At 43.8% G+C, this 264,343-nt stretch overlaps 1 protein-coding gene across 2 annotated transcripts; it reads right to left on the bottom strand.

The window, feature by feature from the left end:
• Window positions 1-51,417: 51,417 nt before the first annotated feature.
• LOC138299924 (uncharacterized protein C6orf132-like) lies at window positions 51,418-208,499 on the bottom strand. 2 transcript variants are annotated; one of them, XM_069238641.1, is made up of 5 exons: window positions 207,158-208,499; window positions 114,155-114,252; window positions 69,350-69,425; window positions 62,551-65,806; window positions 51,418-55,580 (listed from the first exon to the last, which is right to left on the bottom strand). In XM_069238641.1, the coding sequence occupies exons 1-5, from the start codon at window positions 207,291-207,293 to the stop codon at window positions 55,490-55,492; spliced, it is 3,657 nt and encodes a 1,218-aa protein (XP_069094742.1). In that variant the 5' UTR covers window positions 207,294-208,499; the 3' UTR covers window positions 51,418-55,489. The 2 variants fall into 2 exon arrangements, with proteins under 2 accessions (XP_069094742.1, XP_069094743.1); XM_069238642.1 differs by lacking the exon at window positions 207,158-208,499 and adding an exon at window positions 206,471-206,572.
• Window positions 208,500-264,343: the final 55,844 nt, after the last annotated feature.

Below are 264,343 nucleotides of genomic sequence, written 5' to 3'. Positions count from 1 at the left end.
TGCTTCAGCTCCTCAAAAGCTTTCTGACAGTTTGCTGTCCATAATACCTTTTTAGGCATTTTCTTGGAAGTGAGGTCATTAAGAGGGGCTGCCATGGAGCCATAGTTCTTAATGAACCTCCTGTAATACCCAGTGAGGCCTAGGAAGGCTCTCGCCTGAGTCTGAGTGGTAGGGGGAACCCAATCAATAATTGTTTGGATTTTCCCCTGAAGTGGTGCAATCTGTTCCCCACCAACAAGGTGTCCCAGATAAACCACCTTACCCTGCCCTATCTGGCACTTTGAAGCCTTGATAGTGAGGCCTGCCTTTTGCAGAGCCTCCAAAACTTTCCAAAGGTGGACCAGGTGATCATCCCAGCTGGAGCTAAAGACAGCTATATCATCCAAATATGCTGCACTGAAAGCTTCCAGCCCTTGCAGGACTGTGTTCACCAACCTCTGAAAAGTGGCAGGTGCATTTTTCAAACCAAAAGGCATTACAGTAAACTGGTAATGTCCTCCAATGGTAGAAAATGCAGTCTTAGGTTTAGCATCTTCTGACAATTTGATCTGCCAATACCCTGCAGTCAAATCAAAAGTGCTTAGATACTTGGCAGATGCCAGTGTATCTATGAGCTCATCTGCCCTGGGTATAGGGTGAGCATCAGTTTTGGTTACCAAGTTGAGACCTCTATAGTCTACACAAAACCTCATTTCCTTCTTCCCATCTTTAGAATTGGGTTTTGGTACCAGTACCACAGGAGAAGCCCATGGACTGTCAGAGTGCTCAACCACTCCTAGTTCCAACATTTTCTGAACTTCTTGCTTTATGCAGTCCCTGACATGGTCAGGCTGCCTATAGATCTTACTTTTGACAGGTAAACTGTCTCCAGTATCTATAGTGTGCTCACACCAAGAAGTGGTGCCTGGCACAATGGAGAAGAGTTCTGAAAATTGTCCTAGGAGATTTATGCAATTATCTTTCTGCTCAGCAGTAAGACAATCAGCCAAAACTACAGCTTCCACAAGAGCATCTTGTTCTGTGGAAGAGAAGAGATCAGGTAGAGGATCACTGTCTTCTTCCTGTCCCTCATCTGTTGCCATGAGCAGGGTGAGATCAGCCCTGTCATAGTAGGGTTTCAGGCGGTTGACATGGAGCACCCTAAGGGGACTCCTGGCAGTGCCTAAGTCAACCAAGTAGGTGACTTCACCCTTCTTTTCAACAATTGTGTGGGGTCCACTCCATTTATCTTGGAGTGCTCTTGGGGCCACAGGCTCCAAGACCCACACTTTCTGCCCTGGTTGGTACTGAACCAAAACAGCCTTCTGATCATGCCATTGCTTCTGGAGCTCTTGTGTTAAATAATAATCCGAGATGTATTTGCCTCAGACTTTATTTCTGCGTATTCCATTAATATTGCCATGTGCTCGACAAAGCTGACTCTTCATTTAAAACTGTGTAAGTTGACTTCCCTGTGAACTCAGTTTTTGTCTAAAACCATTTCCTTCTCTGGGCCTCTCCACTTATCTAACCAAGCTGACTTTCAGGATACCGAGCCACAGCTGTATCCTTCTTATCATTGTGCACGAACAGAACTGTACCTCTTCCCACCGAATTCCAGGGGCCTCCTGCAAGGGATATCCTCGTAAATTATCAAACCAACTGTGATAAGACTGACATTTGACAAATGAACTGTCACTTTGCCGTGTATTAGCAGGATACTCCCGAGACAGTGGGAGTACAAGCAGGAAAGACTAATCAAATGTATGTACGTCAGCAGGATGCTCTCGGGTTAAAAGGAGAACTGTTTGAAGCTTTTGTGTTCGCCAGATATGGAGGGGTGGCTTCCTGGCTGAAGGGGGGCAGCTTAACTATATAAGATTGTACGCTGCAGAATGAAGCAGCCAGCCTCCGTAGGAAAGTCATTCAGACTGTCCTGGGACACTGTGCTCAGCTCGAGCTATTATCTGTTTTGCTAATAAAACTTTTCTCTTCCTCATCAGTCGTGACTCCGCCTGTTGTGTTCTTTGCTGGTAAGAGACCCTGAAGGCCTAGGGTGTCCCCTCCACCGCTGGGAGAGGTGAGCCTGCCTTTCCCGGTTCTTCAGTTGGCGCCCGAACAGGGACTCCATCAGTGGCACCCGCCGTCTACTCGGAAGGAGGAGGAGGTTCACTGCAGGACTACCAAAAGGGGGCGCCCCACAACTGATTTGGGAAGTATCTTTTTCCTCGTGGACCTGCGGTACTCCAGCGGTGCTCCCCCCTCTTTGTCTCAACGGGCGCCGGCGGCTCTGCCCTGACTGGAGTTCCTGACATAGCTGGCCCTGAGTTCGGAGTCCTGACTGAGGAGGAAGACAAGAGTAAGGTAAGGACAGGGTTAACCCCTGTCTTTTCTGTGTCTGTCTGGTAGGTGTTATTCGATCTTTGCAAAGACCGAAGTCAGTGGATGTTTTGTAAAATAATTAACTGTCATAATATATAGATTGCATATTTGCTTCCGTTGTTTCTGTTTTCCATCCACTGATACTAAGTTACAACTGTCTGTTTAAAATAATGCCGGCATTCAGTAAATTAAGGAAATGGTGCTGTTTTTGTTGTCAAGCGGACTCCCGCTTGGAGGAGTCTTGTCCGGCTCCTCCAATTGGAACTCCTTGCCATGAAATGTATGTAAAACACGGGGTGGGAAGTATAATATGGACTGACATATGGCGTAAAAAGACTAGGCATAGTGCTGAATTACAGTGGCCACTGCATGGGACTTTTGATGAACTGAAAATTGATTTTTTAGAAGAAAGATTATTTGCAACCAAAAGTAGGCCTGGTATGTTTGATTCACTCAGGTTATGGCAGAAAGAGGGTAGACAAAAACGAATTAAAGCAGCAAAGGATGCTAAGAGACATAATGCAAAATCAGATGCTGAGAAAGCCCAAGAATATGACCGGCAGAATGCAGAGCAGGGATGGGCCCAGATAGATAGAAGACACCAGTTAGATACAGACAGGATATATGTGGTTCAACAAACACCTGAAAAAAAGAAAAGAGACTCCGAAAAGGATCCTCTCATGCAAGATGTCCTAGACTGCCCCCCTGTTTATACCCCGAAAATATATCCAGCTTTACCCCCAATTGCTCAGATGCCCCAGCCATTAGGTTCACCAGTGAATGCAGTAACATTTGCCCACCCACCACAATCTGAACACCAGAGACCCCCAGCATCAGCTCCAGTGACCCCCAGGTCAGACCCCCCAAGCACTTCAGCCCCCTTGCTACAAATAAAAGACGAGAGCTCAGACGATGATGGCCTCACAATATCACCTCCCCCAGGACGTCCACGACGCAATAAACTGACAGAAGAAAGGAAAATTAACACAATGTTGCATAAATATATCTTAACACAGCCAAGCCTGGAGACTATTTGGCAGAATTTTGCTCAGTTCCAAGCAGTACAACAGGCAGACATGATACAACGTATGTGTGAGATACTAATGGAAAAATGGGACGAAAATTTAGATAGCAATCCCCCCTTGCAGGTACTCAGAATAAAACAGGAGGTAGCCACAGGCTATCATCAGGGAAAGGACCTTAAGGACTATCTCCGTCAGCTGTTAAGTTATAGGAAGAACTATCACCACAAGAGGGATAAAGAAACAGGTTCAGCCAGTCCTTCACGTATTCCTTCCACTCACACAACACAGCACCCCTTAAGGGAAGTCCCACCCAGCTACGTTCCAGCCGCAGGAGAGGGTGCCGCGGTAGTGCCCGCTCACTGGAAACAACAATTTGTGTACCAGCTATGGGATAGAACAGAGGTCCTAGCGCTAAAAGCCCACTTGCCTGACCCACGCAAGAATCCTGCCGGCTTCTATAAAGAATTTTCCCAAATAATAAGTCCACAAATATTGACTCTCATGGACATTAAAATGTTGTTTGGTACCCTTGTACCACAGGATATCTGGAAGACTATCATACAGAAAGACTATCCTGTTGAGCTAGGCGGTACCTGGGATCAACTGGACCACGAGGACAAAGACAGGAAGCCTGGTGACAAGCCGGGAGCCTTAATAGTAGCTCTCCCTGACAGACTTCTTACGCTTATACAGAAGTCCTTGCCCCCGCGATTAGTAGACTGGGATAGAATAGATACATGTAAACAAAAGAAAGATGAACACATAGCTGACTTTTTCTCTCGGTTTGAAAGGGCATACACTGACTTTAGCGGACAAGACACCTCTACCGAAGGTGGTATGCGGCTGTTTGTAGATAAATTTGTAAATTGCATATCACCTGAGGTGGCCTCAAAAATTCGGTTGACTGAGAGTACCTGGTCGACAAGCACTCCCATTGAGATACTTAATATGGCCCAATATTACGAGAATAGGGTTCATGAAGAGAAGGACAGAAAAGACAAACAAACAAAAGAGTTAAAAACTAAAATTCTAGTACAGCAGGCGTACCCCCAGAATAGGTCAATTCCCCGTGGACCTCAGTACCAAAATAATGGTCCCAACAGTTATCAGCCCCGCTATTCCCTGAGCTACAATCAGTGTGCCTATTGTAAAGAGGAAGGTCATTGGAAAAATGATTGCCCAAATAAAAACGGGTTTGCGCCCCAGACAAGAGGTAGAGGAGCGCCCCGTGGAACACCCCGAGGTAGAGGACGGGGAGGTTCCCCACAGCAGGGACCTAATAGAGCCCATCAACAGCAAAATATAGCAGCCGCTGAAAATTACTTTGACAATAGTTCTGCCCAACGCCAGTATTATAATGATAATTATGATCCGGAAGAAGGTCAGGGCTTCTATTCCTGCTAGGACAGCTTAGGACAAGGGAGGATAGGACCCGTCCCAATCCCAGTTAAACAGAATGGCCCACATGTAGAAGTACAACTAGATGGTACTTCTAAGAATTTTTTAATTGACACTGGAGCCACTAAGAGTTCTGTTATGAAGGATGCGGTCCCTGGGGTCCCTTTGTCCAGCAATACTAACGTGTCTGTAGGATTCTCAGGCGTCCCAGTGATTAACCCCGTATCCAAGCCACTGGAACTCACAATTGGTCCCTACACTGTTGATTCTCCTCTAATACTTACCTCTGGTTGTAGTGAAAATTTGCTAGGTCTCGATTTACTGAAAAGATTACACGCCACTATATATTGTTCCCCTGATGGCGTGTACGTCACCATGGGTCCTCACGTGACACCCACCCAGTTCATAGCGTTACCACTCCCGCCTGAGCTAGAGATGCTCCCCGCTACACTTTGGGCTTCAAACAATGAAGATGTGGGCTGCCTTGATATCCCCCCTTTCTCCATCAAGTTAAAAGAGCATGCACTACTTCCCCGTCTGCCACAGTACAAGTTACCACATCACACTGAACAGGCCCTCAAGGACATTATATTGCAGCTGATTGATAAAGGGGTTGTTGAAGAGACCAGAGGTAATACATGTAACAGCCCCATACTCCCAGTACTCAAAAAGTCCGCTGAATCTTCCCATCAGCCCGGCCTACGCTTTGTGCTTGACCTTCGAGCAGTTAATAAAGTAGTGGAGCCTCAATTCCCTGTTGTACCTGACATTACCACCCTCCTAACAATGATACCCTCCACTGCTACCTGGTTCTCTGTAATTGATCTCAGGAATGCATTCTTTAGCATACCCATTCACCCGGACAGCAGACACATTTTTGGATTCTCCCTGGGCGGTCGCAGTTTCCGGTTCTGTCGCGCACCTCAGGGGTACACGGAATCACCCAGTGTTTTTAGCCAGGTGCTCAAGGGACAGTTGGATTCCTTTCAATTCCCCGCTGGTTCCGCCCTGGTACAATATGTTGATGATCTCCTTATTGCTTCTGACTCCCAAGAAAATTGCAAAAAAGACACAGTTGCACTTCTCACTCATCTATCCCAACACCATCACAAAGTATCCCTCACTAAATTACAGTATTGTCAACAGCAGGTTACCTATCTTGGTCACCTGCTGTCGAAGGAGGGACGTACACTTACCCCGGCCCGGGTACAAGCCATACGCAATATACCTGTCCCCACAACACAGAGGGAGGTCAGGGGATTCATTGGCATCACATCTTTTTGCCGCCAATGGATACCTAATTTTTCTCTCCTTATCAAGCCTTTCTTAGCACTCACCCACAAAGACTGCCCGGACACCGTTGTCTGGAATACTGAATGCCAGTCCAGCTTTGAAGATTTGAAGGACGCTCTCTGTTCAGCCCCTGTGTTAGGCACGCCTGACTATCATAAGCCCTTTACATTGTTTGTAAGTGAACATAACGGTTGCTCTCTCTCAGTCCTGACACAAGAACATGGTGGCAAACAGCGACCATGTGCTTATTTTTCAGCCCTTCTGGATCCTGTTGCCAGGGCTCTTCCAAGCTGCCTACGGGCTGTAGCTGCAGCCGCAGTAGCAGTGCGCCAATCAGCTGGAATAGTTATGGATACTTCATTATTATTGTTGGTCCCACATGCCGTTGATGCCCTACTTAACAAAACTAAGACACAACACCTTACAAATGCCCGCCTGACCAGTTATGAGTTAACACTTCTTGCCAGTCACATCACCATCAAAAGATGCACTACCTTGAATCCCGCAACGTTATTACCCCTGACGGAAAGCTCTGAAGATACACATACTGATATACATGACTGCATTATCAGGACAGAGGAGGAAACGAAAGGAAGGGTAGATCTGCAAGACACGCCTCTAAGTAACCCCCAAGGCACCTTGTACATTGATGGTTCATGTCTCAAATTACCTGATGGCACCACATCAGCTGCATATGCTATCACAACACTAACGGCAGTAGTTGAAGCACGTCGGATACCACATAATTCAGCACAAGCGGCTGAGTTAGTGGCACTGATTAGAGCCTGTGAAATAAGCACAGATTTAGATGTCAATATCTACACTGACAGTCAATACGCGTTTGGAGTGGCACACAATTTTGGCAGATTGTGGGCGGAAAGAGGCTTTCTCACATCACACGGCACCCACATACAACATGGGGGGTTAATACACAGACTGCTCTCCGTTCTAGCCCTGCCACGGACCATGGCCATTGTGAAATGCAGCGCACACAGAAAGATCACTGATCACGTAGAGGAAAGGGAACGCCTTTGCAGATCAGGTAGCGAAGGAAACAGCACGTCAGACGAAAAACAAGATGTATGTAGCGGGACCTGCCAGATGGGTCCCAGATAACGGGATGTTTGAGGACACGGTAGAGAGTGTGAAAAGCATACAGGCAGAAGCGACGGAAGTTGAATTGGCATCATGGAAGGAGACACACGCGAGGTTTAATGAAGAAACAGGGTGTTGGACAGACTTGTCAGAAGCCCAGAGATGGATGCTTCCTGATGGGTATGTCCTTCCTGTAGTGACAATGGCTCATGGTCCAGCACACATCAGTCCAGCAGGGATATGCAAACTTCTTGCCCCTGTCTGGTACAACAAAAACATTCCAAAGGCAGCTGAGAAGTTGGTTAAACACTGTATGATTTGCATGCAACACAATCCTGGCAAGGGCATTAAAGTACCTCCCGGCCATTTCGCGCCCCCTGATTATCCATTTGAAGCTATACAGATGGATTACATCGAAATGGAAAGATGTAACAATTTGAAGTATGTATTGGTGGTCGTCTGCATGTTTAGCAAATGGGTAGAAGCCTATCCTACAAGGGACAACACAGCCCTTACAACTGCTAAGGTACTCTTGAAAGAGTTCTTTCCCCGGTTTGGAATGCCTCGAATTGCATGGTCAGACAATGGCAGCCATTTTACAGGTCAGGTGATGAAAAAGGTGTGTGAAGGATTGGGAATTAGACAGAAATTCCATGCTGCCAACCATCCACAAGCTGCAGGACTAGTTGAGAAATATAATGGTTCACTCAAATTGAAGTTGTCCAAAATATGTGCTGACAAAGGCATATCGTGGCCTGATGCTCTCCCCCTGGCCCTGTTGTCACTTCGGGCTACACCACATTCCAAGTCAGGTCTCTCGCCATATGAAGTGGTCATGGGGAGACCGGCTAATGTGTGGGGAGTTCCAAGGCCAAAGAAATACTCAGATTTACCATACCCTGTATTGATGGATTACCTCAATGAACTCACTAACTCTTTACGTCTCATTCATCAGCAGGTGAAGGATATTCTGCCACCATTACCTCTTACTCCAGGCCACTGTATCGAGCCTGGTGACTGGGTCCTCACCAAGAATTTCCAGCGCAAAAAGAGTCTCGAGCCCCGGTGGAAAGGCCCCCGCCAAGTACTCCTTGCTACCAGGACTGCTGTGAAAGTCGAGGGAGCAAAGAATTGGATCCACGCTTCACACTGCAAAAGGGTACCTTTGCCCTTACCATACGATCAGTGGGTGAAAGAGGGTCAAGGTGACGACGAATGCGAGAAAGTACCCACTTTTGTTCCTTTCAGTGACGCGCAGATAGAGTGGACAGCCACCCAGGAGGAGAGTGATTCGGTCCTTCGGGGAGCGACACCTGAAGGTGTTCCAGTTGTTCCCTTGTTTCCGGATCAGACTGAGCCTGGTTCTGCGAGATATGACCTCCGCAAACGTCACCAACATTGAATAGATGATTCATCGTTTACCTGTTGCATCCAGCCAAACATTCGCTGCAGGGCCGTGATTTCGTCCGGTGTGGCGGACCAGAGAGTGTCAATAGGACTGCTGGAATCACCCACCGGTGGAGCAACCACCAGTCACGGGCAGCACCTAGGGGAGGCTGAGTGGCACGCAGGTACTGAATAACTAAATTTGATATTGATCACTGCCAGTGAGAAGAGCAGACTTGAGAAAGGAAAAGGACTATGTATTCAGATTACGAGAAGAGCGTACAGAGACAGAAACTGAGAAAAATTAAACATTAAAAAAAATTGTTTGGTCCACGTACAACGTGTCTGGCGATAATTGTAGTGCTTCTTGTCATATTAGCGTGCATTGGCTGGACCATCCACACTGCTACAGAGAAAAGACAGCCTCCTACGCCAACGTCTGCGCCCATGCATACACATGTATCTCTACCACCTGAGATACATGCCAGGAGACAAGAATATGACAATAATACGTTCATCCAGATGCTACATCAACATCAACTTGTTACAAACTTGACAGACTGTTGGGTTTGTGGTCATTTTCCTCACATGGCTGCTCATGCATTTCAGTTTCCAGTCTGTCCTGTAACGGCTGCCTACACTTGTTCCTTAATGTCCAATGTTTCAATACAGACCCCCCTACCCGGTTCTAGGCCTGTGAGACGACCCGGTATCATAACGAACAACACACTCTTTGAAGACTTTATCCTTCAGTTTCAAGCCAAGATACACATCGCGTGCAATTGTACGGATTCTCCAACAATGCGTAGGATCATGACCTTGCCCCGCTATCCACTCATGGAATATACATTTGGTCCGGTCTCCATGAAACCAAAAACAATATCTATCAGACCTCGGCAGGCCACGCTCTGTATCTGCGGACAAGGACGCATACCTGTCGGAGTCAGTGTCTGTAATGCGACCATCACGTACAACACCTCCACCCCTTACCTCAATGCACCTACAGGACTATACTTTGTATGTGGGAGTAAGGCCTACACCTGGCTGCCACCTGGTTGGAGCGGCATTTGCTATATTGCCTTCCTTCTCCCACCAACGTTCAACAAGCCACCTACGTATCATCGACAAAAAAGAGATACTGTAGACCAAACAGACACTTCCGCACAGCTGTTCATGGATATAACAAAAGGACTGCTACCCTTTTGGGGGCCCTCGGTGAACAGTCTGCAAATACGACGACTAACGCGAGTCTTGGAGGCTACGATAAATGAAACAGCTGGAGCACTTGCCAATAACACCGCAGAACTCCAAGCTACCAGGATGGTAGCTCTTCAGAACAGAATGGTGCTTGACGTCATACTAGCAGATAGGGGTGGAGCTTGTCGCATCATAGGGGCCAGCTGCTGCGTTTACATACCAGATAATTCACCCTCAGTATTTGCAGCCATTTCAAGATTACATAAAATAGCATCGGTTATACATGAGGACAACGGTACGCCTTGGTCTTGGACTTCAGGTCTGTGGCAGGTGTTGGTCTCCTGGGGTTGGAAGGTTTTGATATTCCTGGCTATCATAGCTGCCACATTCTTCACATGCTGTCTATGCGTACAATGTGGTCCTGCATTGTGTGGGGTCTGTGCTTCGATGTTAACACCCAAACCCACCAATATCAAAGAGCATACTGAGCGACTAATGCTTCAACAACAAATTGATGAGCTTCTAAAGATAGAAGTGAACTGAACAGAAATTTGCCTCGCAATGGCAAAAGGAGGGATTGTTAAATAATAATCCGAGATGTATTTGCCTCAGACTTTATTTCTGCGTATTCCATTAATATTGCCATGTGCTCGACAAAGCTGACTCTTCATTTAAAACTGTGTAAGTTGACTTCCCTGTGAACTCAGTTTTTGTCTAAAACCATTTCCTTCTCTGGGCCTCTCCACTTATCTAACCAAGCTGACTTTCAGGATACCGAGCCACAGCTGTATCCTTCTTATCATTGTGCACGAACAGAACTGTACCTCTTCCCACCGCATTCCAGGGGCCTCCTGCAAGGGATATCCTCGTAAATTATCAAACCAACTGTGATAAGACTGACATTTGACAAATGAACTGTCACTTTGCCGTGTATTAGCAGGATACTCCCGAGACAGTGGGAGTACAAGCAGGAAAGACTAATCAAATGTATGTACGTCAGCAGGATGCTCTCGGGTTAAAAGGAGAACTGTTTGAAGCTTTTGTGTTCGCCAGATATGGAGGGGTGGCTTCCTGGCTGAAGGGGGGCAGCTTAACTATATAAGATTGTACGCTGCAGAATGAAGCAGCCAGCCTCCGTAGGAAAGTCATTCAGACTGTCCTGGGACACTGTGCTCAGCTCGAGCTATTATCTGTTTTGCTAATAAAACTTTTCTCTTCCTCATCAGTCGTGACTCCGCCTGTTGTGTTCTTTGCTGGTAAGAGACCCTGAAGGCCTAGGGTGTCCCCTCCACCGCTGGGAGAGGTGAGCCTGCCTTTCCCGGTTCTTCACTTGGCTGGCCTGAAGGTTTTTACTGGCCTTTTTCATGTACTCAGCCATCCTTGATCTGAGGCCAAGTACATAATCCACAATATCCTGCTTAGGAGCTTTTAAAGGTTGTTCCCAACCCTCCTTTACAAGTGTGAGTGGACCCCTAACAGGGTGTCCAAAAAGAAGTTCAAAGGGGCTGAAGCCCACTCCTTTCTGGGGTACCTCCCTGTAGGCAAAAAGGAGGCATGGTAGAAGGATATCCCATCTCCTGCGGAGTTTTTCAGGGAGTCCCATAATCATGCCTTTGAGAGTTTTATTAAATCTCTCCACCAGTCCATTTGTTTGTGGATGATAGGGTGTTGTGAACTTGTAAGTTACACCACACTCCTTCCACATGGCCTTTAAGTATGCAGACATGAAATTGCTTCCTCTGTCTGATACTACTTCCTTTGGGAAGCCCACCCTGGAAAATATTCCCAGGAGGGCCTTTGCCACTGCAGGAGCTGTAGTGGTCCTTAAAGGAATAGCTTCAGGATATCTTGTGGCATGGTCCACTACCACCAAGATAAACCTATTGCCTGAAGCAGTAGGAGGGTCAAGGGGGCCAACTATGTCAACCCCTACCCTTTCAAAGGGAACCCCAACCACAGGCAGTGGGATAAGGGGTGCCTTTGGAGTGCCACCTGTCTTGCCACTGGCTTGACAGGTTTCACAGGACTTACAAAATTCCTTTGTGTCCTCAGACATCCTAGGCCAATGAAACAATGGTACCAATCTGTCCCAAGTTTTCATTTGACCCAGGTGCCCAGCTAGGGGAATGTCATGTGCCAGTGTTAGGAGGAACTTTCTGTACTCCTGAGGAGTCACTAATCTCCTGGCAGCTCCAGGTTTAGGATCCCTATGCTCAGTGTACAAGAGGTTGTCCTCCCAGTAAACTCTGTGAGAGTCACTGACATCCCCATTAGCCTGTTTGACAGCTTGCTGTCTGAGACCCTCTAATGTGGGACAGGTTTGCTGTGCCACACTCAGCTCCTCTCTGGCAGGCCCCCCTTCACCCAAAAGCTCAGCAGTGTCTGCTTCCAGCTCCTCTGGTGTAGGTTCTGCACAGGGAGGGAATTCTTCTTCCTCAGAAGTAGAATCCACTGTAGAGGGAGGGATAGTAGGAAGTGGTTTGCTTCTACTAGCCCTAGCTTTAGGGAGCACTTGGTCCATTGTTCCAGGATCCAAGCTTCCCTGTCCTTTTTGCTTTTTGGCCTGAGCCCTTGTTAAAGCAAAAATATGCCCTGGGATGCCCAGCATTGCTGCATGGGCCTCCAACTCCACATCTGACCAAGCTGATGTCTCCAAATCATTCCCTAATAGACAGTGTACAGGTAAATCTGAAGCTACCACAACTTTCTTAGGACCAGTTACCCCCCCCCAGTTGAGATTTACAACAGCCATGGGGTGGCTTTGTGTTATGTTGTGAGCATCGGTTACTTGGTACTGGTGTCCAAGTATGTGTTGTTCAGGGTGCACCAGTTTCTCAATCACCATTGTGACACTGGCACCTGTGTCCCTGTAGGCCTGGACCTCAACACCATTTATTAGGGTTAGTTGCTTGTACTTCTCCAAGTTATGGGGGCAAGCAACCAAAGTGGCTAAATCAATAGCCCCTTCAGAGACTAAAGTAGCCTCTGTGGTCTCCCTAATCAGACCAACCCCAACTAAATTACCAAAAGTGAGCCCAGCTACTCCCTTGGATTGGCTATTAGTAGGTTTGCTCCCACCACCACTGCTATTAGTAGGGACACTAGGTGTAGCAGTAGGGGTTGTAGTGGTAGGAGCTGTGGTGCCTTTCTTTGGACAACTGGGATCTGTTGTCCAATGGCCTTTTATCTTACATAAATAGCACCATGGTTTCTTTTCCTTGTTCTGATTAAAGGAGGATTTGGGCCCACCACCCCCACCAGAGTGTTTTTGTGGGCCTGATGAAGACTCATTTTTAGATTTGTCCCCACCCTTGTCAGAAGACTTACCATCCTTCTTTTTGTTGCCATCTTTGTCACCCCCTGTATGAACTTTTCTGTTCACTCTTGTTCTGACCCATTTGTCTGCCTTCTTTCCCAATTCTTGGGGAGAGGTCAGATCAGAGTCCACCAAGTACTGGTGCAACAAATCAGACACACAATTATTAAGAATATGCTCTCTCAGGATTAAGTTATACAGGCTGTCATAATCAGTAACTTTACTGCCATGTAACCACCCCTCCAAGGCCTTCACTGCCTGGTCAATGAAATCAACCCAGTCTTGTGAAGACTCCTTTTTGGTATCTCTGAACTTTATCCTGTACTGTTCAGTGGTTAAGCCATAACCATCCAGGAGTGCATTCTTAAGAACTTGGAAATTATTAGCATCATTTTCTTTTACAGTAAGGAGCCTATCCCTACCTTTTCCAGTAAATGATAGCCATAGGATAGCAGCCCACTGCTTTTGAGAGACATCCTGTACAGCACAGGCCCTCTCAAGTGCAGCAAACCACTTGTTAATGTCATCCCCCTCCTTATAAGGGGGAACTATCTTGTGCAGATTCCTGGAATCATGCTCTTTTGCAGGATGACTATGGGGAATACTGCTGCTGCCACCATGGGTTTCTAAACCCAACTTCTGTCTTTCCCTCTCTACTTCTAAAGACTGTCTATCCAAATCCAGCTGTTGCTTCTTGAGCTTCAGTCTGGTTTGTTCCACTCTCAATCTATTGAGCTCCCTTTCTAACAATCTGTCATCAGGGTGGGTGGGAGGGACATTTCTAGATACAGAGGTATGATGGGAATGAACAGAAGGAGACCTGTCCCTTACAGAGGGCACCCTAACAGCTTGGCTACCAGTATAATGTGAGAGCACACCATTAGTATGGTGTGATTCAACCTCTGTACCAACTATGCTAGACTGTCTAGTAATGGGCAGGCTGAGAAGTTTCTTTCCTGAACCTTTTCCTGGGGGAGTCCCTGGATCAGATTGAGAACCATTAGCTACTTTTTCTACAGATTGGGCACTTATGGCCTTATCCTGTACTCTAAGCATATTAATTAACAGTTCTAAAGAAGGATTCTTCCCTACACTCAAACCTCTCTCTATGCAGAGACTCCTTGCTCCTTTCCAGCTAAGGTGATCATATGCAAGTTTGGACAGTTCAACATTTTTTCCTGTGCCAGACATTTTTTAGAGAGAGTTAAAGTGATAGCAAAAGAGAAAAAAGTTTTCAGAACTTTTTGGAAAGACAGAAAAAAACTTTTTAAACTTTTAAGAACTTTTTGAAAGTTTAGAAGTACTTTTCAGCACTTAGAAAAGAGTGAAAAGAGGAAATGCAAAACTTTTTGGCTATGTGTATATACACTGACCTTGTTTTGTATATTTTTCTCTTATGAAAAGTACAATGACAAGAGTGGTAAGTAGTCTCAAGCACTTATCCCACCACTGCACAACCAATGTAGGAGGCTGGACTGGCTTGTAGTGAGTACCAAGGGGTACTTGCACCTTGCACCAGGCCCAGTTATCCCTTATTAGTGTATAGGGTGTCTAGCAGCTTAGGCTGATAGATAATGGTAGCTTAGCAGAGCAGCTTAGGCTGAACTAGGAGACGTGTGAAGCTACCACAGTACCACTTAGTGTCATATGCACAATATCATAAGAAAACACAATACACAGTTATACTAAAAATAAAGGTACTTTATTTTTATGACAATATGCCAAAGTATCTTAGAGTGTACCCTCAGTGAGAGGATAGGAAATATACACAAGATATATATACACAATAGCAAAAATATGCAGTATAGTCTTAGAAAACAGTGCAAACAATGTATAGTTACAATAGGATGCAATGGGGAAACATAGGGATAGGGGCAACACAAACCATATACTCCAAAAGTGGAATGCGAACCACGAATGGACCCCAAACCTATGTGACCTTGTAGAGGGTCGCTGGGACTATTAGAAAATAGTGAGAGTTAGAAAAATAACCCTCCCCAAGACCCTGAAAAGTGAGTGCAAAGTGCACCAAAGTTCCCCTAAGGACAAAATAGTCGTGTTAGAGGGAAAATGCAAGGAAAACACAAATCAGCAATGCAACAACGATGGGTTCCTGACTGAGGGTACCTGTGGAACAAGGGGACCAAGTCCAAAAGTCACAAGCAACTCGGAGATGGGCAGATGCCCAAGAAATGCCAGCGGTTGGTGCAAAGAAGCTCTTACTAGGCTGAAGAACTGTGAATACTGCCGGAACGACAAGGGCTAGAGACTTCCCCTTTGGAGGATGGATCCCCCACGCCTTGGAGAGTCGTGCAGAAGTGTTTTCCCGCCGGATTGACGCCAACAAGCCTTGCTACACGCAAATCATGCGTTTGGCGTTTTTGGACGCTGCTGGGGCCCAGGAGGGACCAGGAGGTCGCAAATTGGACCTGCAGAGAGAGGGGACGTCGAGCAAGACAAAAAGCCCTCACTGAAGCAGGTAGCACCCGGAGAAGTGCCAGAAACAGGCACTACGAGGATGCGTGAAACGGTGCTCGCCGAAGTTGCACAAAGGAGTCCCACGTCGCCGGAGACCAACTTAGAAAGTCGTGCAATGCAGGTTAAAGTGCCGTGGACCCAGGCTTGGCTGTGCATGAAGAATTTCCGCCGGAAGTGCACAGGGGCCGGAGTAGCTTGCAAAGTCGCGGTTCCCAGCAATGCAGCCCAGCGAGGTGAGGCAAGGACTTACCTCCACCAAACTTGGGCTGAAGAGTCACTGGACTGTGAGGGTCACTTGGACGGTGTCGCTGGATTCGAGGGACCTCGCTCGTCGTGCTGAGAGGAGACCCAAGGGACCGGTAATGCAGCTTTTTGGTGCCTGCGGTTGCAGGGGGAAGATTCCGTCGACCCACGGGAGATTTCTTCGGAGCTTCTGGTGCAGAGAGGAGGCAGACTACCCCCACAGCATGCACAAGCAGGAAAACAGTCGAGAAGGCGGCAGGATCAGCGTTACAGAGTTGCAGTAGTCGTCTTTGCTACTATGTTGCAGGTTTGCAGGCTTCCAGCGCGGTCAGCGGTCGATTCCTTATCAGAAGGTGAAGAGGGAGATGCAGAGGAACTCGGCTGAGCTCATGCATTCGTTATCTAAAGTTTCCCCAGAGACAGAGACCCTAAATAGCCAGAAAAGAGGGTTTGGCTACCTAGGAGAGAGGAAAGGCTACTAACACCTGAAGGAGCCTATCACAAGGAGTCTCTGACGTCACCTGGTGGCACTGGCCACTCAGAGCAGTCCAGTGTGCCAGCAGCACCTCTGTTTCCAAGATGGCAGAGGTCTGGAGCACACTGGAGGAGCTCTGGACACCTCCCAGGGGAGGTGCAGGTCAGGGGAGTGGTCACTCCCCTTTCCTTTGTCCAGTTTCGCGCCAGAGCAGGGGCTAAGGGGTCCCTGAACCGGTGTAGACTGGCTTATGCAGAATTGGGCACATCTGTGCCCAACAAAGCATTTCCAGAGGCTGGGGGAGGCTACTCCTCCCCTGCCTTCACACCATTTTCCAAAGGGAGAGGGTGTCACACCCTCTCTCAGAGGAAGTTCTTTGTTCTGCCATCCTGGGCCAGGCCTGGCTGGACCCCAGGAGGGCAGCTGCCTGTCTGAGGGGTTGGCAGCAGCAGCAGCTGCAGAGAAACCCCAGGAAGGGCAGTCTGGCAGTACCAGGGTCTGTGCTACAGACCACTGGGATCATGGAATTGTACCAACAATGCCAGGATGGCATAGAGGGGGCAATTCCATGATCATAGACATGTTACATGGCCATATTCGGAGTTACCATGGTGAAGCTACATATAGGTAGTGACCTATATGTAGTGCACGCGTGTAATGGTGTCCCCGCACTCACAAAGTTCAGTGAATTGGCTCTGAACAATGTGGGGGCACCTTGGCTAGTGCCAGGGTGCCCACACACTAAGTAACTTTGCACCTAACCTTTACCAGGTAAAGGTTAGACATATAGGTGACTTATAAGTTACTTAAGTGCAGTGTAAAATGGCTGTGAAATAACGTGGACGTTATTTCACTCAAGCTGCAGTGGCAGGCCTGTGTAAGATTTGTCAGAGCTCCCTATGGGTGGCAAAAGAAATGCTGCAGCCCATAGGGATCTCCTGGAACCCCAATACCCTGGGTACCTCAGTACCATATACTAGGGAATTATAAGGGTGTTCCAGTAAGCCAATGTAAATTGGTAAAAATGGTCACTAGCCTGTCAGTGACAATTTGGAAAGAAATGAGAGAGCATAATCACTGAGGTTCTGATTAGCAGAGCCTCAGTGAGACAGTTAGTCACTACACAGGTAACACATTCAGGCACACTTATGAGCACTGGGGCCCTGGGTTACCAGGGTCCCAGTGACACATACAACTAAAACAACATATATACAGTAAAAAATGGGGGTAACATGCCAGGCAAGATGGTACTTTCCTACACTAAGCCACACAGTACATACAGTCCTTCCAGCCATCACTTTGAGACAACCAGTCCAGCCTATAAAGTTTGGATAGCTCATTCCTTTGCAGGTATTCTTTTTTATGTTGCCGTAGATAAAAAGTTCTGGCCCTAACCTACAGAAAATTACATTCTTCTGTGGCAACCAATTTAGCACTTGCAGGAATACTACCACACTTTGCAGGCTGTATGTCTATTTATATAGTGTGAACCTTGCTTTAAGGCAAGGGTGCAATGGCGTGCTGTAAAATAAAACAGAGTACAATGTAAGGGCAAGTAAGACTTACAAATGTTAGAGTTCTCTTTATTGGCCTTCATGTGGATTTTGCACTATAAGTGGTAACTTCTTGATTAAGTGTTCCATGTATAGGAGGGTCTTTGGGTTAATCAGATACAGGAGAAATGAAGGTGGTTGCCAGATTTGTATTCAGGTGACCAGGGCTGTAGCTTTGTCAGTAAGACTGGGGGTGTGCAAGCTTCACATTTCCCAACAATAACTCTGACATATCTTGGTAAGCACATCATATGAGAAGCAGAGCATGAGGGGGCTTAAGGGGCAGTGTGAAGGAATGGCAGTGCGGATTAAAAGGCAATATGTTGTAAAATAACCAAGAGGTAAAAAAAAATGTTAAAACAGAGAGGAGAGAGAGTGTGTCTATGTGTATGTTTTTTTTCTGCGTGCGCATGTCAATATCATAGGTGAAAACCGATAGCCACTTCACCATGCCCAACTGAAAGCCCAACTGCCCAACTGAAAGCAACTATTTAGTAGTGAACACATTTATTAGGGGTGTGTAACACCTCAAGCATCCCTTGAAGCTGCGCCCCTGCAGATGACATCCCAGATCCTCGGTGCATAGCAAGAGAAGGACTCTTTTTTGGGACAGAGAGGTTCTCTGCATGATAAGAGATGTGTACCTCTGTCCTGAGTGTCCACTTGTGTGGTAGTCTGGATCCCTAAATCTGATTGTTTGTCATAGGCGAACATGGATCATATGTGTGCACCATGACACAGGACTGATTCACGGATTGCAATCTTGTTGGACCGGGAGAGGCACCCATAGGGCTGCTTTCATAGTTGTGGAGGCTACCACCTTCACCAGGCGTTTATCAGCACAAGTGCGGCGGTGGCAACATACTGTACAGTAGTAGTGAACATGTCCATTTTACCCTGTGTCACTGGGGTGAGACCTACGGCTCACTCACCCTCTTAAAAGATGGCCTGCTGTGTGTTTAACTGATCTCAGGCCCACACCAGGTTAAGGTGGAAGTGTGTGATGGGAATGTGCTGAATGCATGAACGTTCTGAAAAAATACACCCCACAAAGGATAAAGTGTGGTACAGTGCACATGGTAAATATGTGTGCTGGCCGTGTGCAATTTTAAAATAACACTCTGGTACAGGACATAGAGACTGCAATACTGAAAAGTGCACACACAGTGCGTATGCTGCATGTGGGTATGCTGGTGTTGGCATAATACATGAGAAAAACAGTTCTGGGCAGTGAGTGTGCTGTGGATGTACAACTTAGTGCAGTAGTGCTTGCACTGGTACGTTACATGGAGGACCTTAGATTCCATCTTGGGAAGCTCAAGCCTGCCTGATGAGAACATGAAGAGTAGAGGACTCCACCCAGACAGATTTGTGTATTGCTGCATTCCTGTAAACTGGGTGGGACATGCACTGGAGGAAGGGAGAGCTAGACTGTGCCTCTGCATTTCAAAGGGCTTTTTGTTTCAATGATAGATCGCCAGGAATGGGCCTGGCCACATCTTAGGAAGAGAGAGAGGGGGCTGATATGGGAATCATAGTGAGTGGTGCTAAGGGCCCAAGAATAACCTTTTGATGCACATATCACTGTGGCTGACATCCAGGTGTGAACTCCGGTCTCTGGTCACTCCCATCAATCTTGATGTGGGTTAAGCAGCCTTGGAGTCCTGCCTGTTGTGACGGACATACTTTAGGAGAAAGAAGAAAGGGGAAAGAAGTCCATTTCAAAGAAGCAGAACCCCAACATAAAATGTAAAACACCCAGACACTATATAATATTAAGTAGTAAGTATAAGTAGGGGAGTCTGAGACCCTAAAACTTTGCCATCTGCAGAACAGCCAGCTGGCTTGTGTGAGGAGGGGGAACTCTGCAAGATTTTTGCGTGTGGCTAAGACAGGGGGGCCAAGCCTGCTAGTCAGCCCACTAGGTGAGGTGACGTCATCCAGGGAAACTAAGGCCACCTGTCCTGGAATCTGTAGCACCAGACCCTGCCTGCTTACCAAGACCAGTGTGTCTTGTGAGGGAAAGGAAAGTGTTGGAGGGAGCAAGGTCCAGAGGGGAGCCCTGATGTGAGGACTCCTTGAGCGAGGTGTGAGGAATCTGCTCCCACATGGATGTGGCTGTAGCCAGTGTGCCAGAATGATATTGCCACCCCATATGCCGGGACAGGCCACCGTAGACTGAGATAAGGAGTGCAGTGTGAAAAAAAAAACTCCAGCACTGATTCCACTGTAGCCAGTGTTCTGGACAGATGCAGGAATGGCAACTGAGGACTGAGCCAAGGAGCAAGGTAGGACTAACCCTTTCCTGCAACGGTCTGCCCGTCGCCCATGTGCTGGAGTACTTCGACTACCCCATATGTCAGAAGGGGCTGCCAGCATCAGGTCAGGGTTACCAGACTCAAATGATGTGGTAGCGACCCCGTATGCAACGAGGAGCCACAAGAGATGCTGAGGCCAGAGGTCTGGGTCATCAGCAGAGACTGAGAAACTGCTGCTATGAACAAGGTGGGAACAGCCTGCAATCTGTGGACAGCACCAACAGGATATCACTGGTGCAAGGAGACCCCCACCCCTATCCGTGCAGAGATAAAATTGATTTACCCCGCAATCGCTGGAACAGGAACAACCCCGATCATGAGAAGCAGCCGGTAGTGTGGCTTGAGAGAGAGAGCCTTTGCCATGCCAAGCGCTGCCACACATGAGTGGGCGCAGCCCGACTTTGCTGATCCAGAGCAGGACTGCATTGCACTGCTAAAGGGTTCCATACTGTCAGAGTGGGTAAGCCTAGAACTGGACTCCAGAGGAACTACCAACATTGGTACTGCAACTGCACAGACTCTAGTGACTGAATGTACGAGATGAGTCCGAGGGGTGAACTCTTGAGTATGCCCTAATAGTTTACATTCCCTGGATGCAGTCAGCAGTGAATGGGAAATGACATCAAGAGGTGGGCTGACTACTACCAGAGCCCCGACCTCAAGGTGGATTGTTATTGCTTTTGAATGTCATTTACCTTTGAATGTGTGAAGTTAGAATTAAAATATTCCTTTTTATATAACAACAAGTATTTGACTGAATATTGATTTATTGGTCGCACTGTTTTCCTGTTGAGTTATGAATCATGTTCACTGATCTGCGCTTCCCCCCCAATGGAGCCTTGACTGCTCATTCAGCGCTACCCAACTGCAAGTCAATTGCAGAAAGGGATGCTTAGCTCTGTTCAGTGGGATCCATAATAGGGTGGACCCAGGGACATCAGGAGTAAAAGGTCTCACCCACCACAGTTAGGCCCCGTAAATGCTGCTTGCCTCATCGCCCTCTGAACTGGGTTCTGACAGATGTATTTTCACCCATTCCTTATAGCATTTCTTTGTTTCAAGCCTGGAAGTGGCATGGATTCACACGCCGGATTCTCTACCAGGCATTCTGATCCTGTGTACTGATGGTATGAGAGATGGCACACTTGAATAACACATATCAGATCTTAACAGTGATTCAGGCTTGCAAGGTGAGTGAAAGTTGTTTCACAAGTGACTATATGGTGTTCTTTATCCAGCATATGCTCAATCTTTGCACCAGCTATGGGTTGGAGGCAGTCGCAGCTTGTGGATGGAGCGGGGCGGCGCGTGGAGGGGGGGAGAAGGAATAAACATTCAATTAAATAAAACAAATAAAAAAAACACCTGCACGCCGCCATGCCGCTCCTCAATCTCCTCTGCTGTAGGCACAGGCACCCAAGCCTGCCCTGCTGCCAATCTGGACGCTGCTCACAGCAGCGTCAGGATTGGCTGGGACCACCCAGCTAGGGTGCTCCCAGGCATACTGGGAGCCTGTGCATGCTCTCTTCAGCCTGGCAACAAAGTGCTTGGCTGGAGGGAGCCAACTACGCATGTGTGTTTGGCCAGCCCGAGACAGCTGGCCAAACACACATGCGCTCTGTGGCCCCACCCCTTTACAAGAAAACAATAATAAATGCAGTTCATTATCATTTTCTTGTAAAGGTTTTGCAGTTGCCGATGCTGGCAGGGGGCGGGGGTGACGCTCCTCTGCCCTAACGGAGGAGCTGCCGCTGGTTGGAGGTGTAATTCGCCATTTACATATCTGAGACCACAATTTAACCTCTAGCCGGATGAATAACCAGTAAGGGGTTTTCACTTCTCTTAGAGCCTCATCTATGTGTATCTGTTTGTGGGCTTGTAAGAAAGGAGACATCTAGCAAGAAAATAGATGCAAAGTAATACATTACACAGTAACACTCTCGTCTACAAAGAAAAACACATGGTCATGGCATAGATATTGTAGAAAAACACATATAGAGCCAATCACATAGGAACATGGTTGCACAGAATTGGCACCTGCACTCAATAATGAATCTGCTGGTAAACTCAAGACTGTACATGTCTCTACCGCAGGTTGAATCCCTAGACTGCATCAATGCAGTGAGGCTGGAGCATGTAGAGCCCAAGTCTCTCCCACACAGCTGTAAATCGTGTTCTGGCCTGGAGTTTCACTTGGCTCCACCAGCCTGCCCCTGTGCCCCTGATACTGTGCGATTGCCGTCTGGACAGCAGTTTGAGGCCCTCCTCCACCCGCAGGCACCTGTCTGCGCCTCATCCCGGGTGCCTAGTGGTAGGCTTTTTCTGCTGCCCTCACATGAGTAATCCTTCTGTGTTTGCCATGATCTGTTTCTGTGATTTATACTGCAGTTAGTTTTTTGCCATGTCTTCCCTTCCCTGAGTAATCCTCTGTGTTTGCCATAATCTGTTTCGGTGATTTAGACTGCCGTTTGTTTTGCCATGTAGATCAGCGCGTTCTCTAACCCCCTGCCCCCCCCTGTTTAGCTCTCGCTTTCACCCGGTTCTCTCTGCCCGTTTTTTCCTGCTACCGGCTCCGACCGGTCACTGTTCCCCTGCCGCTGCCTCCCCTGCGGCCCGCCTCCCGCGCACACCCATTGGCCCTCCCTCCCTCCTCCCAGCTGCTCCACCCTCCCACCCCACCCTCTTAATGGCGGCCGCACCGCTGGCGCGCCAGAGGCAAGCCCGTCTGCACCCGTCCACGCCTGGACCGCGCCCAGCGACAGTCCCCGTGGTCCCCCCAACCCAGACCCCCCCAGACAACACTACTCTACAACCGCACTACACTCCGTCAACCCAGGACTACTCACCGCCTGCACTGAAGCCAACCCCAAACACACTCAGGGACCTTTCACCGGCTATGCCTGCCAGTTCTCCTGCTCCCCCACTAACACCAGAAACACCTACATGCCCCACACCAACCCCAACGCTCCCCACAACAAACACCACAACTTCAACGCAGAAGACTCCCACACATCTACCGCCCACCCCAACAGACCCTACCCCAACAAACCCCACAACCCGAACACACTCCACAACACCACCACTACCCACAGCAACACCAAAACCCCTCACACCAACACCATCGTGCACCACAACAACAACAGCCCCCACAACTACCTTAACTGCATACTCCTTAACACCCGCTCCTTACACAAGCATGCCATCGAACTCTGGGACCTTATCACACTCACCAGACATCGTCTTCCTCAAGGAAACCTGGATGAACCACTCATCTAAGCCAGACATAGCCACAGCCACCCCTGATGGATACAAACTCCACCACAGAGACCGCTTAAACAAACCAGGAGGTGACATCGCCATTATACACAAAGACACCATTAAGGTCACCACCAACACACACGACACCCTAGACAGCGCAGAACATATGCATTTCCTAATTCACATAAACACCACCACCACCCTCAGAGGAACACACATCTACAGACCACCAGGACCTCGCCCCCTCCTTCTGTGACGCCATCGCTGACACCATCACCTCATGCCCTCACCTCCACAGACTACATCCTCCTCTGTGACTTTAACTTTCACCTGGAGAACCCGCATGGCCACAACTCCTCATCCCTTCGAGATAACCTCATGAACCTCGGACTGAAACAACTGGTCACAGCACCCACACACTCAGCAGGACACACACTAGACGCAATCTTCACATCGAGCAACCACATAACCTACACTCACACCACCAAACTACACTGGACCGACTACCACCGCGTCCACTTCTACTTCTCCAAACCCCCCACACACCACTACCAACACACCACACCCTACCGCATGTGGGACAAGATCCCCACAGATTAACTGAACTCCCAACTTGCGCAGAACCCCCACAACACCAACGACCCCAGCATTGGTGCCCATAACCTCACACAATGGATCACAACCTGCGCAGACTCACTCGCCCCTCTCAGAAGAAACATCACCACCTGCAACATCAAGAACGCCCCCTGGTTCACCACTGAACTCCAAGCCTCCAAGCGTGAATGCCGCAAAGCAGAGAAAGCTTGGTGACAGGAACCCTCAACCACCAACTTCTCCACCCTCAAAACCTCCACTAGCAAACACCACCAACTCATACGCACCACCAAAAGAGCATACTACAAGGAACGCATAGACAGTAACTCTCACAACAGCAAGGAATTTTTTACCATCATCAAAGAGCTCTCCAAACCCAAAGCCAGCAACATAGACCCCACGCACACACAACTCCTCTGTGACTCCCTCTCCAACCATTTCCACTGCAAAATCTTAGACATACACAACAGTTTCAAACCACACGCACCCGCCACACACACCTTCGACTCGACCAGCAAAGACCCTCCACACACCCCGCCAACCTACTACTAACCTGGGCCCCTACTAACGACGAAGAAACTGAAAAAGCGATGAATTCCATCCACTTAGGCTCCCCCTCACACCCCTGCCCCCATTGCATTTACAACAAAGCCAACCCAACCATCGCCCCCAAGCTTCGCAACATAATCAACAGCTCTTTTGACGACACAACCTTCCCAGAGCCCTGGAAGCACGCAGAAGTCACCGCACTCCTGAAACAGCCCAAAGCTGACCCTGATGACCTCACCAATTACCGCTCTAGCTCGCTATTCCCCTTCCCTACCAAGTTCGCTGAGAAACTAGTGAACACCCACCTGTCCAACTTCCTAGAGGAAAGCTACACACTCAACACCTTCCAGTCTGGGTTCCGCAAGAACCACAGCACTGAGACCGCCCTCATCGGATGTACTGACGACATCAGAACCAGAGTCGACAAGGGCAAGACCGTCGCACTCATCCTCCTGGACCTCTCCGCTGCCTTCAACACTGTCTGCCATCAAACTCTCCGCACACGCCTCCATAACGCAGGGATTCGACACAAGGCCCTAGACTATCTCACCTTCTTCCTCACCGAAAGAACCCATAATGTCCGCCTCCCTCCCTTCCACTCCACAGCCACCAAAATCATCTGCGGAGTCCCCCAAGGGTCCTCCCTCAGCCCTACCCTTTTCAACATTTACATGACCCCGCTCGCCAACATCCTCCGACCACATGGAATCACCATCATATCCTACGCAGATGACACCCAGCTCATCATCTCCCTCACCCGTAACCCTACCACCGCCAAAATCAACCTCCACGCTGCACTCCTTGACACCGCCACATGGATGACAGCAAACCACCTCAAGCTCAACTCCAACAAAACCAAAATCATAATTTTCGGCCCCAACAAAACCATATGGGACGACTCCTGGTGGCCCACCGCCCTAGGCTCCCCACCAACCCCTCCAAAACATGCACGTTACCTCAGCATCATCCTGGACCCCTCCCTCTCCATGACCCAGCAAGTCAACGCCGTCACCTCCTCCTGTTTCAACACACTCCACATGCTGCGAAAACCCTTCAAATGGATTCCAATAGAGACCAGAAAGACCGTCACCCACGCACTCATCAGCAGCAGGCTATACTACGGCAACGCCCTCTACGCCGGCACCACACTCAAACGCAAACTCCAGAGAATCCAGAATGCAGCCTCCCACCTCATCCTGGACCTCCCACGCCATGAACACATCTAGTCACACCTCAGATCCCTTCACTGGCTTCCGATCGACAAGAGTATCACCTTCAAAATCCTCATCCACGCACACAAATCCCTCCACAACACTGGACTGTCCTACCTCAACGAAAGAGTGAACTTCCACACTCCCACTCGCCACCGCCGCTCCACCGACCTCGCACTCGCCACAGTCCCCCGCATCCAACATGCCACCACCGGAGGCAGATCCTTCTCCTACTTCGCCCCCAAGGCCTGGAACTCCCTCCCACCAACCTCCGCAAGACTCATTATATGGGGCTGGCCGCAGGGTCTGGGCTGCAGCCAAACCCTGCTACACACGGCCGAAGGCCTCCGTGGCACATGGTTGGGTAGCTATAGTGGGTTGGCCACAAGGCCTGACCACAAGCCAGGCCCTGCAGCCAACCCCCACCGCACATGGCCAAAGGTTGAATGGATGATGGTTGGATTAAAGTACAGTAATTAAAATTGCTTTAAATGATCAAAAAACATAGAAATACACGGAAACAACCAAAGGTTACAGGGACGTTCTAGTTAGGATAGGAGTTATGGTTAGCTCAAGTAACTATAACTCGTGCCCTAAGATAACTATGACTCGGGCACTGGCCATGCACTGCTAATTACCTCACATATTACAGCACTCATGACATTTTTGATAACATAATTGATAATATAAATGTAACGTTTTCAGTAAAATTATTTAGGAGAAAACTGTAGATGGCGGAGGAGCGAGTTATAGTTACCTTAGAGTACGAGTTATAGTTACTTGAGCTAACTATAACTGCTGAATTTCTATGTTTTTTTTAAAAATTCCTAACTATAACGTCCCTGTAACCTTTGTTGTTTTATATATATATATATATATATATATATATATATATATATATAAAAAAACATGCAGTGGCAGCCATTACTGGTCTCTGGGAGGGACATGGAACCCAGTGAAATGCACTGTAGTGAATGGCAGGTTTTGTAGGTCACAAAAAGGAGAAAGTATAAAGAGCAATAACAGGATTTAGTTACAATATAAATAATATGTTGATGGTACCATACTAATTTTAGGAATTGGGTTGTGTTCTAAGGTGATTTTACTCTGTGAAAAGCCTTCTGCTGGGTTTTCATGAATCATGTATGAGAAAAAAAGTTTTTTTCGTGATTTTCCCATAGAGGTTATGGAAGATGCTCCAGAAGGTAAAATGAGAGCATATTGTCTATACATTCATGCCACCTTTCTCAGCCATATGAGAATTAAGTCTGACATTCTCAGTAAAACATGCACAAGAATTCCGTTGTGTTTTACTGCTGCCTCCCAGAGTGTCCTAAAAAATAACTAGAGCACTAACAGTCTTACTTATGATGAGCGTCTGGCACACCTGAAGCCATCTTGATTCAATCAAAATGGTAAAAACTAAAACATTTAATTTAGAAAGCAACAAAATGAGGAGGTTGATTTTGTTATAGAAAGTATGGTAAGTGCTGTAGAAAGAAAAATAAGGACATGTTTTAGGTGAGTTCTCAAATTTCTTCCTCTTCTATTTCATTAAAACATTCTGACATGCAGACTGAAACATGCACTTTCAACACCAGCAGCAGACTGCCAGATAACTCCCTGCTGATCAGCAGCTTTACTACCGTGTTCTAATGAGCAACTACTTCTGAATTTATGCCAAAGCGGTGGCACATCTGAACGCCATCATGATGGAATAAAAGTGGAAAACCGAAAGCATTTTCTACTGAGGAAACTGCAGTAAATGAGGAAATTAGGGACCTTCATAACAAATAAGTCTCCCATGATGGCCACCAGAGAAACAAAGAGCTCAAATGTAGCACAAATATCATCCAAATGTAGCACAAATACAGCCCAATGAGAGAAGTGTGAAAACACTTGATTTTAATGTTTTCTTCAGTTTTGTATAGCGCAGACTTGACCCGAAGGTATTGGAGTATTTTACATGCGCATCAGTTACATTACACAAGGACACACTCATTTTGGATTTAGGCATGAGGGGGGAATAAGGGCCTGGTTTAGAGTTCGGCGGACAGGTTACTCTGTCACAACGGTGATGGATAACCTGTCTGCCAAAATATAAATCTCACTATATCCAATGGCATTTATAGTTTGGTGGATGGGATATTCAGAACCATTGTGACAGAGTAACCTGCGGCCGATCTCTAAACCAGGTGATTTGTCCAGAATTATCACAGGATGTTGGAATGATGCCAAAACTCAAACATGGTTCCCCAGTAACAAAGTCTGCAGCTCTGGCCATAATTCCACATCCTCTCCCCTAAGTGTAACAAAATTATCAAGTGATAACTGGATAAAAAACATAACAATAGTAAATAATTTAAAAGTGCAGTCACTATTTGACTCAGAAAAATATGTCCTCATTTTAGTTTTTTTAGAGCACCAACCATAATTTCAATAGGAGTGGGGCCCTCTCATTTTTGTAATTTCTAATGCTTTAGGTATTACAGTTTTGATTACATCAAGATGACGTCAGGCGTGCCACACTTTTGTAATAAATATAAAATGTTAGCAATCTAGTTGCTCATTAGAATCCTGTGGGAAGGAAGATGTCAGCGACACAGAGTAGGGTTCAGAGGCAACAAAGCTGGGCAGGCGGGAGGGGCAGTGGCAGCACAACGAACCATTAAGGGCAGGGGAAAGGGGAGCAGGGGCAACAAAACAACCATGCAGGAAAAGCAAGAGAGGCTGTGGCAAGATAACAGACCATTGAGGGCAGAAGGAAGAGGCTGTGGCAGTACAACCATACAGGCCAACAGGCACGATTCAAGCAGGAGATTACAGAAGTTTTCAAGCCCAAAAGGGCTGCCTCCTGTCTAAAATCTACTGCTTTGTTATTATAAGTCAATGGGGAAAATAAGTCCTCAAGGTTTTTTTTTCTTCAAAATGTCCCTCTTACCAAGTTCAAAATGCTGGCAAGTTTGGTACATTGGATCACAGAGGGCAGGAAGAATGGGGTAGGGTACAAGGACTTCGATAACAGAGGGCATGAAGGAGATGGACTGGGACACCAAACTGACCCTACAGGGAAGCATCAGGGGTCACAGCAACATAATACACCACACAGGGCAAGCAGAATGGCAGTGCAGCAAATGAGACCATGGGAACCAATAGGGAGGGGACAGGGCCATGCACATGGACAACAGAGAACAGAGCGGAAAGAGGCAAAGGCAGCAAGCTGACCTTACAGAACAGACAGGAGGGACAGCTGCAGCATAACGGACCATGAAGGATAGGAGGGAGGGGGTATTGACAGCACAGCAAACCACGCAGGGCAGGAGGGAGTGACTGATGCATGAACCTGGCCAACAGAGGGTTGGGGGAGGTGGATGGGCAGCAAGCTAACTGTTGAAGGTAGGCGGGAGGAGCAGTGGCAGAACAACGGCCACACAGGGTAATAATGAAGGAGCAAGGGCATGGACTTGAACAATGGATGGCACAGAGGGGGTGAGGGCAGGAGCAGCAAGCTTGGGTGGGGGCAACTCAATGGCAGGCCAGGCCCTGCATCCAATCCTCACCTCCACCGTGCATTGTGATGGGCATCTTACTTAAGGTTAAAAAAAGAACCAAGAAATTCACTTTAAAAAACAAACGGTTACATAGATGTTATAGTTAGGAAATATCATTTTTTTTCAACTTAGAAATTCACTAAAAAAACAACGGTTACAGAACCATTATAGTTAGGTTCTGATTTTACATGCACAAAACCATAGAAATTTAGCTGTTATAGTTTAAGTTATTTCAAGTAACTGTAACTCATGCCCAAGATAACTGAAACTCGCACCCTCGCCATGCACTAGTAATTACCCCAGATATCACATCACACATGACATCTTCTATGTCATCATTGATAATATTACTGTAACTTTTGCAGTACTCATGACAACTTTTATTACATCATTAAAACTATCAATGAAACATTAGCAGTCAAACTATTGAGGAAAAAACTGTGTATGACGAGGGCACGACTTCTAGTTACTTGAGTTACCCATAAATATAATTTCTGAATTTCTTTGGTTTTGTGCGGGTAAATTCAGATCCTAACTATAACATCCCTGTAACCTTAGGCTTATAGATATATATATATATCTTCATCAAAACGTGCTCGTAAACGGGCTCCAGACGGCCCTAGAGGGGTGGTGCGGCGGCAACCGGCAGAGCACTCCGGTTAATCTGAATTAAACATCAAAAAACAACTTCCAAAGTTACCGCACACTCAGGAGATCAAATGTAGAAAAAGTTTCTTTTAACACAACGCGTTTCGGTTGACAAGCAGCCTTGCTCACGTGTATAATTAAACCAATACATCCAAACATTAAATACCCTGTGATCACAGCCATAGAAACAGGACTAACATTTTATTTTTCCTTTTTTTCTTTCTTTTCTCTCCTTTCTACCAAACTGAATTTTGTTCTTTTTTCTCTTTCATTTTACTTCTATACTTTCCTTCCCTTTTCCTTTATATAAATACAGATACAAATATAATTATAGATGTAAACAAAATGATATAAAACTAAATAAATAAGTAGAAAATGCCAAACTAATATGTATATACCTATATGTGCAAATCCATCAAATTCGAAATACATTGCTCAAATAGAATATCAGGGAACATTCATATAACAGTAAAAAATGTCAATATAAATATATATATATAAATATGGCTATAGATATAGATATAAATATAAGTATAAATACATCTCATTTCTACATCCCATAAAGAAGAATTTTCTTAAAGACATTATTTACTATAATTAGACATAAAACCAATATTATGATTTTAAATCTCATTCCCTTCTACTCAAGGTACCCAAATTTCACCTACTATATACATATTATCTAAGATCTCTTCTTTAGGTCAAAATCCTTCAATTATTAAATAATATCAATGTTATTCCATATCTAGGAAAATTAAAATTCATTCTCCTTTTATAAATTATTACAACATTTCTAGAAAAAAGAACCCAACACTGTTTCTATATAGCCAATACCCTTCACCATGTGAAGAAACAAACAATAATCAATTCAGGAATCAGGAGAACCATCCGTACCCCACCATTCTGAAAAGACATAATAAAAATAGATGAATTAAAGTTAAGAACTAATTAGAGAGATAAGAACTAGTTAAAAACCACTATTAATCATAATAAGAGTACTCCAAAATGTAAGATGCAGTTACAACAATTCCCTATGTCAGAAAATTCATCATATTAATCATCAAATAAGTGGGTATTCAGCTCTTCACCCATATTCAATCCTCTCAGTGTTTTAGTCTCTAGATCCACAATATATCGGGATTCTTTTTTACGTAGAGTCAACTCTCTGTTACCCCCTCTATGATGTGAAGGCACATGATGAATACCAAAATAAGATAACAAGGTAATATCAGAATTGTGACTGTCCTGAAAATGTCTGGCTACAGGATAGTGTGGATCCTTTGTTGTGATGGCCCGCATATGTTCAAGAATACGTTTTTTCACTGCATGTTTAGTACTCCCCACATACCCAAGATGACAAGGGCATCCAGTATATAAATAGTAAAGGGAGTACTGCATGTCAGGAACTGCTTAATTTGTCTGTTCATTCCTGGTTTACTTGTAAGGTACTGTTTCCTAGCCACACTATTACGACATGCTTTACAATGGCCACAAGGAAAAAATCCCTGTAAGTTATGTTGCTTTAATTGAGAAGTAGACGTGACATCATTTGATCTCAGTTTATCATGAAGATTGCGCCCTCTTCTATAAGTAATTAGGGACCACTTCTGAATCTCTTTGCCAATAATAGGATCACATTTCAAAATATTCCAGTGTTTAGAGATAATCTTTTTGATCTGAATGATATCCTCATTATAGGTTAGGACCAATCTGATGCCCTCGTTCTTCTCATTCTCAACCTTCCTAGTATTGTCAAAAAGTGTCTCAATTCTGTCTACTTCCTTGATTTTATCTGTGGCCTTTTTAATCACCCAATCCGGGTAGCCCCTTTGTTTGAACCTTACAATCATATCTTTTTGTTCTCGTGCAAATGCCTCATCTGTATTGCTGACTCTTTTGGCCCTTAGTAATTCTCCATAAGGGATACTCCATTTAAGTTTATCAGGATGACCACTGGTAGCATGCAATAAACTGTTACCTGCTGTAGTTTTACGAAAAAGTTCAGTGTGGATCTTCTTATCCTTAATCGTAATCCTAGTATCCAAAAAATCAATCGAAGAGCAAATAATGTTCTATGTCAATCTGATATTATACTCATTTTCATTAAGTTTCTCAATAAACCCTATAGCCTCATTCTTTGATCCTTTCCAAATTATAAAAAGGTCATCAATATATCTAAGCCATAGTATAGCTTGATTGATTTCTGGATATTTCTCTTCATCTTTGAAAATCTCTTCTTCCTACATACCCATAAACAAGCAGGCAAAACTGGGAGCAAAGCAAGTTCCCATTGCAGTCCCAAGAACTTGTTTATAAAGCTCACCATTGAATAAAAAGTTATTGTTGGTCAGGCAATATCTTATCATCTCAAGGAGCATATCAGTGTGTGCCAGATATCTTAAAGATCTTGTCTGCAGAAAATGTCTACATGCTTGTATGCCTATCTCATGATCAATGATGGTATACAGAGAATTGACATCTAAAGAGATCAGCAAGAACTCATCTTTCCAGATAATGCCTTCTAGTTTACCTAAAAAATCTTTGGTATCTCGAACATAAGAGGGTAAGCTAGTAACAAATTCCCTCAGGAAAAAGTCTACATATTTAGACACATTTTCCAAAACATTCCCACATGAGGAAACAATTGGTCTCCCCGGAGGGTTGTCTCTGTCTTTGTGAATTTTAGGAAGGATATATAGTATAGGTAACTTAGGATAATCCTTTTTCAAGAAACAATATTCTTCCCATAATAGGAGGCCCTTGTCCTTCCACTCAGTCAAGAGGTGCCAGATTCCCGTAACACTATTCATGTATACATCTTTAGTTACCACCTTATAAAATTGCGTGTTACTCAATTGGCGTATAACCTCATCGATATATCTTTGTTTCTTCCAAAGCACTATATTGCCTCCCTTGTCAGCAGGGCAGATAATAGTATCGCTATCCTCTGCTAACAATCTAATAGTTTCACTTTGTCTGTGTGTCATGTTGTTATTACACCTAGGTTTAGACCACGTTTGATGTCGAAAATGTGTCAGACTTTGAACTGTCATATCATAAAAGGTATCAATGTTGTCATGATTCATATTCGGGAAAAATGTCGACTTCGGTTTAAAACCAGACAGGGCTGCCAGATCATATACAATGCCCAAATCATCTAAGGTCTGATATAAATCTTTTCCATTAATCTCTACTCCTTGTTCTTGTTCATGGAGGGTTAGAAAAGTGTCAACATCACCAATAGATAGAACATGTTCACCATTATCACTAGACATAGGAAGGTCTAAACCATTTCCAATATTTCCTTTCAATTTAAACCATTTTTTTAGTTTCAATTTTCTTATGAACTTAAACAGATCAATACGGGTTTCAGCATAATTAAATCGCACATTGGGACAGAAAGAAAGACCTAGACATAATGTTTCATTATCTTCCTCTGTTAACCGATGATCTGATATATTAATGATGGTCTTATTCACCGTTTCACTTTCCATTATGTCGACACATTGGAGCCTCTTGTTGTTTTCCCCACTTGCTCCAGATTTAGATCTCTTCTTAATACGGTTTCTTGATCACTCTCTCCTCTTTTGGCTCCGACTCGCCTTCCTCTTCGTCCCATTGATCTGCCTCTGTATCTCTGTCCCTCTCCTTTCTGTGTGTACTGAACTTGCCTGCCATGTCGCAGCAGGCGATACTCGTCTAAAAAAGTAGCCGGCTTATTGGTAATTTCAACATTAGAGATCTCACTATCTGTTGAACTCAGAGAATCAATCTCTCTTGCACTTTCCAGCTCACTTTCAGAGGTTGAGGGCTGGCCCACAGGTGTAGAATAATTTAATCCTGGTTTGTAAAGGTGATCATATTTCCTGCTAAATGTCAAGATCCTTCCTCTTTCATAATCACCTATGTCCCTATGAAGTTTTTGTTGTTTTTTAATCTTTATATCATCTTCATATTTTTTCAATTTTGTCTTCATGGTTTCAAAGAAACTAGCGATGAATTATTTCTCAGGTCTAGAGGCAAGATCTTCTTTTATTCTGTTAATATCTGCAAATAAAATCTCCCTGTCACGCCACGCATATTTTACCAAAATTTCAAGCATGTGTTTAGAACTTGTTGCCGAATTCTCCGCCCATTCTTTCAACATCTCAGGGTTTGATGACTCATATGCTGGTGTAATAAAAATTCTCAATCCTCTCGGGACCATATCTTGATCAATATAGTTCTGTAAGGAAGTAGCTTCCCACCATTTAGATATTTCTTGTTTACACATTTTTTCCAACTTATATAGTAGTGTATTCAGATCATTGTTGTGACCTGCATCATTCCCAAACACTTTTCCTCTTATAGTAGTCTTAGAAAACAGTGCCTGAGCAGCCATTTTCCTCTGGTTCTCAACATCATCATCATCCATTTTAATTAACAAAATCTGAATGTAAAAAACAAAATTATACAAACACTAATAGAAAAAAAACAAAAATAAAACTCAATCTAACAAATGAAATCCCCTGGGTAAAGTACCCAGTTCCCCTTGCCTCAACACATCAGACCACAATAGATATTGTATGCCGTCTTAAATACTTTGTCATATCTTTTGGAGAGACAGACTAGTTCTAATAAATCAACACGTGCTTTATATACTGAGATTCGATCCAAGAAGTGTGTTCCAAAAAAATCTAAGTGCAGATTAGAATTATTATATTTCGTTATTATCACGAGATGAGTAATTCCTCGTATTTCCCCAATTATAGAAACCTTCCAAAATCAAACCCAATCCTGGGTATTAATCGAGTTCCAAAGGAAGCGGGAATCGGGGGATTACTGCAGAAATTCAATCCGTTGTTACATTGTTATCTTGCTATTCGATCTGCACTAAAAGTTCAAACTATTAACCCCACGTCAATTAGAACCGTTGTTTATATCCCAAAGTTGCATACTTAATAAATCCTCGCATTTACCCAAACACTCCAATAATTGTGTTCAAACACAAATACCGGTAATTTGAAGGATAATATGGCGGGTTCCTTCCACTGCTACTTAGTTGCTGTATCACTGTTTATATCCAAAACATTACCATCCACGCCGTGCGTTCCCAATTGCGCAGCCCTCAACGTCTTGATATCGGCTTCACCGGGCAAAACCCTGTACTTCCGCCATACGTCAAGTATGCAAACAAAGGTCCCGCTCGCGCTCTCAGAACTTTACACCGTCCAAATTACACGGGGCCACCAGTCCAAAAGCGAACACTTCAAAAATACAAAAATAAAAATAAAAAGATAATCTCAGTATCACGGATGTTCTCGTAATCGGTTAAAAATACGAGAATGTCTCAATCCACGTCATGTACTCTTCACCGTGTAAACGGCCGGCCAGAAGGAGCCACAAAGAAATACTTCCTTCATCTCTCTTCTTTATGGGATGTAGAAATGAGATGTATTTATACTTATATTTATATCTATATCTATAGCCATATTTATATATATATATATTTATATTGACATTTTTTACTGTTATATGAATGTTCCCTGATATTCTATTTGAGCAATTTATTTCGAATTTGATGGATTTGCACATATAGGTATATACATATTAGTTTGGCATTTTCTACTTATTTATTTAGTTTTATATCATTTTGTTTACATGTATAATTATATTTGTATCTGTATTTATATAAAGGAAAAGGGAAGGAAAGTATAGAAGTAAAATGAAACAGAAAAAAGAACAAAATTCAGTTTGGTAGAAAGGAGAGAAAAGAAAGAAAAAAAGGAAAAAAAATGTGTTAGTCCTGTTTCTATGGCTGTGATCACAGGGTATTTAAGGTTTGGATGTATTGGTTTGATTATACGCGTGAGGAAGGCTGCTTGTCAGCCAAAACGCGTTGTGTTAAAATAAAGTTTTTCTACATTTGATCTCCTGAGTGTGCGGTAACTTTGGAAGTTGTTTTTTGATGTTTAATATATATATATATATATATATGACCTTTTTAGGTAGATTAGGTAGTCATAGTTAGGACCATGTTTCCATAGAAAAAGCACTTGCCTATATCTTTGGCACAGTTTGACAAGTCTTCACAAAGTTTTCCAGAAAAAAGTATGCTGATGATTCTTGTTTTGCATGGGAAGTTTCAGGGTGATCCATCAAGCGGGTGCTGCAAAAAAAAACAAAAAAAAACGTGGGAGGTGGGGGTTCAAAAACATGGGTTTCCCATGTTAATTCCCATAGGGGATTTGAACACGACTACAGCCCAGACTGCTGGGTGGAATTACACCAAATTTGGCAGACAGCTAGAGTGCTGTGAGCTCTCTTCTTCCAATCTTAATAAAGAAACTTTACACTTTATCTGCCTGCCAAGCATCGCTTTATTGGAGATTTCCACTTTGAAACATTTGGTGACAAGATTAAAGAAAATGTCAACACTTTTGAGGATTTTTAAAATTTGGAGCCCACAGCCGACTCACCTTATTCTTATGTTACTCTGCCGTTCTGTCCGCACTGGCTTACACTGGATTATTTCGGACCGCTGTTTCAGGAGGGCAGTGATGGCCAGCACATTGTCTGGAGGCTCGCTGCTCACCGGCGGTGCTTCTTCAGACGTGTGGAGTGTCCTCTGTGTATCAGCATAGGAGCTGTTTCCAAAGTCAGCTTCTTCTTTGAGTCCTGGCTCCTCAATGTGGTACTTGGTGCCCTTGCGTACAAGCCTTTTCTTTAATCCCGGTTAGGTTATAAGTGAAGCTCCTCCCATCAACACGATACTGCTGAGGATTATGGGGTGTTTATGGAGAAACGGCTGTTCAGCTATTGCATGCTACAAACTGCTAGTGCTTCTGAATTAATTTGATGGTGTCTACACATTGGTGATAGGCACACCCTTCGCCTTTTTAAATTTCTGCTAATCGCTACTAAATCTTTTACTGGCTGCCTTCACATTTGGCTGTTTATTCTGTGATAGTCACACCTACCTACAGTTCAAGGTAATTACCTTGTCATACTTACACATTGCTGACAGGCACACCTTTTGCATTACTAATATTTTGAAATGTACATTTGTATTATCTGACTTGTATTCATCCTACTGAGTAACAAATTTATGTTTTAGTAGGACATCCTTAACGGCTATTTGTTTGGTTCATATTACTCCATTTGTGCAACCAGGTAAACCTCCCATTAAATGGCACATCTGTTTATGGTCGTTTGAAAATTACTTGGTTGCTCTAGGTTGCTCTAGGTGCTGATAATTGTTTTTTTTTTTTTTGGTTTAGTCCTCATTCACCTCAGGCTCCAGATCGTCTTTGAGCCATCTTTATTGGCACCATCTCATATGCATAGACAGATCCTTACCCTCTCTCACCAATCCCCAATTGAGGCGCCGCATTGCCATCTCAGCTAAGAGAGCAGGAAGAAGGTGTAATCATTGGACAGAGAAAAAAAAAAAGAAAAACCACAATCTCTCATCGCTTTTTTTTATTTGTTGCTTTACCAGGGTGGTTTCTCAGCCACTTGGCCAAAGGTGTCCAAAATCGTTTTGCTCTAGAAGCTCCACCAGCCATGTCCATATTCATAACGTAGCTGAGTACCTGGAGAATCCCAGATAGGTGCCCAAAGACTGCAGTTCTCAGCTTTCATTATTCCCCTTATACTATACCACAATTTTAACATGTCTTGCAGTACTTTCAGCTTCACTTTTTTTGAAGAATTTTGGATTTCCAAATTTAAGCATGAAATACACCCCTGCACCTCTTATATCTCTTAGCATAGCCTTAAACATGAGCCCAGTCTCAGAGAGATATGGTGAGACAAAAAGCATTCTCACATTCATAAGCTGGAAAGCCCAAGCGTAGTATTGTAGATCCGGTAGTGCAAGACCTCCCCTTCTCTACACTTCTGCACAGCTTTTTCCAGGAGATCCTGGGCCCTTTATAAGCCCATATAAACGAGTTGATTGATTTTTGCAACTTCTCTACCTCCATCTTCTTAATTTGTAATTGAACTGTATTAAACAAAAAACTCACTGAGGGTGGGATCACCATCTTAACCAAGCTTACTCTCCCCCCAATTGTAAAGGGGAGGTCAATTTGTTGCAGTCCGTCAAAACTTTTTTCATATTCACCACAGGGATCTGTTCGATATCCTGTACGATCTTTAGATCCAAATATCTAATTTCATTTTTAGTTTGTAATCCATCCTTCCTCTGATTCCAGACCATGACATCTGTTTTCCCTGCATTTACGTGGTAACCTGACACTCACCCAAATGCAATTGCAATATCCAACACAACCAGGAGGGCTGGATTAACATCCGACGAATACACCATAAGGTCATCCGCGTAGAGGGAGACTTTTTTCTCCCACCCGCAACAACTAAAGGGGGAAATCAACAGGTCATGCCTAATCCTCCTGTCAAAAGGTTTGATATAAAGACTAAACAATTTTGGAGATAGCGGACACCCCTGCCTTGTGCCTCTGGTTCTTTTAAAGGGGGCAGTTAGGCCCCCATTGACCAGTACTGTTGCAGATGGGGACTGATAGATCTGCTTAATCATCCTACAAAACTTTTCACCCAGATTATACTGTTTTAGGATTGTGCCCAAATAGACCCAGTTGACTCTACAGAAAGCCTTCATGGCATCCAACGTAATGACTGCAAGAGGTGGGTCATACATAGTACCCAAATCGCTAAACACCAATTAGGTTAAAAGGTAATTCATGAAGGAATGAAACCCCTAATGAAACCCTTGTGGTCCTGATGCAGGAGTCCTGCCATCACCCCGCTTAACCCATCGGTCAATACCTTTGCAAAGATTTTATAATCATTATTCAAGAGTTAAATTGGTTATATGACTCACAACATGACAGGTTTTTTTCTGGCATCAGAATCAGAGTAATAATTGCATTGTTCCAAGATGCTGGCACCTGCACCCCCCTCATAAAAAAATCTCTACAAGCAGAGCTGCCATAGCAGGAACCAGACTCCCCCAATACTTTATACAGCTCCATCAGGATGCCGTCCGGCCCTGCAGCTTTATCCCTCTAGCTTAATCTCAAAACTGCCCTTATTTCTCCCTGTCAAATGTTTTTATTCAATTGAGCCTGCTATTTAGACAGTAAATTACGTATGACATCTTCCCCCAACCACTCCCTCACCTCTTCCTCTGCTACTGTCTTCTCCTCTGTATAAAGCTCAGAAATTGTTTTCTAAAAGGCCTTCTTAATATCAGCACTACTTGTCCACTACTCTTCTCATTGCACACAAGTGATCTACATAATGGTATTTCGAACTTGCTCTGCCTTAGATGTCCATGCCAGCAGCTTCCCTGCACTCTCTTCATATTCAAAATTGGCCAGCTTACTTGCTTCCCATCTCTTTCTCAGTCTGGCTTGCAGTACTTCTTGAAGCTGGAATCTCAGCTGACTCAATCTTTCCTTGAGCTTTCCTTCCACCTCCACTCCTCCACGCCACCTCTTATTAGTTTATCGCGTCCTAACATTTCTGCTTCTACAGAGCTTACTTCTGCCCTATACTTCTTATTTCTAAAGCTTTTAAGACAAATAATTTTACCTCTTGTAAATGCTTTAAAAACAATCCCAAACTACATGAATAGGGGTCCCAGATTGACTTAAAAAAATTATTCTGTCTCCTTACACAGTTGCAATACTAGGTCATTATCTAGCAGCAGCGACTGTTCGAAAGTCCACCTCCTTGCTTCCTCTTAGGAGAGTAATTTAATTGTTAACACCACCACCTCATGGTCCGATATATGGGCTGGACAATATAATACATCAACGACTGCCTCCGCTAATGTCTGGTACACAAGAAAATTATCTGTCCGTGAAGCATGCCCATACTTTTTATTATTAAATGAGAAAACCTGCTGTCTCCCTACTCTTTGTCTCCAAAGATCACACAGACCCAAATCTTTCATCATCTTTTTAAGATATGCCAGTGACTTCAGCATACCTACTGATCTGCATCTCACTGATTTTACTGTCCAAAATCACATTAAAATCTCCTGCCATTATTACTGAGTCCAATAAGCGAAGAAATACCATACTGAAAGGGTCAATATCGTCACAATTTGGGCCATAAAATCCAACTACATTAAACACAGTGTTGACTAATTGGAGTTTAGCTGTGATTCACCTCCCTGATTTGTCAGATATTGCCCCCAACAGCACCAGTCTTACCTTCTGTTTGACTAAAAATAACCGCACCTTTAGTAGAGAAATTATGATTTGTACATACACAGAATTGGGCCCATTTTTTAGTCTTAAACAATTCCATACATTCTGGATACATGATTTTCCTGCAGGATTATTATATGAGCTGGGGCATCCCTCAAATACTGCAGGATCCTCTCACTCCACAATATAATCTTAATCACGCTGTTATACGCCCCCTGATCTTTGACAGCGCTATCCATTTACGCAACCACACCTAGCCCAACTTCGAACTATAAGATGAATGAGGATTTTTATGTTTTTTTCCCCACATGCTTCCCACCCTGTGCTCTCCACCCCCCTTGGAGAAACCATCCTGCATCTGCTTGGGCTGAATGTTACCCCAATTTTAGATTTTAGAGCGCCTCTTGGGAGCCCAGCCTAAAGAAGGAACAGATCTTCAACCTTACAACTTCACCCTTCCAGACTTTTTACCTTGAAATCACCTAGCAACTCGTCTGCTGCCCTATGATCTCTCAAATTACACATTGTATTATTGTACATAACTCAGAGTAAGGCAGGAAATTTGAGTTGAGCTGAGACGCCCAATTTTTAAAACTGTTCCAGATGTCTCCCCAATTCCCACTGTTTGCTTATAGTTGTTCTGGACAGATCTGATCTCAAAAGAGAAATCCTTTCCGTTCAGTGACTTTATTTTTAATGCTTTAACCAGGATCTTCTCATTTAAAACATGCGTCTGAAAATTCAACACAACTTTTCTCAGCCTCTTTCTACTAGTGTCTCTCCTAAAAGGATCTCTATGACCCCTCTAAATATCTGTTATTATAATCTCTGCATTCTCCTCTATCTGCACAGCATCCTTGATCAGGGTGGCTACATAAGCCTTTAAATCGTCCCCTTTTGCCCCTTCCGGGACGTTTAGAATTCTCAGATTATTTCTTCTTGCAGAATTTTCCAGCCGTTCTAAATTGTCCTGTATTTCTTGTTCCCTGTTTTTCAACAGTCGTATTTCCTCTTTATTTTTCCTTACATCCTCTTTCACAACTTTCAGTTTCTTCTAGAACCTGGATTCTTGTAACCATTGAATCGAACTTCTTTTTTCCCCTTGATTTACCTCAGAGACTGCAAATCATTTTTTAATTTCATCCGACAATGCCAAGATCGACTTCAGGGGGGCACTAAGGTAAACAGGACCAGTAATGGACTCCGGAGAAACCTGCATGGACCCCTGCCGCTCTGCCTGACTGAGAGTAACCCCTCTTGAGGCATCTACCTTACAGCCAGTTAGCTGACAATCAGAGGGCGCCCCGCTCTCATCTTCATATCCAGTCTCCGCACTCCTCACAGTCTCGGCCTCCCCGCTATTCCTCCATTCATCGCCACTCCTGAACCATTTTCCATAATATACGAGGGGGAAACCTCCTTTTTCACTTCCTCCTCAACTATATTTCGGGGCCCACTAAACACACCTATCAATGGAAGGACCCTTAAATAGGACCTTAGCAAAGTTGTTATTTTAGGTTTACCAGTGGGAATAGGGGCAATCCTTTTTCCTGTTTTACCTAACTTATTTGGTAGATAATATTGTCTTCACTTATCCTCAGATTTTTTACTGAATTCAAAACAAAACGTTTTCCAGTTCCCCCACCGGAGGTAGATGCTCTCCAATCCTTCCCCTTTTCTGCACTGACCTCTGTCGAAATGAGACTTTTTCTGCCCCCCTGCAGAGAGCCTACCTTTCGTTGCCATCCCTTTCCCCTTCCATACAGTGTCTGCAATCCCTGCCGGGTCCTCAGTGCCTCTCCTAGGTCCCGCCGCAGCTCTGTGTGTCTAATGGCAAAGACTCCACTCACTGCCAGCCCGCCTACACCTTTGAGCCGGAGGCAATCGCCTGTACTGTAATGATGCTGCCCCCGTTTCCCAGGAGAGGAAAGCGTGCAGCTGCTCTGCAGCTCTTCCGCGGTCCCAGAACCATGCCAGGGCCCTGCAAGATCGAGCCTCCTGCCTCGCCGAACCACACTCTGTAAATTGGCACATCTACTGCTCCTCAGGTCACCAGATTCCCCAGTCGAAGATGCGCTCTAGTGACCTGCCTCCATGCGGGCTGCCATTTTCTCCCCGGTGCTGATGATTTTGAACCCAAACACAAAGCTGCTATTCTTTTCAGCCATCTGGGTCACGAAGGTCAACAGGTATTTGATAACTTACTTAAAGTAATCCCTCCAACAGGTGCATCAGGTCACTGGAATGATTTTGCGGACGAGTTGCACATCTGGAATGAAAGTTTTCTTAAGTACCAAGTCTTCTGCTAGAGAGATTTGATTTCTTCAAAAAGATGAATCTGTAGAAGACTATTTCTGCAATAAGATCACTAGCAGCTACTTGCAAATTTGGTGCAGCATTTGATACGTACTTACGTGATCAATGTGTTTTTCAGTTGCTATTAAAAAAAAAACATCAAGAGCAGGAATTGAGCTGTAGGGGTCTTTTGTTAAGTATTGATTTTGGCTAAAAGCATTGAGCACTCAATTGTCTCTACATGTGCTATGTCACAGGAATATGCTATTTCTTCACCTGTTTCTGTGAATGCAGAAACAGGTGAATGCAGTTAATGAGAGTGAACATATAGATTTAGTTCACGTTAAAGAGAGAAATGTTAACTTTAATTCTATGAAAACTAATCAGGTTTGTCTCAGGTGTGGCTCAAAATCACATTTAAGCAATTTTCCAGTGTCCTGCTTTGGGCAAACGCTGAACCAAAAGTAAAAAACAAGGTCATTTTTATATTGTCTTTAAGATGGGCAAAAATATAAAAGTAGACAGTATTGAACTAACGGATAATGAAGATTTATTGGATTTTTCAAATAGGGTTCTCAACTTAGAAATTGATACTTGCCTCAGCTTGACTAAAGAATCAAAGACATGGTTTGTCAAGTGCTTGTAGGTAACGCACTTACCATTGATATGATGTGTGATTCGGGCACACCAGTCACTAATATTTCAGACAGACTGTTTAGTTCCCATTTGAAAGGTACAGTAGATTTAAAGAAATCAAATGGGCAGGACTGCATTTACCAAAGTTTATGTGGTCATTAAAGGTAGACACATTATTGGATGGTGAGATCTAGCTAAATTGGGACTTATGCTGGTTCCAGGTGAAGAACCTCTGGTGAGAGTGTCTAATATTCCTATTTCACTTGTTCAGGTTCTGGATAAATTAACTGTATGGGGCATTCATGAGGCATATCCTAAAATCCTTGATAACACCATTGGGTGCATAAAAAAAACGATATTCATTCAATCAAATAAAAAAAAACTATTCTATTCAAGTAACTCAAAGTCCACCCTGTAACTACCTTTCAGTGTCAGAACAGAGTTGAAAAAAAATTACTTGAGCAGATTGTTAAAGAGGGGATTATTAAGGAGGCTGGCTCATCAGATATGTGATCCCCACAGTTATTGTTCGAAAAAAATATGGTGATATAATACTCTGTGCTGATCTTTGCAGTCTTAACAAAAATATTATTGTTGAATGTCATTCCCTACCTAAGGTGCAAGACCTTTTAGCCAGTATTAGACATGTAAATTACTTTTCTCTTCTAGATCTCAAATCAGTGTCAATAGGGGTCAAATTCCTATGGATCACGCATCTCAAAAGCTCACTACATTTATCACACCATTTGGTGGCTTTAAATTTACAAGGCTATCATTTGGTTTGGCTTCGGCAGAGAGTGATTTTCAGAGATTGATGGACACTGTCTTGGAGGGCATTTTGGGTGTGCAGGCCTTCCAGGATGATGTTGTCAACTTTGCAGAGACGTTGACGAAACATAAGAAAATGTTATCTGTGGTGTTTGAAAGATATAAAGGTTTTGGCATTAACAAGTGTGCTGAAAAATTCAGATTTAATGTACTTCGATTACTTGGGCCACACCATCAGTCTGAATGGCATCTCCCCAAAAATATCTTTGGTAAGAGCCATTCAGGATCCACAACCTCCCAGAGATAAAGACACTCTTAGGTCATTCCTTGGCCTAGGAAAATACTATTCACGTTTTGTCAAAGGGTAAGGATATGTCGTACACTGTTAAGAAACCTTTTAAAGCAAGGCACCAAATACATTTGGTCAGATGAAGTTGATAAGGCATTTAAAAACTGAGGGATTTAATCATTTCTGTCCCTGCATTACCATATTTTGTGGCTGGTAAAAGGTGTTAAGTCACTGTGGATGCTAAGCAAGTGAGTTTAGGAGCAGTGCTTTCACAGTGGGTTAGAGGTGAGGAAAACAGCAGTGCTTTTGCTTCGCGATCCCTCAATACTACTGAATTACATTACAGTAAAACTGAACGTGAGGCATTGGAGTGTTCATGGGCAGTGGAGAGATTTAAAAACGACATCTGGGGTACCCAGTTTGACATATATACTGATCATGATCACAAACCAGTAAACCACCTGCTTAATGGTAATGGGACAGAGTAAGGAATCTGCACATCTTGTCAGATTGCTTCCAAATAACAAGAATTTTATTTAATTATGAAATATATTCCTGGGGGGGAAAGAGTATCTGAGCTGATTGCCTGTCAAGGTTACCTATTCCCGATGAGACATTTATAGATGGGCCTAAGAAGAATGTGTTGAAGTGTTGGTAGGTGACATTTTACATGATTCTGGCACACACTCACACAAAGTGTGTGTAGAAGCTACAAGCAAAGATCACATTTTAACAAAAGTTACTTCATACATAAAGAATGAACGGCCCAGAGAGAGGAGTGTGGAAGCCATGTTACACTCATACGTACAAGTCTCAAATGAATTGTCATTAGTGAATGGAGTGTTGTTACGCACTGATCTATGTGTAACTCTATGGTCTTTAAAAAAACTACTAGTTGAGGAAGCATGTAAAGGACACTTAGGAATAAGCAGTACATGTAAAACTCTTACAGAATTTTATTATTGGTGGCCGGCTATGGAGACTCAGGTAGCTAGTTCTATTGGTGACTGTTCCACTTGTTTGGTGTTTAGTAAACACTGGAGACTCCATCAGACACCTCTTCATAATGTACCATATCCTGAAATGACTTAGCAAAAAGTGGCATTACATTTTACGGGACCTTTTGAACTTCTTCCATCTTCATAAAAGTACATGACAGTGTTAATAGGCTAGTATTCCAAATGGTTGTATATTGGTTTTACTCCGAATCCAAATCCAGACACAGATTCAATTATTAAATTGTTGCAAATTTTCTATTGAAGGTGCGCCTCAAGAGATTATGGCAGACAGTGGAACTCATTTTGTGTCACACAAAATGAATGAGTTTGAATTTGAGCATCAAATGACACACATAAAGGTTGCACTTTACTCACCATCATCCAATGGTCCGGTTGAAGGCATGAATACATTTTTGAAAGAAGGAGTTCAAACTGGGTTAGCAATGAGGTCAAGTCATTCTTAAAAGTGTCTGTGTCTGTGTCTGTGTGTGTGTGACAAAACAAAACCCTAACTGCAGGGGGGAGCCTCAATGCCCCGCGGTCCTAGCCGGCTTCCCACGTCCTCAAGAGTTGGCATTGTTTCCAGAAGCAGAGAGCTTCTTTTTATAGCAGCTTCCTGCTTGTAGGAGCATGGTTTTCATCTGCCTTCCCTGCACTCATATTTGAATGCAGGGAAGACATTTGAAAACTCTGATTACTGACAGCAGTGGCTGTTTGACAGCTCTCGCTGTCAGAAAGCGGACTTTTCTTTTGTTTTGTGGGTGCCGTCAGCTCCCACCAAGCAAAAGCAACAGCTATCTCCTGGGGGTGGGCACCTGGGACACAGAAGGAGCCCATCCTGTGGGGGATGGTCCCCAGGCCTATCAGTGGCTCCTTGAGGGGGTGGTGCAGGCACCCTCCCACAAATATAGCCCAGAGGAGGTAGTGGTACCTGGGGCTGTGGGAGTCTGAAATAGACCCTTTGACTTTTTTTTGTAGCCCTGGGGCGGTGGTAGTCCCCAGGGATGCAGGGGAGGGCGCAGCCCCCCACACTGGTGGTGGTTCCCGGGGCTGTTGGAGGGGGGGACCATGCGCCCCTGCACTGTTTACTGCCACAGGAGGGTGGCAGTCCCTGGGGCTGCAGGGGGTTGGCTCCCCTGCATTGGTGGTGGTCCCCAGGTTGGTGGGTGGACCGGGTAGCCCCCGATAGGTGGTAGTCCTTAGGGTTGCAGCGGGAGGGGGGCATGCGACCCCCCCACACTGAATCACAATATAGCCCGGGGGAGGTCGTGGTCCCTGGGACTGCAGTGGGTGGGGCGGGTTGGCTCCCAAAATTAAAATTAACAATGCCCCCGGGCTTACCCACCCAGGGGCTTGAGAATAACAAAGCAAGCACAGGAGCCCAAACTTTGTTTTGAAAATAATTTTTGCCAGATTCACTGATTTATTTTTTAATGCTTTTTTGCCGGGGGTGGGGCGGTGCTTCTGGGCCCACAGCACTAGATCTAAGGCGTTAGGGTGTCCGTACCATGGCTCCTTTTCTTTATTTTTAACCTTTTTTCTGGGTATCGGCTGAAGCCAAATTCCAAAATGACTGCCAACACTTCCTTGCGGTTGGCCGCCAATCAGATCTTAACACGAGATTAGCATGGTTCGTGGACCCTTCATGTCCTTATATATATACAAGTTTGGATTTTCCTTCATTTTTCTAAAACTACTGAACAGATTTACACCAAATCACAAAAAGGTCGCTTTCAGGACCAGGCCCTAGCTTTCTGCCAAATTTGGCATGAGTTATAATTACCTTAGGGGGCGAGTTATAGTTACTTGAAAGAACTCCAACTATAACTGTTGAATTTCTATGGGTTTTTTATGAGTAAATTCAGAACCTAACTATAACCTCCTCGTAAACTTTGTTTTTTTCAGCAAATTTCTATATTTTTTTATGTAAAGTAATTTTAATTACTATGGGGGTCATTCTGACCCCGGCGGTCTCTGACTGCCGGGGCCAGGGTCGGCGGGAGCACCGCCGACAGACCGGCGGTGCCCCGCAGGGCATTCTGACCGCGGCGGTTCGGCCGCGGTCAGATGCGGGAAACCGGCGGTCTCCCGCCTGTTTCCCGCTGCCCTGCAGAATCTCATGGGGATTCTGACACCCCCTACCGCCATCCTGTTCCTGGCGGGTCTCCCGCCAGGAACAGGGTGGCGGTAGGGGGTGCCGCGGGGCCCCTGGGGGCCCCTGCAGTGCCCATGCCAATGGCATGGGCATTGCAGGGGCCCCCGTAAGAGGGCCCCACAAAGTATTTCAGTGTCTGCTATGCAGACACTCAAATACGCGACGGGTGCCACTGCACCCGTCGCACCTTCCCACTACGCCGGCTCAATTCTGAGCTGGTGTCCTCGTGGGAAGGTTGATTTGCCCTGGGCTGGCGGGCGGCCTTTTGGCGGCCGCCCGCCAGCCCAGGGCAAATCCCAAAATACCCTCAGCGGTCTTTCGACCGCGGAGCGGTATTTTGGTGGGGGAACTTTGGCGGGCGGCCTCCGCCGCCCGCCGAAGTTAGAATCACCCCCTATATGTTTTCACAACCCCCCGGCGCACAGACTTTGGCTATCCACAGCGGAGGGTTGATCGCAAGGCCTGGCTTACAGGCACTTATAACCACCCAACCCCGCACCACCCACGTCCTTTGGCCGTACACAGAGCAGGTTCTCCACTGGGCCAGTCTGTCAGTTAATCTTTGAGTGGGTGCGTGAGTGTTTGAGTGGGTCTGAAAGTGAGTGTGTCAGTCTATGAGTAGGTGCACGAGTGTCTGAGTGGGTGTGTGAGTGCACACCTGAGTCTCTGAGTGTATGTATGAGTGAATGGATCAGTGTATGAGTGTGCTTTTTCTTTCAATTTTTTTTCATATTCGCGTATAAATCTTGGAAATTCGCGAAAATCCATGAATTTCCACAAATACCGTGCATGGCAAAGAAATATTATTTCACACCCTTAAGTTATCCCTAAAACCCACCTATATCACACCCCTGGGATCAGGGTACCTTCACCCTGGCCCCTTATGCCACTTTAAATTTGGAATTTTACCCCCGCGGACCATGTCCCGTGAAATAAAATGGTGGCTGCAACTTTCCAGTTAGGCTGTGGTCATCCAATTACAGCGCCTCTTTTTGCATGCGTATTCACAAAAATTCTTGAATTTCTGCAAAATATTTGCAATACATTCGCAAAATATTCACGGCCAGAGATATAGAAATTTATTTTCCCTTTAATATCTCAAGAACTACTGAACTGATTCAATTCAAATAAGCAAAAGATCAATCTGAGTACCAAAAGCTAGCTTTCTGCCAAATTTGGTGCAATTCTGTACAGTGGTTCGGGCTGTAGACGTGTCTAAAGGTCCTATGGGAATTAACATCGGAAATGCAACTTTTTTCACTCCCTCTTTTTCTTGGCCCCCGCTTGACGGATCACCCTAAAACTTTCCCTGCGTAAAAAAAAAAAAATCACTGCAACACTTTTTGGGGGAAATTTTCAAGAAGATTCGTGAAAGGCACCAAAAGTATAGGCAAGTCAAAAAATACTTTTTCTATGGAAACATGGTCCTAACTATAACCACCTAGTGGCGACCACCACTAGGTAATATATATAAGAGAGAAAAAAAAAGATAGTGAGAAAAACACAGAGATTAATTTAACTTTTATAACAGTAATATCAATGAGGACTTTAAAAATGACGTCTGATGGAGCCCAGACGAGCGGGCACAGCAACACCTGCCATTCGAAGCTCATTGAAGAACATCTTTTGAGAAAATCATTCCAAGTGGCTCTATTTGGCCAGCATCCATTGACCCGTCTCCTGCATCAGGGAGCAATGTGCTAATTATGATGAAGTTTTTTACACACACAGCTGTAAGCCTCTCCACAATCACGCTTCTCAGTTGCCTTTTTCAATGTACTGCAGAAGCTCTCTTACTTTTTTTTATATCAAAAGGACAGAATGGTAAACAATGAATACTGCATGGAAAGAGGCCTACACAATATTCTTGTTGTATGCAACTTATATTATGTAGGGTTCTAGGTTAAAACATTTTCTCGAGAACATTTCTATCGGTTCTTTACATTTACTTTATATATTTTGCGCATCTTACCTTTAACCTATAAAGCTATTAACACAACAAACCTGAATTCCTTACCAGTAAAATCGTTAAAAAGAAGTTACCTTTTGTACTGTGTTGGATGCAATGATGATTTGCTTCCCCCTCACAACACATTGAAATAATTGAGCATGTGCTTACAGAAGCAAGCTACACTATTGGGGTGGTCAAGTACGGAATTCATAAAACCTGCTAATCCCCATAGTCCCATCTACAGATATACATACGTATTTCCAAAGAGTAGGATTATTTCTTGTTTCAAGAGTTCTCATTACAGCTTTCCTTTTTACGAGAATGTGACCACTGGAGCACAATGAAGTAAATCAGTGATTCCCCCAACATCTTTCTTGCTTTGAAATTTTTGTAGGCTATCATTTTAATTTCAGGTATTTTCTTATAATTGTTTTTTGATCCAGAGACTCTCATTGCTTCACGTAAGGTGAGTAGACTGGTATGCATGCCTGTGCACAATAATCGTATTAGTCGTACATAGAATGTATTGTGCAGGGCAGTGTTTTACTACAGTGAGTTAGTAGAGTGACCTCTTGTGAAGCTGGAGAAAAACTATATCATCTAAGACCATCTATCACTACATCTACCACTCTTCCTTTCAGTTGCCATACCTGCCAAATATTTGAAGGCAACCACTGAGGACTGGGAAAAGGTTATTTAGATAACTTATTTAATGAAAAATCAGTAGCCACTGGAGAGTATCCTTTAGTGTAGAGCTTTATTAAAAATACATTATGTTAATGTTTTTAGGGGGCATTATATTTTTAGAACTCAGTGCGGATATTCTAGGTATTTTATGGTGACACTACCGCTACATTTTCTTATCAACACCTTGCACTTTTGGTGGGTATTTCATGGTGATTTTAAAATGGAGATTTGGATACATTCAAACTGATGTGGTGACAGTTATAGATCGCAGGGGATCATTTCATGTGTTGTGTTAGTTTTTGTGGTCTGCTTTCATCGGCCGACGCAAATCACAAGTGGAGGGGCAGGGGGCAGAGTGAAGTTTAAAAAAATATATATATTTTTAAAAAAACAGCTTACATTACCAACGCCAACAGCCTCACTCCTGTTCCCTCTTAATGGTGTTGGTGTATCAGCAGTTGCTGGGACACCAGCACAGGATCCCCATGCAATGCAGGTGCTGCTCTCATGCTAAACATAGCATGAGAGCAGTGTCAGGATTGGTCTGTCGCTCAGACACTGCATCGGAGTCAGTGCAATATCTCCAAACTGGCTGTGTTGGAGAAATCTAAGTGTGCATGTGTGTTTGGCCGCCACAAGATAGCCGGCCGAACACACATGCGCACCTAAGTGCACTCCACTCCACCTCCCTCTCCCCCCACCCATGGCCCAGCCCGCCCCTCCCTGCACATGCTACTTGCTCAGCCAGAGGTTGAAAAATATAAGGACAGTAAATATCCTTTTATTTTTCAGGTGCTGGCTTAGCAAAAGGGGGGGGGGAGGGGGTGACGCTCCTTCACCATTGTGAAGGAGCTGGCCCTGTCTGCTTTGCTGGTAGTTCTATTTTCAATAATTTATTACATTAAGATTGCTAAACTCTGAAAGGTCAAATATGAAAAGTGGTGCATAAAGAACACAATTTCAAGCCCGATATGGTCGGAGGAAAATAAAAAACAAATGGAATTGGTGTTACAGTCCATGTCTGTCTAACAAATATTGTAACATTTCAACCGTAATATCAGTTATTGTGATGGGAGCAGATCCTTTATCAGCAAGCCAAACATTTGAAGTTCGATAAGAGAATTTTCCATGTATTTAAATATCATATAGAACTCATTTACAAAGCTACTAAATTCGCTACACAAATGTCAACCATATTTCTTCAGTTCGACACTAAAACGTGACCCTGTTCTTGTTCCAGTAGCAAACCTCCACTTTGCTTGGAACTGAATAATGTCTCCAATTCCGCACTCAGTCAAAAGTAGTCCCTTTAGAAGACAAAAAAGTCCGAACAAGACATATGCTTTAAAATGACTGCAATCGCAAAGAAAGATGATTTCAAAACGTTTTGACTTAGTAACTCATGTGTTCGAGACTTCAAATTATTCTGGAAATTAAATCAAATAATTAGTTTTCTACTCCCAGCCAGCTGAGACACATAAATTAAATCCAATGAGAGACGGAACTCGTAATTCTTTTTCATGCAGCACTTTATTCATACTGCAGTTTATCGAGTGGAGCAGATGACAAACGTATATTTTCCCAAATGTCCCGTCCAGATCATCCTACGAAAATGCTCTGTCCAGGCTACATTCATAAATATACAAACTAAGTTTACATAACGTCAAGATAAAATTATTCAAATGTTTTGAAATAATATACCAAAAATAAACATTCTGAGCTATTTTATTTGTAAATAACCAAATATCTTCTTTAACCGTTTTATGTACAACTTTCTTTATATTTTATTGGGAACAGAAAATTGCTCAGTGTGATAAACAGGCATTTGAAGAGTCTACAAAGTCTGCCACACAGAATACAGAAAATAATTTCAGCTGTATGCGGGCTGCATTAAAAGACAATGGCATACCAGCTATTTGTAAAAATATATGAATTCAATACAAAATACATCCTTTAAACTTTGTATTATGAGCAGTAACACTGGTTGCCTACAGCGTGTAGAATAATAAAGCTATCAATAAAGACTTCAAACTGATACCAACGACTTTTCATTGAGGCAATTGTTTTTACCTTTTGTTTAATCAAAGCAAGGGTGTCACATGTTAATGAAGCCAATGTACCTTGCAAAGACATTACCGATTGGCGTGACCATACCAGCTATTAAATTGTGTGTAATGCGCTAAACCAAGATTGGCGGGGTGGAAGTGAACAACAATGTTGGTTTCATTGAAAGAGAAGGTTACCCCCCTTACGCCCAGTCAAGTCATCGGGGACGTTATAACTAGAACATCAAAAGCTGAATCTAATCATTTGATGAAAACAAAAAATGCCCAGAAGTTTAGGACGACATACATAGAGAGGGCCAGGCTGGAGATTAGATGCAACTGCATAAAACTTGAGCAATTTAATACCAAATTGAGAGGGGTGTCAGTTGATTTTATTTATGGATAGTTTTAAGACAACGGTAATTGTCCACATAAAATGTCACTGCATCAAGCAACAATAAGGTTCTAATTGGACAGATTAAAGGCAGTTTTTAACAACAGATTTCTAACACAGTCTTCCTTGGTTGTATTTGCTATTCCTTCCCTTCCAGGAGAATGAATTTAAACCAGTCATGTGCAGTTCTTGAGGCAGATTATCTTAGTTGCTGACGAATTTCCTTCTTACCTTATTATTGGTCAGGATGGCGATCTGTGTCCACTAAAGCATTTGCAGTAAATAACACCCAATATGCCCAGTTCAAAACATTAATAAACTCCTTTACGTGTTTAAATCGCCATGGCAGCTTGCACTATCTGAAGACCTGCAGCCTCTCTCAAGACCTTGAGGTTTTAACTCTTTCTGGGATTTCTGGAATGTTAACTTTTTCTTGCTATCAGGCGGTCCAAAATAAAACCGTGTCTCAAGGCACTGGTGTCATGTTATTAAAAGTGCACAATTCAAGATAAAGCTCACATTCAACACTTACTGGCCAATACTCTCATTTGATAAACAGCAAACTAGTGTTTCATTCCATTACTTACCTCATGAAGTTCAACCTACGAAGCCTGTTCCTATTCTGCAAATATTGGCAAAACAACAATGTTCCCATAATGGGGCTTCAGAGTACAAGTGTGCTTATGTGCCCTTAGGTTTTAACCTTCCCTCCCAATCTGTGTCTGAGACGGAGTGCCTCATGGGGAAGTAGGAAACACAGAACAGTGCCTTGAATAGTCAGAAAGGATAGTGCTTACTGTAGAAGAGTCAAACATATGACTGATGTAGGCCTGCTGCAAATTTTGATAAGTCCATATTAACCAGAGTCAAATTCAATTTAAGGTTTAGGTTGGCGTAAACTGTATAGTGGCAGCTTATGACACATATTAGTCAAGGTAAACTTCATCACCTCTAGTAGCCCCCAGAGCACCTTGGCTTAGAAGTAAACGGAAGGCAGGAGCAGGGCATGAAAGTTCACAGGAGCTGAGAAAAGCATTGATGTCTAGTCTACGTTGCTGGGACAGTGATGAAATGAGTGACACCAGTATGCTTTAGGTGTCGGATCCCTGTACTGGAGATTCATCATCATTTTATGACTCCACTGTTAAGATTCATAAGTGAAGTCAGCCTCTTTTTAGGTCAACAGACAAAACTGGAAAAAACATTTAGGGTCTGAATACGACCTTGACGGACGCTGCCACAAATGTGACGGTTGTCCCGTCGGCCATATTAAAAGTTCCATGATATCCTATAGAACTTGTAAAACGACAAACAGGGTATCCCACGTTTGTGATGGAGTATCCCATCTGCCAAGGTCGTAATCAGGCCGTTAATGGCTACCGTGTATGTACTTCTCAGTGTTCTAAAACATTTCTAAACAGAAACGGAGGCTCTGGTAGATCACAGGCAGTCTATGGTGTTGCCTCGATCAATATACTTGAAACACTAACTCTAAGCCAAATAACTCCAAACTATGAAATCACACCTCCAATCTTACCAGTTTAGCAGCGAGCCCATCTAAAAAATAAAGGCATAATATCTATGCTTTCTTTTTGAAAGCAGGAGCACTTTAACACATTCAGATAATAAAGAAAATGCACCATGCTGCAGGAAAGTTCCCAGTTTATTCATAAATAATATAGAATTAATGTTAAAATATATACAACTTAAGGAATATTTAATAGGTATCTTCCTAAGACTTTATTTTTACATAACACATTGAAAAAAGTGCTTTGAATAAAACATATAAAGATGTGAGAATATCTGCAAAGTGCTTTATGTAAAGCATGCTGTTTAGCCCTTGCACACGTCAAATATAATTATGTATTTTACACATGTTCAGATTTTTTTTTTACATTTTCATATAACATATATATATATATGTATGTATGTACGTTCGGGTGAAGTATTAGCCGGTATATCGAAGAAGATAAATGTTAGTTTCTCACCTTGTTCTAAGTGTGTGCTTTTGGGCGTAGTACATATTGTTGCTTAGAAATTATGTTTTTACTGGGCTTGGAAAGAAAAAAAACTAGAATGATTACAGCAGAACGAGGCTAACATGACTAAACTCACTTTTTCAAAGGCCTGCTGGTGACAGAGCGAGCAGCCACCTTTCTGAAATCTGACAAACCGGTTTCCCCGTCTAGAACAAAAACAATCTTCTTTCACTGTAATTTCTATAAAGTTCAGAAATTATGCAGAGTTCTAAGTCTACGGTGACTGAACGGTCAAAGTTGTGGGGTTAGCCGTCAAACTAATGAATTTTGACAGGTTTTTTAATCGTGTACACTAGCGTACAGGCCAACTCGGAGGACATTTATTGAAGTTGCACGGTCGCAAGTTGTAATTAGAGACAGTTCAGAGCTTGGCCTCGTGACAGCGCTGCGTGAGTGTCGGACACACCACATCGGCTTTTCCTTCCACGTTTTTTGAGGCTCCAGGGGGAGGCCTGGAATAACACCCTAGATCCAAATGTGGCAGCTCCGTGCAATAACTCTGGCGGCTAGAATGGCCTAGAAAAGCTCGACATAGAGTTTGTGAAAAGCAACCTAAAGCGCACATCTTATTCCTCTAACCTCAACTCAGGCACCATGGTACTAGGACAGTATACAAAATCTACACTGTCAAATGTAACAAACCAAAGAAAGCTTAGTAGAAAAGATTAGGAGAACAAGCTGGAGAGAAGCACATCTGCAGAAAACAGGAGTGCTTTTGATACCATGTTGGGAGTTGTACCGTGTGGTTTTCTAGCGGCTTTAAAACAAGGGGAACTGTTCATTATTTAGCATTTAGCAAACACACTATGGTAATTGATACTGTTCATTTGTTAGCCGGCGAGTACAACGAACATAAAGGGTAACACAAAACATAAAATGGCACTTAGAAAGGAATTCACTGTCACCATTTTTAGCAATACCATCGGGCACCCTGGAGTTCAGGTGAATTAGACTCAGACCAGGGTAAAGGGATCTTGCAGAGCAGAAACCTCCTGTTTCCAGAAGTCCTTGTGGCATTGGATGGTCTTCTGGCCCGGTAGCAGACAGTTGAATGTAGATTCCTACAGAGCTCCTCGCTTCAGGCTGGAAGGTGAAGTAAGACCCTTTAGCGAGTGCCCCCCTGTTGCATGTAAGAAATTGGCTGTCTTGTCCCAGGCCTCACTGTGAAAGTCGTGCCTGAGCCACCAAGTGAAGTTCTGGAAGGAAATTAAAAGACGACAACATAAAACTATTGAACGAGCAACAACAGGAAAATTCTGAAATCGGCAACACAACTCCTAAAGTTGGAGGGATTAACACAGGCTTTCACAATCTTTCCAAAACATGACCAGATCTTCCAAGTTGTGATTTATTACTGAATGATCAGACAAACCAGGTGAGCCTACCAAAACTTTCTGCACACCATGCTTTTGTGCCAAAACACAGGTTAGCAAAATCCTGGTTTACTATATGAAAACTTATAGAAAAAAACTTAAAAATTCTGATTAAGTATTTATGCACATGAACTGTGTAGGATATATAACAGCATTGGTAATCCGGTCTCCAAAAGTAATGAAGCTCCCAACTCAAATTATTGTAGACAAAAGATACACGAATATTCTGACAATAAACTCTTAATTACTAGGCAGACCTTTGTTAGTGGTCTTAAGCTAAGATCATCCGGCAAGACACTAACACCATTGTCTTTGAGTTAGCCTCTAGGATATTTTGATCAGTTCTTAGTTAAGGAAGTATCCCCAATCAAAATCAATAAAACAGTCTAATAGTGTCTTCAGACTGAATCCATCTGCCTGTCCCGGGATCTTTGTCCATATAGTTTCATTACGTCTTAAGGTCAAGCAATGTCACTGTTCTTGCACATTTTGTTAATAAGCCGTTCAAAGTGGAGTCTGAATACCCCCTTTGAATAACAAAATCTGGCCAGGATCCACAATACGTCAACAACTATCAACCCTGTCTCTAATATAGCTTTTCTGTTAAAAGTACTTGAGAAGGCCACTACAATACAATATTGGCCCTTCTGAAACAACATAAAAGACTGAGATTTACAGGCAGGCTTTTGAACACATCAAGGGACAGATGCAGTTCTATTAGATGTGCAGAATATTATCATATTCCTGGACAAAGGGGAGGCTGCTTCGTTAATGTTATTTAGATCTAGCAAGAACTTTGACAGCCATGCTTTGAGCCAGTGACTTAGTGGTTGCACACTGATCCCCATTCTACACCTCAGGAGCTGCTTCTGCATGTTGCTGAGCTAATTACCAAATGCTAATTAACTGTGTTGTGTGTACTTCAGTTAATGACAAAGCCACTTCTATAATCACAGTCCTATGTGAAGAGTCTTATATGCTAGGCGCGTTCTGCCTCGTGAAGAGGCATCTCCCATGGCCGGACAGGCCATTTATCCCATCAGACATTTCTCCAGGGGTTGAGCAATTGAAGTTCAATAGCCCCTGCCTCCATCTTCCAGGGAATTATGGCAACAGCCACCCCAGAGGCAAAACGAGAGAGAGAAAGAGAAATGAGAAGACTAGAGAGAATGAGAATGAATAGGAACAGAAAGGAAATGAGCAGGGCTGGTTTCAACATTTTTGCCAAGGCTGGTTTTGGTTCTTAGTCCGACCCTGACAACGTCTGTATCAGCTTCTTAAGCTAGTGCATGAATTTAAGAGCCTTCGCCACCCCTGGGCAGTTTCTTCCTGTTATGAAGTGCCTGTTTTCTCCAATTGCATCCCATAGATGAAGGGCCAGTTCACTTAGCTTCAAATGAAATAACTACAAGTACTCAGAGACTCGCTTTAATGAATATTTAATGCACAGGTTAGACGTCTCTTGCATTCCTAACAGAACTAGACCAGTAATTACAAGCCAATGATGAAGATCATCCTACAATACTCACTCCCATGGAGGGGCAGTTTTGTGCATCTTTAGTCTCGAGGAACCAACAGAGGACCCTTCCCCTGCACACACTATCCCACAACAAGAATGGATTTTCTGGGGAGGTGCTCAGCCTGAAGGGGAGGTTTAGGAAGTCTAAGTGCCTCTGTTTACACAATCTCCCTGCTGTGAGTGGATGCTTCTTACAGGATTCTAACACAATGTTGCTGAATACAAAGGGACAGCTCTACTGTTGTTTATTCCAATCAATAGTACTTGGCCTGGACCCCTCCCGGTCAACTATATCCAACAGATTCAATTTAAGATTCACGGTACTGTACTGAAAGAGCAATATTGCTTATCCCGAGTCTCGTTTAAATTGCCTCTTCACTGGGTTTTACCAGGAGCATCACGAGGCCTGGTAAGACACCTCCAAGTTTATGTCTCTCTACTGGGACTTCCCCATTTGCCCCCGCTGCCCGGTCAATTATAGCTTGTTAAGTCAGGCAAATGCCCTCCTCTACCGACACTGCGCTCCTCCTCATCCTGCCTCATTTTCTATCAAAGCCCTCTTCTGCGGTTTGCCAACCTACGCTGCCCCTTTACCTATTCCTAGCTGTCTGTCGTCGATGAGGGTGTGCAAGTATTTGAATTCCCAACAAACACAAGAGTCTACCCAACTAACAAGAATGTGTGTGGCAAATGGGATATAAAGAGGCCCTCGGTGGGTTGTATCGGTGTCCGTGGGAGGGAGCACAATACTATGAAAAGTAAAAAACATTCTTGAAATCCATCTAGCCTATTCAAGCATTGAGGTCTCTCTATGTTGTATAACACGAACTGGCGAGTAGTAGAATTCTGAGTTGAGTATATGCCATGGAAAGTGTGACAATTGTTGGATACACACTCCATATCCAACGAGGTAGCTTAGGAGTTTTTTTTTTTCCGTGAGTAGCCTGCTTGTTACAAGTTTCAATGGCAGTAAAACTGCCCCCTGCACAAAGTCAGCGCGAGAGAGCGGTTCAGAGGTTTCTTAAAAAAATATATTTCTAGTTATTTAAAAAGTGTGAACCTAACTGCAAGGGACGGTGAAAGGCTTTACATCATCTGGGGCATCTCAAACCTGTTTTTGCTGCACATGGTACAATACCCTGAGTTAGAGTTTAGTTAAAACCAGATTACAAAAAATAAAGAATGAGCAGAAGAGGTGTCAGATAGCAACACGGTGGAGGCCATTACTAGAAAGCACAAGTACAGCCAGGTTTAGCATCACACATTTTTACATTAGGTATACTTATTGTCCGAGTCACATGGAGGCACACTGACTTGCATACAATCACACAAAGTGCAGAAATTAAAAGAAGGAGCCAGGCTCCACGTTTAAAATGAGTAGATTTGCATATGGAAATAATGGATGTAGAATTAGAGTACGCTGCCCCACTTTCCAGTAACAGAAAAATGTGACTAGCTTCATCGGCACAAATAATTTTTAGGAATGCAAATATCCGAAACAGATGCACGTTTGCCAACCGTGGCTGGGATTGGATGAGCAGACACAAAGGAGGGCCCCGGGCACGTTGATTTATTTCCACTTTGAAACATAAAAAGTGTATGGAGGAAAGAGGTGTACTTTTGTCCTGCGTTCCAGCTGAAAACAGGGAACCATTGATGTTTTCAACTGTTCTCCCCTTCTCCTGATATAAAATGCATTTCGATTGTTTCACTGTGAGCCTTCAAGTAGCCAATGACATCCTATTTATTTAACAGTTTTATACAGCACAAGAGCATCGAAAAGGTATAGTTGTGCTTTTCAAAGAACAGTCACTATGACAGGGTTTCACAATGAACTAAAGACAAACAAATTAGAGGAAGAGAGGTAAATAGTGGGGAGGCTCGAGTGTTGGGTGGAAGAACAGCATAAGGAGGGACAAGGGGAATGGTCAGGAAAGTGGGGAAACAACAGACGGGAAGTGAAGGTTGTGAAGGTTGTGAGGGTTGTGAGGGTCGGGGCAAGAGAATGTATGGAGGTAACAGTGAGGGAGAAGAGGACGAGGGAGCGTTTGAAGATGAGGGAAGGGCGGGACAGGTGCGTGAAGAGGGATGGGAGGCAGCAGGGAGAAGTAAGTGGAAAAGTATTCAGAAGAGTAAGAGAAGGAGATGTGGGGAAGGACGCGGTGTGAGTGGAGAAGTGGTGGAAGATGAAGGGAGGGGGACGAGAAAGAAGGGGATGGAGGAGCAGGGCGGGAAGGGGAGAGGGATAAAGAGAAGTCAGAGAGTGGAGCACTGAGTGTGTAAAGGGAAAAAGTGGGAAGATAAGTAGATGAGCAACACGGGGCAATGTGAAGGATTTTTAGCGGAGAGGAATCCCAAGTATTCAAGTAACCAGTTTAAGGGTGGAAAAAGCCGAGGAAGAGGTAAGGAACATCTGTGTTACAACAAAGTCAATGGATCAGACATAGTCTAAAGAGTTTGAAAGGTGAGAAACACAGTTTTAAATGTGGAATTCTTCCATGCAGAAGGTCCTCACAGAGTCATCTAATACTTTGTATTACCCCCTCTCTGTGGTGTGTGGCTGGAGCCAAAGGATTAGTCACAAGGAGTACTTTAAAAGCTGTCAGTAACATGATGCAACCAAGTGAGGGCTGGTGATCCTAGGGAAAGTGTTACTGTGCCAAACAGCCCCTTGACCAAAGAAAATCGTTGGAATATGCACTGCCAGGGCACTTACCACCCCACACAACACTCGGATGATAGTTTCCTGCCTGTTCCCTAAAACGTCTTAAGCTTACTGGCAGATTTGAAACAGAGGAGCTGACTTATGCATTCGGAAAGCTGATGGAGCCCAGGGCTGCCTAGTCAGCCTTACCACTGCATGTCAGCTCTCGAGTCCTACCAACCTTTAAGAGGCTAGAAGTGAAACTACTACTACTGTCTGCTCCACCAACCCATCCCACCTCTACACAGTCTGCCCTAGCCTGGATATTGATTAAGGTAGTAGTGGAGAATGGACCGATCATGAGCCCTATTTAAGAGCAACGTTTGATCACAGATCACACATAACTAGCTCTAGAAAACCCCAACACACACACACAGCCTAAAAAGTTAAGACTCAAATGAAGACTGTACCGTTCCTATGTGGACTCATATCACTGCTGCATCAATGACCTGGTCATACGCCATAGTGTCAATGGAATGGTAAAAGTTCATATGCTATTTATACCAGTTAAAGTAACAAATGGCTGATGTAATCGCAGAAAGCGTAAAATGTCAGAATATCTTATACCTTTGGCTATTCAGATGCTTTGTGATTCTTGAATCAACACTGGCGTATCAGGCTTCATTCAAAGCTCTTGGACAAATACGTTTGAAATTATATATAAAAATGTATTTATCAGTTCTTTTTCGTTCTCAAACGCAACAGCATGGAAATGGCTACTTTTGCCAGTTTTTTTTCTTTTGCACATTATCCTGCATTTTCTACTCTAAATTTCATAAAACATAGAGATAACATTCACACCAAGAAAGAAAAAGATTTCACATTTGTTATAAGCTTAATTTTGAGTTTATAGCAATCATACAAATAATTTGCTCTGAGCTTGCTCAAATAATCCTTCTATAAATATAATGGTAAAATGCAACTTTTGGGGCCATCTGTAATGTTGACTTCCCCAAACCAATGTATACAAAAATTGTGGAAAAGAGAGGTGGGAAGATATGTACTCTTAATAGTTCATGCAATCTAATAAAACTAGGTCAAAGTCATTAAAAAAACATAGCTTTGTTAAATCAACTTGACCGCACTAAAGAGAAGCTACTGTTCCTCTCCAATATACTTCATACAACCATTCCATTGCAACACTCAAACTACTGTCCAATTTATAGATTTTGGTTTTCAACAACCAGCTCAAAAGACAGGTATGACTGCATCAAGGGAGCCACCTTCAGTGATTCACAATCTTCAGCATGTTACTGCAACTATTTACACATTTCCACTGTTCTAATTCTAGTACACCGACACTTTTCTACAAGAAATGAATTTTCGTACAGTTCTGGAAAGAAATGCTTCATTTTGGGCACTGAGGAAATGCTGAACAGGTAGCAATTCCTGATTTCAATTGGTACACCTCATTGAAATTTTGTAGGTTACCTCTAGTCTTTCATGGGAAGCTATAACATGTGGCCCTATATTGCCCTGACTCTTAAATATCCAGCTTGGATTCCTCTAGAAGTTAAATGGAATCCCTTGTGCGTATAGCGATTCATTTTGCTACCATTATTTAACTCCCAAAATACTGAAAACCTCAGTTGTTATGAGAAAACAAAGTATTCCGAATTTAAGGTTCTAGATAACCAAATACAGGAAATGGAAGCCAAGAAACGGTCAATAAGACCCCCATTTAAACTTGATTTTGGGTAATACAATATGTCAACATTTACTGTGTAAAATGTGATCTTCTGGATTTGAAAATATCTGCAAAGTGCTTTTATACATTCATTCCCAGTGCAGTTCATGCTAGATAACACTAGTACGAAAATGTAACTATCTAAAATAAGTGAGCATGGGCTAGGACCCAGATCCGCGAGACAGCCGATCTGCGATCACCGACGGGCTCTCAGTTATCATGTCATCACTCTCTGTATCTGTTTCTCAAATACTGCCCACTCTCCAGAAACATATATTCAGTCCTGAAACAGTGCCTTATTTGCATAATTCTGGGAGTCAAAGTGACCTCGGGTGTCGAGTGATTGCACTGTAACAACTATCTCTATGTTTAGGGTCTTCTGTGGAATAAGCAGGGCAGTCACCTTTGTTGCTAACAGAGGATGCAGCCTCCCTGATCAACCTTCTCAAAAGGTGACATGAGGAAGGTGCAGCAGAATGGCAGCAGCAGTAGAGTTAAGGAACTTCAGAATGACAAGCTTCCAAGTGAAAAATTATAGCCTGCTTGAAGGTAAGACTGACACCCAGGGCCTTCGAATTAGAAATCCACAATTATGGAAACCTCATTATATGAACTATAGGGTGTACAGGTTTTTTGTCTACATGCAAGCTAGCTTCTGCTATGTCACCTTACTGGGACAAAACTATATCTTAATTCATAAAATGATACTGTGACCGTAACAACGTTAGTACTGCAAACAAGGCTGTCTCATCTCTAATAGTACAAGGCCTCTATTCCATGTCAGAAAAAGTTATTGTGACATAAACAATATACACATTACTGAAACAGCGAGAATTCTATATGCAGTTCGGGTATTTGTTTATATGTCTGTGCTTAAACCTACCGTGCTGCTGTTTGACCGTGGGAATAATCCCGATTCTGTGCTATCTGTGTGACCTCCTTCACAACAGAGGTAGGCAGCATTGATCGCCCTGGAACCTCCATGGATGTTCTTCTCTGCATAGAAGTCCTGGATGCGGTGTTGAATCGCCGAGCATCTGAATCATGTGTGGAGCTGTAATGTCCGATGTTAGAGTTGTAAGGAATATTCGACATTTGAAATCGGCTCGTCCCAGGAGCCCTTCCATAGCTTTGTGGATTCTCAGGCTCGGGCATATACAACCGCTTCTTAATCAGTGATCGGTTTTGAAGTTCATTGGGGAAGCTGGTGGAATTGTAACTTGAATAGGGAGTATAGGTCCTTTGATTTGAAGTAGTTTGTGAAACAAGAGGTGCTTGTGGTAAGGAATTATGGTCAAACCTCGAACGATTAGACTCTGCGTTCATGGTAAATGCTTGCACTCTGACTGGTGTGTGACTCATAGGATTAAAGTCATTTTGGGATGCTTCCGATTTCTGGCAGGATGTGACAAAATGGTCATTTCTAAATTCAGGAGGAGGTGGGATCACATCTACATTACAGTCTTGGTCACTGTAATCATTGACAACTGAATATGGAGTGGGTGAAGCAAAGGAGGAGACTTGTAAATCTTTGGTCTCTTTTTGATGTAGATCACCAGATGACTGTGGAAAGCTCTGAATCTGACTGTTTCTTCCCAAGTCTAGTTGACCTGGATCTCTCCAGTTTTTGTTTCCCATCACTGTAAACGGTGTAGGTGAAGTAAAAGAAGATATCTGAACATCAGAGGTGTTATTGAGATGGGCATTACTGGAACTCACAGTTTGCTGCTGAAGTCCTAACACTTGTCCTCTGTTGTCATCCTTCTGAGATAAGGATTCATCATTCCTTAAACTCAGTCTGTTCAAAAGTTTTTCTGATGGACTAATCAAGGGCTTAGGATCTGCTTGCGGTTGCTCCATAGAGGTGGGCATTCTACCACTGTATGTGTCTGAAATAGTATTGTCTTTTTTATCTAACATCAGTGGGGCAGATTTAGGCATGACAACAAAAGAATTTGTAGTGGAATTGCTAGGCCGAAATATTGCAGCCTTTGCCTCAGGCTTGACAGAGCTTGAAGATTCAGAAAGATTTCTGTGCTCCCTGCATTTTGAGAGTTTTGCTTTTTGTGCTCGCTCCTTTGCAGCCAGTAGTAGAGCCATGGGTGATCCAGCTTCTACCGTCTCTCCTGTAACTGGATGCTTAAGTTCTATGCTTTCATTTTGAGATTTCTGTGGCTCATCAGATATCGAATAAAAATGAGACGTTTCTGAAGATGTTGACACACTGTCCCAGGATATACTTGGACTTGCAGGTTCCTCATGAGCTTGTGTCAAAGTGGTCATAGAAGGCATGCTATTAACAGATACTAGCCTTCCATGATGTGGCTTGTACTGCTGTAATGAAGTCTCATTTGAATTTGGAGGCACCTTTGTGGGTGTGAAGACCTCTGTGGAACTAGGAAGGGACACTAGGGCAGAAACCTGACTTTTTGGTATTGAAGTGAGTGTAGGGGAGGCTGGGTGACTACTAGATTGCACGTAATCTGGGGGTGGAAGGACAATGTCCCCTATCCTATTACTAGCAATCAAATTCGATGTCCTGTAGACCCCATCTTTGTTCTCATTGTCCCTGGGTAATGGCGGGAGTGGAGCAATCTTTAATGGAGGCTTGGGTATTTTGGGTTCTCCTTTATTTACCAGACAGCTACCAAAATTGTCAGATTCTTTATTTACATCTAATCTTTGCCTTGCATTTGTGGATGAGTCCCTTAATTTATCCTCATTTTTGGGCATCAACAATACACGGTTAAGGTTGTCTTTTAATAAACTAACATCCTCTTGTGGATTTTGACTTTTGTCTTTAAACAAATCAGGTGGGCTAGGAACTATGGTTTTAAGATCATGTGATATTTTCCCATTTGCTCCCATTAATGGCAATGGTGGGATGGCTCGCTCCATTAATTTAGGAGAGTTAAAATTATCTGATCTCTGCACATCAGCCTTGACATCTATTCTTTTTTGTTGTGTTGAAAAATGTTCTCCCTTATTAGACATAAGATTTTCAAGGTCGTTCTTGAGTTTATCAACCCCGCTGGGCTGCTTGCTATTGGTGTGTGCAGTGAGCCACTGATCATTACTTGAATTGGGAACTTCAGTTTTATTATTATTTTGAGGTTTTCCTGTTGTTTTTATTGTATCCATGGTAAGGGAGTTTATTTTTAAGTCCAGGTTTTTCTCATGTTCCACAGAAGGTGCAGGAGGGCCCTTTATCACAGGTTTAGGTGTTTCATTAGGCTCCAGGCTAGTGGGGCTGGAGGGCTCCTCCATCATAATCATGGATCTTCTTTTGCTTATTGCTTCCTTAAAAGAGATATGATCTGGGCCAGCGGGAAAGAGAAGTTTAGCCTCTGCTTTTGGATTAAAACTTGAGGGAACCGGGGACCTGGCCAATGATTTCTTGGATTCACTGTCTGGCTCATCATATGAGATATCCTTTTTTTCTTGTGGTACAATGGAGGACGTTCTAGCAGGAGCTGGAGGAGGAACTTTGAATGACTTTGGTAATGTTGCAAGGGGCTCTACATTTAATTTAGGTTTTAGGGGTGATGGATAGAGAGCACCATTTGAAGGGATTTGATTAATTTCATTTGGTGACATGTTTGATTTCAAAGAATTTAAGCCAGTCTCAGATTTCCATTTGGAGACATTTTGTGGTGGCAGTGGAGCATGTGCAAATGAAGGGGTTGGTGCTGCAGGTGGAGGCAGGACAATTAATGGTGGTGCTGGAGGGACCATTCTTGATTGTTCAGAGAGCACTGTTGGTAGAGGTGGAGCCGGAGGGGCCACTGGCGGAGGCGCTGGTGGGACCTTCGGTGGAGGTGCTGGTGGTGTCATCAGTGGAGGTGCTGGAGGGGACATGGGTGGAAGTGGTGGTGGACATACTGATGGAGCTGCAACTGGTGTAGGTGGTATGAAATCAGGTGGACTTGGTGAGGTGGGCGACATGAAGGAAGGTGAAGGTGGTTTCCCTTGAAATGGAGGTGGTGGAGGAACAATATTTGTTGGTGGTGGAGGAGGCGGCATTGAAGGTGGTGGAGGAATGTCATCATCATCTCGCTGCTCGTCTGAATAATGGCTTGTCCTCAAATCACCAACAGAACTGTACATCCGGTAGTTCCCATTGACATTTTTTCCATAACCTGCATAAATCAAAGCATTTTAATTAGAAAAATACACTTTGGTGGTGAAATCGATACCAGACTTCTATAGGCTTTGAAACACTAGTTTGAGTCTGAGTAACTGCAAAGCTGCTGTGCATTCATGAGAAAACAATGAATTAACCACTTGATCTTTGAAAGGCATTTTAGAAATTAGCCCAGCAGAATTAGCTTTACAAAGTCCATTGAAATTATCCAAAATATCTAAGGGGTCCTCTGATGCCGAAAGGCAACCCAATACTTCCTTACGATTTTTAACAATCAAGGTTTCACAAAACGTCTTTGGATCAATGAAGCCCCATTGCAAGCAGACCCCCATATTGGCTGTATAAGCTATTGATGCCATTAAATTTCCAGACTGATTAGCCACCTAGTAGAGGCACAACTTTAAAACAACAGGGTTATGGTCGCTAAACAGAAGTTGGACATCCTCATAACCAAGGGCACACTGGGCCAGATCTCGATATCAAAATAAAATTGACTGTGGATCCCTTAACCCTTCCTGTAAAGTGGACGGATTTTGATGACCTTCTCCCTGGCTATCCATTGCAAAAGTTAGATTTAAGAATAGGATCAGGAGCTTTTATGCTTAACTATAAGTTGAATGCATAAAATGACTGACATCATCATCCTGAAGGTCGGTAAAACCACATATACGCTCCCCCTCATAAGGGCATTCGGAAATACTAAAATCACCTGCCCAAATAATTGAAATTATAATCGAAAGTTGTTTGTACTGGTAATTTACTATCAACTTTTAATCGCACACTTATTTGCAATATACAAACCGAATAATGAATTCATCCCTCTGCCAAGAATTCCATTTGACACCTTCATGTACACCAGGCCCATTGTCAACAACTAAAACTCTAACATGAACAACCATCCCAACTAGATTGTAGTTTAAGGTAATCTTGCTGTTGGGACGAAAGGCAACAATATGATGAGGAAGCAAATAGACCAGGGCAGGACCAAGAACTGGATCCTTGAGGAATTCCTGTGCAGTGTCCTGCAGTGGAAGGAAAGGAACATGTCATCTCTGGTATTGAAAGAAGCACACCCTTGATCAGGGAAGAGAAACAGTAAGCCCAGGTAACATACGCCTGGAAGGAGGTCTTCTCAAGGAAGCGAGCCACATAAAAGCAACAGTGCAGCTGGCCATTACTAAACTGAAGGATACCAAAAAGTGGCAGACAAGCTTAAAGCGTTCTAGGAGAACATATGGCGGGCTTTCCTCGCCCACGGACCACCACGTACCATTCCTGGCTGTGTAGCTGGATGTACCTAATACATCATAAGAGGGACACATCAGTGAATCCTCTTCACCCATATAGATAGGCGGGTGCTCTGTAAGCTGCCACTAACCAATACTATTTCAGATCTATTGCAAACATCATTTTCACCTTTATTGTTCATTTTGTAGATGCAGTTACCCTAAAGTCTTTTTGAAATGCTCTATCTAACAAAAGAGTGAGTCAGTTGGGTTCTATAGGCAACTAAAAACCACATGACCCAAGATTTACTGTACAGATCTGACAGATTTGGTACTACTGGGTGCTAGCCCATCTCAATTATTAGCAGTCCCTGGCCTTTACTACTGAATGATATACCAGCTGTCCAAGTGATTAGGCTTCCTTTGAAATTAGTCCAGTTACCAAGACACCTATAGTCAGAGTTACAGTGCCCCCCAATTAAACCAGCCATTGAAAATATGGTTAGTCACTTGGCATTCTACACTTCTAATTTTGGCTTTGAAAGGGCTAGCTAATATTTTTGGGTGGTGGGTTTCTCAGCCAACCTGTCTCAAACTATCCAATTTGCCCTACCTTGCAACCAGAGCTGTTGAAAATCTAGAGAAGAGAGTGAATTGAATGGGACTTCACTTGAATTGTATATTTGAAGAAAAACACTATCACCTTGATCCTGGTAATATGACTGAGCAACTGTGTTGAGAGTGAAAGAGGAATAGAAGGTCCTCAAAGGAACAAATATGCTTTTGATGCCTTTCTTCTAAGCAATGGACAATGCACACACTTCAAAATCATAAAATGTGCTGGAAGACGGGCAACCAATGGAGCTTTCTGCAAAGTCTGGAGATGCAGTCATATTTCCTGAAGCCAAGCACCAGCTGCGTAGGTAAATTCTGTATATATTTGAGTGTACTTAATAAAGTAGCAAGGAGCCCAATCATCACAATCAAATCATTCTGACATGAAGGTGCATATTAACAGCAAGTGTTGATGAAGCAGTAGAATGGAATTCATTTATATAGCACTCAAATATAATAGACACAAGCAACCAGTTTAAAAAAATTGAGGGGAATTTTGACACAATCCATAGTCAAAAGGCACATTTCCTAATACCAGTGAGCAAACTGATAAGCCCCAAAGAACCTCTCCACCCTTTACTTTTAGAAGCTTGGTGTTTTTCAACACATAGCTTGAGAAAGTTGTCAACCATCCATTGTTGGCTGGCCAACAAACATTGCCTAAACTGGAGAACAGTAACCACCAAAACATGGCTTGCCTGCAGTATTTATTTAACAATCTATCACTGCAAATAAATAACAAATGTGAATATCTAAGTTCTTCTACGTTAAAGGACAACCAATTCACATCCATATACAACTGGACATCTTATTAGTACTGGAAAACTGATCACAACACTATTGTAAAATGTAAAGGTGTAACAGCAGGAAAGGACTAAAGATGGACAACTTGCACTTCTAGTAAACACAGTGTACAAAACTGATTCCCTGGTTGCACTACATTTTGAACAACCACAAAATCCTACTATTCACTTACATTCCAGAAGGAGTGTTAGTGATGAGAATTTCTCAGGGAAATGAACATAAGTCTAGGCTGACAGAATGACAGAATGTAAGAGATACCTGAAACCACACTATGACCGTGAAACTTAAATTATGGGCCTCCTGGATAGTCTCGAAAGGTGCCATCGACATTAATGGAGTCCCACAATTGAGAATTCCAATTATTCTGGTAAAAGTTAAACCTCAAAAGGTTCAACATCCTCAATTCACAAATCTTTTGGGCTGTTTCATATTGTGCTCTTTGAACCAGACATGCCACCTGGTCTTATTTTCCAAAACAAATCTTGTTGTTTTGGAATGAAATGGTTTACTTATTTATATAGTATTCTGGCAAGGATAAGACTTTGCTTCTCATGTCATGTGACCTCAATCCATCAAGACGCATGGGAAATCCCAAGCAGCTGGAAGTAAGTTACCCCTAGAACTTGTTTCTTGTTGTACTCAGACCTCATAAATTGACACCAAGAAATACTATACAAAAATTAAAAATTGCAAATAAAACATGCTTGAAAAAGTCCAGAGCTTGAGCCATCCTCATTTATTTTAGAACTTGATTGAAGGCAGAGCTAAAAGGGAATCAAAATTACACTGACATTTGTTGTCCATTAGCGAACCAGAGTATAAACAGCCACCCTCTTTGCAATCTGCTTCTCCAGTTCTCAAGGTCCTATAAAGCTGAGAACCAACCATCTTACCTAGTGAGGTGTTGTCCACAAAAGCGAATGGAACTGATGGAGTTGGCACAGCCAGTCCATGTATTTCATGCGTGTTCTAGAAGAGAGCAGAAAATGGAAGAAAATAAAACATTAAATCAATTCCAAACAATGGGAGTAGTGTGACCTTAGGTTCACCACCAGTCACTTATATTTCACAACTGGTTAATCTTCAAACCCAACCCACTAGAAGAAGATTGCTGAAGTATCTGTTTTTGGCTGTGGCACATACTTTTACAGCTACTGACTTAATAGTTTCAGCAATCAGTATCGACTACACTTCCCACCAAAGGAATGCACACCAAGAATCCAAAGTATGTGACAAGAAGCCCCCACCTAGGAGGTGCTAAATGGTTATGCTCTAATTAACAATTATGAAACAATTTCATAAGCACTGTTTTAAACTATTTTGTAACTTATTAGCACTGAAGCCATTACTACAATATCCTCCTTCATGATGGTAGAAATAATACTTAATATACAGCACTTCATCTGAGGGAAGCAGTATTTGGCCTTTTATAAAGTAATATAATTGAGACACCATACTGTGCTGGACTATGGCAAACCAGTGGCCCTTCTTTTTCAACAACTGCACTCCAGACTTCATAATGTAAAAATTGTGATATATATAACAGCATTGGCGGCTGGTGATATTTTAAGCAGTTGGGCACAAAGATCCATTGTGGCCCATGCCACCCTCCACACTACTGCTACATTTTGTGTCCTCCTTGTCTGTTCTCAGCCCAATGGGCTTGCTTCTGGTTACCCACAAATAAGCTCAATTTTGGATATGCAGCTTCAATTAATAGTGGTACATGGTTGAGAAAGCACAGCAATTGAATAATGATTCTACAAAGTTTTCAAGTTCGTGAGCAAATGAAAATTCCAGTGAAATGTCTGCTGAACATATGTAATAGAACGTAAGAACAAAATTCTTACTAAAAGAATTCGTTCAGACGTTCGAATATGATGCGCCTGTGATTTGTTTGATGCTAATAAAAATAAATAAGCTGCATCAAACTGCCAAGAGAAATAGAGTCATGTAAGAAGTTAAAGCTTGTAACTCCCTAAAATGGAGGAACCCTGGCCCTACTCACCCCCACAGATACTCCTCCACGAATCCCTGTGCTCTTGACCCCAGATGCAACAACAACTGCTGCCTGATATCACCCCACCACACAGCGGAATCATTCATCTGCACCCACTGCTGATACGCCTCCACCGCAGGCCTGACCACCATCACTTTCCCCCAACGCCAACCAAGATGGCCTCGGAACAACTCGGGTGGATCCTGTTCAATTCCAGATCGCTATGCTAACATGCAACCGATGTCTGGGTACCATCTCCAACCTCCCCCCTGACGTAATGCTCATCACAGAGACCTGGCTCACCCCTGTCTCTGCACCGGACATTGCCATAGCAACACCCCCAGCTACAAAATGAAACACCGCAACTGCACCAACAGGCATGGAGGCAGCATTGCCATCATACACAAAGAATCAATCACCTGCACCATCACCAATGACAAAATCACACCCATCATGGAACACATGAACTTCCAGCTCTATGCTGATGACAACACCACCAGCAAAGGCACTCTCGCATATAGACCACCAGGACAAAGAACCATTCTCAGCGATGCCATTACTGAATTCGTCACCACGCTCACCATTGAATTCGAACACTACATCTTCCTGGATGACCTCAACTACCACCTGGACGACCCCACCAACACCAATTCCACCGACCTACTGGAAGGACTTGACAGCACCGGCCTCAAGCAGCTGGTCATGGGCCACATGCAAAAAGCAGGACACACAGTGGACCCCAACTTTACGTCCAACAACAGAATCAGCTACAGCCACACTACGGAACAGAACTGGTTGGGCCACTACATTGTACACTTCACCCTAGCTCGATGCCCCCGCACCGCCCCATCCACCCGACCACCTCCATCCACCAGAGCTCCACCACAGCACCCCCTCCGACACCTGGACAAAGGTCACTCAGCAGCAATGGACCAACACCCTCAGAACCTCACAGCCCAATGTCACCACCAACTTGGATCAGGCAGTAAAGAACTTTAATGGCTGGATCATCAGCAACGATGACCTGGTCACCACGACCAAACCAGCAAAAGAACCACAAAACCACCAAAAAAGCCAGCTGGTACACCCCAGAACTCAGCAAATCAAAACACAGGTTCAAATAAATGGCAAGAACCACGCTGGAAGACTACCACCACCAGATCAAAGCAGCTAACAGAGAGGGCCTGACCCATCGGATTGAGAACAGTGCCAAGCAAACCAAGGTACTCTTCACCATCGTCAGAGTGTTTTTCTGCCCATCAGCCATCGAAAACTTCATTCCTCCTTCACAATAACTCTGCAATGCACTTGTTGACCACTTGCTCAACAAAAGAGAAACCATCTACAGTAACTTCGATCCCCAACCCTCCAACCTCACCAACAGCCCATCAACCTCCACCACTGACCACCCGCTCACCGCATGGGGATAACTCAGGATTGCGCCCTGCTTGACAGAGGAGATGCAGCCGCCCTGATACTGCTCGACCTCTCTGCCGCCTTCGACACCTTCTTCCACCACACACTGATTAACCGACTATGCCAGATTGGAATTACAGATTTCTCACTGGATGCACCCAGAGAGTCCGCCTCCCCCTACACCTCACAGATCAAGCACATCATCTGGAACATCCATAAAGGCTCTTCCCCAAGCCAAACACTGTTCAACATCTACATGATACCACTCGCAGACATTGTGAGATCGCACAACATCAACGTCATCTCCTACGCTGACAACATGCAGCTTGTCCCTTGCTCTCAACAGACCCCACATAGACGAAGGCCAACTTCCACAACTATATGAAGGAAGTATCTGCCTGGATGAAAGAAAACTGTCTGAGGCTCAACACGGACAAAACGAAGGTTCTAATCCTCGGGTGATACTTGAACCTCCGAACGACTTGATGGCCAGCAGAGCTCAGACCCCCCCACACCAAAATATCATGCCTGCAACCTTGGCATTATTCTCAACAGCGAACTCTCCATGAAACACCAGGTCAGTTTCTTCAGCCTGCTTCCACACGTTCTGCATGCTCTGCAAGATCTTTAAGTGGCTCCCCATCAGCACGAGGAAGACAGTGACGCAGGCCCTCAGCACCAGCTGACTGGATGGACTACGGCAACGCAGTCTAAGCAGGCACCACCACCAAAATCATGCAAAGACTCCAAATGATCCAGAACACAGCTGCCCGACTGATCCTCAACCTGCCAAAGAGAACCCACATCACTCAGCACCTGAAGGGCCTCTATTGGCTCCCGATCCAGGAAAGATGCCACTTCAAGCTCCTGAGGCATGCCTACAAAGCCCTCCATAACCAAGGATACATCTACCTGAATCACCGCCTTCATCTCCACCAACCAACCAGGAACTTACATTCAGCACACATCGCCCTTGCTGTGCCAGAGGAAGCTCCTTCTCCCCCCTGCTGCCAAAGCCTGGAATACCCCCCCCAACTCTGCACCCTTGCTGACCTACTTCAGAAAGGGACTGAAAACCTGACTTTTTGAATACACAGCTGCAGCAAGCACCTGGATACCCACTCGGGTGACAAGCTGCGCGATACAAAGAACACCTTATTGATTTATTGAAGCACTGACTTGTCATTGCTAAAAATGTTTAACCTCATGAGATGTTAAGAACATGAATAATCTATACTGGCTGCATTTTCTGGAGATAATTGAACAAATATGTTGAGACTGCATTTATTCAGGTTAAACCTTAGCACCACCTTTACTGAGTGATCAGCGAGGCCAACTCACACTCATTAGCAGTCACTGGTGGGCAGACTTCAAGTAAACATTGAAAAGGGACTTCAGAACACAGACTAATACACTAGCAAGTGACTAGAGGAGATGACGGCATCAGCATCATCACCCTTTGAGATCAAATTCTCCCTATGCTAGGACTTGCCACAGCTGCAGCGCCCTTGCTGTGCCATAAAAGGGCTGAAAAAAGGTAGATCCAGATATGCGCAGTTGGTTGCCTGTCAGCTGTGGCTTCATAACAATGCTCAGAACGAGGGTCAGGCAGACAGCAGTCAGGTACTGTTAGCATTGCTTAAAGAATTAAGCAGTGCGCTGTACATTTATCACAAGACTGGAGGCTCATATTTTGCAGTCTTTTTTTTGCTCTTTATTAAACAGCAGCCAAGTAAAAATGAAACTACATTACTCATAAAATCTGGAAAAAAAACTACAAGCAATGACATCACAATAGAAGCACCAATGACATGTTGAGTAACCCAATAATGCTTGAAGTCAAGATAAGTATTGTTTTCACGTTTTCACATTTTATATTACTGGTGTTACTTGATATATTTCTTTAAATATGGTTATTTTACTTCAATATTTAAGCTATTGCTTATTGCTTCTCACCGCTTGTCATGCGCACGCTCTCTGGCAACACGCTGTTTTCTCCTAGCCTGTTTGCCACTTGTTGTTTTTGCCCTTAGTGCCTCAATTTGCCTTCCTGCTACATGTATTGCTGTTGCTAGCTCTGGCAGAGTTCTTAGGCTTGCTTGTCAAGACATTCTTTCTTCACCGCTAAGCGGTAACGTCCTCCTCAGGTTTCTTCCTCCCAAGAAAACTCCTTTTAGCCTGGAAAAATCCCATTTACATGCCCCTTCTCCTTATGTTGCTTCCCTAGGCTCTCTCCCTCAGTTAACCCTCTCCTTACCATCTGGGGCTATTACACAGTTTATTTACTATCAATAGTTTTACTGGGGATTTTACTGCATTTTTCACTATTTTCTCAATGTTAGTAATAATTAACTCTTGTTTTTACTATGTCTGAAGAAGAAGACATTCGGGTGTTTAAGGACAATTTAATATCATTTATTAAGGATTCTGTTTAGCAGGCTGTAACAGTCTCTATGCTGGATGTGTCAGAAAACGTAGAGACGTCCCTTTCTAAAATGCTTTCTTCCCCCTCTGAGGGTTCCTCTAAGAAGTGCAAGAAGCGTGCAGCAACCTCTGGTGTCCCGAATAATGGTGTCTCTCCAAGCACTGATCCTCCCACTCGAGAGGTTTCATTTTCGGGGCTCACTTCCTCCCCATTTCAAGTTATCCATCTTAAAGACACTGATGATGATGATGTCTTGGAAGACAATCACAATTTTGATGGATTTCCGGATCCTACAATTTATGGCCCTCCGGAGAAAAGGCAGAACATTTCTTCTAATGATGGTGGTGTTTCTCACCCAGTGTCTAATGAGTTAGTGGACCATCTTGGGGAGCTCCTGTTTGATCCCTCCCTCATTCACCACCCCAACTGACTGATTAGGATTCCTTTTACCTTTGCTACGCCCTTGATTAGGCTTCACGTAACAAGCTGAAGTCTGAATGTCTCCACCCTTCCCTTTCCAACAACATTAATTCTACTCCTGTTATTGATCCCAATCTGTTGACTTTTTTTTTTTTTTTTACTAAGTATGGGACAGATCCAAAGAAAGGAGTTGAAAGAGTCTGGTTTAATTGTCAAAACCGGATCTTAGATTTGGTGGTCCTCTTACCAAAGTTTTTGACTCAGCCAAAGAGGAATAATTAGAAGGAATGTAGGTGGATCCAGACACGTTATCAAACTGGGCCCAAATGGCTATATGCATTTTGGGCAATGCCAATACCCAAATCACACAAGAAAGGAGAAAAAGCCTACTACCTAAGATAGATCCTAAACTTAGGATCGCTAACGAAGGAGGTCCTTTGGCTAACAGCCTTTTATTTGGAGATTCTTTTAATCAAGAACTTGAAAAATATGTCTCCACCTTTGTCACAATGGATAAGGCCCAGCTTTCCCTCAAGAAAATGTTTTCTTCTCAGATTTTTGCCAGGGACGGCAAAGGTAGGAGTTGCCTTGCCGGCCGTTATTCCTCAAGAGGTCAATCCCTCATTAGAGGCTCCTTTGACCACCAGTCCCAGGTCGACGTCTACACTGGCTAATACCCCCAGTTCTACCGCGTTGTTCCAGAGGGTTCCACTCCAAGAGATACAGGAACAAAGGAGAACAATTCTCAGGTAAGACTTTCTAATTTTGGCCTACCTCCCATAGGAAGCAGATTAGCTCTTTGTTTAAATACATGTTTTTCTCTCACCATAGATCTCTGGGTAACACAAACCATTCAAGGTTATCCAATAGAACTCTATCAACTTCCTCTACAATCACAACTTCCTCAACCTCTTTTTTCACAGAATCAATCCCTCTTAATTCAGGATAAAATACATTCTCTTCTGATCAAATAAGCAATCAAACATACAGAATTCGATCCCTCAGGTTTTCTCTGTCTTTCTAGTGCAGAAGAAAAACAAAACAAATTGCCTTGTGTTAAAAATAAAAGTTTTCAACAATTTCGTAGTGTACCATCATTTCAAGATGGAAGCTATTCTCTACCTCAGAGAGATTTTACTTCTGGACAATTATTTAGTCAGACTGGATTTTCAAGATGCTTATCTGTCAGTTCCGATTCATCCTTCTCACAGAAAATATCTTCAATTCCAGTGGGGAATCTCCCGCTTCTGTTTCAAAGCCCTTCCTTTAAGCCTCTCTCAGCTCCTGTGTGTTTCACCAAGATTCTCAAACCTGTTGTAGGTTTTCTCAGAGCACAAGTAATCAGACTGATCGTCTACCTTGATGACTTTCTGATAATGCCTCAGTACAACCATGTCTTAATTTCTCATTTACAAATTTGCCAGACCTGCTTCTTCGCCTGTGATTTCTCATCAATGTTCAAAAGTCTACTCTGGTTCCTTCTCGTCAGATAGAATTTCTAGGTTTTCTGACAGATACCTCTAGGTCTATTCTGCAACTCCCTCAACTCAATGTCGCCCTCATAAGAAAGGAAATCAGTCATTCCTTTTCTCTCACACATTTTTCTATCAGATCGTTGGTCCGCCTAGTGGGCCTACTAGCCTCTTTGACTCAGGCAATTTTTCCGGTCCCTCTTCAGAAACAGGCCCTTCAGAGATTAAAGATCCGTCATCTCCGTAGTGGTCTCGTTATTCCACCCTGGTTCTTTAGATCTCAAGTCCAAAGATAAACTTCTTGGTGGCTGTCTCATTTAGATGCCTCGAACGGGAGAACAACTTTCTCCGCTGCCCCAGATCTTGTCTTGGAATCCAATGCAAGTCAGACAGGTTGGAACGCAAGGTACGGTCATTTCTTGACTGGAGGTACATGGTCTCCTCAGGAGTCATTCTTGCATATCACCATCTTAGAGATGCTTGCAGGTTCCTTTGCCATCCAGACCTTTACAAAAGGCAAAGCAGAATGCACCATTCTCTTACGGATGGACAGTCTTACAGAGGTCCAATACAAACCATCAAGGTCCAGAATTCTGGCAGATCTTGCAAAGCATCTTTGAGGCTGTTGTTTTCAGTGACAAATCCCAATCAGAGCAGTTTATTTTCCAGAAAACTTGAATGTCGTAGTGGATTGGTACTCCAGACATCTTCAAGATTCAAGCGATTGGCAGCTGCACCTTTCAGAGGTTAATCATGTTTCTTCCATCTTTGGCACTATGTCTATCAAACGTTTGGCCTCCTGACTCAATACCCAACATTTTTCTTTTTTCAGTTAGTTACCAGTCCCTCAAGCTCTAGCCACGGATGCTTTTCTTCAATGCTAGCTTCAGACTCTTCTCTACACTTTTCCTCCTTTTCTATTGATTTCGTGAATCCTGGCTCAGCCTCTCAGGCAGTTTTCATTCCTGGTTCTCATCACTCCCTTTCAGCAAGCTCAACCTTGGTATCTAACTCTGTTGGACCTGTCCTCTGACTTCCCAGTTTGGGTCCATCACTTTCCTGATTTGTTGCTCAATCCTCAGGGACTTCAACAAAACTTGGCTCTAGAGGGCTCTCTAGTTCTCACGACTTGGAGGATTTCAAGTCTTTCTGGAGAACCTCACTCAACAATCTTGGGCACCTGACAGATCATAACTCTACAAATCAGCCTGGTTGGGATGGTGTAGCTGGTGTATGGACAGGGATTCAGATCCCGTTTCAGAAGATGTGACTCTTGTCAGCTTTTTAGCTTCTCTTGCATCTCTGGCAAAAGCTTATTGCACGATTATTACTTACAGGTCTACCATGTCTGCGGAATTTGAGTCTATGGAAGATCTAGTGGTGAACATCCTTTAATATGTTGTCATTTAAAGGAAGTAAATTACGTTAATCCTCAAAGTTCTCAAATACAATACATTGTGGGATGTTAATTTGGGGTTAAATATGTTTACCACATGGCAGGATAATGTGTACCATTCTCTCAAATATTTATCTGCAAATTTGGCAATGCGTTTGTTTTTAATTTACTTGAATCATGCTTCTTATGTTAAAGCCTTAGTTGTGTCCTCTTATTCTCCCCTTACTCTTTCTTTTCAGGTTCATAGACGTACGAAGACTAATTTATCTATGACTCATTATCCTTTTTTCCCCCTTTTCAAAATAAATTATGTGTTGGAATCTTATGTTTAATGCTTATTTCTTTCTAGCAAACCCTTAAACTCATCTCTTCTCCCACTTCAGCTGGATATAATGGATTATGTCCTTGGCTGCTAATGATGTTGATTCCTTTAGTGCCCATAGCCTCTAGGGCCTTTTGGGCATGACATTCTCAAATCTTCAGATTGGCCACATGTTAATACTCTCAGAACCTTTTTATTGTAAGCCTATTGAATATGTATCCGATTCTGTTATTGCTATGCTTTGAACAAGTATAATATGAGCCTCTGATCTTGTAATAAAATTGAGATGTTCTTTGCCTTGGTATCAGTAAAGCTAGATTTCATTAAAGAGACTGAGGTGAGTACTATCTCACCTGTTAGAAATGGGGTGTCTAGTTGGCAGAGGTATACACCCTTGTCCAAGTAGGGACCACAGTCCTAGTCAGAGTAAGTCACATTCAATCCAAATGATCCTGTGCCCACCCTCTGGTAGCTTGGTACTGAGCAGTCAGGCTTAACTTAGAAGGCAATGTGTAAAGTATATGTGCAATAAATTATGCAATAACACAGTGAAAACGCACAAAAATATATCACACAGGTTTAGAAAATATAAGATATTTATCTGAGTAAATTAAGGACAAAACGATCACGATGTGATAAGCACAAGTTGAAATATCACTTTTGCAATGATAAGAAGAGTCTTAAGTCTTTAAAAATCAACAAATGTCTCCTGTGCACAAAGTACCAGGTATGCGTCAAACTTACACGCACAGAGAGTGCAGAGGACATGCGTGGAAAATGGAACGTGTGCATTGGATTTCCTGATGCGCACATACAGTGCATCAATTCTTCCCACTCTGCAAGGGCCTTGCATCGATTTCCGGCATGCAGTCTTGGATCCTCACTGCCTATGCCAGGTCTTGAAGCCCAGGGACGATGCTTGGAAATCCTGGGTGTGCAAGACAAAGTCACAGGTGCTGTGTCGATCCAGTGTGGTGATACGGTGGAGTTTGTCACATGGCAGGCGCTGCGTCAATTCCTCACACAGGAAGTCAGGCTGTGTCGTTCAGGCTCGTCAGTGCGTCAATCCTGTATGGCTGTGCATCGAAGTTCCGGTCGCAACGCAGGTGCTGCGTTGATCTCCATCGGGGAGCCTGGTTCAGCGTTGCAGTGATTCTTTCACCGCTGGGCAGGCTGTGCATTGATTTTCGCTGCACACGGAGTTTACTTGAAGAAGAGAAGTCTTTTTGGCACTGAGACTTCAGGAACAGGAAGCAAGCTCAACCCAAGCCTTTGGAGAGCACTTCTCAGCAGAGCCAGAGGCCAGCAAGGCAGCAGTCCTTCACAGCAAAGCAGTCAAAGTGAGTCCTTTGGGCAGCCAGGCAGCTCTGCTTGGCAGATTGCAGGATGTGGTTCATAGCATCTGTCCCAGGAAGTGTCTGAGTTGGTGGGGTCTGGGACCCAGTTTATATACCCAAAAGTGACTTTGAAGAGTGGTTGTGAAGTGCACAAGGTCCCCTTTCAGTACAGGTCTGTCTGCCAGGGTCCCAGTAGGGGGTTTGGCATTTCATTGTGTGAGGGCAGGCCACTGTTCTTTGAAATGTAAGTGTCAGGCCCCTCCGCCCTTCCAGCCCAGAAAGACCCATTCAGTATGCAGATGTGTGGTATGTCTGCGTATCCTGTGTTTGTGGTTGTCTGGGTGAAAAGCACAAGGGAGCTATCAACCAGCCCAGCCCAGACGTGGATTGCAGACAGGCTGTAAGGCACAGATGGATTTTAGGTGCAGAGAAATGCTCACTTTCTAAAAGTGTAATTTCTAAAATAGTAATATAAAATCCAACCTTTTGTATTACCATTTTGGCCTTACTAAGCATGACCTATTTACCCCTTTCTGATCAGAATCTACCACTCAAACAGTATATGAGGGTAGCCCTACTGTTAGCCTATAAAAGGAGCAGGCCTCATAGCAAAGGAAAACGAATTTAGGAGCTTTCCACTACCAGGACATATAAAACACACAGGAATATGTGCTGCCTTTTACCTACACAGCACCCTGCCCTAAGGGTTACCTAGGGCATACCTCAGGGGTGACATATGTAGGAAAAGGGGAGTTTAAGGCTTGGCAAGTACATAAATGCCAAGTCGAAGTGGCAGTAAAACTGCACACACAGGCCTTGCAATGGCAGGCCTGAGACATGGTTAAGGGGCTACTTATCTGGGTGGCACAACCAGTGCTGTAGGCCCACTAATAGCATTCAATCTAAAGGCCCTTGGCACATGTAGTGCACTTTACTAGGGACTTACAAGTAGATCAAATATGCCAATTGGGTGTGAACTGATAATACCATGTTTTAGGGGAGGGTGCATATGCACTTTAGCACGGGTTATCAGTGGTAAAGTGCACAAAGTCCTAAAACCAGCAAAGAAAAGTGCCAGAAAAGTGGAGGGAGGCAGGCAAAAAGTTGGGAGATGACCACCCTATGGCTGTCAGGTCTAACACCACCACTTTTCATTAACCCTTCCTGGTCTGTTTTTTCGGCAGTCCGGCGCTATCCTCTGGGGCTTGTACCTCAACCTAATTCTCCTGGATTTTCATCTGCAATGGTGCTCAATGGAGTTCTTCATAGATCCTTTGCTCCAGTCCAAAGGATGTTTCCTTTACTTCCGTTGGCTTGCCTTTTGGATTTATGGACTTTACTGATTTCATTTGGTTCAGTGTAGTTATTTTTGCCCTAGCTTCATACTGACTAACTCGCTTCAACAAAAGAGGAATTGTTGCTCCCAGTCAAGATGATTATTGGGTCACTGGAAATGTCATTGGTGCTTCTATTGTGATGCCATTGGTCATAGTTCTTTTTCCGGGTATTCTGCGAAATGCCGTTTTTTTTTTTTTTTTTTTAACTTGGCTGCTGTTTAATAAAGAGCACGAAAAGACAGCATAATACTCGCCTCCATGTCTTTAATAAAATCTAGCCTTTCTGACACCAAGGCTAGGAAAATCTCAACTTTCGCGAAGATTGGGGGAGGGGAGGAGGAGAGGGTCCTATCGCTCTAAAGCAAAAACTGCCAATGACCCTAGTACTGTGAAGTGGCTTCAAGGTGAGAGGTCAGTGTAACACAAAACACTAAAATGAAAAATAATTAGTATAATGCTAGGTTGATCAGAATTTGAGACGCAAAAACCGGGACAGGTCAGACATAAAAGTAGGACTAAAGCTTTTAGTCTTACCTCTATATTTGGCCTGTCCCATTTGTTACCTAGCCTTAACACACACACACACACACACACACACACACACACACACACACACACACACACACACACACACACACACACACACACACACACACACACACACACACACACACACACACACACACACCCCCCCCCCCCCCCCCCCCCCCCCCCCACCCCCCGACCCCCTACTTTTACATAACCTCGGCAATGGCAACACGTCTACCCTGTGCCCACTCTGTCTCTCTGCTAGGAGCAGGTATCAACCTCCTCCTGTGCTGCCTGGCAGAAGCAAATACATTAAATTATCCCAGAGTTCACGGCTGCGTGTGAAAGGGTAACACACCTTTCAATGGTGCTTCACAAGATGACCTGAGCTTTGTCCCAAAAACCGGGACATGGATTTAAATTTATTAAAAGCGTTGGGACACAGGGACAGCCCTCTGAAAAACGGGGCTGTCGGGGGTAAATCCAGAACGTTTGGTCACCTTATTAATGCACACTTATTCAAACACCACCTGGGCAAAAAATAAAAACTCAAAAAAAATTATCAGTATGTTGCTGGACTCATCCTGTATGAATGATAAAACTTTTTTTAAAGAACTCTTTGGGTGCTCAGATCAGAGACTCTTCTAACCTTCTAATGCATTAGCTATTCCTGATTTACAGAGTGAGATGTCAAAGCCCCCAAAAACATTTCAATAGATGCCAGGACCAGAGGTTAGTAGTGGATACAGTTTATTTTTGAATCGCTCTTTTGCAATAGTTCTTTGCCCATTGCAAACCTTCTATTGAAAAACAAGAAACCCAAGTACAACTTTCAAATTATTAGCTTCATCTCTAACATTGCATAATGCATTCTTCACACCTGGCTCCAACATGTACCATTCTGATAGTATATATACATATATGCAAGGGGGCACAGTGGCAGAGACCTTGGCACACCCAGAAGGAAGTTAAGCTACACTCATGAAGTACAAAATACTCATGTGTTGAGCTATTCCGCTTGCACCAAATCAAAATGGAGACAACAGCAGTTTAGCAGCTTAGTGCCACATTTATGACTAATCATCATCAAGACATGATCTAGGGTGACCACCCCCCCCCCCCCCCCCCCCAGGTCAATGCAGGCCCTGTTTCCAGTCATAGACTTTTGTGCCATAGGTTAATGCAACCCGAGTCTTGTTTTGCATCTACTGAACTAGCTAGACTAATACACCTGAAGTTAATGCTCTGTTTGTGTAGGACTGGAGGCACTGAACCTAATAGCCTAAGTATGGTGGTCACACTAGTGGGATCTGTAGATGAGGAAGGAACTCTGATAGCCAGCCAAAGGCCTAAGTTGGGAGGAAAGTAGGAGAATGTTGTTAGAAAATTTGGCATTTATAAATTTCTGCTATCTGGAAAGTTTGGATTGAAGTTTTAACATCACAGATTTTGATGATCACAGGAAGGCTGCAAGCAGTTTACCATGGTGGGAGTAGGGCCTTTTACGGACAAGTGATGGAGCACATCAATTAAATGTTATCTGAATAGTTCCTAATATAGATGGCATATCCTTCAGTGTTTGAGACACTAAATATAACATATGCAATTAAAAGTCTGCAGCCCACATATACTAAATTGGAGTGCTGCAGAGAAGGCCGAAAAGGAAGGGTCTTTTCTACACTCATGGTAGATAAAAGACAGGGGACTGAGCTATGCGAAACTGCCAATTCAAGTATGATATCAAAATACTTTCTGTTCTGTGGCAGGGACAAGTAATCTGTACCTCTTTTTATTATCTTACATTAGAAGGTATGAAAATAAGGGGAGGAAAAGCGTGCAGTTTCTGAGCCCCAGATAGTTTTTGGGATGGATAGATTTGCTATGAATGCCTCCTTGCTGGTACCAGTAGAGTAGTCATCCTAATGGTAACAGTATAAGGGCTTAAGAAGGAGCTTGCTAACAAAATGTTGTTTTGCTCTGTAAATAGTATGTATTAGTATTTACTTCTGCAAGCTTTATGACCCTAACAGAATTACATCTGCGAAATTCAAGTTATCCACAAATCCCTCCAGAACGCATTTTGAACGCTGGGCTTTCTTGGTAGGGAAAAAGGAGTTTGTGTTGTAAGAACACAATAGCAGTCTTTTTTCTTGCTGATTTTTCTCTGGATCCTTATCTAGCCTTTTGTCTGTCGGCAAGACTCGGCTTGACAATCCAGAATGTATGAGTGCCTTACCAATGCTTTCACTTAACAGAGCTAATGATAGGTTTTCTTGCAACAACCATGAGGGTTTTCTTTCCTCGGTTTCAGACTTGGGACCACACACTGTCTGGTGACGAGACAATTACCCTTTGCACACAATTGCCACCCAAGTTATCAGTGGTTATGCAGATTGATAGTTGAAAGATAAAGCAAGAAGTCGAGATGCTCCAATAGGTGGGGTGAAGCAGATAGCTGAGGCTCCATCTACATTCGTCCACCTACATCACAATTATCTTAGGCCGGAATCATTATTTCATCAAATCATCGGGCCTGAATCATCATTTCATCAAATTCATCGGAACAATCAAAGTAAACATGCCCTACAAAATCTGGTAAGAATCTTTGCCCAGGATCCCATTTCACCAAAATGACTGATGAGATATTCGACTTTTTCCACTTGTTTCCCAGGGAAATGCACTGTAGGAGACGAACAGGGTGTCTTGGCATGCAAAAAACATTGCACTGTAGGAGATGAAAAGGCTGTATTGACATGCAAACAACCATGGTTCAGTCTTTAAAGACTTCCTACACACAAATAAAGATTCACCAAAATAGACATATTAAAGTTAGTTAAATGTTACCACTTCTTATAACATGTAATATTTAACCAACAATCAAATTGTCAGCGACGGGATTATTACCTATTGGTTGACAATCTGTTGCTAAACATGAATTTCCTCAGCAGTCCTCTCTTTTCCATTCCGTTGGACCAGTTCAAGTGCAAAATCAAGTCAACCTTTTCATTCACTCATGAAAATAAGGTTGCATCGAAAACACAAAGAGCGACATTTACACGGGGATTTCACAACGCCGAGCCTCCTAGTAATGTCCCTTCGCTGAACCTTGCACCCTCGCACTGGGAGCCAAGCTGTCACGAGCCCTGTGTGTACACTGCTCGGCGGAGTACACTCTCCGGCTCCCTTCTTGATCGTCCGGTTTGAGGTTGAGCAGGCATTCTTAAACAGTATTTGCATTCACCAAATTCCAGCCAAGCCTTGAAGTTATTAATTTTTTACAGAAGTGCAGGTGGGGGTATTTGCATATGTTGCAATTAGAGCAGGAACACCAAGAGTTGAAGGCAGATAAGGAAGATTGACTATTATAATACAAAACTTCACTCAGTCAAAACACTCAAGATTCCTTTCTCTCTGCCATGCCACTATGGATCCCCCGAGTCTAACTCAGGCCTTCCTAAATCCACTGACGGTTCGGCCTGGCCATCTTTGGGCACATGCTTCTTTGATCTCACCCCACACTTCGTGTAGAAAGTAGTAGAAGTAATAATAAAAATAATATTAGTTTGTTTTGTAAAGTACTTGATACTCCACTTCTAGAGGCACAAAGTAACAGGTATTAGTATAATCCAGTAAAATGATACACACTTAACTGACCTTGGAAAGTTGGAATTCCTTCTCTCGTACCCTACACTGCACTAGTAAGTTATAAAACAGGGCAGGTTACAAGGAGAACGAAATGGGCAAAATGCAGGTCTGTGTTAAGCCTGAAAACCCCTCTTTTCTATTTCTAGGGGGAAAACTGAAAATCTGAAGAAGGAAGCCATGAGAAAGCTAAATTAGTGAACAAATAATTTTGCTAAGTAGTGTTACCAGAAAGTGCTGAGCATCACAGAAGAGATTCAGAAGGACGAATGTCGAAGGTCAAATGACAAGTCACCAATGAGAAGGGAAGTCTAAGTGGAAACTTCCAAATGTAAGGTGGGACCTTTAGAACGAAACTTTCAAAGATGGTGCCAGCACCACTAAGGCCAAAGAAGCTCTCAAGGGCTAAAGAAAAGTGGATGGCATTGACAGTGCCAGAGTCTGAAACAGGAAAGAACTTTAGAAACTTACACTACTCAGTATGGCCACACTGGTAGTAAATGCATCTAAGCCATTATAAAGAAACTATCTGTCAATCATCTTGAAATTTGAAGGTAGCTTGGTCTGAGTCAACATTGTTTCATACAGGGAATGTCATGTAGGAAATGTAAGTGGGTTTTTGTACAGACTGACTAGGCAATGAAACCTGGCAGAGTGGTGTACCTGCTTTCTAAATCTGCTCTACAGTCTTATAATCTGCATCATACAGAAGACTCATAGATATGTTAAGCATCCCAGATATTTCAGCGCATGGTAGCAACTGGCAGAGTCTTGGATGCCAGATAAAACTGGCTTGTGATGCATATTTAGAGCATTGCAAAGAAGAAGTATGCAGAAGTAGCAAATTGGGAGGTGGCTAAAAAGGGATATCTTGGAGATGATCACTATGTTTCACGGTGGTGAAGTACAAGGTCACGCCCCTCAAGATCTGTACATAACCTTTGGGAAAAAAACTATTGAGGTGTGCTGCGGCTATGAGTGATAACGTTAAAGGAAACCTGGCACCTGACAAGTATTCTTAGTAGAAGTCTATTTTTCCTAGAGCTGGACAGCTTGAGAGAGAACAGCAGGGAAGCGAGGCAAGGAGTTCAACCCACTGCATTCTTTTTAGAGGAAAATATCTGAATACTATTAAACTCACCAGAAAATAAACGGTGAGGGTAACAACAGCAACTGGTTGCATATATAGGTTGGATCCTCACTACAAAATGCAATAACTAGCTGGTCCTGTATTTGCCATTCTTCAGAGGGTGAATAAGAACTGGGTGCATGCCCCCCTCGATACCCTTTTGTTGTACACAGACTGGCTGAGGGAAAACTAATCGGTACGCCTTAGCAACATGAGGGTGGCTGGGTAGCCTGCATGGGTAGAACCTAGCGGCCTCTGTGCCTGGTGAGAGAGGCTGGCTGGACAGGCAGATAAACAGTCTGCCTAAGCCAGTACCTTCTGCGCATTTGAGAGAATCTGTCTGGTTAATATTTGCAAGCTGATGCTTCTAGTTAGGTTGGTACTAAGCATCCTAAAGGGGTACACCTTGGAGAATGGCTCATACCCCATTCATGTGTGCCCTAACTGAAGCAGGAGCCCAATACTTGAGCAGGTTGGCACTATTTCCAATTGCTGTGTGATCGATTGGTGTAGCCTGCCCTCATATAAATGGCCCAGAGACTACCACGGTATGTGGCACTTTGCAAGACAGACCTGAGTGAGCCAGATATGAGCAGCACAATTACAGCCACCAGCCTTGTAGGTAGTTTTGGCACCAGTTCTGTAACCTAACTTCTGCCTGGGTAGCATTGTCCTGACGACTTAGGTAGCAGTGGTCTGACTTCCTAGACTGAAGCTTTACAAGTTTCTCATCCCTCATATATAAGGGATGTGAGAAAGGGCAGGAATGGGCAATGTCTGATCACTGCAGGCCCACAGGCCTGCATTCCCCCTCTTCATGCTCTAAGTTCCAATTCCATTTAGTTGTTGGATTTGTCCAGAGTGAAAGATGCTGCAGGCAGTAGTAAACGGATAGCATGTGGGGGTGCTGTGATAGTAAAAAACCCACACAGGCATGTGTAATCATGACAGTGCTACCCTGTGACCTTTAGCTAGGATGTAGCACCATAAGTGCTAGAGCAAGTGTATAGGCCTCTTAGTGAGTGAGACACAAAAAGTCCAGAAGGTCAGAGTTCAGACTGCGTGTCAGCGGTGATTACTTAATTTTTTTTTTTTTTAAAGCCTAGAAGTCTGCCTCAGCAGGTTCTGCCGAAAATCAGGGCAACTTTTCATCCCATTTCCTGCCTCTTTCATCGACCACCCCATAGTTACAGCCTCCCATGCTATCTTGTTCCTTCCTGCTTTCATTGTGTGTGTTAGAAATGGGGTCTCTGGATGGCAGTCAGTTGCACTCTGTCTGGCTTATCTCAAAAGCAATATATAAAGTATTTGTAGCAACACACACAGTAATACAGTGAAAACACCACAAAATGGACACCACACCAGTTTAGAAAAATAGGCAATATTTATCTAAATCAAACCAGACTAAAACAACAAATATCCAACATACACCAGTCAAGAGATGAATTTTTAAAAGAATAAGAGTCTTACTCCATAGAAAACAATGGAAACATTGTTGTTATCCAAAGTACCTGGTTTGCGTAAAAAATGAAGCCACACGAGCGAGCGTGTGCCAAAAAAGTCAGCGATGTGTCAATTCTTTTCTTGCAAGTGAGGTAGTGTGTTGTTTTCTTCTTTGGATAGGTGATGCGTCCTTTTTCTCTCCCGCAAGAGAGTGATGTGTAGATTTCTGGAAGGGCACCTCGGATGTGCAGGGGTGCGTCGATTTTTGACACCCAACGATGATGCGTGACAAATCTGGCTACACGGTGTTGGAAAACCGCACTGTGTGGGGTTTCCTTCATTATTAGCAGCTGCAAGAGGGTGTTGCGTCATTTCTACAGCCTCGATACATCGATCTCTTAGCCGCGAAGCAGGTGGTGTGTCGTTTTTCAGCCACATTGCAGGTGGTGCATCGAAATTGTCCCTTCATGGTGTTCTGTGAGTAGATTTCAGACTTTGTTCTGCCAACTTCACCTCCCAAGGGCCCAGGGATTGGATAAGGCACCTCTTGGCAGGGCACGAGTCTCAGCAGAGAGTCCAGGTGCTGGCAGAGGAAGTCTTTGATGGCCCTGAAACTTCAAACCAAGAGGCAAGCTCAGTCCAAGCCCTTGGAGATTCTTCACAAGCAGGAATATACCACAAACTCCAGTCTTTGTCCTCTTTCAGGCAGAAGCAGTAACTGCAGGCGGAACCAGCAAAGCATAGTCACAGGCAAAGGGGCAGTACTCCTTCTCCAGCTCTTTAGCTCTCACCTTGGCAGAGGTTCGTTCCTCTTGGTTCTAGAAGTAATCCAAATATCTGGGGTTTTGGGTCCACTACTTAAACCCCTTTCTGCCTTTGAAGTAGGCAAACTTCAAAGGAAAGTCTTGGTTGTTCACAGGATCCTGCCTTGCCCAGGCCTGGCCCCAGACACACACCATGGGGTTGGAGACTGCATTGTGGGAGGGCAGGCACAGCCCATTTAGGTCTAAGTGACCACTCCTCCCTCCACCCTAGCTCAGATGGTTCATCAGGATATGCAGGCTACACCCCAGCTCCCTTTGTGTCACTGTCTAGAGGGGATTCACAAACAGCCCAACTGTCAGTCTGACCCAGATAGGGAATACAAAAACAGGCAGAGTCACAGAATGGTTTAAGCAAGAAAATACCCACTTTCTAAAAGTTGCATTTTCAAACAAACAATTTAGAAAAAAACAACTTTACCAAAAGATGTATTTTTAAATTGTGAGTTCAGAAACCCCAAACTCCAATTCTCTATCTGCTCTCAAAGGGAAACTGCACTTCAAGGATATTTAAAGGCAGTCCCCATGTTAACATATGAGAGAGATAGGCCTTGCAACAGTGAAAAACAAATTTGGCAGTATTTCACTGTTAGAGCATGTAAAACACATCAGTATATGACCCACCTTTAACATACATTGCACCCTGCCCATGGGTCTACATAGGGCCTACATTAGGGGTGTCTTACATATATAAAAAAGGAAGGTTTGGGCCTGGCAAGTGGGTAAACTTGTCAGGTCGAATCGGCAGGTTAAAACTGCACACACACACAGACATTGCAGTGGCAGGTCTGAGCAATGTTTACAGGGCTACTAGTACTGCAGGACCACTAGTAGCATTTTATTTACAGGCCTGGGCACCTCTATTGCACTTTACTAGGGACCTATTCCTAAATCAAATATTCTAATCATGGAAAAGCCAATTACACATACAATTTACACAGGGAGCACTTGCACTTTAGCACTGGTCAGCAGTGGTAAAGTGCCCAGAGTACCAAAATCAACAAAAACAAAGTTCAGCACACAGTCAAAACATGGGAAGCAGAGTCAAATAAGACAGGGGCGATCACTCCAAGTATACCAGGTCTAACACTTTGTCAATGATTTTGTATCTTCTTCCTTTCACCTTGTCCTTTGTCATGCAGCATAATACTAGCAAGGAAAAGGGGACACAGTACCATGGTTGGGTAGAAAGGCAGCCATAACTGGAATGCAGAGGGCCCCTCTCATACCTGGGCCCCCATGCTGCTGTACATGCTGCACTACTAGTAGCTTTCCTCCCAGCCCTGCTCTTTTTTGACTCAACATCAAAGGCTGACGTTGCAAAATCATTATCAATTGCCAAAAACAAGTGCTCATGCCCATCACTTGCCCCCAACTACCAACTATCCCTCAGCCTCGCTGATACGAACACCATTAGTTGTTTGCCCCAAAAAAATAGGTTCACTGCTACAGACTGTAACACATAAAGCAGTGTTGGTATGTGTGATTCAGCGTCTGATGTTCTTTTGAGGGAGACATATAGTTATTTGATTCTAGGAGTGGTGAAATTTCAGGTACCCTGCATGGATTAGATATTGGTACCGCAGACAAAAACTTACACTGCTTAAGGCAGCACTTAGTGCATCACTGCTGTTGCAGGAGGACAGATTGTACTACTCCAGACACTATCCCACTAGAGTTCGGAACTATGCTCTGCATTATTTACTCCAATTAGCGTAACAATGAAGTACCTGGGCATAAAGAAACACAACGGGCTCTGGCTTTCTGAAAACTACAGCTGCACCAACGATTAAGACAACCTTGGCATTTAGGAGCACAGTACCAATGTGCAATGGCTTATTTCTTTCTCCTTTGTTATTGCTTTTTATGGTTTGATCTACATTCCACACTCCAGGAGAGAACTCTTTGTGGAAAACTTGCTGACTGCTACAGAAGTCGATTCTGGACATTCATGAGGAAGGACATCAGCTGGTCACCTCATTTTCGGACTAAAACTTCAGAGAATTTTACCTGTTTGCAGTGGCGGCTCTACCGCTATGGCGGGGAGCGACCACCCCTCCACCCCCGGCAGCAGTAGCAGCTGCAAATTGAAAAATAAAAACGATAATAAGCAATGTATATTATTTTATTTTTCAAGAGGTGGGGCCATAGGGATGACGAGCACTGAGGGGAGTGGTGTGCACTCCCCTCAGTACGCACGTGTGTTTGGTCGGCCATCGCAGGATGGCCAAACACACATGTGCACTGAGCTCTCTTCAACCCGGTACTGTTTTGCCGGGTTGGAGACTGAAGGCCCAGGCTCCCAGTCTGCCTGGGAGAGTCAAGCCACAGCACTCTGGCCAATCCTAACGCTGCTCTCATGCTGACAGCAGGGCAAGCTGGGAGCCTGTGCCTGCTGTGAGTGAGGACTGAGGAGCAAGGAGCAGCGAAGTGCAGTGGAGTTGGCGAGTCAGGTACGTTTTTTATTTATTTATTTATTTTTATTTGTAATCAGGAGCCGCCCCTGCCTGCTGGCCCTGCCTCAAGTCGACAAATGGTGACACCGGAGCCCACAGACACCTTTTACTTTCACCATCCTACAACTGCTGACTCTGATAATCGATGTTGCTCTTTCCATGAGGCAACGCCCTACTTGAAGCTGAAGGTTTAACCTCATTCTGGCTGTGAACCGCCTCCATGGCATGTTTCCAGGCAAGGTCGAACCTGGTAATTCACATTGCATTCAGCTATGTGTTGTTCTAATGCATGGATAAACTGATTACTGTTTAGGCAGATTTGGACTATTTGGATTTCACCCAGGCTACATTTGGAGTAACCATTCACTGCTTGGGTGGATGTGGGCTACTCCCACGCTACTATTTGGGCCACCCACATGCCAGTTTACTGTCAGTCATCTTGCACTGTGCTGAGTTCAAGACAGCAGACATCATGCATTGCAGCATCAGCCTTCTTGGATTGGGCTAACTTTCAATACACAGGCTATCCTCAGTTATGGCCATTTTGGATTGGGCCGCTTACTATAACTACCAAACTACCATTTTTTCTTTGGATATTTCTACGTACGTGTGTACATGTACAGATTTTGCTCTGCCCACTTTATTTATTGCTTTTCCTTTATTACTGCTATTACTCACCTATAAAGATGGCTTCCGCTAATTACTTAGTCCAAATTACAACATTCCTACAACATCCTAGGATAACAACCATGAAGTGGAAGTCACGGGTACGTACCTTCAGAAATTTGCTGTTTGCCATAGATGGCGAAGCTTTTGAACCTAAATGCAAAGCAGCGTAAATTTTCAGACACCTTGCTCCAGAGGTGCAACACATTTTTGACAATCTCTCTGTTGTGAATGCTGCACCTGGTTTATCTGGCAACTGGGACAAGTATGCCGAAGATGTCAAAGGGAAATATCTGAAGAACCCTGTTTTTCAATTTCTTCAAAAGAAAGCAGAGCCCAGGGAAACTGTGGAGAAGTACAGTTCAGGACGTTGGCATTCAGCCTCCACATGCAATTTTGGAATTGCTTTTGATGTGTATGTTAGAGACCCGTTTGTCTATAGTTGTTTTTCACAAAACATTCAAGAGAGACTCAGAACTGGTAGAGATCCCATTCATACACATACATGGTAAAGAACGAAAATTGAACGTTCCATTATTTCCAGTAGGCTCATCACCCAAGAACAGAAAGCAATGTTATCTGCAACAGTGATAAAAGCTCTGAATACCATTGACGCCATTGCAGTGAAACACAAAGGTGGTAAAAATGCTTCATGACCATCAAATACTGTATGTTTTAAGTGTGGTTCTAGGAATCTCAATGGTAAAAATCTGAATTGCCCAGCTCAAGGCTTAAGTACAAATAAAAGAAAAGAAAAAGAAATCGGTCACTTTCACAGCGTCTGCAAAAGTTCCAAAGCACCTGTGAAGGTTAATAGTTTGGATGCTATTTTAGAGGATTGTTCTGCTGACTTGTCTGATTTAGTGCTCACTTTAGATGTTGTCGCTTATGTAAACAAAGTTAAAAATTATTTAAGTGAAGTCACCAACAGTGGGGGTCAGACCACTCCCTTACAGCTCCTAATGTTCATTTCAAGGTGTACAGGAAGCTGGACATTGATATGCTTTGCTATTTCACAGATAGATCTGTCCTGGTCGCACAATTAAAATATATGTAGTCAGGAAAGGTTCTCTCATAGTTGGTTGGCAAGATCTCGCCAAGTAAGGCCTCATGCTTGTACCTGGTGCTGATCCACCAGTCAGGGTTTTTAAATGCTTCTATTTTATTTGTTGACCACATCACTTCGGATTCTGTTAAAAATATCCTGACACCTTCAATGGGAAAAACAGGGCTATCAACAACTGCATGCACAAAATCAGATTAAAGAAAAATACCATTCCTGTGGTGTATAAAGTTAGATCGGTTCCACTGAGTGTTAAGGAAGAACTCAAGCAACTGCTTGAACATAAGGTTGCTGATGTTATAATTCAACCTACTAACTAAGGGGAACAGGTCAGCCCAGTTGTTATTCTAAGCAAGAAATCAGATGAAATTTGCCTCTGTGCTGATCTTCGCACTCCTAACAAAAATATTCTCATTGATTGTCAGCCACTACCCAAAATAAATGAGATCCTAGCCAACTGAGGACAAGCCAAATGTTTCACCCTGCTTGGCCTGGGGTCTGCTACCAACAAATCCCTCTAGCTCTGGAATCTCAAGAACTAACCACTTATCACACCATTCAGTGCCTACAAGTACTGCAGATTACAGTACTCGTAGGCTGCAGTATTAGCCACCAGCGTTTTTCAGAAACTGATGGACACTACTCTAATGAACATAGGAGGAGCACAAGCCTTTCAGGATGATGTACTGATTTTTTAAATGAGCATAAGCTAATATAACACAACTCTTGACAAAGTACTTACTGTTTTCAAGCATTAAAGTATCACTTTACAATGTGGAAAATATACATTTTCAACACAAGAAGTGGACTACCTAATTCACACTGTTAGTGAAAAAGGTATATGACCTAAATTTTCTTTAGTCATAGCTATTGAGGATGCAGATGCACCCAGGGACAGGAACACCTTTTGCTCCTTTTTGAGTTTCAGTGACTATTATTCATGATTTGTGCAAGGCTATACTTTTAATCATAGTCACAGCCTCTGTGCAACTGATTCAAAAAGGGGGAAATCATGTTTGGTCAGATCAGATGAAGATTCTAAGAAACATATACAACTTATTATCTCTGACCCTGTTTTGACATCTTTTGTGGCTGATAACAAATGTTTGTTGACTATTGATGCAAGTCAAATTGGGCTAGGAGCTGCTCTGTCCCTATTAGTAGACAATAAAGAGTGTACAACTGCTTTTGGGTCATGCTCCCTCAAACACCTTGAATCTACATATAGCACTATTGAGTGTGAAGCACTTATGTGCTTGCTGAGCAGTAGAGAAATGTAGAAAACATTTCACTTGTGTACACACTTTGATGTATATGCTAATCACAAACCACTCCCTCTACGTAAAGGAAAGGTTTCCTTAACTCTCACATCAAACTATTCAAAGTGGCTCTATACTTTCCCACTTCAAATGGTCTAGCTGAGAGGATGAACAGATTCCTGAAGAAGGGAATCCACACTGCTCTTGCAACTGGACAGATGTTGAATTGTTTTTTAGACAAAACGTTTGGTCTCATTGTGTGACATAGCACATTGCTACTGGTGTGTGTCTGTTTAATCTGCTGCACAACAGAGACCCAAGGGCCCGGGAGTTAAGGGGAATCCACCATGCCCACTCAGTGTCCGCAATATTCTACGAATGCCACCACCAACAGAGTGACTGCGCTACAGTCTCATGCCAAGGAAGAATTTGATGAAAAACATCATGACAAAAAGTCTACCTTAAAGATGGAGACTGGGCCATCCTCAGAAAACCCACTAAAGTTGGAAATGGAGAAACCAAATTCAAGGGTTCAGTACAAGTGACTAAATTGTCAGAGGGGTCTGTGACAATTTCTGGGAAGGGTTGGTGGAGCAGGAGGTGTTTGGTGAAACTTACCCCTGTACAGCTTGTTAGAAAAGGGGTATCTATTTGGCAATAGTTTGCACCCTGTACAAGTAGGGACCCTCACTCTAGAGAGGGTAAGGGAGTCACACAGCTAAGATAACTTCTGCTCACCCCCTTGGTAGCTTGGCACGAGCAGTCAGGCTTATCTCAGAGACAATGTGTAAAGTGTGTACACGTACAGACACAACACACATTAACAGTGAAGAAAATCCACAAAATGTCTTGACACCAGTTTAGAAAAATAGTCAATATTTATCTGAGTAAAACAAGACCCAAACGACAAAAATCCTACATACACAAGCAAAGATATCACTTTTAAAGGATTAAATGGAATTGTAGTTTCTTGAAATCGATGAAGCGCTTGACTGAGGCAAGGTAATCAAGATACATCAAAAACAAAGACTATGCGGGCTGCAGGGGAGGTGATGTGTCAAAAGGGCCAGAGACGTGTCAGTTCCTTACTGTCGCAGGGGAGGTGATGCATCTGTTCCCTACTGCTAGGAAGGGGAGGTGATGAGTCACATATAGTGCACAATGTGTGCCCAGGGCTGGTAAATCAAATGCTGTTAGAGGGCCTGCAGCACTGATTGTGCCACCCTCATGAGTAGCTCTGTGAACATGCCTAAGACCTGCCACTGCAGTGTCTGTGTGTGCAGTTTTAAACTGCCCTTTCGACCTGGCAAGTGCACCCAATTGCCAGACCCAAACCTTCCTTTTTACTACATGTACATCACCTCTAAGGTAGGCCCAACGCAGCTCCATGTGCAGGGCCACTGTATTTAAAAGGTAGGACATATACTGGTGTGTTTTACATCCTGATAGTGAACTAATGCTCAATTTAGTTTTCACTATTGCAAGGACAATCTCTCCCATAGAGTAACATGGGGATTGCCTTGAAATATCTTTTATGTAATTTCCCATTGGGAACAGATAGCGATATGAAGATTGGGGCCTCTAAACTCAACTTAAAAATACATCTTTTGGAGAAGCTGGGTTTTAAACTACAAGTTTGAAAATGTCACTTTTAGAACGTGGGCATTTTATTGCCTAACCATTCTGTGCCTCTACCTTTCTAAGGAATACACATCTGGGTCAGGATGACAGTGGGCTTCAGGACACTTTAGGACTGAGGGCATTCTGCCGGGAAGAAGAGGTGGATGCTGTAGGAGGAACTGCCACTCTGCCTGTTGCTTTGTTGTGCTGGCCTGCTACTTCTGTCCTGGGAGTGAAATAACTGAATATTTTCTTATTTTGCACCGCACCACAGTAAGGAACCAACTCTTCAAGCCGTGAACTACTCATCACATCCCACGTGGTAGAAGTAAGGAATACGGTCTTACTGGTAAATCAAATAAGTCAGTCGTGGAAAAACCTATCACCAATATATTGTAGACAGACAGCATATGCACTTTAGCACTGATTAGCAGGCTAAAGTGCCCAGAGGCCTAAAGCCAACCAAAACAAGTCAGAAAAAAATAGGCGATAGCCCTGTAAAAAGGGCCAGGTCTAACACAGGTGAAAAAAAAAAATTTGAATGCTAGAAAGAAGAATGCCAGTGATGTTATTAATTAAGGCAATGCTCCTGGTGGCTCTTGGTGGCTTCAGTCACAGGATAGTTACATCAAGTTCTATTACTATACTGCATAGATTCAGATCACCATTCAGTGCTGCTTCTTCCTATTCCATGCCACATTCACCTGTAAATGCTGCCAACAATGCATCATCTACTCCGATTAACTTGAGTGCTGGCTTTGATGTGTCGCTATTGCCCCCTGTCAGTAACACTCAACACTTAGGGCCTGATTATGAGCTCGCCAGATGGTTTACACAATCTGCCAAACTTGCAACAGGGAGGTTGCCGCCATACTGGCTACCTCCCCGCCGGGCCGATTAACCTGAGTTTGCACCCCCTGGCCTAGTGGGAAACTGGCTACAGCAGTGCCGCTGGCTCGTAATCGAGCCAGCGGCAATGCTGTAGGATGCAGGGTGCACCAGGGTCCCTCTGCAAAGCAGACAGCGAACATTGCAAGGGTGCTGGCCAGGGGGGCCCCTGCACTGCCCATGCTATATGCCCCCTGCACCCGTTCTCCGCCAGCCTTTTTGTAGCGGTACTACCGCCATGAATTGGCTGGCCGAGAACGAGGACATAATCCCCAGTACAGCACTGCTTACAACACTGCCATGACAGATTAGGACAGCCACCTACCGCCAGAATCCCTGGTCTTGGTGGAGCTGGCGGTCCCACCGCAGCCAGACCGCCCGGGTTGAAATATGGTGCTCGGACTGATGCATTGGTGGAAGTCTAACTGCCATCTAGTGACTACCAGACTTGTAATGAGGGCCTTGATGTGTTCATGCCTAGTTGCTTTAAGGATTTCTATCTACATTAATGCATTGTGCTTTTCTCATGTCGGTCTGTATTTGTATAGTTAGTGATAATGGAAAAGATGATGTACCAATATACAATGCCTTAGTTTTTCTCCTATGTTATTTATTTATTTCTTGATCTGATCTACATTCCACACTACAATAGTGCTCTCTTCATGGAAACCTTTTCAATCACTACTGATGTTGACTATGGACATCCACGAGGAAGTGCTCAAGCTGGACATGGGCTCCTCAAGTCTAAAATAAATCTTCAGAGAATTTTACCTGCTGGTCTCCGCCTCATCTCTTCACAAACATGTAGAAAAATGAGCGGACTGTGTACGTCAATGAGACTTGAAATTAAGATAAAAATCGGATTATTAGAGCCTGAAAAGATGCAAATTCAGTTAGAGCCAGAGTAAGGAACCAAAATTATCCCCAGCAAAAATACTTAAATCAGCCCCACTCCCTTGGTCTCCTCGCACAAACTCTTGCTTTCCGTCCATCCATCCATTCCCTCCCTGCCCTTCTCCCTCTCGGACTGTTTTCTTTCTACTTTTCCCTTCACTCTGTCTTTCTCTCTTGGAGCGTTCTCATGCCTGCTGCAGTTATCCTTGAGGAGCTGGAAAAGTGACAGAGGCACCAGGAGCGGTTTTCAAAACTAACATCGAAGGTATCCAGCTCACCAGAAAAATACACGGTCGAATAAAAGGCCTGTCCAACCCTGATTGCAGTAACTTCTCTGGATAGACCTGCAAATTTAAAATCCACCCCTTCGTGGAACAAAAAGAGTCAGGTTAAAGTGGTACAAGGAACGGCTATGCTTAATGCATCAGAGTAGAATGCGTTTGCCTGGCTATAAAAAGCTGTACACTAACTACCACATAAGGTCAAATTTTCACGCCCATCAGTATCAGAATTCAGTAACAAAAACGCCTCCTCACTTCAAAGTAGCACCTACGATTTTCCAGTCTGCTCTCCATTTCCATTCCCACCACTCCCCCTTAAATTACATACTATCCCATTTAGGAAGCTGCAACCCAAGATATTGGCACCCACGCATTAGATGTGGAATATTCAGTGTGGAAGCAAGCACGTGGCCTGCCCATTTGCCTCCTGGAGTGACTCGCCGTCAATTGAAAAAAAAAATGGAAAAAAAAAAATACCCCTATACTGAATATATTTTTGCTTTTATAATGCTTACTAAAAAAACAACGCCAAATAGCGAGCAAAAGGAGGATAATTTATCTTAAGAATTCTCGAGGACATAGAGCTGAAAAGTAATAAGAACAATAAAAACATAAGATGTGTGAAACATGCAAAGGGCGGGGACACCATGACTAAGATGAGACGCCAAACTAAAGATAGGTGAGCACGTTCTGGCAAGAGGTGCTGCAGGTGACCCTCGTTCAGCACACACCTTGCACAGTATCCTCCCAACCGGATAATGCAATTACTCTACGGTTTGAAACGGGTACTAAACACATGACAGGTATTATGCTGGGGTGGAGGGCTGAAAGTCTACAGGGAGTAGCCTTCCCTTATCTCAGTCAGGTCATGCCGGTGTTTACAGACACGTGGAGGAAGCACTTGGTGGCATGCGCATGACATCATCCCATACACAGGATGGGAGTTTATGCCCATCACCGCACTTATGGTCGTTGTGTTTTTTTCAGACGGAGGCCTACTTCCATCAATCAGTTCCTTCATTTTTCATCTGGGATTAGCCAGTTTTTCAAACCTGCCACTGGATGTTGTATTGACTTTCAAGGTTGTTAAACTGTAGGTAACCTTACTTGGTGCTTATAAGTTTTCACTCTGACGCTTCCTACGGGAGTCTGGTAAGACTGCCCTCTTCAGTGTGTGCCAACCGGAGGATCTAATCTAGAAGCACAAGTGGGTTACACCTAGCCCTAGACTCACTACGTTTATTGTAGGGAAGCTAGCAGGAAGCAGAGATGGCTAACAACTGGAATGATCATGTTGACCACATAGTGGTCTCGTTCTGAGCGATTTAGAATGAGATCCTGAACTTGGGAGAGCATCTGGTGCCCAAACGAAGTGAGACGACTTGATTTGGCATGTGGTCACCCAAATGTGGAAAGTAGTGCACTATTCTGCCTTCATTATTGGCACCTCTAAGTCCCGATGACTGAACATGTAGAAATACTGCGGTATGTGCACAATTCATGCCGAAAAATTATGTCGCTGACTCACAAGTCCACGCTGTCACCTTGGCTTTCTTGTCATCCACTTTAAGTTAAGTCGCGTTTGTTTTCAGAACTGCCTCGTAGATGGCCTTTCCAGGTAGAAATAACACCATACTCTTCGTAAGAGACGAGCTACGATAAATGGTTTAGGGTTAGGTGCCCACACTGCATGCATACACGGAGTGCCATCTTAAGCATTTTCAAAGCTCTGTGCAAAACAGCCTTTAGGGGGTCCTGGTAGGAAACCTTTGTATTCTATTACCCATTGTCTGTTGAATTCAAGCCCCATAAAATGAGAGATTACTCCTACTTTCCCCGGGGCCCCTCGGTAATTCGAAGCCATGGACAATTGCCCACTTTACCCATGTATTGAAACGTCTCTGCATACACGCCCATGACAAGGTCTTCCTCCTAAGCATGCAATAAACCACCCACTCATAACGTACATAGTGCAGTATCGTATTCTAGTACATATAACAAAGATTCTGCAGAGGGCGTAAGGACTAAGTTTTTGTTTGGGCTGGCCATGCACCCCATCAGCAAAGAAAGTATCGTCTGCATTTCAGAGCCAGGCGTTCCAAATTTCAGTATACAGATGAGCTAACTCTTGAAGGGGGAACTTAAAGACCCTCATCCTCAAGGGGGTATTCTGGGGGCCCTGGCCCTGGAGTGCAAGCTTACCTGTACGGACAGTGTTGCCACAATCACACTGTTAATGTCTCGGTATGAACGCTCCCACCCTAACATGGGCAGGATGCTGGAGACACATCGGTTTCTAACGGCTTCTAACGGTTTCTAACGGCCGCCCCTCTAACCCCTCTGCACCCTGCCAACGATGCTCTGAGTCTGCGTTAACTGGGCCAAATTCTAGGTGGCTTACAGTTTGTGCTACACCTACAACGCCATCTTTTTTTCACCCATGAGCCTATTTCTGTAGCATGGGTTTATTCACCCATGTCCTTTTTATACATTCTAACGTTCTAAAGTGACTTGAAGAAGACCTCTAGTTCTCAAAATAACTAACAATAAATACATACTTTACTAAAAGCGCTTCTGTAGTTCCTCGAAGGAGTACTAGTAAAGCCCAACAAAACATTAGTTCACTTACTTTTTGTAGGAAAGTAGGTTTAAACGCATGAAACTCCCAGTTTTTTCACTTTTGGACCTCCGTTTTCAGATGATCTCTGTGGGGGACATGCTAAGAAAGTCTCTCACCAACTGTACCCTCGATGGTAAAATTGCTTAGAGAAGTAATCTCCAGTTCTTACCTTATAATACAAGATCAGCTGCTGTAAAGAGGCTCTATGTAGGTTACGCATAAATGTGTGTGCATCTCCATAGGCACACTTGTGCATGTTTGTGTGATGATGATTTGCTTGTCTTAGGCTAACAGCTGTGTTAAGGCAGCACTCTTGAAAAAGGGGCCAACATTAAAATTAGCATGATTTCACTGGATACCATAAGCGACTCCACCATCATAATTTGGATGCAGTGCAACATGTTTTACTATAAACTATTTGTGCATAATTTGTGTTTTACTATCTCCAAATTAAACTACGGCATAGAGGTCAGAGTCGGTGTCTTGTTCTCAAATTAATAGGTCCAAAACACAAATAACAGCGCCTTTGGACATATCTGGGGTCACAACTGTGCATATTGCCCTGAGCCTGCTTTAATTAGTCATACACTGACCTTTCCTGCTGAAAGTTTTAATTACTTTGTTGCCCTACCGAGCAGGCCAAAGCCTTCTGAACAGAGTGTGCTCGCCTTAGGAAGATTATTTTTCTAGTGGTGGAGGGAGGGGGTAGGATGACATCTTTGCACCTTTTAGAAGTACCTCCCTGCAAATTGGCTTCACGGGTGTTCCACATGTTACAAAGATATCATGCCTCCTTTTCAGTCTGATTTTCAACACATCTCTTGCAGTGGCCCCCAAAGCTGGGCAATAAGGTGCACCCTGTTCAAATTATACATCCTCCTTGCAAATATCAATACCTTCTGCGGTTTCATTTTTTATTCTAATGCACCCAACTCATTTTAAGGCTGGCTGGTGATCTGTTGCTACTTCACTTATTTAAGTTCTGCATGTCGGCCACAACAAGTTGAATTTACTTAGGCTGAATTCCTTAAAAGTTAAATACTAGTCTTCGGCAATCTAGCTATCTGCAATACCTCGTGGTGGCCTGATAATCTGCCTACCCCTCTGCCTCCTATTACATCGGATTGTAACCTATGAGTTATTTTTGACACTTCACTGTCTTTCCACCAACATATTTCTAAACCAGTCACCACTTGCTTCAGTCTGATAAAAACTCTTAAAAAGATATTTCCTTTCCTTTCAGAGGCATATAGGAAATCGCTGATCAAAGTTTTTTAAGGTCACTGTTGGTTGCAATATTGAGAGGTTGTGGGTGGTGGAATATTCAGGTTTCGATCTGAGGTGGGGCTCCAACTTTAGTCTGGTTTTAGTGAATTTTTATAATAATGATTTTTCAGCCAGGCACAACCAGAACTTCAGCCAACTATTTGAATTTGTGGACAACACTGAATATAAGAACTCTTGCCTGAACATAATATTTAATGGTATATTGGCTAGAGATTTTAATGCAAAGTTGGGTGCCATCCCCCTTCCTGACATCCTCCATCATTTGCCCCTAGCTGCTGATTCTAGGCTCAACGTTGCCATGGATTCCGGGGAGGTGGGGGTCAGTTGCCTGCTTTTCTGGCAGCATATGACTTGGAGAGGTCTGTAACCAACCTTGCAACAGTACCTGCCCCTACGTTCATGGGTAGGGGGTCTGACTCCACAATCCACTACATTTTCTATTTCCTGGAGCGCACAATCCCTGGTTTCAAAAGGGGAGGTCTTGCCCACCATTTATAGTGATAACAACCACATATTGCTTTTAATTTCTATTCCTGTAAAAGGGTGAAGAAATAAACAAGCTGCAAGGACTCCATTACCACAAAAGACACAGGGTGCAAATTAGTTTAGCAACCTATAAATATGATTATGATAATGAGGAAAGTTATTGATAGGTGTGGGGACTTGGTTAGCCTTTGCCTTGCACAGGAGGCTGACCTTATTGTAAGGCTGAACAGTTTTGTAGAATTAAACTCCTTTATCAGGGGTTTGCTCACAAGGCCTACCGGTAATATGTCAAATCATATTAAGTCATGGTTCAACAAGGCTTGTAGAGAAGTCAATTACAGGCTGAGGCGGGAACTGAAACACACCCTTAGGGACATGGGGGCAACCAGTTCTCGTTGAAAGGCCTACACCCAGGCATTAAAGAGAAAGGCCAACCTGAATATTAAGAAATGGGAAACCCTGGTGCATGCCTGTCAGGTTAAAGATCCACAGGTTTTCTGGAAGGCAGTGAGTGACAACCTCTTCCCAGGCTCTCCTGCAAAGTCAGCACCTATATAAGGAGAATGGTCTTGGTGATTGCACGTTTCCCTGAACATTCATTTCTCCTGAGAGGAGGTGTTTGACGCCATTATCAATAGCCCCTCCAAAAAAACCTCACGGGCCCGATGGGGTTTCAATGGATCTACAGAAGGCCAACCTAAGGTTATGAGCTCCTCTACTCGCCAATGTCATACATTCCTCCTGCAGGACTGGTGTTCCTTCTGTGTGCAGTGCTTCCATAATTATGCCAGTTTTTAAGAAAGGTAGTGGGCAGGATCCAAAGTGTTATCACTCAATATCCCTTTTGGACTCCACTGTTCAGATAGTTCGTAGAATACTAACTACTCCTTTGATCTGTGGAAAAGAAGATTCTCTCCCGGGTCCAATATGGTTTCAGAAAATGCAGAAGAGAAAACCACGGCACATCGCAGATATGTGAAAGTATCACTTTATTCTTCTAGAATGTCTCTGGATGAAAATTACAACTGACCCAATAGGACATCTTGGGCACAGTATCAGAAGGCAAATGCAATTCTCATGTTCGGAAAAACAGCAGACACGTGTTTCGTCAAAGTTGACTTTTTCAAGGCTCCAAAGCATGGAAGTACCCAAAGGTGTTCCAAAATTCCAATGAACCGCTAGTATATTAAAGGATGATATGCCGAAGGATGGAAGGAGTGCCTGAAGACCATGATAAGCCTCTGACTCGCAACCGAAGAGCTGGAGAGTCTGTTACCGGCATCGAATGTGTATATCAAATATGGAAATAATGGAATTTTGGAACACCTTTGGGTACTTCCATGCTTTGGAGCCTTGAAAAAGTCAACTTTGACGAAACACGTGTCGGCTGTTTGTTTTTCCGAACATGAGAATTGCATTTGCCTTCTGATACTGTGCCCAAGATGTCCTATTGGGCCAGTTGTCATTTTCATCCAGAGACATTCTAGAAGAATAAAGTGATACTTTCACATATCTGCGCTGTGCTGTGGTTTTCTCTTCTGCATTCCACAACTGTGACCTCTCCTAGGCAACAGTGTACGCACCCTGTGGCTGGGTGTATAACCACTTGGGCACTCCTTCTATTACAAACTTTATCATCATGGACTCTGCAACAAGACGTTAGCTTACCTTTGGGAAGTGCGCACCTTTCTCTACACAGCCACAACTTCTGTTGCTATTTGTATGGTTTCAGAAAATGTCTCGGAACTATAGAACAATGCCTCAACTTACATCTGTTAGTTTCCAAGTATAAATTTGCTTAATCTAGCCCCCTGATCTGGCATTTATAGATCTATCAAGTGCTTTTGACTGTGTAAGTAGATCCAAGCTGAGGGACATTTTAAGTTCTCTGGGACTCCATGTGGACTTGGTAATCTTTTTACATTGTCTCCATCAGTGCCTGGTTTCTTCTGTGAAGTATGGGGACGGAGGAGAGTGCTCTGCCACTTTCCCAGTTAAACGTGGTGATCGACAGTGTTGTGTGCTGGCACCTATCCTGTTTTTAATTTATGTAAATGGCTCGGAACCCACTTTAGTGAACTCCAGGGCAGATATGCCATTGGGAAACAAAAAATCTGCCCCTGCGCTGTTATATGCAGACAATGCTGTGCTAATCGCCTGGAGAGCCAATGACCCGAAGACATTAATTTCCATGTTTGTTCTGTTCATGAAGCAGCTAGATCTGGAAACCAACTTGACAAAATCTTATCATGGTCTGTGGCCCCAAAAATCTCAAAACTTGAAGTGGGGCCAATGTGAAAGTGACTCAGTTACCATATCTCAGTATAATGTTTGATAATGCTTGCACTTGTACTCTGTGCATTAGTGACAGGAAAAAACACTTTTTGTGCACAGTTGGTTCCATTTTTTCTCTTGCTTACTCCATAGGAAACAAACCCATGCACCCCTTACTCGAAATTTATAGGAGGAATTGTTTGACTATTTTGTCCCATGTAGCAGGTGTATGTGGCTACAGGGATGTGGTTAGCATTCAAATTGAGGTAAACCGAGTGTGCTGCGGTTTACTGGGTGCCCTCTAGCAACACCCCCATTTGCTATTCATCAGGAACTGGGTCTGGAGTACATCGAGGAACAGATCAATCTTGTTGCCCTGGTGCTGTGGTGTGATCTGGAACAACAAGGAAGCTAGTCTGAACAGTGAAATTGTTCTGGACTGTCTTTCCTGCTTTTATGGGCACAGGATGCCCTGGCTCAAATACACTAGGGAGGCACCAGCTGACTTATGTTGTCCCTCAATTTCTGGGAACCCAACAGCTACAAGTAAAAAGATGGAGGATGGATTAGGAACCGTTTTATTACCCACAGTTGGACCCAGAGAGAGGACAGAGAGTTGTTGAAACCCTCAGTTACGGACTGTTATCTTCTTCAAATCTCACTGAGGATGGCACCTTATCTGAGTATGGTGCCGGGCTCTTGGAAAATGTACCTTATCGTAATTTAGGTTAGCATCAATCAGGTGGCTTCTTTGTTTCCTTCAAGGACAATCACTATTTCTGATGTATGCACATGCCCGTGTGATAAGCTGTCTCCCCAGACCTTGCTTCATTTTGTCTTTTTCTGTAAATTTTACATCCCCTTTACCAAACACTACTTACTGCCTGTTTATGCAAATTTAATTTTAGCAACAATTAGATTGTCATGAAGTTTGCATAGCAGTTGGCTCCTTTTTCAAAAATGCAGTTCGGCTGTGCATCTCAATGTTGTTTTATCATGTGGTTTTCCAGTCCTTTTAAGATAACATTCATGTTTTTATCGATTGATTCTGAATTTTGTATCCTTTTAACTTGCACTTTTTATGTATTTATATGTTTCAAGTATTTGACTGGTGTCTTTTCTGATCTGCTATTGAAAGTGATAGAATAAAGATTATACGGGTACTGACTAATGCATTCATGATTACTGATTTACAACTAGAATGATTTGAGTTTGTAACTTTGCTAATCTTTTAAAACCAGCATGGTCTGCAAATCTACCACTCTCCATCCTCTCTGTGAGGCTAAATGTACTTGATTTTATTTAAACGTATTTGATTTGCTGTTTAACGACTCAGTCCAGAACTAATCGTCCATCCACTTGAGTGCAGCTTGTACTCGAGGCTGCCACAGAAATCTGCACTGTGCACATCTGCTGCAACAACTGTCACATGTGGTACTAGCACCAGGACACCATAAGGGAAACCCCTGCACTTTGTGAATGTCTTTCAGTCATTTATTAAAGAAGGCAGGCTTGGGTGGGCAAAGCTTGGCTCTGCTGAGAAATGTGCTATGATTTCAGAGGGAGTCGTCATCTTTAAACTGTCCCGCAACGCAACCCACAGAAAGTATAGACAGTAAGCTTTGTCCTTTACGTGTCAAAGGGGTGGAGAGATGATGTTTTACCACCAGGGTGGGTGGATGCCACTCCAATCAAATTAAACTATCTACCATTTTTTATTTTTGCACATCTAAGAAAAGGGTTGCAAAAATGGAACTAGAACCAGCCAGAGTTGATGCACCCCGTCCGTAGCTGGGGACTGTGGGGTTAATATTCTGGACCTCCAAAACGCTGTCCCCCGACTTCCCTCAGGACTAGTACAGGGTGGTATGTTCGGGGTACCATCAAAAAGGAGCTCCCAAGGACTTCTGTGGACTACAAGCCTTTATATATTGCCGGGCACTACAAGAGGCAGTCCAAGCTCTACAAATTTCCAAATTGTGGGATATCGGAGTGTCAACCTCCACTTTTAACAATCAACTTAGGCCCCTATTTATACTTTTTTAGCGCCGCATTTGCGCCGCTTTTTGACACAAAAATATCACAAACTTAGAAAATACAATTGTATTTTGTAAGTTCACGCCACTTTTGCGTAAAAAAATTACGCAAATGCGGTGCTAAATAAAGTATAAATATGGGCCTTTAATGTCATAGCAAAAACCTGCTCTCTGCAAGTGTATAAATCAATTTTTGCAAAGAGAACCCATGCATAGCAGGTCATTGATTTCTATAGTCGTCTTAAGCCACAGCCCCATTTTGATAAAGGGTACTCGTATCACACAAAGCTCCAGCTTATGCGTCTTGGGTTAGGTGTTCATCCAACTGTGGATGTAATACTTCCTTAGATAAAAACTGCTTAAAGTGCATCTTGAAGACAGTGCGACTCCAGGAATGAAACCAGAATGCAAATTCTTTGCATCTGCTCCATCTTGTTAGCTGACTACAAAGAGCGGTTAAGAGGGATTTGGATTTTCAATCAAAAAAGATATGATCAAGTAGACAAGCCCTTATTACAGCACTGAATTTTGAGCTCACGTAACTAAATACATGATTTCCAGGGAGGACTGTTGCCCCGCTGCTGCAAGCACAAAAATGAAGTGATAATAAAAATATTTTATTATCACTTTATTTTTTCTGCTTAGTGAGGGCGGGCCAGCCACCCCCACGTCACCAGGAGGAGGAGGTATGTGCACCTCTAAGTGCGCATGTCAGTTTGGTCGTCTGAGTCCAGCCAAACTGACATACGCACTTAAAGCTCTCCACCCAGCTGTGTTGCATAGCCGGGTGGAGACCAAGCTCAGGTTCCAACTCCCTCCCTGACCAGCATTTCTGCCCACTCAGACCAATCCTGGCACTCCTCTCATGCTGGTAACAACATGAGAGAAGCGTCGGGATGGGATGGGGAGGAAGAAGACAAGAAGAATCGAGGCTGCGGGAGTGGCAGAACACAAAGGCAGCAGGTACGTTTTTAAAATTATTATTATTGGTGTCCCCCAATCCACCCCCTCCCCTGGGTTGCCCCCAACCCCTTCCAGGTAGCAATAACTACTGGCGATTTGTCAAAATTTTGGGCAATTTTTAGTACAAAGGTAACCATTGGTCTAAACATATAATCACTCCGAAGACTGCATATTGAACAAAAAGATACCAAATAAAACAGTAGTTGAACAGCAACAAGACGGCATCGACATGTTCACTCAGTTAACTGACATTCGTTCATGCCTTGAATGTCTGCTGGGAAAGGCCCTTATAGACATGTACTGTCACTTTAGTACGTATTAGTTTCTTAGTTTAATAATCAGACAGCAATGAGATCACAATGACATAGCTAGCAATCTCAGTTGTAGTCATTGTGTCCCAAATACCTTCTGGGAATGAGCTTTTATGAGACCCCCTGGCACTTTATTATTCATTAGCAGGCCAACAAAGAGATAACAGACACATTTAGTCAGTTACAGTTTTATAAACATGCATTCTTTAAAGTTGTTGTTGAGAACTAGCATCTGGTTTTCTTGTTTGGTTTTTTAAAGATTTGTGCTATGTATCACCAGATAAAACGTGACAAGGTGTTTTGGTTTTAATTAACTATGCACTTTAAAAAAAAAACACACATACATTTAATTGACTTCTGTGGACTGGTACTGTTGTAGGTGCTGCAGGACTGACCAATACAGGTGCTTGCTGGACATATAGACACCCTGCAATTGTCAGACTGGAGAGTGACCTGTCATGGAAGATCTTGGAATCCTGCTGCCAAGAAAGCCTCCAGTCAAGAGACCACCAGTGCTGGGCAGGAGGGCAAGTCTAGGCCCTTATGGCCAAACTGATGCTAAGGTTGAGGAAGTACTGCTAGAGGTTGCAGAAAATCACCCAGAATACTTGCTTGTTATTTCGGTGGTCACAGGGCCCGTGAATACTGCCCCTGGTGTCTGAAGTGCATCAAAAGAAGCCCAAAGTAACCATCCCTGTTGAAATTTGTGTCTCCAGGAGCCCAAGGCAACAAAGACTGTTAAAAACAGAAACCACATGAATTTGGATTTTGGTTTAGGAGCCCAGAGGGCAGAAGACCAATTGATACAATTGTGCACATCACTGCCCATAAGAGGTCAGAGGGACCCACCTTGAAAGGTTACTTTTTATTGAACCAGGAGATGAAGTAAGAAAAAGCAGTCAGTATTGATCGGCCATACCATGGCTGCATCAAAGGCAAGGCCTTGGAGCAAGTTAGCAGCCCATGAGGCTCTTGGGCCTAAAACAACCTGCATATTTTGCTGGGGTGCTCTCTAAGGGGCACGGAACACCAACATTATTCTGTTTCTGTTCTCAGGCTACCTGGAGCTGCGGTGTGCCCCCCACATGCCTGATGTGCAGGGAAAAAGCTTATGGGGCTCCATGTCTCCCAGTAGAGAGAATCCGTGGCCATGGTTAGAAATTGAGTTCATTGGTAAATTGTTCTTGTGAAGTGCAGTTGTGTTTCCGGTTGAGGGCCGTCAGGGGTTGTTCAGTTGTCCTTGATAAGGGTGATGAACATTTCAACAAATACTTTTCTGATAGTTAATGGCCGATGTTATGCATTAGACTTTATAAGTATTACATATAACATTGTCAAAGGCTGTATGTCTGCTTTTAACATTGTGCCCCACTCCCCGACAATACTAGTAGACAGGACCTTTAAGAATTGCTTCACTTTGTATGATTTATTATAGGCACTATATGACCAAGCCTGGATTTAGGGGTTGTCATTTCCTACTGTCATCTTTTAGAGTATTTAATTTGCACACCAGACAGTGTACAAGGACTTTGGCAGAGTGTCTAAATGGATTGTCCACTGTCTATTTCGGGAACATATATGTAGTTTTCATTTTTAAAAGAAAAAGCTATGACACCATAATGAGTCAAGTGTTATTTTATAAATTGATAATTGCGGAGTTTATAGCCTGGAGCATCCACCTGGGTCAGCATTGAACTGCTCTGTCTTGCTATTCTGTGATTCAAGTGCTGAAAGGTTTACTTGGTTCCCAGTTTAAGGATCTACACTATGGGGGTACCAGAGTTGAAGATCCCACTTGACCCAACTTAGGACCTCTTGAATCAGATTTTCACACTATCCGTGTAGTATCCTTCAGAAGTGACATTATAAACATAATGGGGAGCCTATTACAATGTACATATCTAATCTATCAATCCTACATTCTACTTCAATTCTTTTTCTTTGAACTTCTCTGGGATTCAGTGTGTATTCCCTCTTGCTCCAATGAGTCTCTTAGGTAATTTACTAAATTTCTGTATGGTATGTGATCATACAATCGGTTGGCTGTGCCTGCCGCGGTTAAGGCTGTTATTAATGTATAAGGAGCTGTTTTAAACAGAGGTAGGCCACGTGTTCATCTTTATTTAGTGTAATTAATTTGCACACCAGACCGTTTGCGAAGCTTTTTGGAGAGCGTCTAAATGGATTTACTACCTTCTACTTTTTAAACATTTATATCTATTAAAGTAGTTTACTTTTTTTAAAGAAAAAGCTATGACACAATAATGATTTATCAAGTGTAATTTGATAAATTGATAACTGCTGAGTTTGTAGCCTGGAGCATCCCCCTGGGCCAGTTTTGAACTGCTCTGCTTGCTATCCAGCGAGTCAACTGCTGAAAGAAATACATTAGTTCCCAGTGTAAGGATCTACAGTGTGGGGACACCAGAGTTGAACATCTTGGTTGACACAATTGAGGCAAAGTAATTGGGACCTCTTGAATCAGATTTTCGCACTATCCATGTAGTATCCTTCAGAAGTGACATTATAAACAGAAGGAGGGGGCTTATTCCAATCTACATATCTAATTCATCAATCCTACAGTCTACTTCAATTCTTGTTCTTTAAACCTCTCCGGGATTCTACATATTTGACAAAGAGAGGCCAGCCTTTTGGCCTTACACAGACCTTATCTGACAATTGTTATCCTGGGACAGTCAAAATACACCAATGGCAGTGGTGCTAGCGATGTCCTTGTGTCAAACATTCCTTTTGATTTTCTCAGTCTTGTTTTTAAAAACAACTGTCACTTTTCAAACCCTCCTTGTAAATGTGAAATCCTTGAGAGGTGGGCTACTTAACATTCGTTCTTAACATTTACATCAACCCACAATCTGTATGACCAGTCAGGAGCTCAATTTCTTTCCTATGATTTCCTCAATCAGCAACATTGCTGCTTGCAACTATGACTTTGCCAGACCACAGCCTCATGGGTTTCAGCATACTCACCCCACAATACCACAGACCCACCACCACTGAACTCGCTCACTGCGACTGGAAGAGCATTACACAAGAGGACTAGGCTTCCACCCTCTCAAAGCACACCATCAACTTGCTGAAAGCCATCAAGAAACTTAATAGCTATATCACTGCATGCACCAACTCACTGGCTCCCCTCAAGTGCTACCCAGTGGCAAGAGCCATATTACAGGTCAGTTGTTACAGAGAGGAACTCAGGCTGGCTGTGGAAACACCCCTGGAAGCAACTGGAGCACAAACAGAGACCAAGCCAAGACACCACAGCTAAGACATCTTCAAATCCACCCGAAGACGATACCACCAATAGGAACACCAAGCACACTGGTCTTGCAGACCCAATCGACCCCGGCACATTAAAGCATCAAATAAATCTTTGCAATCAAAGACTTCGCTGTGCATTCTGCAGCCTCCAACAACATACCACCTTGCAAGATCTTTGCAACAAGCTCTCAGAATTCTTTGTTAATAAAATCACCTCCAAATAAGGCAACTTTGACTCTCAACTGAATCCTGTTACTGTCACACATCAACTTCCCATCATGGCCAAAGAACAAACCCTGAACTTGAGGCCCGCCGTCACAATGTTCGAAAACTCCTACTGAGTAGAGAAGCAACAATACCAATCTTCGAACTCTCCATTCAATCAGCCACATTTCTGGACAATTGGAAATAGGCCACTGTCCTGCTCAAGAAACCACCCGCTGTTCCAGCCACACACTCCAACTGCAGACCCATCTCCCTCATATCATACCTCGCCAAGATCTTAGAGAAACTAATCAACTAAAATGTCAGCGACCACCTAAGCAGCCACAGGATCCTTGACTCCATGCCATCTGAATTGAGCTCCAACCACAGTGCAGAACAACATTCATTACTGCCACAGATGACATCCACATGATCCTTGACAGTGGAGACACAGAAGTCCTCATTCTCCTGGACCTCTCTGCAGCATTTGACTCAGTCTCACCTCCAATCCTCATCGGGCACCTGCACAAGATTGGCATCCAGGGACCCACTCTCCGTTAGATCTGCTCTTTCTTAACAGACAGAACACAAGCTGTCAGCCTGGCACCTTACTCCTCAAATGTCCAAACACCCATTTGTAGAGTGCCTCAAGGTTCATGGCTCAACCCATCACATATAGATCATCTCTCTGGCTAGCATCATCTATGCACAAGACATCAACATCGTCTCCTACGCTGATAAAACCAAACATACTTAACCTCTCGGACAAGATCCCCAACTCAAGATACAAGATTACCACCTGCATGATTGAAGTTGCTAACTGGACGAAAGTCAACTGTCTCAGGTTCAACACCAACAAGACAGAAGTAGTGATCTTTGGCAAGACCACCTCACCATGGCACTCCAACTGCTGGCTGACTGAACACGGATACATAGCCACACCCAACTACCACCCAGGAACCTCAGAATCCTCTTTGACAGCAAACTCGACATACCCACACAAATCAACATCATAACTGCATCCTGCTTTCACACCCTAAAGATGCTGAGGCAGATCTTTAAATGGTTTCCAAGCAACATTGGAAAAACAGTCATTCGCACCTTAGTTGCCAGCAAGTAATACTACAGGAACACCCTTTATGCAAGGATGACCAAGCAACTCGCCAGCAGACTGGAAACCAATCAGAACTTGGCAGCTAGACTCCTCCTAAACCTTACACACAGATCTCACATCACACTACAGTACAGGGAGCGCCACTGGTTCCTGATACACAAAGTGCTCATTTCAAATTCATCACACACATTTAAAACACTACACAACTTAGGCCCCACTAACCTGAACTATTGTATATCCTTCCCACCAATCTCCCAGACATCTCTGCTGTGCAGGTTTCCCACTCATACACATCCTATGCATGTACAAGACCAGATCACAAGGACAGGCCTTCAATTAAATCACTCCTAAAGCACAGAACGACCTACTCCACATCAGAACCCCCTCCTCTCTTCTGGAATTCTGAAAGAAGTTGAAGATCTGTCTTTTCAATTAACCAACTGGATCTAGGCAGGGCTAGACACACACACCTACTTGGCACCACGTTGCTCTTTACAAATAAACATAACATAACACTAAAAATCAGTCCATCCCTCCCTTAAGATACAATGTAGGCTATGAGTAGAACCCTTTATCATCACATCATTGTCTTAATTTTAAAATGCATGGCTCTCTTCAATGACGGTGAAGCAAGGCTCAGATCTGAAGCAGAACTTTAGGGATCAAAATAAATTTATAAGAATGAAATGCCTCCAGTCAGACATTGGTCGTATCAGAACTCTTGCTCTACCAGACTTTAGCACAAGAGATGTTGTCCTGTATTTACGCTCTATTCTGTTAATTTAGAAAGGCTACAGTAAGTCTTTTCCTGAATGGGGTGTGCCTAGGTTAATAAGTTGCAGAGTATTTGCATGGGGGCCAGCTCTACTGGCAGGAGCCTCTTTTTATCCTGGGGGCTGCTGCTGTTAGTACCCACAAGTGCTACATTTATGCCTGGAACTAGCTTGTGGATGGGGTTGGGAAACTCCTGACCCCTCCCTAACCAATAGGGATAATGTTCCCTAGGGTAACCCTACCTTCCAACTTTGCTTGCCGCAATTCCTTTGTGCCGTACTTGAACAATCCCCAGAATGACCTTCTACAATAATCCAACATGGCAGAAGCTTTTTTCTTCTGTTCAAAGCTCCTGTGCTCACCCTAGATGTGTGGACAGGGAAATGAGCAACCTCTTCTCTGTGGTCATTCAAAACTGGTTCTAGTGGCAGCTCCTCTCCCATGGGCACTGGCATCTGGTCGACTATGAAGACAAAAGGGAGGGAGGCTCAGGTTTGAGCTAAACCTGCCGGTGACATCCTTTGATGATATGTATGGGGCTGGGCACAGCTCCCATGCCATCCTGTTAAAGGAAGATCAAACTCTCTCCACAAACAAGACCTTTGCCCTTTTCTGGGGGTGGGGGGGGGGAATTCGGACATTACCAAGGAGCTATTCAGCTGCTCAGTGAGAGCTGGAAGCTCAGGCAAATGGGCTTCTAGAGACTTTAAGCAAGTTACATGTGACTTTTTAAAAGTACCTTTTGTAAAACATTCATTAAAAATTCTACTTTAGCAATAAAACTGGATTTTAATAAATATTCTAAAATGTACAATCATGAACTTTTATCTGGTTCCTAGGCAAAGATGACATTTTATGTTAATATTAACTCCCAATGCTTTCCTATGGAACAGCTAACATTGCTGCAGTGAAAATAAGTTTTTGGCATAGAGTCAAAACCAGCAGCATTACTCGAAACAAAGAGGGGGTGATAACGCAAAAGAGGCATTTTCTTACATTAAGCGTATTCTAGCATACAACTGTCCTCACATTTGCCACCATCTTGTTCATTCATGAAGCAAAATGCTACAAAATTCTGAACTTCAGATTAAACTCACAGACCTTTCATGCTAAGGTTATATGGAAATTTGACAGGAGTGCACAATACTTCATAGAATATTGTAGAACCCTTACTGGGGTCATCAAGCTCTTTAGCCCCTTTTAACTATGAAAATGCTAACATACTAAGTTTGTCTTTGCACATCGAGGTATTAGGAGCAACAAGAGTTGAAAGCTGCCTATGAGAGAATGACATCTTTCCAGCTAGAACAACTATGAGTTTTCTACGGGGATTTTTCAGACTTTTTCACATACATGTGTGAACGTGCAACTGTCATCCCACCTCTTGGACAAACTCAAATTACCATCATGACCGGGATTTCAATGTGTTACGAGCATCTTTGATCACTGCACTACGAAGATGCTATCCATGATGTAAGCGGAAACGTGCTTGTCCAGTGGCTATGACAAACCTTTCATGCAATAACATTTACTCACATTTGATGAGAATGGAAGAAAAGGACGAACTCTTGGCCGGGCCTTAAGTGTTGCAGTCCCAGACTCATCTCCATAAGAAAACGATGGGAGCCCTCCATCTGTTTGGCAGAAACAAAAGATATTATTAAGATGCAACAAACATTTTTTTCTTTTTTTTTTTACAAAAGATAGTACGGTGTTTGGTGTCATTTATACACTTTTTAAAGTCCACAGGAAGTGTAAAGTCATTGGACACGATTCTGGGAGATGCCACCTTTGGAAGCCATGAGCCTGCAACCTCATACAAAGTCTCGAGGCCTGGCACCAAGCTCCTTCCACACTGTTCCCCCTTCCCGCCTCCGTATAAAATGCATAGAGAATGCAAAGCTATTATCAGAAAAATCTTAAATAGCGCATAGCTACCCAAATAAGGTTTCCCAGTGCTTAAGCAACAGGTGGGGCTGCATAGATGAGGAAGGATAAAACAGCCAAATCTTCAAGTTCTTACGAAAACTGGTTAGTGAAGTGCAGCTTCTCAGGGATTGGGGGAGGGTGTTCCATAGCTTAGGGCCCAGATAGGAAATGGTGCGACAACCCATTCAAGCATGGGAACTTTGTAGAGAGATCAATTACTCAACGGCAAAGCACGGGAGGGCTGGTAGGGAACCACCATCTCTTGCAGGTACCGTGGACCAGTGCGCGAGCTCACTTTATGCATGTAACATATTACTTGGCACTAGACACGCTTGTTTACTGTGAGCCAATGAAAGTCGCGAAGAAGATCAGACTCTGAGGTCTGTTTTGGAAGTCGGAACAGGAGCCTGGAGGCAGAGTCCTGGACCACTTGAAGGTATCTTATTGCATGGTTATCGGTCACCAGATACAGAATGTTGCCATAGTACAGCCTTGACAAGAACAAGGCCTAAATAACTGTCCTTCAGATGGAGAAAGGAAGCATCCAAATGATCTGTTCTAGCTATTTCATGATGGCAAAGCATGTCAAGGCTACTTTGGCCACCTGGGGTTTCATTGACAGATTAGAGTCCAGTCAGAAACTTAGATTCTTTATCTTGTGGGCTGATTCAGAAGAGCACTTGAAGTCGCAGGCCAGTGCTGAGGTCTCTAGAGCAGGGGGTGCATGCCTTTCACAATTACCTTGGATTTATCACCATTTACAGAGCTGGTGTTTCTTCTAGGTGGAGACAAGATTGGGCAGGAATTCAGAGGTCCAGAGTTGCAATCCTGGTCAGACGAAAGAGAATAGATGATTTGAGTGTTGTTTACATAAGATAACAGGGTGAAGCCGCAACTTTCCAACAGGTCCGCCGAAGGGTGGGCATATATGTTAAACAATATAGGCCTGAAGGCCAATCGTTGCAGCACTTCTGAGGTCAAAGCATTTGGACTGGACTTTGCACTAGGCAAGAAGACATTAAAGCTATGATTTCCCACTAAGGGGCCACCATACTAGAGCAGTCCCTTGGATACCCAGCTGAGTCAGTCTTTCTAAAAGGATGGCATGTGACATGGTATCAAATGCAGCACTGAGGTCTACTAAAATCAATGCAGCCCTATCACCAGTGTCCAGTAGCCATCTCAGATGTTCCGTGACTCCTAGAAGGGCGGATCCGGTACTGTGTCCTGCTCTGAAGCCTGACAGTGAGGGATGTCAAGCTTCTTGGGACTCCACAAATGCGGTCAGCTGATTGCTGATTTGTCTTTCTAAGACCATGGAGAGGATAGACAACATCAAGATTGGTCTACAACTGGAAGGAACCATGTGAGGTTTTTTTTTTTTTTTTTTTTTTTTTTTTAAGGAGAGGCAGGACCATGGCATGTTCAATGCTTTGGGCATGTGTCCTTCTTGTACAGAAGAATTCAAGAGTTCAACCAGAAGCTGTGCAAGAAGTGGGCCGAAGGTACTCAGCTTAGATAGGGGCTGAGGGTCTCGTGGCGAGGCCAACTTTTTTTTTGGAACCACGATAGGGTCAGAAAGAGAGGGGAGTCCTAAAGGGCCTGTGACTTCAATATTGTGAGGGAGTGACCTGTGTCCGAAGGATTTCCTTCACTTGTTGGAGGGTATGATTGTAGGCTGATGTTTGTACTATTATCCTCCAGCAGGAAGTTTCCTGTCCAAGCTATAATCGGGCGTGCTGGATGTCCGTCACCTTATTGATGAAGAAACACACAAGCTACTCGCATTGATATTGTGACAACAAAGGGGTTGGAGCTTTATTTCTGGGGCCTGGATGTTCTTGGACCACTTTAAAGAGCTTTGGAGCAAATTTGTGCAAAGGAACTTTTTTCGGATTAAAATGTAGCTTTGGTCATTCTGCTGTGCACATGTAATTGATTTAGAGCTGTTTTATATCGGAGTATTATGTTTCCATCATTCAACTTCCTCCGGGCCCTTTCCAGTCTCTTACAGAGATTTTTCTCTTTGCACGGGACCGCATTAAACCACAGGGCAGGGGGCTGAAGCCTGGAGGAGGATTTAGGATTCTCTGGTAAGATTGCAACCAAAGAGTCTTCAATCCAGTCATCAACCATAAGTTGGTCTGAATCAACTTTGTATCAGATTTGGTAACACGCTCACTAATCAGGTGTTGAGAAATGGGGATGTCTAATTTGGACCAGTTTCTGGACATGACTTGGGGCCCTGACTGCCACCCAAAAAGGGTGAGGAAAAATAAGGTATTTAAAGAGCCACTGTGAAATAGCCTGACCAGAGTAATGGCACACGAGGGTCCTCGGTAAGATCTGTAATGTTAGAAAAATGGGGTCTAGAAGTTATATAAGGAGAGAGCAAATCCGGAAATGTCCAGCACCAATTCTCAGTATAAGCAGGAGGACGGTCGATTGAAATACAGGAGACCGTATAACTGGGTGTTATGCAGAGAACGAAAAATAACGCTCCCACATGCAGTGAAGGGTGACTCTTGTATTGTACAAGGGTAGGGGCCTTTAAAGACGATGGCTATTCCACCTCCTAGCGTGTCCCTACGGTCCATTCTAACAGTCCAATAGTTTTTCAACAATGCAGCAATTACATCGGGCAGAGTTGCCTTGTGTGGCAACGTTTCTGTCAGGAACAGAGCATCAGTGTCTTACCTATATCGTAGTCATGTTGCTGATGACTGGCAAGGGAGCGACAGTCAATGCTAAAGAAGCAGAATCCGCTTCTTAGCGTGCCACACAAGGTAGATTTCTTCTTGTTCCCAAGGGCCTGGAAACTGGCGTTCTTTACTAGAAGAGCTGCAGATGTTATCAGCAAGGTTGCAAGTTGAGTGGCGATATTTTCCACTATATGAGCCAGCTTGAGGATTAACAGAAGCCCGACAGGCCTCTAAGCAAACAGGGCAAAGTGCTTCAAGTTGGTCTATGGCAAATGCCTTTATACCTAACTTGAAAGGCGCAGGGTTCCTGGACCCTGGACCCGTTTGGGTGCAGACGGCCTGGCCTTAAGCGAGCCTTTGGTGAGCCAGGTGTGCGTCCGCTGCGCATTCACTCCGCGGCTGCACTAAATAGAGCCGTGCGTCCAAGGAACTACAGGAACTACGTGGCACGGGCAGACCAGCCAAGATGTCCGCCCTCCGATAGAACTAGTGAGAGGGGCACTTAACACGTGCACCATGCTCTTGCCGCAAAAAGAAAAAGGGGTAAAAAGCCCCAGGTCCTCCAACACAAAATTAAACCAAATTCAAACAGATCGTGCCCTCAGAATAGAGTTTTTAAAAATAAAATGTAACATGTCAGCCAAGACATCACTGCGCCATAGCTGCAGTAAACAGAGCCGTGCATTGCTACTGCAGTGCTTTAATAAAAATGGCACATTTTTTGGTGTGTGTAGCCAAAAAAGTCACACAGGGTCCGTGTAAAGAATCTAAATGGCTACTATGATGGTTCAAGGTATACTATACACCTTTGAGTTCGAAACGAAAATATTCAGGCAAATTCTGATCAGACCTCTTGCAACACTTGTGTCATTAATCATCATTTTGAAAGGATTAGTACTCTGATTTGGCAACCTGTGCATGATTACAATGAGGCTAGACTAGGTTAGTGAGAATAATTTCCTCGAATGTTGAATAGCCAAGGTTAAGAGGCAAACATTGCAGAGTAAAGACAGTCAATGCTCTGGATTCCACGGTATCCACCTACTGAGCTATGTGGAGTGGGCAGCCTGGCACCGTGGTCATGGTGAACGTTCCATTTTATGATGTTTAGATAGAAGTTAAGTAGACGATTCAAATGTCCAGTTTTTGAGAAAGATTTAAGTTTGTAGCTTCACAGTGAGCATTCTAAAAGGTGCATTGTTAACAGTTGCAACACTTCAGAGTTTCAATACAGCATGATAGAATTCATTTTGACTACCATATTAATAAACGAGCAAGACTTCACGTCCAAACCAGGCATGGGTGAAGGAGGTGCACTACGCTTACAGATACACAGTATAGAACCGCCCACCACGATACAAGGTCAGAAAATCCAACCATAGCTGACATTCTCACACTGTTTGCAAGAATGCAGCTCTGCACTGAAAGTAGTGAGCAATTCTTGCATCCAAGATAAATCAGTACAAAACAGTGCAAAGTGTCAGTCAGTACAACCATCCTATACCTCTTGCTCTGAAATGATCAACCGGTTTCTACTCAAGCTCTCCAGAAAACGCAAGGATGCTGCTCTCTTAGCTTCCATTTGTCCAGGGTCCTCAAACATTCTTTCTCTCTCAGGGGTGCTATCTCACTTACCAATCCAGGCAGTGGAGGCTCATTCTCCTTCCTATCCCACTTAACCAGCAGACTTTGTGTGCTAGGTCTGAGCAACCACAGCCCAAGGGAGGAAGCGGTGATGAAACAGATGATGTTGTTTCTCTTGCCCTTTCCACTGGAGTTGCATAAGGCATATCCTAATGCAGACATGCCAATAAACCCGAACTCGACAGGTGATTCCTGGTTTTTGAAGCTAAAATTACTATTTTATCTGCCACCCACCTGAAATGTCCTCTGCTTCACTAGAAGCCAATGAGAAAAATACATTACCCCGATTACTTTTTTTAAAATCTTCAACTTTCCTGTTATAAGATATTGGCACGTATGCTAGTGGTATCGTCTCCATGGTTCATCTGCCAAAAGATTTTATAGAGAGTGCATATCCCTGCCTCACCCAGCACCGGTAAAAAGGCTAAACTAGAAGCTGCCATAGCCAATATGGAATGGCTGTAGGGTGAGCTGTTGAAAAGGAATGTATGATGGAACAACCAATCCTGGAACCACGCATGCCTAAACAACGCGGTCAGAACAACGACCACGTTGTTACCACAAATGCCTTTACCACGCATGCCTTAATTATTTTTTGTTGTAAAGGGATACTGTGATGCTATTAATTGTGTTTGACCAATGACTTTGTGTTTCACCACTGCGCATATTAGTTGCTCAATGTTCACCAGTAGCACATTACATGTTGTGTTCAGTTTAGCTGCCTATTGGCTTTAACATGGCATTAGACATTACATTCTGTATTCAGTTTAGCTGCCTATTGGCTTTGACATGGTGTTAGCCATTACATTCTGTATTCAGTTTAGCTGCCTATTGGCTTTGACATGGCATTAGCCATTACATTCTGTATTCAGTTTAGCTGCCTATTGGCTTTGACATGGCATTAGCCATTACATTCTGTATTCAGTTTAGCTGCCTATTGGCATTGACATGACATTAGACATTACATTTGATATTTGGGTTAGCTGCCTATTGGCTTTAATGTGGGGTTAGACATTGCAGTTGAGACATTGCAGATGAGCTGTGTGTTTTCCAAGCTGTGTTTTTCCACATGGTAGACCAAGCAGTGTTTTTCACACCAGACTATATAGCTGATAAGACCACGTAGATTTTGTGTTTACCTCGCAATCCAGTCTGAGAACGAGTGAGCTCGGGAGAATTGGCCACTCTCCAAATTTCTTCGGTTCTTTCTCACACTGAGTTTGCTTTTAAGGATGACTCTGGACTACAGCAGGGGTAGATTGAATCTGCTTGACTTCAGACAGGAACGGAGACGTCCGTTGCCTGTCTCCCGTTTGGGTAGAAAATCTCTTTCTCGCAGTTGACCGGAGTCATCAACTTGCAGACCCCAGAAAGATGAAGCTGAGCTATAGGCCCTACGGTGATGAATTCTGACTTTTATGCTTTGCTTTGAAGTTATGCTATAATATAATCACATATATTTGCTATGTACATTGTAACTGAGAAGTACTTCGATATATTTTGCTTTCATTGCTGCGACTACTTTTGAACGTGTGCTTCCAGTCTACTAATCTCGTCTCTCAAGAACCTTGCGGTGAAGTAATAATAACAATAAATGTCTTCTTTAAACTCAGAAGTGCATTCCAGAGAGGTTCTGTAAGTTCGGTTATGAGATAAGAGCAGGAAAGCAGAACATTTTGTCGTTGTCGGCAGTCTGGGAGTCAAATTGGAGTTTGAAGTGCACGATTTAAAAGTGTAATTGTTTTTTTTTTTTGTTTAGAGAATTAAAGAAGCACAGCAGACCATGTTTGAAAATGCATGTGAAGTTAAACTGCCTTATGGTGCTGTGAGAAACATGTTTTCTTGTTTATCGGGACTGTGTGAGTCTTGTGAGTGCTGTGATAAAGCATATTTAGAAAATGTGCCTTTTGAAAGAAATGATCCTTTTGTTCTTGACAGAAGGGTTTGGATACTTTTATCTGCTTACAGAAAAATGCAGGAGAGATGTAGGCAGTTAGAACATGAAAATAAGAATTTACGTGAGCAAATTAGCCAGAACACATTAATGCAAGATAATGCTGAAATCTATAAAACTGCTGTTTTAGAAGAATCTGGCTTTTCTCATTCCAGTAATGAGTGGTTTAAGACAGCTGTGGGCCAGTCTGAGCCTCCGTGTGAGCAAAACACCCCTCAGTTTTTGGCAGTTGAAGAGCATTCCTTAACTGATAACACTGAGAACAGAGCTCAGAATGTTATTTACAGACCGCTTCTGCAAAGAAAAATTAATTCGGACATGGCAGGAGTACCGTCGCAAAATGTGCAGTTACTGGCACAAGTAAAACAAAAGATTGAGCTTCTTACTGTTTGCACTAAGCAAAAGACACAGAGTTTCATGAGCTTGTTTGATTTTTGGAAACAGTATAGCCCTCATCTGAGTGAAATCCTAACACCTTGGTATAAAGTAACTAGGAAAAAAAAACATGAGCAGCTGCGCGCTTGTGATTTGGCAAATGAAATAATTCAGACTTTAGGTTTCTGCGCAGTGCAAGAGGGAAACACTGATTTACATGTAAATCAGGAACAGGGGGGGACAAGAGTGCCCCTGGAACTTTAGAGTATGGAAACTGAAATATCAAGCATGCAGTGGGTGATGAATTCACCTAAATCTCACAGTTTAGGACAGGTACAGAAGGCTAGTATCATACACTGGATCTGGTACATGCAAGACAGGGCTAGAGTCACTGCAGCCCTACATGAACAGGTGTCACAAGCCCCTTTTCAGGATGTGGAGAGGGTGCACGGAGTACCACAGGTAGAAGAGTCACAAGTGAAATTGAGTGCACCATTTGAATTCGTGTCCCCTGAGGATAAAAAGCATGTTTGTTTGACTAATGATTCATTGACTGAAGAGTTGTTTTCTAGCACAGGAGAAGGAACAGCGTTGTACAATGTGTGTCAGACTTTAAAGCAAGAGCTGCTTGCGACGTGTAATTTTTACACTGATTCTTGGTTCACTGCCAATGGTTTAGCCGTTTGGTTTTCCACATGGCTTGTACATAACTGGTTCAATTCCCTTGCAGATGTTAAAGAGAACAATTCAGAGTCTGAAGTGTCCACCCAGAATTCTGACTTAGTGGGGATGGCTAAGTGGGTGCACCAGAAATGTGGACAGCTGGGAGAAAAAGCCATTTACAGGTGGGCAGAGATGAGAGAGATGCACATTCCCCTAGCTTTGATAAAAACTGTGCAGCACGCACACGGGCAATCTGTCCCACAAACAGTCAAAGGTCAATTGGAGAGAGGAAAGTTAGCAGGACAGATATGGCAAATTGGTCAGGTTTTAGGGGGAGTGATTGCTGCAGATTACCTAGGAGAAATCAAAATTATGCTGATAACTGGAAAATAATCTGATTTATTCATACAGATTGGAGACAGAATGGCCCAACTTGTCAAAAATGCAGTGAATGGAGGTTTGGTAAAGAAGGAGTCTGTCCCAGCCCTTCTGACAGTGCAAGGAAAGGGAAGCTGTGGTGCAGCAGATGAAAACCTCAGTGCTGAGTTGTGGGTTGAAGCCCCAAGTGACCCTCCAGAACCTGCAGAGAATATAACAAAGGTCCCCAAAAACATCCTGCTAATTATAAAACAGGGAAAGGAAGAGGAAGGGCACATTTCAGATGAAAAATGTTATTTGCAAGAAAAGTCATACTTTTTTCTTTTGCAGATCCTACCACGTTTCGCCACTGACCATGAGTGTGCTGTGTGGTCTCCCTTTGGGTGTGTGCGTGTGGGGTCGGGGAAGGGACCGAACCCCCAACCTGAACCTGACTGAGTAAAGTGCCAGCACCATGGATCCATTTTGCGCAAATGGCGCCTTCATTTCAAGTTCAACTTGTTTGATTACATTCTTCCACTGGAACTAAGCAACCATAACAGTTAACTGTCTGTGTTTTTTCGTATGGAACTCTGACTTTCGCTTACATTTCAGCAAACCTTTCAGGTGGACCGTGTACCTTTACAAGAGTAGAACTCATGCTACATCAACTTGTTTTAGAGACACTATTATCCCAATCAGAGTATATGAGTTTCAGTCTTTTCTGTGTAGATGTATCTGATGTGAAAGGTTATGAGATCAATGTTAATCCACTTTCATGGTTTTACATTGATTGCTTTGATCATTCAAATCTGATTTGCTTATAATGTTTTTTTGTGTCAATGTTTTTGTTTTAAATAAGAGGTATGTAAACAAAAATTTGTTGGTCATAGGGTGGAATGTGATGCTATTAATTGTGTTTGACCAATGACTTTGTGTTTCACCACTGCGCATATTAGTTGCTCAATGTTCACCAGTAGCACATTTACATGTTGTGTTCAGTTTAGCTGCCTATTGGCTTCAACATGGCATTAGACATTACATTCTGTATTCAGTTTAGCTGCCTATTGGCTTTGACATGGCATTAGCCATTACATTCTGTATTCAGTTTAGCTGCCTATTGCCATGACATTACATTACATTTGATATTTGGGTTAGCTGCCTATTGGCTTTAACGTGGGGTTAGACATTGCAGTTGAGACATTGCAGATGAGCTGTGTTTTTTCCAAGCTGTGTTTTTCCACATGGTAGACCAAGCAGTGTTTTTCACACCAGACTATAGCTGATAAGAGCACGTAGATTTTGTGTTTACCTCGCAATTGTGAGAAAGTAGCCTCTTTCTAGCCTTGTTACCCCCACTTTTGGCCTGTTTGTGAGTGTATGTCAGGGTGTTTTCACTGTCTCACTGGGATCCTGCTAGCCAGGGCCCAGTGCTCATAGTGAAAATCCTATGTTTTCAGTATGTTTGTTGTGTGTCACTGGGACCCTGCTAGTCAGGACCCCAGTGCTCATAAGTTTGTGACCTATAGGTATGTGTTCCCTGTGTGATGCCTAACTGTCTCACTGAGGCTCTGCTAACCAGAACCTCAGTGGTTATGCTCTCTCTTTACAAATTGTCACTAACAGGCTAGTGACCAATTTTACCAATTTACATTGGCATACTGGAACACCCTTGTAATTCCCTAGTATATGGTACTGAGGTACCCAGGGTATTGGGGTTCCAGGAGATCCCTATGGGCTGCAGCATTTCTTTTGCCACCCATAGGGAGCTCTGACAATTCTTACACAGGCCTGCCACTGCAGCCTGAGTGAAATAACGTCCACGTTATTTCACAGCCATTTTACACTGCACTTAAGTAACTTATAAGTCACCTATATGTCTAACCTTTGCCTGGTAAAGGTTGGGTGCTAAGTTACTTAGTGTGTGGGCACCCTGGCACTAGCCAAGGTGCCCCCACATTGTTCAGGGCCAATTCCCTGGACTTTGTGACTGCGGGGACACCATTACACACGTGCACTACATATAGGTCACTACCTATATGTAGCTTCACAATGGTAACTCCGAATATGGCCATGTAACATGTCTACGATCATGGAACTGCCCCCTCTATGCCATCCTGGCATAGTTGGCACAATCCCATGATCCCACGGGTCTCTAGCACAGACCCTGGTACTGCCAAACTGCCTTTCCCGGGGTTTCACTGCAGCTGCTGCCAACCCCTCAGACAGGTTTCCGCCCTCCTGGGGTCCAGCCAGGCTTGGCCCAGGAAGGCAGAACAAAGGACTTCCTCAGAGAGAGGGTGTTACACCCTCTCCCTTTGGAAAATGGTGTTAGGGCTGGGGAGGAGTAGCCTCCCCCAGCCTCTGGAAATGCTTTCATGGGCACAGATGGTGCCCATTTCTGCATAAGCCAGTCTACACCGGTTCAGGGACCCCTCAGCCCTGCTCTGGCGCGAAACTGGACAAAGGAAAGGGGAGTGACCACTCCCCTGACCTGCACCTCCCCTGGGAGGTGCCCAGAGCTCCTCCAGTGTGCTCCAGACCTCTGCCATCTTGCTCTGAGTGGCCAGTGCCAGCAGGTGACGTCAGAGACTCCTTCTGATAGGCTCCTTCAGGTGTTGCTAGCCTATCTTCTCTCCTAAGTAGCCAAACCCTCTTTTCTGGCTATTTAGGGTCTCTGCTTTGGGGATTTCCTTAGATAACGAATGCAAGAGCTCATCAGAGTTCCTCTGCATCTCTCTCTTCACCTTCTGCCAAGGAATCGACTGCTGACCATGCTGGAAGCCTGCAAAACTGCAACAAAGTAGCGAAGACGACTACTGCAACTCTGTAACGCTGATCCTGGCGCCTTCTTGACTGCTTTCCTGGTGGTGCATGCTGTGGGGGTAGTCTGCCTCCTCTCTGCACTAGAAGCTCCGAAGAAATCTCCCGTGGGCCGACGGAATCGTCCCCCTGCAACCGCAGGCACCAAAGAACTGCATCACCGGTACCCTGGGTCTCCTCTCAGCACGATGAGCGAGGTCCCTTGAATCCAGCAACTCTGTCCAAGTGACTCCCACAGTCCAGTGACTCTTCAGTCCAAGTTTGGTGGAGGTAAGTCCTTGCCTCTCCACGCCAGACTGATTCGCTGGGAACCGTGACTTTTGCAACTACTCCGGCCTCTGTGCACTTCCGGCGGAAATCCTTCGTGCACAGCCAAGCCTGGGTCCACGGCACTCTAACCTGCATTGCACAACCTCCTAAGTTGTCCTCCGGCGACGTGGAACTCCTTTGTGCGACTTCGGGTGAGCACCGTTTCACTCCTCTTCGTAGTGCCTGTTCCGGCACTTCTGCGGATGCTGCCTGCTTCTGAGAGAGCTCCTTGTCTTGCTGGGCACGCCCTCTGTCCCCTGACACAATTGGCGACATCCTGGTCCCTTCTGGGCCACAGCAGCATCCAAAAACCCTAACCGCACGACTTGCAGCTAGCAAGGCTTGTTTGCGGTCTTTCTTCAGGAAAACACTTCTGCACGACTCTACACGGCGAGGGGCATCCATCCTCCAAAGGGGAAGTCTCTAGCCCTTGTCGTTCCCGCAGAATCTTCAGCTTCTACCGTCCAGTAGCAGCTTCTTTGCACCCACAGCTGGCATTTCCTGGGCATCTGCCCATCTCCGACTTGCTTGTGACTTTTGGACTTGGTCCCCTTGTTCCACAGGTACCCTCGTTTGGAAATCCACCGTTGCTGCATTGCTGATTTGTGTCTTTCCTGCAGAATTCCCCTATCACGACTTCTGTGCTCTTTGGGGAACTTTAGTGCACTTTGCACTCACTTTTCAGGGTCTTGGGGTGGGCTATTTTTCTAACCCTCACTGTTTTCTTACAGTCCCAGCGACCCTCTACAAGGTCACATAGGTTTGGGGTCCATTCGTGGTTCGCATTCCACTTTTGGAGTATATGGTTTGTGTTGCCCCTATCCCCATGTGTCCCCATTGCATCCTATTGTAACTATACATTGTTTGCACTGTTTTCTAATACTATACTGCATATTTTTGGTATTGTGTACATATATCTTGTGTATATTTGCTATCCTCATACTGAGGGTACTCACTGAGATACTTTTGGCATATTGTCATAAAAATAAAGTACCTTTATTTTTAGTATATCTGTGTATTGTGTTTTCTTATGATATTGTGCATATGACACTAGTGGTACTGTAGGAGCTTCACTCGTCTCCTAGTTCAGCCTAAGCTGCTCTGCTAAGCTACCATTATCTATCAGCCTAAGCTTCTAGACACCCTATACACTAATAAGGGATACCTGGGCCTGGTGCAAGGTGTAAGTACCCCTTGGTACTCACTACAAGCCAGTCCAGCCTCCTAAAGCAATCCAGTCTGAGAATGAGTGAGCTCGGGAGAATTGGCCACTCTCCAAGTTTCTTCGGTTCTCACCCTGAGTTTGCTTTTAAGGAAGACTCTGGACTAGAGCAGGGGTAGATTGAATCTGCTTGACTTCAGACAGGAACGGAGAAGTCAGTTGCCTGTCTACCGTTTGGGTAGAAAATCTCTTTCTCGCAGTTGACCGGAGTCACCAACTTGCAGACCCCAGAAAGACGAAGCTGAGCTATAAGCCCTACGGTGATGAATTTTGACTTTTATGCTTTGCTTTGAAGTTATGCTATAATAGAATCACATATATTTGCTATGTACATTGTAACTGAGAAGTACTTTGATATATTTTGCTTTCATTGCTGCAACTACTTTTGAACGTGTGCTTCCAATCTACTAATTTCGTCTCTCAAGAACCTTGCGGTGAAGTAATAATAACAATAAATGTCTTCTTTAAACTCAGAAGTGCATTCCAGAGAGGTTCTGTAAGCTCGGTTATGAGATAAGAGCAGGAAAGCAGAACAGATACCTAGTAAAGGCATGTGTGGGACAGCATGTAAGGTTCCAGCATGCGACCCCCCCACCTGCCCTAATGTCCAGAAGTACTTCACCACTAAAAACTAAAACAACCCCACCACGTGCCCCTAAAAACGAAAACAACCCCAACTCCCCACCTCTCAATACTAAAACTACCCCTACCCCCACCCCAATGCTAAACACAACCCCTACCCCCACCCCCCATACTAAAACAACCCAGACCCCCGCCTCTAAAAACAAACCTACCCCATCCCCCACCCCCTAAAAACCAGAACTACCCCATCACCCTACGCTAAAAACCAAACTACCCCACCCCTAAAAACTACCCTCCAATCCTGCCCCAGCCTCACTTCACTGACCGCATCCTCTACCGATGCGGACTCCCTTTTTCTGTGCCTTAACCACGCATGTGCATTGTTCAGCACATGCGTGGTTAAAGCACAAAAAAGTTGTTGTTGTTCTGCTTGCGTTGTTCACGACTTTGTTGTTCCGGAGTCCTTTGGTTCCAGATGTTTCCCGCTGAAAACACTTTGAGCGCTGACTCAAGGTGGTTGACCAATTGCTCCTCTATGTAAATGTGTTTCTGTTGATGGAGTTGGCTCTAGTAGATAGTGAAAGTGTTTTAAGCATTACCTAAAACGTCAATTTTAGCAGTCGAGTATGCTTTTTGAGCCACAGGTTTAGAAGACGCACGTTAGTGGAGCAGCTTCTCTTCAGCTTTAGGAATGTTTTTCACACTAATGTTTACCCACCAATATCTTGCTGATCTTATTCTGCCAGGATACTGGACCATGTTCTGCAGCTTATTTCCCCAAACGTAAAAAGCACAACATTTGTCACTGCTGTTGTGTGCAGAATATTTTTGGAGAGTGGCATTCGATTTGTCTACTGGATTATCACCTTTGTAGATAAAGTTTTTTTGTAAGACCCTCATAAACAAGAATGTCAGATCTTGTTAGTTTGAAATGTTTCCATCATAAACAAAAGAAGGAGATCTCTTCTATGCATCTTACTGCTAAAGGAGCAAAATGAAAAAACGCTTTGGCAATAACAATAGGCTTTTCGGCTGTAGTGCATGCTACCACAGGCCACCACATGTTCGCTGGATAATTAAAACTCTTACTTTTCAAGTGTTATGGTCTACGAAGGCGGTCAATTGGACCACACGCCTCTCTGTATTACTTCAGAAAGAGGGTGGCTGTGTCAGATGCAACATTGCAGGAAGATATTTAGCAGTGCTTTGATTACTTTGCAGGAAGCAAATCAAATTCAAGGGAAAGGAAAACAGCCTCATCTCAAGAAAACTGAGTCACTGCCAGATAAATAAATCCGTCCACGCCCCTTTCTTCTGTCTCAAGGGCACACCTCGTGAGCCCAGGCATCCCCATGAAAACCAGCCTCTGCGTCAGCGCCTCGCGGGGTTGGCGTCTCTCACGTGGGCAAGCTTTTGTGTGCATGCGGAGACAGGAATGAATGTTACACCGGAGCACAGCAGGGCAAAATCAGTGGGGTAACGAAACTGGTGGGGGTCCCCCTTCAAAGAACATGGAGGCCCCCCCTCCGAGCTCACTCAGGCCAGGTGCTATGGTGGAACTGGGGGAGGGAGACGGGTGCAAAATATGCAGATATCAAAGCTACCATCCCTGAAAGGAAATGTTACATTTCTTTGTCACCGTGACGTCCAATTTACAGTCTTTTTCAACAAATCATTGGTTGTAGGACACTTTTGGTTCTCTTGTTTTCATTGTGACAGCAAATGAATCTCAAATAATGGAGAGGTTTGTTAAACTTAGCAATGGAAAGCAGGAATTGCTTTACAGAATAGGGCCATATTAAGGATTTTGGGGGCACTGGGCCAAATCCTTTGGCGGCCCCTGTTGGGAACAGAGTTGAGTTTATGATTCAACTTCATGCCCTGTTTGGCTAGGTCACTGACAGCGCACAGACACATTAGTCCGGATTCTGTGGGCCTGATTAATAAAAGCAAACTTACACTTTTGTTTAAGTTTAGGATTGGTTGGTATTCACAAAGGGATTTCAAAGTAGTATCTTTATGAGTACACGTCTCCGCACTGAAGGGGATAGGGCAGGCCCATTATTTTATGTGTGGAGACTGCGCACTTGTAAAGATACTACCTGTAATTCCCTTTGTAAATACCAAACAATCGTAAACATACACAAAAAAGGCCCTAAATGTGTCAACGTCTAATATTCATGGATAGTGATGCATGTTTTCAATATTGTAACACAGCAGCAGCTCACTAATATTATTACAAATAACTTCTGTGACCCCCTCCTGTTTCTCCTAAGTAAGGGGTATGCAAAACAATTTTGAAGAATTATTTACGGTCTTTTGGGCAAGACTCTCTGTACAATAGAACTGGCTCTATCAAGGGACCCCCTGAAAGACTAGGGCCCTGGATCGGAGCGCTCTTTGCCCATGCATTAAAACGTCTCTGTTACAGAAACGTATCACTTACATAAAAAAGAGAACAAAAAAAGACAAATCCATTTGCATCATTTTTGTTGTGTGTAGAATAGGCAATGGCCTCACCGTTTTTGCACTATGTCAATCAGGGCATAAACTAATGTCACACTGTTGTGCTTACATAATGAAATGTGGAAAAAAATAAATGTTATTACTTTCAAATATGAAAGACAGATCACTTTTTAGGTCAAGCCTAAAGACATCTAGGGGGCATTTGGAAAACGTTCCTGGAATGCATTCCACCCTTTGCTTACAACTGGGCTTTGTGGTTTGTAACTCACATTTGCTAGTTTTCTATTTGCTGGCTTTATTTATTTTAGGCTGTCCAGCTTGAGCTTGTCCCTTGAGCATAGCCTGCTTACTGTATCCTTCCACCAATGTTCAATTTCTGTGAACGGGCTCTTAAATTGTATTCTTATCTGGTCACTTTTGCCTATGCATTCAAATAGAGAGGTAAAAAGGTAAAATGCCAGGCCCTGTCTTCTCAGGGAGCTTGGTGTTTACTTTTCTTTCTCTGACTTCCAAGTGAGAGGATTTAAGTGACAATCCTGTGGGCTACTGGGAGTGTGCTGGAGGAAGGCTGTAGGATGTTATTTGGTTAGCACACAACAAAATGTAAATATCCTTAAATGAACTGTGCAGATATTTAAGAGTAGATCAGAAATAAGAAAGCAACAATGAAACATTTTTTGGTAGTTCTGAAGTGTGATGTAAAGAAATATTTTAAGACAACCAAAACAAATCAGTACACTAGGTGATGATATTTCCATACATTACTGTTTGTGTGCTGTATGCTTTTTATTAGTAAAATTGTATACCTGTGCAAATGCAATGAACATTAGTTGAAGATGTGTTGTTTGTTGTCAGTGCACTACCACCCCATTCTCCATTATATGTCACACCACTCTACACTATTCCACAGCACTCTACTCAGCACAATTCCACTCTACGCCACTACACTCAGCGCCACTGCACTCTACTCTGTATCACTCCATGCTAGTGCACTCTACACCAATCCACTCGGCACCACAACACTCTACCCTGCATCACTACACTGTATGCCACTCCACTCTACTCTGAATCAATTTACTCTATGCCACTCAACTCTACCCTGCACACCACTCTACACCATGCCACTGCACTCTACGCCAATGCACTCTACACCACTTTACTCAAAATCAGTGCACTCTACCTCACTCACTCCTAGCCAATCTACTTTGCACTCTACCCCACTCTATTCTATACCACAGTACACTACGCCACTGTTGTCCACACCATTCTACTCAACTCAGCACCACTCTACTCTGCACCACTGCAGTCTATGCTAATGCACACTACTATACACCACTGCACTCCAAGACACTTTATACTGCACAACTCTATACTACACTACTCTAATGCATTCTACACCAATTCACTGTATGTCACTGCACTACTTGGATTTTGGTGACGGTTGTTTAAAGACATAATCAGCATACACCAAGCTCTCTGGTAGGAGCCCATACCCTTGGAGACTGATGTGGTGTCCTAGGTGTTTCCGCAGCAACTTCAGTGACATGATTTTTTGGGCATGTTTAGCGATTTCAGAACGGTTTGAAATTTCAGTTGCCACAGTCATCCATTTGCTGTTTGGTAGACAGCGCAGAAACATTTGTTAACCCTATCCGAATTCATCTTCTGAAAACCGGAACAGACTCTAGTGTCTTCCTGTTTGTCCTGAGGGGAGATTTTGGAGAATTCCAACAACAAATTGAAATAAAGAAATGAAATCAACTATATAGGACATCTCTCATAAATGTTTACTGTACATTTCAGCACCTTTATTGCTACTCTGTCCTAAAGGTCTACCTCTAATATGGATAGCAACTACATAAAGCAGTCTTTCAAAAAATAGTTGGAAGACTTGGCAAAGCTTTGCCATGTGAATTGAGTCTTTGTTTACATTTTGTAATGTTATAGTGTGATAGAAGCGATTTGTCATGTGCTTGCACCATTTTTTCTATATTGATATATCAACAACTTTAAAATAAACTAACCGAGAATGTGGATTATTCATTTTTCAATTGATTAAAAGAAACTGTTAATTGTGAGTGGAGATGGTGAGCAAATGATATGCTCACTTTGCTTTAATTTATATTGATTCTTTTCCTACTGAATACCACAATTCATATATATATAGTACCACACTACTCTGCATCATTACACTTTACACCACTCTAATCTACTTTGCCCCAGGGCACTCTATGCCACTCTACTCTATTTCACTTTACTCTACCCTGAACCACTCTGAGTTACTTCACTCTACTCTGAAACAATCTACTCTATGCCACTGCACTCTACTCCACTTTAGTCTGCTCTACAACAATACACTGCATGATTCTCCACTCTATGATACTGTATTCCACTAAACTCAACTTTGCAACATTCTACTCCATGCCATTCCTCTCTACGCCACTCCATAACAATATACTCCACTATAAGCCACTTGACGACACTTCATTCCATGCAATTCCCTCTCGGCCATTTTATGTTACTTTACTCAGCTCTACACCACTCCACTCTGATTTACACCTCTCCACTCTACGCACTTAAACTCTACACCACTCTATGACACTATGCCACACCCCTCAATGACTCTCTACACCACAGTACTGTATGACACAACACACCGCACCACACTCCTTTAAGCCATTAACTTTTAGCCATGGTGAACTGCATCCACACTGGCGTGCAGCATGGCTAAAACACATTGGCAGATCCAATAGCTTTGTGTAAATAAAATCTATTGGCTTTGCTAATACTGGTTAAATATGAGTTTCTTAGGGAAAAGTTTTATGTGCTAAATTCTTTGTGCCCTCTTGTGTTATGATGTTTACATTTGTGACATAAAATGCAAAAAAAGCATGGTCTACGTGCCTAAACCTTACCAAAATGTTTTTATGTAAACAAATGTTTCTTTCTATTTATCCCATCTTGCACAAGCAGTAAGATTCGCCTCATTTTTTGCACCACTGCAAAGTTTCTGTCAGAGCCCCTTGTAGTTTTTAGGGGCGAGCGCAAAGCGCTCCGTCCTGTGTTGTAATCTCTCTTCAAACCACGCCCACGTCACCTCAGTTTCTTTCATTGGTTCGTGAGCTTGCCTTTTAAAATCTGCTTGCTTTCATTAGTGAAAGGCATGCATAAGTCATGCCTTTTCCGGAGTTTAGCCCTCCTCGAGTGCAGCGACCATGTACTGAAAACATACGAGGCTCCACGTTTTCCATCCGGTTTCTGGACTACTTTTTATCTTTTTTGCCCAGCGCAATCTCGCTGGGCAGAAGACGAGCGCTTGCATGACATCAACCCTGTTACATAGATAATTGCACTTTTGCCGGTTACATGGATAATTGCACTTTTGCCGATAGGTTTCACTACGAGTGAACTTTTATTTCCCTTTGTGTGTCTGCTTTGCACTGGTGGCAGCCGCCAGCTCGCTTATGTGAAACGTTTACTTTTCAGTTTATATGGCAAGAAAAGTCCAGTTAGTTATATGAAACTTTTTTTTTTCCCATTTTCAATTCATGTGGCAAGAAAAGTCTGGTTAGGAGTTTACAATGCTAATTGCTCTAGTTCAAGCAACTGCGAGACCCGTTGCATTGCAAATGCATTGACCTATTTGTGTGCTTGTGGCAGGAGTTTTTGTCTACATGGTCTCCATCCTCACATGGCCGGCAGTTACATTCAAATACCTTAATTCAGAGAGACCGTGCTCATCAGCATCCAGACCCAATTGCTCATCCCTACTCAGGGTGGAAGTGGGCACTAGCCAAATAAAGGCAGCGTGATGGGTGGGTACTTCACCCTCGCAGGACACTGAAGGCTTTAATGCAGCAGAAGGTGGTTGGTAGAGGAATCATTTAAAAGGAATACTGCTAGAGTAACATTAACACGCAGATTAAGCCAGTTATCACCCATGACATTCCCAATCCAATACCAATGTCGTAGAATAACATGGATTCAATGGAATCAGGTCCGTGTTGACATTTTGTCCACCAATAGTAAAGGTCATTAAAGAGGTTCTGGCTGGTTCACATCCGTGGGAGGAAGCAACCAGTGGAAGGTGAAAGGAAGGCGGCTGGACAACCACACACTCATTTCATCACTGCCACAGATTACGTTTCTCAATAATTTCAACCACTGTGCTCCAACGCATCCATCTGACAAGAGCGGAGCTAATACTCTATGGACTTTGGACCATTAGTAGGCTGAAATTATCAGGACAGTTTACACAAGCTTTAAAGTCTTTTCTTTGAGCCAGAGAAATGACCTACATGTCATGAATGCCACTCATTCCGATTTATTATTAGGACTTCTTACACAGCACACTTAAAGCTATAAAGCACCACAACAGGAGGCTGGGGCTACAATGTTTACAAATGTGGGTGTTCTCTGTGCTGACATCCATGTAGGCTAAGATATTGAGGCACACAGTTCTGGACAGGCAGTCCCTCAGAAAGGAGGCTCTTCTTCATCTTTGTAAAGTGGAGATGTGAAGCTGCTCATCAGACCTGTGAGGGTCAGCAGTTCCAGATCCTATGTGCATTCATTCCTATTACAGAAACTGGCTAGTTCATCACGAACCTTGCTCGATTCCTCACAGCTGAGTAAACACTCGGATCCTACTCTCAGCACTTCCTACACCCAGAGGTCAAAGTGGGGAGGGCTACGAAGTACTCAAGCTTTATTAATTTGATCAAAACAGTTCCCAATTTTTTTTTTTTATTAAAAAGCTACCGTCCCTGAATGGTTAAGTTCCACAGGTTGAAAACGGGAAAGAAGTGTCACTTCTAATTATGAAACGACATAAGGGACAGGAGCTGAATGAAAAGTAAGTCTTAACTTTAGGGTCCCTGCTCCTGAAAGAAATGTGAATGGCTTACATAATCACAGGACTGTCACAGGCTTGGACATTTTAGCATCATAAATACACGTCAAGATTTCCCCAGTGCACGGTCCAGGATTCAAATTTGTGACCTTTTACTTAGCCCGACAGACAACCAAAGTGATGGCACTAACTAACGGAGCTATCCTACCAGAAGAATGATTTGTCCACATATATGTTTAAGACGAATTTAGTTTTCATTGAAGGGGAGTGCATTATGTTTTATGTACAGTTACCTTTAAGGGAAAGACCAGCTAAACACTTACAGAATATATGTTCTTTTAGCCACGTTTTTGACCCCACCCCACTGACCACACCCTCATTGTATCCAAGAGTACAGCGCCCATCCCTTTCTTCAACTGCTGCCTACACCAGCCCCCGCTACAACATTACCCCCGCACTCCCCTCACACCTAGACGCTCCATCAAGGCCTCACTCGTCCTCTTCTGGGTGCCTTTTGTCTTTCTCCCTCTCTCCTGCCACTTTTTCACTATTCACTAGTGAATGTCCCTCATGTACAGCGCTTGCATCTAGGTTTGCCACAAACGTGCACTTTGGGTTAGTAAGCTAATGCACTTGTTGTGGAAAGATATGAAACAGCACTGCAAGAGCACGTTTCCTGTCCTGGCACTTTAACTTCATCGTTACTCATTGATAGCCCAAACTACTAACTACCAGAATCCACTTAGTATTAGATAAAGAGCCAGAGCTGGAAAAATGTTGCCGAGAGCCAGAGATCGTTATGTTCATCCTGCCTGGGTGCTATCAACAGGTGCAGATCCATTTCAGTGATTTCCTTCTCCAAAGGTCGTGACCTTGAGAACCATCGACTTAGAAGGAAGTAACTCTTTTTATAGGGCTACATTGATTGGGGCGGCAAATGCTATAAAAAGCAAGTTATTATTTATAACAAGAGATTCCAACCGAGAATATCCATTGAGTTGGAAACATAGTATTGATCTATCTGTGACCACCGCTCTATGCCCACACTCTCACTGCTATGGAAACGTATGGAAACCGCTTGCCAAAGAAAACGCCATCTTATCCAAGAATGACACGAAACAGAACTCGGTTATGCGCACTTGCCGCACCCACACAGCACATGGCTGGAAGCTGAGGGGTGCAGCACATGGTTGGCGCATCAGAACAAGGAGTTTAACTGTCCTTCACACTGTCCTCCAATCACAAAAAAAAATTCAGACCTCAGTATGTGGCTGAGGGGCAACAATAGGGAAATTATGCAGTCTGCCACGCTGCCAGGACTGGGAATGGAGGAGATATTGCAGTAATGCTCCAGTTACTTACCAGTAATCTTCATTACTCCAGGTCTAAGTCTTCCCCGATACAGTCCTGGGAATGCCCCCCACGGGTCACCTGTCGGGCAGACTGATTGTATGTAGTTCTTTTTTTCTATGGTTTCCTTTGTACTACAAGATGTGTGGATTGACTACTTACCTTTTGTAGTGACCTCTGGGTAATGGCGGCCATGTTGGGGGAATTATTTCACGTTGGCTAGGAAACAGGGTCTGCCAGAAGATGAGCTCTCACGTGCAACAACTGGATCGGGGAAGATGGACATGGAGGAAACAGAGAATTTTACACAGCAAAAAAGCGATGGATATTTTTTTAATTTACCTAATGTGCAGGTATTTAATCTTAATGTATTCCATGCATTCGTTTTATAGCTCATCTGTGCTATTATAGGAGAAAGGCCACACATATCCAGGAACAGTCCAGTTCACCTTCATATAGGAGCATAACAAATCTAAAATGTTGTGGATCTTGCGCCTCAGCTTGAGAACACAGAGTCACAGAGAACAAGACCCTTGCACCACACCTGGTGAGGACTGGCTTGTTCAGCACTCTGGCCCTTTCATGCCAGCTCATCTGGTAGTGACGGAGTGACTGACATACCAGTCCAACATAGGCAACACCACCTATACTGCCTCACTTAGACAGTAAAGAAGTGATGGATTGAAATGTTTGAACTAAACTGAACCACTAATAATACCCAGGGCAAAGTCCCTAGGATTGTTTTTAGCTCATCTGTGCCATTACAGAAGATGAACACCCACATGTAAATCAACCTTGGACATGCTCTAAGAAGAACAGTCCAGCTTGGACTGCGAGACCATGCATGTATGTGAATGAATATATAATATAAAATTTCCATATGAAATGCCTTTTTTGATTTGCTAATAAACTTTGCCTCCATTTGATGAATCTTCAGAAAACTTTCCAAAAAAGTGCTCTTATTTCCTAGTATTTGCAAGGAAAGTTTTGGGGTGACCTGACATCCGTGACTGGATTAAAGATGGGGGGGGGGGGGTGACAAAATCCCCATGCATGTTCCATAGACTGCTTTAGACAGCAGTTCTGCAAAAACTGCTAAACAGAATTACATCAAATATGTCAGGAAGCTAGATCTTGGTTCAGCAAGCTTGATTTTTTGTGATTTGGTGTAAATCCATTCAGTAGTTTTTTAGTAATTAAGGTTCAAAAATATTTCTATGTCATGAGTGATGTAATATGTGAGGTTATAAGCAGTACATGGAAGGGGTGCCAGTTATAGTTAGCCCTGCTAACTATAGCTGGTGAATTTCTGTGTTTTTTAAGTTCATAAATGGTGGTAGTTGTAACGGACATTACAGTACAGTACATTACTAACGTTACAGTAAGCTTTGGTTTTTCCAATTAATTTCTTTTTTTCTTCTTTAAAACAGATTATCACACCTAACTATAACGTTAGTTTAATCTTTGCATTTTTCAGTGAGAATTATATATATATATATATATATATATATATATATATATATATATATATATATACACACACACACATACACACACACACAAACACACATTACTGTTTAACAATGGCAAACGGGGCTAGGCTGGGATGGTAGAACTTCTGGATAGTGGAGCAGGCATGTGTGGTTAAGTCAAGAAATGACATGCCTTATGAGCCTGCGGTAGCAGCATGCACCCACATCACTGTATCTGGTAATGTTATAGGGGATTCTCAAATGTGCCACAAATATCACAAGATGGCACGCCACAGGACAGTGGCCGCTGAAGGCTGCTGCTGTAGGACTTTGGAGGCGTTGTGTTGCAACACTTCTACAGCGCTTCATTCACCTGGCGGTTGCCTGAAAAAAGGTATAGGGAGTGAATATTTCCCCTACTCTCAGTACAACTGGATAAATATTTAGGGTAAATAGTGTGCTCGGCGTTAGCTTTGCTTTATTTTCCTATTAAAGACGTAACAAATTCACCTGTGCCTTGGTTTTCCTACCTTCATTCTACCAGTTACCAGAGTCTGGCTACGGGGAAAATAGAGTTTTCCAGCAGGCATTCCCTGACATGCGGCTGACTCGCCCCTGGGCTACCAGCCTGCTGGAAAGTCCACCGGTGTTCTCATTGGCCAAGCTGCCTCTTGCAATTCCGTGGCATCTAGCCGGCAGAGTAGCCTGAAACTCAAGTTTAACCACCGCTCTCAGAGGCAAGTGCCTAAGAAGAGGTCTCCTCGAACTGCACGCACTGGGGACGTGTATCAACAGGTACCGTAAAAGGCTGCAGAGGCTCCAGAACCCCACCTTCGAAGGAAGGCTTGCACATGCAGTAAAAAGATTTAGGATTGCTATAATTTTAAAAACGAGTACGCTTTTAAAGAGTGAAAAGGAAAGGAACCGTTTAAAATATGCAAAAAGCAAACATGATATCCAAACTAATTGTGATTGTAATCATCACATATTCGCCAGTGGTGTTCTGCTGTTCCATGTTCTACATAACAATCCAAGAGGTTGGCTACTTTTGCTCCATTTATTCCAGTAAAGAAGAGACATGGAAGCCCTTTTTTCAGCCCAGACACACTGCAGCCTTCTACCCAGTCAGAAGATTTTTGTGGGGCTGCGGCAAAAATGAGTTGATGGGCTGTTACCCAAAATACATGGTTTCAATCCCGGCTCCTGGCATGACCAAACTGTGACCCTGGTCAATTAGTTTTCTTCACTGCGCCTCCTTTTCCATGATCATCACATTTGAGAACACAATAAAGTATTTCAGTTCAGGCAGCACACTGTACAAAAATATCTCTAGTATCAATCAGACCATAATAGGCTTCATCCTCGACAGTAATATGCCTTGTACAGAAGGAACAACTAACTTGTCTCTCAAATAAAAAAGTCACCACAGAAGGTGGCGGAAAGGATGCAAAACCCATCCGTTGGTTGAATTGCTCAATGTATAATCAGAAAACCTTCTTTCAATCCCAGCTATCCACCTTGACTGTTCCGTGTGACCCTAGACAATTACGATTTGTCAGTGTACCTCCTTTCCCATCAAATTTGCGAGCATCTAGGACTAATCCATTTCAGGATGCGCACAGGATAAAAATATCTCCTTTATATGGGTTACTAGATCATAATGTCACAACATCTACAGCCTCAAGGCTTATTATAGGAGGCACAAGTCAAATGACTTGCCATTTGAATCATTATTAAAACTGGCAGGGTTAAAGGGATGCGGGTCACTAATGCTAATAAAGGCCACTCAGTGAAGTTTATCTAACTGAATAAGCTAACGTGAAACTATCCAAAACACACTCCTTTCAGTTTAACAGTTCCCACCTCTGCCATGCACGAAGTAGCAATGAGCGACACTTGCAGCAGGAGCAGAGGTCCAGGGCAGAGTTGAGAGCCGCTCTCTTTATTCACCACGGCACTGCTCTGTCAGACAGCGGGCCAGAGCAAAATGATGAGACCTGCCCAACACTGCCTAACTACAGCTGCCCTATTGCTGCTGGTGGGAAATCACCGGGTGATGGGCGCACTAGTGCGGTCTCAAGGCTTCTGTGCGTCTGTGCATGGCTTGTTAGCGTGGGCATGGCCTATGTCATACTGCCGGTTATGATTAGTGACCTGCACTATGCAACGTCATGCGTGCCACCAACCTTGGCCATAGGGAGCACATGGAGCCTCTTCAAGGAGCAGGGCACCCTTCAGGCTTTGCTTGCAGCCTGCCAGAGAGGATGGCTGAATTTCTCCATATCAACGCAATACCATAGGCCCAACTGAGTTGATACAAGGCGCGAGCAGTGTATTTGCACTCACAAGCAGCACATGGGTGTGCACATGTACGGGACAGGCAGCAGCAATGCAAGCTTCTTTCACGCTTAGGTCAAACACATTACAATTACTAGCAATGCAGAATTTCCTTCAAGTTTCATATCCAGTGCCCGTGCTTTTCCCTCACCAGCCACAAATGCCACCATCACCTGCACTCTTTCCCCTCATTGCCACGATTACTCTGCCCCTTTCACGCATCTTCTTCGTTGGCAGCAGTTGAGGCCGGTCAAGGTCTGAAAGCCTTTTAAACACTATTAGAAATATCAATATCTCCAAAGGCTCAGAGATTGTGGCCGTCTGTCTCCCGTGCACCAAGCCTCTTGTTCGGTAACGGTTATTTAAATTTCCTTTTCCCCTAATTATATTGCTATTTATGAAACAGACTTTTACTATCCTTATATTTTGTGAAGTATTGCAAATGTATCATTTTCTCGTCTATATTCACACTTGATGGATAAATGTAAACCGTGTGAACTACTCAGACCTGTGGGTATAGGTGTTTTTGAGGACTTCTTGGGCTTGTGATGGCCGCGTGATCCATCACCTTCGTTAGATACGTATGTCTTTTCTTATTGGTGGCTCACAACTTGAATATTCACAGCTTTGGGTGTTTTCGTTTTGTTTAGGTTTTCCAAAATGATTTCTCCTTTTGTGTACGGCAAGGTAATCAGTGGGTCCGATGCAATTCAGGACCAAAAGGCCTGTGTACACAGCGCAGCACGTGTCCTCACAGGGCATGTCACCACCTCAGGTGGAATCCAGAACTATTCAAGGTCAGGGAGTCAGAACGTTGAGATGCCACAATAAAGTGAGTATGTACAGCCGAGGACCAGTACTGTTGCTTTTAAGTCAACCTTCCTGCTATGAGGTAGCGATGTAGAGCAGAGCTACAGGATGGTATCTGTCTGCTTCCTCAATAAGCACTTTTGTGCCAACAGAAGTGCCAGGCACGAGTCCTGGTAATGCCACCTCGTGTACAGCACCGAGTGGCTTTGGATGGCTACGTTTAGATATGTGTAGGTGTGCACCAACTAATAGAGTAGGAATAACTAAAGTCAGCGAGCGTGTTTTTTAACAGAAGTTACATTTGCAGTGCTTTCCCCAAGCAATGTTTTTAGGGATCAGCTTGTTAATTTATCTCATACTCTCCAGGAGTGGGTTTCAAATTACAGTCTGCATATGGTGACATGAAGCACGGACACAAGGGGTGCATAAAAGGTCCTGTGGAGCCTGCCCCAAGACACAGTAGTTCCCTGCAGGCTATGTGTTTGCTCCCCTCTGGTGGTAGCATTTTTGAATCTCCCCTCAAATGGGAGCAACCATTTAAAGATGCTCCTGCTGGCTGGGAACAGACTTGTGTTCTATTCCACTGCCCGCAACAGATGCAGCTTATTAAATGTAATAAGGTAACTCCAGTGTTCGCTTCTGGAAGAGGTAGGCCTTACGGTTGTGAAAAACGAATTTAAAAGTTGTTCTTTACCAGGATATGTAAAGCTTAAAACTCAATGTTCAGCCAAGCCAAGGATGCCAGGTCTACCCTCCCTCCTCCCAGGCACCACAGCTTTTCTTCCACCCCCCATGGGCGGATGTGGATGTTCAGCACTAATGGGCCCTGAGGCTAAAAGCCAACTAGAACACCAGGGAATGCCTAATTTACAGTTTTTGGGGGTTTGTGCTCGACGAGGCACAACAATCTTTATGGCCCCTTGGGTGGTGGATCTGGATAGGTGGAGTGGGGGGTGTTTAGTCACTAACGTGGGGTATTGTTTTAATCAGGAGAAAGGTGGGAATGCTGGTTGGTAGGAATTTTTTGGATCCCCAGATATTACAGAACTTTCTTCAATAGGAATGTAAAAAAGCAAGTGGTTTAGTAAAAGTTTGAGGTTTACAGGGCATGTGGTTAAGAAACTGTTTTGTCAGTTTTCAGAAATCTATAGCTTTCCAGTTTCACACATAGGCTTCACACCTCTTTTCACTACATTATGACTAACATTAAGACTCTAGGTGGTACATCCTTCTCTGTTCAAGCAGCCAAACTATGGAATTCATTACCTCCAACTATAAGAGCCACAGATAACTTTCTTGTCTTCAGAAAACTACTCAAGAGTTGGCTCTTTCCTTCATAACCACCATATTCAAACAACTATGAACTGCATATGCCTATGTTGATAAATGTTTTTTTTCAGATTGTGTATATTTCTAGTTAAGTATAGTTTCTTTAGAAAATATGTATCGCTACTATGTCATAACAATAAAATACACACACACACTCTTTAAACCTGTTTGACTAAGTATATTTTACCCATGTTTCTAATTATGTATTGTATGTGCATATGTGTGTGTATTCATGTGTGTGTGTGTATGTGTATATGTTGTTTCTGTGCTTGGCATGTTCGTGGGTCATTGCATGACTCCTGGGTGGGTTGTTATACTAGATATCTATGAATTCCTGCTCTCATCTTATCACACTTATCTACCCATCATTATATGTCATGTCACTATCAAACTATCCTCCATTCTCACTCTGACTCAACCCAAATCCTTTTTACTACTTTCATCTCCTAAATAACTCTGCCTAAGCTCTTCCCTCCGCTTCCACATCTAACTCACCAAACCTCACTCTACTACTGTGACCTCCCACACAACCCTACTAAATTCTCCCGCATTTATCTCACCCTGCTACTATGCTCTCCCTAACCCTTCCACAAACTCTTCCCTCCTCCATCCCCCTTTACTCATCCCAAGCCTTTGAGTTGAGTAAATTAAGGATATACTCCCAATTAACACTTCTGGATTTCTTTCCCCCTCCACCCCTCCATTACTCCAGTCAATCTAACTAACAAACTCTCATATCCGCAGCTCAAATTAACTCATAATACTACTAAAACTGTACTCATTATTTCCCGAAACTAATCCATCACTAATTCTTGTTGGGTTCCAGAGTAGCGTCCTACTCACCGAAAAGCGCTTCAACGCCTCTTCAGGGGTAGTAAGCGCTATATAAATACAAATACAATACAATACAATACAATACAATACAATTGATCCAATGAGAGTTCACTTGCCTCTTTCAATATGAGATGCGCTGCCCTTCAATGGTCTATCTGATGGCAAGCAGATTAAGCTGTAAAACCAGGAGGAATACATTTCCTCTGCATAAGTCAAGGTCACTAAAATGTTGCAATTTTACAGCAGCTGTGCTTTTCGCATAATTATAGATTTGCCTCAGAAGCCAATTAACTCATCATCTGTGGCATAATCTGTCGATGGTAACAAAAATACATTGAAAAGGCTGACTGGCCAACTTTCTGAGGCTTATTGGTATAATTGGGTGTTAAACTGGCAATAATGAAGTGAAACCAATGCCAGACAGTGTTAAGAAGTACCGAAAAGATATTGAAGTAATAAATACTATCACAAAATAGGTCTTACTGAGCTGAAAGATGTTCACTTCTTGACACGATCGTCACCCATGGGCCTATAAACGTGGCACACCGTGGAAAGATTTCCAACTACTGGCTGTTAGGGAAACAGAAACTAAAGTGCAAAAAATTATTTTAAAGTCAAAGACAAAATCTTAACCCGTCACTTGGGACTAGTGTTTGACCTCAGAAGCAAAGAAAAGCAAACTCTTCAATGTGCAGAAAGGGTGTCAACAACAAGGCTGCTGACTTTGAAAGAGATAGGCATAAAAGGGAACACAGCCTTCTCCTCGAGTCCCCAGGCCACTGATTCCCCTTGGAGTCTGAGGCTACCTCTGTGAAGGATTGTGAGAGGATCACATCCCCATTTTCTCACTCTTTCTCAGATACTACAGTCGCCCAACGAGGCATGGCTGGGGACATCTTGACTCACTCTGCTGTATTCCATTCTCTCCATCTACCCTAATGCTCACGGACGGCAAAATGGCATTTTGCTTAGGCTCCTTTCCCCCGCAACCATAAATTGATTATCCTGAGTCTACTACTTTCTTGTGGGAAGGTACCATATACCACATCCCAGAGAAGAGGCTGTAGAGCTGCGGCAGTGCTTATTGTTTTGTGTTCTTTAACATTGCGCACACACTGCAGAGGTGGCCGAGAGACCCTCTACATGTTGTTTTCATTTTTTAATATTTGTTTACTGGGTTTTCAACAACCCCCCTAACAGTTGTGCTAGGCGATTCCCTAACAGCAGGAGGACCTCCCCTACAAAAGACATGCATAGATCGAAAAGTACATTTTCTCACGTATTCTATCTCCAGGATCATTTGTGCTACATGGTTTCACAGCACCGCAATCGCTGCTGCAGCAACGCCTGCTACACAAGTGCTACACACAGATCAGCTAAGAGACCTCATTACTAACCTGCACAGCACCATCTGCAAGTGAAGTCCTGGGACCCAAAACTGTACATTATAAAAGAAACTCTGCTAAAGAGACTTATCTTCACAATACTGTAAGCCGTAACGATCCAAGTCCCGAGGGTAATCCTTGCCTGCTTCTAACGATGACAGGTTTCCAATCCTGGCCGGAGAAGCTCCCCAGCCAATTCAAGCACAGCTCTTATGCTGAATATAATAATAAGCAACATAAAAGCAGTGCTAGGTTTGTCTGGGGCATGGATGTACAATGCTCCATTGAAGACCGATGGGGCTGTGTGTTTGCTGACGCAGTTCCATGGTAGCCTTCAAAGTGAAAGCCTGAATTGCGCATGTCAGGTTGGCCACAGTAACAATATTGGCAAAACTGACATGCACAGCTCAGTTTCAGCCTCAGCTTCTGGTCTCACCCCCGTCGAGCTCGTAGCCCTGCCCCTTATGGAAACAGAACTAATGGAGGTATGGTCCTACGGGACTAATCAACTGTCAAAATGATCCTGGAGGTAGATACTGGCTCACAGCAGCAGGAGGTCAACGCCTCGACGCTCCTATGAAAGAACTGTCACTGGAATGTAGCTACCTCTATGGCACCACTGAATCACAGATTTGAAATCTGGCAGGTCTAACTAAATCCAGGGAAGGCACCTCCAGGAGGCGGAGGAGCGTTGCCCCCCGCCAGAAGCAGCAGCTGCAAACCTTTTCAGGAAAACAATAACAAACTGTGTTAATTATCATTTTCTTGAAAAGGGGCGGGCCACAGGCTGTGACGAGCACTTGAGGGGAGTGCACAGAGCACTTCACTCAGAGCGCATGTGTTTTTGGACAGCCAAATACATATGCACAGTGGGCTCTCTCCAGCCCAGCAACACAGTTTCTGGGCTGGAGAGAGCCTGCACAAGCTTCCAGTCTGCCTGGGAGCACAGGGCCTGGGCGCTCCCAGCCAATCCAGATGCTGCTTTGAGCAGAGTCAGGATTGGCACAGGGCAGGCTGGGAGCCTGTGCCTCCAGAGGCGCCGATGGAGCGGCGGCAGCAGTAAGGGTTTTTTAAAATAATGTTTTATTTAATCTTATCCCCGCCCCCTGCCTTCTGCTGGTCACAGGCCGTGACTAAGTCTTTCATCCATTCATGGGCAATCAGATTCCTGCGTTAACGGCCCCGCTGAAGCTTGTGATAGTCCGGAACCGAGCCACGTCTGCAGCCCACTAACTGCTACACTCGTTTCCGTCATAGCAAGAGCACATTGACTAGAAAGTAATCAATACTCCTCCAGGGTCTTTCCTCAAAATAAAGATGCTTTCTATCTATACTTTTTAGCAGGACGGCTGCCCCCCTATGCAGATGCTGCCTATGCTTATTGCATTAGTTTGCTTCCATACTGCCTGGAGCAGTTTGGCTGAAGACTGCACTTAGTTTAAGTCGCCATTGTTGTAATGCATGCTTTGTAACTGCATGACCTCAGACAAGCAGCATGGGTTACCCATGGAGGGTTGATTTCCTAGGTCAGTGTTTCCAAGATTCGCAGTGGCGTAGGTTGGGGTCTTGGACACAGAGTGATGTGTTTTTGCGTCGCTGATTGATGGTTGTCGCTGCTACAGCCATATTCTCATGTTTGCTTCAGTCTCCTTATACCACTCTTTACGCAACAGTACCACTGTGATGATGGGCATAAGGCTTTATGCTCGGTCTTGAAAGTTGCACAGATGCCATGCAATGTGTGGAGAATGTTGTCATCATTCGTGAACTAGGTTGTATGCCTATGTGAACACAAGTGTGTCCAGCAGCTCCATAGTCTTTCAGTTCCACAGCGCTGTGTGCACAGAATGGTGTACTTTGCTTTCTTGAAGCACTTAATCTTTGTGGTATTTTCCATTTACATGTTATTTTTGGATTGCAATGTGTGCTTTTTAGTTTGCGAACATTCCTTGGACGATCAGAGACAAAGGGATAACTGATCTGTTCACTGTTGTGCTCATCAAGATCTGTGCCTGTGATGTGTCACGCCCAGGGATGTAGGTTGTGTGAGGGGTACTGTTACTGTGTAGTATTTCACTGAGCCTACACTGCTGTCCTTTACTGTACTATGCGAGTCACAGTTCGGTGGTGGATGTAGCAAATGTGGTTGTTACATTGTATTTCAGAGTATGTTGTATTCCGGTTTAAAGCAGATGTTGTCCCGTTTATGAATTAATGCCTTTATTCTACAAGGGTGTCCAACGTTCTCCATGGCGGCTGGTTCTTTGCCAGATTTTCTGAAATAATCATGTAAAATACATTTACATTAAATTAATGTAAATGGACAGGATTTGCATCGTTAGTGGTTACCTTGAAAACGTGGTATGGGTTTAGCTAGCCTGGACCAATGTTGGATACTTTTGCTGCATATGACTGTGTGTTGTGTTTTTATGCATTTGGCTGTACATTTCCCAACATGCACCTTCACCATACACAATGCCTCTCTTAAACATGCTACCCAAGTGCACTGTTCTTCACCCCAGGCATTGTCCTTGCCTCACCCACACTTCAAAGCCCCATCACCTACTGCCACTCTCCCTCCATTTATCTGACCATCTATGAAGTCACCCATTCATCCATTCACTCATCCAACCACTGAATCCAGCTATTGATTTACGCATGAGCGTAAGGATGCCGGTGCGTGATTGACGGTCATGTGCAAGTATATTGAGTGATCGGTGTTTATGTAGGTGTCTTGTATGATGTGCTGTGAGTGCTTTGTGAGACAGCGAGTCCATGGGTGAGTGCATGCGGACGCAGCGCCTAGGAAAACATGATATCCTTAAACATGCAAACCTGTGTTTTGTTCGTCATATACTTTACCTTCGAAATAACATTACAGCACAAGTATCTTTAACCAACTAAAGACATTAAAAGTCATTTTAACAAGCATCTGTAAATTCAATGTTTCTGGCGTATAAATGAAAATGCAAGACAGACCAGACCCTTACTGTTTTGCCAATGCTTGTTTAACCTGCTTCACTTCCCACCAGTCTCCCGAGATCCATTGTATTTCAAGGTTGGCTACAGACCCTGAAATAAAGATTAATGACTTTTCTGGCAACTACACCATGAAGCTCAGTTGTCGCACAGCATCAGTGGCGCATTAGATTCATCCGGGACCATGCATTTATCCTAGAGAGTAGGGATCACCGACGTGTGCCCCGGTGCCCCGATCCTGCAGTGGTTCGGAGCAGGACATGTTTAGACTGACTTCTGATTGGCTGGAGAACACTGCTCCTTTCCTACAAAGAACGTATGTGTACCTTTGGGCAGCGCACGAAAAAATACAAAGCACTTTAAGGTACTAGTGTCGTGAGAACTAAATTTACTCGGTCGGTGAAGACTTGGATATGCTTTTTTTCTAGAGGTTTAGAAGAAAAAAATAGGACGATCGGTTGAGCACTTCCTCGCAGTCTGCCCTGGCCTGGCACAAGGGAGGCTATAGTTTGAGCGCAGGAAATGGGGATATTATTACCCCGCTGTAAATGATATGAAGGCACCAGCCCTTTGGGGACAAATGGCTCTTTATATTTTTATAGTACTCTTTTGGGATTCTTCCGGCCCTGGGGTTTTCCTAATATATCACTTACTTGCCCTGCTTCCTCTTACAAATGACGGTTCCCACCAGTCTTTATTTCGTTCTACTAATTTTCCTACTCTAGAATTGTAATTGTGTACGTCCTTGTACCTTCATTAAATTATTTTATTTACATTTAACTTATGTTACAATGAATTCTACTCAAAATGTTGTCAAGCAGCCGGAGTAAGGCTGGGTAAGCAATGCACAAATATATCATAGCAACGCAAATGGCAATTATACATTTGATGACTTTGACCCAGAACACCTACCACAATTTCTTCGAGTACTGCAAGCCATGGTTTCACCAAACGAAAATTCAGCTTGGTCAGTGTGGGAGATAGGCCTCAGCTCTCATTAAAACTGCGGCTTTTCACCCACATAGCCTGCCACTGAAATTTCCAACACTCGTTTTATGAAGCGTTTTCTAAAGCACTAACAGCTTAATACATTCATATTAGCAAATGCAATACACTGGAATACATCTATTCTGTTTTTAGAAGGAGGACTGAATATTAAAAGTAACAATAATAATGAAGTGTTATGTGCAGGCCAAAGTACAGGTGATCTACGGATTCAAATTTTTAGAAGACTGTTGGTTCATTCAGTACACCATCAAATGGATGGGTCTCCAACAGCCCCTCCTGAGCTACCAGAGGCTCGCCCACTTCCAATAAGTCTTGGATAGTCAAGCTAGCCTAATACATGGTTCAGATGGTCCACAGCTTTTTGGTTTTGCTTTCGGGAAAGTGCAGGAGGCAGCCCTGCTAAGTGGCAGACCACCAATCCAATGACAGGGACGCCGGTGATAGCACAGATCCTGCAGCATGACCAATCAGATCACGCAAAGCCACTCCTGCAGCAGCACCCATGCTGTCACTCATACTGCGAGTGTGGCCTATGGGAGAGGCAAAAAGCAGAGAGGCTCCAGGGCAGAAGCCAATTCGAAGTGAGCATGCTTAATGAAAATGACCGTAAGATGGCCTTGTCTGATATGGTAACTATTATAACAGTTATAATACTTGTGAGTAGCTCAGGATGATGAGATCATTGATTGCCAGCAGTTAACTATAGAAGAGGTTGTCGTCTAATGATCTGGTGCCATCTCTAAAGTGGAACTCTCATCTGCAAACCCTAACTGGGTGTGCTGTCTCAACTCTGAGACATCTACCAAAGTTCAAACATTAATTCCGGTGTTCACCAATGATTACATTTCCTAAGCCTTTTGAAGGCAAAGTGGTACCACTGAAAACATTTGTGTCTGGGAACTGTGTCTAGCATTCTGGTAAAACCATAACTCGTGGCTAATGCAAACATAATAAAGAAAATCAAAAATTGCAAAAGCAACTAATGCAACTTTTTGCAAGACATGATCCTTTGAAAATTATGAATCCATTCAGAAAAGAGGGCCAGATGTACTAACATTAGGAATACCAAGTTCCCAATTGTAATTCTCTCTGAATCGCAATTAGGAAATCGGTATTCCTAATCTATGAAACTCTTGAGTTTCATTAGCGGTTCCTAGTAGGTCACAAATAGACCTACCTCATGTATATTATTGAGGTAGGTTACAATTTGCAACCCATTAGGAATCGCATCCATCACAGGGATGGTGGCCTGCTGAGGTCAGCCATGTCTGTGATCCCTTTTTAGGGTCGAGCCTGCGTTGCATGCGCTCGTGCACGCGTATCGCAGCAAGACTCTTTAGTGTTCAGAAAAGGGCTCAGAGCCCTGTCAACGTCACGTCAGTGCTTTTTATTGGTTCGTGGGCTTGCCTAATAAAATCTGCTTGCTTTCATTAGTCGAAGGCACGCATAAGTCATGCCTTTTCCGGTGGCTAGCCCTCCTCGAGCGCAGCGACCAAGTACAGAAAACATGCGAGGCTCGCTGTTTTCCATCGGGCTTGTGGACTTCTTTTTCTCTAATTTACGAGCGTGATCTCGCTTGGCAGAAGTCGAGCGCTTTACCTAGTTAATTGCACTTTTTCGGGTTACGTATATAAAAGCACTTTTGCCCGATAGGTGAAAAGTCGGGTTAGGAGTTTACAACGCTATCAGCTCTAACATGAGCAAACGCGAGACCCGTTGCATTGCAAATGCTTGTTAATGAAGCAATCTTTTTTTAATTTAATGCAGCCGGTTTTCCTTAAAGGAAAACTAGATGCATGCAAAAAGAATAAAAAAAAAAGGAAACTTTGCACTTTCATTTTTTTAAGAGCAGGCAATGGTCCCACTGCTTTTAAAGAATATTATTTACATTTTTTAAAGGGGAAGCGTTCCTTTGAGACCCCTTCCTTTTTGCGAATGGGTTACCACCCTTTTCAAACTGGTGGTAAAGTATTATTGTTTTGCAACAGGAATTCAGTTGCACAACAGTAAAACATACCATACTGATTCGGTATTTGTAAGGGACACCCTAAACACGCCCCTTCCAAATCACAACCGTAAATTGCAATTCGGTAACAAGTTACAGAATCATATTTTGCCTTTTCTACATTAAAAAATGCATTTTTCTGGTTACAAACAGTCTGACTCTGCAAATCAGCCCATTAGCGACCAAAACAATGCTTTGTACATCTGGCCCTTAATGCTATAACCAAAAAGGCATTGATCAGAGCTATTATAATAAACACTACATATAAAAATATGAACTGTTACAACTGCTCTCCGTAAACCACAGTTGTTGTTTGTAAAAAGCAGATGGTCTGCAGCAGTACCCGTCTGACTCTCCTGATACAGCCTCTGGGAAATTACTACTGAAATCAAGACTTTGCATACTTTACATATCTGCCCAGATTGGACTAAACCAAGGTTCGCCTCAAAATTCCGTGCTATTGGATCTTTATTTCACGTGACTAGTTTCTGTCCATTATCTACAGGAACTAACATTTTTCGAAAGAGTCAGAGGAAGCCAACTGACCACTTGCTACCTAGGACATCCAGAAATGTTATTGAAAAAAACTATAACATTGTTATAAAGTATAGCAGTTTAATTTTGCAGGTATGTAATTGGGAGAAATAGTTTTGTAAGGAGCCTGGGATTTGCTTATTAAGTGGTACTAAGTTTTTTTTTTTTTTTTTAAATTATGAATCAAAATTTTACTTACAGTAAACAAACACTAGGTAATGGTCAAATCTACCATTTGCTGTAGATTTTAACAGTAAAATGAACAGAACTGAATGAGTAATTGAGCATTTATGACAGGCACTTCAACTGCTTGCCACGCTGGTGTGTTGAAAACTTAGTAATGGATTCAGATTTCCTGGTGACTGGCACTCCGGGGAGGAGGTGGTTGGACACAGTGAACAGGAATTTCGCTCACAAAGCAGAACTTGCTTTTCATATTGGAAACTTGGCTGATTCCACTTGGGCAATGGGACCATCAGCTGTAGTTACACTCAAAAACATATTTTTCAGAATGAGCAATCACACAGAGCCCAGTTCAGTCGACCTTCAACAGGAGCGGACACATATCGGATCGGCTTCAAACATAAATAGCCATTTCTAAATATTACAGGCTACATATAGTTAACCTGCAGGCGAATTATTAAAGCGCTGCTCAAATATTCTAGGATGTTCTAGAGAATGCTAATAATAGGATATACATGCTGCTAGTCTGTCCACATTCCAGCTCAAATATGCCAGAGTTTTGCTTCAAAACAGTCTGGCATGTGTTATCACTGATGTTCAGAGAGTCCAGAGAGCTGGTTACTCTGCCAAGGGCTGTTCAATGAACCACTAAGTTAAAAGGTATTACCCAACAATTTACAGTGCACTTAGCCACACCAAGTTCTACATTCGCCCTGGTATGTGACACATCATTGTCATGAAATTTTCCACATTGGTTATTTGCATTCTCCCAAGAATGAATTCCGTTGTTCGCCCTAACTTCCTCATTGATTATTTTCACTCATCCTTGTATTCTTTTCTTCCACTACTTTCTATTCAATTCCTTAATTCATTTTGTTGCCGACCCATTTGAATCCACTTTCCTCAATCCTTTATTTATTTATGTTTTTAAAATCGCTCCCATATTCCTTCCTTTCTCTCTCTGGATTCCTTCCTTCCTATCAGCTTATGCTTGCTTTCATGACAGTCAGCAGTCACGATGACGAATCTTCTCAATACCTGGTCCCCCTACCCCCTTATATATATGGTAGCGTAGCCAGGAAGCCTGGACATGGTGGTCCTGGACCTGAACCAGAATGAGCTCGATTCCACTCACCTGCGCAGTGGGGTTCTCTTCTTACCCTCCTCGAGTCAAACCAAAACCATTAGGTGACATGGGGAACTAACAAAACGGATCCTAATTGGAACAGTGGTAGGGATGTGGTTTCTTTGCGGCAAAAACTTAACCAAGACTTTATGGTGAACTTTTCTTTTACAACGGGTCACTGTTATTTTGAATTACTTTAGTGTATTTTTCTTCACAGATTTTCCCAAGAAGTCAATTTCCTGAAAAATATACTGTGGCCACGGACAGGATACCTACACACGACAAGTTCAATCATATCAGGTGCCGCTCTTACAACACCTAAAGACAGTCTCAGGGTTTTTGCCAAAAGCAGTCTAAGAGTCAACAGGGCTCGTTGAATATGTCATACACAACATGGGGCACTTGGCAGCAGTAGGAGTCTAGCGCGCCATAGTTACACCCTACATGTGTAAACTCAGAATGTTTGTTTTCATTTTGAAGACAAAAAGTCTTAAACCAGTTGCTTACGGAGCAGTTATCTTGAGCACATATTTACACAACCAATGGCAACATGCATTTGATGTGCAGAACAACAAGCCACTGTGAAACTCCTATCAACACAGAAGCAGAAATAGCATGCCTGTACATGGATTTCTTCTTTACCTCGGCTTTGCCTACTCAGTCCTATGATGGTGTCTCAGTATACTTTTTTTTTTTACATTGCCATGGCGGGCTTCCGTCTGCTGGAAAGTTATTTGTTTCATGTACTGACCATATCTTCAGTGAAAAACACTCTAATGATACTCCTAAACGTCTCCTATCCAGATTCTAAACCTAGTTCTAGGACTAGAAGAACAGATAGAAGTCACTTCTAACAGCACAGGGGCACATATCTGCTGGGAAGTCAGAAAATGTGCGCGGCCCTTGTTGCATACGTGTGTCAGGCTCACAAAATTGCCTTTCTAAACCCTCCATTTCAAATGTCTGAACACTTAGGGATAATCTTGAAGTAGACATTTTCATACAAAAGAAACAAGTAGACATTTATTTTATAATTGCAAAATCATGTCATGTAACTATAAGTGTTTTTGGTATCAAGGCTTACAAAAATATCTAGCCCACTTGACAGTGTAAATAGTGGTAGTAAACATTCTGGTTTAGTGTAGTTTCTGACCACCACAAGCTGTCTGCCTTGGACCAGACGCAGCAGTTTGATACCAAGGGCCTGATGTAGATATTGGTAAATGCGTTACTCCATTATAATGGTGACGGATATCCCATCCACCGAAATATAAACCCAATAATTTCCTATGGGATTTAGATTTCGGCAGACAGGACATCAGTCGCCATTGTGAAGGAGTAACCCATCCGCCAATGTCTAAATCAGGCCCACAGTGTAAAAAGAAAGTAAGGAAATTCAAAACTGTCTAATTTAAACAACAAATTAAGAACACAGTCATTAAATCAATAAACCCTGAAGGTGTCACATGCCATAAGGTCTCGTAGCAAATCCCAGGCTTACAACAATAGCCCCACAGTCCAAGTCTTGAAGAGATCCCTCAAATAAATCTGAAAGGGCTGAAACAAGGCAACACTTCCATGAGGGGAGAGACAGCCCAAAATAAATGTAGGAGAAAGAACATATTTGTGAGGGGGTAGGGCAGGAAGAAGGAAAGAGATTCACCACAACCACTATTTAAGGACAGCTCCTTCCACAACATTCAGTGGACGGGAGCAATTAGTTGCTCCGGACTAAACAGCTAGTTTTTCAGAGTCCCTTATTCAATTATTTATTTCACTTATCAGTCACAATACACTGCATTATGAACATATTGTAATGTTTTCAAGCTGGTTAATAAAAATAACGTCTAACCAAACATTTTGTGTACTTTCAAAATGAGGCTTTCAATGTTTTTAGGTTGGGAGTTAGCCAAGACCTTTTCATTTAAAAAAAAAAGATATTTATGTAAAGTGTTTACTTAAAGGGGCTTTCAGCCAGCTGTCTTCATTAACTGGTCTGTTGGTGTGTCATTCACATTTTGCTTCTGCCTACTATAGCATACAGCATGTGGGGGGGCAGCCCACTTTAACCACTGAGTAACTTCACGTTGAGTGAGTGCATTTTTCTCTTTCACAAAGTGCACATCTGCACAGAATTTTCAGTGCCAATATTTTTATTTTTACTTTATTGCACTGGTGTTGCCTTAGTGTCTAGAGTCTGATAGAATAGCAGGATGCTTTCTACCAGCTCTTTCATGTGGAGCAAATGGCACATTCCAGCTTTATCAGTTCCTATGTATGGTGTTGTAAATTCTTTTGGAGTGGCCTTTTTTTATTTTCGGAATGCTTCCGTTTGTCAGCATTCCAAATTCCATTAGAAACTGTTTGAATGAAGTTGTCATTTTTAAGAAATGAAGTGCATTTCTAACTGAACTACTGTATGTTATTCTAGTCTGTACTTTAACGCAGACCTGCCGTTATATCTGTAAATCAATTTAGTGCATGTGTGCCATTTGCATGGCTGTCTAGTTTCCCTTCAGTGTTCTAGTATGTTATATTTGCAAACATATTAGTCTGTATGCCCTGCATGTGTGGCTTTCTAATGTGCATTCAGTACTCTTATATGTCTTGCTTATGTAGACATTAGGAGTGGGCGTAACTGTTTTCTCTCTCGCCTAATGACTCATAATTACCACAAAATTAATCATAATTAAGCATAATTATTTGACAAGCGTAACACAGAGTTTAACACTATTTTCTTGGTTCCAAAACAGGCCAAAGATGCATTTTGTGCTAAGAAAATAGCGCCAAAAGCTCTCTCTTAGTCTGTTGTCCCTGTGCTCCTGCGGTAGAAATTTTGCCACAAATTACTCTTAATTACTCATGTTGTAATCACTTAATTTCTGTAATTTTGCATCAGAAGAGTAATGCATGATTACTGAAATCACTGTGATTACTCTGGCATTGTTATAATTTTGCTGAGGCCTAATAGACATTTAAATATTATTTACTAATTTTTAACTCTGTCACTTATTCCACATTCTTGATCGATCTATCTATCTATTTGTAACTCTGTCTATCCATCTACCTTTGCAACTCAATCAGATTGTTGCCCCATCTACCATTGCATGTTTGTACATCTACCTTTGCAACCAAATCTGTCTCTCTATCTTGGCAACTTTAGCTATCTTTACAATTCTGTCTGTCTGTGCAGACTCCTCTGTCTTTGCAAGCCTCTGTCTGTGCAAGCTTCTGCCGGTCTGCCTATTTATCTGTGCCACTCTTTCTAACTACCTAATCCTTTATGTCTAACTAAGCCTGCCTGTGCAAGCCTCTGTCTATCAAGTCTCTTTTGCCATCACTCTGTCTGTGCAAGCTCCATTTCAGTCTGTCTGTGCAAGGCTATCTATGTGTGCAAGCCTCTCTGTCTATCTAACCCTCTCTATCTGTATGTGTAAGCCCCTCTCTCTCTGTCTGTGCAACTCTATGCAAGCCATTCTGTCTGTGAGAAACATTTACAAAAAAGCATTAGCAAAGGCAAGAGTCTAGCATCAAACGGCAAACAAATGTGGATTTTAGGTCTGGTTTTAGCCAAGATCTTTTTTGTTGTTGTTTATTTTTGTTTTTACAGCTATGTGCATAATATACTTACTTATAGAGGTTTTCAGTCAGACTTCATCCATTAGTCTGTTGGGTCATTCACATTTTTTCACCCACTTCAGCATACATCATGGGGCAGTGGGTTAGCACATTTCAGCCACTGGCTGATTTCACTTTGAGTTACAACATGATGCGCTTTCACAGGGAACCATACAAAAAAGTGATGGATGGAGTGCTTGAATTAATCCCACATACTAGTAATTACTCAGGGATGCATCCCTATTCTGTACAACACACCAGCTCACTTTGGATCCAACCACATGCACAACAGTCTTGACCCTGCTTCAATGGAACAGTCCAGCCCAAACTGCTAAGCCAGGTCCTCAGAGAAAACAAGCAACCTAGGACCAGTTTCTGGCTAATTAGGGCTCATCAGCCAGGTTTAGCTTTCACAAGGAGCACATCCACACACAAAGCAGTCCTCTTCAGCACCAGGGACTACTATTGTAATATGTGCTTTCTTGAAACCAAAAATATATTTGGCTTTAGCCAATGGGTGTTTTACTCACTGCTTCCACAACAATAAGGTTTTGCACAAACTATGTCAGAACAAAATAAGAAGTGCTAAAGCCAAAAGGCTTGTGGTCAACGCGTGACCTATTGACCATGCCAAAGCTTGTTTTATAATTCACCAAAATATAAATATGAAGCCTTGAAGAATGGCCATTACAAAATGTTAATTAAATTAAACGAAAATAACCATTACATATACATTTAACATTGTGAGCTTCCTGGAAAGCAATTTTACTTAGATCAGGTATAGAAATTGTTCTTTGATTTAGGGCACATCACAGACAAATATGATTGTTATCGGAGCAAAGAAAAGATAGTGCTGCCTTTCAAAACAAAAGGGAAAATGATAAAGAATGGAAAAGAATGTTGGCAAAGTCAAACCGGCCCACTGAAGTGCATATTTTTAAGGTAGATATGCACGTTATCAGGCATAGTATTATTACTCACAGTGCAGGACAGCCAATGGCTGTATGCAGTGGAGGACAGAAGCAAAATATGAATGACAGCTGAACAGACCAACAGATAAAAATAGCAGTACCAACATAATGGGTTTTGAGGGAGATGCGCTGGTCTGAGAGGAACAGCTGACATCCAGCTACTCAAGTCAACTCTTTCAAAAACACTCCGAGCACTCACTGACACTGTCCCAGTCACTTCCCATGCACCCTTCCCTCCACTCTTGCATTGCTCCCCTCGTGTCAAGAATATGAAAGCGGTAACCTGAGAATGGTACAGAAATAAATATTTGTCCATTCGATAGTTCACTACTTATCTACTGAAAAGCTTGTCCGTGCTGGTACAGTAATTCTCTAGGCCATAAAGGGAGCAGGTTTAGAACAGTAAGCTGTATTGACATAACTAAGTATACACATGCTTTCAGAGGACTCTACGCATGGGGCACATCAATGAACTCTTTACTGACATACATGTACATTCATGTCATATGCGTTAATACAGCAGGTCTCTAAGAACCAATAGGTAAGTGTGCCCATGACCACCAACTCATGCCATGTAGACCTGAACAGCTTTTCTTCACTCACATGCAGAAACGTATGTACATTGCTAAACGGTAATGGCTCGCCATTATACAGAAAATTTTTTTCACCTTAGCAACATATTTCCCCACTCACTCCATCACTCCTGTATTTAGAAAGCATGCTCATATATATTTTACTTGCAGACCTATAAAAGGAGGTCCTGGGGGGCTGGGGGGGGACTGCCGAGGTACGAGGTCTCCCCACCGGGATGTCTGGGAAGGTGGTACGGCCCATGGGTGCCGTTTTGGTGCTTTTTGGGCTATGGAGGGAAATATTTATTTCCGCCATTTTAGGGGAGTCTCCACCATTTTGGGTGAGCGACATGGTGGCCGGGTGGCTAAAGTGTTTTTTTCAGTTGTTGTGGCCCTAGCGTTAATTTGAACCAATTTAGGTGTTATTCCTGCTAATTTGGTGTTTATAGGAAGAGCAGAGTTTATTTAGTCAGAGTAGAGTTATTTTTTAGGGGGATAGTGCTGGGATTAGGGAGTTTGCGGTGTGACGATTAAGGGGCTTACCAGAGGTTTTTGCAGTCTTTGTGCAGCGGCAGGATGGTCTCCAACGTGAAGGTTCAGGCGGCGCTCCAGTTATTGAAGGAAGCTAATCGCCTGGATATAGTGCGTGAAGGAGTCCTGGCCAGCCAGAAGAACGGCAAGCGGGGTGGCGGCAGCCGTTTTGGTCTGCTCGCCACCGCACCGGGGAGCGGCGACGAAGGCAACGGTAAGTTGGGGGAGGAAGCCGAGGGAATGTGGGACAGGCTGCAGCGAAGGGGCAGGGAGGTGGTTTCCCTGCCTGCCCCTCGGGAACCCAGACAGCGGTGAAGGCGAGGAAGTTAGGGCTCTGAGCCAGAGGGAGCGGCTCAGAAGCCCAGGTTTTCAAAAGGGTGGGGGATTGGGTTGGGGTCTCGGCACGCACTGAGCGAGTTTAATCTGCATCAGGTTACCAAGTGTAAGAAAGTGGGAGGGGGCAGGGCCCCAGATACTCAGGAGCAGGTAGGGGCAGAAGGGGTATCAGGAGCAGGGGAGCTCCAGGAATGTTTAGAGAGCAGGCATGGTGGCGATGAGGTGCACTGGGAGGGGTTTGTCTGGGTGAGGATATGGGGGGGAGGGTAGTAGGGGGGTTTCCAAGGAGGAGGGTATGAGAGAGATTGATGCTCCTCAGCTAGGGGAGTCTATATGGGATTGGAGTGACGATGAGGAAGGGGAAGGGTGGGTGGTTGAGGAGGATGATATTACTTTGAGGGTGCGCCCAACTGGCGTACTTATGGACGGGGCAGGCTCAGGCAAGAGCAAGGAGTTAAGGGAGAGGTTCAATGCTTGGGTGAGGAAGAATGCCTATTGTGCAAGGAACAAGAGCGTGTAGGTAGACAGTAGGGGAGATATTGGCAGTGTAGGCACAGGTTTCACCGGCACTCCGGGCTTTCCCTGGCAGGGTGGCAAGCACATTCGGCGCGACCCGGGTGGGTCAGGGGTGGCCCGGAGACCCCGGGAGGAAGTGAAGGCGAGGCCACGAGTGGCCAGCTGGACGGCATCACGAAGAGAGGCAGAGGAGGGCAACTCCAGGGCTATGGTAGTTCTGAAGGGGCCGCGAGACAGAGTGGGTTTTGCGCCCCCCGTTCAAGCAGCTTTGAAGGAGCGGCGACCTAGCCTGCCACTACAGGAACAGGCGAACAGGCCGAAGAGTCAGATGGTTTCACACCTGGGAGGAGCAGCATTAGAGTAGCAGGCAAGGGATTCGGGGAGCGCCCTGCCCGGTGAGTTTGGGGAGCTGGTTGACGAACTGGATTATGACGAGGACAGTGTGGAAGAATGGGAGTTGAGGGAGGATCCGGAGGATCACTGGTGGTGCGCCGGGGTGGTGCGGGGGGGGGTGGCTGAGGTAGTTTTTAATTATGTTTTCCAGTCATTTCAGACTTCAACATCAGACAACAGCGGACCTCTACCGGCTCGGCAGATGGCTTGGGAGCGGCTCCTGTCCTTGGAGCCAGGTAAGAAGTGCATGGTTGCAAGCAAGGCAGCGGTTTCTGTGGCTGTTGAGGCAAAGGCAGATACGATAAAAGAGCGTCTGCACAAAGGTGTTTACATGACTGATGTCTGGGTTCCGGCTAGAGGAGGTCGGGGAAAAACAGGGGGCAGGTCCTTCACGGGAGGGTGGGGAGTGCAAAGGGGACGTTGCGGCGGCTTCAGGGAGCGAGAAACCCCCAAAATTGCCATATATGGGTATGGTAAAGCCATTAGGGGCTCATTTGATGCTAGTCACTAAGGAAAAGATCTGGAAAGGTGAGTAAGTAGAGATGCTAAAGCTGCTGCACAGGGAAGTACGTTCCAAGGAGGGTTCCGAGGAGGAGGAGTATGAGCTGGCTAAGAGACCGAAAGTGCCTAGGGCTGCCTTATTAACATATGCCAGTGTTTATTGTAAGCGTTTTCCCGAAAGGGCGGTAGCGCTCCTGAAATATATGGATGTCTTACGGAAGGCTCATTTGAATTACGGGGGTTATGCCTGGGTTCAATATGATGAGGAATTCCGGGCAAGGATGGCAGTCGATGAATAAGTAAAGTGGGGGGAGATCGATACAGACCTATGGCAGCACACCACAGGGCCCTCAAAATTCGGTAATACAATATTCACGGGTAGTGGGTTGCCCATTACCTATCGGCCCTTTCGAGAGCGCCCCACCCAGATTGGGGCGGGAGCTATTGCAAAAGGTGAATCAGGATCTGGAGGGACCAGGGCGGCGAAGTCAGGTGCATGTTGGGACTATAACAAGGGTTTGTGCACCCGTGAATATTGCAAGTTCCGGCATGCATGTTCACGCTGCGCTGGACGGCATGCACTCGTTCACTGTTATGCCCCTGCAAACCAAGGGTCAGGAGAGGGTCAATCTGCAGGTGGAGGCAGCTCAGGGAGGCAAAATGACAGTCAATACAGAAGCAGACAGGGCCCTATGGGAAAAAGCTTGTACTCCGGTTAAATTGGGCAGGTTACGAATTTGGCTTGAACAATATGATGACAGGGAGGCAGCACAGGTTTTGTTTCAAGGATTTTCAGAGGGATTTCGACTGGCTTATACAGGGCTGCGTATCCGGCAGTGGGTTGACAATCTTAAATCTGTAAAAGGGAAGGAAGACATTGTACAGCACAAGCTAGACAAAGAAGTGGCGGAAGGACGGATGGAAGGTCCTTTTTCAGACTGGTCCTTGGAGAATCTCATGGTCTCTCACATTGGGGTGGTGCCCAAAAAAGAGCCCGGACAATTTCGGCTTATTCACCATTTGTCTTGGCCGGAAGGGCCATCTGTTAACGAATTCATACCAGAGAAATTGACGAAGTTTCATACGCGACGGTGGACGTGTTTATTGACATGGTCGAGGCATTTGGAAAAAGGGCGTTGATGGCCAAGACAGATATAAAAAGTCTGCCTTTCGGCTGCCTCCAGTCCATCCCAGTGATTTTGAATTGTTGGGCATTCAATTTGGTGGCAACTGGTACGTTGATAAGGCCCTCCCTACGGGATGTTCTATTTCATGTTCTTTGTTGGAGTGTTTTAGCACCTGCCTACAATGGATTTTTTCTGCCATAATTGGGCATAAGGCAGTGACGCATTACTTGGATGACTTCTTTTTTGTGGCGCCGGCGGGAATCGGACCATTGTGCGGTCGCCCTTTGGCAATTTCAGGACATTATGGGGGACCTGGGTGGGCCCCTGGCCCTGAAAAGACGGTTGGGTCCTGTACGGCCTTGAGATTTTTAGGCATTGAGCTAGATACGACAATGATGGTGGCACAGTTGCCGATGGAAAAGAAAGCAAAGATGATTATGACAGTCAGGGACATGGTACGATGGAACAAGGTGACAGTCAGGGACATTCAGGTCTTGTTGGGCCATCTCAATTTCACCTGTAGGGTTGTGAGAGCGGGACGGAGTTTCTGCAGGTGCTTAGGGATGGCCTTGGCGGGACGGCAGCTGCTGCATCATCATGTTCGGCTCCCCGTGGGATTGAAGGAGGATTTGCGGATGTGGTGTGTGTTTCTTGAGCAATTCAATGGGATTCTGTAGGAAAGTACCATCTTGCCTGGCATGTTACCCCCATATTTCACTGTATATATGTTGTTTTAGTCTATGTGTCACTGGGACCCTGCCAGGCAGGGCCCCAGTGCTCATAAGTATGTGTCCTGTATTTGTTCCCTGTGTGATGCCTAACTGTCTCCCTGAGGCTCTGCTAACCAGCACCTCAGTGCTTTCCAAATTTGTCACTAACAGGCTAGTGACTAAATTTACCAATTCACATTGGCATACTGGTACACCCATATAATTCCCTAGTATATGGTACTGAGGTACCCAGGGTATTGGGGTTCCAGGAGATCCCTATGGGCTGCAGCATTTCTTTTGCCACCCATAGGGAGATCTGACTATTCTTACACAGGCCTGCCAGTGCAGCCTGAGTGAAATAACGTCCACTTTATTTCACAGCCATTTACCACTGCACTTAAGTAACTTATAAGTCACCTATATGTCTAACCTTCACCTGGTGAAGGTTGGGTGCAAAGTTACTTAGTTTGTGGGCACCCAGGCACTAGCCAAGGTGCCCCCACATCGTTCATGGCAAATTCCCCGGACTTTGTGAGTGCGGGGACACCATTACACGCGTGCACTGTACACAGGTCACTACCTATGTACAGCGTCACAATGGTAACTCCGAACATGGCCATGTAACATGTCTAAGATCATGGAATTGTCCCCCCAATGCCATTTTGGCATTGGGGGGACAATTCCATGATCCCCCGGGTCTCTAGCATAGTACCCGGGTACTGCCAAACTGCCTTTCCGGGGTCTCCTCTGCAGCTGCTGCCAACCCCTCAGACAGGTTTCTGCCCTCCTGGGGTCCGGGCAGCCCTGGCCCAGGAAGGCAGAACAAAGGATTTCCTCTGAGAGAGGGTGTTACACCCTCTTCCTTGGGAAATAGGTGTGAAGGCTGGGGAGGAATAGCCTCCCCCAGCCTCTAGAAATGCTTTGATGGGCACAGATGGTGCCCATCTCTGCATAAGCCAGTCTACACCGGTTTAGGGATCCCCCAGCCCAGCTCTGGCGCGAAACTGGACAAAGGAAAGGGAAGTGACCACTCCCCTGACCTGCACCTCCCAGGGGAGGTGCCCAGACCTCTCCAGTGTGTCCCAGACCTCTGCCATCTTGGATTTAGAGGTGCTGGGGGCACACTGGACTGCTCTGAGTTGCCAGTGCCAGCAGGTGACATCAGAGGCTCCTTCTGATAGGCTCTTACCTCTCTTGGTAGCCAATCCTCCTTCCTTGGTAGCCAAACCTCCTTTTCTGGCTATTTAGGGTCTCTGCTTTGGGGAATTCTTTAGATAACAAATGCAAGAGCTCACCAGAGTTCCTCTGCATCTCCCTCTTCACCTTCTACGAAAGGATCGACCGCTGACTGCTCAGGACGCCTGCAAAACCGCAACAAAGTAGCAAGATGACTACTAGCAACATTGTAGCGCCTCATCCTGGCGGCTTTCTCGACTGTTTCCAGGTGGTGCATGCTCTGGGGGTAGCCTGCCTTCACCCTGCACCAGAAGCTCCAAAGAAATCTCCCATGGGTCGACGGAATCTTCCCCCTGCTAACGCAGGAACCAAAAGACTGCATCACTGGTCCTCTGGGTCCCCTCTCATCCTGATGAGTGTGGTCCCTGGAACTCAGCAACTCTGTCCAAGTGACTACCACAGTCCAGTGACTCTTCAGTCCAAGTTTGGTGGAGGTAAGTCCTTGCCTCCCCACGCTAGACTGCATTGCTGGGTACCGCGTGATTTGCAGCTGCTCCAGCTCCTGTGCACTCTTACAGGATTTCCTTTGTGCACAGCCAAGCCTGGGTCCCCGGCACTCCTTCCTGCAGTGCACAACCTTCTGAGTTGTCCTCCGGCGTTGTGGGACTCCCTTTTGTGACTTTGCATGGACTCCGGTTCACTTTCTTTCCAAGTGCCTGTTCAGGTACTTGTGGGTGCTGCTTGCTCCTGTGAGGGCTCCCTGAGTTGCTGGGCGCCCTCTCTGTCTCCTCCTCCAAGTGGCGACATCCTGGTCCCTCCTGGGCCACAGCAGCACCCAAAAACCTCTACCGCGACCCTTGCAGCTAGCAAGACTTGTTTGCGGTCTTTCTGCATGGGAACACCTCTGCAAGCTTCATCGCGACCAGGGACATCTGTCCTCCAAAGGAGAAGTTCCTAGTCCTCTTCTTTCTTGCATAACTCCAAGCTTCTTCCAACCAGTGGCAGCTTCCTTGCACCCTCAGCTGGCATTTCCTGGGCTCCTGCCCACTCTCGACACTGTTGCGACTATTGGACTTGGTCCCCTTGTCTTACAGGTACTCAGGTCCGGAAATCCACTGTTGTTGCATTGCTGGTGTTTGTTCTTCCTGCAGAATCCCCCTATCACGACATCTGTGCTCTCTGGGGGTAGTAGGTGCACTTTACACCTACCTTTCAGGGTCTTGGGGTGGGCTATTTTTCTAACCCTCACTGTTTTCTTACAGTCCCAGCGACCCTTTACAAGCGCACATAGGTTTGGGGTCCATTCGTGGTTCGCATTGCACTTTTGGAGTATATGGTTTGTGTTGCCCCTATACCTATGTGCTCCTATTGCAATCTATTGTAATTCTACACTGTTTGCATTACTTTTCTTGCTATTACTTACCTAAGTTTGGTTTGTGTACATATATCTTGTGTATATAACTTATCCTCATACTGAGGGTACTCACTGAGATACTTTTGGCATATTGTCATAAAAATAAAGTACCTTTATTTTTAGTACTTCTGTGTATTGTGTTTTCTTCTGATATTGTGCATATAACACCAGTGGTATAGTAGGAGCTTTACATGTCTCCTAGTTCAGCCTAAGCTGCTTTGCCATAGCTACCTTCTATCAGCCTAAGCTGCTAGAAACACCTCTTCTACACTAATAAGGGATAACTGGACCTGGCACAAGGTGTAAGTACATCTGGTACCCACTACAAGCCAGGCCAGCCTCCTACAGATTCCCCTCAGGAAGTGGCAGGTATATGACTGGGACGTCCACATTTTTTCGGATGCAGCAGGAGGTTCTGGCTTTGGACTGTATTGGCAGGGAAAGTACTGCACGGAGACATGGCCTGCGGCTTGGACCAGGGGTGGACCAGGGGTGGGCGGAGCATCGCGTTTCTTGAGTTGTTTCCATTGGTAGTCGCAGTGTGCATATGGGGGCACTTACTCGAACATCAAAAAGTGCTTTTCAGAGTTGACAACCTGGCGGTGGTACAAGTTGTGAATAGGCTATCGGCTCAGGAGGCCCAGTTGTTGCAATTATTGCGAGTTTTGGTGCTTCACTGCTTGCGCCGCGATATTCATTTTAAGGCCAGGCATGTTCCAGGTATCAACAATGACACTGCAGATGCTTTGTCTCGTTCACAGTGGGAGAGATTCCATGGGCTGGTTGCGGGCGAGCCCTTGTGCAGGATGCTGCAGTTGGTGGTGAACTCATTGGTTGCTTCTACACAGTAAGAGTACGTTCGGGTGTAGCAGGAGTTTACGCGGTCAGGAGCCTGTTGGAGAGTGGACGAGTGGGGCAGGTTGGAGGACGCTGTGCGTTTCATTATGGAGCTGGTGGAGAGACGACAGTCAATGATCACCATCTCAGGAAAATTAGCGGGCATTGCCTTTATGGGGAAGATCTTTTGGGGGTACTCATCGTCGGCAGGTGAACTGGCCCAGCGTATATTGGACGGTTGGGCAAAGGAGGAAGGCAAGCGGGGTGCGGTGAGGCAGCCATTGACTTTAAAATTATTGAAGAAGGTAACACAGGCTCTAGAGAGCATTTGTTATGATGCACTGGAATGCTTGCTTCTCTGGAGATTAATGTCTTGGATGTTTTTTGGGGCGTTTAGGATGTCTGAGCTTTTGGGGTCTGGGAAGAAGCTAGGTGTGAAGTAGTATTCAGGGGCAATAAATTGGTGGTATGGATTTGTAGTTCAAAGACGGATCAGCAGGGACTGGGGGCTCAAGTGGGGATGACGGCATGTCCAGTTTGGTTGGCTGGGGACCTAAGAAAGAGCTTTTATTCAATGAGGGGGAAAGTTTTTCTGCATAGGAATGGCACAAGAGTATCTGAGCATCAGCTACTAGCAGTTCTGCGTTCAGGTTTCAGTCATGTGGGCCTGGATGCAGCAACATTTGGCACGCATTCCTTTCAAATAGGCATGGCGACGGAGGCAGGACATAGGGGATGGGATTACAGGCGGATAATGACTTTGGGAAGGTGGAAGTCAGAGGTTTACAAGTGGTATGTCAGGAGAGGGGGCTCCGTATTGGTGGAATAGTGAAGTAACATTTTTTTTCCTGCTGCAGGTTCGATACAAGGGCTCGAGATGCAGTTCCTGTCTATATGGGTCATCGGACACTCATTTGTCAAGTGGGCCCAACGACAAGCCAGGCGGACGGCAATTGGGGAAAATTTGGGGTTGGACAAGGAAAGATATAAGCTGAGACGGGCTGGTAAGGGAGGTATGCGATGGCAACACCTTTTATGGACTTTGCAGGAGTTAAGGGGGCATGGGTTTTGTCCCGTGGTTTTACTACTACACCTGGGTGAGAATGATCTAGTTCAACGGACAGGGTTAGATGTCCTTAAGAGTATGAAGGGGGATTTGTTAGAAATTAGACGTCAGTGGCATAGCTACCATTTGGTGTGGACGGCCTTTGTGCCTCGTAGATTATGGAGAGGGGCATGGAAACCAGGGGCTATAGAGAGGGCTTGCAGGAAGATTAATAAAACTGATGATGATTGTATTTGTCGCTTGGAAACGTTTCTGTGGGATGTATGTTATCACCTGTTTAGAGAATATGGACTTACGTTTTGAGGATCGGGAATGTTTTAGGGGCGACGGTGTGCATCTGTCCTTCGTGGGCATGGAGCTGTACCTGCTCCAGTTAAAGGAATCTTTGAAGGCCATGTTTCATTTGCCGTAAGGCGGACTTTGAGGACGGACGGCATATAGGACAGCAAGGGGATGGGGGGGCAGGAAAAGGATAATCTCCTTTTCCTGGTGGCGGGGTCTGAGACAGTTTTGCAGGACTATGAGAACAGGGAGGGACAGCAGAGCGAACAAGACATCTTCAGGTGGGAAAGGGAGTGGATGACAGCAGGACAACTCAGACAGAAATAGCTGGGCATTAGGAGACTATTAACGTGACATTCGGATTCAGAAATAAATTATTACAATGGAAGAAGTATTCGGAGGGTGGAGGGGAGGACAGGGAGAGGGGAGAGACTGACAGGAAAATTGATGTATAGTGAGCATTTAGTTTTTTCAGGCGATAGGCCAAGGGTTTATTTTGGTTTGTAAGTGCACCTGTTTACAATAAAGCTGCCTTTTACATACAACAAAGTCTTGTGGTGGTGTCCTTCTTCCAAGGAGGTCCCGGGGGGGGAGGGGAGAGACTGCTGAGGTACAAGGTCTCTCTGAGGAAGTCACAGAAACTACTGCTTCCACTTTGCTAATGGCTATTGAGTCAGGAGATGGAGAAGTTCTTCCTTTCACACCGGCACGTCCTGCTGATTTGCAATCACCCACGAAGGGCATTTTCTGAGTCAGTAGTTTTTGATTTGCAATGGGTTGTTTGTAAATTGCTACTTGGCTTTTTGGTGGATGGCAAAACCTGTAATTTTATGAATCGTAAGCTTTGCGACTACAAACAAGCATTGCCAAAGCCAACAGGTTTCGCCTTTGGGACGGACTGACTTTGACAAAATCTTTTTCCGCTCCTGTAAGGCATTACCAGGTTGCTGGGCAGAATGGACAAAGGGGAAACAAGTACGAAGGCGTAGCTCCGTAGCTCTGCCATTATACGTGTACAACTACAAAAGGACAACTAAAATAAAATGAAAATGTAAAGGAAAAACAATTTTTTTTAAGTTTAAGGTGGAGGGGCTAGCAGCGCTTTGCTGTCTTGTCTCCACACTATGAGCAAAAATAAATAAATAATCTAAATTATTATTGTAAAAAACATAGTGGTCGTGAGAGGCAATGAAGTAAAGGGTGGGGTGAGCAATGGAGAGAGGGCGGGCGAGGGGAAACGTAGAACAGAGGAGGAGCATCACCTGGGCAGGGCAGAAACACACACCCGAGAAAGTAACACTGACCTTTACAGACTGATGTCGAACAGATGCTTTATGCTTAACAATGCACTCTGGTAATGTCCAAACACAGCACAGAGTGAAGACAGGATGTGAGCCTGCGTGGACCAACAAACAGCCTCCTGAGGGCATGTAATCTTGCAGGAATAAATCATTCCGTGGGGCAGTCATATGCTATTAAACTGGGTAATTACTTTCAGAGCAGCACCTGCTCTGCAGCATAAACCCAGGACCGTTCCAAAAATAAAAGCGGTTATTTAGCTGCAGAAAGAACTACACATTTCAAGTTTGGGGATCCCAGAAGTTGGTATGCCAGGGCGTCTCCACCGAGGATACCAGCAGAGGGGTGTTCATATCATCTCGTATGTGGATCGGGCGAGGCAAGGGGGATTTGAGCATCTTATGTTGTCATAGCTTTAGCTAACCAAAATTTATGTTTCACCAACACAGCTTGTCTGCGCCGTTTAAGAGTGCTGAACCTCTTTCTGTTCTCATTAAGGTGCAAGTATGGCGGACGGGAGAGCCAGAGGGTGCAAGTGGGATGGAGGGGTGCACTTTGGGAGGGGAGAGTTGTGCCCCTGCCCAGAGTACACAGGATGGACAGCAGTCAGATCATGCTCTGGCTTATCATCACCCTTTATCTTTGACCTTCAGGCTACATGTCAACTTAAGTAACACAGAAGGATAATAACAAAAGAACTTGTAGTGCGTCTTCGCGTAGACACTTAATATTAAAGGCAGGGCCTCACTACGATACCATTGCATATCTACTGGCTCTGTCCGGCTGGTATTACTACATTGTTGCTGCCGAATGCATCGGGTCCATGACAGACTGTATGACAAGCACTGCTGGTGCACAGAGATGACCTGTTGCGCGCATATGCTGTCTGGCTCCCTGAGTCTTTACTCATTTTTCTCTGCCTGCTTCTCTCTCAGTGAATTATCTCTAAGGCGACTATACACCCTGTAAACAAGGAAAGTGTTTGTAAATGGAGTTGGACCACGAGAACCACTCTGCCTGTACACTGTCATGAGCAAACTCTCTGCTACATCGCAAACGTGAAACTTCAGTGGTGACACAATGGGAAGAATGCTAGAAAACCAATCAGCAAGCGATATGGACTATGCGCTCAGTGTAGCTGTGCTGACCAATGAACCCAGAGTGGGTGCCTGCTTTGCCTCTGGGGAGGGAGGGCCTAGTGAGTACAGGTTGCCTCTGGGGGGAGAGGGGGAGCGATGGGAGCTTGGGTTCCCAGCACGCATAACTGGAATTATGAGTTCTCCACACGCTAAGCCCATGACACTTGGACACGGCTGTAACTTTAAGGCAAGGGTGTAGCTCTTGTAGGGACAGCAGGCTTAGTCAATTTAAGTTCCACCAAAGCGGATAAACAGTACTTTGCCGATGGGAGACTGATAAGGGAACCACACTGAGGAACAACTGGAAATAGCATGCTACAGCCAACAGAAATGTAGGAAAAGTAAGTGGCAAGCAATCAAACCAATGAAAAGTTAGGTTGGAATGTAAGCCCCTTTTCAGATTTATATTAAATACAATAGATTTCACAAGCACAGCACAAGAGCTCTGAAGACGAAACCTAAAAAGGTTTACATCATCAGGTTTTAGGAGAGTTGAATGTAAATTTTATATAATATGCAGCATTTTTTAAACCAAAATAAATATTGCCTTTGATCAATTTAACATTATCTTTTCCTTGTGAAGATGTCAAAACGTAAGGGAACAGCATTGTCCTGGTAATTTTATTTTGTCAAAAGAATGTTCACAGGTTCTGCTTTGCTTGATCATTGTAGAAAATTATTCTAGCAAAACAGTACACAGAGGTATGTCTATTTGTTAAAAAGATAGCACAGACACATTACAAAGTGATAATTTCTTTATTCCTAAGTGCACGCCTTTAGATCTCTCCCCATCCCTCCATTTATCGCAGCCGTGATCTTAAACCAGTAATTTATCTATTTTGCTTACTTATACCAAGTCTCCTCACATTCAACGTCATTTCCCTCCCAAGACAGAAACATGAATTTCATATAACAAAAGGATGTATCCTTAAAATATTATAGTTACGGAGTTGTAAATAGCCCCGGTATACTAAATAAGCACTTGTAATGGAATAGTTCTTGCATTTTCCTGAGTTAGAGTTATTGGCATTGTAAATTCAAAACTGGACTTTTCTTGCCACATAAATTGGTCAACCCTGTTTCATCATTTCATCTTTTCTTGCCATGTTTTAGTGTTCACCAGTGGCTACTGATGACAGAAATCACAAGCCCTTGCGGAGAGACAAGAAGATGGCTGCACTACCTCGCTTTGTGTAAACATCTGAACAGAAATTGGAACAAAATGGTAGAAAAGTATTTTCTTCTAATTTTAACAGAATGAAAAGTCTTTCAAGCATCCTTGCCTCACATTTCAACGAGCAGAGCAGCCTGAGAAGATTTAAGGCCCCAATAAAGGAGATAAACAATGCCCTGTGTGCAATGTCGTGAGTGCTGGCAGGGAGGGGCCCTGGAGAGAGAGAGAGAGACTAGAGATGCAATGCAAGGCTAAGCAAAATTCACATCATTGCTTCTAGGTTAAGCTACATTCTACCAGAAAGGGGATATTGTGGCTTTCATGAGCAGTGAGCTAAACAACCAGGTGTTTCATTTGTAAAATAAGCTTATTTTGGGAGCCAGAGGTAAACGAGCACAGCACTGGAATAAAGCGAAAACAAGTGTCAGGGACATGGAGGAAAAGGAATACTGCAATAAAATGCAGGTAGCTACTTAGCCCAAAACACCCACAGTGAAAGGGGAGCACCAAAGAAGTAACAAAAATAGTCCATCACAGCAACCGATAAAGAAGCCAAAGTGGAATAATACAGTAGCTGTTCACTGCTCCGAAACAGAAAAAGGAGGGAGACATAGGCATAACTGACCACTAGCAAGCAAGAATTTTCAAAGGGCACTGCAACCAACAAATGAAATTGATTTCAGCCATCAGAAGTATACTTAAAGTATACACGAGGTCGAACGCTTACACTTGACCTAAAAAGCAGAATGAGGGAACAAACCTTTTTTCCCCACCCACCAGGTGGATTTTTCTCCTGGAGTGGTAAAGACAGTACTCGAAAAAGTATATAAATGTTACTAGACCTGCAGGTCGAGTAACATGAATAATCCACTAGACCTAACTGTAATGTACTTGACTCAAAATGTGTGATCCTAGGGAAATAGGTTACGGGGTTGTGTTTTTTTTTTTTTTCATTCTTATGTATGGTTGCACCTTCAAATATATGAGCTCAGCTTTTCTGCAGTACAAAAAAAACCTCTTTTTTTGATTAGGTAAACTAAAGTTTGCTGCATGTATCACGAGAATCTAGCCCACATACAGGAGACACATGTCCCAAGACTTGTTTTTAGTTTACTAATAGCATTGCCATCAGGGCAGGAGTGTTTCTCAGTTTGTTTAAACACTCACTTTTGAAAAAATATATTACTAAACCGTGATGTTGTAGCATACTGTCATCTAAACACATTACATTTCTAAAAAATGTCCAAAAACCTTTCAACTAACTTGCAGCTTTACTGATAAAACTATATAGTGTATTAACACTGAAAATTGGGTTTCAGAAGACATATCCTTTGCACAACACAAAGTTTTCTGATTTGTTTTCCTTCTATTAAAATACCCTTTTCATCACACGGAAATACAAAAATTGTCTTTCACAACTACTGATATATATTTTGAAATGTTTGTACAGTTGACTTAGTCATTTAAATGTCTGTGTTAGGAAACACCTGACAACCTGTAGCCTTTTATTTCACTCTAAACAGTAGGTAAGACAGTTCACCTAACAAAATCCTGGAACTCTGCAGTCAGAAAGAAAATTAATTATAGACAAACTTATTTTTGACCTCTGTTTGTGAACACAGAGCAAATGTGACATATAAGGACAATATTTAAAGGCATCTTTTATTGCCCCTCCACTTTGACTGAACAGTACACACGTTCCTTGTCAACTCGCCAGTAGGGGCGAGTAAGTCCTATAAATGGCTCAACTTGATCAAATATGACTCGCCATTTCAAATGGTCCAGTAGATTTTTCAAGCCCTGAAAGATCATCTTTGGAAAACCACCACACTGCTCATCATGACTATCTTACATCAATTATAAATGCCTTGAATATAGGGACCAATTAATATTGGTTAAAGAGCAGCCAAATGCATTGGGTGCAACAGAATGGGGTTCCAGAAACAGGTGGAGCAGCCTGTACCTTACAAGGGCATTTTGTAGTCCAGTAGGATACAGGCTGGCTTACACTGGGTTAGCATAGCACAGGGAATCCTGAAGTGGTCAATGGCAAGCTGCAGAAATGTGCCCTGGTACTTGCTGTCATTTTTCACCTTCCACCGATATGAAAATGGGTCACAAAAATGACAGATAAGTCTGTCGATCAAAAATCTGCAGAAGGAAAAATTTGTGTTCATCCACTCCTAATCATGACCAATAATTTGATATTGTGGTGCACTATTACTAGGTTATTACAATAATGGATTGGAACTGCCTTAGGATTTTGCATCTCATAAAATATTTGAAATTTAAAAACTACTAACATCACATTGCTGTTCATGAAGATGCAATGTTATAAATGTGTGACATTATTTAACTGCATCACATATACAATGACATTTTATTGATTTGCCTCATTAGCTAAACACTAACCACCATAGAACCTTTCTTCAAACAGAAACTCTCTCTCATGAGACTTGGGTCAGTCTTCCTCATAAGAAAGTAATGATACTACTAGTGCCTGACAGATGCATAATCTACATACATCACCCGTTTCACAATCTTACCTGTGAGAAATACTAGGTGTTCCCCTCTCCGCCCAGAATAAGTAATTCCTAAACCAAAGGCGTAAACAAGAAGCCTTTGTACCATTCCATACCAGGTCATTTCTCATGATGTCACTGGAAAGACGAGAGCATCCTATTTTAGGGCTGGTGAGTCACATCACTGGGGCAGGTCAATCCCATCAATTTTGTAAAATACTGTCAAGTTGTAGGGAGGAAGTGCAATTGGGTTAGATCGTTGAAACTTCATTTTGTTGCCTGAAAGTGTATCAATTCACATTAAAACTGGACTATCAAATGGAAGCCACCGACCCCAGTGATGTCTTTAAACTGTGTGTTACTTCTTCTTTTGAGTCAACACAAGAAAAGACAGCCAAGGAGAAACAACAGGCAATGAGGACAGAAAGAGGAGAAGAGGCTGAATCTACAGCAGAACGTGTTGAAAGTCCCACCTGCCAACCCCAGACTTACCGTGACTAACAGAGCAAATTATAACAGCGCACATGGTTCAACATGTTGTGTATGCATTGAGGAATTCTTAGTAAAGACCTACAAGTGCACCAGTTCTGAAACTTAGAAGAATTAATCTATGTTAGAACACTTACCCAAAACCTTCCAACAGATATGCTATTTAGGCAGAGTGTGGTGGGGATTCTAAGAACGTTATAATCACCATGATAGAGGTGCTGAATCATTCAGTTGATAAACTAACAGAAACAATGTTCCAAAATATTACTTTGCATGCATTTCTGAATTCACAGGGGGACCAATATCACCCTCTGGCCTGAGAGGAAAAAAACGTATTTCAAGCTCCGTTATTCACACAATCCTGAAACACTTATGTCTGCATTACGTGAAATGGCGAAAGAAAAAGAAAGCGGTCAACAGCATGCCATGAGCCTCGCTTCCATTTTCCAGAAATAATAATTTTTTATCATGAATTAGGATGAAAAAATGGTTTGCGAAGGAATGAAATTCAGGGTTTAAACATATTACGTTACCTTACAGTCCAGGTTAGAGATACCATAATAAATGTGATCATACCATGGAATAATTGAATTGTACAATAAACTTTCAAGTTGCCAAACCTGTCTTTACATCATAGTTCCATACTTGTGAACTTGTGTAGCACCTACAAGATAGTTGCATCCCCAGTTTTTAGCACTGATGTTTCTGAGCTTTCTTACCACTTCATCTCAAGGGAATATTTCAGTCTTTCAATGGTGTTGAGGCCAAACAAATAGTAAGAAACCTCCTACATTTACCTCTTCCCAGTATTTCAGCCAAGTGACGGACTTTATTTCCCAGGAACATGCTTTATGGCAAAAACCTATCCCAGATTTCCATGCCCACTAAGTCTAAGTAGGCAACTGTTATCTAAGTTTTCTCATGTCCTCCATCTTTATCCCTACTCGATTGCCAACTGCATTAGATTTCTGCTTTTTGACTCTGCACAATGGTTTAATGCCTAATGGAAATCTATAGCCTTTCGAATGCATTTCAACTTGGTTCAGGCAGACTAGGGCGGTGATTCTAACCGCGGCAGGCGGCGGTCGCCGCCCGCCATGCGGTTACCGCCAAATGACCGCACCGCGGTCACAAGACCGCGGCGGCCATTCTGGCTTTCCCGCTGTGCTGGCGGGCGACCGCCAAAAGGCCGCCCGCCAGCACAGCGGGAAAGACCCAGCAACGATGAAGCCGGCTCCGAATGGAGCCGGCGGAGTTGCTGGAGTGCGACGGGTGCAGTAGCACCCGTCGCGAATTTCAGTGTCTGCTAGGCAGACACTGAAATTCTTTTTGGGGCCCTCTTACGGGGGCCCCTGCAGTGCCCATGCCATTGGCATGGGCACTGCAGGGGCCCCCAGGGGCCCCGCGGCACCCCCTACCGCCATCCTGTTCCTGGCGGTAGGGGGTGTCAGAATCCCGCCGCCATGTAGGATTCTCATGGGCAGCGGGAAGTCGGCGGTACACCGGCAACTTTCCGTTTCTGGCCATGGCTGAACCGCCGCGGTCAGAATGCCCAGCGGTGCACCGCCAGCCTGTTGGCGGTGCTACCGCGGTCATTCGCCCTGGCGGTTTTTACCGCCAGGATTAGAATGACCACCTAGATTTCTTATTCCCAAAACGTTATTCAACTTCACCACCGGTCTTTTATGCTTGAGTGCCAATTCACAGCAAATTTTGTTTTTATAACAACTTCTTATCAAATTGTGTGAAACTGATTTGCCAATTGGGGTACATTCACCCACCACTATTCAAAGCTACATCCTAGTTAGGCGAAAATTGTTTCTCTAAGGTTGCCTCGTTTATCCCATAGTGCTACAGGACCGAAACGGAAGGCAACTAATACCAGCACAACATTTGCATCAACGAACAACTCAGTAAATTCCCAACAATGTAATAAAAATAATATTTTATTTGTAAAATAATGCCAAAATGACACAAATTGAAACAGCCACTCAAACTTTAAAGCTCCTTAAAGTGACACTTCCATTCCTCATGGTTTCTCCATTCTGCATAGTCAGTCAATGAAAGTTCCTACTCAGTACTCACAAGTGGCCACTAGAGGATTCTTCTCCCTCCAGTCACACATTACAACTTCCTGCTCTAGGCTGCCTCTAGCCTTCGGTGAGGCCACAAAGGCTGGTTGGCAGTCAGTTGTCTTACGAAGACAGGCACAGTTCACACCTTCCAAATTTCAGTGTTCCTGTAGGGGTGTCTCTGACTTTGGTCTCAGCAGACAACAGCCCCTCTGACCTTTCCAAGTCTGCTTAACCCAGTAAACAGTACTCTGCTCTTCTTCTCTACTCCCAGGCCTGTTCTTGGTGTTGACCCAAAGTGCGCTCCTTCCTCTAGAAAAGTCAATTTTGGATACCAGTTCACAGTGAGCATACATTATATTTGTTTTTAATTTCCAGTTGCCAAAATAAATCTTTATCAAAACCACTGCCAGACCAGCTACAACTGGTCTGCTTCAGAAGAAGAGTCCTTTGATGCTCTTGGGTGGTTTCGTTGAGACAACTGGCAGAAATCAGCTGACAATGAACGGACAAGTCTTGGCTGTAGTGGGGCACATTTGCACACAAGGTTCTGCAGGCAGAATCCACTTCCAAGTACTGCAGCAAGCAAGTTTCTGGGTCTGGTTATCCTTTTCTTCTCAGAAGTCCAGCTATGTTAAAATCTGGCTCAGGCGCTAATAGGCCCAATAGAAGCCCCCTCCCTCCCACACACTTTATAGGGTCTGTTCTTCCAAGCCTCTTAAACAACAGGCAGCAGAAGTATGCATGTCTCTGGTGCAGTTCAAACAACCTATTCTCACTGAAACACTAACAGATCTAGCACCTATTTAAGGGGCCGGGGGAAGGAAGATGTCCTTATTGGAATTCACCATAACACAAATGTAAAAAAATAAATAAAAAATAAATAAAAAAAATCTCCTTTATGACAGAGACCCCACTGAAGAATGCCCTTGTTTAACCCATTTAAATTGTTTTCCTCCTATTGAAGCTGGGCTCATCAGTGGTTTGGTAATCTCGGATCTTAAGCTTGAGCAGAGGACAGGCTGAAAATATATCTTTCCCCTCTTGTGTCCCAACCTTGTCAGTTATTTTGAAGATTCATTTAAGTTCATTCTTCTCTTAACTCGTTCCAGATTTACTAACAAAGTGACTAGCCCCCAAATGACTACCCCCTGCACACTTTCTTCCTCTGCAGACCCCTGTGCTATAGTGCAAAGCGATAACAGCCCATCTTCATCTCTCTCTTGCAAAGAAGGGCAGGTTGTGCACCTGAGAAACTAAATGCAATCACCATAAACTCCCTAAACATTTTCATTGAAGTGATCTAATTTCCTTTCCTGACAACATGACTACCGGGTTCTATCAAAACTCAAGAAATATCATTTAGAATTCATACCACCCTACTAAGCAATCACATGACAAACATCCAGCAGTCCCACAGTTTAGCCAGTAGGTTTGAAAACTACCCTAAAGTCCCTAATTGATTAAATTTACCAACTGTAAGCAAACCACCACAATTCCCAATTTTCTTGGTTTCTTTATTTGACAAATGTGGGCAATATGAGGGACAGGCTAACTCACATTTAAGCAGCATATATAAGCAGGACATTTATGTGAGAACCTGGTGTGTAATACCTTTCCAATGGAAGAGTTAAGACATTATTTCTATAAACTGACAACTTCAAACATTTTATTTCAATTTATTGCCGTATTATGGTGCAGTCAACCAAGTGCCAATAGGTAATGCGTACATTACCCATGGTAAAGCAGTAAAATCATGATTCAAGAGGGGAATATCAGGCAGGGGCCACCAACGGATGTTCCCATAAAACAGTGAGAAAAAGTCAAGGTGGCAGGGCAAGATAATGAGTCTATTACTAAGCAGCATTTTCAGACAAGGAGGTTATCTCAACAATGGCCATATAACCTTTGAGCTAAAACACTAGCCTCAGCATGGGAGTTATTATGAATCAGAAAACATTCCTAGGAGCCTGGAAAACTGGACTGCAATTCACCTACTCCAAACTATCCTTCAAATGCCCATGCACATGCCTATTAACCGAGCTCTGGACAACTTTCTCATGTTTAATGTCATCGTCCAATACGTTTTTTCAGATGGAAAACACAAATACATAAAAACTGTAACCTCATGCATTAAATTAACAATACTTCGACAAAAGAAATTACCCACAAGCGTTAAGATACCAAGGATAACATTGAACCTTTAAATGTGGCAGCCATTCTTTGGAAGGAGCAGATCAGTATAATTAATTGACACCAACAGATCAAATAGGGCAGACATTAACTATCTTGGGACAACCTGTTATTTATAAATTATATAAAACACCTAATGATGTGTAGGTTCAAAGTTTAAGTTCAACTACATTTAAAAAAAATTAGGCAACTATATGGGGCTCTAAACCACGAACTCTTCAGGACAATGTTGGCCATATTCACTTAACCATCAGGTTCAAGATGATCATTCTGATTTGTAAAGTTAGACTAATACATGTTGTAGATTAAGGGCATCAATGAATGCACAATTTAAAATAAGATGTTAGACATCCGTTCATAGGATAAAGATTGGGCACGCTGGTGTCATCCAAGAACGCTTAGTGTTCAGTAATGGAAACTCTCATCAAGAGATATGCGAGTTAAAGGAAAATAAATGATTACATTTTCATCAGGCAATTCTCACATGGACGTAACAGGGGTAGCTCATGTTTAATGAACATACTCCCTTAATCTCTTTTCCACATATTTTACAACAGTGTTAAAGCTCAAATGGTAATTTCACATGAAGATAGTTATTACACCAATTGGAGTCCAAAGGCCACTGATTTAACTAAATGTTCTTCTTCAATTCATCATATGTCTTAGAATCTATATTGAGCTCTACAAAGCACAGATGCAGAACTGTTGCTGAATAGAAATGAGATACTTGGATATTGAACCTTTAGACAGTATTACAAAATCTATCACAATCAATTTCAAAATGGAACATGTCCTACTGAAGCAACATAGTGGAAGTCTGCCTGAAAATGTGTAAGACATGACAGACCAATCATGTGTAGATGGATGAGTTCGAAGGGCATACTCACATAAATCAAGCTATAGTCCCCTCAGGACTTGAATCCTACAAAATATCGAAGTTGGTACACACATCCCTGCACCATTGTTCCTGCAGAATTGCAAGTAGCAAAGATTGAAACATGTCTTCACTATAAGAGTGCAAATGCCAAAAACATATTAACTCATAAACTAATCAAAAAACACCAAAAAGCGGGCATGTATTTATGTTTTATAAAATGTGAAATATCTACAGGAGGTCATATGCCTGGTTCCATCACCAAATATACAATCCACATTTAAGAAAATGCACCTAATTGAATGGTCAAACATTTCATCAAATGGAAAAGAGGTGGGAACGCCAATAAATACATCGTTAATGGAGTGTGACCCAACTTTAGTTATGAGTGATAGTTAAATATGGAGTTAGGGACTTACTTTCAAGTTCTGTGACTATCTTTATTGTTTAAAGCAAGACACAACTGTAATTAAAGGTGTAGTTTTGGAAATCGGCAGATTGGACAATAACCAAAGGAGAAGAGGTGGTAAAAAAACAAACTGAAAACAAATAGTTCTTACTGCGGACCTGGAACACTGAGCCTCGACATGCATTTATGGTCAGGTGGGCAGGAGAACCCTGGCAAAGTGGTTGAGAACGTGCAATCCACAGGTTCGAACTGGTATAGGGCGCCCTGGCCTGTTTATGGTCTGATGGGCATTACCACAAACATTGCCTGCAGCAAGCACAAAACATTCAAGCTCTCATCCCCTGCAAAACACCTACGGAGGATATCTTTACAAGTTGAACACTGCCCCGTTATGTCAATCTGCCACTTTTTTAGCTACCTGGTTCGCCAATGGGGGGCACTTTTATTTTGGTTCCCAGATCTATTTTCTGTCGCAGTCTGACCCTGGCACTACCTAAATAACTAATACTGGTGTCCAGTTCTACACCCTCAAACGATTTCGGACTATAGATAACCAACCCCCTGAGCCAACCAGCTACAAACACTAAAGCTTCAAGTGCCACAATTCTTTAGAGAACTGATGGACAGAAGTGAATGTGAGGAGTGAAGTCGCGTGGTGACCCAAGACAAAGCAGAGACTTTGAGAAGACAACAATCTCTCGAAGTCAGAACTATACACACAGAGTAGCTGCTACACAAGGTCTCTTTGCCAGTGAGGCGCTACAGCAACATACTATACTTTAGCCAACATACATACTTTCTCTGTCAGAACTCAATGCATACGGCAACAGAAGGAAGAATCATGGGCTGGGAAGCTCTACTAAAAAGCTTTTGCATTTAATAACCTCATTCTTCACACTGATCATGGGACAGTTTTATTATGTAGTGGTTGGTCGTTAACACAAGAACATGCCTTTTTTAATAGCAGAGTATCGAGTGGCTCCTGGTAGTCAACAAATCCAGGACAAATTGGTGATGAACTCAGAAGCTTTGTTCTCACAATGAGCCAACAATAGTGCAGCCCAAGCGAGGCGGCCACGCACCAGCTCAAATGTAACCATCAATGAAGTTCACACCATGTTCCATATGGAACACGGAACACTACAGAACGTTCTACTGATCCATTTGGGTACAACTCATCTCTCCCTTTAACAGAAAATGACGATATAAAGAACCATTGCAAAGCAAGCAAACACGAAAGCTGTGCCTGTCACTGTGTGCTGCAGCCAGCAAAAACACTGGGGCATATTTACTAACATTTCACTCAGCACAGCAAGTGAAGTTGCTGTGTTTTGCGAACAGGAAAAAGTAGAACTGTGCCATATTTTCAAAGATATGGTGCAGATCTGCTCTCTCTTAACACTGGCACACTTGTGGCTGTCTAAAGCCAACCCAGACACCCTTGTGTCATATCGCAACGGTGCTTGTTGTGGTCAGGATAGTTTTTCTGAAGGAAGGGCTACAGGAAGGGACACAAACATTATCCTTACAGGCTAGTTCCTCTTTGCATGTGTGTTGCAAAATACAGCACACTTGCAAAGAGGATAGGTAAAACAAAGAGAATTAAAGATATTTCTCCTCATTACGTCAGCCTCAGGTATGTGCAGCCTTTGGTGCAAACTCATGTTTGCAGGTCTTGTAAATATGGATTTGCGTCAAAATAAATGGATGGACACATGGGATCATCCATGCACCACTCATTTAATGCCTACCTGTCGCAAGGTAATGTAAGGCTTGTTTTTTCCCATTTTTGTTTACAAAGCCACGCCAATTGGCGTGGCTTTTTGGCTTTTTAAATCCCAAAATAGATTTTGTATTGGTGCTCTGTCAAAAAAAGAGACACAACCCCTACGCAAAATCTTAGAGTGTTTATTCTTGTAAGGGATATATGTTACTCCATAGAAATGATTTGTTTGGGTTCCACTACCTGCCTCACAGTGCCACCGTGTCTACATACATAGGCTATGTATTAGAGCCTAATGGTCCAAAGTAGTCACTATGCTGCCCTCCACTGATGTCAGAACATTGTTTTATACATTTCTGCAGCTGATAGATGTTCGCATGATCTTGATTTATCAGGGTATGGAGGGAAGATGTTTGTAAGCATCAGCTGCTGGGAAGCACAGTGTTTTACACTACAGGATATGCAGCATACAAGCATACATGAAAGGTGTGCCTGTCACTGTGTGCTGCAGGCAGTAAAAACACTGGGGGACATGTTTTACTAACATTTCACTCAGCACAGCAAGTGAAGTTGCTGTGCTGTGCGAACAGGAAAAAGTAGAACTGTGCCATATTTTGAAAGATATGGTGCGGATCTGCTCTCTACTCTCTCCTAACACTGGCACACTTGTGGCTGTGGCACCATGAAGGGCAGTGAACCCACTCAGCAGCAAAGGATGGTGGAACTTGCAGGAACCAAGAAGATGCAATGTTGGCAACACTGAGGGGTGCAGTTACATAGTGGGAAGTGTTGCTTTGGCAAAACGTGCTGGGAAGCGGCGTTAAGAGCGAGCAGCAGCAAGTGTGGTAGGGAGGCAGGGGGTTGAGTCTGACGCTCTGGGCATAGACTAGATGCAAATAAGCATTGCTTTAAATCTTTCACCAGGTAAGAAATGGTTGAATCATGCCTAAGTGGGGTAAAACAAGGGTTTCCGCTGAAGGGTTTCTGACACCACTGTTAGGCTTATGAGGGGTCTGCTATGGCAGGTCAATATCAAAATGGAACTAATTGAAATGCAGCATTAGCGGAGATTCAAGCCACCACTCCACACAGATGACAGAACACTGTTACTGTTAACCTGTATTCCCCTTTAACAGTGTCAGTGGAGTTGAGGATCCAAGTCAGGAAAAGTGTTCAGGACAGAAAACAGTAGGGAATTAAAACCACAACACAGGTTATGGGCGGGACGCTGGCAAGCCCTCAAGGCTGACAAGGACAAATTGTACCGTTTCGATTACCGTGAGCATAAGCAAATTAAAGACGTGAGCCAGAGCTGAGGAAATGCACAACAAATTAACACAAGCTACAACCATAGACATGTGGGTAGTTATAGAAGAGAATGCATTTCCCATAGCTGGGCAGGCTGTGCAACGCTGCCTTGTAGGACTTTAAGTCAAGAAGAGAGGAAGTGGCTCTGATATATTGTGAGAGGTCATGCCAGGCTTTATGGGACACATATGAGAAGGAGCAACCCCCTGCTGTGCTTTTGTGTGTGCGTGCTAGTGAGACGCTGGCAGAGCAGAGGTATCTGGAAGGATGGTGGAAGTGAATGCATCTCTTCGGGTAGGCAGTGGCAGTGCTGTGGAGAGCTTTATAGGTGTGTGTGTGTGAGGGAAGTTCAAATTGTGCACACTTGTGTATCAGGAGCCAGTGGAGTTCCCTAAGGTGTGGTGTGATGTGGGTTTGGAGTGGGAGGTGAAGGACTATTCTGGCTGCTGCAATTTGGATGGTGTACAGTCTTCTTGTTAGCTGGTTGGTAATCTCTGCACACAAAATGTTTCCATAGTCTACTCTGCTGGTGATGAGGGCTTGGGTAACTGTTTTCCTGGTGTTGCCTGGTAGCCACTTGAAGAATTTCTTCATCATCCGCAGACTGCTGAAACAGGCCACAATACCTGCGTTATCAAGGGCAGTCATATCCAGTTTATTGTCCGATTATTGCAAGGTTTCTCCCTTGTGCACAGGGGTAGGTCCAAGGTCCAAGGTGAGCCACCAGGTGGAGTCCCATGATGATGCACTCTTCCCGAAGACGATCACCTCGGTCTTATCAGAGTCCAATTTGAGGAAACTGGTTTTCATCCAGGTGGCTACTTCTGTTATGCATGTGGTGAACTTGTTCCTGGTGTTGGGTATTTTGTCAAAGTGGGACAGCATCAGTTGCATGTCATTCATCGTCATGAGAATGGTTAGGTTGTGAGCTCGTATGATGTTAGCCAGTGGGGTCATGTAGATGTTTAAGAGCATGGGCTGCTTGAGGAGCCCAGTGGGATTCCACAAATATGATCTTCTGCTTCAGAGGCATGGTGGGGGTGGAGCATGTTGATGGTTTGGCTTCTTCCGGTGAGGAAGGAGCTGATCCATTTTAGGGCAAGTCCCTGGATGCCAAGTAACTTGGCACCCAACCTACACCAGGTGAAGGTTAGACATATAGGTGACTTATAAGTTACTTATGTGCAGTGGTAAATGGCTGTGAAATAACGTGGATGTTATTTTACGCAGGCTGCAGTGGCAGGCCTGTGTAAGAATTGTAAGTGCTCCCTATGGGTGGCAAAAGAAATGCTGCAGCCCATAGGGATCTCCTGAAACCCCAATACCCTGGGTACCTCAGTACCATATACAAGGGAATTATATGGGTGTACCAGTATGCCAATGTGAATTGGTAAATTTAGTCACTAGCCTGTTAGTGACAAATTTGGAAAGCAGAGAGAGCATAACCACTGAGGTTCTGGTTAGCAGAGCCTCAGTGAGACAGTTAGGCACCACGCAGGGAACACATATAGGCCACAAATTTATGAGCACTGGGGTCCTGGCTAGCAGGATCCCAGTGACACATAACAAACACACTGACAACATAGGGTTTTCACTATGAGCACTGGGCCCTGGCTAGCAGGATCCCAGTGAGGCAGTGAAAACACCCTGACATATACTCACAAACAGGCCAAAAGTGGAGGTAACAAGGCTAGAAAGAGGCTACCTTCCTACACCAGCTTTGTGGGGTTGTTAGATTATAATGGGGTGGGAGACGTAAGCCCACTTTACCCATTGGCTGTTTGCACTTTGAGGGGCTGCTTAAAGCTTGCGGAAGCTGTTCAAATTCACTTAAAACAGTTCATTCATCTTAAGTGACATCGGTTTCAAAGTGCGTTTTCTGTTGTCTTTAAATACAGGGTATTTTTTTTATCTGGATTTTGGATGACCAGTTAGATGCTGATTTGTTTTCTGTCTTATTTCCAAAGTGTTTTAGTGACAACGTAAAATTGTAGGTGTCTGCCCTTGAACGCTTGGTTAGGTGGTCATTTATTATTCTCTCCTCCACAAACAATAATCAAATCCATAACAAAACTAAAAGGCATGTTATTTCTAAAACATCAAAAGTAGAACGGCAACTTTAGTGAATGGTTTTTAATTTTACTTTTTTGTAAGCGTATGGCAGTCAAGCTTAAGTGACAGAATGCTTTCTTTTTTTATTTTATGGCATATGCTTGCAATAAAAATAAAGTATAAATGTAGCCATTGCACCCACTTGGGCAATCAAGAACTACTGGCTTGGACAATGCATGTGCGCTAGTGGACTTGTCAATTTGAAAGTACACCTCTAAGAAGATGTTGGCATTGAATCAACATAACTATGAACCAGCTCACTGACTGTCAATGAGGAAACGAGTCTCATTAAAATCCTATAAGGAAGGTCAACATGCCGGTACCTTCTGTTGAGCAGAAAGAACGTCACTAAGTATCACAAGAATTTCAAAATTGTAGATCAAGTAGCGAAAGCGCTGAAACAAAGGGACAAGTTGGACATTCACAAGCATCCTTTACATTCACTTCAAAATGGCCTGGATCACACAGATGTCTGAAAACGTAGGTGAGATCCCACAAACCAAAAAGACAGTAGATAAAACAAACATTTGCATTCCAAGCTCTAAGAGCATGGAATCAACTACTTGAGAGCTTAAGTCTGAACCCTAATCTGTTCACATTCTGAAAGCAACTGATACCTCACATTTTAAGATTGTACTTTGCTTTGTAAGAAATATTACATATATATATATATATATGTAAAATCATACTCTTTAATTGTGAAGCAACATGTTGCCTTTGTTTCTCGAACCACATTACCCAAATAACTCCAATAAACAAATAAATATATATTGTTGTAGCAAGGACATAAGTCGCAAGTGTAAAAGCTATTTGATTCACCAGGGTTTGCACTATGCCAGATCTTTCATTATCCCTAGGTACCTCTATGCCTCATTATTTCTCAGTGGTTGACCTGGATGAACTGGCCAAGTATGAGCAGTGATCAGCCCATGCTGTGGTCACTAATTACCTTTGATCTTTGTGAGAGAATCAGTAGCTGATCCAGAATGATCAGTCTTTCTAGAACAGATCGCATTCGCAGCATATTTAAATTCTTCCTCCAGCAGGTGTCCTTGGAGCAGCATCGGTCATAGATTTGCATGACACATTTAACTGATGCAGTTGATGCAGTCAAGAAAACAGAAAAGAGAGAGAGAAACACATACAGCACCCTACAGGTTTCACATTTCTAGACACTAATGGACCCTGCTCTGCCCCTCTGGCCAGAATCCAATGACCAAACTCCTTAGTGTTTTCCTGGGCACTTCTTTCATTTCCTCAACAGAAACTCTCATAGGCGCACTATTTCTTGACTACCCTGCAAAACAGCTAGCACGTGCTGCCCCGACATCAACACTTGGCCATATGGAAGTTGTCTAGGGTACCTGCTGCTGGCATGAGAGCGAGAAGATGGAACCACTAACCCAAACCTGCCTACACTGTTCACAGTCTTAGCTGCTGGGCAATGTTGATTAAAGAGCATTTACTGGGTGCCACATGGCAATGACACAGCCCAGGGGACAGTGAGACATCTGAAAAGAGTTTTAAAGTGCCTGGAACATTGATTTTTGGAGTTTGTAATGTATAAAAATTAGCATTACCCCTTTAGGTAGTACTTATCTATGAAGAATACTTGGCAGCAGGCACAGCAAAGCGAGCTGTGTGGTGCCCTGCTGTGATCAGAGTCTTAGTGTGAGAATTTTGAATTGACATTCCTAAACTATGTTTATTATTCAGAGCCTTGAGAAAGCAAGAAGGCCGTGTGATGTTTTCTGAAGGTTAGCGGGCAGGTGGACTATTGCCCAGCGTAGGATTTAGCAAAATGAGACCTTTGAAGAAAAAGATTGGCTTGTTGGCTGGATTTGTCATTTTATGCTGCCCAGGTTGGTTATGGCCTTTGTGTATTGCAGAAGGCCTTGTGTGTTAAACTGAGGAACTTGAAGGCAGCTCATGCTTGGCTAGGCAGGAAGGGCAGACATTTTATGACAGAACTGATGATGGCTTTCCTTGTGGTTTTCGTCATGGCCTTTTTAACGACTAAGGCAGTCAGCAGCGAGCTGGGTAGGAATATAATTAGCGTTTCTTTTGTATTGTACATTCAAACAGCGCTTTCCTTTCTCAATAAACGTTTTGAGCAGCCACTTAATACAAGTGTTTTGGCGGAAAGGGGACTAAAATGGCAATTTTGCTTACTTTTCACTTGTATTTATATCAGTAGTATTAGAGGTCTTCCTACTTTAATGCAGAAGCACAGCAGTACAAAACAAAGGTCATGGGTGTGGATGAGATGATGGCTCGTGGTGATCAGAGTCGAGGCTTAGCAGTACGATTGTGCCGGACGATGCTACTCTCTTTGGAGCCAGAGTCACAGGGGGTGGTCAGGTCACTGTGTTTTCCACGCTGAGGAGGTGGGGTCTGAGGTAAGGTTAGCTGGCGCGCTTGGTCTTTAAGGGAGGGAACGTTCCCTCGCTGTCTATGAAGCACATCCCAAAGACAGGGGCTGAACAACACAATACAAAGCACTTTATTGATACGACAAAGCCAGAAACGTGTTGCCAAAGTAAACACAAAAATGCATTAAATATTACAGTCCGTCCTGTAATGTTCGTCTTTTAAAACTATGTATTATGATGCCATGTATATTTCTGCAAGGTCTCACAGGATGATGCCCGTTTTATTTCCCCTTCGGTTTTTACCAGCAACGCCTTCATTATTAATGCACAATTTGAGCAGCAACAGCAGTTTACGGTAGTCAAATCTTGAGGTGGGTGCAGCCTGGCTGATGACATTATGTTTGTACTAGTTACCAGAGTTTAGTGTGTGGGCAGCAGATGCCTGGTTGATTAGCTGGGGGAGCTAAGGGAACTACAGTATAACTTGCGCCCCGCCATCCAGTTTACTCAGCAATAATTTTACAGCAAATATTGCAGTGATATCATCAATGATGTCATAGAAGATCTCATGACTGTTGTATGTGCGGTAATTAGTAGTACATGGAGAGGGCACGAGTTACAGTTACCTTAGGGCATGAGTTATAGTTTCTTGAGATAAGTATAACTATAACTGTTGATTTTCTATGGTTTTGTGTGTGAGAAATCTGAATCCAACTATAATGTCCGTGTAACCTTTGTTTTTTTCAATGAATTTCGAGTTTTTTTTTAAACATAAAGTGATATTTAATTACCATGTGTTAATTCAACTGCCGTGCATGGCCCTTCACCATGCATGGTGAGGGGGGGTTGGCCGCAGGGCCTAGCCGCATGCAGCCAACCACAAGCTGTGCATGGTCTGGCATGCTGGCAGGCCCCACAGCCAACCCCCCCACACGCCACGGCCTTTGGTCATGTGCAAGAAGTTGGCCACAGGGCCTGGCTTCGGTCGTGTGTAGCGGGCTGCTGGCACAAAGCCTGGCCTGGGGCCGAGCCCCATGGTTGACCCTGTAAAAGCAGCCATCCTAAGGTCCCCCGCTCAGGCCCACTTTTGGCCCCGGGAACCCCATCTGCCGGGCCGACAACATATTTAAGGGAGGGGGTAAGCAGCACCCCTCCTTGGGCTGATTTTGGCCCTCAGGGGTCCCATTTCCTGAGGCCTGGCACATTTTGAGGGGAGTGTGTCCCCCCCACTTGGGTTAATTTTGGCCCTGGGGGCCCCATTCCACAGGGCCACAACTACATTCTTGGGGAGGAGGCATGCACCCACCTCCCCAGGCCGATTTTGGCCCCAGGGACCCCATTTCTCAGGCCTGACCATATTCTAAAGGGGGAAGGGGCACGCACTCCCGTCCCCAGCCACTTTTGACCCAAGCTAGCCCATTCCCAGGTCTTGGCACGTTTTTTAGCATGGATCTTCTTCCTGGGCCACTTTTGGCCTTCAGGACCCCATCCGCTGGGGCCCAGAAACATTTCAGGTGGAAGGAAGCAGGGGGCCCCTCCCCAGGCCAATTTTGCCCCCAGGGACCCCATTTCCCATGGCCTGGCCAAATTCTAAAGGGGAGGAGCATGCAGCCCTTCTCCCTGGGCCAATATTGGCCCAGGAACCCCATCGTGTGGAGCCCAGCCATTCTCTAAAGGGGAAGATGGCACATAGCCCCACTCCCCAGGCCAATTTCGTCCACAGGGACCCCATTCCCCAGGAGCCCGATGAACAAAGCCTAAGTGATACAGCAAGAATAAAACAGGGATATACCAAAGGCAGATTCACAGAGACAGAGATAACCGGTTCTATCCAGAAAGTAACCAGAAGTTACTTCTAGTCTTACTCCTTCTCGCCACAGTTACGTGTGGGGTGTGGCAGTAGTCACTGTTGCTAACTCCTAGAAAAGCTAGCCCTGCTTTCTGAGTATGGGTGTATATAAAGACTTGGGGTTCTCAGTATCCTCCCAAGAATAAAGACCTTTCTGGGTTGATGCCTCGAACAGGTACAGGGTGGAAGGTTGCTTTGCAAAAACAGTTAAGGAAGAATAGGACCAGCAGTGTAACACAAAATGATATGTGCCGCCCTAGGCTTTAGACTCAACTGGAAGCAGTGCAAAGGGTGGCCACCATGGACTTTTAGGGGCCTGTGTTACACCTCTGAATAGAACTAAAAATAAAGAGGATTGAAGGTAACAAAAAGGCAGTTCCCCGGGTCCCACTTTCTTGTTGCAGTGCAACGTAAATAAGAAAAGATGCTTCAAACCTCCATTCTTCAGGGAGAACGACCACTTTGGCAAACCCAGGTATTTATTCAACCATCTACCTGGCAGAATGCTTCTTAATCGCTAAGCCTATCTGGTTGACCCAGTTACAGCATGGGCTCACTATACCCCTCACCATTTAGGGGACATCCTGCTGTGCAGCTCATTATGACTTCATGAGTCGATTAATACTAGTCGTTCCATCGCTGTGGGACGGCACTTGTTGGAGTCAATGTCTTATACATGATATCTCATATCCCTCTTTCCTCCTTTTCATTTTATTCTTGATTTATGACTCCATTTGATTTGGCTAAGGGTAGGCATTACACGAACAATGGAATACATTTACTTCTTCCTTTTGGAAATACTTTTCACCACTTGGTTCTTTGATATGTTTTGCCTCCTGGTGTGCCTACACCAGATAGGAATAACCAGTGACGTGCTCAGATGGATGACATCCTTCATTACAAGACACACCCAGAAAGTGCCTCCTGCCCGTCACATCACACACCAAGCATAACATCTGCGGCGCCCCCCCAGGGCTCGCCCCTCAGTCCCGTACTCTTCAACATCTACATAATGCCTCTCACAGACATTGTCAGATCTAACAACATCAACATCATCTCCTATGCCTACAACACCAAGCTCGTCCTTTGCTCTCCACCGACCCACTGCAACCAAGAAGAATTTCCACAACGGCATTATAAGCGTTGCAGCATAGATGAAGGACACTGCTTAAAATTGAACACAGACAAGACAGACATTATCATCTTCAGCAAACACTCCACCCTCTGGAAGGATTCCTGGCGGCTGGCAGAGCTCGGCCCCACCCCCATGCCAAGAGACAATGCCCGAAACCTCAGCATCATCCTAGACTTTGAGCTCTCCTTGAGACGTCAGGTCAACCCTGTTGCCTCAGCCTGCTTCCACATGCTCAGAAACTTTTTCAAGTGGCTCCCTATCAACAGACGATTAGACTCGTGCTCTAATCACCAGCCGCCTCAACTACGGCAATGCGCATTATGCTGGCACCTCCACCGAACTCATGCACAGACTCTAACCAATACAGAATGCTGCTGCCAGACTGATTCTTGACCTGCCCAAAGAGCCCACATGCCCCAGCACCTGAAGGACCTCCACTGGCTCCCTGTCCTGAAGCGATGCCATTTCAAGCTCCTCACCCACGCCTTCAAAGTCCTTCATAATCAAGGACTCGCATACCTGAACCAGCGCCTGGACTTCCACCTCCCCAGCAGTAACCTCCGCTCCGCACACCAGGCCCTAGCACAGATCCCTCTCACCCCCCGCTGCAGCGTTGGAGGTCACTCCTTCTCCTTTCTCACTGCCAAGGCCTGGAACACCCACCTCCTCCTCATCGCCCCTTCACCCAGAGACTACAGGAAAGGGCTCAAAACCTGGCTTTTCAAATTAGACCATCCTCAGCGCCTGGATACTTTTGTGCATGACAAGTCGCGGTCTACAAATACATGACTGATTGTTAACAAGAGGCTCAGGTAAATTAAAATTTGACTAAGTTCTAACTGGAAAGTTCAGTAGATCAGCACCATAAAAATAATGTGCTTAGAATCTGTGCTACTATTTTGCCAAAAAATTGCTCATCCGATTGCAGGATTGTAGTACATCACTACCAACTGGACATTTGAGGATATTAGAACTTCGTGGTGCAAAAAACACATAGTCAACCTTGGTAATAATCCTGTATATATTCAGTCCCTGGCACATCCTAACATTTTGCTACATAATTATTGATGTGCCACCTAAACCATCCACCGACTGTCATTGCAACGGATTCTGTCCCACTGCCTTATCACAATGCCCACAATGTCCTGTAAAGGTGAAAGCAGATATTTGCATAATGGGAAACTGAGCTGTGCTGTGACCATCAATTCTAGGCCTCTAACAATTCCATCATCATTCCCTCTGGAACCAACCACTTACGAATGGATATATGACCATACATTGGCCAAGCAACTGAGCCATCAATGGAGGCTAGCCACCTTCAATGGCCCACTGTACAGTCACTGTGCAAAAGAGAACACTGAGAAACTGACATGCTTGCCCCTGACTTCAAAACATCAAAGACCTGTAAATTTGTGCAATGGTTGTGATCTGGAGACAGATGCCTACCAGTTCACATTCATCTATGTAATGCTCCTAGAAGGCCAGAGAAATTAAATATTGGAGAGCCTCTTGATGAAATGCAGTCTTCCACTTGAGGGTAGGAACCTGGATAAGAGTATTCCCTGGTCTCCTTTTTATCAGGAGAAATGAGATTGCTGCATTTCTGGCTAGTAGACCATATCTACGCTTCAATCATAATGTCCCTTCAAGACAATGCCTTTTACCTCAACATACTTCTAGCGCCTGATTCTGAAGAATGGGCTAAAAAATGTAAGGCATACATTTTCTCAATAGTAATGGACGCCAGACATTTGTGGCCATTCAGAATGCAAAGGCAGGAATGATGCCCTCTGGGGTGGATAGTGAGAAGTTAAGCAAGCAAGGCTAATCCGTACACAACACAAAAAAGACGGAGGTCTATGGGGACTGAAGGTCACTTCTCTTTGGACATAATTAATTGGAGCTTCCCCACTGAGTCCTCAAATCTCTAACCATATTCTACGTGTAATGACTTTTGGAAGTGAAAGTAAAAGGCTAGCTAACCTGACCAGGACAATCTTGTGAAGAGACTGCGAAGTAGTAAACTGTTTTATGGGTGGGCCAAACACATGAATATGGAGGAAAGCCATTTCATAAAGAGCAGGCAATTAAAATAGAGAATGAGCAAGGGGATGAACCAAAGATCACTCTTTGTAGTATTCAAAGCAATGCTGCCTACAATAGATAGCTGAAGAAGTGTGTAGTGGAACTGCAAAAAACACGCTGTGGGTTATTGCCCAGTTCCAACAGAAGGTCCGTACAACTATCCCAAGGATTACTCTCTTCAGGACTTCCAGATGTCTGTCCAACACACTCAACTGGGTTCTCCATCTGACTTGCTCCACAGGGGCTCCAGTAAACAGGCAGGTTTGTTTCTCCCATCCGGCACATCTTGTTGAATAAACTCTGTTAGTCCTGACAGCCTTAGAGTATTCACCCCTAGCGTTTTGCCTGCCTCCCTCCACTTTTGGACACTGTTTTTGCTGGTGTTAGGACTCTGAGCACTTGACCACTGCTAACCAGTGCTAAAGTGCATATGCTCTCTCCCTTAAAACATGGTGACATTGGCTCATACCCAATGGGCCTATTTCATGTACTTATAAGTCCCTGGTAAGGTACACTACATGTGCCCAGGGCCTATGGATTAAATGCTACTACTGGGCCTGCAGCACTGATTATGCCACCCACATATGTGGCCCCTTACCCATGTCTCAGGCTTGCCACTGCAAGGCCTGTGCGTGCATTTTCACTGCCAATTCGACTTGGCATTTAAAGTTACTTGCCAGCCCTTAAACTCAATTTTTTCTACATATAAATCAACCCTAAGGTAGGCCCTAGGTAACCCATATGGCAGGGTGCTATGTAAGTAAAAGGCAGGGCATGAACATATGTGTTCTATATGTCCTGGTAGTGTAAAACTCCTAAATTCGTTTTGCACAGCTGCGAGGCCTGCTCCTTTCAAACTGTTTGAGTGGTAGATTCTGATTAGAAAGGGGTAAACAGGTCATATGTAGTATGTCCAGAATGGTAATACAAAGTCCTGCCGACTGGTGAAGTTGGATTTTATATTACTATTTTAGAAATGCCACTTTTAGAAAGTGAGCATTTCTCCACACTTAAAACCTTCTATGCCCTGCAATCCACATCTGGCCTGGGCTGGTTGACAGCTCCCTTGTGCATTTTACCCAGACAACCACAAAAACAGGATGTTCAGTCACAACTGCACACATCTGCATACTGAATGGGTCTTCCTGAGCTGGGAGGATGGAGGGCCTGACACACTTACACTTCAAAGGACAGTGGCCTGCCCTCACACAATGGATTGCCAACTCCCCTACTGGGACCCTGGCAGACAGGATTGTACTGAAAGTGAACCTTGTGCACTTCTAAGCCACTCTTTAAAGTCTCCCCCACTTCAAAGGATTATTTGGGTATCTAAACTGGGTCCCTGACCCTACCAACTCAGACACTTCTTGAAAAGATACCACCTGGGAAAGAAACTCTGAACTAGAACCTGCAACCTGCTAAGAGAAGCTGCCTGGATGCCCAAAGGACTCACCTGATTGCTTTGCTGTAAAGAACTGCTGCCTTGCCGTTGCCCTGCTGCCTTGCTGCTGTCCAAGGACTTGGATTGAGCTTGCCTCCTGTTGCTGAAGTCTCAGGGCCAAAAAGACATCACTTTTTGCAAAGAAATCCTTATGCGCCAAAAATTTGACGCACAGATGCGGAAAAAGATGCACAGCCTGCACCGCGACGAGAAAAATCACTGCATCACCGAACCGAAATGACACAGCCAGGCTTCCCGAGTGGAGATAGACGCAGCGCCAGTGTTGCGACCAGAACTTCAACGCCCACTCCACCTTATCGACGAATAGCTGTACCAGAATGATGCAGCCTGACGTCCTGCGAGAGGAATCGACGCAGCGCCTACCGTGCGACAGAAATGTCCTCACATCGCCCATCGGATCGACACAGCTCCTGTGACTTCGTCCTGCGTGCCCAGGATTTCTCCGTATCGTCCCCGGGCAACCCGAAGAGGATCCGTACCTGTGCGCAGGACATCGACTCTAAACCCTTCCTGCGTGGAAAAGCATTGATGCATCGTCTGTGTGCACCCTGAGAAACCGACGCACACCTCCCCATTTTCCACGCATGTCCTCCTCTGCGGTCCCCATGTGTTCTTCATATCCTGAGTTTATTCAGAAAGACTTGGTTTGCCGAATGGAAAGGTCTGGTTGGCAAACAAGTAGAAAACCTATCCCTGAGATGACATGGGCCATTTTTGTGTGTAATCTCCAGAGCCTTAAACTGAATGTTTCTCAACTGGGAGCTAATGCATGTTTTATTTCCAAAAGGGAGGAGATGGAATGCCTTCACAGAATGTTAAAGGACTACCCTAGTTGCTGCAGTTTAGACCATCTGTTACTTCTGGATCAAGACAGGAGGCAGCCCTAAATAAAGCGCTTTCGCATAACCCAGTCTACTGGGAATCAATTAATGCACTATTGGTCTCAGGGTACGGTCAAGGACTAAGATTTTCTATAGAGATCTTAAAAAAAGTGAAGCAGGTGGCCATGATGGGTTTAATTTGGGGTGGAGAAAGGTGTCCTTATCAAATATGAAACCTATTTCCTGATCGTAGGAGATGGAAAGGTAAGCTCACCCAATTCCTCTCGCCATCAGCTGTAAGCCCATGGTGACTGGATGTTGCCAAAAAACAGTATTTCAGACAATTCTGAATTAAAATTTAGACACCTTTTTGCTACTCTTGAGGCAGCCCTGAACGTTTTCTAGTATCCCTTTGTTGACCTGTAGGAAAATAAAAAAAACATCAACTGGATGTCGTCCACATATGAGACCACTTTGCGACCAAGGATTCAACTAATTTAGCCAGGGGATGGGTGGATGGATAGGACACAGATGTAAAAGAAGGGAGATGTACAGTTTAGAACCTGTCTGACAGAAAAGACTGAAGCCATTGTCGGGGAAGATGTTGAATCCCTATGCCCTCAGAGCATTCAAATAGAATTGTATGAGGCATGATGTCAAAGACTGTGGACAAGTCCAATAAGATACACCTGATCTAGGTTCACCTTAATTAATTCTGCTATTTCTAGCAAGGCCGTTTCAGTGCTAAATCCTTGGCGGAAGCCATACTGAGTTCAATGGAATAGCTGGTTCTCTTTCAAAATCTATGAGAGCTGTTAGTTGATCATCTTTTATAACATTCTTGAAATCACCAGGAAAAGAGAGATTGGTCTAAAGTTACTCCTAATAATTGGCTCTGTATTGGGCTTCCCTCCCCCCAAGATGTGGCATTCAGCTTAAAGGGACTACTCCTGTTTCCAGGGACCAATTTAAAAGGCCATTCAAATAATGACTGATGACGGAAAGGGCATTTTTTAACATGTGGTGGGCAAGTGTGAAGAGGGGAGCCTGAATTGCAGTTAGAGAGTGCTTCTGCATTAGTGAGATCTTATTAAACACATTTAAGAAGGGACCTCCTCCTTAGCTCTCTCAAAATCAACTCTTTCTTGAGTGGACATATCAGCCTCGTCACCAAAACTGGCATAAGTATTTTCAATTTTGTTGTGGAAAAAAAAAAATCTGAGAAGTAGTCACAGTAAATCTGTGATGGAAAGAATCTTTGTTGGCATGCTGAAGGAGTGAGAAAGAAGTGGACAATTCAGAAAATCACTCTTGGGGTATTAGTCACAGAAGAAAGTTGGGTGGCAACGAATTTTGACTGCATTTTACAATTTGATTTACGAAAACTTTATAAACCATCCTCATGTACTTTCTTTGCAGTGTCATCATAGTTTTTTCGCCACCTTCCTTCTAACTGTGTACAGTGCCTTCTGGCTTCTCTAAGATCAGGGTAAAACCAAGGAGAATAAGTTATCAATCTTTTAGATGGTTAAGACTGCAAAAGGAATTGGTAGACCCACCATGAATCCAATATATATGTTTAATTCATCATACTGTCAAAATATTTGTGTATTAATGCATTGATTCAAGTCCATAAGTCCAGTTTAATGTTACTCATCAGTGTTTGCATAGTAGGACAGAGTAAACCTGACAGGTTATTTTCTGAAATGTTGTGCACACGTGAGATGGTTTGGATGTTCCATGGTTGTGTGACTGCTCCCCTAAAGAGAGAAACCAAAGGGAACTTGCCAATGATCCACCCAGATAAGGCAGTCTCATGTGCCTAGCAGGAGATAGGAATAGTTTGAAAAAAAAATTAAAGCAAGAGTGTGAGCTGCACATATCACTCGGCAGTACATAATATTAATTCTAGAATATATTACTTCCTTATTTCACATTCTATTACAACACAAGTACTAGATTGTGATATTTTAGAAATTGCACTGTCAGATAACGCTCCTATAAGTTTCCAGCTTGATTGGGGTCGGAAACGCCCTTGTAGGAAACCATGGCGATTAAACATATCTCGCTACAAACTACCAACAGAAAAGTCACAATTACAATCACATTTAACTACTTATATGAAAGATAACAAAGGCTCAGTTTTTTCTCCACTAATAGCCACCATTAGGTGGCAAATCATGAGAGGTTTTGCCATAACAAATAAACGCAGAATAGAAAAGGCCATTTTGAAAAATTATATCAAAACATTGACACATGCTCATTCACATGCTCATTTTACTAATCCAACTGAAACTTCCAGATGTCGATTGGAAAAAGCTAAAAAGCAGCTTACTACACTATATACTTCCAAAGCAGAATATATGCTATATAGACAAAGCTCGCAATTACGAACAATGAGAAAAAGAAGGCCGTTTACTAGAGGCACGATTAAAACAGAGAGAAGCTATGACAGCTATTCCAGCTATAAATAACCCTGAAGGTAAGCTAATAACTCAGACTCAAGCAATAGCCAATATGTTTGCAGATTATTATACCGAGTTCTTTAGTTCAGAAGTTGATCATGACCTCCTCAAAAAACCCGGAATTCTTTGATAAAATAACACTCCCCTGTCTGAATGAACAGGACCGGCTCATACTGGCGACCGAAATAACAAAGGATGAAATTGTGCAAGCAATCTCCAGTCTCCTATACAATACAGCACCGGGAGAAGATGGTTTTCCTGGGGAATTTTAATGTTGGGTAAAACAGAAGTGATAGATGCCCTTTATAACATTTATAAAGAAGCAGAGGAAACTGGTATTCTCTCCTCACTCTCAAATAAAGCTATCATAACTGTCTTTCCCAGTCTTGAGAAAGATCCATTATACTGCAGTAACTATCATCCAATTTCTCTTCTGAATAAAGATTTGAAGATATTAGCCACCATTATTGCCAAAAGACTCAAACAAGTTATCTCAAAACTCATACATAATTCTCAAGTTGGATTCATGCCAGGGAGAATCTCTTGTAGCCATCTCCGCACTTTGGCTCACATACTTTGGTTTTTCAAGGATGCTGAAGAAGACAGAGTAGCGTTATCCTTTGATGCCAAGAAGGCCTTTGACTGCATTGACAGGAGCTATATGTTCCATACATTGCATAGGTTGGGATTAGGTAATGAATATATCTTTAAGGTTAAATGGTTATAAGAGACACCATCTGCACAATTGAATTGTGAGGGTTTCCTTTCAAAAACCTTTTTAGTGCAAAGAGGTATCCCCCAGGGTTGGCCTTGAACGCACCCCTTATTTCTTCTTGCACTTGAACCGCTGGATGCAGCAGTAAGACAGTGCTCAAAAATAGCAGGCATTCCCACACCAGCAGGAATCTCAAAACTACACCTATACATGGATGACATATTACTCATGTTTACTGATCTACTTACTTCACTCTTGGCACTCATGTCTACTATTTCTCGCTTCTCAAACATTTCTGGATACAAAGTCAATTGAAATAAGAGTGAAGCTCACCCGGTATCCCGGGGTACAACAAAAGCAGCTATCTTAGGCTACAATTTTTTATGGAAAGCGGACAGCCTGAAGTAGCTAGGTATTTATATCAACACAGGTTTAGAATGTATGATTGAAGATAGCTTAGATCCGCTTATTGCTAAAACGAAGTCAGAGTATAAAGAATGGTCCCATCTTAGCCTGTCCTTTTGGGTTAGAGTCCAGGCAGTAAAAATTATTATAGAGCCTTGTTTCACTTATGTTTTAGGTATGTTACCTTTGACAGTGAAAATAGCAATATTGCGAGACATGGACAAAGGTATTAAAACCTTTATTTGGGGGATCTCTGAGACCTAGACTCAAAATTTCCAAATTGATTGCTCACAGGCAATATGGTGGCCTTAGTTTACCATGCATTGAGTATTACAGTACAACCCTCCGTTTATCTCAACTGGTTTATCTTTGGTCAAAACAGGATGACCCCCCACATGGGTTCTTAATGAAAGACAATCTGTACAGGCATTTTCAGGTTTCCAAATGTTTTGTACTCATAAATCGCCTGCTTTACAAACTTACAACTCTATTATTCAATCTATGCTTAAGATTTGGGTACATGCCAACAAACTCTTTAAGAGTAACCAGAGACTACCTAATAAAGCTCCCATATGGCATTAAACCGATATTTGAATAGGGAAACAGACCATATCCTTGGATATATGGGAGAGAGCAGGTATTCTAATGATGGATCGTTTATTCACTTTAGAAGGCGAGCTTAAAACCTTTAAAATGCTTCAGATAGAATTTCAACTCCCTAGCTCTCAAGGGGGGAAATACTTACAATTAAAACAAGCTCTATTTAGTAGACTACAACCATTTCCGTGGATCCCTGAGGATTCCCCAGTCTTACAATAGATTTGAAGGAGCAGTCTCTGGATTTTATAATCTCATAGTACATAAACTACACATCACCATTACTATCAGAATACCACATCAAATGGCAAGTGTTACCTAATGTAGCTTATTCCAATTAATAATGGGCAGATGTTATTATGAACATGGATAAAAGGAATCAGAGAGGCAAGAATGAAATTTACTCTTTTCAAAATTCTTCATAACTGGTACTGTTCACAAAAAAAAAAACTCAAGACGACAGGTTTAGTACATAATTCTACCTGCTGGAGGTGTTCCCATGAGGACTGTGATATACTACACATATTATTCCAAAGTCCAGTTTGGACGGAATACTGGTCTTCCATAACTTCCTCTCTACTTAGAGTAATACATGTTCCCATTCCTTTAACGGAAAAAATTAGCTATATTACATGGTGTTACTGATCTCCCAAATCTAACAAACCATACAAGACGATTGATGGCTATCGCACTTACTGTAGCAAAACAATTGTATATTACGACATTGGAGTACACCACAATGGCCTACACATGATGAATGGCTTATTGAAATGTATATGAAGGCATCATATGAAAAGCTGATTTACAGATTGCAAGATAATGTTGGAATTTTCATCTAAATTTGGAAACCGTTACTAGCTAATACATATTCTATTAAAATTCATACTTAAATGCTTTCTCCTAATTAGAAAGTACAACAAAGGAGACCCTCCCTCTTTCTTGACATGCTGTTATTATTACGGCAGTTAACGCTTCACCAATTAACACTTAATTTAATTAGGACTTATTGCTCACCTATTCAACATTGTTGAATTGACAGGAATATCTCCATTTGAAATGCTATATATGTGGATTTGTATGATACTACTAACTCAACTATCTTCTAACTACCAATAATATATGGTTTAATACATATTGCATAATTCTTTCTTCCCAGATTTTCTTTTATAGGTCTACTTCTAAGATTTAATTCACAGCTGAATGCCTTATGAAAAATATCTCATATTGCATTTATTGATATCTGTATTATGTTTTTTTGTGTTTAGAAACCTGAAAAGTTAATGTTTCATAATACTTTACTATGTGACCATAATTTGATTTATTGTTTAATTATCTTTTTTAACACATTGTTTATACATTGGCATGCACTTCTCAATAAAAATATACAAACACAACTTTTTCAAAAATTAACAAAAAAAATACAATTGCGTGAGCTGCTTTATGTGCTTGCATGGTCTCCAATTTTGTGACAGTCAAATCAAGTATGGCTTCCCTTAACAGACTGGCAGCCTTACAGTCAGGTCTAACTTAGGAACTCTGAAATCTCCCAACACCGTAAATTTCAAGTATTAGATATAAAGAAAATACCTAAAGCGTTAGCTGGTACCTTGTCAAAATCAGCAGTAATGTTAATCAAGAAAAGCACACCTTCAATATCCTGCAATTCCTCTAACTTTGGTCTTAAGTGAAAAAGAATTGAGAACGATGCCTATAGGCCTCTCCCGCTCCTGAGTAATCTTGCAGATCCAGGTGAACCAGTGAGAACTCATCGGGAAAAGTACAAGCTATATCAGGCGTAGAGAATTCCCTTAGCTATGTTTCAGTGAGGAAAACTAGGTCCACCTATTTTCACAGAGGAGGCTAAAAATGTCTAGCAAGTGTTTAGGGAAGGACCTCGTGTTAATGAGGCATGCCTCAATCAGATTTGTCATTAGGCCTGAACAATTATTAGCTTCCTTCCATAATTACCCTGTTTTTTCAAGGGTGTCTTCTGTTGTTTTGCCCACACAGTGAAAATCACACCTGGGACAGGTGGTTGAATAGTTTGATCTATACAATTTCAGTATTTTCTTTTCTTTTTTTTTTTTTAGCAACAAATGCCTTTCCTGAGTTCCTGCTGACTAAATCCAATTTTCCACTTCTGATGGGGAAACAACTCGGCAGTGTGGCTGGTGCTGGACGCAGTACGGATGGAGCACATGAGCTTGCCTTTGGCACAGCAGCGGTGCATCCGTACACATTTAATCAGCGGGGTAATTCCAACCCAGCTTGGTCACCACAATCTACAGTGCATCAAACTAATATTGCACCTCTAGGGTGGGATGGTCCGCTAAGTAAAAAATGCCCACCTATTTCTCTCTGCAGCAATGTACTGGAGAGCAGATTATATAGTGCAAGAAATCAGTAAAACGTATTTTGTAAATTACCAACTTAAAAATCACCGAGGATTAGGTGAAAACAAAGTGCATAGTGTTGTACCACAGGAGTAAGATACCGTCTGTGCGTGCGTCCGTCCCCCAGGGTCTAGTAAACAGGGGGGGTAATTTCAGCTAAACTCGGTCAATACAAACCTGAGCGCATTAACCTAACATGGCACCTCTAGGGTGGGATGGTCCTCTGTGCAGTATCCTGTTGAAGAAATATGGACCAGGAGAGCAGAAAGCTTAAACCCTCTAGAAGTCATGCTACTTATCTCCATGCTGCTGTTCACAAACCCCGGAAGTGCTTTTTAGCTGCTGCGATTCAAGCAGTCTGATTGCTTTTCTTTTAAAAGTGTGTACCCGGACAGCTGGTCAAGTTTAAGTGGTTGATTGTTTGAGCTAGTTCATGGTTTATAAACATGCTGCTGCCTCCAGTGTGGCTTGCCATCCTAGGTCAAATGGCGACTCTAGCCAGGTTTATCTATGCCAATATTGGACTGCCAAATAACATTTAATACCACTTTTGTTAACCCCTAATGATTTTGCAAAAATTACAACTTATTGTACTAACTCTGAAAATCCACTGGAGGTATGACCATCTGTGTGTTTTCAAATATATATTTAAAATATACTTAGGTTTTACTTTTTTTATTGAGCCTTAGCTATTTCGAATTAACATGAGAATTTTATGAGCTAGTAAAGCAGAAATAAAATATTTTGCCTGCCTTACTCTAAGAAAATAGTTTTTGCTATCTGTGCATTTCTAACGAGTTCTTAAGCATATTTTAGCCATGGGCATCAACAGTTGGCTGTATGTATATACATCTCCAGCAATCAAAACCAAATGTTTCCTATAGGGGTAGAGGTCAAGCTCGGACTGACCTATGGGCCAATCACTTTGGTCCAAGGGCTGTTCTGGCAGGTCAGTGTGTGGGCTATTTTTTGGCTCTTTGTGGGTGTAGGAGGCTGGCCCTCTATGTAGTGTGCAAAGCTAGGCACACTGTGCATGGGGTCCAGGCAACCACATGTTGGTTTACAGAGGTAAAAATCTAGATCACCTAATGCTCTAATTTTTAAGGTGGCATGGTCCAGCAGTTAGGCCAGTCTTGGAGAAGTGCAAAGAATTTGTTGTATTCACTGTATCAACCATACAGCTCACACACTCAAGGGAATAACTTGAGGCCAATTTATAAAAAATACTACTGGTTAAGTACCTTTTAAGATATAAATGTTTGAAGTTTAAAAAAATAGTCTTTTTGTGCATATTTATGCACCTTAGGAATCAATGGGAAGTCACCTTTAAAAATACATACAAAATTACACGGTTGTTTTACTAAGTTCATCTTTTTCAGGTTGGTCGAGGTCGCCAGTGGGCACACTGCGCCAGCTGGAGATGTTTGTGCGGCTCTGGGTTCTGGCGGGAGCAACAGTGAAAGGTCTCTGGAGCTGGTGTAGGGCCACTGCGGGGGAGCACTTGGAAAAGGTCTGTGCAGGCAAGTTTTGAGGTGGTTCTTTGGGGTTCCCTTGGAGGGTTGAGGTTGCAAGGGGTGAGGGACCCCTAGGGCACAACAGGTTCTTTGTTGCAGGGCACAGGGCAGCGGGGTGCAGAGCAAATCGGGGATCCAGCAGCTGTGCGCAAGATGCCATTTGGATCTGGAGACAAGCCAGTTCAAGGGTCGTTTGCAGGACAACAGAGTCACTCTGGCGGGAGGTCTAGGGTGTTCCTGAAGTCCCTCAACAGAGGCTTCCTCCTGGTCTTTTTCAGGCCCGGGCAAGCTGATTTTCCTGGTGTCAGATGTCAGCTGACCAATTCCCAGGGTATTGGTATGGTTTGACCACTGCAGGGTGCAGTGCCACCACACTTGGCACACTTGCAGGGTTTATTCTCACGGTCACCAGGTCCAGCTGCATCTTCTGGTACGGGAGTTACTGGTGGGTCTGTGAAGTGACCCTCACTTTTTTGCAGGTTTCTTCTTGTTGCTGAGTGTTCCCTACACTCCAGAGGGAGTTCTTGGGCACTTTTCAAGACCTGGAGGTCCTCTGGAGTTCTCTAGAGTTTTTCCAGCTGTCCAGCAGCTCCTCAGCATTGATTGTCGGGTCCTGGGTGCATCAGGCAGGGTTTGGCACCTTTTATTTATGCAGCAAGTCCACAGTCTTGTGCTTCAGATCTACTTGGTGCTGGTCTTCTTTTGACCATTGAATCGGATTACTATCTAATGATGCCCACTAAATACTGAATTTAGTGGGTGTTTTAGGAGGAACCTTGTAGTGTTCAATGGGTGGCTACACCCACTACAGTGACCACTTCCTGTGGGAAGGGTCACTTCCCTATACCTGATTGACTATTGTCCTTCCATCTAAGATGGAGGAAAATGAAATGCAGTGTCCACCTCGCAGGCAACACCTTAGGGGTGGTGCATACCATGTGGGGCCACTCCTCCTACCATTTGTGTAGTTTCCCCTTTGCTCCCACCAAAAGTAGGGGGTTTGCATAGAGGTTGACCATCTGCTGCTAGCAGCAAGCTTGGGGGTAGAGTTTCAAAGGCAGTAAACCCTTTGAAGATTGCCACCAAGGGAGTGCACGTTCTCCCCCAGGGTATGAAGATTGGGTGTCTGGAGGTCGCAGGCTGAATAGAACCAGTCAGCAACCATGCCAGGGTAGCCAGCTCTTGCAGGGGTCACCGCTAAGGTGGCTCCAGAGTACTTTTAGGGATAAATCCAATACTGGTACCAGGTTGGTTTTATCATTCCAAGTTGTTTGATACCAAACAACCCAGGGTTCAGAGTGGCCATCATGTAGCGGGGAAACTCGTATTGACCAGTGTCCAGCACATGTATTAAAATGGCTTCTCTGTTTATTCACTATGTACCACGTTTGGCAAGGACACAGTGGGGGCATATTGCTCATGCAGCTATGCCCTCAGATATAACATGGTGCACCCTGCCTTAGGGCTGAAATGCCTGCCAGGGGGGTGTCTTACCCGTAGTATATGCAGGGTATGGTGGACAGGGCACACAGGCAGGTTTGCACCAAGACACTCAGCCTGCAGCGGCAGTCCTGGGTGCACCTTGATGCATGGCCCTAGAGGGTGGAAATATCAGTGCTGCTGCCCTCAGGAGCCAACCCTCAGTACCCGAGTACGTTTTACTAGGGACTACTTATATTGGCAGCTAAGTGTGTATCCAAGTGTGCCAATGCATCACAACAGTTTTAGTGAAAGAGCTCAGGGCCAGGGAACCAGGTTAGCAGGGGCCCTGGCACTATCAGTTTCTAGGCTATCTCATACATCAGCACAAAGTGGGGGCTAACCATGTCAAAAAGAGGCCATTTCACACAGTGGGCCTGTTGTATGGTCTTCTAGCCCGTTTGTACTCCTCATTTCCCTAATATTAAAACAAAGGGCCTCATTCTGAGGCCGGCGGGCGGCGGTCGCCGCCCGCCTGGCGGGAACCGCCATATGGCCGCTCCGCGGTCGAAAGACCGCGGAGGCCATTCTGGCTTTCCCGCTGGGCTGGCGGGCGACCGCCCGAAGGCCGCCCGCCAGCCCAGCGGGAAACCCCTTCCCACGAGGAAGCCGGCTCCGAATGGAGCCGGCGGAGTGGGAAGGTGCGACGGGTGCAGTTGCACCCGTCGCGAATTTCAGTGTCTGCTAAGCAGACACTGAAATTCTTTGTGGGGCCCTCTTACGGGGGCCCCACGACACCCCATACCGCCATCCTGTTCCTGGCGGGCGAACCGCCAGGAACAGGATGGCGGTATGGGGTGTGGGAATCCCCATGGCGGCGCAGCAAGCTGCGCCGCCATGGAGGATTCCTGAGGGCAGCGGAAAACTGGCGTGAGACCGCCGGTTTTCCCTTTCTGACCGCGGCCAAACCGCCGCGGTCAGAATGCCCTTGAGAGCACCGCCAGCCTGTTAGCGGTGCTCTCGTGGTCGATGACCCTGGCAGTCAATGACTGCCAGGGTCAGAATGACCCCCAAAGTCCTGCAGCAAGCTCAAATCCATGCGGTCGTCCGTACCTGGCTAGACACATATACAGCATGTCTTTACAAGTTCAAAACTGCCACAAGTTGCAAACATCGGCCACTCTTTTAGCAATCTAATTCACTAATGTTGGCCACTATTATTTTTGGTGCTCAGGCTTATTTTCTACTCCAGTCCGACCATGCTGGAGGTGCCACGCGTGGCATAAATCTGCGATTATGGGGTTCTGGGCAACGTGGCCTGTATACCGTTAACCTGTAAAGAGTCCCTGTTTGAATCAGTGGACCTTGTGAACAAAAGAACTCGACTACAAGGGGAAGAAAACAGGCTCTGTAGTCTTCAGGCGGTAACAACCCAAGCACAGTTCAAAATGTGGTTGGTCGTGGGAAAGGAGATATAAAAACAGGAAGGGGAGAGATGAAATATACAATACAAAATGTGCGGGGAAAAAACAGAGGAAACACTGGATACCGTGATTGTGCGATAGCCCCAATGCAGCACTTAGGAGTTCCCCCAAAATACTCCAAACTGGGAAAATACAGAATAAAGTGGGAATAGAGAGGGCGGTAATCCACTTACTCAATTATCAATTTAGTGAATTCATCTGGGGAAAGAGGACTTAAAAGCAAATGTCTCCTGGTTCTACAAAAAACAAGATAGGTTTCTTCGTTAATAAACGGAATGGACTGTTTCGAAATTACAGCTATGAGAACATGCTTTCAGTTACTTGAAACTGCGACGATACCCAATGATCGGAACGATATAGATGTCATGAATGCTTTGCGAAGCTTTGAAAAATCTCATCACAAAACAGTTTTCAGGCATAGGAGTAATAACAGTGACGACGCAGAAGATCATTTTGATTGTATTGTACTAATTTGCTAACATACTTCAGTTTAATTTTCTGGTGAAGTTAATTTTTCAACAGATGTGGCCATTTAATGGGCCTGTGAAACTGGATAAAGCAGATGGCTCTCTGCGAACAAGGCACTTTGATTCCAGTCCTACAGTTTAATTTTGCAGGTTGCTGTCACTGGGTTTGTTGGCCCACATGGTTCAACAGAAAAACGGAAAGACTATAAGTCCCAGAATGCAATGCTTTTCAAATAAAAGCTTTGGAAACATAACCTACCGACAACTAGCAACCTCCATGTACTACTGACGCATTTTTGTAATGTCTTACGTTATGTAACAAAATGTAACGCTATTACAAAAACAAAAAAAAGATACGATGAACAATGCTTCCAGAAGAAGATCAAATTATATCCCCAAACATGTATACTTCATCTAATTTTTATTTCATAAGATCTTTTCATTTGAGGATTGGGGTCGGGCAGAATTGTGCGTTTAACTCCATGCAACTATGTAGACCGGTTTTTACTTGCAAAACACAGTGTGTCCTAAAAAGGATGAATAAAGCTCACTGAGAGCTAAACTGAAATCCGTTGGCTCCCTTTCATGGCTGCCAAGAGACCCTTGGAATATGCCACATTTTTTCCACACCTACCCTTTTAGCCTAAGGAAAATTGCAATCTGGGACTGGTAGTATCACTTTAACATTCGTTACTATCACGCAGGAAAACACATGTCTACTTTTGGGCTATGCTCGTTGTATAATATAGTTACAGAATATTATCAAATGGAAGATACCCACGCACCAGCACATCACTGTAAAATGTTCGCACCAAAAGGTTAAGTGGGTTGCCAAATGTCTCTAGTTTCCGAGAAACATATGTTGCTATTTCTTTTTAGTTGCATTCGGGGATGTAGTCCTGATTTTATAATGGAATAATCCAGACTACTAGTCCAACAAAGTAATGCAAAATTATGGACTGTATGAGCGTCAAATGCGTGGACCTGAGAAACTGGAGTGCTCCGGGATGGCATGAGGTGACGGTTGACGGTTTGAAAGCCTTAGCATTCTAGCTACAGTGTCAACACACCAGACACGCTGGTGCAATGCCTTATTAGCAGCATAACGTGAGTCCAAAGTTGAATGTCAGGTTGAAAACAGGGCAGAGACAATTCAGCGTGCACAAACAGAGTAACCTGCAATGTAGGACATCAGTATAGAAAGCCCCTGGTCTAGAAGAAGATTCCAATAATCACATGCGCCAAAAACCTTATAACAACCTCAAGGCGCAAATGACGATACGAGTGAACGCTGTAGGCACGAAAGTAAAGTGTGCTGTACTCTCTCCTTCCAAAACGAAACCCCAACTAAAAGGGTTCTCTATTTTCTCTGTCTGTACTAGGCATGCCTACACCATCCAGTCCAGAATGCTTTCTTTGCGTTCTGGTACGTGTAGACCGATTTCCTTGTAATGAAATCGGTAGCACATTTTTACTACTCCAAGACCAGCGCTGAACTGTGGTGGGGCCCATCAAAACTCAGTTTTAGTGACCGACACTAATTTTTTCTCATTCGATTTTGACGCAAGGGAAGAGGGAAAAAGAGGGGAAAACATTGACAAAGGGAGAGCAGGAATGAAAAAAACTTTATCGTTTTCAGTACTTCTTGCTACGAGTCCTTGCTCACTATGCGTTGTCAAGCTGACACAGCCCTGCAGTATTCTCATGTCCATGTGCTGTTCCAGTCCAAGTTTATCCTGGGATTTGCAATCTTGTGTTTTCCATTATAAAATCAGGGCTAAAAGTCCCAGACTTCTAAGGAAAACACCTGGACTGGAGCAGCACATCACCCGTGGACACAGGAAACTCAGCAGCTATGCTGACAATGGTAGATTATGAATGCTGCTATGAGAGCAAATAGTTATATACATGCTCTGCTTTAACATGTATACTTTTGCGGATTAATCTTGTTTTGAGGCATTTCTAGTTTTTGACAAAATAAGGAAGTTAATCTCAAACAAACAAAGGGATTTTGCACGTTATAACAACACAACAATTACCAGATGACTCCAAAAAGCAAACCAAAATGTTCCAACCTGCGCTGTTTACAAATCAGGTCTCATGATTCCAGACCTAACAAGCTGACCACTCCACCACGTCCTCTGCAGTCGATAATACATGCTAACCCGACTGCAACTGACTCGCTCTGAAATAGTGTGTGGTGGGTCAACAAACAGTGCCGTGATATGTCCTTGGAATTATTAATTGGCACTTGTATAGTATTGCGCTCAATCTGCCCTTGGTACGGTATTGAGATGAAAACAAACAAGTGTATTCTAATGGCCGCCTTTTGAGGCCCACACTGGCCCTGGAAATCATGAAAAGGAGCCATTCTTAACACTCTGCTGTTTACAGATATAGGTAAAGGTAACTTTAAGAATATCGGCTTCCAGATCTCCCACCCATACAGGAGCAGCGCTTCAAATCTAGGTCTTTCTGTGCATTCTTGGACTTGCTGTGCCTTTATCATTTTGAAATCGAGACTACGTGTACCACACAAAAGCTGGACTGGATTGACTGCTTTGATTCGGACCTAGAAATATTGAGAGCCCTGGGACGACGGCAATCAAACACAAGTAAGCAAAAATAAATCGATAAAGCCGAAACCTGCCGAACTATGCCACTGAAAATTCCACAAGGGTTGAAATGCAAACTGGAATTTATGTAAAATAAAAACGGTCGGCGACTACAACACAGGGATTTATGATAAATTATATACTGACCGTAGGTATCCTTGTCTCCTTTGGTGGAAGTCTGTGGTAAAATCCAGGGGGGATTTGGAGCAAAAAGGTTGTCGTTGGCCTGCTTCTTTCCAAACAGCCTGGTCAGGGTCCCTGATTTGGAGTGACTTTTCTTCATGGTGTTGGGGTGTTCTGGGCCTCTCCTCGGGTACTCCGGGCCTGCTGCTTTAGCATGGCATGCTGCAGTATCTGTGGCGAACGGCAGCTGAATACTGGCACAGGTGGAACGCGTAGTCAGTCCCACAGAGGGGTGGAGAGCCAGGGAACACCCAGCCCTCTTCCTGCAAGAGTGAAACTCGCACGGGTAGGGCTCCTCTCTCCGAAGGATCGACCCTGCCCTTCCCGAAGACGAAACTGCCCTCCTCCCTCTCAAAACTGTCAAGAGGCGCTGCTGCCCCCTGTCACGGTCTCCTACCAGACAGTGGACTTTGCCGGGGTTTGAAGCGCCTGGTAACACCTCCGCGCAAATATCACAGGATCGGCCCGGCTCTGCAATTTCTGTCCGCAAAGTCGAACCAGACTGTAGTAGGGAGAGGCCACCGACACGTGTGCTGTTGTGTTGATTCACAGATTCTTGGCGGATACGTGTGCCCTACTAAAAGCTATGCCAAAATGGCGTGTGTGCGGGGGTTTTGGTATTCAACTCCTGCCCTTGTAATGAAAATACACCGATGCTACTGCAGGGTGTAATTTAGACAGGTGTCCTTGGTGTGATGCAGTCCTCACATAGACAGCTGGGCCTTTTCAGAGTGTAAAAATGCCATGGCAACAGTAAGGGCGAAAGTAACAAAGGTGTTGCACGAACGTCATGGTAACATTAGTGTTGGGGTAAACCGGTACTCCTACAAATCCTGCCTTGCACAATGAACACAAAAACCACTGGAAGCAATAGAGTGATGATTGCTGCAGCTACTGCTTTCTCCTGCGGTGATTTGTTGTCCCACAAGTGCACCCTAGAGGTGCGGACCGATATTTGATGTCTGTTTTCACTTGCGTTTCCGTGTTGGTGTATTAGTGCTGCTGCGCTCCGTGTTTTAGTAGTGCTGGACGGAGCAAAAGCAAACACGCGCCATTACTCAAACCTAAAAACACACATCTGCTGTCTTCCGGGCTGTTTGTTGGAGAGTTTAAAAACACCGGTAGCTGTTGACTCCAGGAACCTGTCCCTCCGAGGCGGAAGGCGCACACGCAGGCAGTAATGTATCTTCTCTGCGGAGCCCAGCGATACAACGTGGCGATTAAAACACCAACAAGTAGACAGGTGACGCTCTCATTCCTGCCGGTTTGCTTCGCTCGCCTTACCTTTCCCCTAACCACACCCTCTCTGTAACTACAGCAACTGCCTGGCTCACATTCTTAGCTGATATCGAGGCCTCCTTACAACGAGACATTGTTAACCAAACACAAGACACTTCATTTTAAAGAACCAGCACAGATTGTGGGGCAGGGGTGGAGGGCCAGGGGCAAGGCTTTCAGCAGGCCAAGCACCACTTAGTCTTTTGTTTAGCCGTTCATACTTTTCTTTGGAAATTAGCGCATGTTTGCAAATTTCGTAAATACCTTATTCTATTACAAGAGAGCTAACTAACGAGTTAAGGCATCTGCAGCAGGAATCAACCTTGAGGGCATGTGTTCAGTATTCTCATGTCAGGTGTGAGCTTTTCAGCAAGCCCATGTATTTTGCTGGTTCCTGCATTTTTTCTGTTTATAATGAGGACTACTATCATGAGAATAAAAAAGGGTTGGCATAGCATCAGCAAAAAAAAGCACATTCATGTCTTCACACGAAAGTTACCCCTATACATCATGACCTGGAGGTGCGCCCATTTGGATGACACTCAAGCACGCACACACAGCATGATCCTGGGCCCCTTTTTGTTACAGTCGAGCGCAAATCTCTCTGTCCCTGGTGTAATCTCTCTGTGGGCTTTTAACCACGCCCATGTCAGGCCCATTAGTTTGGTTGGTTTGTGTGCTTGCCTTTTAAAATTCGCCTGATTTAATTACTGAAAGGCATGCATAGGTCATGCCTTTTCCGGTGTTTAGCCCGCCTGAAATGTACTGGCCAACTACTGAAAACATACGAGGCTCAGTATGGTTTTGGGACTACTTTTTCTCTTTAATTCGTAGGCAGCATGATTTTGCTGGGCAGTAGTCGAGTGCTTTGCATGACTGCGACCTTGTTACATGGATATTTGCACTTTTGCCAATATGTTTCACTGCAAGCAAACTTCTGTTTCCTTTTGCGTGTCTGCTTTGCTCTCATGGCAGCTCCATTATGTGAAACTGTTTTACTTTTAATTTTCAGTTTATGTGGCAAGAAAAGTCCGGTTAGGAATTTACAACACTAATAGCTTTAAGCTGAGCAAACGTGCGACCCATTGCATTGCAAATGCATGTGTTTTTTTTTTTTTTTTAACTGTTCCAAGATGACAGATGACCGTTGGACCGGTATATAAAACAGAAACATAATGTAAAATATGTATGTATGTATGTATATATATATATATATATACACACACAACACGTAGAAGTGCTTAATATAAAAACATGTATGTCAAGCGGCATGGCAGCCATTGGGCAAACTAAAGGAAATCAAAACAAGCAATGGCTATGTCAGTCGGTCTCGGCTATGCGAGAGCCATTGGTTTTGTCCATGGCAATGTCATTTAGCTATGTTATGTCAGGATCATATGCCACATATGCGACTGTCGATAGGTACAGAAGGGAAGGACTTGACATGCATGTGGTTTGCAAGCTTTTATGGCCCACTGAAAAGACATGGGGAGAAACATATACAGCCTTCAGCATCAACTGCATAGGTCTCAATTGTGCGCTGTCATAAACACCCACCTGCAACCTGAACCTAGGCAGTTGGAGACTCTTCAGTTCAAAGTATGTGTTATACCGGAGTCATATGTTGAATGTAGAAATAAACTACAGAAAATCCACATACTCTTCTGGAAAGCAAGATGAAGTGAAACATGCAGAATGTACGCAAGGACTGAATCGCTAACCTGGAATACCTCTACAAAAGAGACCTAAAAATATAGCATTTACCTAAGGATTCGTTCCCATATCCCATCTTTGCTTGAGCTATTATCGCGCTCCCCAGAGCACAGTAATGACGCACCGCTTGTTATCGACTGCAATTCATCAGTCAATGGAAAGAAAAAAAACCTCTCTTCTCTAGGCCTTGATAAAACATAGTTGGCTCCTCCAACTGCGCAAATTGAGAGGAATGGTCTGTAAATGCATCCCTCCTCACCATCACCACCACCCCCACACATGCACCTAATGAGATCCTGGCAGTCATGGAGCTCTCGGTGCTCTGTACTCCTATGTGAAAACATGTTATTGACCATTTAGGTTTGCTTATTGAGGAACTGCACTTCGGTTTACAAATGAGCTCATTATGTTACTGCGGTAACTGCGCACCATCCTGAGGCATTCAATAACCCCCCAGTCCCACCCTCCCACATGCATCTCAAATTTTTTATGTTTTAACCATTGCTTTCTATTCACACACCTACGAAACAACCCAGTGACCAAATTAAAAACATTTTGAATAGAGGAGGCCTTGCCGTGCTCACTTTGAAGATCTCAAAATTACATTGTGCTACAAAGAAGCTCAGCAACAGAGACAGCAAGGGTCTGGGACATTGATGAGCCCAGCCACTGGGACAGCAAACAGATAGCAAACACTCTGGCCTACCAAAGCTTACTTCCGTTATCCTAGCAACCGATGCCGCAGCTATGACAGCACTGAAAGGGCATTACAGTTAGAAAATCAAACTAAAAACTCCCAAAACTGGAGGAGCGCAAACACTTTGGTGTGATGGATATAAAACAGATGGGAAGTGCTGACAGGTATTTTCCAGCACCACACATAAACATTCTGTTTCTACTTCAGGGAGGTGTTTTCTGTGAAGCACTCTGGGATATCAAAGTTGTGTTTTTGTGTTCTTATGCGCTTTTAGTCTTTGACGCGTACGTCACCGGCGAAACATCACCAGTACAATATTAAGAGTCAGGCTATTGCACAGATCTCCTCTTTTCCAGAGAACCATCATGTAAACAATGTGCCTGATCACAACATGGCTCATCGGCATTAGGAAATCGGCTAACCAAGCAGCTCCGAAATCCACGAGAGAGCACATCTGCACTCACCGTGTACAGCAGTGTTAATCAATGAAACCACAGAACATTCGTGTAAACGACGTACCTGATCACTGCATGGCACATCGTCATTAGGAAATTCGCTAACCAAGCAGGTTCAAGAGCCATGAGAGCACGCGCCTGCACTAACTGTGTAATGTTAAGCAATGAAACAAATAAAAAAGTAGTCCCGAAATTAGTACCTGTATTTGGCTGCTGTGTAAGGAGATGTTAATTGGCCATGTGTTTCAATGCAGGAAGAGGCATGACTTATGCATGACATGGACAAATGGAGTTTAAGAATTGAGGAGTGACGATGGTGGCAGGAAGTGGAAAGCCTATGGGCAGGGTGAAGCACATGTTGTAGATACAGGATGTCTCGGTTCAAGACAGCAAATGCACGCCGTCTAGAGCCGAGACCTGAAAAGGTAAGTTAGGGAAAGCAATGGGCAAGCCGGTGTGGAGGGACCAACATGGATGGATGCACTTTGGTAGATGGTGAAAGAAGCAACCTGGATGGAAAAGGTGGGGTGAGAGAGCGGCGTGGAGCGCAGGGTGGGAGTTTGCAGGGCAAGCAGCACATGAGGGAGAGAATAAGAACACCTATGTGCTCTCTATGAAGTGCTCAAAACAAAACAAATATGTAGTTCCCTGAATATAAGCAGCAGAATGATATAAGTTATCCAATCAAAGGGATGGAAAAGTAATTATGTTGCAGGGGAGTGTCAAAAAAGAGAAGAGGAAGAAAAACCATTAAGTACGACGCAAGGAAATGAGTGTGGCAAGAAAGCTTACCCACGGTTTATAACGGGCAGGCTGAATGTAAGTTTTGGTATGGTCCACAAAAGGATCCTTTGACAGGCAAAACATAAATATCAGGATTGGATGAATTTCTGACACACAACAACTTGAGATCTTCTTGTTCTGTCTTGGCAAAGATGATATTTCATAGGACGTGGTCAATAACAGGATTAGTTTTGAGTTGCTGCACCTAGAAACAGCACGATTGTAGCAGCAAGGACTACACGCACAAATGAAACTAATTTCATCAATTTTAGTTCAGGGTTTCTATTTTTTAGATGAAGAATCAGTAATTTTTAATTTTGTTTAACCTCCTTTTAGTTGGCCACACCATTCTATTATAGGCATATAATATTTACAGAGTATTAAACAGTTGAGACTACAATAAGCAATTTGACCTATTTGGCCAGTGAATGATGAAAGGTTAAGCATGCCTCTCTATTATTTACAACATGTAGGTAGCACAGAAATCTATCATAATAGGTGCCTAACTAATCGAGTTATCATATGGTAGGCTTTTTGAATGTTCTCAATAGACCTGTAGCTTTCTTTTTCTAAACACGGTTACTGTAATTGTTCCCAAGTAGATTTGGAGACAATGTCACTTTGGATTCTGGAACACATAGTTTCATTCTTACTTATGGGCTCAAAATTCCAGGATTCTAAATTTTTGTTGATTACAAAATCAGAAATCTAGGAAGATGGAAATGACAGCTGTGGCATTGAGGCATAGGTAGATCAGTTTCATTCGATTACATTAATATATTTGAGGACTTCACAAAAAGTGTTTCTTTATATTTCAATCCCAAAACAGTGGCGCACATGTCCATCTTGAACTAAATGATTAACTGTTTCATTGAAATCCCTAGAGTGCAGAAAGCAGTTCCATTGATGTTTAATGATTTATTTAAGTATTTATAGTGAGCATAGAATTTTAAACAAAAGCATTGGGCAAGTTGTGTACAAGAACGTCGGTGGCTAAGACACTGGGACCAAGTTACAAAGGTTTTTATGATTGTGTAAAGTGTTATTTTGGTAGCACTATTTCACATGTCTTCGCGAATCGATCCCTAAGTACTTGAAATGGGAATATTGAAACACATTTAGTAAAAATAGAAACAGATGTGCCCTCTTTGATCTTTTAGTAATAAATAGTTTGGCGTTTGTATTTCTTATTTTTGGTTAAATATTTTTTGTTCAAGAGAATACAAGAATAACAATATACATTATTACTGATCCAATATATGAAATAAAATATACAAAAAGATCAATAAAAATGTATCATGGTATTGGAATCTCAATAGTGAGGGTACAAAAGGAAGAAAAACATTATTCATCACTATCCAATATTATTAAAATTGTATTTGAGAAATTAAGGTGAAAGAAAGAAGATGAAAGAGACAAAACAAACAAAAAATCTAAAAGGAAAAAAAAAGTCAGAACATATTTAAAATGTAATAAAGACTGACCCGAATGAGAAAGTAAATTTGAGGATAAATAGTTGGTAAAAGGTAGCTGAATCAGATCAGATCGAATCTTATTTTTCACAGTGAGAAAAGTAACAGCATCAATTTTATTTGTCACATATCCTCATCAAGAAAGCTTTATTCCGTTATAGTAAAAAAGAACATAAAAGCATACATCATATCAAATACATAAAAACTAAAAGTTTAAAGTGGATTAAAAACATTAACATACATTAGATTACTAGCAGTTCATGCAGCAGAAAAAAACTTGATCAGATCCTCATCGAATCCCTTAATCGCACAGCAGCTTTAAAAAAAACTATCAACATGAAAAATAATGTTCACTGGAAGCATTTGTAAAAATAACAGTACTGGACACCGTTGCTTAGAATCTTGCACCTTAAGAAGGGGGATTTAGTATGCCTTTCTCAGGGCCTCATATTATTCACAGAAAAAAGTTAAATGGAAAATGTCCTGCGGAGACACCTGGTTGCAACCGCAGGATGCTAAAGAGGAGGGTTTATGCCACCCCCAAAGAAAGGCTAACAGCCAGGTCACAAATCAAACCAGTATAAAAGGAGAAGCAGGGCAATGATGTCAGCATTATGGCTATTCCCTAATTCTTCATGCACTTAATAGGAAGGGGTACTTTGAAGGACACAAAGCAGGTATCGCAAAAACTTGTTTTCGACCACCTGAAGAAGGTCATGCTTAACACATATTGCTAAAGATTGGGATTGCTTGATAAATTTGTAATAATGCACTAATCTGCATCCTCCCCAATTCAGAAGCAAATTTCCACACCACGACAATGGCCAAAGTCAGACAACTTTACTGTCAACAAATCTGTCCAACTTAGATAAAACACCTAGGTATGGGAAGACCCTTTCTTAAAGGTTTGCATGGTCGTACTTCCTGGGCTGATTACCATCACATGTGACTTACTGGAGTTAGACTAAGATCAAGATTCTAACTAGAATAAAAGCTCGATCATAGAAGAAGTGTTCAACAGATATTAGAAAATACCTCCTTCATAAGTAGATATTTTAATAGCCTCCTTTATATAATGCAAACTAGAGAAATTGCATTGGACTATTTCCAAGAGATGTTTAAACATAGCACAATAATAAAGGAGAAGGGGAGCAACCCTGTCTGTTGCCACAACGCAAATTAAAAAAGGAGGAAATAACTATTAGCAATACACTTGCCCTAGGACCAGAATATACAAATTAATTCATAAAGAAAAATTCGGGACCAAAACCGAACCATTCAAGAGTCCTATACATATAGTTCCAAGTAATGATAATGAATTTGGAATTTTGCAATTGGAAGTTTTAATTTGGCTGCTTGACACATGATGTTTAACAAAACTCTCACTCTATCGGAGAATTATATACCCCTAATAGAGCCTGACTGGCCAGTTTTTGGGATAACAGATTCTAAACGGGATACTAAGATTTTTGTATATATTTTACAATCCAGATTAATAAAGGAGATTGCCCTATAATCTTCCACAATATCTTGGGTCTTTGTCTTACTTTAGAGTGACAGTAATGAGTGAATCCAAAAAACTGCCATTGGCACAATACAGACATTATATAATTCTAATACTTTTGGTGCAAAAAAAGAGAAAACAGAGGACCTAAGCTCAACTGAAAAACCATCACGACCATGGACCTTAGCTTGCTTTAGAGATTTAACAGCCTCTTGAACTTGTAGTATAAAATATAATTTTCTAGACCTAAATTAACTTCTTGTGGGTTATTTTCCTAATGTTATGGAAAAAATTATCGAAGACATGGCTAGTTGGATTCATGTATTCAGACTAGAGGGACTTATAAAGGTTTTGAAAGGGTTTTGACGCATCTTGATTTGTAACAGAAAATAAAGTATCCTCTTCCTTAATAATGGATCCAACCATTTTATATTCAGGTTTGACTTTTTACCTGCTGTATTCTGATCTCTGTGAATTATGGTCTCCGTGAAATTTGGTGTTAACATAACATGAAACATTACAGTAGCAATCTTTCAGGTCAGGCTTAGCTTTTAGAAGCTCATTTAACATCACACTAATTTAAAGATAAAGTAAATATGTTCAAGGATTTTAATAGATTTTAGGAGGTGATTTTAAGTATTAATAATGGATGTGTAGGAAGGTTCATTAAATTGAAAATATTCTTTGACAACTGCATTAAAATCAGCAATTAAATCATCAACAGATCGCAGAAATGTACTAAATGTCCACTTACAAGATTTAAACTAAAATCGGAAATATGCAAGGAAGCTTTAACTTGGACACGGTTGAGAAGAAAAATAGATCCTATATAAGCAAAATGTAATTAGTGACAAGAATAAAGCTGATTCCAGAGAGAAATCATGAACATATGAGAAAAAAGAAAATACAGTGTGCTAAGGGTTACAAGTTCTCCACACATCAAACAGTGATCTGGAGGAAATTGCTTTCTTAAAGATTTTATAGGACTGGTCAGATTTGAATTTAGATTTAGAGTTCCAATACAAAACGTGATCAACAATCTGGTTAAAATCTCCTGCAATAATAATATTGGGGTGAGAAATATTGATAATGACTAATTTGACCTTAATGAAATTGCAAAGCAAAGTTGCTTTCTTTGAGGAGATGGTGTAGTCTTCCCCCAACTTTTTGCCTTCAGACCTCCTGTTTTTGCTGATTTTGTTTTTGCTGGCTTTAGGACTCTGTATACTTTACCACTGCTAGTGCTAAAGTGCTTGTGTTCTCTCCTTTAAAAATGATAACATTGACTTTCACCCCATTGGCATATTTAATTTACTTGTAAGTCTCTAGTAAAGTGGTACTACATGTACCCTGAGCCTATACATTAAATGCTACTAGTATACCTGCAGCACCGATTGTGCTATCCACATAAGTAGCCTTTTAAAGTTTTCCCAGGCCTGCCATTGCAGCCCGCGTGTGCATTGTAAACTGCTATTTGGATATGGCAAAATAAACCTTTTGCCAGGCCTAAACAATCCTTTTTTTATATAGGTCACCCACAGGGTAGACCCTAAACAGCCCATAGGAGAAAGCGCATTGCATCTAAAAAGTTGGACATATACTTTTAAGTTTTACATGTCCTAGTAGTGAAAAACTCTTACATTTGTTTCTCACTATTACTTCTCCCATAGGATAACACTGAGTTTCATTATCACATTCAGTAAGTGATTACCTTCATTAGAGAGCAGGACGATAGTTCGAGTTTGGTGTCTAAAGAATTGTAATTAAAAGCCCTCTTTTATTGTAAAGTCTGATTTTTATAGTCACAATTCTGCCAATGGCAATTTAAAAAAGTTGGAATTTTCTTCTAACAATTTGGTGCCTGAAGCTTGTCCCTGGGTCACATGACTAGTTGTAGCTGACAGTTGGTCTTTGTGACTTGCTCCCTGACAGTGAGACAGAGGGCTAGGCCCTGGCAGGACGAACGAGGGAAAGGGCTGTCGCCTACCACACTTGCATATCACAAAGGCCCTTCCTGAACACACAAAGGGTTTGTCACTAGTCTTTGGTGTCCCCAGACAAGCTGGGGCCAGGGCAGGGAGGAAAGGGATGCCTGACACATCAGGGGTTGAAAACCTCCAAAACCGTCTACTACAAAATGGGCACCAGGTATAAATAATGGACCCTCAGACCCAACTTATCAGTACTCATCTGGACCTATGGAATACTGAGAAGAAGGACTGCTGTGCTACTTTGATGCAAGAAGGAATGCCACTCTGCTGCCCCTCTTGCCTGACTGAGAAGGACTGGACTTGCATCTTGAACCCAGGACTGACTGCCAGAGTGAGTCCAAGGCATAGTTGGTTGGCCTCCTGATCATAGCCTCAGGGACAGAACAGGCTCCAAAATCCTTTAACCCAGCACCTGTACTCTGCCAGCTGTCCTTCCAGTCCTCCCAAGCGGTGCCATCCCAGTCCTGAATCCTTGGAAGTTGGCCTGAAGGTGCCCTTAGCAGTACAGTTACCAGACACTTCGGATTTGCCCCGATAGTCCTGGTTTTTGAAGGACTGTCCCGGCGTCCCAACACTGTCTTCTAAAATCAAAAAATGTCCTGGGATTTAAGAGAGGGTCAGGTGAACCTGCACACTAATCACAGTGTTGCGCAGGCTCATTGTTCAACCGGTGCTCTTTCAAAAGCAAGGGACAGAAGTTCACTTGTGTAGAGTGACTGGTGTGCTGCCTCGCCTCATTTAAGCAACACAGCAGGATTTAAAGAGGTATTAATCAGGCTGCAGACCCTGTTAAGCCAAGAGCCGGCCCACCAGGAGCCTGACCCAGGAGCTTTTCCCAGAAAGGGAAGAGAATTATCAATTTTGCCAATCTGTGTATTCCAAAAACAACAGAATTATGCCTCAGGACCTTGAGGAGAGAAAATTGTGTTTGCCCAGACGATGAGCTCCTTGCAAATTAATAGGTGCTGAATCAAAACTACCAAACAGGTTGCAATTTTGTGTTGGTAGCAGTCATGAAAGGTTGCAAAACTCTCACCTCACCAAGAATTCTGTCCGAAATTGGATTATTTGAAGAAGTGATAGGTGAGGGAGGATCATTTTTACGTTTCTTGGGCCTGACACCAGATGAGAGATTTTGGAATTTGCCACAAGAAACGGTTTCTAGCGACATCTTGGTGGATAAATTCATATTTCTAGTAACCTCTAAAGGGATTTTTAATCTGCCAATGCACCAAATTATGTCAAACTAAAAAGCATTGCTAAAATCTAAACGGGAAGTATCCTGGAGGCCAAAAAAACTAGCAGACAGTGAAATAGGGGAAGAATGCAAAGAGAAGGCACCAGAAAAAATGTCAGAATGTAATCAAAATATTATCTAAAGGCTGAGCTACTGGTATAACACATTACGATGAATGATTACAAAGAGAAAGCCTTTGCTTAGTCCACTAGGCAATATTATAGTCACCAGAAAGAACAATGCTATCTGGTAAATGCGTTCGTAAAAAAGGCTGGGTTGCAATATGAACAATTGATAAGGCAGAAGTTAAAAGCCAGTGTAGCCTATGTAGAAGTCATATAGTGCCAAATAGTTAAATGTAATTGTGGTAAATTCAAACCTCTGGCCAAAGTTACAGGACCTCTCCCCAGTGCCTAATTTGTAAATAAAAACGTGCCGGTGCTCGAAGCTCTCCACACGCGGCTGATAAAATGTGTCATCACGGAATAATGAGGCAGCGGAATACTGAAGTCATCTCGGGCCTCTTAAATTCATTAAAGCCACTCCCTACCCCTTCAGCTCACTCCTGCAGCTTTCTGCTTTCTCCCATTGTGACGCTTTTCGTTTTTCTCTTGCTCTGTCTTTCCCATATGTCTTTTGCTCGCAGTAAATGCTTGAGGCAGAAAATTAAGTTCCGGCCCTCAAAAATAAGTGCCGGTGCTCTGCACCGGAAACAACAAGCACAAATTAAGCACTGCATCTCCTGTGTCTTCTTGTACATGCTCAAGCAGCACCACTTAGACAAAATGGTGGTTGCCATGCTTAAAACTCACAAGGCCAACACCAGCAAAAGGGCTGACAAACCATTATCAAAAAGTATTCCCCATCGTACAGAATTTTCTCAGTTATGTGGCATTGGTTCAGTTGCTAAAACTAATCCACAAAAATTGCCCAGTGGTTTATGTTGGAGCTTTGAGCCGATGGCCATCTTGACCAGCATCAAAGTCATGCCTTCAACATTTGTACTTACTTCACCTTTCTCTCTTTCCTTGATGCTTCTCTGTGTATTTCTCATTCTTTTTCATTTATTCTTTGCCTCTTTTTTTGTGCATTTCAGCTGCTCTCACTGACACTTTTCTGTGATTCTCATGTTCTTTCTGACTCATTCTTTGCTGCTTTTTGAATATTTTAATAAATTATTTGCTGCTCTTCTGTGTTATTGCCTTTCATTCAATAACGTTTCTCTCAGCAATTTTCACTCAATTCTTGCCGCCTTTCATAAGGCTTTCCACCACGACCTCCTCTCGCATTCTTCTCCACCTTTCGCCACTCGTGTTCTCCTGCTCCCTGTCCCATTTCACCACTTTCTCTGCATATTTGCCCTTTGATCTCCTTCCCCACTTTTTGTTATTTCTCTTTCCTTTCTCTTCTTCTCTGCCACTTTCTTGAATTTTTTTTTACCCTTTCCTTGCCACTTTCTGTGTATCTCTTACTCAGTCATTCCTTGTTTTTATGCCTTTTTTTATGTTTTTCTGTTAATTTCTCGTTATTTTACATTCATTCTTTGCCATTTTCTTGTGCATTTATCATTTTCTCTCTGTCACTTTCCTGTGCTTTTTTCATTCTATCTCACTTATTTGTTTTGCGGATGTGTGAGCGTTTGTCACACATTCTCTACCACATTTTTGGATATTTAGCGCTGTTTCTCATTCATTCTTTGCCACTGTTCTGTGCATTGGCTTTTTATTCTTTAACGTTTCTCTCGGGCTTTTCACTCAATCCTCACTGTGTTTTGGCTCTTTTAGTCTCAGCCCTTTTACCCTTTTCCGTGTGTCTCACCCTCAAGCTGCTCTCTTACCTGCTCTTCTCCTTTCTTCTTCCTACTCTTTTCTTCTCAGATATGTCAGATAGCACATTTCTTGAAAAGATAGTGACTAACCCGTGATAACCAGCCTGACGGGAGCAATGCACAGTGCTTGTCCTACCACACCCCCTGTTGCTCAACCAATCGAGTTGTACACCGCACGCATTCTGGAGGGAACACCAGGGGAATGGGGCAAAATAAGAAAGTATCTGTTAGAAATTTGGTTTCTGGTTGGCCGAGGTATGCACCCTGTCCAAGCAGGAACCACAGTCCTCATCAGGGTAAGTCAGATACACACCATAAATTAACCTGTGCTTACCATGTGGTTGCCTGGCACGGAGCAAACAGTCTTATCCTAGGAGGCTATGTGTAAATAATTTGTGCAGCAAGAAACACAATAAAGCAGTGGAAATACTACATAAAAATAATCCACACCAGGTTTGATAAATAGAGCTTAATTTAGTGAACAAAACAAGACCAAAATGACAAAAGTATAAGTCGAAATACAAATTTTCAATCTGCAAATATAGGCCCTCATTACGACCTTGGCGGTTGGCGGAGAAGTGGCGGTCTTACCGCCAACAGGCTGTCAGTAAAAAAAATTGAATTATGACCATAGCGGTTACCGCCATGGTCATCCGCCACTTCTCCGTTCCGACCGCCAGGGCGGAGACGACTACTGGGCTGGAGACTTGGGTCTCCAGCCCGGCGGCCGTCACAAGACTGCCAGCTGTATCACGACCCGGCTGACCGCCATGGATTTCATGGGGTTGGGAACTGCCGTGAGAACTCCCTTAGACAGCCAATGTACTACACCATCCGCCAGGGCATTATCTGTCGCTCCACGGCAGTAGCCACCAACAGCCAGGCAGAAGACAAAGTACCACCCACCAGATCATGACCCTGCAATCCGCCACGATTTCTGGGGGGGGACCAACACCATCAAAAGCCTGTCAAAAACACATCACAGAAGTCCAAAGACTCACCATCAGAGACACAGAGAAGATCAACGCCGCCATGGAACCGGACCTTCAAGTCTTCCCGATGCTCTTCTATGCCATGCTCTACCTGGAAGACGACGACAGTGAGTACAGCCACCTAGCACACAAGGGAGGGAGGGAGGAAAAGGAGAGTGACACACACACACACACAACACACACCAGACACACACACACCATGCACACAACCAGCTGCAGCCGAAAAACAATGGCACAGGACACATGCCATAATAATGCAAGGTAAGGCAGTACTTGGAATGTATTGAATGGGAACATCCACCATATGAACCAACTGGATAACAAAGAGATATGTACAATTGTCTAGAAAGAGCCAATGCCCAGTCCAAAGTACAAAGGGCCCACAAGGCCACAGAGCACAGTCCAAGGCCCAACTTGTTTCCTGACAACATCCACACAGAACTGTGCAGGGGCATCATTTTGGAAGTGGGCAGGTACCTCACAGGGAAGGGGGACAGGGGGTCACCTCAGCTGAAGTCTTGAACTTGCCCAGTGGTTCTGGAGTGGGCTCCATGCCCACTACTCATTGCTGGGGAGTGCAAGGTCACAGTCTCTCAGGTGGGGTACTTGCCCACTGGTTCTGTGGGTCTCCGTGCCCATTATCCTTTGCTGAGGAGGGCAAGGTCACAGTCTCTCAGGTGGGGAACTTGCCCACTGGTTCTAGAGGGGGCTCCATACCCATTATCCTTTTCTGGGAGTGCAAGGTCACAGTCTCTCAGGTGGGGTACTTGCCCACTGGTTCTGGAGGGGGCTCCATGCTTATTATCCTTTGCTGGTGAGTGCAAGGTCACAGTCTTTCAGGTGGGGTATTTGCCCACTAGTTCTAGAGGGGGCTCCTTGTACAGCAGTCCCTGAAGGGTGGCCTACATGCCCTCTGCTGAAGGTGAAGGCTGCATTGTTTCAGCTGGAGGTGAGGGCTCCCTGACCACTGGTGGTGGTGGTGGTGGTGTTGGTACCCTGCTAGCCTCTGCTGGAGGTGAGGGCTGCTTTGTCTCAGCTGGGGAAGATGCCCCCTGGGCAGCCTCTGCAGGAGGTGAGGGTTGCTGTGTCTCAGCTAGGGAAAGTGCCTCCTGGGCAGCCTCAGCTGGAGGCGAGGGCTACTGTGTCTCAGCAGGGCACGAGGGCCCGTGCCCACTGGTAGTGGTGTTGGTACCCTGCCAGCCTCTGCAGGAGGTGAAGCCTGCTGTGTCTCAGCAGAGGAAGGGGCCTCCTGGGCAGCCTCTGTTGAAGGTGAGGGCTGCTGTGTCTGAGCTGGAGGTGAGGGTTTCCTTCCTTTCCTGGCAGGAGGTGAGGGCTTCTGTCCTTTCCTGGCTGGTGGAGTGGGATCTTTCCCCTTCCTGGCTGGTGGAGTGGGATCTTTCCCCTTCCTGGCTGGTGGAGTGAGATCCTTCCCCTTCCTGGCTGGTGGAGTTGGATCCTTCCCCTTCCTGGCTGGTGGAGTGGGATCCTTCACTGTCTTGCCTCCACGAATAGGCGGTGCCTCCCCTGTCCCCGTGGACTGTTTGGCTGAGGTGCTGGGCTGGGTCGTTGGGACCCTGCTCTTATGGGCAGGACGGGGGGAGTGGAGGGAAGGGGTCAAGTTGGGGAAGCAAAAGCTTCTTAGGGACGGTGGGGAGGGATGAGGGAGGAGGGAGGAGGGATGGGAATGGAGGTTGCAGGAGTGGTTGTTGGAGGAGTACGTCTGCTGGACTTGGGTGCAGGTGCATGGGCAGTGTGCTGATGTGAGGTGGATGGCTGTTGGGTGTCTAAGTGCCTGTGTTTGTGTCCTTTAAGGGGGGTATAGACAGGGTAGGAGAGGACACAGGGGACACATGGATGTTGTGGAGGTGTCTGCTAGTGAGGTGTGTGTGCTGCTTGGTGTGGTGAGGCTGGTGGTGGATGTTGAAGCAGTGCATTCAGGTGTGAGTGTGGATGTGACTGTGAGGGAAGTGGAGGAGGAGGAGGGGGAGACAGTGGGGGCAGTGGATGTGGTTGTGTGTGCAGCTGTCTGGTGTTTGCATGAGGGCTTGTGGACTGAAGTGTGGTGCCTGTGTTTGACTGTGCCACTCTTGTGTGATGTCTTGTGTGCATGCTCGTCTGTATGTGTGCATGGGATAGGTTGGGGTTGAGGAGACTGGGACTGGGAAGTGGTAGTTGGAGGGGGGACGGTAGGATCAGAGACAATGGCTGCCATCAGAGAGGAGGCCAGAGCCTGAATCGATCTCTGTTGGGCTGTCAATCTACCATGGATGCCCTCCAGGAACGCAATGCATTGCTGCAATTGGGATGCCAGCTCCTGGATGGCGTTCACAGTGATTGACTTCCCTACAGAGATGGATCTCAGGAGGTCAATAGCACCCTCACTCAGGGCAGCAGGGCTCACTGGGGCAGCGCTGAGATGCCTGGGGCGAAGGAGATGCCCACCCTCCTGGGGGAGCGGGCAACTCGCTGAGGGGCTACTGGGAGGGCGGTGCTGGTATAGGGAGTGGCGGCTGTACCTGCATCTGGGGTGGTCACAGAGGTGTCCGCCACCACCAAGGATCTTCCACCGGAGGTATCTGAGCCAGTGTTGTCACCTTCTGTCTCACCGTGGTGCTCCCCATGCCCTCCGTCCCACTGGTTCCCTCGGCGTCGGTGGACTCCGCCTCCTGGGTCCACTGGGATGCAGCTCCCTCCTGTCACCAGTGCCCCTGCTTCTCCGTCAGATGATGCTAATGCATACATGAACAGGATGAGAGAAGGAGAAAGGGGTGTAGGGAGAGAAATGGAGCACTGAGTCAATTACAGCACCAAGACCACAGTTGGCATACAGAGTACCATCACACACAGGTATCAGGATTGAGCACTATGCATTGCACTGGCATTCAATTGGATAGATGCCACAGCAAGATGAGGGCCAACCACCGCCAATTGCACCCCTCCTGGGATCCACTAAGCCCTGTCTGGCATGAAATGCAACCTAGCTAGGTTACCTGGATTTGCTATACACCCATTACCCTTGAGCTGGGTCATGCTGCAATGTCTGACCTGGCATTAAGGGGCACCCACTAACTCACACGCATTACCCGGATTCCATGCCACCTACCAATTATTGTTGTAACGCCCACTGTACTCACACTCTTGTGGCTGCTGTGATTCCCTCAAGTGCCCATCCAGATCTTGATAGGCCACCGACAGTATGTGGGCCATCAGGGGGCTCAGGTTCCGACGGGCATACCTTCCTCGTTGGGATGCCATCCCCAGTTGGGCCTCTGCGGTCCTCCGTGCCCAGCGTCTCAGGACATCCCACCGTTTCCGACAGTGAGTGCTTCGTCTGCCTACCTGCATAGGTGATACAGATGGGAGGACACCATTACACATACAATCCAACCTGTCACACATATGGCCCACCAATCCCGTTTCCATCTCCATTTGCACACACATCGCCTGGCGCCCACCATGTTCACTACCACCAGACATCCCCCCCAATAACATGATGCTTGCACACACATCTCCATGCATCCTTCCCACATACATCGTGTATTCACCTGTTGGTCTGGAGGCCCATAAAGCAGTCCATACCGGGTTAGGGCTCCATCCACCAGTCGCTCCAACTCCATCGAAGTGAAGGCAAAGGCCCTTTCCCTGGTCACATGGGCCGTGGTAGGTTCCAGACATATGTCACTGCAGGACACGCAGTGTAGGTATCGTCCTGTGGAAAGTCAGGAAACAAGTGAGGATTTAGATAGAAAATGGCGGTCATGTTCACAGCGGTGTACACCATCACCGTTGGCGCTGATCCCCATTGGCCACCTTACTCCATAGAGCCCCATATTAGCCAATGAGGAATTGCACGGCGGTGAAAGACCGCCTTCCGCCACAACACCCAAAGTCGGCGGAGTTACCTTACTTCCACCTGTCTCAAGATACAGGATGGGCGGTCGCCATTTCATGGTGGTGGACAACGATCAGATTATCCATAAATCCGTCACTGCCTAGAATTGCAAATACATTGCCATTCCCACTCTCCCCTCACACTAATCCTGTATGCACACTGAGGTGGTGGTTCCATTGTTCAAATTGTGACAGCCTACTCACTCTTGTGTCCCTTAGACACCTACCGCTGCAGATGAATAGGAAGAGAAGGCAACCCCCCCATGTACAGACCCCTTGTGGAATTGGCTACATGGGAGGACAGGCACATTATACTCGCCTATAGACTGGACAGGGTCACAATCACAGAGCTGTGTGCCCAATTGGAGCCTGACCTGATATCAGCTATCCGTCATCTCACTGGCATCCCCCCTCTTGTGCAAGTGCTATCAGTGCTCCATTTCCTGGCAACTGGTTCTTTCCAAGTGACAGTGGGCTTCACAGCAGGAATGTCACAGCCAATGTCCTCAGTCGTGCTGGCAAGAGTATTGTCTGCCTTGGTGAACCACATGTGCAGCTACATTGCTTTCCCCCAGGTGGAAGATTTGGCCACTGTGAAGGCAGGATTCTGTGCAATGGGGCATATACTCAATATTATTGGGGCGATTGACTGTACATATATTGCGTTTGTTCCCCCCGTCACAATGAACAGGTGTTCAGGAATCTAAAGAGTTTCTACTCAATGAATGTGCAATTGGTGTGCCTGGCGGGCCAGTAAATCTCCCACGTCACTGCCAAGTATCCTGCGTCAGTGCATGACGCCTTTGTCCTGGGGAATAGCAGCATCCCAAATGTGATGGCCCAACTACAGGGGCACAGGGTGTGGCTAATAGGTGAGCCAGAGTCCCCACCCACTGTATGTCAGTGTATGCCTTCAGGTGTTACCCCCATAGCATTGTGTAAGGCCAATGTTTGTCCCTCAATACTTTCAGGTGACTATGGCTACCCAAACTTAACGTGGCTCCTGACCCCTGTGAGGAATGTCAGGACAGGGGCTGAGAACCATTATAATGATGCACATGGGCAAACCAGAAGAATAATCGAAAGGACCCTTGGCCTCCTGAATGCCATGTTCAGGTGCCTCAATCCAACAGGTGGATCCCTGTCCTTCTCACCCGGGAAGGTCTGCCAGATAGTAGTGGCATGCTGCATGTTGCACAACCTGGCCCTCAGACGACATGTGCCTTTTCTGCAGGGGGAGGAGCCTGGAGAGACCCCTGTGGCAGCAAAGGACCCTGAGGACAGTGAGGAGGAGGCAGAGGATGAGGATATGGACAACAGGACATCAGTTATATGTCAGTACTTCCAATGGCACACAGGTGAGACAGTAGAACTAATCATTGCTCGGACTATTGATTTAATCTGTGTGATCGTAGCATGATGGCATTCACTTCCTTTGGATCTCAACTTACTGTCACCTATAGCTTGTCCTTTAACAGATGTTGGTGATATGACAACAGTGTCCTGGTGTGATTACTACAGACAGTTACATGTCATTTATTGTATGCTATCACAGTGCTCAGATAATTTGCACTAGATGTGACTGTTCCTCTAAATGCACATTCTCAACACATAAAATACTATCAGTCAAGTTGTGTTCAAGGGTGTTTATTGTAGTGCTATAAAATTGAGGGTAAAGTGCAATGGAATGGGGTGATGGTAGAGAAAAGTCCTGGGTATTGTTCAAGTCTGTTTGTAGCACAGGTCCAGTGTCCAAGGGGCCATAGGAAGGGGAGCAGAGGCAGTTCAAAGTGGACAAGCTGACAGGGTGAGACACAAGGGGGACAATCAGGAGAGTCTCATTTCCTGGCGGTGGTCTTGGTCTTCGCAAGTGTCTCTGGCTTCTGTCTGGGTCGCAGGGAACGTTTACAGGGTGGTTCACATGCTGCAGGGGGAGGGGTGCTGGTGGCCTGTGGGTCCTGTGGCAGGGCCTCCTGTCCACTAGCTGGAAGTGGAGGGCTGGTTAATAGACTGGCTAGTGGTAGGGGCCTGCTGCTGTGCTGTTGATTCCCTCATGATGTTGGCCATGTCCCCTGCTATGGAGATCATGGTGATGTTGAGGGCCTGCAAGTCCTCCCTGATCCCCTGATACTGTCCCTCCTGCAGCTGCTTGTTTTCCTTCATGTTGTCAAGGATCTGGCCATCGTGTCCTGGGATTGTTGGTAGGCCCAAAGGATCTTGGTGAGTGCCTCCTGGAGAGTAGGTTCCCCTGGGCCTGTCCTCTCCCTGGCGCATAGAGGTTCTCCCAGTGTCCCTGTTCCCCTGTGCCCCTGTCGTCTGAACGGTGTGCCCACTGCCACTGACCCAGGTCCCTGATTGTCTTGGGGGCAAGGTGTGAACTGGGGTCCCTGTACAGGTGGGCACACTGCTGATTGAAGTGTCCTGGGGACAGAGGTGTTGGGGACGCTGGGTGGGTGATGTGGTGTTGGATACTGATGGGGGAGGCTCTGTGGTGGACTGGGAGTGGGCTGGGGTGACCGAATGTCCAGTGGTCCCTGATGCGCCAAGCTGTTGATCCAGATCTAGAAGTCCAGAGTTACTGTCATCATTGGGGGCATCTTCTGTTGGGGGACTGTATAATCCTCTCTGCTAACATTGGCTGGGGCACCTGTGGGGATGTAAGTGATGTATTATGCTTCATGCCTGTTACATATTGTACATCCCTAACTTCCTCTCTATTGTTGCTGATGCCCTGCCACCTTTGATTGTATATGGTGTTGTATTGTGGGATTGTTAGTTCCCCTATGCTGTGCATGCTTTGGTGATGGTTGTCCATGCAGGGCTGGAGGGGCTGACCATGCATTGGTATACCATGCAGGGCTTGGCATTGGGGTTAGTCATATGTGTAGGTGCAGTGTGTGGGATGGAGTGGAGTGATGGGAGTGAAGGTGAGGGTGTGAGATGGCATGCAGGTATGGGGGTTGATAAGTAATAAATGTTGACTCACCTTGCTGCCACGGAACATACCTTCCCCTGTAGTTCGTTTCCACCTCTTCCTGATGTCATCCCTTGTTCTTGGATGCTGTCCCACGGCTTTCACCCTGTCCATGATTCTCCGCGATAGCTCCATATTCCTAGCAATGGATATTTTCTGTACCTGTGCTCCAAACAGCTGTGGCTCTACCCTGATTATTTCCTCCACCACGAGGGGCCTTTGTGGGGACATGGGTGTTGTGTGGTGTGTGTGTAAGTGTGTGGGTGTTTGGTATTGTGGTTGGGTGTGCGTAGTGGGGTGTGTGAGGGATGTCTGGGTGTGTGTGTGTCTAGTTATCACAGTGGTCTTGATGTCAGTCTGGTGGCAATAATTTGTATCCGTAAAGTTTGTGGGTGTGTATTTTATAGTACTGTGGGTTGGTGGGTGTGGTGTGTGTATCAGTGTCAGGAGTGTGTTTTTGGTATTGGCCTATGTTGTGTGGTTTAGTATTTGGGTGTCCATTCTGAGCGCACCAGTGTACACCGCCAGTGGTTTACCAACATTGAATTTCTGCCATGATGATTCATGAGTCATGATGTAGTGGGTGTTGTTTTGTTGGCGTAATGGTATGGGTGTTGGTACTGACAGTTTAACACTGACCTTTGGGCTGGTGGATTTGTGTATGTGGCAGTATTCTGACAGATTGGTGTATGTGTTTCATAATATGAGGATCAGTTATTTGCCACCGTGGCAGTATGTTGGCGCCGGTCACCGTGGCGGTAAGCGGATTTACCGCCAATGTCATGATGATGGCCTTAGTCATTTACATTGTCTCTCTTAATCTAGACTCAATATACCTGTTCATTTTTATGAGAATCCTTTAAAACATTTGTTCTTTCTCTTCTAGTTGTTTCTTTACTAAGATTAAACTAGTCTTTAATTGGCACACACCGTGTGGTTTCCTTAATGTCTCTCTTTGGTTAGCACAGATTGAGGGATTCACCAAGTAATAATTAAGTGCATTGTAAATAATTAAGTATCTTGCATTTATGCCCACCAAGTTCTTTTACTGATGTTCACTCATAGTTCTTTGTCTCAAATTTCTGATTTGCATGTGCACATGAAGGAGGTAAACATTAAACGTACACAGCTTTCTCTTGTTCCTTTCATCTCTTGCAGATTGTCGAGGACTCCCCCTAGAAAGTGCAAGGTTCACATAGGAAGAAAATTTCCTGAACGTGCAGGTAAGCTGTGTCGGCAGGGAAAACAAGGTTGATGTCTTCACTCGAACTATGATTGCCTAGAAAATGTGTGCCCCAAGGTAGTAGCATTTATACCCTTCAGAAACCAAAGATGGCTTTCACCATGACAATGGTTGTTTCCAAAAACTTCTGGCTTGTTACAGAACCTTCTGGATTGTTCCGGATAGATTGCAATGTGCTTTCAAAGTCTATTTAGGAAAAAATAATTGAACCTTGTTTCCTTTTACCAGCAGCCTTAAATTATGGTTTTGCATTACAGTTTTATTATATTTTAACACTTGTGACTCCCTCCTGCCCTTAAAGCTTTGGGTGCCATCTTTTTTGCAACTCCATGAATGTACCTAAAATAACCAAGCCCCTGGAATGTTCTGTGAAACACCTGACTCTGTAAACTGAGTGGTCGTGACATTATGTTCCCTTCTCCCCATTTGACTGCCTTTCCCGCTTCCTCTCCCATGATATACTTTTCTTGATCTATGGCATCTTCCATCTCCAAATCATACCTCTTCCTTTTGGACAACTTATTTTCTCCTTACACCCAAATTTTGAAAATATTAAGTCAAAGAATGTGAACAAGAGAAACAGAACAGTTGCACAAAGCAACACAGTAATTTCAGGTTTTGTATAGCTCTTATCATGCCCCCACCCAAGATGCCAAACCACTCGCCAACCTTACTAGAACATTTTCCAGTCTCAACAACCCAGGAATCCACTGATTCCCATAAATGGATACTCTTCAAAAGCTTTGGTTTCACGAGAAACATTAGTTATTTAGCAAAAGATGGGTTAATAAACTCACTGTTTACTGGGATTAAGGTTCAGCACCCTTTCATCTTCAAAACTCTGCCACCTCCAACTTCCTCCACAAGGAGGATACATCATGAGGCGTTTTTTAATAATCCCTGCTTGCATAGCATTTAACTTATTATTTATTTGGGCCAGCGTGCCAGTAGTTTTAGAAGTGAGCCTGTTCACAAGCATAAATGATTCAATTTTCACGTCATTCATAGCCACTCCATTAGAAGGAATCATTGTTCCTAATACATCTAGCACAGTTTGTTCAAAACCTCATTTAACTGTATTCAAACCAACAGCATCACTCATCCCATTCACATGATAAACTGAAGAGAATACCAAAGCGAGGTAGCAGGAACATACCCAATTACAAGGTGATAGGCAGTCTTACCACACACATTATAAATCACTGGGTTTTCACCAACCAGAAACTTTCCATTATCAATGCAAGTTCTTCTTTCACACTCACACCTTTCCACAAACTCTTTTGACCTAAATCCAGAAAGCTCATGAGACATTTGACATAATTTAGCCTTTCTCTCATGTTCCATTCTCAATCTTGGATGCAAATTTGATGTGCTAAATTCGTCATCAGCCTTAATCTTTCTCTGATTTTGCTCTTATTCCTTCTAGTCTTTCAAAATGTTCACTCTCCTCTAATTATATTCATTAAAAAATCCACACTCCTCTTTACTTAAACAACACATATACTTCCCTTTAGTATTCGTAATGTCCTTGTTAGGTTGTGTAACTTGATTCAAATACTTGAGGTGGGTTACTAAACACCAAGGATCCTCAGACATAGGACGATCTTCCAGTGAAGTGTTGAAATCTCACAGCAACAGAAACTCTTGCTTATTATATTTACTAATAAAAAAACATTACACGAGAAGCTGTAGGTCATAGGCAGTTGACAGTAGGTTGCTCATTTGCCCGTGGAAGAACAATGCATACTAGGAAATTGCCAACCCCCATTGTCTCTATATATTATTCTAATAGATTTTCATAAACATTACTGTTGCAATTACCAACTAATCTTTCCCCATGTGTCAGTGTGCCATGACAAGGTTTATTATAAACTGTATTCAATATAACTTGAAATGAACCGTATCCATCCGGAGAAAATAGGCCCTGCAGTAAGCCAATTAAAGCTATGGCTATCACTGTTACAGAACTCATGCTAATATTTTTTTCTGCATTTTCTACTGAGATCAAAAGCAAAAATGAAGAGTTCAGGACTCGAAAAACAATTTCAAGGTTTTTTGTTTTTTCATTCATTTATTCAGTTCTAATTTCTTCATCTACTCACAACTTTCAAGATTAGCAAACATTTAAAGGCGGTTTTCCTTTTAGTTCTGCATCAAAGATGAATGGGCAACAGTTTACTGGATTGTAGATGTCTACATCTGACTCGCCTTCTTTTTCAGACATAGGTGCCACCCATTCAGGTGATGTGTACTTTCTGTTTGGAATGTTCTTTTTTTTTGGTCTCTTGGCAACAGGTGATTCACTATCACTATTATCAGATGCAATATAAGTTATTTTTGGTTGGTTTCTGATTGACTTCATCTTTCATTCTCCCAGGGGTTCTCAAGACTTGAATTTTCAGTCTGAGTTGGTCAGGAACTGGATGTGTTGTTATGTTATAGGCATTTGTAGAGGGCACTTAACCCGAGGGCATCGAAGTGCTAGGAGAGACCCAGCAGGACAAATACTCATTCGGAGGCATGCTGAGTGAAGAGCCATGTTTTCAATTGTTTTTTAAAGATTAAAAAAGTTTCTATATCCGGAATGTGGGTCTGCAGGCTGTTCCACAGTTTGGCTGCTCCAACAGAGAACCCTTCCTCCCCATCTGGCTTTGCAAAAACTTGTACCAGTTGCCAGTTTATAAGAGGAAGATCTGGGAGGTCTTGCTGGTACACGCCAATGAAACCTAACATTGAGCTGTTCATTGTTCTGGAGGTGAAGGGCCCTGTGAACCATACAAAAGACTTTGAAAATAATTCTCTTTCTGACAGGAAGTCAGTGGAGGGCACGCAGACCTTTCATCACCAATACCTGTCTAGGGATATTCAGAATGAGTCAGGTAGCTGTATTCAGGACAATTTGCAACTTTTTGATGCCAACCATATTAGTATTCAGCTGTGGGGAGTTACAATAATCTAATCAAGAAGTGATAAGTGCAATGACAACTGGCCTGATGTAATTTCTTAGGGATGAAAGGAAATATCTTCCTTATGACTCTAATGATATGAAATCAAGTGCTGGAAGTGTGACTAGCCTAGTTATTGAAGCTCAAGGAGTTGTAAAAAAAAATACCCAGGTTTTTGGCGGATTTCACAGGGATGGGAAGAGGCCCACACTACTCAGGCCACCTAACATTAGACCAAAGTGAGTCCTGGGCACTGAAAACCAGAACCTCTTTCTTTCCAGGACTGAGTTTGAGCACACTGTTGCTCATCCATTTCTCTATGCTGGACATACATTGCCTAAAGGACTGGGCAACAGAGGAAACATCATTGGAGACAGACACAATGATTTGAGTGTTGTCAGCATATGACTGAACCTCAAAGCCAAAAGACGCACCAGAGCCATCAGAGGTGCCATGATCACAGACTATTTCTTTCTGCTTGTGACTTTGCAACAGTTCTTCATTCTGATTCTCACATTGAAATTAGCTACTGGTACCTTCACCAGGATCTTCACTCTCACCAGCATCACCAATTTTACCAGTTTCAGGATACATTTCTCTATCTTCCCCCTCTAAATCCATGCTGGGAGCTTGAGCTCGACTCTATGAATCACTGTGAATCACTGGTTGTTGTCACCACTTCTTTATCCACCATCTCTCTTCTCCTCATGTGAGTTGCGTGGATCAACTGTGGGATTCCAGAACACTTTACAGCAGCATTATCCACAAGCCTGACCTGTTGTGGCCTCTTCATCCCACACCAAGCAGCTCTTGGGAACATGCTTCTTGATCAGGATCCAATCTCCTGGTTGTAACTGATGACACTGAGTTTCTTATGTCACTGCTGCTGTTGCCAAATTCAGCCACTGAGAGACAGAGTTCACAGCATCAGAGAAACCTTAGCAGTAATGTAATATGATACCATAAATTCTTGTTACAAGTGTAGCTGAAGGAATGTATGCTACTCTTCTAGCTCTGCCCATCTAAACTTCATGGGGGTGAGAGACCAGTCTTTTTGTCTTGAGTGCTTCCAATACTCAGAACACGAGGAGTAGCATCTGGCCAATTAAGATTTGCAGAGGCACACACCTTAACCAGCTTATTTGTGATAGTACTATTCACATTCTCCAAGATTCCTGATGACTGTGTGGATAATAACAAATGTGGAAGTTTTGTTCAGTTTGAAGTTCAGTACATAATAACTTCAGGACCTCATTTTTAAAATGGGTTTCTTGATCTGTCTCAGTAGATGTTGGCAAGCCAAATCATGGTATTTACTCTCTCAAGAGTTTGGCAACTGTCATACTGTTGCTTCTTCTGGTTAGGTGGGTCTCTACCTATTTCGAATATAAGCAGACAATCACAAGAACATATTTAAGCCTGTTACAAATAGGCATTTCAAAGAAATATGCTTGAACTCTGGTAAATGGGCCTTCTGATCTGCATATTTGGCTCTTGGCAACAATGTATTTCCCTGAATATATTTCTGGTGAGTAACATATCTTTGGCATAAATCGTCTGCCACATTTCTGAATTTTATGTTATACCACTACCCTTTGAACGTCCTGATCATTGTTTTCCTCCCTATGCGGGTATGGCTGCACAAATACCGGGCCATAGCATGTAACATGGAGTCTGGGAATACATATTTATGTTCTGAAGTGACCCATAAATCACTGAAATTTCTCTTACAACCAGTGAGTTTCTATTTCCTCCTCTTGTAGTTCCTCCTGTGATCCCTTAAGACACCTAGGGGATCATTATGACCCCGGCGGTAGGTGGAAATGTGGCAGTAGAACCGCCAACAGCTTGGGGGTACATACCGCCACATTATGACATTGGCGAGTTGGCTGAAGCCAACCTGCCAATGTACCACACTGACCGCCATGGCGGTAGCAGTCACCGGTCTGGAGATAACCATCTCCAACCCGGCTGCCACTACTGTCCCGCCGGTGGCATTATGACCCTGCCTACCGCCATGGTTTTCGTGGCATTCGTAACACCATGAAAACCATGGCGGTAGGCCCTACCAGTGACAGGGAATTCCTTCCCTGTCACTAGTTGGAGGCCCACCCCCCAACACTCCCCATTCAACCCCACCCCCTAACACTCTGCATACAACCCCCATGTCCCTAACACTCCCCATAAAACCCCCAATCCCCCTCCATCCACGCCTCCTCCCCTTCCAATCCACCCCCCATACACGCACACATACAGGCACACACCACACATTCACACACTCACTCACACAGGCATACACGTATTCATACAAGCATGCATCCATTCATTCACATACACATCCGCACACACATCGCAACTTATACGTAGACATGCATTCACTTTTCCATTCATTCATGCATTTTCACACATGCACACACACACACATGCAACACTACACACTCATGCGCATGCATACACACACTCACACAGTCATGCACATCCACCACCCCACACACACAACACCCCCAACCCTCCTCCCCTGTCGGAAACCCGACATACCTGAATCCAGGGGGTCTTCCGGCAGGGGACAGGAGGGGGTGCTGCTACCGCCAGCAGAACACCGCCAGGCTGTATTATTTTTCATAATATGGCTGGTGGCGGTCTACTGGCATGGCGCTGCTGGTGGTAGCAGCACCACCTTAACACCGCCTGCCAGCATGGCAACAGCTGGATTTCTGCCCTTCTTGTGGTGGAAATCTGGCTGTGGTCATAATTGGCAGACGGATGTTAGCCGCGGCGATGGTCTTTTGGCGGCCGTCACCGCGGTGGTAGGCGGCACTTACCGCCAAAGTTGAAATGTGGGCCTACTGTGGTCTGTAATGGATTCAATAAAAACAACTGACATACTTTGCACGTTCAACAGTCCTTTCATTGGTTTCACATTGTTCTGATTCTTGAACTGTGGTTTCCTGTGCGTTTTCAAGGGCACAGTACTTTGTCACTGATCAGCATAATTACTCCCCAAAGTGACTATGCCATCCACCATTAATAGCTTTGTGGGATGTACATTTGACCACCACTATTTTTCTGGGTTGCTGTATCGCTCTCAAAAGATCAAGAATTTAGAAACCACTTTTGATGGGAGTACCAAAGCATGTCACGAAGCCTCTTGGTGACCACAGCTAGCCAAAAGTGTGTACCACTCTAAATCCATTTTGGCTGCCTGTGTAAACTGTCACACTAAAATCATCTGCCAGGCAGCAAGCTCTTGTCAGAGCAAACAACTCATGCAGCTTATGCTGAAGGTACGTCAAACAAGCATGATGCTTCAATGATTTTAGCAATGAAACAGACTGCACAATCAGGTTTTAGTGTTCATTGATGGTCTCGCAACAAGAACCATTTACAAACAAAGTCAGATCAGCCGTTTCAAGAGGGACATCTTCAATGCCTCTTCTTGGCTTGGTACACATTTCTGTCACATTAACACAGTCATAGTCTCAGTCCTCATCAGCATCTTCGTCGTTGTCTGAAATTGGCCACAGCATTGCAGAATTTCAGGTATTACACCTAATCAATTGTATTTTGCTGTTATTATTGTCTGCTCATACCTTATGAGATGTCTGTTTGTCAAATGCTGATTTCTGGTGTGAGTCAACAAGATTTCAACTGCTTGAGAGATAAATACCACGAGTAAATACCCCATATTATTTTGTTCACTTTGTTCTTTTACAAGGCAAACTTCTGCAACTGCCCTCAGACAGCTAGGAAGAGCGGCATCTACTGAATCTAATGTAGCAGAAAAGTAAGCTACCAGCCTCCTTCCATGTATTTTGAGAAAGCATTAAATGTTCATGCTAGAACAGATAAAACACCATATTATAATCAGGCATTTCAAGGGCTATTGCATTGCATACATTTTCTAATAATTCTTGGAACACCATCATGCATTTGTCATCAAATAGTATAGTGTGATTAATCCTTAATAAAGGCTGTGCAGTCAGGGAAAAGTTTGGAATCCACTCATGACTGTAGCCAACTACTCCCAGAAACATCCTCCCTCATCTCTGTCATGGTCATTGGAGGAGTCAGCTTCAGGATTTCAGAACTGTGTTTCTTTGAGACTTTCCTTGCTCATTTTTCAATATAGGATGACTGAGATAGATCACTTATCTTTCACAACAGTGTACACCTTTGTAGGTGAAGCCTTGTGGCCATTGTAAGCAGGATGATTCCATAGTGCAATTATATCTAGTTTGGAGTCTTCTTTTGTCCTTGAGGCCACTAATATGTCATCAATGTATTGGACTAAGACTGAGGTAAATTGTAGCTTCAAATTTTCTAAATCTTTCTTTAGGATTTGACAAAAATTGAGGACCTTTCTTTATACCCCTTTGGTATTCACCACAAAATGAGGACTTTGTTTCAGGAATGAAATACAAAAGGCCATTGCCTATCCTCAAGCAGAGGAATGGGAATAACATTTGCATTAGTCAATGACTGTATACCATTCACTGTCTTGAGGTACTTGAAACACGGTTACAGCAGGATTTGATTCATTTTCCTAATGCCCTGTACTATGCCCCACTAACACCTCATTTGTTTTACACCCATCACAGGAGAATTGAAATGACTACCAAGCACCTCCTGTAGAATACCTTTTTCTATGAGTTGCTTAATTCCTTCTTCTGCTTCTCTTGAAAGTTTATGTTGCCAAATTGTGGGATAAATGGTCATTTGGTTTGACCTGTATTCTAACTGGCTTTCCATGTTTTATCAGACCTACCTTTTTCCTCTGAAATCACATACCTCTTCTTTGACAGACTGCCTTAAATCCAGAGGCAGGACATGTTTTGTAAGAACTGAGAACAGCTGAACCTTTGAGGCTTTAGATTTTATTTTAAAAACAGAGTCTTCATCTTGCATTTCAATTACAAAACGATCCGGTGTGCAGTAAATAACACAGTTTATCTTGAAAAGTAAGTATCTGCCAAGGAAATTAACATGACTCACATCACCCATTGACTCTGTTTTAATTGGAACATCTTCTGTAACCTGATTAATAATCTGTTTATTGCTAATGCCTACATCTTGTGCCTCTTTTCCTCAGAGGAGTGGTTTGAAACTTCCACAAAGATGATTGTACAGCAGTTAGCACCAGTATTAATAAAAAATGATGTAGGAAGGCCATTTACCTTACCATCTACATTCTGGTCTACTTCTAGGACTGCACCAAGCATGCAAGCCCACCACATTACCATCATTGTAAATTAGTTTCTGGTGAAAATTGAGGAAAATCATTGTTCAAAATGAACAGATTTTGTTGGTACCCTGGATGTATGACATCTTGTTTCTTATGTTATGCTGCAACACTTGAGCTGTTGGCATTTTTATATTGAACTGCATTAATTTTGCACATTCTTCATGGGTGTCTGTTGAGCTGGGGCAACAGATTGCGTCTGCATCTGATTTGTGGTTTGCTGCGTCTGGGGAACAAAATGATTCTGGAATTGATCTGGACTCTGTCTACACTTGCCCCTCCAGTGTCAATCTTTACCGCATATGTGACAAGCACAGGACTTCTTAATCAAATTAATATTGGCATTGACACAAGCATTATTACCATTTGCTTTTATTTGACATTGGGTCTGCACCATCTCACTTCTCATCCCCACTCCTTGCATCTCCTGTTTTCCATCCATTTCAAGATTTTAGGCTTAAAAACACCTGAATCAGAAGCCATAGTCAACACACCACACTCTGCTGAATATGAGAACAAAGCTCCAGATGCAAACCCAAAACGAAAGTCAATACAGATTCACTAACTCCTTCCTTTTTGTGCTCTTCAGCTCCACTATATTTACTATATATCTCTGCATAACCCTTTCATAGTAAGCATGCACAGACCTTTTCAGATTTTGTGTAGCTCTCATTGTTTCTGCTCAGTTTACTTCTCTCTCTGGTCCTTTTTTTTCAAATTCTCTGTTGCCGCTTGGTATTTTTCCATTATTAGCTCAGCTGGAGCATTGTTAGGTAGAACCTTAGTTGGTTCTTCAGTTGGCCATCCAACAGTGGACGTGCACTCTGCCCATACATCACGAGGAACAAAAACTTAAAATAATGTATCTAAATCAATTCAAATCACCTTTGAAATTGTCACTAACCTGTGAACATATTTATACCACTTTAAAGTCTCCTTCCTCAGTTTAAAAAAAAATAACGTAAAGCCATAGAGATCACCTTAGCCCTTCCTTCGCTCTTTTCCTTGTCTCAGTCTTTTAATTTTTTTGTCTTAGGCTTCTTTTTCCACTTTTCTTTGTATTTCTTTAAATCCCTCCAATCCTTAGTATTCTCAATTAAATCTTTAATGTGAGCTTGTAAAGTCTCTAAACACACCTGCACTATTTCTGCTTCACCTTCCTGTAATTTCTCTGTAAATTACTTGTCTCACTTATATTGACCTCATGTTGCTAAGCTAAATCTTCAAGATTATTAGGTGTTTGATTCACACGCCTTGGTGCTTTTCTGATCAGGTATCTTATTCCATCCACGTTATATGACATCCATCTGTTTGTCAATTGTTCTCTGTTAACGTTCTCCAAATTCAATCTTTAAGATTGCAATATTAGTCTCTTTATTCTAGAAGGTATAGTATGCACCGCAGAGAAAGCAGTAGGCACAGCTTCAGAGACTGTAGTAGAGATACTGTTAATAGTACTAGGTAAAACTATAAATTTATTCTCAGACGGAGTGCTTGGACTTGCAACTGTAGTCACATTTGCCACTGCAAGCATAGACAATACCTGTGCCCTCATGCCCTATTCACCTGCTGACTCTATGGTCAGGTACCAATAGTCTCTGTGCCTTTGTCTATATCATGTCATCTGTGTATGGAGGAGGTCTAAAATCCAGAAGGTAATTTACAATGTTATACTCCTCCTCTCAGCCATTTTCTATATCTCATTTCTCTTTGTTACACTCAGATTTATCAGTGTTTTTTCTGTCTGTTGTCTTATTAACAATTGCAGGGAAAACAACAACTCCTTCTACCATATCCTCCCTACAAGATCTTTCTTGAATGGCCCATTTGGTTTCTAACCATTGACTAAATGAACTCTTGAAATGTTTCTTCATTTTCTTTATCTCTTTCTCTGTGGCCATTCAATCCCACTGATTCAGTGCTTCAAATTGTGTAGGTATAGGTAATGGCTTTCTCTCATTCATTGTATGTCCCCAGAAATCTGTCTTTCTAATATTGAAGGTACTGTCTAAAGGAAATTGCAAGTCCTTGTCACCAGGAGTATTCATATGCCAGTCTTGTATATATGTACAAGTGTAGAGCCCAACATCTGTCAACATCTCATATACAGGCGAGCCTTCTGGAGGAATCTTTTTTCTCTCTCTAGCAAGCATGGTAGGAGCTTTAGGCGTATTCACAACTGCTCCCATTGGTCTCAATCAAAATATCCAAAACATCACTGAAAACAAATAGCAACGTCAACCAATCACAGTGCAACTTTTACAGCAACTTACAAATGAGAGTGTAACTCTGTGATGTAATTTCACCGATCCTAGCATGACTCCTCAACTACTGGCTAACCAATCACAATGTGGGGTTCCAAGAATGGGAAAAACAATAGACAGCTCTATCTTGTAGCCAAACATGCATAAAATGAACAAATAAAATCTTGTCTGCTCAACCTAAACTGTGGAGTCAGCGAGTAAGTTGAAAGAATCTCACAATCAATCAAAGCAAGATTAGTAGCTTCACAGCACTTGTCAAACACCTATTTACACTAAAGCAGACTCCCACATAGCAGCAATCTACCTTTGAATAGTGTGCTTTATTCTGTGCACCGAAGAGTGAATGACATGATCCCAAATTAAACACACAAATCCTGAAAAGAAATCTTGTTAACTCAGAATAATCCCTATCTGTGTAAATATGATGCTTTGCAAATCACACTAGCCTGCTGACAAGTCCAAAAATAAAATCTTGAGATCTTAGGTGATGATGAATCCAATTACCTAGTCAACAAATACAAAATCTAAATCCTTTTCAACGCAAATCACAAATATGACAAGTATATCAAAATCACAGTAATGAAACCACCTACTGAACCAAGAATCAATAGGGCATAACCAAAACTCTCTGAGGCAGTGCAACAATCCATCAGTCAAAGCAAATCACACTCTCAGCTACACATCTCACAATGCATCACTAGCACACTAAACACTCTCAATCTAAAAAATCATTCCACCCTACTAATACTCACATTCTTTTGCACAGTAATAGCCCTGCAGAGGTCTCTGGAACTCAATAAATAATTCAAAGATGAACTATGAAATGCAGAGACGACCAGTGTATAGACAGGGCAAAAAGAAGTCTGTAAAGCCACCCCTTGTCTTGTAACCATCCTCGGCTACCATAAATTTGAGGGCATATGAGCTGTACCTAAAATCTTACACCTCAAAAGCACGCTCAGTGGTCTAGTGTATTGGTGACAATGTAAACCTCAATTTTATGAGGCAGTGTGGCCCAAGATAAGGTATAAGATCAGGCCAGCATATAAAAATACAGTCAATTAAGAAAGAACTTGCGCAGCAAGTGAGTTATAGGGTGGAATTAGTTATTAATATTTATTACAAAAAAGTAATATCTATAATACAGGATAATTAAATTCAGAAATTGCTGGGTTACATAGAAATAAATTGCTATAAAGACCATCAGTGCAGAAAAGTAACAACATCGGAGAAAATGCTAAGTCCCAAATGTGCTGCAAAATGAATCAGAAATCGAACAGCATCCATAGTAGCACAGGAAAGGTCTCTGGCTGAACCATAAATTTGAGGTTTTATATAGGAACTCTTCTCTTAGAACATGATGGCAAGTGCAGACTCATTATGGTGTGAGCAAAAAAAAATATTTTCAATAAATCAGAATAAGTCCTACCATCTAAGCATTAACCCACTATATGAATATTGATCCAGCCCCCTCTGACCTAAGGTCATCCGGAGGTGTCAGAACAAACTAGTTACAAAACCAACAGTGAACCATTGTGAATGAATGCAATGCTGCTTGCAAGTGGAAGATCTTTGGGGAAATGTTATGTCACAGAGCCCATGCTAGACAATCTTCGAGAACATTGTCATTTAGGAATAAAGAAACATGACTTGCTAGCAGCAGAAATAATAAACAGTGAATGAATGTGACATCCATTTCAAATAAGATGGTGTGGAGGCATAATTACACTAAGCCAGGAAAATACACTTTAACAGATCGTATTAAAATTGTTTCAAAGGCAATAGTATCATATCAGTGTATATAACTGATATCAAATGTAGAGTTCTTGTTCAGCACATTATTAATAATGTGCAATCTTGATTAATTCACAAAAGCTTTCTTACCATGAATGCCTCCTTCCTTTTCCGAGATGACACCGACCTTTCAGGCAGGAATTTCCAGGTGTAGACCAGCTGTGCTACTATTAGAGGTTGCTGATCGTGTACTGCATTATCTGACAACTGTGCATCTTGCTGAGGTTTCTCTCTTTCTAGTCCCAGTTTGCACCTGGCCCACCTTTGTCTGCACAGTCTACAGAATATCCATGGTCCAGCCCTTTACAAAACATACCACATCCCAGTTTAGCCAGTCAGTTGTCTGCCTCCAAGATTGACAAGATCTAAAGCATCACAATGACACAGCACATTCTGGCACTCGGACATGTGAAGGACATCATTCTGGACTTACCTAATTCTGCTGCCTCAGGACACAAGTCGTTCAACTGATGATGGTGCAGAAGGAGCCATATAACCAATATTGGGGAGAATCAGCCCTGACAGATGCAGGTACAACACAATTTCGATACTTGCGCTATATTCCTTTCCACCCATGCCACTCTGAAAGACATTGTTAAAAAGGCATGTGTCACAATGTACTGAATTGGGGCCAGATGTAGAACGTGTTTTGCATGGCGCAAACTGCGAAATTTGCAGTTTGTGCCATGCAAAACCCTCATCGCGATGCACATTCCCATTTTGCGAGTCGGTACCGACTCGCAAAATGGGAATGTGACTTGCAAATAGGAAGGGGTGTTCCCTTCCTATTTGCGATTCGCACCGCGATGCAGAATTGCTTTGTGACCGTGAACGTGGTCCAGTGGACCACTGCCTACTCCGAAAAAACGAAACCAAATGGTTTCGTTATTTTTTTGTATTGCAACTCGTTTTCCTCTAAGGAAAACGGGCTGCAATACAAAAAAAAAAAAATGCGTTATTTAAAAATCTGCAGCAGGCCACCATCCCTGTAAGTGCAGGGAATCTCAATGGGGTCGCAAAATGCGACCCACCTCATTAATATTAATGAGGTGGGTCTTTGCGACCAAATTAAGATTCGCAGAAGGTGTCTGAGCCACCATTCTGCATACGATTTTGCGAATCGGAAATTGCGAGTTGCACCGACTCGCAATTTCCGATTCGCAAAATCGATTTTTACTACATCTGGCCCTTGGTGCTTTATTTCTGAAGTCCTAGATCTGTTTATTCTGATTCTTCGTCCTTGTGCTCCACTGCCAGCCCTATGCATAGGGAACTATGAACCGAGGTTAACCACACACTGATCATGGGCTGTGTACAAGGAAGTGGCTGTGGGTGGGATGTGCTGAAGAATGCTGGGCGTTACAACTCGGCAGTAGCATTACAGTTATCTCAGTCTTGCTAATAAAAACTTCTTATGTTGTTGAGAGAGTCCATGTCTTCCAGGGAGGAAGGTGCTCCAGGCTAACTTGCCTGCATCCCGAGGCCCTAAAACGGTACCTGTACAATTTAGTTCAGAGTGATGGTGCACATCGGAACATGCCCTAATAGTTACTGAGTGGTGCAGTATACCTGGGCATGATTTAAGATAAATGAGTGAGAGGCCAAAGCTGAACATTTATTTAGAATTAATGAATGAAAGGTGAAAAAATAAGGGCACACACTAAGGAATCCCTACTGATATGGCAAATATGATCCTGCACTGAGGATAATGGAGCATGCATGGAGCATGAATTACTAACTTGCAGTAAAGTATTGCAGCAATGAAGGAGTTTCCCTATATTTTTTTTTGTTCCTTCAGTACAAAACATCTCAGCCACCACACCACCCAAACTCCAACTATCTCAACTCTCCACTAAACATTCTTAGAACCTTGCATCATTACCTTCTACATAGAAGGCTCATTAAGATAGTAAATAACTGATGGTGGATAAATAATAATGAATTAAAGGTCACTGAATGATTATGTAAATCTGGTCATGCATTTAGGATTAATGAGTCGTAAGGAAAATCTGAGCATTCACCAAGGGTTTAATGAGTGATGGTGCAAAGCTGGATTTGCATTTCGAATTACTGATTGATTGTGACAATATGAACATGCACGCAATTTTAAAAAATGCTAATGTAAAGCAGACTCTCTACAGAGATCTGTGGAGGGAGCTACACAAGCACTCTGTGAGGATACTGAGGACTTACCCAATTGCGTGACATGCTCTCCTCTTTCTTTCATCAGCCCGAGTGACGTCCCCCTTGACTCCTCAGAGGATAAAACGTTTTCTAGCATTCGCATTAAGAATTTTTCAATTCTGTTAAGGACACAGAGGCGAGTATTATGCTTCTCTTTCTTCACTTTAATTTTATCACCAGCCAGTCAGAAAGTTTACTCAGAAAAAACTACAAATCCCAAGTGTATACACAACACGTGATAGCCATAGAGGCAGTCCCCCTATATAATGCTGACAGCCATGAACAACTCCTCGTTCTTTGCTCGAAAACACAGGAAAAGTCTATTCGAGTCCATAATAAAACAAGCTGAAAGAACATCATACAGCCTGTAGAGGAGAGACCATGAAGTCCAACTCAAAAAATGAAGAGGAACCAAATCCTACATCCATCTGAATCCCCAGAATAATGCACTGGAAACACCCAAGAATCATTTGCCCTCAGTACCTGGAAGGAAATGAAAAAACCAAGCCATAAAACTGAACCAGGACAAAATAATCCTATAGGTAGTAACATGGAGGGGAAAGCACTGAGAATACAGTAATTATTGCAATGTATTCCCAATAATAGAACAATAAACCAACAAATACTTTAACAGTGCAGGTGGGATAATACTCGCTTCTGTGTCCTTAATAGAATTGAAAAATTCTTAGCGTGAATACTAGAAAATGGTTTATTCTATGTCAGAGCCGGAGGCTTTGATTATGCTTGTTTAAAGCTGACCCACAACCACCGATGCAATATCCACAAAAGATTAATAATAAAACGATTTGGATGTAGATTCAGAAGACCAATCTGCAGCTCTTCAAAATGTCTTCTAACCGGGAACCCAAGGCAAAATATTTTGAGGCCATGGCCCCTCTAGTGGAATGGGTGTAAAATTTAGAAATATCAACGCCTGCTTCACCCAAGCCAGCGAACCCATCTGGCCAGAGTGGCGGATGAAACAGGGTGATAAGGCTTAACCAATTAAATCAATACCTGTCCCCCCATATCAGAGCGAAATTCTTCTGTACTTACATCATAAGCTCTCAGACATTGTACTCCACACAATTTGGGATTGTCTACAAAGCTAGGATAGGAAACCGATTTCAAATTACACTTAGTACGACGGAAAATAGAAAAGGTTACTCCCTCAGGAGAAAAAATCCTACCTGACAAATCTAAAGCCCTAACATCAGAAACCCATTTGCAGGAGATTAAACATAAAAACATCGTGAGTTTAGCAGAAAGCTGTTTCCTGGAAAGGAATCTATTAGCCAGCCATGCCTCTAAAAATCTCAAGACTATATTCACATCCCAAAGGGTAGAATAACGCAGATGAGGTGGGTTAGCTAACCTTATGCCTTTGAAAAGCTTACAAACGATGGGTAGTTCTCCCACAGGTTTACCATCCACTGGCAAATGACCCACCGAAATGGCCGACCGATAATTATTAACCGATCTATAAGCCAAGCCAGACGAAGCTAGGGAAGACTAAAAATTCAGGACCAGACTGCAACCCGCTGAAGATCGATCAGCGGTTCATGCACTGCACCAAGAACACTATTGTTTCCAAGTGGAAGCATATTTCTTGTGGGTACTGGAAGCCCAGGATCCTGCAATGAAAGCAGAAGACTCCTGCGAAAGTCCTGGGATACTCCATCTTTCCCTGAAAGATGCCAGTCCACTAGGGCCAGCTGCGCCAAGAGAATTAGAGGATGAGGAAGGCCCAGGGGGTTCAGAAGGAGGTTGGGTCGGAACAGAATTAATATCGGGACGTTGCAACTCAACTCCACAGCTACCGGAAACCAAGCCTGGAACCTCCAGAGAGGAGTCACTAGAATGAGATCTGCCTACTGATGGATGATCTGAGCCAAAACCCTGGGAATCATCAAGAAGGGAGGAAATGCATAACCCAGACCTAGAGACCAGTCCTGGAGAAAAGCATCTGTCGCTAGTGCTTCCGGATCTGGGATCTGACCTCCAGCTGAAAAATCTCTTCATCTGCTGATTGAGGTGAAATGCAAACAGATCTACCGAGAAGGGACCCTACAGGGAGCGGAGAACTCAATTGACCTTGGGACGAAGCCTCCAGTCGCTGAAATCCCAAATGTGACGAGAGTGCCAATCCGCCACAGAACTGCTGCTCCCTGGCAGGTATTCCGCTACTACCGAAATCTGGTGTTGTAGACAGAAATGCCAAAAGTCATTGCCAATCTCTGCTAGAGTGCGAGACTTTGTCCTGCACAATTTGTTGACATATCTCACTGCCAAGATATTGTCCATACAAAGAAGGATGCAACAATTCGTCTTGATAGGAGACAGGCACTTGATTGCAAACGTGCCCGCTGGGAGCTCCAGACAATTGATATGGAACCCCAGCTCCACTTTGGACCAACGACCCCCGTGACAACCAACCCGCAACGAGCCCCCCATCCCCAAAGACTGACATCGGACTCTATCACAATCTCCGGGGAAGAATCAAAGATGGCTATTCCAAGCCTCCATGTGGTCCAACCACCACTGCATCTCCAAGCGAGCCTCGAGGGAAATCTGGTCCACATATTTGAGACCTCTCTGAAGATGAAAAATGTTCAATCTCTGCAGAGCCCTGTAGTGTAGAGGACCCGGAAAGATCGCTTGAATGGAGGAAGAGAGCAGGCCCACCATGTGGGCAATTGCCCTCAATGATACAGTCTTTCTGGACAACAGTAACCTCAATTCTCTCTTGATCAGATGAATCTTCTGAGGGGGAAAGATCAACTGAGAAAGAGTAGAGTCTACCCGAAAGCCCAGAAAATCCAATCTATGAGACGGAATTAAGACCGACTTCTGGAGAAGAGAAATGGACCATTCGAAATGGTTGAGGACTAGACGGGGACATTGAGCCATAATGAGAATATTGTCCAGGTAAATTATAAGACTGACCCCCCCCAAGCATGAAGGAACTCTACCACTGGCCTCATCACCTTTGTGAAGCACCGAAGGGCAGTTGAGAGGCCGAAAAGAAGGACCCTGTATTCGTAACAAAGGCCTTCTCACAGAAACTGGAGGAATTGATTGTTGGGAGGAAAAACAGGAATGGTCAAGTAAGCACCCTTTAAATCTAAACGAACCATCCAGTCTCATTCCAGAAGAATATCCCTCAGTAAGAGGATACCCTCCATTTTGAAATGTCGATGAATCAAACACCCGTTGAACTCTTTGAGGTTCAACACAAGGCGAGAGCCACCTCCCTTCTTGTCCACTAAAAATACAGAGCTGAGAAACCCAATTGGATGAGTGGAAGCCTCGACCATAACGTCTGGTTCAAAAGCAATGCGATTTCTCCGGTAATGAAATTGTGATCTTGAAGGGAAAAATACGTCAGATGGGGAAGAGATGCCTGAGAAGGGTGTGGAAGTAACATCCAGAGAAGATTGGGTTAATGGGATTTTATTAAGTCCAAGGAAAACGTCTCATTCACAATGATAGATCCAACAGCTCTCAATATCACCTTCTTCCTTCCACCTCCCATCCAGGTTCTCACCAGAATCCCATCATACCAACATTCCTTTCCTCAATAACATTCCACAGCTAGTAATGCAGAGATATACACAATACATATAGATACCACACATCTTTCCCCCCAAAAAGAACATAAAATACAGAAACAAATATAACAATAAAAACTAAATACAATATCTTAATGAAAGGATATAAAACACCTGTAGAAAAACGAAAAAGAGAACAAGAACAAAAGTTCTAAATGAAATATTCAAATGCATTTTTTCTTAGAGATAACAATGCGATTAAAATTCCAAATTCTACTATCACTCACTTTCGCCGCATTTCTGAACAACTTTGTAACACTAAACGGTCCCCAAAACTTACTCCCATCTTTACCAAAAGTTGGTTCTTTATCAGAACCTTGTCCCCAATTTCCACTTTCACATCACAAGTCCGTTTTGTCACATCAAAATAATCCTTCCTCTTAACCTCAGATTCCTTTTCATGTATCCTTTCCCTGTCACTACCAGACCAAGACACGGCCTCATTCTTTCTCCCAACAACCCAACCAGGAACCAGCATGGTATTAGCCTAATTGTATTTACAGAAGGATATTTATGTTTCTCTAATTCACCTACACAGGCCAAAGTGTGCTCAACACTTTTAGCAATCGTTACCACTTCATGAAGAGAAGGATCATCTTTACTCCAAAGTTCTTGCCTTATCTTGTCACTGGAGCACTTCAACATAAATTGATCCCTTATGCGTTCTTCAAGAGTTACTCCAAATTTACAAGTTGCAGCTAATTTCCTCAAAGCTGTTATATATTCCTCTATGGATTCATTCTGTCCTTATTCCCTCATCCCAAAATGGTAACGCTCCAAAATTGTACTAATTTTTGGAAGATAATGAAGATCTAATTTTTTTAATCAAAGTTCAAATTCATTTAAGTCTGCTCCTTCATCGTCAGGCTCAGGTAAAGTTTCAAAAATTTCCAAGCCTTCACACCCCAAACAATGCATGAGGAGTGATACCTTTCTTTCATTAGATAAGGAAGAACCGCATACTCTAGTATAATGAAGAAATGATTTCTTCCATTTTGACCAAATTATAGGTGCGTCTCCAGGTACTGTCAAGAAAAAAGGAGGAGGTGGTATATTCTGCATGTTTGACACTATTTTGCCTTAAGCAAATCTAGATATATATTTTTTCTTTTGTACACCAGCACCTTCTGTAAGATATCCAAAACCAAAAGGCTATTTTCTTTGATGGGTTCGCCTTGTTCCAAGAAAACGTGTTTTTTGTTTTTTTGTTTTTTTGTTGTTGTCTTCGTCAAGACCTTGGAAATTCCAGTCACGTAAGTCCTCAATTAAAAGTAAAGTTAATCACTCAGGAAGCGCTCGACAAGCAATCCACTGCGCTCACAAAGGCTAAACAAACACGAGCGAGCGTGTTTGTATAAATGCGATGAACATTTGCTCGAAGCAAAATCCTAAGGCTAAGTAAATAAATCACCGGTGCCAGGTTAAACAAACGCGAACAGCGTGTTTGTTTATCAATAAGTTCAAAAGTAAATGCAGCGAGCGCTCGAGCGAAAATCCTAAGCGCTCGTGTCAGAACACTTCCAGTTAAAAATAGAGCGCGCTGGGCTCATGCGGTGATCCGAATGTTTAAACATCAATAAAAACGTTGACATTGAAAGGCTCCCAGCACTATATTAAAATGAAAATAAAGTACTTTAACGTTGAAAGGCTCGAAGCCCCATCTTTAAGACAAAGTTAAAGTGCTTTTCCTGATTCCAAACGTGCACAACCTCCGAAAGATCATCTGATAAGTCACACGCACAGTATTTATCATTACAGCTTACAGTTTTAAGCTTTCAGAAGATAATCCCCGATATAGCAAAGAAGAAGGTGGATTGTATGATTGAATTATCTTCTATTTTTCTTTCCACGTACCTTGCACTACAGATTATTGGTCCGAAGAAAAACAGAAAGTTAAGACCAACCGACTTAGGAGCTCCAATGTAGCTTGTTGTTGTGTTGAGACGTCCTAGCAAATGCATCCCATCCTCGTCGCCAATGTGGAAGTAACATCCAGAGAAGATTGGGTTAATGGGATTTTATTAAGTCCAAGGAAAACGTCTCATCCACAATGATAGATCCAACAGCTCTCAATATCACATTCTTCCTTCCACCTCCCATCCAGGTTCTCACCAGAATCCCATCATACCAACATTCCTTTCCTCAATAACATTCCACAGCTAGTAATGCAGAGATATACACAATACATATAGATACCACAAAGGGGACTTGTAAAATTCTAGCTTGAAGCCTTGAATAGTCTCCAAGACCCAAGCGTCTATAGTAATCTTGCGACATGCTTGCAGAAGACATCCTGTCCTGCCCCCTCAAACAACCCCTGAGCTTAAAATTAGGCTCACCTGTAGATCCTGCATCCTGGTAGTAGCACTGTGTGCCTCTAAATCTCCCTCTGCAGAATCTGGAGCAACCTGCTCTTGGGCAGGAAGGGTCGAATGTGGACACGGAGGAATCGTAGTCTTGGAAACCACCACTCCCCTGATGATAGTATCCCCACTGAGAAACTTGTTGGCTGAATCAGCCGAAGGCTTGCCCTCTGTAGCGTCTGGCCTCATGAAAAAGTGGGCGAAGAACCTTCTTGATTGACCATCGGGCCGTTTCCTAATTGGCATAGGTGGCCTCAAATTTAGAAAGCTCCTTGAGGAAAGGAGAACCGAAAAGCAAACCCTGAGCCAAAGGACCTGATTCAGATGAAGCAAAGTCTGCCAACTTTGGATCCATTTTTATCAATATGGAGCAATAACCTTTATTGGAAATTCCACAATTAGTGTTCCCCAGAAAGCATAAGGCCCTTTGTCCCCAACCAACCAGAACATCGGGTCAACTGAATCACCAGAATTCTGGCCTGAAACCCCATCTCCAAAATCTTGGTCAATGGACCAGTCATGTTCAGAAGTTTGTCCTGGCAACCACACCAGGTACGATCGATCCCCTTTTTTGGATCCTTTGAAAACTTTTTCAAATATGTGATAAGAGTAGGATCCAGTTCAGGCATCTCTGTCACCTTAGAGGGAAAATCTGGTCTTGGGCATTCCGAACGTAATCTGGAGCGAACCTCCTTCTTGAACCCATGCCTAATGTGGGATTCCACATAGGAAGGTACTTACCCAGGAGGCAACCATAGAGTAGAGCGGGGATAAACAATGTCCTCCGGTTCAAAAGTAAGAACTTTTGGGGTAAGGATAGGATCATCCTGGTGGTGCTTCTTCTTTTTGCGTTTTCGGGGGGGAATCATCCCCCTGGTCTGAGAAATGCTCAAAGTCCGCAGCATGCAGATTCTTACCCAGCTTGAGGGCCTGTGATCTGCCAGACAGGGAGGGATCTTCGACCATCTGTGGCCCTGAGGGGGCCACCCATCCCTGCTGCTCGGTGAACCCATTGAGATGGTGTTTAATTGGCTTCATAGCCTGGGCCAAGGCTTGATTGACTGTATGACACACCAGCATCCAGGGCATAGACAAGGTCTTGCTCAAAAGATCCTGAAGGATCATTCACATACTATTCATCACCTCCTTTATCCTCATAGGCAGCCATGACTGGATAGAAATATAAAACTCCAAAGGAGCAGAAATCCTAGTAGTGTAGGTCAAAGTGGGCAGAATACTAGTTCTGAAAGCAGGTTAAATCACAAATAGGATGTGGAGGGAGCTCTGCCCAAATACAAACAGGTCCAACCTGTGGTAAAATTGTTTCAACCCCAAGGAGAGCACACTTGGGGCATATAGCGGGGAGAAAACACAGCCAAAAACTTTAACGAGACGAACACGCGTCTCAACGTGTTCGATGTAATTATGGGGCTCCGCGCATGTGCAAAGCTGCGTGAAATAGATAGAGTACAGCGCAGCATAGTCGCGCGTCCTAGCCGGGCGTCCTCACTCCCCTGCTCCCACACCACCAAAAGCAGGACCCGAGCCAAGCGGCCGCCTCTGGGGGGTGCAGCGATCTCCCCAGCTCCGGAAATAATACTGTAAACAACGCGTGCAATGCACGATCGCAAAGCACCAATAAAAAACAAGTCATGCTCACCAATATACACAGTGTTCAAATAGAAATCGAAAAGCACTTAACTGGCTGCAAAGTTTCATGGTTGTCAGCGTTATATAAGGAGACTGCCTCTATGATTATCACGTGTTGTGTATACACTTGGGATTTGTAGTTTTTTATGTGTAAACTTTCTGATTGGCTGCTGATAAAATTAAAGTGAAGAAAGAGAAGCATAATCGGAGCCTCTAGTCCCGACATAGAATCAGGGATTTTCTCACTTTACACAGTATTGTGTGGGGGAGGAGGAGGTGGAGTTCAACTGTGACCCCTGAAGTGGAAGTCTATATAAGTCAATGGCCACTAACCCGGAGGGGGAAGTTGTCACAAGGGTGAATGAGGAAGTGCTGCTGAAGATGCTGAACTCAGTGAAGGAGCAACCAAAAGAGTCGTCAGGGAGGAGTGTACAGGAATGGGAGATGTCAGAAGGTACTGGAAGTCAACGTTGTGCATTGGGACCAAAGTCGGATGCATCAGAGAAGACAGCTGTAGAACCTGAAGACAGAGTCACTCGTTGAGATCCCAGGCATCCCAGCCACGTTCCCGGAGGAGCGTGGCTCAGCCAGATGCGTAATAAAGTTTTAATGTGGGGCCGTCATGAAAGATAGAATAACGAGTTCCTTTTTGTGTAGTGGGGAATATTGAAACCTTTTCTGGTCTTTCTTTTCATTCCCCAGAGCACATACTGAATTGAAGGTCAGAGCGACTACTTATTCCCAGCATTGTATATCCTTAAGTGATACCAACCTACAGTAACCGAAATCCTTCAGTGATACCAACCTACAGTAACCGACAATAAAGGTTATCGCTGGATAAAGCAGGCAGAGACGAATCGTACTTTCTTTTCTTCTATTATTGCTTTTTTTGTGAATATATACTCTAAAACCCCAGGACATATCCCTGGCTGAAACTGGTGCCGATGCACTTTTAAGTCAAAAGGACAGTGACTTAACTGCACTGTTTTATTTCTTTCCGAGATCCTCGGCGGGGCGACCTATGGTCTCTGGATCAGGAACCTGAAAAGAAAAAGAGAACTTCCATTAGTGTGGACTGTTTCTGTTAATACCAACTCAGACATCACTAATAAATATATCACCCCTCCAAATACAAGAAACGTTTGTGTTCCCTTTATTGAAGACTCTAGGACGACACACACACTCCTTTTTATCTATTTACGTGCTCATCCACCCACTCAATCACTTGCTTATTCGCACATTCATGAATCCATGCATTCTCATTTTTCACTCGTTCATCCATTCATGCACTCACTGATTAATCAAGCAATCCATATGCCATCAATGATCATTACCTTCTAGGGCCATTGATGTGCATTACTGCTTAGGGTCATTGATGTGCATTACTGCCTACTGTCATTGAGATTCATTACCACCTGGAGTCATTGCAATTCATTACCGTCTGGGGATATTGTGGTTCATTGCTGCATAGGGCTGTTCAGCTTCATTACTTCATAGGGAGATTGAGGTTAATTTCTGCATTGGTCCATAGAGGTTAATTGTTGGTTGGGCCATGTATGTATGTACTACCTATGTCTATAGCCGTATGCACAGTGTAGGCCTACAGAGAGTCATTACTTCTTGATAATATTGAGGGCTTGTTAATATCTGAGGTCATTGATACTTCTTACTACCTGGGATCTGTGTGCATGAGTGCCGACATTGCTCTACCAAAATATATGTACTGGAATGCATGCTCTACATTAATTTGTGTGTGGGCATTCGATGTATACGGAGCAAACTAAAATTAATACTAGTAGCCTTGTCAATGACTGGGTAGATTATATCATTGGCGAGAAATCTCAGGTTCCCTCTCCCACGAGAATCTCAATAAAACAGACCTGAAGGTCAAAGTTCGAGATAAGTAGATGAAATTTGAGGCCCCAGATTGTGTACCCATGAAGCAAGGGTTCGTTCTCCAAATATCGAATTATTGACGTCATTGAAGACGAAAGCTTTATGTTAATTCTGTCCAATAGCAGTAGGCTGGAGCTACTCGAAATACGTCTCTCGGAATCACACCTCCAAAGACAGTCTGACGTGTACTCGCCCCACCTCTCCATCATGGAGTGACAAAAAAAATCAAACACACGACATTTTATCGAACCAATTCTAGGCCAAACCACACATCCCCGAGTCTTGTACTCCCACGAAGGATTGTGGCCGCCCAGATCCGATGGCGGAAGGAAGGCCGTTACCATGGTAACATGCATAAAAATCCTGCATATCTGGTTTGCCCTGAAGTGTCAGGAATCCTTACGACACGGTTCTTTCTCATGACTGTGCATTGTTTACAAGCTAGAGCTGCACTATAACGAGCCTTCTCTGTGACAAGGACATAGCCAGGGGCGCATTCCGAAATCTGAGCTTGTGTTTATCCAGTTTTGGTATAAAAAGCGATGGAGGCTGCCCACCAAATGGTTGGATAAACGTATTTGTTTGTGTAGGGAGGCTACTAATGTGCCTGCAGGTACAACCACTGCAAAGGCATGTTTATAAAAGCTTTCGTTCCCCTAGATCTAAATACCACATTCAAGATGAGCTTTGGAAACTGTAAATGCGCGGCAATACGTAGAATGCAGAATTAAGATAGTTTCTCTTCATGACAGGCATTTAATAGCCTGTCTGGTGTGTGTTTGAAGGGGTTTAAGGAGTTATAGCCAAGCTGTTCAGTTGAGTGCTGTGTCATATTCTTTTTTGGGAATTATTGTTGTGAGGACACGCATTGCCAACTATTCATACCTGTGCAGTGTTCTTTCTGATGTGTGCAGCTCAAAAATGCCAGTGTTATTTCTTAGTAGGTAATATTTGGCATTGTATTGTATTGCAACATTTATTTAGGACGTACTACCCCTACTAGGGGCACATAAGCAAATTCCTTCATGGGCAGCAAGCTACACTGTGTAGGAAGTGTTTCCATGTCATGCCTGATGACCACTGGGGTGCAGTTATTGTGTTATGGGATGCAGCGCATAGCAGTGTAGTTGACGAAGAAGTGTGTGAGGTAGGCGCAGTGCTGCTGTTAGCAGGTGGTCCCATACTATAAGCTGTTTCTTTGTTTTCTTGGATAAATTTTCAGTTTCCTAATTAATGCATTCTGTTAGATGCCGTGTATATTGTTTCTTAGTGCATCAACAAAAAACTCACCCGCAAATTACAAAACATACAGAACGCCGCTGCCAGATTGATCCTCAACCTACCCCGACACTGCGACATCTCACAACACCTACGCACACTACACTGGCTCCCGGTTGAAAAAAGAATCACTTTGAGAATCCTCACCTACTAACACAAAGCCCTCCACAACACCGGACCTGCCTACCTTAACCAGTGACTCAACTTCCACGCACCCCACAGGTCCCTACGCTCAGCCCAGCTCTCTCTCGTAGAAGTACCCCGCATCAGGAAAACCAGAAGAGGAGCTCCTTCTCCTACGTCACCACCACCACTTGGAACAATCTACCCATCCACATCAGACAAACCACCTCCCTCCCCAGCTTCATAAAGGAACTGAAGACATGGCTTTTCCAATCCACCTCCGGTACACGCTACCTCCCATCCCCAGCGCTTTTTTACCCTAACGGGTAAGTAGCTGCGCTCTAGAAACTCTGATTGATTAGTGAGGAGTGTTGCTTTGAATACAGTGATATTATGACCATCCTAGATTAGGGTTGTGTGGGTGGACAAAGGAGAGAAGGAACATTATTATTTAGACTACCTCACGAGCCAGGAGCGGGATTAATGACCTAGAAGCATCGTCTGTTCGCTCAAGATGTCCTCATTGGTACCATTTTCAATCCATGAGTAGTATAAGATGGAGTTGCTTTTTAGCCCTAATTTTTGCCACACATTGCTGTTGCTTTTGTGTAAGTAGCAGATGCTTCCACCCTACAGTGGTACACTTTGCTACTCTGGAAATTCCTTTCTGCACGCCTTAAGCTGGTGTGGCATTTGGTTCTGCATACATGGCTGCTTTTAACCAGTTAAGAAGACCTGGAACGTTTAACGTGAGTCACAATTCATAAAGTATGACCTCATACTCTGAGCTGATTAGGAACATCAAAAACGCAAAAGGTGATGGGAGGAATGCCTGCAAATAGTCTAACAACCGGTGACTGATTAAGGTAGCATTCCAACCCACCCTCATGGCGGGAATAAAGAAGGGTTGGGATGCAGCCCTTAGCGACTGGCAGTGGTTAGATGACTTGTAAGCATTCCTCCTATCACTTTTGTGTGTGTTTGTGGTGAGGAACATGCAGTCAACAAATAAAACTTAAAAAAATAATAATAATTTGTTTATTAATGTTTTCTGCACACTTATACATCATGGGGTCAAAAATGTTCATGCAAATCCTATTAACAGCATTTCTGGCCAGCCTCTGGCTGGGAGTTACTGTTGCATTACAACATCCTTTGGAGAAAGATAAACAAAAAGAGAAAATTCAAATACAGAGTCCCCAACAACCCACCAACTCCCCCTCCAGTGTACCCAACTCCTCCATGCCAGGAATCTTTACTGCTAAAAGGTAATTCACCAGTTGTATTTCCACCTAAGTTCTTAAAGTTCAGTAGATTGCTAGTCTTGTTTATACAATGACCTGAGGGTTTACATCCTAGAGGATGGCTTTTGCCCCTTTTCTACATTGGGAGCCCATTGGGAGGTTTACTCAGTCTGCCCATTGAGTACCGCCCCCCACCCCCCCATTCATGTATTATTAGTCCCCATGCCAACAGCACCTCAGGCAGTTTTGCATCTTTTCTCGTTCACCTCATATGTTCCTCTTCCACATTGGCCCATTCCTGCAAGTCTTTCGACCAGCTCTCCTTAGTTGGGGCTCGGTCACTGATCCAATATTTTGCGATTCTTCTCGTAGCCACCGGGAGGCCCAGGACCACAAATCGCCTGCTAAGCTGTCACTTATGAGGCAACACTCTGAGAAGACAGCAGCTGATAGATAAGGGGATTTCTCACCCTGTGGTTTCCCTGATCTGGTCCACTACTTCACTCCAATATATGCGTAACTTTTGGTACTGTCAAATCATATGCAAAAAGCCTCTGGGGCAAGACATTTATGACACCTAGAGTCACAAGTCGGGTAGATACTGTGGAGTCTTTTTGGAGAGAGGTAGGTCATGTGAATTACACTGTATTGTATTTGTTTGAATCTAGCACAGATGGGCACCTTCTGGACCTCCTTGAGAATTTGAGATCAGTTCTTGGGGGAAAGTGGTTCATCACTAAACGCCTCCCATTTCTCCTCTGTTTTTAGCTGTTTAGCTGGTCTATCAGTCCTCAATGCCCAATACATGTGTGTCACCAGCTTGCACCCTTCCCCCATAGACAACATGCAAAGTACCATACGAGTTGGCACCGGGGCTTCCCGGAAATGTCAGCCATTACCGTTGTGTTGTGGCTGCAATTTTAGCATATTGAAGAAACTGACCCTTGCCCAATGCGAAGGTTTCTATAGCATACTGGAGGGATATGAATCTCCCATTTAGGTACAGATTGGCTAACATTAAACAGCCACCCCGTGGCCATCTCTCCACTGACATTGAGTTTGGTATCTGTGCGAAGGGGGGTAGAATCCAGATATCCGAATACGGCGCGTAAGGTGCGCTCTGTATTACTTTTTGCACTGTCCTCGCCCATAATTTTGCTATTCGGCTAATGAAGTGGGGGCAGGTGTCCATTAGAGCCCTCCCCCTCATCCATAACATCTGGGGCGGCTGTAATGTGCCAGCAGTCGTCAATAGGGAGCACTCCCAGTTAGAGTCTGTATCTAACCAGCATATGGCATGCTGAAGCTGCAATGCTAAATAGTATAGTTCTGGATCCAGTATCTCGAGGCCCCCTTGCTCCTATTCCCTTCGCAGCGTGGCAAGACTCACCCTACACCTTCGTCCGCTCCATAATATTTCCACCAGGAGCGAGTCCAATTCACAGAAGGTTTTTCTCAGTATATCGTAAAAAGTGCCCTGCATGATGTAGAGGCATCCATCAATACGGGCTATCTTGCCCATCATGGACAATTTTAATGTATTCCAAAACTGGATGAATAGCCGCAACCCCTCCACCTCTATGCCCACATTCATCTCATAATTTGTGGTCTTGTCTAGTGTTCTAAACATTCACAGGTAACGTATTTTGTCAATTACCCAAGGTAAATCTACTTTTGGGAGCTGTTCCACTGGGGAGACGATCAGCCCCCCAAAGGGAAGAGGAGAGATTTTGCTCTATTTACCTGAAGCCCAGAGGCCTCTGCAAAGGTTGCCAGTTCTGCCAACATCAGTGGGACCGATTCAGCTGGTTTCTGTAAATAGAACAACGCATCATCCGCATAAAGGGAGACAATGTGCTCCAGTGCTTTCACTTGAATCCCCCAACCGCAGGGCCTCTGTCTGAGCCGACACAACAAGGGCTCTATAGTTAGAGCAAAGATCAGAGGCCACAAGGGACAACCCTGGCAGGTACTTCGCTGAAGTTCTATTGTCGCTGAGACTGTACGGTCTGTACGTACCCTGGCCTGCGGAGTTGGGTATATAAGTTTTATCCAGTTAATATATTGCGGGCCCAGTCCCACCCTATCAAGTACCCTCAAGAGGGAACTCCAACGGGCCATATCAAACGCCTGCTGTATATCCACAAAGGCCAACGTATAGTCATCAACTTCCCCAGTCAAGGAGTGAATTACATGGGCTAGTCGGTGAATATTACGCAGAGTGTTCCTACGCGGTATAAATCCAGACTGATCCTCATGTATTAATTGTGGGAAAAAGGGCAGCAATCATGTCACCAATACATGGCTGTGCACCTTGAGTTCCACGTTCAACATGGATATAGGCCGAAAAGAGCCCAGTTCAGTCAGATCTTTATCAGGCTTTGGGATCACCAGTATAAGTGCTTCTTTCATGGATCCTGGTAAGTCACCCCTCTCTAAGGCCTCAACATAGACCTCTAGTAGTTTATCTACCAATATCTCAGAATAGTGTCGATAAAATTCTGCCGGGAGGCCATCGGGCCCAAGATATTTCGCGGGTTTTAAAGCCTGTATTGCCTCTAGAAGTTCCATTTTATTTATTGGAGCCGCTGGGATCTTGCGGTCCTCTGGGGCTAAACACAGGAGAGTGATAGTCTGCAGATACACATTTATCTCTTGATTTTCTACTACCCCCGGACTTCCTCATAGACCACTCTTAAATGTGTTGTGAAAACCTTGGTAATAGCCTGTTGTGTGTGCACTAGGTTTCCATGTGTTTCATGAATCTCAAGAATTGATTGGGGTTGGTCCTCCATTTTTATGAGATGGTCAACAGATAAAAGTTGTTTCGATTCCATGTTCCCAGTTCATTGCCCTCTAATATTGCAGTAAGTTAACTGCAAAAGCAACGAGTTGCAAAACAAATTTAAATAACAGTGGTCACAATGCCATCCGAGTGCCTTATCTCTGTTGTTATGTCTTATGAATGCAAAGCCATTTGAGTCACTCTAAATTCATTTTTAGGCCTTTGTTAAATGTTTTCCTATTGATATCATCAAAAGTCTTTTCCTTGCCTAAATTCATCAAGAGGTGAAGGCCTAACCTATTGCTGGTGCTTTCATTTGTTTCATTTGTTTTTAAAAAGTCAGACTGTCTTTGTTAACCAGCTCTTTTCTAACACAATTTATTATAACAGTTATAATTTCTGTTCTTAACTCAGCATCCAGGCCGATTAATTAAATCAGTTTATATTTGTGCCAATTCTGTGAAGGTCTACCATGTTTGAGTCAGAGAATCTTCTGAGATTACTTCGCTGACCTCGAGGAAGATATGCTCCTCACTGCATCGCTGAGAATCTTAGCAAAGGTCTTAGAGCCAGATATACTAAGGGTTTTTATGTCTGCAATGAGCCCTGTTCGCAAAAAATTGGGCACTTTGTGGCCACAAAAAGGCTATTGGTATGCAGGAAAACACAAACTGTGATTCAGCAACTCATTATTGAATCGCAGTTTCCGTTTCCAACTAAATAATTGGTATTTGGAAGGGGCACGTTTAGGGCGTCTGTTCCAAATACCAATTAGGAATAGCATGTATTAATTTTTGTCACCGAAATTTGGTCACAAAATATTAATGTGTTACCAACTGCACAAATGTAGTGGTAACTCATTCACAAACCAGATGGTGTCTCTTGGAGACACTCTTGGCCCTTGTGAATGTTGACAAGACACTTTTTACGAGTAGGCAGTGGTCCCATGGACCAATACTTACTCTTAAAAATGTTACTTAAACTTTTCATTGTATTTAAACGTATTCTGTTTAAAAGTCATGAATCGACATGGTAGTCTGCGGACCCTAGTCCTTTTTAGGTTGAATGTGCAAGCGTTCTCTCGTGTTTGTAATCTATCTGTGGGTTTTCAACCATGCCCACCACACGCCCATCACTATTACTTGTTCGTGGGCTTGCCTTTCAAAAATCCTTTGTTATCACTGGTAAATGCTCTACGTTTGTACCTCCATGGGGCAGATTTGTTACCGCCTTGGTCACTGACCATGTTACATGGATAATTGCACGTTTGCCAATTCCTTGGACCGGGAGTGAATTTCTTTTTCCTTTTGTGCCTCTCTTTCGCTTTCAAACTCACGGCGGCTGTGCCGCTTTGAATTGGCTTGCTTACGTCAACTGTTTTACTTTTAATTTTCAATATATGTGGCAAAAAAAGTCCAGTTAGGAATTTACAACGCTAATTGCCCCAACTTGAGCAACCACGAGACCCATTGCATTGCAAATGCTTGTTCTTAAGGAATTGTACCGTAAAATACCGTATTGTCTGCAAGGTTTACAATTTAAGGTCTTGCCTGCCTTAATGTGTGCAAAGTTTGCAATCTAGAGCTTTGTCTAAATTAATTACCTAAGTGTATTGTCATGCAGCCATACGAGCAGAATAAACCGGTTCTGTGCCGCGGACGTAATGGTTACGTCCTGCGGCACAGTGCTGCTGTGCCGAGGATGTAACCATTACGTCCTCGGCACACAGCCCAGAGGGAGCGCTCTCGCTCCCTCTGTGTGCTTCCCCCCACCCCCTCAAAGGCAGGGATGGAAGGGGAAGCCCTTCCCCTTCCACCCCTACCCCCCCACACCCCTATCCACTGGAACGCCAGGGATATTTTTATTTTTGTGTATTTATGTGGGGGGGGTGCCACCTTGGGCAAGGGGCGCCCCCCCCCCCCAGGGTGCATAGAACTGTTGGCCTTTTCTGCCCCCCTTGGGGGCAGATCGGCCTATTTTTTTTAGGTCCATCTGCCCCCAAGGGGGGCAGAAGCCACTTAGGCACCAGGGATTGTGTGTGTAGTGGATGGGGGGGACGGCCCCTTGGGCAAGGGTCGCTCCCCTTTGGGGGGCATGTCTTTTAGGGCCATTTCTGCCCCCCTTGGGGGCAGATCAGCCTATTATTTTTAGGCCCATCTGTCCCAAGGGGGGCAGAAGCCACTTAGGCACCAGGGATAGTGTTGTGTGTGTTTTTTTGTTTTTTTTGTTTGGGGGCTGTACCCTTGGGCAAGGGTCGCTCCCCATGGGGACACACTGCTAAAGGTATTTTCTGCCCTCCTTGGGGCAGATAGGCCTATTTTTTAGTATGCCCATCTGCCCCTATGGCAGAATCCACTTAGGCACCAATTTCTAAATGTTTGATGGTGGGGTGTTTGTCAACTGATGAAGTATTTGCATTTGTGATAAAAAAAAGTTTTTCTCCTTTTAGTTCTAGTTCAAAGCTTTTGCTTTATTTGCTGTGGCTCCTTGTGGTTTTGGCGGTGGTTGACCTGCGGTTTGCATAGCTGCATGTTTTAGGTAAGTAAAAACAATTTACTCCAAAGGAGTATTGTTGCCATGCATGAATGACATGTTTGTAGGGGGTGTGCTAAATGCAGGATTGTGTGTGAAATTGTCCTTAGATTTGTGCATAATGATATTTGTTTTGTCTTATTTCTAATTTGCTTTTCTTTCTTTCTTTTTAGTGGGATATCATTGGTGATTGCTGTGTCTGTGCAGAGTAGTTGCTGGTGAATCAAGCTTTTTTAGGCAAGTGAGCGGTATAGTTTTTGAGTTTATAACTCTTACTAATAAAGCTACACTTTGTTACTTATCTTACACAGTGCTGGTTGTTGGTGGTGAATTTGTCCACTTAATTTTAGTAGGAAATATCATGGCTAGCCGCAGGATGACCGCTCAGCAGGTGGTTGGTATGCTTTTTGAGTCATTGTCTGATCATGATTATGAGACGGACTCTGCATCTGAGGCAGAGGAGGAAGTGAGGGATTCTGGCAGTGATGTTTCTGTTGGAGAGGAATCTTCTGATGAGGAAGCCCCACACAGTGCACATGAAGGGTCTGTTTTAGAGGAGGACACTGATGTGCCATTAGTGCAGGAACCTGGGGCTGAAAGGTTTCCCGTTATAAGACCTGATCTCTGGGTTGCCCCAAACATGGAGCAGCCAGAGTTGCCTGCCTTTACTGGTCTCCCGGGGTGTAGCGCCAATACAGAGAACATTTTGCCTGTCAATTTCTTTGAGTTATTCATGGATGATGTGTTCTTGAAAGAGATTGTTGAGCAGACTAATTTGTATGCTGAGCAGCATTTGAGAGACAACGCTGCTAGACTTAGGCCACACTCTAGAGCTGCCCAGTGGATTCCCACAAATGTGGAGGAGATAAAAAAGTTTTGGGGTTTGACTTTTTTGATGGGGTTGATAAGGAAGCTGTCACTGGCTTCTTATTGGTCTACTAGTCCCTTGATGGCAACAGCTATATTTCCTGCGACCATGAGTCGTAATCGGTATTTGCTTCTTCTTAGGATGCTGCATTTTGTTGACAATGCATTAGCCTTGCCACGAGATCACCCAGATTCTGACCGTCTTTTTAAGATTAGGCCTGTCCTTGATCATTTTGTAGATCGGTTTTCGGAGGTCTATGTTCCAGGCAAAGAGATAAGTGTAGACAAGTCTTTGGTCCTCTTCAAGGATCGTTTGGTTTTTAGGCAGTACATTCCTAGCAAAAGGGCACGATATGGAATTAAATTGTATATGCTGTCTGAAAGTAGTACAGGATATGTGTATAGTTTCCGTGTCTACACTGGTAGGGATTCCAATATTGACCCCCCTGGTTGTCCTCCCACTTTTGGAGCCACTGAGAAAATTATGTGGGATCTTGGTAGACGACTGTTCAACAAAGGTCACCATTTCTATGTAGATAACTTCTAAACTGGAGTGCAGTTGTTCAAGGAATTGTTTAAAGTGGACACTGTTGCATGTGGCACAATTCGTTGTAACCGGAAAGGCTATCCAAGGGAGCTTGTTTGTAAGAAACTTGAGAGGGGACATTGCTGTGCCTTGCGGAATGATGAGCTGCTAGCTTTGAAATTTTCAGAGAAGAGGGATGTCTACATGCTAAGTACCATCCATGATGAGAGTACTTCCCCCGTGACTGTTTGGGGCCAGGTTGCTGAAGTGCGCAAACCTGTGTGCATTTTAGATTATAATAAGCACATGGGAGGTGTAGATAGAGTTGCTCAGAGGTTGGAACCTTATACTGCTATTCGTAAGTCTTACGTTTGGTATAAGAAGTTAGCAATTCACCTCTACCACTTAGCAACCTTTACTGCTTTTATTGTGGTTAGGGATAGGTCTCCAGAGTCAAAGATGACATTTGTGAAATATCAGGAGTCAGTGATAGGGAGCCTTATTATGGTGGAACAGGCCAGAGTTCCTAGAGAAGCAGTGGTGGAGGATGTGGCTAGATTGAAAGATCGCCACTTTGCTGAGCACATTCCTCCCACACCCAAAAAAGATTTTCCAGCTAAGAAATGTAGAGTGTGCTTTCGAAAAGGTATCCGGAGGGAGACTCGAATGTACTGCCCAGATTGTCCTTCAAAGCCTGGGCTGTGTGTGGGTGGTTGTTTTAAGAATTACCACACCCAGAAGAATTTCTGGGAACAACCATGAGTGTAAACTCATGTCTGTTTTGTATTTTCATCTGTTCAGTTTCATGGTTAGCATTTCTGTCATGTACTTAGAGCTTTTGTGTTTGTAGTTTTGTAATTCTTTCTACTTAGTTAGGGGTTCCTCTGTTTAAAAAAAAAATATATATATGCCATTGTGTGTGGAGTGGGGCTTGGCTGAGGGTGTACCTAGTGTACATATTGACTTGCTGTTGGCTACTGCAACACACTGCCAGCCAAACACCAGTCCACACACTCCCATCAGCTGGTGTGATTGTTGTATCAGGCATGTGGGCGTATGTAAGTGATGGGCCCTTGAGTGGCGCTGTCTGTCGATGTGAGTGTTGTAATGTGCTGGGCCCGTGGCTGGCGGTGTGAATGGCCTTGTGCGTGTCATGTATGAAAGGTGTGTGAATGGACTGTAAAGTGGTTGGTGCCTTGTCGCGGCTTTACAGCTCACGAGCTGTGAGTCATTGGTTCAGTTTTTTGCCTTTCAGTTATTAACAGTGCATTTCATTTTTGTGAAATCTCTTGTTAATAAAATTTGGTCCACTGAACCGTCACTCACCCTCCTGCCAAATCCAACCAGTATGTGTGGTAAAAATGACAAAACCTGCTCTGCTGTAATCAGGCGTCGCAGCACACCTGTGACACAGTAGGTGCCTCGGGTGGGACCCCGATGATGAAGCATGCCACCAACTTGGTTGGTGGGTGAGGGGTCTTTTTCACATAACCTAAGTGCGTTTCTTTTCACAATTTTAGTGTTTGGCACATCACAGACGTATGTGGACACATCAAAATGATATATTACAAAACTACCTGTGTTTGGGGGATAGGGGGCACCTATGTTTTTAGTCTGGGTGCGGCCTTCATCTAGGGAAACCTACCAAACCCAGACATTTTTTTAAAACTAGACACCCCAAAGAGTCCAGGGAGGTGTGGCTTGCGTGGATGCCCCAACATTTTCTTACCCAGACTCCTCTGTAAACCTCAAAATATGCTTAAAAAAGCATATTTTCCTGACTATTCTTAG

Source organism: Pleurodeles waltl, chromosome 6 (genome assembly GCF_031143425.1).
Source record: "Pleurodeles waltl isolate 20211129_DDA chromosome 6, aPleWal1.hap1.20221129, whole genome shotgun sequence".
NCBI classification, from domain to species: Eukaryota; Metazoa; Chordata; class Amphibia; order Caudata; family Salamandridae; genus Pleurodeles; species Pleurodeles waltl.
The sequence above is the reverse complement of the archived record's forward strand: the minus strand, read 5'-3'. Positions and strand labels throughout refer to the sequence as shown.

Bases quoted from the DNA above. Each gene is read 5' to 3' on its own strand.
- LOC138299924 (XM_069238641.1), bottom strand. From the start codon at position 207,293: ATGAAGAAAAGTCACTCCAAATCAGGGACCCTGACCAGGCTGTTTGGA. The intron at 65,807-69,349 runs GTAAGATGGTTG...TGATTTATGCAG, and splicing joins TGTGGACAACACCTCACTAG to GTTATGGAAAAAATGTCAAT. The intron at 55,581-62,550 runs GTAGGTTTAAGC...ATTTCCTTCCAG, and splicing joins CACGGTCAAACAGCAGCACG to AACTTCACTTGGTGGCTCAG.